Raw genomic sequence first — 288,358 nt, forward strand, 5'->3', positions numbered from 1 at the left:
GGCCAAACCACTACACCCTGGTACTCAGTAGACACTCCCCACAGATGGGCCAACTCCATGCAAGCTGCCCTGCGCTAGGAATACGATCAAGGTCATCTTATAAATCCTGGTTAAGCACACGCGTGTGCACGTGTATGTGCACTCCTGAAGGTCTGGCAGTCTCTGCACACACATATCAGGGCAGGGGCTGCTCCACTGGAAACCAGCACGTATTTCTGATGTCTGTGCCCTGGTGCCATCACCAGGGCCTGAACCCAGCCTGCTCAGAGGCAAGTGACACGCAGCAAGTCATGATGATTTCACTGACTTGTACTTGAGCTACTACCTGGATATGGCTTGAAATTTTGGAAATCCAGCTGTGGTTTTTTCGTTTAGGTTTTAGCTTGGCTTGGGTTTTTTTAATGCAGTTTGGTGCCTTCCAACGGCTACGCAGTTTTTGGTATCAGAAAGGTCTGGTGAGAAAGAAATAAAAAAGTGCCCCTCTGAACTTGCAGATAGCTTGTGGGTGAAACATATGCTGATGCTGCCCCAAGATCAGCCTTACTCATTAATTTTTTGACCTCATAATAAAATGAGACATGAAGGGATTTCCAATGTTTAGAAATATCCCAATTCTTTTGCCAAAACAAGGATAAAAAGAAAGGAACAAAATGTCTAGCATGTGTAATAAAGCTTAACTTTGCCAAGATCCATTATTTGACAAGAAAATCCTGACAAGAAAATGAGCAAAGCATAGATCAGGCTTTCCTAAGGAAAATTAAGGTATTTGTTTAGATCAGAACTGGGCTTTGAAGATGAGCTGGACCATTTCCAGAATGTAAGGGAACCAGTTGTTCCAGTGGTTGCTTCATCTCAGCAGATATGACTTGTTGTGGAATAGAAGTTGGAATCCAAACTTCAAGCTGCTTCCTATCAATGATTTATTGAACCAGACTAATGGGATCATTAGCATTCCCAGATTTATATGGAGAGTTATGGCAATTGTCATCACTGCTAGATATTGCTTTCTTCATTTAGTTACCTTGCTAGTAAAAGATGTCTGATGATAATTTAATGTGGCCTGGTAGTTCATCACAATTTCTTCATGGCCTAGTTTGCATAAATGCAAACCAAACCCAGGGATAAAATAAAATACATGCCTAGAAAAGGCACATTTAACATTGTATCATGTTAAATTATTAGCATTATGACCAGCAATACTAGTTATATAAGTATATATATATGTATTTATATATATTTGAGGTATATATGTACATAGATGTACATACAGTTAAAAAGGTGAAGAGCCAAATGATTGGGTAATATGTTTGTATTTGGGCATCAGAATACATAATATGATATCCAACAACTTTAAAATTTCCATTAATTTCTTTGTAACTTCCAAAGGCTCCTGTTCTACTGACCAGGACACTCGTTTCCACCCATCAAACCCCTCTGAAACATCCCAAAAATATGTCCTTAACACAGCTGTTCTTCTCTAAGAGCTTTTGTCTTCTGTCTTTACATGGCATCAAGCCAAAGCCTCTGATTTTTTATCTGGGCAGTCATTTTAGCTAGTCTCTCCCAGTTTCCTTAAAATGAATAAAACCTTAATCCTATTTCTTCTACCTCACCATTTATTGTAAACACTTTGAACAACAGAGTATATAAAAAGTATCCTGTTTATCTGGATTGCATCAATCATAGAATTATATAATAAATCAGCTTCAAACTCATGTTTAGGGATTGTCTTACTCTGTCACATTGCTTAGGGCTTTGTCCAGCTTACTTTTTTAATTTATCATCATCATCTTGTGCTCCAGCCCCCTAAACAGCTTATTGGCCCTCCATTGAGCTCTCTCAAGTTTGTGAACGTCTTCATCATACTGTGGGAACCAAAACAACACTCCAGATGTACCTTTCCAAGTGCTGGGATAAAGACAATATCCCTGCATCTGGTGACTGTGCTGCACACACCCTGATCCTGCTTTGTTACATCCTCCCTTTCCAGTCTCTTCCAATTGTTTGGTGAAATCATTCAAGACTTGCTGTTTTACAGGAAAGGCTTATTAAATAAGAAAAAAAATCTGATTTTATCTATCTGATCTAGGCCCCAAAGACAGGAAGAGAAGGATGCTAAAAATAAAACCCCATGAATCAGAAAAAATAAGCAGACCTACTCTAAGTTAATGAAAGCAGATTAAATTAATGCAGAAGTGTGGGTATATTTCCGTTTAACTCTGCACTAGAGATCATCCTCCTATTAACAGGACAGGAATTATTTTTTATTTATCACATTCTACTTGAAGAAAACTGGCAACAAAAAAACCCCCAAACTAAACCATAAAGCAGGGGAGAATAAGACGTTAAATCCATTCAGTATAATTTCAGGGCTCTCAAGAGGGATTCTCTGCCTGAAGAAATTAAATTTTCTTTCAGAATAGCAAAGCGTCTCCAGCCCTTCCATGACACTTCATGCGTTACCCAGATTCAGCTGTTCCATAAATAAACATGTGGAGGGAAGAAGAAGAAAAACAAAGTGAATACAGGAATCTAAATTCCTCCTGAGACCTTTTTCTCAGTTGCTAGTTGTTCCATCATATAATAGTTTTCCTAAAACAAGCTTATCAGACACAACAGCCAGACACATATAGTTCTCCCCATAAAAAAGCTGGTTATGAGAAGAAATTGGTATAGGACCTTCAGTAGCTTTTATTATGTCAACTAAAGGCCAGTTCTATTTGGACCCTTTGTTTTCACAGAAATCTGAACCATTTTTTCCTGTTGATTTGTGCTTTACTTCAGCCTCTGAGGAACCTGCAGTGGCTTGTACTGGAGATAAAAATTTCTTAGCTTTTCCTAGAATCATGGGACGATTTGGGTTGGAAGGGACCTTTAAAGGTCAGCTGATCCAACCCCACTGCAAGGAGCAGGGGCATCTTCAGGCAGAGCAGGTTCCTCCAAGCGCCGTTCACAGACCTTGTGCATGTCACTTCTTTTTCTCTCATGGGCTTTTAGCTCACCTAGCTCAGCCCAAGGCAAGCATGGGAGAGAGACAGGGAAAAACAGAAACCAAGCTGTTCAAGAAGGTACATTTCCATCCAGCAACATATAGGCACGGAATAGCCTCTAGGAGATTGGATCGCTTATCAGTATTTTAATATTTACATGTAGTAATGGGAACAGAAATCCAATGACAGAGCCAGGCAACCTCAGACTTGCACAGCAGAGGAGAAGGCGGGGTCTGCACTGTTTTGGAAATGATCATGCCCCTGACTTAAGTGCACAAGGAACCCTCTTGACTCTGATTAACTCCTTATGTCACAAAAGCAAGGAAAGGGGGCTCAGGAACAAAGAGTAGGTGACTTTCCAGATGCTTCCTGAGCAGAGTTTTGTTTTTACTGTTGCTATTAATTTCCTAAGTTCTATTAAGTGGCACTTGGAAAAATATCACAGACAATTTTAATTTGTTAAAGTAAGTATATTCAGCTGTTATTTATTTATGCACCTTCTTCAGACAGTATTAACATAGCTGAGAAATCAGTACACTAATTTATCACTTGTTCTGAAATTTGTTATAGTCAGAGCACTTATTTGTTTTGGTCACCACAAGGGTTTCTAGCTCCTGTGGTTGTCCAAATGGGTACAAGAAGCTTCTAGACTTAACAGAACTGTGAGGCAGAGGTTAACCCATTCTCACTAAAATAAGATCAATCTTTTAAAATCAGGGATTAATAAAATGCTAAAAATTGGCATAACACCTGAGTTGCTTTATGCCAAATAGGATGTGCCTGTGTACATTCAGAGATAGCACATGAACAAAGGAAGCCTTGCCCAACCTTCCTTTCTGTAGTGGCTTTATGATCACATTTACAACCTGGGCCAGGGAAAGAAACTTTTTAAGTTTGCACAGTGAGCAGAAAGTTGATGGGGATTAACACCCCAAGTGCCAATACGGGAGATAGGCTAAATGTAAATGCATGATTTTTATAAAACATGGGGACTTGGCACAATTTTTGTCTTCTCACTTTGTTATAGTCTTCAGTGGGGAAGATAATTTCTTAGTCAAAAGCTTTCCATCAGTAAGTTTACAGCATGCAACTATTTGCTTAAGAAATTTTTGTTTGCAAGATCCAGGGACTTCTGAAATTACATCCTTTGATCTACAGTGGACCTTTTCTAAACAGAACTTTCACCAAGGTCTGTCAATTTTTTTTCTTAAGCACTATGTTCCCTGTTCAGGGTTCAAATGGGAAGGAACAATTCCACCTTATTAACTTCCTCCCTGCACATTAAATATATGCTTCATCATCACTGTCCCACCAAGAGCAGTTTCCTCATTTGTTGTTCTATGCAAGAAGCCAAGAAAAAAATAGGCTGCATTCTGTAAACCTACCCTTCTCCCCATAAGCAAAGGTGAGAGCTGATGTGCCTTCCACCAACAGGAACCGTTGCATTAAACCTTAGGGATTCATTTGCTATTAGAGCTGGTGACGGGGTCCGAGGCTGCGACCCAGGAAGAGATGACCGGTCCGGGGAGATGGTCCCGAAAGGAATCGCCTGCCTGAGGCCCGGTGTCTTCCTCTCAGCTGCTGGCAGAGGAGCCCTTGCAGAAGCTATCAGCTCTTTAGTGATTATCAGCTCGTGATTTCAGCTCAGCTCTGCAGGGCTGCCTCTAAGGCCAAACCAGACCGGAGAGAGAGACGAGCAGACCCGTATGGCTGGTTCCGCACGAAGGGAGCTTTATTGGGGGTTCCCTCCGGCGAAGGGAAGGCCAGGGACGAGCTCTCCCTCTACAGAGGCGAACTTGTCTTCTTTTATAGGGATACAGGGGATCAGCAAGGGGACCAATGGATTACAGAGGGTCTGGGATAGACCAATGGGTTACAGAATGATCTGCATAGGGTCTCCCAAAGGATTGTGGGTCTACTTTTCCTAGTCACCTTTCCAGGGAGTCCTACTGGGTGATTGCAAAATCTTTTATCTCAGCAGACATCCCTCCAGGGCAGGGGCTGGGCATATCCCACAATTTGCCATTACTCCTCTGCTATATACCAAATCTGATGCTGTCTGCCAATATACTAATCTTCCCATTACAGTGGTTTGAACAAATAAGACAAGATTAACTGTAAAAAAGCTAAGGAAAATGATTTATACTAATCTATTTTTTTTTTCTGTTCTCTAGAGAATTTTTAGACCAGTTTGTCTTTTTACTGTATATACCCCTTGGCCAACACCCATGTACTACAGCATTGGGAAAATATGTTCTCTTTCATGTTGGCTGAAAAGTGAAAAGCTTTTGATTTTTTTCTCTTATTTATATGGCAAATGGATTTCCATTTTGCTTCCAGCAAACAAATTGCTTTCCTAATAGAAGTAAGAAAAGATTTGTTTGTATTTTGAATACATTTGAAAAGCGTTCATTATACATATGTTTTTAGACGAAAGTTAATGGAAGTAAAATGCACTTGCAATTTCTATCTGTAGCAGGTTTCATGTTTCTAAGCCTAGAGTGGACAATCTGAAACCTTTTCTAGTTCACTTCCATGAGCTAAACTTTCATATTTCTCAAAGCCTTGCGCTCAATAACAGAAGTGAAGTTTTGCAGTTGATCTTTGTATGCCATGAAAACAATTCCAAATAGTTTAGATGCAAGCAGTGAGACACTGAGTTGCAAATCAGTGTTCCAAGCTTCAGAACACATCAGTGGATACTTGTAGACGGAGAGAATTAATTGGACCCTCCCATCTACCTTCTAGACCTCCCCCTGTGAGACCCCAGCCCCTGGAGTGTGACCAGTCAGAGTACTGGGTGGTGCTCTCAGCTGTTAGGATCACTTAAATTAGCAATGACTTAAAACCAAAAATGACTTAAAATAAAAAAAAATAACCCTTTGTTTTAATCAGGCCCTGCATCTTTGCACCACCTGTCTGTAAAGGTGATGGATGTCCAGGAAGATTTTGAAGAGCTTGTGGCAATGCTTCACATTGTTAGTAATGTGAGTAGTCCATATACCACCTCTCTCATCAAGTCAGCAACAGTAACACCCATTTCTTGCTGTGCCTGCAAGTGTCAAGTATTTCCATTGCATCCAGGCAGACCATCCTCAGATGCTGCTTGGAATCAGTGCTACACAGAGAACTTTTCATATTTTCTTGCATAAACTGAACTGAACAAGGGAACCATCATATAAATACACATAAACAATGCTCCCACTTCAATTTATTTTAAAAGAGAAATGAAAGAAAAGAAAAAAAAAACAACTAAAAACGGAAAAGCAAACACAAAAAAACCCCAACAAACCAGCCAAATAAAAGAATCACAAACCAGCCAGTCCGTTGAAAGCATTTGTACTGTAGTCTTGGGACATATACAATTTACTTGCAGTTTATACCAAATAATAAGAGAAAAAAATACAGTCCTTTCTGCCTTTAAAAGCAATTCTCCGTCCAAAATAAAACCTCAAAAAGAAAATAAGTTAATGCTTCTTGAGGGTATGACCTATTTGGATATCAGGTCATCCTGAATTCTTAAAGTAAGGTTCTGCACAGCACTGAACATTATTGCTTTTCTGTTTCACTCAAAGGCAAAGCCAAGCACAGTGATGGCAATTCGCCAGCCTTCAACTTTAAACAACTTTGGTAGCCTTGAGTTCTGGTTATGATCTAGCATAGGTAGCTGTCATATTTTTGCTTCCACCACCCTACAGACAGCATCTTATCTAAAGGTTTGATTGCACCCTAATGCAGCCTAAATGAAAATTCAATTTCCAAGTTCTACCACTGTAGATTGCTGCATCTCAAATACTCATGATGCAGGTACTTACTCTACTAAATTTACTGGCTTGAAACATGGAGAATAAACTTAGACATATATTTACTCCTTGGCTCCACATCAGGGATTTTCTTTATATACACACCACAGGATGAGTATTTTGCTAAGTATCAGGTACCAATAAAGAAGTGAGGGCTTTGGTGGATCGATGCCGCGTTTGTCCCTGCTGGGTCCCTCGTGGACACGCTTAGGCAGCGCTCTCCCAGCACCTATGGGTGCACACAGTCTCACCTTGGCAGGTGGTTGTGAACAGCCGCTCACACCCACAGTCCGTGCACAAACTGGAGACAGAGAGGCGAGAGGGATTCTCTGCGTGCAATTCCGAGGCGTTTAATGGCAACGCACCCGAAGGGAATACAGGCAAGAATGAACAACTCGAAAGCTCGTGCCCGTTTTATCCCAAAGGCAGGCAGAGCATCCAAAACCAATAGTCTGAGGGCTAGGGGGCAGAGGCAAGGTTGAATGACAGAACAGGGGCCAATGGGAAAAGGGATGGGAGGGGGGAGAGGGCCAGTGACCAGCAGAATCTAGACAGAGGGAGAACTTTCTGGCACAGTGTTGTAAGGAGAGACTACTTTTATGGTAACTTGAGGGGTGTAAAGTGGCCTTAGCCACCACAACATACCACCAGAGCAGTGTTGTTTGCAGGCTCTCCCACCCCACATGCACACACCAGGAGATCAAGCCCTGCCTTGGAACAGGAGCAATTGCTGTGACAGTGTGTGAAAACGCTTTGGCTTCACTTTAGGAGTGAATACACTCTTCAGTGAGCTACTCAAGGTGCATGTTCCTTGGTAGCCAAACTGCTGAGCAAACTGTGCTGTAACAAACAGGACACTAATAGGTCTTACTTTGGGTTTCCAGCAGAAAATCTCCTTTTGCACAATGTATCACAGAACAGTGAAACAGCAAGACTAAACTAAGGGAAAGCAAACAATATTTATCAGACTGTCTGCAAGTCAAACCACCAGTTATGTACTTCTTTGCGGTAGAGTCATGCTGTGATAGTCTATTGTGACAACACATTCGTGAAGAGGTTTGGTCAACAAGTGAACCCTCCTTCAAAGACCCTGTTGGCTGGGGTTCAGTTGTTGCATAAGGGAGGAGAGCAATAAAATAATCAAGACTTTTAAATGCATCTTTTTATCAATATTTACAATGTCTGCAAAGCCAGATAAGTATCTTTCTTTCAGGTAAAATACAGTATTAATTCATTTCCTCTCCTTCCCAATGAATTCAGCATCAATGACTTAAGCTGATTCCATCTTTCTAGAAGGAAATATTCTATGTTTTGTGTCTGGACAAAGAATTAACAAGACAAGAATTTTAAGACATGCCAGAACATGCCAGAACAGTCAGAACTCCCACAAGCAGACTCTTAAAACATAGTTACAGATGTTAGGTAACAAGCATCCTTGAGCAATCCTGGGTAAGAGGAAACTTTTGATTCATTTGATAAGTCTGTTACAAAGTGGTTTCACCTCATACTTGATCTATCAAGTGGTCTAGTATGACAGATCCAAAATCAGAAAAATACATCCTGAAAAAAAAAATAGGAAAAAAGTCAAACAAGCCCACCTATTTCCGAACACATTCACACAAACACACACATTTCCCAGTCTCACAGACTTCCTCTCATGTCTTGCCTTCTAACACTGGCTTCAAAAACACAGTCCTCCACCTTCCTCCCCACCTTGCACTCATAAACTCCCAAATTAGTTGAGCGGGGTACAGTCTAGATCCACGCCCAATCCTGAAAGTATATAGAACAAAAGTGAATTTTATGGCTGCTCCAGCCTGCACCTCTTCTTGCCCAGTACTTGACTCATGCCTAGTCCTTGAGCTCTGTGGAGTGGGAATTGTGTTAGTCCCCACTTGTATTAGATCACTCACCCAGGCATCCTGCTTACGATCCTCTCTTTGGCGGGCCTGTGATTGATGAGGTTGTTTTCCCACAAAGTAGTGTGATACACACAGTAGACATGCAGTCCTTTCAGATTTAAGAAAGAAAAAGATTCCTCTGAGCTGCATCCCCTGAAGGGACGGTATTTGAAGAAATAAAGTACAGAGGCTCAGTGTAATTTAAACAGCTGTTTAATCTGACACTTGGCAACAAATACTTGATTCATTCAGTCCAAGTAATTTGTTTTGCCTTCTGCAGCACTATCCACAAGTTGACCCTATCAATTACTTGGAACCAAAGCCACCAAAGCCGCTACAACTTATCATTACCCAAAGGAAGCTCCTTGACAGCTCTAACAGGGTATTTAATTTCCTCCCCATGTACACCTTCATTTGTACTGAGCATCTCTGACACTCACTGCAGTTCTCATTTTAACTCTGACTTACTGCCTTCAGAATTTCATCCACTTCAACCTCCCATCTTGGATCATCTTCTGATCGCGGTCATTGGCATTTTGGTGTTGACAATCTACCAACTACAGTGTTCTTGCACTGTCAATGTTCCCCAAGCTGAAAAAAGTACCATGTCTGTTGTTTTCAATAGCTGACTTTTTAACAGCTGGAACACCAGAGGAACCCTGACACAAGGATCCTCCACCACGTTTCTTTCTTTGATCAGAAATCTCCCTCAAAGCAATGGCTGTTTCTTCCAAACCTTTCTACGAACAAAAGTTTTTCCAGTATTACTTTCTCTTAAATATAACACAATAAATGGTGATGGCTACTACACTGCAAGTGATAATGACCATTTCCCTTGACAGAAATAAAATCTGTAATGTAGCACTGTCAAGGCTCCAAGATCCACTTCTTTTATCCTTATGCTAGTAGACCCTGTCAGATTGTGTCATGACCACAAAAGCAGTTTCATGACATGGAAATTGAGTATAGCTTCCTTATAACCTCCTTCCTTAATTAATTTATTTTAAGCTGCACATATTTGTGATAAAACAGTATGTTTCTCAGCAAATCCTAATTTACAGTGCAGCTCAGAAAAAGTGGCAGTTTGAAGTCCTTTGCTCCATGTAAAGGCAACTGATGAGATACTTATTCCAGGAGCACCAAACAGCTCCATGTTTGGGACTGGTCCTGTTCATCTCTCCTTCAGTTTATTCTCTAATTAGCTACGTATTTGCAACTAATTGCTCATCTTTATCTTCCATGTCATTGCATGGATTACACAGAACTTCGCAGCCCATTTGAAAACACTGGAGAGAGATAATTAGCTTTCTAAATATATATATGTGTGTATGTATATATGTGTGTATATATTTTTAGACAGTCCTCACTTTCACTTGCAGTTGGGAGAACCATTAGGAACCTCACCTATCCTAGCACAGGAGCACTCATTCCAGCATTCTGAACTTCTCCTTCTAATGATCCATAAGGGACTACCATTACAAGTGTCATTATGATTCCATTCAGACAATAGATAAGGCTTTGGAAAGCCTTTCTGAGCTTCCAACCACCACACAGGGTTTGAAGCGAATCCATAGGTGCAATAGAACTCATCTTTTATATCCCACTCTACCAGTGAAGCAAATACAACAAAAATATTCATTACACGAGGGACTTTTATATCCCTACAAGTCCAAAGACAGCTATCAATTTATTTTACTGTCATGGTATTACTTCCTACACTTCTTGCCCATAATTTAAAACATCTCACCTCCACCCCTTAATCAAACATCAGAACCTTTTCCACTTGCAAAGCTGTTTATTCTGTAAGGATATATTCATCTGCCTTCCTCCACCCAGTTATTCTCAATGACTGCTGGTTTAATGATTGTGCCTTCCTGTTCTAGGAGAGAAATTCAACTTCCCTCTCCTTCTTCCCCTTAACAAAAGAACGACAAAAGTCCAAGACAGCATGCAAAAATTTAGTCGCTAATTTCCAGTACTAGGTCTTATGTTCAAATGAATGTGAAGTAAAATTGAGCAGTTAGCTGGTCTAATTAAACTCACTTTGGTCTGATTAAATGCAATTATATTTCACAGTTGCTTTGTGCTCTCTGGTAACCTCTGTTTTCCATCCTGTATCTCTGCTTGGTGTGATGGGAATTTCACTCCACTGACTTCTATTAGGAGCAGCTTTCTTTTCCCCTCTAGGCTTAATATTATTTACTGACCTTCCAAATTTGACTATATTCACCTGCAATCATCTTTCTTGCTTATCCTAGTAATACTAACTTCTCATCATTTGGCCATTGCAACATTTTCAACTGCAGCACTTGTAATGTGAGAGGACATCTGAACCTCTCTTCTTTATCAGCTAGTTATCACACATGGAGGAAAACAGGCAAACAAAGAGGGTCAGGAAATTACCCTCACACTTCAGCTGGATCTCCCTGGGCACAGAAGCTGTCCAGTGGCTTCTCTCTTCAGGGAGAACCGAGCACAAGAATCAGCACAGTGGGCAGCCACACTGCCTTTCAGGTTAAAACAACCTCATGATATTACCATTTGTGACTGCTGAGGGTCCATCCAGGAGCCCTGTTAAGGACCTTGTGGTCTTGGTATTGGGAACAATTAAGTAGATACAGAATCTTAAAGCATCACTGAAGTCATGCATTAATGAGCACTTAATAGCCACAGTTACAAGGTCTTAGAAAAGGTAATGTTGAATACTTGGCTTGATCCTATATTTAATATAAGTCAGTCTAGTCTGGATAAAATTAATAGGCTCATGAACAAAGCCACTGAGTGGCCACAATGAGGATGTCCTCACTTGACACAAAACCAGATTTCTGTTTTAACCATCGTTAAGGCATCGTCAACTTTAATGGAAGTAACTCAGTCCCTTTGTTCATCGAAAACCCAGCAAACTCATCTGAAAGCAATTTGGTTAGAGGCTGCAAAAGGGATTCTAGATCAGCTGGGTATGGTCAGCACAGGCTGGCACAAAAGGCAGCTCAGCCAGATTCGAGGAGCATGAAGCTGAAATCTTGCTGGTTTACAGTTTCAGCTGGGCTTTGATGGGAGAAAGTTGTTGTTCATGCTGGGCCACCTTTGCTTCTGCAAATGGTTGATGGGTGTTTGGGGTCAACAACCTCTGCAAGCTCTCAGATGTGTTCTGTGGGAGACAACGTCTGACAATAAGCAGGACATGTAGCTTCTGTGTGTACTTCTGTTGCTCATGTTGACAATCTCTGTTGTCTCTCCCTGAGCACATTCCAGTTCATTTCTTCTACTCCAGAACAGTTCCAGATCAAATACTTGTGAGCTGAAACCAAATATGTGGATCATCCTTCTCTTGCCATGGGAATATTGCTCACCAACAACAAATCTCAGGTTTGGTGCTTCTACAGAGTATATCCAAAATATCTGTGTCATTCTATTACTTCAAAGTTGTTTTAGATAATCTTAAATTTCTCTTTCTTCTCGCTGTTTATGCCTTTTGAATAAATTGCGTAGAATAGGTTTTGTACTTCTTTAGCTGTATAGCTAAATATCCAGTTAGTTTTTCTTCCAGATTAGCAACTCTCTCCAGACCCCACATCTTTTTACCAGGACTCCCTATAACTTTATTCACAGACTCAAGCACACTTGTCACAGTGCAGTGAGCCATCATTCCTCTCTGACCTGACATACTGGCAGGTGGGGGGGAGAAATCAAATGAAAACTGCTATGAAGGAGATGTATACCAGATGATCAAGTCATACATGAGGCCAATTAATTATAAAGAAAGATCAGCAGATTTCCCTTTTCCTTTCTGTTTTAATTCTAGTCCCTAATTTTTGGCATGGACAACTCAAATTTTGAGGCTTGTTTCTTTGCCTCACATCCCCTTTCACTGCCCTCATTCATGTATGCCTTGATAAGTAAGGCAGTGGCACAAAAGGAGGGTGCAAGACAAATAAAAGTAATGAAAATTGCTGTTCTAACTCTACGTCTGCTAATGAGCAATTCTGTATTCTCAATTCATTCATTATCTTTCACAAGTTTCTAGGAGCTGAGATCCTGCTTTTCCAATGCGTAATCAGAAACAGGTTGCCTTGAAAACCAGCCCACTTTGTTGAAACTGTGTTTAGAGAGGAAGAGAAACATCTAAATTATCTGATCGGAATTGCAATGGAAGTAAAATATGCAACTTTTCAGCTCTGATTTCAGAAGGTAGAGAGTGTTTTCAGCCCCATATTTCTTGGCTCCTGTCCAGCATCAGCCAGCTCAGAGTTTTTATGTAAAATCTTGTACAATCTCCCTGGAAGAGAATGGGGTCTCTTCTTTTGATATCCAGGAGTTCAGATTTTCATCTGTTTCTTTGCTGAAGTGCAGTGGATTAGTTCTGTGGGGAAAGTCCTTAGCTTGAAAAAACAAAACACAACTCTACAACTCCTGAAACTATTGTCCTAACAGTGGGAAACAGAAAGGACATTTCCTCTTCCTGCCTTTGCTAGTACCTATGTCCTCGAGATTCTTTTTGAAACTTAAGGTGCCCCCTTGGCAGCACGTAGCCTGAAGCTCATGTAGAATGGAAATGAGAAATAACAGGCTACACTATTAAAAAACTTTCAGCTAATGTAGCTCAGATTGACCTCTCAAAAGCAATTTGCTCATTCCTTAGGTTTACTTCTCGCAGAAGCATCTAAACAATATTATGGTGGCGTTAGGAATCTGGTTTATATGCTCTCTCTTAGCTCTTACACATTCCATCAATACCATTTCACTGCCTATGAAGCAATACACAGACTCAAGAATTCACAATCTGTCTCTTACTCATTTTAACCACCTTTTAATCTTTTTTTCTCTTTTTCATGTGTGTGGAGGAGAGGTGTTTTACATTTGGTTGTGCTTTTTTAAATTTTTTCCTGGTGTGCACAGATTGTTGTCTCTACAACAACAACCATCTTGGGTTCCAGGCAGCTCAGCAAACTAATGAAGAAAAGGAAACGTGTGGTTCACCAATATGATCGCAAACAAATCCAATGTGAGAAGAAAAAAAGTAATAAAAATCAACCAGCCTATTTATGCAACCTTAACTGAGTAGGGGATTCCACTTCCCCCTCCCTAAGGGCTCTGTGTGACTCATCCTGAGCAACTTACCATGAAGTAGGCTGACATTTTATATCATTTTAGGTTAACTTTTTTTCCAGTTCAAAAATTTCCCTGTTGCTTTGCATGAATATAAGGATAGCTTTGCACTTTCTTGGCATGCTGAGCTCTTTTTGCCTTGGTGTCCTGGTCTTCAAAGCTACTTTGGTACTTACTCGCTTTACCAAGATTTATTTGAAAGAGCTACTGTGCTAAATACATAATACCGAGGAATTAATTCATTTGACTTAGAATCATCAGCTTATGGTAGTCTGTTCTGACTGTTGCTTAAGGCAGTGAGAAGAGGGAAAACATCCAAAATGGAGGTAGAGTCAATTTCCATGTAAAATGGGCCTCCTCCCTCCACAGAGGCCATGTATCTGTGGTTGCTTGTCCTCACACAAAAATGGTGCTGTCAAATACAACTGTCACAGATCTGGATTAAAACAAATAGTTACCACTTTTCTGTTTGTCTCCAGGTGTTTCACTTCTGAAGTCTAAATCATGAAATCTGACCTAGATATGGTCTGTCTCCAGGGGAGTTAAAAACTTTTTTTCCTTAAGAAATTTCAAGTATGATTTCCTCTTATTTCCAGGACCCGAGGCTTTTGGGCAAACACTAGTAATCATGAAAACAGGGCAAGAATTGTCAACACCACAAGAGCTATAAGTTTCACATTTCTGCCTCTATCCAAGATTAATTACATCCTTATACCACCTTTTCAAACTGCTCTATATTCTTCCACCATAAATTTTCAAGAAAACAAAAAAAGCTAATTTGCCTTCACTAAACTTGCTTTTATACAAGTGTTTGTACTAAGTGCAAGCAACAGGCCTTTTGCAAAAGTAAGAGTGAAGAAATGCCTGAGGTCCTTTGGGTTGGAGAGATTGAGTGTGCCAGGTGCTGTGGCACTCACCTGTCCCTCAGGAACCGGACATTGCCACAGTTACATGGTAAGGGCAAGTGCCAAGTGGCTGAAGCTTGTTGATCTCTGTCCCAAGGGGGCCAGTGAAAAGAATTTGTGAGAAGGAAGATAGCTCTATCAACTGCTAAACAGGACAAAAGTCTGCTCTCTGTTGGAAAGACTTCAGAGTGAGTGTCTTATTTCTAAAGTGACAGAATGTTGTCATGAAAAACTTGATGACTGGGATGACAGTGTGTCCCAAGACTGAAAACAGGAAGACCTAGGTTTTATGCTAGTACTAGAAAAATTCTTCTTTTTAACTGTACCATCAGGTAGATTTCTAAATGGACAATATTTTGAAAATGTTTATAAATTTTTAGCTTCTATAAGACACTTGCCCCCAGACTCAATTGGAAAATAGACATATCTGAAAGTGTCACTAAAAGTGCTGCTTTACTGTCTTTATATCTTTGGGGAATTTTAAACCACGTTTGTTTTCCTTTTTCCTGGCTGAAACAGAACCTGTGGAAGGCAGTGGGAATATGGATTCATAATAAAATACAAATACACATTTATACAAAGTAACTATTTTCCCACTTTTCAAGAAGAAAAGTTCTTGATAAAAATCCCCCTCAGCTGTTTTCCCCTCACCTTCTGTCAGCAACTAACCCAGACAAAAGTGGGACCTGAAGCACCTGGCTTGCATTTGCCAGGTGTGCAATTCCACCTCCCCCAGAAACAGCACCTACAGTAGAAATGCACAGTACTCCACAAATGCAGGAAGGAGAGCCCTGTGGGGAAAGGCAAAACAAACAAGAGCCCCCACAGAAGATGCAAAGTTTAAAAGGAGGTGATACTGAGAAGCTGATCTTTTCTGTACGACCACTGATGAGTTAAATATTGCCTGCCCTGCAAAGTACTAAAAACTAACTGTAAACCGGGAGAAAACCAGAGCAGTGAAAACTGCGGCAAGAGAGCACTCATGAATTTAAATGCAGTTCCCCCTTCCCCTTGGCTTGCTAAGCAGTTTCCTCAAGGTCTTGTCTTAAGAAGAAGCATCAGTTATTTAGGAGACAAAGCCAAGAAAATGAGGCAGCCCTTCACAGTCCCAGACATGACCCTGAGCTGGCACTGGCATTGCCTTTGCATGGCCTCAGCACAGTTGCCACTGTCCCAAAAAGGTGCTCATGTCCAGCTGCTGCTACTTTATCACAAGTCTCACTTCTGATAAGTGAACATTAAGTGAAACTGTGTCTTAGATCCATGTTTTTATTATAGCAACCACTACTCTATGCATTAGAAATCTGAGACAAGCTTTAGTGCCTGCCTGCAGGCTAGTACATTTCATTACTTTACATTGACAATATGTCTCTGAGGAATATTTACATTAGTATTTTTAATGATATCCAGGTGTATGACCAAATATGCACTTCCATCTGTGAGTTAGTGCTAAGAACACAAATATTGGTTCAGCCTCAAAGGAGGTAATTTTCTCCCTTTATAAAATCCACCTTTTGTTTATCCTATGATACAGAAGTAGTAACTTCTGAGATAAACGTTTTGGTACAACTGAGTACCTCAGAGTTTTAGCCTGAGAAACAACAGCTGTGGGACAGAATTTAATGCTTTGGCTTGTTACTACTGTTTGTACCTACTTGCATGGAGGTCAAACGGAAAAGGCAAAACAATGACAAACAAGTCCCTGATGTGTTTTAATAGCACAGAACACAAGCAATTAGCATAGGCACTACTGCAGATTTCATTTGAGATTAGATTTTAATGAAGAACACATCACATTTCAGCCTGTGTTACAGGGAGATGACCACTCTTTGGCTTCCCTTAATCCCTTGCATTTTCCTCAGTGCAACAGCTTCATACCAGCCCAGTTTTCCCCCACATGACAAACTGTCAGGTGCACCTGGCTCCTCAGCTGATGAAGTGTATGGTTGCAAATTTTAAGTAAGGCCCAGGTGTTAAAGAGCATATCTTAAAAAAAACAAAAGTAGGTTTTTTAATTTAATGAACTTCTAATAATCAGCTGCCTTTTGGGATGAGAGAAGCAAGAGAATCCATAAAAGGCCCCTTTCCTACCAACTTTTTTCAGACCTTTGATGAGCTTAAAAAATACTTTAACAGAGCTCTCTAAGCTCAGTCTAAGAGACATAATTGCTTTACTAATATTCAGTTACTCAACTAGAACCAGGAAAAACCCTGGCACTTCTACCAAGACCATCCAACAGAAACTGGGCTAAAATATGTTGGACTCAATGATACCAGAGGTCTTTTTCAACCTAATTGATTCTGTGATTCAATTGATTCTTTTTCTTGTGAAAATTGTCCAAAATGTCATTTCATCATGTGGAGGCCACTTATTCTGGTTCCACACATGAAAGGATGATCCTTTCAGTGTTAATGTTTTTACAACTGGCACACTTGAAACTGTGAAAGAAGTCATTACCTGTTTTCTGTTTGATATGCTCATCAGTGGTGATAGATAACTCTTGTCTGCCTCTGTCTTTAAAACTGGAGGAACAAAAGTTAAAATAACAGCTGACCACAATTAATTAACCAGTAGTCAATCTATTATTAATCCAATTTTTTTTTAACCTCTGGAGTTGCTACAAGCTGCAGCAGTTCCAGCTGTGACTGACATGGAACTTTTCTATCCCCATAGGATGGGCAGGACAAAGCTGATGTACAACATGTTCCTCACTCAAACTAATATAATTCTTCTCAATCAGACACTTCAGATGAAAAAAAATCAGCTTTTTCTTCTCCTTAACCCCATCTGTGGGTAAATAAAATGTATTTTGATTCACTGTTGAATTTATTCCCTTTTCAATGGTACCATTTTAAAATAGAAGCCAGGAAAAATAATTATCTACTTGTCTATATACAAAGCAAAAAAAAATATATATATTCCCAGCAGAAGAGGATCTCATTAATTAAAAACAAAAAAAAAAATTTAAAATGGCAATAGCATTCTTACTAACACTTTCTTTCGTTCTGAAATTTGAAAACTCATGATGAAGGATGTGTGAGTAACTGCCAAAGGGCAAGGAGAAGTTCTGACTGCAACTCACTGTCTCCAAGAGACAAAAGTGCTGTGGTTCTTTGCTCATGCAGAGGCTGCTTAGAAAGCCACTCCTTCACATTCAGGACTTGAACTTTTAGTGACCTAACAGTGCTTGATGAGGCAAGGATACCATCTCCTGTTGCCTGCATACCTCAACTTTCCATTATCTCAGAACATCAGTACTGGATTACTGTTTGGAGGTAGCTGAAAACATTTATACACATACACAAGTTGCAGTAATGCTCTCTTTGAATTTCAAAAGGAGGTCATGTCATCTGTATAAACATGAGCAATATAAACAAAAACAAAAGAAATCCCTCTCAGCCCTTCTCACTCAAACACTCATCTTCACCCACCTCTGAGCCCCACATCCAGAGTATTACAAGGAAGCCAGTGGATAACACTATTCTCAGAAAAAGCTGTGGCAAACGCCCCCACCTATTAGCTCAGACCTACTGAAACCACAGTGTTTAATGAAGACATGTGCAGGCAAACCGGGAGTTCAGATGCAATTCCTGCCTTAGCAGGACTCAGCAGTTGAGCAGTAGCACTTTTTTAATCAGTATAAGCATTTTTGCTGGCTGAGAGCTGGGTTAGCAGGTGCAGATTCAGCTTCAACTTCTGCAGCTGTGCTCTAAGACTTGTCACCAGAACAAGCTGTGGGCAGAAGTATCACGTTCCATGAAGACTCTGAGGCTGAAGTTTGATCTGCTTCTTAAAGATATTCAGGATGTTTTTCTAGATTTTGTGCATCAAGTCTGACTAGAAGAGGACAGGAATAAAATCAGATTAATGGTAAAAGAAAAGTGATAGGAGCAAAAGAATCAGAGTATGCATAGATTTCTGGCTATAAAATCAGAAAGCTATAACCTATACCAAATGTATTTTTGCTTATAAAAATATGTACACAAACACATATACAAGTGCATGCAAATATATCTGCATATGTATCTTGATTTTTAGTACGTTCAGAAGCACAAACCGCAGCTAACCATGAGTTAGATATTTCAACAACAATTCACATCCTGTAGCAACACGGAGATTTAGACTACCAAATTTTCAGGGTAATACCTGCTGTGTGAAAAAGTAGCCCTTGTAATTTGAGATTGTAATATGAGAGCCAGTACTTTTGTGAGGTGAATAAATTCCATCCATGTTAGCTCCAAAGCAGTGCTTACAGGTTGTCATGGTGTTGGTTTTTAATGCTGTTGTCCCAACCATCAGAAGAGCATTAAGACAAACTCCTGACAGCTTTTTGCAACAGAGGAGTCAATAGCAGCAGTGGTTACAGGTGAGCCAAATGGTTTATTTCAATGTCTTGTAGGCAGCATTCATATAGCTTTTTAGCAGCCTGATCTACACTCGTAATAATCTGTCCTTACATCTCTCCAAGATATCTGCAATAACTAAACTTTCTAACCAGAAGAAAGGGCAGACTCTTCATGTTGCCCTGCACTCTTGCATTGAGGCAGCCAATGGGATGGCAAATGCTGTTGGATCATTCATGCTGCAATGTGAAGAGGGAATTAAAATAAATTGTCCATGTATGGTTTTTGTAGCACTTCAACCAGACCAGTTCTCCAAAATATTTCAGTCAGACTTGCTGCAAACAGCTGTTCCTGAACAACAGAAGGCACCACGGTCTGTTAACAGGAGCAGAAATAAGCATGAGGATGTTTGAAGGAGTTGATAAGCTGTAAGTGGCAGAATGTCAAACCTCAGCCTTGGGGCAGACGTGTCCCAGCTAGACAAGTCCTGGGTCTGGTCATCATGCCACTTGGATTAGGATTCAATTTCAAAGAATTATAGAATATATTGGGTTGGAAGAGACTTTTGAAGGACATCTAGTCCAACAAACCCACCCCCACACACCCCCGTGCTTCCTTCCTTGATAAGGGATTGTGCTTTGAAACGGGTTTTGTTCCCAAAACCTGTGGGGCCTCAGGCATAAAACAATAACCTGAAAGATCCAAAATTTCATTGCCTTCCTTAACACATGGCTAAAATTATGATGATATAGGACAGGGCACTTTAAATCTCACATATTCCTTAATAAGCCAACAAAATGGATAGCATTTAAAGGAAGTTATTATACGCTGGATAATTAAATCCACCTCCAAATACTATTCACTCTGCCACAGTTATTTCTCTGTCCTTATTTTACCTAATACCGTTCTCCTGAGCACATGCTTATGAAGTGAGAAGGATAGATTTGCACACACAGCTAGAAGAAAAGTAAATAGAGTTGATCTTGTTCTACCTTAATATCTTATATTGTTTGGGGTTTGTTTAAACCCCTTTTTTATTAGAGGAAGCAATCTGTTCTACCAGGTTCTGCCTTCAGCTTAGATCGAGATTGCTATATTGCTAATTCTCTACCCTCAGCACTATTATGGTCATTATAAATCATTCAGCCTCAGAAATATGAACCAGTTTAATACTGACATCTACAGAAGCCAACAGAACTTCTATTTTTTTTTGGTTTTTTAGGAGGGACTTGGTAGGTTTCAAGTACACCACACCTACTCTGCAATTTGTTTAAGAGTGGTTTGGTGCCCCAGATTGAAGTGATACAGCTGCTCTTACATGTAAGAAGAACTGACTGCTTATAACTTTCAAATTCATCACAGCCTTATCATGAAAAGTCTACAAACTATATAGACTAGAAGAACAAATGATTTAGTCAAAACCTTCTAGGGGAAGGAGGAAGCCAAGATGACCAGTGTGTAAATTCATTGAGTCTCACCTGGAGAACTACCATGTCCTAAAATAACTTCTTCCCGCAAGATTCAAAAAACATCTGTGCAACAATGAGAAAGGCACGCGTTCAGTCCCCTGAGATTGGTACAGGCAGAGCAAACAGCATGAGCATCGTGTGCTGAATGGAAACAACAATCTGTTCAGCCCTGTGTGTGTGCAGTTAAAAGTATGTTCTAGCAGTGCTTTCTTTCATACCTCAAATTGTTGGGGTGGTAGAGGAAGGATGCAAGCATCCTTCTGAAGCACTCATATATTGACCTGTACTTTATTTGTCTTTAAACATGTTATTTTTCAGGCATTATTTGTCTCCCACTAATTAGCATCCAAAAGTAGGAGGGTAAGTATGCCAGAACTGAAGTTATTACTACAACCATCTTCATTTGAAATGCAGCCGCCTTTTTGAGCATCTCAGTCATAGCAGATGTCTATCTGAAATACGAGTGTTTCAGACCAGTTGACCTCAGAGAGGATTTCTATAGTTTGTCATGATTGCTAGAGTGACCTGGCTGTCATAGAGCTTGAGTGAATGCAGAGAGAGGGTCATAAGGGTGCTCAAATATAACTTCACCTAAGAAACAAGCTACTCTGCACTCTATTTTCAGAGCAATCTCCCCTGCTGTTTAGTTCCACCTGCTTACACAGCTGAAGCTACAGAAGCTATCAGCAACATATCCTCTATTATAAAATAGGTGCATGATACTAACCATTGTGGGGGAAAAACACAAAAGATCACAGATATCACAGCACTGGGTGCAACTTGAGAAAATCCTACTATCCCCAATGATAAAATTAGTTTCCTTTAGCATGGTCTTCCAGCAGCAGTGACACCTCCCAAAGCTGATTTTACTTGCAGTTAATTTCTCCACAGGGATTACCACATTCTCAGAGAATATGAATGATTGATGGAAAAAAAGTAAGATCTCCAATTTTAATAGAAAGGATTCCTTATTCCTTAAATAAGTGACAAAAATACATCTGGACAAATTACATCAGTGACAGAAGGAATGGCAACTCTTTAAAACATTACTTCTACAGGTTTTCCTTACCCCTACTAAAAAGCTGACAATCTGGTTAACATCTACCACTTATATCCAGGTCCTTTCCATGACTTACAAAAGGGCTTCCAGATGCCCTCATGTACACTATCATCTAAATGTTTGTGTTTCCTTCAATAGCTGGTACAACAGGGTATATTTTATTTTTGCCTTACAGAGAAGTCATTGTGCAAGATGACAATATTTGTCTAGTTAGAGGAGATGCTCATGTTTTAACAATACTGAAAGATGCTTGAAAAAGAGTGTGTTGCAGCCCCAGCAATTGTCAGACCACATCTCTCAGTCAGAGCTTCAACCCTGCTAGAATAGACAGGAGCTAAAGTGGGAAATGCAGTATCTCAGAATAAACTTATTTTCTACTTGAAGGAGGATGCTGAAGAATTCACTTACATTGTCATTTAGTCCCTATATTTTAATACAACTACTTGAGGTTTTAATTTTTTTAAAATATTTTTAAGCATCTCAAAAAATTAAACACATTTTCCTACCGCTGCCCTTAATCCCAGCTTTATAAGCTAATAGAGGCATAGCACTCTAGGATCAGCTGAAAGTGTTTAAAAGATGGTTCTGGTTTTAGGTAAAGTAGCCTACATTCTCTTTGTTGCTATAAAACAGGAAACTAATCAAATGTCTTTAAACTGCTATGTCAGGGGACTGGAGGGAACCTCAAGAGACCACCTAGAAAATCCTCTTCCCTCACAGCCAATCAGACATAGCTGTTCCTAAAACGATGAAAGCTTCCTACAAAAAAACATGTCAGTGCTTCACTGTCTTTACCAGAAGAATTTTTCTGACATTCAACCTGGATGTCTCTTTCTGCAATTTACATCCATGATTTGTTGATAGTCTAAAACTGGGAGAATCTCCTGTGTCTTTTTGCAACACCATTTGCTCACCCGAGAGATCAGAAGTCTCTTCCTAAAACTGAAGAACTCAAATTCCTTCTGTTCTTCTGTATAGGAAATTTTTTCAGATCTCTGATTTTTGGCCTTTGATCAGACCACCCAAACCTGACACTACTTTTCTTCAAGCTTTACCACTGCCTCAACAATGAATGATTCTTTTGTCTTGCTAGATATGGTTTCCTTAATAAATCGCAGTATAGTCACATACTTTCAAACAATGTGATTGTCTTATGTTTCTCTTGTTAACCCGTATACTCTCTGCCTTGTATTTTATCTCATGAAACTGCTGTTTAGATGGGAATAATTGGCTAAGCATCTGTGTATATCTTTTCTTTACCTAGCTGAAGTGAGGTGGTCTGCAATTCAGTTTTAATAAGGTGTCTTTCTTCCAGTATACTGAGGGGTCTTTCCCTGTTCTGCCTTGCCTTTTTTTTCCTCTTTCGCATATGTGTACACATATATGGTGCCTTTGTAGCAGGATGCCCTGCCTAACTGGAGGCAAAAGAGCTGGAACTGTACAATATTTGCAGAAGTTACGAGTGCTGGATGAAGGGGCATCACACTGCTTTGGTGTTGAAGAATGCTGAGACCAGTCTGACTCAGTCTGAAAGTTAAATGCTCTGAGGAAGAACAACATTTCCTGACAGAAACTGTCACCACTGAGCATGTGGCAGAGAAAGCTCCTGATAAAGCAACCAAAAAGTTGTAATGCTGATAGTTTATCTGAAGCTGCTGAGCTGGCACAGCTGGCCTAGAGTCATATAACTGACAATCACTTCATACTAAGAAACCCCTGCTCCACTTTTTAACCATAGGATATTTTTATATATCACCTCTTGGCGTGTGTGTGTAAATTTCTCCCTTGAGTGGAGACCCCTCTCCAGGTTACTCCTTGAGGTTGGGAAAAAGAGATTTGCTCATGGTCATTGGTATGGGTACGTAACATAAATCCCTACTTCATAATTATTTTGTGGACTTTGATATCATGGCTTGGATACTGCTTCAATAAATAGTACCCTGTATTAGTAGCTACAGCTATCTATACTGTGTAGTAAATAATACTGATTAATATATTTTAGTCTAATCATTAGTCTAATCTAATCATCTATCATCATCCATTTAAATAAATAATTAATTTTATTTTCATAAATATATATATGATTTTCCATCCTTAATCCTATGTGACAAAGTCATGTAAAGGCTCAATTGCACCTATATAGTCCTTTAGAGATAAATTGTTGACTAATTCTGCATCTAAGATTGGATCATTGGAATTATCCTGATTTAGATTCATGAAGAAAAAGATGTAACTCAGCCAATACTTCTCAGATACAGTATAAAAGATTTTGATTTTTCCCCCCTTTGTAAAACTTCACGAGAACATCTCACAGTCATCAACAGACCCAGTATTCTCACTATTTTCAGTAAAAGTTTTTTGACTGGGTCAGAGAAGGCTGCTGTGGAAATCGTTAGGAAACTTTTATTTGACAGAATTATCCAAATGCTAAAAAATGGATACAATAAACAGACAGGAACCTAAAGAAATGAATGGAGATCATTAGGGAAACTAAATACTCTGAGCAAAGGCTGAACTGGAGATGGCGTCATGCAGGGCTGAAGAGAAATAAAACTTTAGAGAGGAGGTTGGAGAATTGCAACTCTGGTAAAACCAGACTAATAAAGAGAAACTGCAATATTTAGTGATGAAAAATCAAGGGAGATATGATATGCCAGCATTTTATAACACCATTATGCTTGTGAAGAATCAGCTAAAATTTCTTTAGACATGTACAGACAGACACACAGACAGAGGCACTCTAGATATTCTAGTATTTGGCATGAGGCCACTTGTAAAAAGTGTTACTTGTAAAAAGCAAAAAGAACAAGGGAAACATTACACACACTCCCCCATAGATAAAAGACTTCTAGAGTCTCCACACTTGGTCTGAGAAGATCTGAGACATTTCCCTGGATCGTCTATAGTTTTGTGGAGTGGGTTATTAAAGCTCTCAAATATCAGAGAATTAGGGTGATACTGCTGTGTTTGTATGAAGGCCATGAAATCTAAAGGGCAGAAATGTGGGGGTTTTATTTATGTTTCTTTTAAGGAAAATCCAATGCTCCCCTGAGGTACCATGTGTCATTCCACTCACTGCTGTAGTAGCAGCTAGGTGTAGTATTCCCGTATCTGCTTGCCAACACATCCCTTCAGAGCTGAAGTCCCCTCACTATCAGAGGAAAGAAAGAGATAGTCCCTTTCCCTGCCCTTCCACAGCCAGAAGGCCAAACAGGGAAGGTGTCTATATATATCAGCACCCAGCAAGACAGACCAGACAGACTGCAGCCAGCATATTTATTCCTTCTAAGGGTGCCTCTCATACCACAGTCAAAAGGCTCCTCACATTCTGAGCTCTGTTAAAATCTAACAAGCAACAGTAAAACAACTCAAGCAGCTTTTGTTCCAAAGAGACTTGTAAAGGGAAAATGTAAAGAGATTAACTCATCTTCTCACCTTTATGCTTCAGACTATCCTTTCTGCAGTTCAGTTGTCATTGTCTTGCACGTGTTTATGTTTGCACATATTTTTGTCATTACAGCTGATTACAAAGTCGGTAAGTTGTGTTTCATTAAGGAAGAGAGGAATGATCAGAAAGAAACTGGTGAAAGTGCCGGACAGTTGATAATCAGATTTAAAAAAAAAAAGTAGTGAGTTTGATTTTTAAAAATGCCCAAGTTTGTTACTGATACAGATTAAATCATGAAAATCATGTAAAGATAGGACAAGGGGGAGCGGATTCAAATTGAAAAAGTGGAGGTTTTCTGTTATAACCTGGGCAAAAAGAAATTATGGGCTTCTATTGCCCATTTATTTAATGCAGTCCTTGAATGTTTCGTTGAGGGATGGCTAAGAAGAAAGGAAATGGTATGGCTCTTCTGTGATAGTGGTAAGAAAGAGGTCCAGTTCTGTTTCAAAAGTGTGTTTTTTCCAGTTCTGAGGGCCAGCTGGGGAAAACAATAGTATATCAGAGAAGTTTTAGAAAAGAGTTGTTAAATAGTGGGAAACCTGCTTCATAGCACTGTCTTTATAACTTCTTGCAGAAAAGGTGCAGAAATAACTGCATCACAGAATACAGCTACCTACACAGAGAACAAAACTTCAGTGAAGGTTTCTACAGTACAGCAGACAAAGGGTAAGAACTTCCAGTGCTTGGAAGACATGCACATAGACACCAGGTCTGCGAAGGAAGCAGTCCTAAAAATCTTTTCACATTTTCATAGGATCCTCATCTCTGGAACTGCCAGAATTTCACAGAAGGACAGAATTTTGTTAAAAATAGTCTGAAGGTCAGCTAGCTCAACCCTCTGCTCAAGGCAGTATAAATTCAAAGTTAGAGGATCAGATTGCTCAGAGCTCTGTCTGGATGAGTTTTGGATATCTTCAAGGACAGAAACTTTGCAATCTCTCTGTGTGACATGTTCCATTCTTCAACAAATCTTTTCCCAATAGGAAATAGGAACTTTCCATGATGCATTTCTTATCCCCTCCTTCTTGTCCATTAGCATTGACACCTGAGAAGAGTCTGGATTTCTATTTTCTAACAACCACCCACTACACTGTTTTACGTGGCAAGTATTCCCCTTCAAACTCTTCTTCTTCTGGATTAAGAAAACCACTTCCGTCAGCCTCCTCTTAGAATGTCACATATTTCAGCTCCTTTGTCATCTCATTGAGCCTTCTTTGGACTCCTTTCAGCTTCCAGTTTGTAAATCTCTCTTGAGGGTAGGAGTGGGTGGAAATGGAGATATGACTCCAGAGGCAGCCTCAAAATTGCAGGGCAGAGGAGAAAAATTGCATCAACCTGCTGGTTATGCTCTTAATAACTGACCAGTATGCTGCAAGACTTCAGTGTTAAAGGACACACTGCTGATTCGTGTTGGACCTGCTGCTCACTAGGAAGCTCGAGATCTTCTGCAGGGCTGTTACCTGGTTAGCCCACCTACAGCCTGTACTGAGCATGGGGCTGTTCATCCCAGATGCTCCTATCTTTGTTGAATTGGACAAGTTTTCCATCAGCCAGCTCCTCTAGACTTTTGAGGTCTCTCTTCCCTTTATCAGTATCCTGTCCCTTCCCCCCTCCCACAGCTTGGTGTCATCCTTAAGCTTGGCAGGAGCTCTTCTCTATCATTCAGGTTGTTGATGAACACATTAAGCAGTGGCAAAACACTGACATTGAATTACTGCCCATTACCTTCTGAGCCCAGTGGCCCATCCAGTTTTTCATGTACTCTGTAGCTCCCTTAACAAATCCATACCTACCCAGTTCATTTATAAGAATATAGTTCATAGAATTAGGATAAAATAACCTGATAAAGTCAAGTTAAACAACATTCATTACTCTCCCTCTTCCAACCAGTCAGCTTCCATTTCATCAGAGAAGGCAATCCAGACCATCAGGCATCATTTGACCTTGCTATATGTGTGTTGAGTGTTCCCAACCACTTTCTCATTTGTGTGCTTGGAAACAATTGAGTTTTCTCCACAGTACTCTCAGGACTAAAGTGAAGATAAGCAGAATGCAATTTATCAGATCTCGTCTTTCCCTTTGGTTCTTCTGCTATGGTTAATATGGATTGTCCACCCAATAAACATTTAGCTACAGGCATTAAAAAAGAATGTTGAATCAATAAACAATTTAAATCTGTTGTGGTCTCACTTAAAATCAAGGGGGATAAGAGTAAATGCTAACCTTAATTTTCCTTGTCTACTCATGCTGGGTAGCAGTGAAAAAATAAATAGACAATACACGATGTATTGTTTGACTTCAGGCAAATATGATCTTCACTGCTGTGAAGCAGACCATGGTTAGACTGGGGAAAGGCAACAAAATGGTATCAAGGTGCATTTGCTTATTTTCTCTTGCTCCTACGATCCCTTTAATCTCACTACTTCACTGCTTCATCCAGTATTCTTCCTGGCTGTCCTATCTCTCATTACTACCTACCACTTGGTGTGGAAAAATACACATGAGCAATTATTTGGTTTTTGTACCCAATTAATTCTCATAAATAAATAAATAAGCAAGCCCCATGGTATTATAGTAAGGAGTGGAAACACATTGTTTTCTACAATTGTTTACAAAGAATATTTAGTATATCACTTTTCTGCTAGAGTTAGGGCATGCACCTTCAGGACAGAGGATTATAATATCTTGTTTCAGCCAAATGAGAAGCGTATGGGTCCACTTTATTAGTTCAGTCTTACTCTTACATCAGCTTAGCCCTGAGAGGGTTGCAACAGCACTATTAAGGTTGGAATGAAATAAATATAAATGCAAAGACATGTTTGTAAATGGAGCAAAACGAATAACAGAGCAGGGGTTAAGCTTGACATGCAACAACAGACAGGGCAAAATTAACACTGGTAAAACTGGTAAACACTGAAGAATGTGCTGCTCATACCCAGATCATGGCAGGGGTGACTCACTAGCTGTGGGCCTGTGCTCTAGTAGAAGAGAGGGGTTTAATGAGTTTATAGCCCAGTGCTATTTTTCTTCTTGTTATTGAAACAAGAATATGCTCTGTAGCCAGAAGATGCCCAAACCAAGAAGACAACACAGCATTCCTCATCCTTAATGTCATGCACGAATAATCCCCATCAGACTACTTGGGCACAGGTTTCTAGGAGGTTATAAATATGAAACCAGAGTCATATTATCCAGAAACAAAAATAACCTCTCCCTTCTCCAGTATCACAGAGTTTTCTTGCAATCCAGTGGGTTTGTGTCCCTTTCCCCACCCTCCCCCAGAAGACAATAAATGCTCAGAATGAAATCAAGCATGCTATTGTAGGGGCTGGTACTGGACACTGAGAAAAAGCTGAAAGTAATTCACACATATCACTATTTGTAGCAGGAATTAGTCCCTGCCAGCCCATTGTCACTATAAGAAGTTTACAAAGATAACAATTTTCATATTGAAGCTCCAGAACTACTTGGAGCTACTCCTTTTAGGATTTAGTTACTATGATCATCAAATCCTTGCCTTACGTAACTTTAGAAAGATAATTTGGATATTGCTAAGTTATGATGGCCACATCTGTTTAATTTTCATTGCATTACTGACACAGAAAAGGTTTAAACCACTGATTCCTCTGTTCCCTGCATACGGTGCCTGAGTCAGCCTGTGGTTCAAGTCCTTGAGCAGCTCATGACCACCCTGCTCCCAAAAGCAAAATGTCCTGTCACTCTTCTGGCTCAACAAAGTGCCCAGTTGAAAGTTCCATTTTCCACACTTGATTTTAGCACTAATCAGTTCCATCCTTGCCGGAAAACACCTCTGGATTAATTTCAAAATCCTCTACTAAACAAACTGCTTTGGACGTGTTATAAAAGTCAGACCCATCCCTTCCCCTATAATAAGTGATTTGTATTAACACTTGGTAGGTGTGTGGATGAACCCAATGCTAACAGCTCCTGAGTATAGTCAGTTTGTCTGGAACTCCAATATATCTTAAAATTTCAGCTTGAGACTGTGCCATTTAAATGCAGCTCCTAAGAACGAGATAACAAGAGGAGCTGGGTCTTTCATCACCTGAAGGTTCAGTGTGTGACGCTGCAAAGTTCAGTAGAGTGCATCAATCAGCATTGCAGTGTCGCCCTGCCAGCAAAACAATGCCATAAGGAGATAACAGTACCTACATGCTGATGAGAGCATCAGAATAAAATTACCTGTGGAAAGTTACAAAAATAAGTTGCCAATAAAATAAGCTCTTTTATGGTGTATACTGCAAAAACATCAACTGCCTTCAACGTGCAGATAACTTGCATTAGAATATTTGTACCTAAACCTTAATTTCCCTTAGGTTCAGCCTGTATGGATCTCAATGTCTACAAAGACTGCAGCAGTTCACCAAATCTGAAAAGTCAGGAGAGTTTTCATATAAATACAAGACCCAGACATAAACAGAATGTATTGTTCCCTGAGGTATAGGGCTGCTTTTGACTGAAAATCCATTAGCTTTTCAAAATAAAAATAATAAATAAAATATAAACAGTCCAATCATCACAGCATCTCAACTGCAATCACAGCAGTTATTCTTTTGGCAGATTTTCACAGAAAGCACAGGTTATTTGAGTTTGTGCAGAAAATGCTCCATGCATATGAGAACAAGACTTTTTCATCCACCCATCACCACCCTCAGGGAAGGCAGGCTACAAAGAAGCAGGCTACATGGCTCTCTTATTTTTGCCCTAACAAGTTGCCCAATTCTGACGGTCCCTACTGTGCCACACTGCTTCACTGCTATCCCTTCTGCTAGTAAAGGGCAGATCATACAGCCACCCTCATATTTGGGCACTCATAACCTCTATTACCACAGCCATTCTCACAGATACAATTTTCATCAGCTAACTTAAATGGTTATTGCTGCACTTCTTACTCATGCAGCAGAGAGACCTTGATTCCTGTGTTTGCATTATGTCTCTCTTAGTGGAACTAAAAGGACTAGCACAAAAGAGCTAAAAAATGAACCAACTGGTGAAATTTTGCCTGAGAAGATCAGGAAGGGAACAGTGTGCACTGGCAAATTTAACAAAGCCCAGTGCAACTGAGGAGGCATACAAAAAATAAAAGTCTCAATCTCTAGATGAAAGTGACATAGTGTTGAACTACAACAGTTAACTTGGCATGTCCAATCCAAAGGATATTTCAGAAATAGGATGTTTTCTTAGCTTGTGCAACATAACTTCTATGCTTGCAGGGCTGGATACAGACAGCAGCAGGCTGCCTTTGCAAAGTTCTCTCAGGACACAAACGAACTGAGCAATTTGAGCACTTCCAGTAAGAGTGAAAAATAGTCTGATTTTAATGAGAAGAACCAACAAATTTCCTTCCTGAATGGGGGAACTTAATTTGAAGTACATCTGTAACATTGTTTACAGGATTTCAGCAACTGTGAGGATAGGTGCACAATCCAGGAACATCAGTTAGGGGGGTTTTTTGTTGTTTGTTCTTAGGGGATGTTGAATCTTTTTCCTGGTGCTAAGTGGTTGCAATTAATCCCACCCAATGTCTACAAAGGAAAAAAGGAAAAAAAATTGATGCAAAACAGCAGAAAAGGAATAACCTGAAGAGTAACACCCTGTGGCACAATATGTCAGAGCTAATCCCATACATTAGCATGCAGTGGCACCCTTAGAAGAAGCTTGGTGAGATAAAGATGTTCAGGAAGCAAGAAAGAGAAGCAATTCTGATGCTGTTTGTTTGTTCCTTTGATGAAGAGCTACAGAGTCACCACTCAGTAGCAGAGATGTGCCTGGCATTGCCGTGAGGATAAGTGTACATAACATTGGACTGACAGCTCCTTGAGAAGGTAATCACCCCTTCCTTGGATGTGCAGCCAAACCATGATTAATGCTAGAGAAGAAGCTGGGCCAAATGTTGTGGTTACAATGATATTCCTTCCAATGTTTCTGGATGTGCAGATAAAAATCATTCTCATTCCAGCAGCATTTCCTGCTGCAGCCTAAGCAGACCTATAAAAGGTGCAGAAAAGCCTTCTCTGTTCATTCCAGTGTCATTTTCTTCATCTCATCCAGTGCAGATTCAACTTCTGGCTACTCATCTGACTTTTACTGCTAGAAGAGCACCACAGCATTCATTGCTCCTAGTGGTTTTCTGTACATGCTTGCAAAGGTATAGCATGAGATCCACTTGGCTACTTCCAAAGATGAATGCTGCCCCTTGCACAGAACTGAAGAAGTTTAATTCTGGCTGTGTACCCCTACAATACAATGTATAGAAGATCCAGTTTTTGAACAAAAGTGGTTTTCTCCTGGTAAGTAAGCTGCAAGTACTTCCATCAGCATTGTCTTTGCTTCTCTGTTGATATTCTCTACATCTGTAGTCAAACTTTATCTCCTTAGAGGTCTTTTAGAACTGAACTGATTGTACAGTCCTTCAGTAGCTCATACATATTCTAGATCCTGATTAATTCAATTCCCCTTATTATAAGTACCATAATTCTTAAATTGTAGAAAGGAAAAAAACTGTGTATTTACAAATTACTGAAAAGAGGTTTTAAAATAAATGCAACATATTGAAGGGCCAGAAACACATAGGAGATAAAAAAGCTGTTCTCATTCTAGAAAAATATAACTGACCAAAACGGGTGGTTGTTTAAACCAGAAGACATCCCAATAAGTTAAGGCACAATGATGATGCAAAAACCTTACAACTGCTATAAAACTGTGCTGATACAATTTATTTAGGAGAACCAGATCAGTTCAGGGCAAGGAAAAAGAAATTAATCACTATCCTCTTTAGAGAAAGTTACCTAAATATCTTCAGCTGCTAATTTTAATCAGTGAGTCTTGGAAAAACACCGAGATTGCAGGGGAAGCAATACACAGACTTAGCTGCAAAAATAGCTTCTCTAGGAGACTGATCAGTGTGTGCATATACACACAGAGATTTGAAGAGCAGCACTTATCTGAATGTAGCTTCAGATAACTTGCACAGCCAATAGTGCAAGATGCCTGTTCACATGGGGGCCGAGGACTCCTGCTCAAACACCAACAATTAAAGTTCTAAGTCCCTGTCAAAAAGCCAAGGACTGCTTCCTTCTTCCAAATCTGGAATGCAAACTTGGTAGGCCAAAAAGAGCAAAACACACTTGGAAAAGGTCAGAAATCAATAAGTAAAATTGCATGGTAAGAATTTTCTCTCCTAGAAAGTGCTGCAACAGTCCTGAACAGCTACCTAGGCAACCAATTCTCCCCTTATACTTACTCTTTACTCACCGTTTGCTGTCTTGAGTTAACAGAGTCAAATGTTCACATACATATCTCTCAGTTTCCCAGACAAATGCTAACTGAGCAGCAATGCTCCCACGTAACCCAGAGTGTATGCCTAGTGGAAGCAAGGTCAGGTGACATAGGAGGAATACAGAGATGCTGCTCATCACTGCAGGGAGAAAATTCATGTGGCCAAAGCTCAACTGGAGTTGAAGCTGCCAGAAATGTGGGGAACAATAAAAAGTTTTTCCAAATATATTAATGGCAATAGACAGTGTAAAAACAACACCAGCCCATTGCAGGATGAGGATGGCCACCTCAAAAACAGGGACAGGGACAAGGCAGAGGTGTTTAATGCATTCTTGACCTCTGTCTTCAGCACCAGTGATAGACTAAGGGGGTCTCAGTGTCCTGAGCTGGAGGACCACGACTGTGAGAATGATCAAACCCCAGTCAACCTTGAACTTGTGTGGGATCTGCTGTTCCAGCTGGCTCCCTATAAATCTATGGGGCCTGATGGGGTTCATCCTAGAATCCTCAAAGAGCTGGCTGAGGCAATTGCAAAGCCTCTCTCAATGATTTTCAAGTGATCTCAGGAATCTAGACCTGACTGGAAGTTGGTGAACTTTGTGATGATTTTCAAGATGGGCAGGAAGGAGAACTCCAGAAACTACAGGCCTGTCAGTCTCACTTCAGTGCCTGGTAAAGTTATGGAGAAGATTATTCTGGAAGGTATTGAAAAACACCTGAAAGACAATACAATCCTTGGTCACAGCCAGCACAACTTCATGAGAGGAAAGTCCTGCTTATCAAACCTGATTTCCTTCTACAACAGGTTAACCCACCTACTTGATCTAGAAAAGCCAGTAGGTGTAATCTTTTGGGACTTCAGAAAAGCTTTTGCTACTTTCACAGCATCCTTCTGAACAAAATGTCCATCCCACAGCTGGATAATTGAGTGGTGCATTGGGTAAGAACCTGGCTCACGGGTCAGGCACAAAGGGTTACAGTGAATGGGGTGACATCAGACTGAGGACCTGTCACTAGTGGGGTTCCACAGGGCTCCATCATCAGCCCTCTGCTCTTCAACACCTTCATTAATGAATTGAACACAGGACTGGAAGGGATACTAAGTGTTGCCAACAACACTAAATTGGGATGAGCCGTTGACTCCCCCAAGGGCAGAGAGGCCCTGCAGAGAGACCTTGACAAATTAGAGAGAGGGAGAATCACCAATTGTATGAAGTTCAACAATGGAAAGTGCTGGATTCTGCACTTGGGATGGGGTAACTCTGTTTGTGTGTATAGACTAATAGCTCCTGCCTTGCAGAGCTTTGCCTTTCTAAAGCTTTTGAGATGACTGCACACATTTATTTCACCATTCAGTAAGCCTCCATAGCAGACTGGCTGCAGGCAACACCAGCCTCAGCCTCCTGAAATGGCTGTAGAATACTCCTCTCCTGCTCTTCCAGAAGTTATCCACATTCCTCAGGTGCAGCTGAGTAGATCTGGTTATAGCTGGGTTTTATTACATCATTACAAATGAGACAGCAGAGTCTCTCCTATATACACATAAAATGTGTCTTAAAATCAAAGCATAGTTTTGAGCACCGTATTTGTAAAATTATGTTAATATTTAATATTAAATCCATGACCAGCCAAGAAACAAAAATCTAGAGGTAGTCCTAAAATTTTTATTCAAGTGCATATAGAGTTAAAAGAAGAACTGAAAAAAAAAAAGTGGAATGAAGATCTTTGTGATTGTGAGTCTCAAGATTACCCAGCCAAACTGGAACTGGTGCAGGGAAATCAGGGACAGACCAGGGGGAGGTATTGCTGATAGTAGAGCATGACTCAACTAGTTCCAATAAAGACTGAAAATGTACCAAGCAGCCATTATGACAGATTCTGAGAAAGAGAAAGAAAAAGAAAAGGAAAATGACTGAAAAGCAAAGCAGTGATTCCTGTCAGAATACACACCAAGGAAGTGTATTGCACTAGAACTGTAAATGACAAAGCAGTGGAGAGTGGGAGCCAAATATGTTAACTGGTAGATACCACTGGTCACTATATAGACCAGCATTTTTCCTGAATTGTTCACTTTTGGAATTAGAATTTTGTGGCAAACTAAGGGAGTGGACTGCTCTTTTCTCTGTTCATTCCTCCTTTGAATGAAGATGTGTCCTTTGTTTGGAATTCTGCAACCATGGCTGCCATTTCAGATTTCAGTTTAATTGCATGAATATTAGAGGAAAACCAGCTATGCCTCTAATAAATAGTCTAAAATTAGTTCTCTGCTAATTATCTGACATCCAGAATAAAAGTCAATGCAGTAAGTAAAAGGGTATGTTCTGGTGTTTGCCTATAATTCTGAGTCATATAGAGACTTCATCCATAACCTTGAAGAAATTTTGGTCCAATTTAAATATTTAAGTGGTATGTGGATTCTGTACTTGCTCTCAGCAGACCAAGTAGTCAGAGAGGAAGAGCAGTGTCTTCCAGAATACAAACAGTAAGTTTTTTCCCATGAGAAAAAGATGTCTTTTCTGTTTTAAAGATCCAAGTCCTCCAGAAAGCTGACTTGTTTAGCTCTAACATCAGTAAAATAAAAAATGCCCTCACCATTACCCCAAATCAGGATAAGAGCTGTATGTTTGTGCATGCAAGCTCATGCACAATTCTGGAAGCTGTTGTACAAACACATGACTGTTTTATACACATACTGGGGAACATCAGTATCTTAGCTGTGTTTGTGTTGTTTGCCACCCATATTAAAATATCAGTGGTCTCATACTGGATACAGTAGATAAACATTGTTTTTAAAATATAGTATGGGAGAAAATCCAGGAATATGATGTCATCAACAGAGGGATGAGTCTGCTGTGTTCAGGGAGGGGCAGTAAAACCATAAGTTAGACTCATTCATACTAGAGAAGGAGCTGTTCCCAGAGAGGTGTTGCACTTAACTCATTTGCATCTGCTCAGTGGTGAATTTTCAGTCAAGGTATGTTTTTTCACTTCTCTTTCATATGAAAAGTTCTTACTATTTAATTTCAGTGTGGTTTGTTCTTCTTGGAAACCATTTATTGAATTCTTAGTAGGTTTCTGGTTCAGTGACAAAAGAGCTGATATTATTGTTGTTCCAGGAAAATGGAGGAGAAAAATAACTTTTGCTAATGTGATTTTGTTAATGTGATTTTTGTTGGGTTTTGCAGAGCTATAACTTTTACAGAAAAATGCTTTATTTCAAAGTATCCAGTGTATCAAAGCCACAGGTTATTTCATCTGCCATAGATACTGTCCCATGTACTGGAGGGTAAGGATTTCTCCTATCCAGATTACACTTCATGTCTGTGATCACACCATGGGTGCCGTTTCTTTCACTAAAATAATCAGGAAGTACAAGCTGCTAACTTTGTTTGTGGCTGAGAAATTACCTACAAAACAGCAAGGAGAAAACAGAGTCAATTATTTTCTGTACATGCTGATAATTTTGTCTCTGTTTATTATTTTTATTGTAAACTTTGTTGGGCAGGATGTGGAAGTGCATGTGTGTGTACCTTACACTGCTAACCTGTCTCATCTGCACTGATTGAACGGCAAAGGCTAAACCTTTGAAACTTATACTACAAAGAAAGGTTTTGGATGACATTTAAGCTGCATTATTAGGTTCTTTTAAAAATCTGTATGCAAATAAAGAAAAATTCAGTAGGAGCTTGACTTTTAATGTGCTGATGAAAACAAAGACCTTAGTAGTGGTATTGTAATTAGAATCATGTAACAAAAAGAGCAAAGGTTGAAATAAATGCTATACTTTCAGCTATTCCTTCTCCATTACTCAGTATCCTAAGCAGCCTTCTTAGCGTAATAATAGCAAATAGCCATAAAGACAGAAGTGTTCAAATAGTTAGCCATTAGAATTCTTCTTTTAACTTTTTGTATGTAATCTTACAGATGCTGTCTCCTAAGATAGGGGCAGACTTTTATCTTAAACAGCTGTACATATTTTCTTAGAAACTAGAAGACAGTTAGATGAGTAAAAGAAATCTCTATGTTCACATGACCCTCTAAGATTGAAGTATCAGCATACTGAGTAACATCACTCATATGACTTTTATCTGGTCTCTGATAATGTGCAATCATTAAGAAAAAATTAAGAGAAGCGTCTTTGCACTCCAGGTTCATTTATAGATTTCCAGATGTATTTCTCTTGTTTTCAGTGTGAATAGTGAAAACACAAGCAGAAGGGATAAATACACCTAAGTTAATAAAGACCTTGGAATAGTAGACCAAAGACACCTCCAGAAAATCTTTGTCAGGTTTTCCTCTGGGCCTTTTAGGACATGCGAGAACAAGATTAATTGAGTTACTCAGTGTTACCTGAACATTTTGTACCGACAAACTAACAAAAGAACCGCCTTTCCTACTGAGTTAGAGCTTCCTGAAATATATATCCCATCCTTGCACAGGAAAACAGCTTTAAAAATTCTTTGTAGCTATGTAATAGCTCAAGTATTTTCTCAGGCAGAAAACAAATGGAATTTGGGAGAATTTTAGGACATTCATTATGAAGACCGTAAAATTTATTGTTTAAGAATAGCCAGTATTTGATAATCTGTTTTTCATTAAAAGAAGGGAGCAAAAATCCCTTCAACACTCAAATTCTACTGTTTTTAAAGTCACAGTAGGAAAAAAATTCATATTGCAAGTCTAGGAAAACTTACCAAAGAATAGAGTTTTGTTTTCAAAACAAATTCCCTCTCAGTAACCAAATCAACTGCAAAAGTACACCTGAACCTATTAGCAATGCTAATTATTATAAAGTAAAAAAAAACCCACAGGGAAAAATGCCATTTAGCTAAAAGTTCTACTTTTCTTTAAAACTACTCATAAGCCTTGTTCTCTTTTCAGTCATGGATTTTTAAAACTCCCTCTCAGCACTCCATACAGATGAGTTTCCCCCTACCTTATCAAAAGGCTTATCTTCCTTCCTTCTCGTGTTTAACATACTTCATACATCGAGATGGAAAATTATGCCTCTGCCTGGCTGATACACAGCTGTACAGGAGCAGGGTACTTTAAAGAGGAGGCAAAAACTATCCTTTGCCAGCCCTTTCTGGGCTTTAGCAACATGTAGTTACTAAGGAATCACACCCTAGAGCAGTCTTTGGCTGCTGACTCACAAAAGGGTGGAGGCACATGGCTGAACCAGCTTCTCCCCTCGGCTGGGTGCCCCTGAGCAGGGATAGAGGGAGGAGAGGGCATCCCAGTGTTGTGCCAGCCCTGAGCCAGGTAGGCTCAGCCGCAGTGGGAAAGCACAGAGGATGAGAGCAGTACTTTAAATTTGGGCCCTGCAGGTTGGCTTTACACAGATCAAGTTGTAACTGCTTGTGATCACCACAGCAGTGACACCTAGTTTGCTTAGAAGTAAAGATAATGAACTGGGACTGAGGGACTCTGGTCATGGTCTAACACCCCACTTAGGAGTGTTAAATGTTGGAGAACAAGCACAAGTGGGAGATACAGACCAGAGAAACACAAGGGGCAAAGCTGCCTGCTCAAAGCACCTATCTTCAGTCTGATGACAGGCAAGTCCAAAGCATTCAGACATTGTGGCAAAGCTGCTATATCAAACTTCACTAAAATACTTCAGGACTTTTGATGTTCCCTGAAAGCGTGGATTTGACTTACTTTTGCTTCTGTGCTATATTTACGTCCCCTACATGTTAACTCCTTATCTTGATTCAGCAAGGTTGGGCTGGTTTGTGTGAACCCTGCAAATAAATCTGATCATCCAGGTTTGCAGATTCAGTAGCTTTGCACAATAAGGTATGCCACAATGGTGTTAGTATTGCAAAGAACACACTTCAGACTATGGTTAATTTGCAGAGAATGGAGCTGTCAAAATGCAGAAATCCACTTTAACCACTCATGTTATCTGAAATTACAGTTAAATGCCACAAAAATAGTGAGTGATCCATGGTAGAGGGCCAGGTCTTTTTAACATTAACAGGATTTATGTATGCATGCCCAGGGGCAGAACTGGTCATAGGTGCTTTTCCTCCTGCTGTGTTCCTGCCTTGGCAGAAAGGAATAAGCCCTTTGGGACCGTGCCCCAGTGCGGAGGTGGTCTGTCCCTTTGCCATGGCTGTAAGATTTCCTATCAGCTGTCTGACTGACTGAAGGGCCGCTGCTCTGAAGTGTCATGGGTTACAAAAGAAGGACAGCAGGTCCCTCTACCCACATACATGGAGCACAGCAATATGCCACTCTCCTGATGTGAAGGGTAATGGGAAGGTCTACAGGCAGGCCAATAAACTGGAAGTGTTTCATCAGGTAGCTTGAGCATTTTTACAAAAAGCAGCTATTAAGCCTTTATACTTCAAACCTGAGACCTGATCCTTAAACAAGTAAGTAGGATGACAGAAATATTGCACTACCTGTTGCTAGATTTTGGCTCAGCTCTGCATGCACCTCTCACTTCCTTCTGCAGCAGTCTTTCCCTAAAATAAGCCATATTCTACTCTGTATTGTATTTGGATTCTGCTTAGATTGTAAGCTTGCAAGAGTTTTGCACACTGATTATCCCCAAAGCCTCTGGCAATCAGTGTAACACAGCCAGTATGGCAGTGTCTGCAGAGCTGTGCTCCTGGTTCTACCTGCTAGACAGCAGCAAACAGCTCAACAAGAAACAACAAGATGGAGGGATGCAAAAAAGTCATACAAGTAGGCACACAGGCTAGATCCTCAGCTGGACTGACTGCTTGCAGTGCCCTCCAAGTCAGCGTCAGCAAAGTAATGACAAACTATAGAAGATGAGGTCTTTTGGATGTATCAGCAGAAATGAGCAACTTGCTCACTGGTAGCCCACTTAACAAACATATCATTGACACATTCTCTTTTTCTGGCCTTATTCTCCAGATGGAAAGGTCTGTGAAAGGCTGATTTTCCTAGCTGTGAAATTAGGAGATTACAAAAAATGTACGCCATACCTGTTCCTTTACCTATCACATAGATAAACCTGGTCCTGGGACACATAATACACTTCAAGTCACATTTTGGCCTTTGTAACTGTACAGCTTCAGTTCAACACTGAACTTCAGCCAATGAATCTTACAACCAGCCTAGTGTCATCAGGTTATGTATCATAAGTCTCACCTCTGTCTGACACCTGAGCTCAAGGATGAACTTTTATTTCTTTATTTCTTCAGATTGAGTCGCCTGAAACAAACCCACTTTACGCTGTTTGTACTCTGGGGAGCCCTCCCACATGCTCCTCGTGCAGAATCCTGTTTTACCTGTTCCAGACCAGCTCACAGATGGCTATTCACCTTGACATCACCTAGAAAGGTTTCTTGGCCTGGTCCTTCTTGTGCTGGGAGTGCACACAAGCTATGTTCTCCCTAAGTAAACAACAAAAGAGTAGATGAAAGGTGTAAGGCTCTGAAGGTGACCAGGAAATGTCTGCTTTGTGGAAATTCTCTCTCTGTACACACATAGACATACATACATATATATATATATACACACACAAACATATATTTAGAATTATTAACATCTTGTCAGAGAAGTAAAATACATGTTCCTTTGCATATTCATACAGTCATGTCCTACCCATTGCTAGGGGGACCTCAAACCTCCATAACTTTCCTCCCAGATTTTTTACATTGTACAAAACAATCAACAAACATTTTCATCAGACATTTCTGATATGTCCATCTATTAATATCAAAACACTTATGGGTAGATAAATAAGCAAAAGCAGTTATCTGCTTCCAGGCCTGAAAACTGTTAGAGGTTTACAGTAAATAGCAAATTCAAATAAGACAAAGAATTTGGAATAGCAATTTACCAGAACAAGGGAAACAGTTTAAAACTTACAAGCTTTCTCCATACTGGTATTTTTTCTCCTCTGTGAGTTGCAAGTTCATTTTCAAAATGATAATAGTGCAATCTAAATAAAGCAGTCATAATGAATCAGACATGAATGCAGTTCATGAATGGCTGGGATATTGGTCACAGAAGTTTTAATTTATAACACATGCTTTTTTTAAAAACAGCATGTGGAGGCAGGTCGCATAAGACAACCTCACCTTCTGATTATATCTTTCTTCTGAGAAACTTTTCTTTTTTTAATTTAAAATAGTCACCTTATAGCTCATAAATTCCAGTCAGCTGGGTCAGCAAAAGGGACATTTCCCAGAAGTAGAAGGAAGTAGAAGTAACAGAGTGGAGACAGATTTGTGTAGGTGTTTCCAGCAATGCTTTGGAAACAGTCTTTTTTTGGAAATGTAAGAAGACAGCAATTAATTTTCTTCTACAATAAATGTAGTCTAAAAATTGGCATTTAAATCATACTACAGCTAATAACTATACAGTATGGGATATCTGGAGTTCCATTTTTCTACTCTTACATCATATATTTCTACCAACAGGTTAAGTAGTTTTCACTGCACACTGGTTTTAAAAAAGGGGTTCAATGGAACATATTGATAAAATTTGCCTTAGAATAAATATACTCTGGTTAATTAACTTTAAAAAATCAAAGAGAAGTTTGACTTTAAATACAAGAATCAAACCATTTCAGATTTTTGACTATTTTGAAGCTGGGTAAAATATGGATCCAAACTGTATAAACTATCTAAGTTTTCTAACATTTTAAATCAAAATCCCAGATAAAGCTCTCATAAGCCTGGCATATACCTGACTTAGGAAAGAATTCTTATGCATTGTTTGGTCTGCAACTCTTTTCCCTCTTGAGAAATTAAACTCTTCTTTTTCCCTTCTTTCCTTCCTTCCTTCCATTTCAACATTAATATTTCTCCTTCTTCATCTTTCCTTTCTTCCCAGCAGCAGGGCTTCTCCTCTGTTTCACTTAGAAGCATTATGTTGCCTTCCAGAACTCACATCCGCTCATTTCCCCTTCACATCTTCCTGCCCTAAAATCCTGCCATGAGCCTTTGCTGCCTGCTGCAGAAAACTGTCACACACAATTCTACACAGTGCTTTCTCTTCTACAGTGGTGGCAAAGTGATGGTACACAAGTTCAAAGGGGACATGATTAACTTAAATCAGAATATTTTTTTAAATTAACAAAGCTGGTCAGAAGACAACATTTCTGTTCTAGAGAAAAACTGGTGAAGGGTCTTGACATTTTTAACAAAAGCAAGAAAACAACCCACGGAACAAATGCACACACAGAGGATAAATCTGCCTGGGAATGGGGATCACTGATAAGGGGTTTTGAAAGAGGCATCTTCCTTCTTAAGCAAGTGCCTGAGGGATAAACTGTAGTGAATTGGGCTCTTGCAGTCTCTGGGGTTTTTTTGGAACTACTCCATTTTGTAAAGGTATTAAATTCTTTAGTTGGCCAGAGAGAGCAAGAGTGGATCTGGGTCATCTGCTAAACTGTGAACAATCAGTACATCTTCTCCTTTGTTCAAGATAAGAAATTACATCTTTAAAATATTTTCTGTTAAATTACCCAAATCTTTTGTGAAAAATCTTTCTTTTAAAATCAGTTTCTCCAGAAATTTTCTATTTTTATAGTCATTTTAATGGAAAAGAAAATTCCCCTCCTCCAACACTTTAAAAAGTATCTCCTACATAGCTGTAGTAATATGTGAGTTTAAGGTACCAGAAAACATGATCCATTAACTGTAGCAGAGCAGAGGGACAGAACCCCCTCCCTCACCCTGCTGGCCACTCTGCTTTGGATGGACCCCGAAACACAACTGGCTTTCTGGGCTGCAACTGCACTTTGCTGGGTCATGTCCAGCCTCTCATCCACCAGCAGCCCAAGTCCTTCTTGGCAGGGCTGCTCTCCATCCCCCAGCTTGTGTTGATATCAGGGGTTGCCCCAACCCAGGGGCAGCACCTTGCACTTGGCTTGTTGAACCTCCTGAGGTTTGCATAGGCCCACCTCTCAAGCATCCCTTCTTTCTGGGTGGAATTCCTTCCCTCTGGATGGCATCCCTTCCCTCCAGTGTGTCAGTCAACTGCATCACACAGCTTGGGTCATTGGCAGATTTGCTGAGGGTACACTTGATCCCACTGTCTGTGCCAATAAAAAAGACATTAAACCTTATCTTTTTGTTAGCTTTGGGTACAGTAGTTCTTCGAAGTAAATGTAGCATATGCTAAGGGAATCTGTCTCTCTAAATTGTTACTCTGTATTTTTTGGTTGGGTCTGACATTCTGGAAAGAGCAGATAGGACATATCTTCTTTGCAAACACCAGTGCTCAAAACCTGTGTATGCAGAGTGAAAAACAAACTGTCTGCGCCAGGTTCCAGCAGAGCTCTGTCATCTCCTGTTGCTAGCAAAGGAATTACAATAAATTAACATACAATTTAATTTCAACACTGGCAAAGCATGCAAAGGCAAAAAAAATTGTCATCCAAACACTGACTGTTGTAAATCGACACTGTAAACCACACTACTTCTCGGCTGGAGAAGTGTCCTGAACCTTCCAGATCTCTCAGCGTTAAAAGTCATATCCATGTTTATACAGTTTAATCACCAAATCCCTTTCTGCATGTATTCAAATACTTAGTCTTTTCAATAGAAACAGGGTGTATTCTCACTCAAGAACTGTTGTCAGTAGTGTTCCCCCGGGTTTTCAGTAGAAAAACGGGCTCCATTTGGATTATATCTAATTTTTATCTGCTGTTACAATCAAGAAAATTGCAATACGGTTTGAAATTCACTATAGTGTGAATTACACACCATTTCTAATAGTTACATCTGGTTTTGAGCTTTTCTCTACAATATATAGAATATGGTGATTTCTAACTATGCTGTCTGAAAACTGACCTCTTTCCAATTGCAAATACTTCATGTACTGGCTAAGTGAGGAGCAGATACACAAAAATAATATGAAATTACTGTCCCAGCTGCTCAAGAAATAACAACAACATAGCAGGACCTAGTGTTTGACCTAGGAAGGACAAGGCAAAATGGTTTTCTAAAGTTTATAATTTAAGAAGTGAAGCACATTACAGACTAGTCTTCTCCTTCAGAAGGGAACTCACCATTGCTTGCACTGCCACACTCTGATTTTAGTTTTTAAAAGAATATGAAATTTTGAATAAACAAGCAAACAAAACCCTCCAATCCTTTAGTAAAGACAACCTGCCATTGTAAAGACAATGAATATCATGTCACATTTGTATTGCCTTCCATGACACAAATCAGTGATGCTGGGGATCATTCTCTGAGATGATCCACAAGGAAACCCATTCAGGAGGTTGAAATCTAAGTTTATAGTTTAGTGTAGCTGTTGTCAGAAAATCTAAATTAAACTAGGACCATCTTCAGAAACCCATGCATTAGAGGTGGTAACCTGAATGTAAATATCATGTCTTCTGAATTCTACCTGCTCAAAAATAAAGCTGTAATTTCACTTAAGCATTATATAGTTATAGTTAGATACTTTCTAGCCTATCCTGTTGTCAGAGCCTGAAGTGCTGTTTGGAAACTGCACCATTACGCAGCGAAGCTGTCCATATATCCCTGTGGTGAAAGGCATTAAGAAAACACAAGGCATTATTACTAATTTACAGGACAGATTCTGCCTGTGGCGTCTTCTGTGCTAAGGACTCCTCTGCTTGCATAGAGCCATGCTGTGTCTCAGCAATGGAAACAGCAAAATAGTGACTGAAACATTTCCAGCTGCTGGAAGGGATGACTGAGGAGGTGCAAATGTGGTTTTCAGACATAATGTGACAGGTTAAAATATTTTCTATGCTTTTCTAATTACAGCAGAGTAAAAAAATCAGTTACCTGTATGATAAGAAATGAGGAAGGCAGTTGCTGTCAAAGTAATCAGTATTAGACTTTGGGACAACAACCAGTCAGTCCCACATACTGTGAGCTTCTTTGGGAGCTCTTTGCTATTGGAGACACTTGGGCTTTCCTCAAAGTCCACACCTGTGACAGCCAGTGGTAAAAATATGCAGAAAATGCTGCATTATTGCAAATACGTGACAACAGTGTAAATATTATAGTGACTGGAGGCACTCAAGATGGCAAATCTCTTATTTTTTCCTAAATGGCTGTCAAAATGTCTTCAAGGTGCTAGAAGTAAAGTGCTTTCAGGGCACAGAGCCAGTTCATATGAAAGGCAAATCTTTCCATTAAGTATTTAATGCTCAGAGGGACCAATACTGACAAATGCTATTTGGCCATTAGACCTTCACATTTTTCTTAGTCATGAGAACCTAATGCTGCTACCCAGGGAAAAGAGTAGTATTTCAATTGCTAAGAGAAAGGTGTGGCTAAACTGAGCTGAAGAGGTCTGGTGGGAGTAATGCATCAAAGAGCAAAGCTTTAGAGGACATACATGTGCACGTCAGTGAGGGAGCCGTGAGTGGAGGTTTCTGCACTGCTGAACAGCTCTTCTGTGCCTCCACTACAGCAGGGAGAACAAAGGAGCATCACTCACTTATCTTCTTGGGGAACTGGTATGCCTCAGGACTCATAGCCTTTTCCTCTTATCATTCCACCTCTGAGGTTCTACTAATATCGTCCACTTCTCTCTGCAAGATATTCCCATTGTTCTCTGTAATGAAGATATCAAGCAATTTACTGGCATGGTTAATCAGTGCTCTTCTGTCTTTCATACTGAGATCAAGACTGTAACTAAATTAATTGAACCCCAAGACCAATTCTGAGAACCCACCCTAGGAATGGCTCAGCTCCTCCAGCCCATGTCCTGAAAGCTGTCATCAGCCAGGTGAAAATTCACCTTTTTATTTTCCAGCTTAGCTGGTTTTGGCCTGGTTCTTGCAATAAGTTTGAGCTATCTGGGTTTCAGGAAAGGCTGTTTTCTAAAGCAGGAAATTCTCACTTTAAGAAAGAAATATAATCTAGCTGCACAAGCTACTCTTGATATGATCACTAGCATTTTATTTCTTTATCACTGGATACCTTAGCTATTCACTGGGCTCAGGGTATTGTCTGCCATTTGAGAGGTGCATTGTACTGTTTGATACCATCAGACCTGCCATTTCACATGGTATCAGACTCCTGCAATGGATATTAAATTGGTCTCACAATGCTAGTGTGTTAAGCACTGAATTTTGTAATGGTGATGGAGTACAGAAATCCCTTGTCTACAACAGAAAATTCCTGTGGTGCCTGCAGAGCTCAGGGGACTAGATACAACCACCTTTGACTTCGTTCCAATTTGGTAAATCTACAGGTCATATTATAAAACTCAGGAAGTTTACAGTCTCTTATTTTTCTTTGTACTTCAGTTAATTTGTGCAAATTGTGATCATTCATCTTGGTATTCTGACACCATGAGTGCAGGAGTGTTAAGGTACATGCAAGATTTCAGCCCCAGGACAAGACAGGGCTTCCCAGCAGTCACTGACACCCAACAGGGAGCCCTGTGATGTTCCTGAGGCCAAGGCATGTTGCTTTCACTCCAAGCACTGCTTTGGCTGTTTCTCTCCCTGTACAAATCTGCAGTCTGGCTTGCAAGACAGTTCAGCTAGGGGAGATATGATCAAGATAGGCAGTGAACCAGCTAGGAACAAGAATAAATTATGTTAATAGATGGTTATCTTCTCAGCAACAGATCCAATGTCGAGCATAAACTCTGCAAATCTTAAAAATGTAAGCAAACCACAATCTGATCCTAGCTCCTGTTCACAGGAGGCCTTCCAGGTAACAATAGAAAATACAAAACATTGTTTTGAACCAAATATGAAAATCAAGTAAACAAAACCCAAAAGATCACAAGTCAGACATGGCAGCAGATAGACCTTAAGCTCAGTGATATGCTCAGAGCTTTCTGAAAGCAAAAGCTAACAAAGCTCAAGATAGCAGTATGCAAGAGTAGGCTGACCCAACATCACATACATGGGAAAACACAGAGGGCTGATATGACTCAGTGTCAGAAGCGTGATAAACGCATGCACAAGCCTGACAGGGCTCACCCTATCTCTGAAAGAGCAGACATAGCCTGTGACTCCCCAAGCCCTAACCTGAACTCTGGGTGTGGGCTGAATCTTGCTCCATGCACAGTCCCCATGAAAATGTTCTCAAGGATAAATTCATGTGGATGACTGTTCTTCACTCCTGCAGGGATTTTGCAGTCCCACTCCTACTGCAGCTCCTAGATTTCTCACTCTCCTGACACTAACCTAAATGCTAGTTGTTGGCTGAGCTCTGGACGATGAGCACTCATGGTTAACCTTACCTGTTCTCATATGGGAAATGCCAAAAAAACCAAACCAAAATACCCTGCCATCCTTGCAGAGTGAGCTTGTGGTCAGTTTTCTCCTGGTTGAGTATTTTCCTTCTCAGTTTTCAAAACATTTTGAGCAAACACACCACAGTACAGACAGAAAAAATGTAGATCCAGCTGTTACTTGTGTTGTGTAAGATTTATGTTCTTTGCTGTTAGTCATAAAGTTATCATCTCAGTTCAGGGACACACGAGGCTTCTGGTGACTCCTGACACCAGGCTGTGGAGCAGAGTCACATTAAGTCTAAAGGAGAAGGAGTTGGGCAGGTCCAAGAAGATCAAAATCCTCAAGAATTAAAGACTTGAGAAAAGAAGCTCATAAGGAGAGGGAGAAGGAGTTGTGAGATTGACATTAAAAACCTCAAAACTGATGATATTTCCAAAGATGGAAGATTCAGATTCAATATTTATTTAAGTATATATACTAACTGGAAATAACTTCATAAAGTTAAATACCTCATTCAACGTTATTCAATAAGCTTGTGGCCTCTTAGTATACAGGTGTGGGAATCACCTAATTTCCAGATTTTATTCCAAGTTAAACAGAATAGAGATTTGGAAATAGATCTTCCATCTGCCCAATGACTACAAACTGGCTTATGGTTTTTTTAACACTTACATTTAAGACCTTCATATACTTCATTTCTTTGTAGACATATACTGTCTTGAGAAAGCTGGAGATGAGAGAAAAATAACTCTGTAAATCAGAGCAGCTTAAAATTTCTAAGATGTTCGAACAGCAGAAATCAAAGTGTGTGCTGAGAGGAGGTGGAAGGCAGTGATACGTTTTTTCAGAGCAGTTAGATAGTTTTTGAATTAAACTTCTTTTTCTGGTTGTGAACTACAATAATAAAAGTGTCTGAGAAGTACAGGATGTTTTACTTCAGGGTAGTTCTACTGTGTTTACTAATCCATCATGTACAAAAGGGAAGGGAAAAACTGCACAGCATTAACATAATAGAAATCTTCAGGAAAACAAAATGCTAAACCAGGTACTCAGCTCTAAATTTAACTTAGAGAATTGTTGCTGTGAGCATGTCACTGTGCACATTTTGTATGTATCACATTTGCATTTCCTGATGGCCCCACAGTTGCAGACCTCCTTTACTTTTATTGACAAACCCTCTGTAATATTAGCAGAAGGTTTATTTTTGAAAAAGAGACAGCTGAGGGATTTATCCTCATACTCCATTCCTTCATCCAAGCAGTGCCTTGATATGATATGCTTCATAAGAACTCCAGAGCAGTGTTCAATGGATTTGGCATTTCCTATTACTTATTTGCTTATACCCTTCCCTTTTTAATTTAATGATGCTTTGATGCGGACTTTCTCTGCAAAAGGAATGTTCTCACTCCGTGTATGGCCAACAGCAGTTTTGCTGGGGTATATTCTACAGTCCAGGATCTGTGAAACATTTCCATACAAGAGGAGTTACATAGCTCCAAAGAACAGCCCAGTGAGTTTACACATGCAACAAAACTGCAACTGAATCTTTGTAGCAGGAGTCCTCCACCTAGTCCTTGTGCTCACCACTGACTGAATGTGCCCATGAAGCCTTATGACAGCCCATATCAGAAATTTTCACAGGAGATACTGAATCCACTCCCTTTTGTAAAGTACTCTTAGTAAAATTACTGCTTACTTATTACAATAATACATGGCATTTATAAATATTACAATGGGAATGATAGATGATCAGAGCTGTATGGTAGCAAATTTCTGATTAAATATGTGTTTTCTCTTCTCTGCAAATCTGAGAACGAAGAGGACATATTTCTGCAAGGAAAATGGTTAATTTAAAAAGTTATTTCTTGCTGAACAATTTTAGCATACGCTGCCCTTGAGACAGTTATGTAAAACTAAAATATGGATGGCCTTTATGTCAGCTTTGAGGAATACAGATTTCTCAGGAATGAGAAAGGTGCTGTGAACATGCAGATTTTTAAAAGGTCAGAAAGTAAGCAAAAAGTAGTGTATGGATATAGGTTTGGGTTTTTTCTCCTAGATAATAACTTTGTCAGAAGAAACTCAAAAGAATAAAATCAAAAACTTTTCCTGCAGTTCATCTACGATGGCTGTTGTTGAGGTACCACAGAGCTTTACACAGCATTCCTGCACTCCCAAAAGACCAAGAGAAATTTTCCTTAAAACCAGTACTAAGTCAAGGTCCAATACATTGAGCACTACATCAGACTTGTGTTCATTTAAAATATGGACCTAAGCCTCCTTTATTGTCTTTTTTTAATTCTTAAAAATCAGAAACTAACATTTTAACCATTTCTTCTGAGGGAAATCAGCAGCTTATCCTTTTGATCTCTGAAAACTTGGATTGTTTTAAAGGACTAATTCCCAGGAAACTTTCCTATATCTTCTTTTGCTATAATTCTGCATTTCATTTCACAGCTATAATGCTCTATTTTATAGTGTCTATAATGCTCTATTAAGCCTAAATATTTGCTATTTTCACAGTGGAGTTATGCTTCCCATGCTCTAATCTTAGTGTTAACATCAAGGGGTAAAGGAGCCCCTGCAAGGTCTTGGGTGCTTCAGAAACTCCAGGGTGTCTTGTCTCCAGAAGATCTCTCAGAGGTCTTGTACCATATACCAACCCCATGCAGATATCCCAGACAGCCTGCACTTTCCAAAATGCCAATATCCAAGCACCTGAATTGCCTTACAGGTACCTGGCTACCACTTTCCCTCAGAATCACCAAATTTTTTAATTGCCTCTATACACACTGAATGCAGCTCCTCAGGCTTTCTGTGCAAAAAAAGGCAAAACTCCCCATTAATATGCCAGACCAAATTGTCAACAAATGTAGATTTCTATTTCAATTTCCAGTTCATCCCTCCTGCTTCACTGCCTGAATGTCTCTGCTTAAGTATTCCAGATCTTTTTTTTCCTCTGGGATATTCTTTCTTTTCTAACCACATAACTGAAGCACCCTAATGACCAGAAGGGTAAACAGAACAGTACATACAGGCTGAAAGCTGACTCCAGCAGCCCAGTGTGGCACATGGTAGACCTGATGCAGAAGACTAACACAGCACATTTCAGTTGCCAATATTGGCCTCTCAACTCCTGGCTGTGCAGGCTCTGCGTTCCTGGTACCCAGGCTGCCTTGTTCCTCCTGACGAAAATCCCTATTAATACAAGAAAAACTTTTCTCTGGTTCCTTCTGTGACTTAGATGAACCAGTTTTGTGTCCCAAAATTAAAAATAATTTTAAAAAAGTACTTTAGGGAAAGCCAGTTCCCATAGCACTCTCAACAAAATCTGCACAACTTCCTAAGGAACCTTGCTGAGCAAGGGCACCTCAGTGAGGTAGAAAATTCCAACAAACGAGGGAACTTGCTGCTGAAATTCAGCTTTAAGCAACCAGGGACTTGGTCTAGTGGGAGGTTCCCTGCCCATGGCAGGGGGGTTGGAGTTGGATGATCTTTAGGGTCCCTTATAACCCAACCCAATTCTATGATTCTATTTTTTTTTTTTTTTTAGCCTTAATCCAACTGGAATTTTCATTTATTAGCACAAGAAGCACAAATTAAGGAATTTAGGATAATGTGGGTTAGAAGGTCTGTAGGCCAACCTCTTGCTCAAAGCTGGGTCAGCTACAAAATCAGACTATGCTACTCTGGTCTTTTATTGCTGGGTCTTTGAAATTTCTGAGGATTACAAGGCTGAAATTTAATGATTTAGTGGCTGGAGAAACTTGCAGATTCTGTGTTTTGATCCTGAAAGAGGCTCTAATGTTAAAAATATTATTTCTCACTTCAGATTAAGTAGGATTCTTGTCCTAATCTACTCTTTCAGAATGACAGCAAAATCCAGCTTTGGTGACATTTGCAACATTTTGGAGGTCATCTTTAGTAGATCATCTTTAGTAAAAAAGTTTCTAAAATATTGATGGCAGCAAGTAGGGATCAAACACGGACTGACTCAAACATCATCACCAAATCTGAACTAAATCAAAACTTTATAATGAGATGAGCCCTTTCCCTTATACAAAGGTCCTGTGATCAGGACAGTACTCTGAACCAGTTCATATTTTCCTTCTTCTTCCAGTTCTCACCGCAGTCCAACAACGCTGTTCTTATACATTTCAGTTATAACTATTTTACACAGAGATGATACCCTTTGCCAGAATCATCACAGTTATTGACTGGACTGTATAAAGACCATTGAAAAATAACATACCAGGTTTTGAAAGCTAAAATGTATAGGATATTATTTTTAGGAAATTATAACCCTGGAGAGTTTAAAGTAAGAACATTCAAGATTTCCACGTAGAAAAAAAAGCATTATGCAAAGTGCTTCATTACACTTGATTGGATTTCTACTCTCTCCACGCCCTTCTTTAGTAGGAATTGGGTGGCTTCAACTCCCACACAGGGAGAAAAATTAGTAGCCTCTTCTCACCTTGGTCTCATTGTTATTGAAATAACTACTTTCACAGAACAACTTTTTTTCCCCCCGCCTTTTTCCTAACATAGTTGATGTAGATGCATTTAATGGTAACTGCAGAACAATAATTTCTTTCCATGGTGGGCTTCAAGCTTACACAACAAATAAAATCTAAAAATTACACTTTTGAGAGGTAGCTCCTCTGTATATTTTCTTTATTGCCTTAGTTTTCTGGCAAACTATGGAGCTTGTGTTTAAAAGAATTTTTTCTTTTACAAGGTTATTTTTGTCCCAGTCAGGTTCCTGAATCTGGTTCAACATGAAGCCTCATAAACCACGAGAGCAGCCATAAGGTGAAAGGGACAGTGAAGGGTGAATGAAGAGCAAGAAACCTTTAAGTTAACACTGCCACAGAAAGTGTCCGCTGATCTACAACCTCAAAGATGCTAAAGCCCATTAGGGATTCATTATACAAAGGTTGGATATTAAAAATTAATGTAGTGGGATCCGTAAAAGCAGAACATTTTAGGAATGTTTCCCATACTTCCTGTATCTCTCCAAAATAACTAATGCCTCCACAGTAACGCAGAATTAAAAGGACATTCAGAGAACGTTTCAGAACATGTTTCAGAGATGCCACAAGAGTGATATAATTTTGCCTTCCACTATTCATTCAGCCAAAGATACAAACCCATTCTGAAGCCAAAGAGAGGGGTACGAGCAGTCCCATTGGGCTTGGATTAGATGGAAACAAGAGTCTCAATGAACTGGGGATAGATGACAAAGGTGATTTTTTCCAGGAGTAAAGGTTGCAAGAAGACCAGGTTGAAATAGAAGCTTTGAAAATAAACCTTATGGAGGAGATATAGAATTTATAAAGAGGATGGGTCACCTATATTTTTGTTGATACTAAATTCTGAATGTTAGAGTCCACCACTGAAGCTCAGTCTTCCAGCACACCTTTGGGTTCTTGCTGGGCAATGCCTCTGCTTATGCCATTCCATCATATGTCCTTCAGGCCTGCTAGACCTGACAGTGTGGAGCTGAAGGAGGAATTATGCATTGAGATTGTTTTTTTATAACCTGTTACTAAATAAAAATCCTCCTTTTCCTCGCAAATAGATGTTCTGCAACCAAATCCTCCAAAGCTGTTAAAATAAAACTTACCTTTCTTGGCCAGCAAATACCTGTCTGATGGTTGCAAATGAGGCAATTTAGGGGACATCCTACAGCCTCCTAACAACTTGCTGAATCTATCAGGTTTACACTCAAGCTCCTGAGGGCAGCAGTGGCACTTACACAAAGTCAGCAGGACTTCCAGGCTTCCTTGCACAGACCACACTGTGGAAGACCTCCCTTACCTATAGCAGCTTTTAAACTCCTGCTATTTCCCATTTCAGTCACAGCAGATCTGTCAGGCAGATACCCTTTTTCCTCTTATGGCTCTGGCAACTCCTGTGTTACATTTACTGTAGCTTTTGCATTAGCATGAAGAAGCAAGGATGCTTGGCAAATCAGAACCACCAGGGGACACTTGGCTGCCCAAGCTGGGCTCAGAGATGTTCAGGACAAACTCACACAAAAAATACAAAGCATTAAAGCAGGCTGGGCTCTGCACAGAAACAGACAGTCACAGGAGAGGCTGGGGCAGCCCTTGCTTATTTCTTTCTGTAGCTAACACATCTTCTAAAAAATCACCATGCCAGAAGTCAGCCAGTGCCTCTCTCAGTTTGCAGCCACTCCTTCAAATCCATATTTTTTTCTCCCAGCTTTTCCTCTCCTCTGTGCCACTGACATCCAGCTGTACATGGGGCTGTATGTATGTATGCCCAGCCAACTGTATGTATCCAAAACCACTTTTGGCCACTGACAGCACTTAAAGCAAACTAGGTAATTGTAAAATTCTGCTAAGGATGCTACAGACTGGGTGTCATACCTATCCTTCACTCAGCCTTGCTAAGAAATTCCTGAAATAAATGGAAAATTAGCTGCTTTCTAAGCAACTTTCATCATGAATGATCATCCATCAAAGAAATTCCTCATTTGGAGAAGACTAGTGGGGCCCTGGGCCTACTCTATCCTTTGCCCTTGCAAATCAGACTGTGTAGGAAAACATCAGGACTGTGTACCTATGCTTTTTTTTACCTATGCTTCTCTCTTTTGCTCCAGCAAACCATATTATAGCAATTGACATCATAAAAGCATTTATCTGTTTTAGGCTCCACCTCTTGTCTCTGAGGTCTAAATTAGCAAGGTTAATATTGCAACAATCTCAGAATATACTAATTACAAATTTCACACCTTGTTTCTGCACAACATGTAATCAGCAAAGTCACAACAGCTGTAAAATATGCATTACAAAGTCCCTCTCTTGCTCCCACAAAGTAGATCACTGCAGGTAACACTGAAATAACCTGAATTCTTATTACACATTTCAGAACTTGTCCTTGTATAAGACATGACTGAGACCATCATGAGATATTTAGTTATTCACTGTATCTTACCATACAGAAAATGTTTAGCATAGTACAAGGAAAGATTAACACTGGTGTCATTACTAATAAAGTCAGGAGGTCAGTAGCTGTAGGGCTTCATCCAGACCCAAACTGATGGTGCAAATCATTCACCTGAAGCAGCATATCCCATTTGGGGAGTAAAGCTGTGCTGGAGCTTGCATTAATCCAGTAGCAGCATTTACTGATCACTGACCTTTTTCCCCCTGTCCTTACACTCCTTAGCTCATATCTCTTGATCCTTAGAGGACTTTTTGTTCCAATTCATCACATTCCCTTTCTTTTCTTTCAAGAACTTTCATAGGCCCCAGCATGTGTGGCTGCAGCAGGGGACTTTCCTTCCACATTCTAAGATTAACTGCTCTGCTGGACTCCAGGTGTCATCCTTGGCTTGCTGACTAACTCCTGCCTGTCTTCTGGCATGCTCCCTCCAGTGCAGTATGTGTGGGTCAGTCCTTGAACGGCAGGACATCCCATGAGTTTACCAAGAGATGCCAAGGTGCCTTAGTGACTCTGCCCAGCCCTCAGAGTTTCAGGCTATGGCACGGGTGACCACCACCTTTTTGGAGTCTTTATCCACCTGCTTGTAATGACAATACAACAGTTGATTGACTCCTCCTTCCCAGTCACTCTGCAGGGGTTCTTCACTTACAGCATTGGCAGGATCTGGCTAACACCCAAAGTATCCCCCATGACCCAACTCCAAAGCCTTCAGCCTTGGTGAGGGCTGGCTGCCACCAGCATTGGCCAGGACACAACTGCCTCCCACACAGGGCACCCTGAAGCCCCCTCCCATCAAAAACTTGTCATTTGTTCCCAATGCTATTAGCAAAAATACTCCAGAACAACACGAGATAATGACTGACAGTGGGTTTTATAGACTGTCAAGGAGGAGGTAACTCACAACAGGAGGTGGACTCCATCAGGTTCAAATTCAGCCCCCACAGGAGTCCCTCAGAACCACTAATGATAGATTACTTCAGCTGGGCAGTATTTCAATCAAAACTGTCACATAAAATGTTATTGAAAGTCCCTGGTGAGATACTAGGCTTGTCTTGCATTGCACAGAAAGTATTTGTAGAGAATGTGTGAAAGGATCACATTTATTTTCACCGATATATGACAAGAAAACAGCAAATCACTGCCTTCTCTAAGCTGTGGCTTTGTCAATAATTTATTCAGCAATCACATACTTCAGATGCTATACAGAATAGCATCAAGCACATCATTTTAACCTCAAACATTAGGGTTTGTAAATTGATAATTAGCACATTTTATCTTGTTCGCTCCTCCATTTCTAGCAATGCATTATGGAAGGACTTGAGCTAAAGACCAAGGAGGCAGGCTGCCAGAAGCCCCATGTCATGGACTTGGTGACATCCTAACTAGTCCCTGCACACTGTTCTTAGACCACAGTAATATGATAGAATTAACTTATTTTAAAGCATTCTAGATTTTTCCCTTCTAAAACCAAAATCTAAAAGAGATTAATTGCAGAGAAAATACAGATAAATCGATAGGCAGTTTTGGAGTTGCTATTTGTTGTAAATTAAATTCTGTAAATGAATGAAATGAAAATCACAGAAAAGGCCAACATGGCCTTTATGACCACTCTCTTAATTACGAATGTTTATTTTATTAAATGTGTGCATACATCCAACCTCAAAGCATAAAATAATGCACTTACAATTTTTTTTTTTTTGCTGGTTCACAGCCTACTACCAGCAGAAGAAACAATTTCTGATAATTTCATCAAGCAACAGAATTTCTCTATTCCCAGATGACCTCTCATTGGCCATCCGTTAGTATTTCACTTCCCACGTGTTTTTGCAATGAAAAGTGCCAGCATAGAAAAAAAGAGAGACTTGAAACTGCTGTTTGCAATTTGTTAGTGGCATCTCTCACAGCCACACATGTTGGGCTTTGAGATATTTAAGGGCTACAGTGTAACACAAAGTACACAAAATATGACCACCATTTTTCATCAATTCTGCAACCAATAGCCAAATTTCTGTATGCATATTAAGCACTCACAATTACCAGCCAACAATTCCAGCAACCAGAAAACAAATGAGAACCCTCATCCTTTCAGGAATGGCAAGTGTCCCTTTTCACTGTCAAGTTACCAATTGAATAGGACAAATGTCTTAATTAAGAATACATTTGAAAGTCTTCCGATCAAATGATAATATAAACAGTGGTTATTATAAATACCTGGAAAAAGACAGTTTTTCTGTCACTCAGTCCAGAGAATTATATGTACTGATCTGGGAAGCCAATCTCTCATTTGAATAATATCTCAGCATTCATTATCCAAGAGCACAAGAAGAAAACACAGTTAACATTTTATCAGTAGTGAGTGATGCTGCACACTCAACTTCTGTTTGGTTTTAGTAGCATTCAAGTACACATCTGACATTTCTGCCTGTAAATAGTTCCCTGTAAGATCCCAGGCTGTTCTGATCTGTAGAATGTTTACAGCATTCTGGTTTTCAGACTCTGCTCTTGCACCCAAGCTGGCTGACTGCAGCCTGACTGCAGACAGGTCCTGGCTTATATGATGGCCACCATCTCTGCCAAACTGCCAACCCACCCACTGTGCACCTCTTAAAACTGAGCTCTCTCGTGAAGTTGTACCACTTATCTCTTCTGTGACTTGGCTGCAGAAGGAGACTGTAACTCAGAGACAGAAATACATGGACAATTTCAGTGCAAAGCTGAAAAAGGCATGCTGCTGGCAAACACTGATCCCACAGCATTCTCAGTGCAAACTAGAGCTGCAAACTAAATGTCTGTTTATAGTACAGTCATAATATTTGGAAAAATATACGGTGTTCTTCGGGGAGGAAGCACCACTGAATTCCACTCAATTCTTGCTCTGCAGGGGAGAGTGTAAAATGTTGCAGGATGTGACCCAGAACTAGCAGCTTTACCAAGAGCAACCTGAGACCCAAGGTACACCTGTCCTTTAGGAGACCATGTCTAATGAAATAAAAAATAAGAAGACAAACTAATGATGAACATCCTCAAAGAATGAACAAAGACTTGCTGCAGCTCAGTTCTGGTGAATAAAGGCTGGTAAATGTTCTCTTCTGTTAACCCATTCACAACAATGTCTGTTGTTGCTACATCCCCTCTGTTTCACTTGCCTAAAATTTGTCCAGGCAGTCCATAGCAATGCTGCCTGTGAAACATTCCACAGGCATGCCTTGTGTCTATCAGAAAGCAAACCAGGGAGGTGTAAGCCTGTTCAAAAGCTATGCTTCTAGGAAATCAGGAAAAGCAGAGACAGCTCTTCTTATAGTGTCTTTTGCAGCAATGAGCTAGATGTAGCAATCTCATGTCACCTATTTTTCTCTTCACAGAAATGGTTTCCATCACAACTGAAAATGTTACACAGCTGTACAACACAATCACCCAGGAGCTCAGAGTCAGTACACCAGATTTCCGCAATAATTCAGGAGTGCATCAGATAAAACAAAATGAATGTGTCAGTGCAGATGCATGGAAATGGCTACAGGATTTTCAGCCTGCATTCCTCTGGTTTATATTTATTCTGGGATCAATAGAAAATTCCTTTGTGCTCACCGTCCTGTGTTTCCACAAGAGTAGATGCACAGTGGCTGAAATTTACCTAGCAAACATGGCATTTGCTGACCTGATGTTAGTCTGTACTTTACCCTTCTGGGCCATTAATATTTCTAATAATTTTCATTGGCCTTTTGGCCTGTTTCTTTGTAAAGCCATCAACATTATGAGCTACATGAACTTATATTCTAGCATTTATTTCCTGACACTAGTGAGCATTGACCGCTACCTGGCCTTGGTGAAAACCATGTCTCTTGGACGGATGAGACGAACTGTCTGTGCCAAATGGTATTGTTTTGTAATCTGGACATGTGCATTGCTCATTTGTTCACCTACAATGGTGTTTCGAAATCTGAGTTATTTTAAAGAATACAACATCACAGCCTGCGCTCTTCTTTACCCATCCAGCTACTGGGAGCTCACAAACAACTGCTTGCTGAATATTGTGGGGTTTGTGTTCCCATTCTGTGTAATTACCTATTGCACTGTGCAAATCATCAAAGCCTTACGAAGCAGTGAGCTACGAAAAATGAACATAGTCCAGACAGAAAGGAGAGCCACCATGCTGGTCCTTGCTGTGCTCTTGCTGTTCATCATTTGCTGGCTTCCATTCCAGATCAGCACATTCACCGACACAATCCGTTACTTCTCACCCACACTCAAATGCCTGGAAGACATCAATGACATACTGACCCAGATAGCCACGTACTGTTCCTTTAGCAACAGCTGCCTGAACCCAATCTTGTATGTGATTGTTGGGAAAAACTTCCAGAAGAAGGCTGTGGAATTCTACAAGGACTTGTTCACAAGGAGGTGCAGAAAATTACAGTCTGTGCAGATGGAAAATTCCCTGGACACTGTAAGAACTTCCATTTCAAGCGAATACCCAAAGAAAATGTCTGTTTTGCCATTATCCCAATAGCATAATCTTAGGAAATCCTTACAGGAAGAATGCCTTCTAACATATCAGTCTCTGCTCCTATCCATCTGCTACAAGTCCACAGAGTAAACACGTACTAGTGTTCATTATATGAGGGAAAACAATGGTTTGATCTTTTTGGAAATTCCATAAAGAGACCTGCTTCTAATGTTATTGGATGTTTTTCATGACTGAATCCTGTTTTGTGGCTTACTTACATTTTCGTGGCTGAATAATATTTGGCTCATGTATCATTTGGAATGTTTGCATTTCTAAGGTGTACATACAATTCTCTGAACAGAGCCCCAGTAGAGAAGCTATTGTCAGGATTGTGCAGCTACTTATGGTACCCACAATAGTGTGTTAGATAAGATTTTTGATCTGGGAGGGGCTTGTGTTTGAGTAAGTTCCATTAAGTGAATCTATTTTCAGATGTGTCCATCTTTTGGGTTTTTAATTTCTCTCTTCAATCATCCAAAACTCTCCGATTTTTTCATTGACAAGCAGTGCATTTTTGCAACTGCTCCAGTTAGTTACAGATTTACATGAGCAAGTGTGTGTGGAAAGTAGCTGGAAAAAAGGTAAAGCTGTAGTGGAAAGGAAGCTGCATCCAGCTGCTTGCAGTTAGCTGAGTTTTCTTTGTAGAAGATTCTTTACCCCTTCTACCTTGGAGTGAAAGTATTAATTTACTCCTTTTGAGTGAGTGAATGCTATTTACATTCACGCTTACACTTCAGCTCAGACACTTGGGTTTTTAGTATTCACAAAGCATAATTAATGTTTTTTAATGGATATATAAAATCTCAGCACAATTGGTATAATCTCACAAGCGGAAGAAACTGAGAATATGAAGGAGAGCATCACCTAACTACATTAGAAATCTAACTGAAGATAACAGGGGTCTTGAAAGTTCAGAGTATTCAAGAATGGCCTTTTCAGATTCTAGTAATACCTACATTTTATTTGTAGAGTTAATCTGTGAGATTTTAATACAAGATAGCTTTTCCCTAATTGGACTGTATTTTTGATCTAAGTTGATTATACACATAAGAAAGCTCGTAGTGTACTGAATTGTCTGTATGCCCTTTAACCTCTAGGAACCTTGATCTAAATGGAGTGGAAGATGATCCAGTGTATGCTGAAACTAACAGTCTTTTTTCTTTTTAAAGCACTTAAGGTTACAGCTTTTAAAGCCACCAAGGGAAATGAAGTTTGGTGACATAAGCAAACTCAGACTGCAACTACATGGTCTTTATTCATTAGAGCTTGAATGGAGAAATAAAGTTCATTTAAGATGGGAAATTTGTATTAAACCTTCAAATAACTGAACTGCTAATTAGAAGTGTGCAGACGTGCTTTAAAGACTACAGGATTTAGATCACCCTATGTGATTTATAGGCGATTTCCATAGTTTTTCTTTGATAACCTAGTATAATCTTATGTCATAAATACTTCTACTGCTCATTCTTTTTATTGTCTGAAGCAAGAGGGACAACTATGACAAAACACTGCAGGGCTTTCTGTTATATCCAGTGTTATCACATTGTCTCATCCATGAGCATGCTGTTCAAGCAACCATTACACAAAAGGAATTCCATGCAGAGGTTATTCAGGCAACAGAAGTTATTTCTGAATATTTGGTACTGAGTAGTAAAATATAAAGATGTTATTGTGTTAATATCACATTAATTTAAACAATGTAAATACATAGACACATTTTTTGCTATGCAGTAAGCATGTACAAAAGAAAATAAAGTACTTTGAGAAATGAGACTTCCTGGCATTTTCTTCTCCAGCCTGTATCCTGTTACTAAGGAATGATTTGTCAGAAGTTCAACTGTTCCAGTTATTTACTTCACCTCCTGTTACACCAAAGGAAAGTGAGCTGAAACAACAGAATTTTAGCTGCTTTGAGATCTTTCTTTTCAGGGCCCATTTCTGACTGGTGCTGACCATCCTCAGTCCCTTTGGAAGTTAAAATCTGAATTAAGGCAGCTAAGGTACTGAAATATTTTCGGAAGCTTTTCTCTGCCTGCTGATAACTCAAGGTCCCATGCAGACACCAGCAACAATGGAAAGCCCCTGCAGCAGCTTCTGCACATCACAAAACAGAGACTGTCACAGACTGTTTAATTTACATTTTACTGACTTTTCAGTGTGATGGCATGTTTGTGGTATTCACATGCATCATTTATACAGGCAACAAAAAACCCCCAAGAAATAAAGTGTAACATCCAAGCTTTATCTGACCAACTGACAGTTTCCAGTCACACTTGGCTTGGTTCTGATCTCAAAGAAACATGACAAAATATGAGAATAACTTCTGGTAAAATTAGGTCAGACTTTGTCCTGAGAATTTCAGAGCTGAAGATGCCAAACAGTATTCATATAATCTTTTTATTCCTCTTCATCCTGTCCCCATTGTACATATGATCCCATCTTCTCTTTTACCTGAAACTGCCACAACTGGTATCAAGACTTTTGCCATGCAAATGCCTGACTCCCGATTCAGCCTGACAGAAGTGGGGATCATCGCCAGAGGAATGGCCAGATGATATTTCTGGCTATCAGCACCTACAGGCAGGAATCATTCTCATTTCTCCACTCTCATTTTTTCAAGTGGATTATTGGCTTCACTTGAAATGAAAAATTAACAGTTTAAAAGCTGTTACACAAGCAGCTGGTTCTTGCTGCGGACAGAAGAAAGTTGCTCTTTTTTAGGCATTGGTTTCAGTGGAGGAGTTAGGATCTTGGTTCAGGTCTCCCAAATCCCTAAGCAGCCTTTAGCCATTGAACCATCCTTACACTCCTTTCTTCCATCAGTGCATTGCTGGTTTTCCAACCTATATTGGCTCCTTCCTACTTTGCTGTTTCAAGCTCTGTAAACTGTAGTTAGTAGGGCTTGATTATTTCCACACTGTGATGGTACCATGATCATTCTTTGGGAATTTTAAATAACTGCGCCAGAGTTTAAGCTCTCCTTAGCAATCACTATAGAACACGTGAAGAAATCCAACTAAGCTGGACAAAGAGTTTTACATCAAAAGGTCATATCAAAAACTTTTTCTGCTGCTCCAGAACAGATGAACAGTTATAGCAGATAACTAAGCTGATTTGCAAACCATTTCAGTAAAGAAAATCAAACTGTTTAAACATGCTGATCCAAAAAGATAATTTGGCCCAACCATTAAAGGTTCCAGCTATCTTAAGAAGATGATTTTTAATGGCTGAACTGGACTAAGAGACAGAACTCTGGAGACCTTTGGGATTTTTGACATTTGTCTGCCTTGTAATGTGTGTAATAATCAAGCAAAGAGTCTTACCTCCAAGTTCACCAACATATTTGTTTAATCATTCTGATCAGAGAGGCTCAGTTAGCATTTGTAAATTTTTATGCAGCTCTAGAGAATGTTTACTTTCTGCAGGAAAGTTTGCCTAGACAGTGTGACTGAAGATCACGTAAGCTTAAAACATAAACCAACATGCTGTGAGTATCCTGAGCTAAAGGTGCCAATAGACAGATAAGTTTTTTACCGTAACTGTGGACTCTTATAGATGTTTTCAAATTAATCCTTCACATTCCTTCAATTCATGGTCCATTACATCTGTGCAAACTGTGAAATGTTGTCAGATTTTTACATACTTTCTATAGGTTGAGAAGAATGAAGTTGTAAAGAAATAGTAAATTAAATCCCCTTTCTGTATAAAGTTACATCTTCTTCTGTAGACTTGTTCTAAGATCTTTAAATGCTGGAGCTACTGCAGTGCCTATTCATTTCACTATTTCTACTAAATGCATAGACTTCCAATTTTGAATCTCTCTCCATTACTGAAAAATGTTCCAAATATAGCAATGAAAAACAACAGAAAATAAGAAACTAGATTTACAAAGAGGAGTTGGATTTGCAAAACCAGAATTTTGATCCCATTTTGATGTGACAAGTTTTGTAAGACTACGTTATTTATCATATAAATTTTAGACACAGCTGCAGTTTTTTATTCAGTCTGTGAGTAAATGTGGAACTTGGCAGCTCCTAGAGATGCATGTCCAAGCAAGGAAAAATTCCAAGCTTCTTGTTATTGCTCAAATGTTCTTAATTATGGAAAAAGTAACTTAAACACGGAAATGCAGTCGTGTAAGCAAAGAGGAGGCTTTGGAAAGTCTGTGACGAAGATCTCCTGACATATTGCACTTACCTTCATGAGTCAGTGTGAGATGGGTTGTTTCAAGATTTTCCTCCTGTGATTTATTAGGATTCCTTACATAATGTGTAATTCAAAAATTCAAGTCTTTGCCAAAAATAAAAATTTTACAAGTTATTAAAAAAAGCCCCAGATATTAAATCTTGAGCCATTTAGAGTTTTCTCCATTGTAGTGGTGTTAACTGGAACATTTTTCATTTATCAATTTTAGCACTGCTTGCATAACTATTATCTTTTAATTAATAAAAATTTGGAATAAAAGTATTTTTCATGATAGGGAAGTTCATAACAAGGTATCACCATTCAGCCTCGCCTGCCTTTTCATTTTAACTTATAAAACAAGAATGGACATAATGGCATAAGAATTGAGAGAAATGGTGCATGTGTTGGTTAAGTAGCCAATGGGAAGAATATTTTCCTAAAAGTAAATAGCATTCCAGTCCCTTGATAATTTCTCTTTGTTTTGGTTTTTTTAATTGAAAACCCATATTTTTTGCATGGATATACTTAAAAGAGATTTTCATTTAAAGTCTGAGATGCAATAGATGTTATCTTTTTCTAATATTCCTCTAATCAGAGGACAATCAGAATGAAAAAGATAAAAATAAGCTATAAACAATCACTCTCAGGCTTCATGGTACCAGCAAGTAATAAAAAAAAAAAAAAAGAAACTTATGTGGGTGCAAGCCTGAGAAAATACAGGAGTCATCATGCACTACTGAGAAGTCATATTCACAGAGATTCATGCCCTGGACACCTATAGAGGGGTGCAAAAAGCAATGCTTTTCAAAAACAGTGGAAGGGGGGTTTAGCAAGGTTCATGTTTCAGCAGCCATTCCCCCTATCTGTCCTGCTTTACCCCCTGCTCTTTGGCATGGTTTCCCCTCAAGTCTAGCAGGAAAAGGAGCTCCTACCACAACAAAAACCTAGTTCTAAGCTTCTCCCTGTGTGCATTGACACTGAGAAGGCAATTCAGAGTTGTTAATGAAGTTATTGTTGGTACAAACATAGCTATTCACACAAAGGAACTTTTAATTGCCAAAGACAATTTGAAAGTTTTCATTAGAGGTCACAGGATGACAAGAGTCATGACATATGGACTGTATTATTTCACAATGCGAGTGAAATATTTCACATGTCTTGAAAATTACTACAGCTGACATGTGGGGAAGTTAAAAAAAAATTCCTGGGGCTTTCTTCCAAGATGTAACATCATGCGCATGGTGTATGGCCAACAAAACACTCAGGACAGCCCTCAGTCACTCAGTTGTGCCTCAGGATGCATCTTTGAATTCTCTCAGTAACCTCTCTACTGCTGTTTATCAACTGTTTCTGAATTTGAAACTTTGCCTGAATTGCCAGCAAGGACCAGGAGTAGGTATGCCTATCTTTTTAAATGTATTTTTTCTTTACTAAAATAATTTCTATATTTTATCTAAAATATAACCTTTTGTGCTCTCAGTTCTGATCTGTGCAGTCTAGTAAGACTTTCCCTTTCTTTTTCACCTTGAAAGTAATTCTGAAAGTCAGTATTAGTTTATGTATAAAGCCATGATCCATTTTACCTAATTGCTCTAACTTGCTGATGAGTATTAATAGTAAAAAGGGTAATAGATTCACTGTGCATGGAAATTCATCAGAAATCAGTTCAAACTAAGAAAAATATGTCATTATTTGTATAAAAGATGACCGGAATGTGTTAAGTACAGAAGCTGAAAACCATTCATGTGGTTAATTGTCCATTAGCACTAAATACTTAAAAATACTTACAGAAATTACTGAAAATAAAGTGCATTTTCTGTCAAGAGAACATTTTGAGCTCTAAATTATTAAAAGGCTTGTGGCTTGTGGTAGCACTCAGACATTGACTAGTAGACTCTGAAGAAATTTTTGAAATTAAAAACTCTACAGAATCCTCAGGTACCATTGAGAGCTGAACAAGAATTCAGATTTAGCTGAGACTAAACTCAAAGTTTCAATGAAAAATAAAGCTTCCTGGTGTTTTTAGCTGAGGCCATCATGAATTAATCTGTGGCTTCAGCTGAGAGATCACATCTGAAGGGTGCAGAGTGACTGGCATAAGCTGATAGCAAGAAGTTGGGCTGATAGCAAGAAGTCATCAGGAAAAGGACAAGCAAGGACAATAAACAGTTCTTTTTCTTCTACATTTATTAAAATAAATAATTCTGTTAGGTTTAACTGTTATCTTTCTTCTACATTATTTTTGAAATATGAAGTTATAGATTTTCTGCCATTGCTCTCTCATGCCTTAGCCTGCTGTAACAGGGTTAGATTTCTGCTGTCTCATGAAAAGCCTCTTTGATGCTAATCAGCCATTTATTTGCTATATATTTGATCTGTAGTTTTAGATCCTCTCAAGTTATCTTATTTTGCATGAGATGTCTGTGAACTAGGTAACATTCAGATTGTTCTGAGGGAAATCCAGGGAGCTGTGTTGAGTTGTAGCTCAGTTCCCAGTCAAGACTGCCAGCTTGAGTGAGTTTATGAAATCAGATACAACTTTGCTGCTCACCTGGTTCTGCAGTGATGAAAAATGTTCTGTGCATTAGTACCACATAGCCTGATGTGGAATATTATTACTTAACTTATTCCTAGAGGCATCCCAGAAATAAGTGACACAAGCTGCTCATATAGAGACATCACTGAGGTTGTACCTATATGTAAAAGAGATGAATGATCGTCCTAAATTGTCTCTTCAGAAACTCCATCCTTAGCTGTCTCCGTGGTGTAAAATACAGAAGTTGAAAGAACAGAGTTAAATAGCTGCAGCAGAAAGCTGATATTTAGAATGACTGATTGCAAAATACTGATTTTTTCAAATACATTCTTTTTTATAGATTGTCATGCTCCACTTGCATATGAAATACTGAAATGTCAGATGGCAGCACAGGCTCAATAATAACTTGCCTATCATAATGATTCTGAGGCTGAATGCCTGTAAAAACCAGGATCCAGGCACTAGCATCAAGCATGGCAGCACCAGAAGAATGAAGCAGGAGGCAGCCCTGAGAGTGGATCTGTGACAGAAAATCCAGTGGATTTTCATGGGAGGATAAGGTTTTACCCATGTTCTTACTCCTGCACAATCTCACATGGGGTTACCAGAAAGAAAGATGTTGCCAATGCTATGATGGACTAAACACTTTGGAGGCTGCACAGCCTCTCTCCAGCTGAGCTCAAATGAAATTTTTGAACTAGAGAAGAATGCTGTAAATTTAGAGCTGCAGAGGCCTTCCCTCCAGGCAAGATTTTTAGCGTTATGTTTTGAAGGAGTCTGTGTTGTGTTATTCCAACTGCTGACATTTGAAGGCAATAAGCTGTCTAATCTAACAGCAATTTTGAACCCGAAGTTCAGGATGGGAGGAAAGGAGAAGGAACAAAAGAATGCAAATTTCAGGCAGCAAGTGGTTCATACAGAGAGTGAGCAGCTTTCCCAGTTCTGGGAAACAGGCAGGATCCTGCTTCAGCAGGATAACAGAATATAATAATATATTAATGTATATATAATATACTATATAATACAGTAATATAATAATGTACATAGCTTTGTAAATAAGAGTAAGAGAAAGGGCAGGGAAGGATGCAAAGCTGGCTTTGTGTCACCAGCGTGGCTCCCACTACTCTCGGGGAGATGGAATTCTCCCATATCTGTGTCTGTCATCAGTCTGGAGGAGACATACAGAACTACTTCCTCTAATTTGTCATGCTCCTTCCTCTGCGTCACTTTAAACAATGGAAGCAAGGAGAGGAAACTTCATAGGATGTAGAGGAAGTTCTATCCTTGCTAATACTGGGAACATTTCTCACCATTGCACATATCACATGTGGAGTGATCTAGCCTATATTAATCAGTAAGGACTAATAAAGAATTTGCAGCAGTTAAATGTTTATTATACCACTCATGAGAGGCAACTTTAGCATTTTTATGCTTCTTTTTTGCAGTCATTTTCTCTCATTTCAAAGACGTCTTCTGTTCATTTCAGAGTTTTTTCAAAAATGACTGAAACTCCTCTACTGGATATTCCCTCCTCAAACCAGAGTGAAAACCAGAGCAACTCAACTGTTTGCCCAGAATTGGATGACTGGTGGGACATCGTATACTGTATAGTTCCCAAGTACATCAACACTGTCTGTGTCATTGGTATGCTTGGAAATGTATTTGTTCTCTTCACTTATTCACTGCACAAAGGCCCCCTGAAGATAGCTGAAATCTACCTTATGAACCTAGCCATTGCTGATCTTATCTTCCTCATGTGGCTCCCTTTCTGGGCAGAGAACATCAATAATGAGTTTAACTGGCCGTTTGGCAGTTTCCTGTGCCGCAGCATCAGCGCGTCCATCACCTTGAACATGTACACCAGCATCTACTTGCTCGTGGCCGTCAGCATGGACCGCTACTTGACTTTTGTCCATACCTTGAACCACAGAGAGATATGGAGCAAAACTATGACCAGAGGGATCTGCTTGCTCATCTGGTTCTTTTGCATCCTTCTCAGCATCCCAGCTTTCACATTCCGGACTGTGGAAGACCTTCCCCAGTGGAATATTTCAGCGTGCGTTTTGGATTTCCCCACCCCATCGTGGAGAACAGCTGAAAGCCTGGTACGTAACATAGTGGGGTTTCTGTTGCCGTCCACAGCAATCATCTTTCTCAATTTCTCCACCATTAGGTCCCTACAAAAAACAGCAAGAGAACGAAGAGCACTCAGAGCAAAGGGCTGCAAAAGGCACAAAGGCACAAAGGCAACCAGGCTGATCTTCACTGTGGTACTGATGTTTCTTTTCTGCTGGACTCCTCACCATATTTTTTTATTCCTTGATACATTACACCGTGCAAATGTGCTCAAAGGCTGTTTCTGGGAGGAACTGATCAACTTTGGGGAGCAGTTTGCTTATACACTGGCTACCACCAACAGCTGCATTAACCCTGTGATTTATGTCTTTGTTGGGAAATACTTCAGGCAAAAGGCTTTAGAAGTTTTTTCACAGTTTATTCCCTGTGGATTTCCTTTGAAATGGGTATCTTTCAAAGAAATGTCATCGAATTTCAACATGTTTCCAGTCAGGAGTAGTTTAACATAATGGTTCTTGGTTCCATCTTCATTGATATTACAACTTATTTTATGCCATTGCAAATGGCATTAAAAATTAATATGAAATGCAGTGATCTGGCCTTCACAGACTAAGCTAATTATCCATTAAAGTAAATCACTTGATTGATTGCATATTTGTTCTCAGGTTTGCTTTTCTATTTCTGTGTTATCCATCCAAATGCATAACATGTGATATCAGAATTTTATACCAAATGATCTAACCTGTCTTACCCATTAACAGTGGCTTGAAAGAAAAGCTTCTTTACAAAATACCAGAAATCTGGTTTCTTTGCAGAAAGCCATAAGCCACCTGAATATTTGCTGCATTGTGTCTGTGATGACAGCTACTATACCACCTGTAAGACTATTCATAAAATTGCAACAGGTATTACAGAGCAAATATGAGCTTCATCTTCGACCGATAGATGCATTTGAGTAGGCATAGAATAACTTTGGTTATTTTGAACCAGATTTTAACTGGTTTGCATTTTCACAGTAAGATATTGAAAATTTTACATTTTTTTGTGCTTTTCAATTATATGCAGTGCATAACTATTGTACAAGGTGATGCAACACAAAGAAAGTTTACATAAATTGTAAAAAAAGCACAGTAATGCAGTAGGCTCCTCAAAACTTGACTTGTGGTGATCCAGTAAAATATTATAAAACTGCTCATCGAATACTGTAAAGACTCTTTTTATTTTTTATATGTGAAAATATCCATGATGGCCATTGACACTTATATTATTTTGAGGCAAATCCTTAGATACGTATTTATATTTTTATGAATCAAAATTAATAAACTGTATAACATCTTATTTTACTTCATCAGCTTGTTTTTTCCTATATTTATTTTTATATTTTGGTTTTTTTCCCCTGTTCTTTTTGGGAAGAGCAAATATATAGTCCTGTGATTAAAAATTCTTGTTGCTACCAGAATACAAACTCTGGAAGTAGAAGAAAACTTCTTTTCTGTCACATCCACAATGGCAGAGTAAATATAAGGCAACTGATATCTGTTTCCATAACCCTAAAATTATGTGTATATACAGACATGGAAGAAGATAGTGCAGCCTGTTCAGCCAGAAAGATATTGATGCAGAAGGGACCATACAGACACATCATTGTATAAAAATTCATTTAACTACTCATTGTAAAGCCTGTTCAGTCTTGTACTTGCTGTAACAGCACTGCATTTTCTGTGGTTCTTTTTAGTGTTTCCATTTTGAATATGTAATAAATCTCTGATTATAGAAATCTATCTGTTCAACCTCATTGCAATAAGATTAGTGTTAATTTTTAATGATTCTCTCAAACTTTTTGAATTTGAACAGTGGAAGCCTTTTGAAGACTTAAAAGCCTATCTTCCTGCAATGATGGTTTAAGAATTAAGGGTGGATTAAGGGATCAGGGAGGAAGAATCTCTCACAGATTTATTACTTCCACTCCTTCTGTGACATGTGTTTTTAAAATAAATATCAGGCTTTGACACCAGTAGTAACAACAGCATGTGAAGTCCCCTGACTCATCTGAAATCAAATTCCTAATTCCCATCTATTGTAAACTGTTGAAAACTGCATCTATTTAATGCATCCCCAGCTGAATCTTTAATTCAAAAAACTTCCAAGCAGAAAGAAAAGAAAAGAAAAGAAAAGAAAAGAAAAGAAAAGAAAAGAAAAGAAAAGAAAAGAAAAGAAAAGAAAAGAAAAAGAAAAAGAAAAGGAAAAGAGAAAAGAGAATGCAGAAACAGAAGTTCTATCTTCCCACTACAGATGAGGACCTTAAAAGGGAAAAATATCTTTTCTCGTCTGACTAACCCTTGTCCATGTTATGCAATGTACACAAATAAAGCAAAAAACACTTCTTGAGTGTGGTGGCATATTTAAGCTATGATATAACAGATTGAAAATCAGTATGAAATCTGAATTTAATGAAAAACCTCCTGAACAAGTCACAAGGTCTTTTATGAAATTGCTGCTTCTTTTACAATTGCACAACTGTCAGGAAAAACATCTGTAGTTTAAACACTGCTTTAAACCACTTAACAGGGTCTTGCAAATCAATGTATTTACTCTGCAGTATGAATGTATGCAAATGTATGCATTTCTGACTGTATGTTAGGGCTCTTAGTGGCCGCTTTTTGCTGTGGTGCTGCGCTGTGTTCCTCACTGACTTGTGCCTGGGAAGGTTCTGGTGATAGCCATGGTGATGTTCCTGGGCTGGTAGGTGGCCTGGGCATTGCTGCTGTTTCTGTGCTGCTGTACTGGACAGGCTGGAACACCAGTGGGATCTTGAGTTGAAGGGATGTGGATGAGACCATGATGGAGCAGAGATCCACCTGCAGCCCATGGAGGACCCCAGGCTGGGGTGGATGCAAGGTGGATGCCTGAAGGAGAATGTGATGTGGCCCTGTGAGAAGCCTCTGCTGGAGTAGGTTTTATGGCAGGACCTATGACCTCATGAGGGACCCACACTGGAGCAGTTCATGATAAACTGCAGCCCTTGAAAAGGTCCCACACTGGAGAAGTTCAAGGAGGACTGTCTCCTGTGGGTGGGAACCGCTGCTGGAGCAGGGGAAGAAGAGATTCCCTTCCAGCCCATGGTGAAGACCATGGTGAAGAAGTGTGCCTCTGCAGCCCATGGAGGAGGACAGTGATGTAGACTATATTAATGATGAACTTCAGGAGGAACCCCTTGCTGCAGGCAGGCTGGGAGCAAGGGGAGAAATTCACTGCAATGTTAAACCAGATAATCTGGCCTGAAAAGGGCCAGGGGTGGAGACTGTAATGGATGTGCCTCTAAATTGTTGTAAGCCATGATTTGAGTTGCATATTACAGGAATTAGTGCAGCAGAAACCACCCAAATCCATGGAGGAGAAGCCTTACAAGGAAGTTTAAGCGCATCAGTGACCAGACCTGAGCTGACTTTGGTGCCCAGTAACTCCAAGAAACACAGCACCACTCCTGTCCTGAGTGACCCCCAGAAGAGATGGAGCATAAAGTCATGGACTAAATGAAGGACATTTCATAAACATTTGTGGACATTTTATAAGTATTCTGTAGGTGTCATCCATTGACTAAAGAAATTACTTCCGTGTATTATGTCAAAGGATGGGAAGAAGCGCAGTGGTTAATGAAGTTGTATCAAATAGTGTGGGACCTGGGCATGATGTAAATGGTACGGAATAAGGGGTGGAATGTGCTGGTTTGGGCTGGAGTAGAATTAATTCTCTTTACAGTGGCTGGCATAGGGCTGTGTTTTGGATTTGTGCTGAGCACGGGGTTGATAACATAGACATGTTTTAGTTATTGCTGAGCAGGGCTTACACAGAGCCAAGGCCTTTTCTGCTTTTCGTACTGCCGTGCTAGGAAGGAGACTGGGGGTGCATGGGAGACTGGTGGGATACACAGCCAGGACAGGTGACCCAAACTGACCAAAGGGATATTCCAGACCATGTGGCATCATGCTCGGTATATAAAGTGGGGAGAAGAAGGAAGAAGAAGGAGGGGACATTTGGAGTGATGACATTTGCTTTCCAAGTCACTGTCACACGTGATGGAGCTCTGCTCTCCTGGAGATGGCTGAACACCTGCCTGCCCATGGGAAGCAGTGAATTAATTCCTTGTTTTGCTTTGTTTGTGTGTGTGGCTTTTGCTTTCCCTATTAAACGCTCTTTATCTCAACACATGAGTTTTCCAGCTTTGACCCTTCCTATTCTCTCCCAGATCCCTCTGGTGGGTGAAGGAGCAAGTGGCTGAGTGGGGCTTGGCAGCTGACTGGAGTTAAATCTTTACAAACATGACCCAGGACTGCCTTGTTTCTCTCTTGTTTCAGAAAAAAAGGCTGTTTCTGCCTTGAAGGTGTATATGAAAGCAGGGAATGAACTTGAATTGCAGCAAGGGAAATTCAGAACGTTAATAAAAACTTCCTGGTAAAGCCAGTGACAGGTTGCTTTGGAGAGAACCCAGCATGGCATCCGAGCCCACTTTAGACAGCCATTGTTGGGGAAAATATCAACACAGCTGGTTCTCTTCCAGCACAGGGGAGGAGTTTTTATGGTGTGTACCCCTCCACTGATTCCTTCTCTTGTGGTCATTAAATAAAGTTTCCTTGTTTACCCTTTCAGGGGTCTTCACTGATCACCTCTCAATCAGTACTGACATGTTAGCTCTGGTAGCCAGTAGACCAATACTACAAGACTCCACCTCCCATGGGTTGTTCTTTTGAATAAGCATCATTTTTGCCTTCTCTCATGTTACTTTTCACACTCCTGATAAACATTGTCAAGCATTAATCGTTAAAAGACTCTGCTGCAAAACTAATCTTTTATAGGTGAGATCCATGTACCTTAAGAGCTTGCAAGTATAATTTAACTTGTTCTCCTCATCTGACTATATTGAATTTATATTTTATTATTAATTTCTCTAGGACAGGGACTATCTTTCTGTTATTTGTCCAGGCCATGCTTAATGCCCAGCCCGGTCTCAGTTTATCATACAGCCCTCCTAGCACTAACTTAATAAAAGTGACATTTACGATTCACTGAAACCCATCTCAAGGAATAATACAGCCTGGACTTACATTTGTAATATCAAAACATTTTGACAAGCCATTTCAATATTAAAAACTCTAACTGTAAATATAGGCAGTTCTCATATCAGACAACCTTCACCTTTAACAACAACAACAAAAAAACGCTACCAAACCCAGCTGATCAATTTCTAAACTGAAAATAGAAGAAAATACATTGATCACTAAAAATGAAGACATAACCATTTTCAGAGATCTATAGCCACATGGACTTCCAACATGCCAGGAGTCATCTTCCTGGGAAAAGAGCTGTTTGTCATCCCTGTCAAATCGTACCACATCAAGTAAAACTGTTGAGTCTTGGACGGAAAAAAGCAATTTGCTCACAGGTCAGATGGACTGCAGCTTTCAGCAGCCAGCTCCTCACAGAGGTGCTTAAACCTCTGCACTAGCCTGTGACAGAGTTTCACAGGAGACCTGGTCACAGAGCAACAGGACCCACTTCACTACCCATGGGTAAAGGGCAGAGGGTGTCAAAGAAACTGCTCATCCATTGTCCCAGTGAGGTCTTGGTGCACTCCCAGCAGCAGGACAGGAACAAGTGACAAAAGCTGCACCAAGGTGGCAGAACCAGAATCATACTGGGGAAATGGGTGGAGTTAAATGGAGAACAGAGAAACATCTGATTGGAGACTAGGAGTTAAGAATCAGAAGAAAAGGTTGAGGGTAGAGAAGAAATATCCCTCCAGTGCCTCTGTCAGAATCTCCCTAGTGCCAGAATGTGGGGACGAGCAGTAAGGTCACAGTGACCAAAAGAAAACATTGAGAGAGGAGGAGACAGGGACTGGCTGGACCAGGGGACAACAATATGCATGTGAAATGGAAATTACTTTGACAATGAACTGGAACAGAGTTGGGACCTGATGGCAAGGAGGTCAGGCCAAAGTGTAAAAAATGGGAAGAAATAGCAGATATCTCAGGATGGGACTTGGAATATCGTATTCCCTTAAAAAAACCCTGTCAAGACTGAAAACACTAAAAGTTATAGAACTTTGAGTTTACGAAATCCAAGGAAATATTTGACCTAAGACTGTCCCAGGAATCTCAGTGTGGTCTCCTTCAGGGTGTGAGTTATAATATGGTCTTATGGTCTTATGACTAAGCTTTGAATTTCCAACATTGCAATTTATCCACTTCTGATTTAGCCTTTTGTCACTCTGCCTTATGTGGGAGAGGAACACACTTACGTAAACCAAACAATACACTCAAGAAACTAAATCATCCATACTACATATTAAATAAAAACAATTGTATTGATAACACACATCCTGCCTTGAATTTTACACAAAGAAATCTTTGAGACAACATGTAATTAAACTGAAAATTTATTTCAGTAAGGTTATATAGGGGGAAATGAATCAAATAATCATGTTTGATCATAACTGAAAAGATTAGAAGACATGGTAAAATAAGAGAAAATAGGAAGAATATTGTCATCGGCACAAATGTAGGAAGAAACTTCCCCCATTCCTTGTAGCACAGTAGGACTCCTGACAAACAGGAGACACCACTTTTGGTCACTGGAAAGGAGCTGGCAAACCACTTTCATCACAGAAGAGCGGGGCAGGGCTTTGGGTCTGTTGGGAGGGCAGATGAAGAGAAAAACTGGAGTTTCAAAAGAAATCCATCTCTCTAAGCTCAAAGAACAGACGGAAACACACATCCCGGGACTGGACCATGCAAGAGCAGTTTGGCTTGGGTTTGTGCTTTCTTTTTCATAAGGGCATTTTAAACTCTCATGCAAAACAAGCCCAACTGAATAAGACAGTTTATTTTAGTATTTTAGCTGGTTTTTCCTTTGAGTTTTTAGTAGTTGCTGTTCATTGCCAAGATTTTACTTCAAACATGACTCAGAGTAAAATCCTGGGTATCTTTCCCAGCCTACTGGGCTCAATGAGGAACCTGTCCCCACTTTCCTCAGCCTCAAACCACAGAGAGCCCTTGCAACCAGTGTGTTTATCCTTGATGGAGAATGGCCATGGACCCATTTGGTCACAATTGCCATGTCCCATTTGAAATCTCCAGAGGACGCTGCACCCCAAATACCCATCACAGTGACCAAGAGAAAATGTCAGCAAAGCTCATCCTTGAGTTTCAGCTTGGTCAGTAAGCACAGCTTGAACAGATCCCTCTGCCTCTCAAGCTCAATACATGGGCAGAAATGCATCTGTCCTGATTTGGTCTGGGATAGAGTCAGTTTTCTTCTCAGCAGCTGGCACAGCGCTGTGTTTAGCATTTAGAATAGTATTGATTTCAAATTGATTGCAGCCAGGGGACAGGCTGGGCATTGGTCAATGAGTTGTGAGCAACTTATTGTGCATCATTTGTTTCTCTTGGGGTTTATTTCTCTCTCTCCCCCCTTCCCATTACTGTTATTATTATTCATATTGTTATATTTTACTTTGCTTCAATTATCAAACTGTTTTTGTCTCAACCCACGAGTTTTATCTTTGCTTTCCTGATTGTCCTCCCCCTCACACTGTCAGTAGAGTGTCAAGTTGCCTGCTGGGATTAAACTGCAACATCATCATACTATCTTGTGTGACTTGTAAGAGGGAAGAAGCCTGCTTTAGCAGTGCTCCTCAGCTTCTGACAGGAGAACTTTGTCCACGCAACCTACTTTGGCCATGCAATTGCCACAAATTCAGTAAGCCTCTTGTGCTATGAAGCACTAGTCATGGGGAGTTATTAAATGACATGACACAGTATGAATTCACATCTTCCTAGTTTTATGCATATATGTGGCTAGTTGCAGTGCATTCTACAGAAAAGCACATTAGGAAGAAAACATGAAGCAACTGCTGTAGAAAACCCTCTGCTGCCATCTTAGCCTTGTGCACTTCAGGTTTGTTCCAGCAAAATCTTCGCTGTCTGCTAGTGATATTTTCTTTCAGGAGCCAAGGCTTATTTTCCATTATCACTCTAATGTACAGCTATAGCTGGAAGAGATGTTCTCCCCTGGGAAGTAATTCACGCATAGAAAAGTTCACATTTGGTTTTCAGCTCCTGCACAACAAATCTCCAGGCACACATTAGGAATTAAACCAGCCACCACCTTTTCCCACAGGAAGAGCTGGAATAAGTCCCACATCCATCACACAAGATTAACTCAATAGATAAACTTCAAGGTCCAAATGCTGAAAAAACTTTTCAAACTGTCCCATTTTTGGTGTATGGATAAATGTATGTGCCACGTAACTCTGGAATATCATGGAGTGAGAAATGCTTCTCATCTCTGGAAGGAGGGTAAGTAGTGTCTTTGCACTAGACAAAGGGCTAGTCCTGAACTGAGATAGTGACCCTGAGGCCTATCATTATACCATAATAAAGTTATTATAATTTTTTCAGAATCAAAGAAATTACATCTCCTTACAGTTATAACATAATAAGCAATAGTCTGTGTCTATTTTTTTTTCTGCTATGCTTTTTAGCTATTAAGCTTCTGATAAGAATATTTTTCATGTGACAAAAGTGCTCATGCACACTGTGGAAGTTGTTGGGGGTGATGAGGATTTACCCTGGACAAATCATGGCAAGAAAGATCAGCCTCCAATGATAATGTGAGAAGACATTCAGTAAGCTCAGATTTGAAAAAGATAAGCAAATTAAAAAAATAAGAAGTCAAGATACTATACTTAACAAATTAAAAAGCAGCTAAGACATTTTCAAAACATGAGAAACCCAAGAAAAGTTAAAGATCAGGCTGCCTATTCTGCAAAGCTTTAGTCAGTCTCTTATGAATCACAAGAAGCACTGAGCCCCTGAGCGAGGCCTCTTGCCAGCATTGCTCCACTCTTATCTGCTGGTTGCATGCCAGCTCTCCAGCATGGATGCCAGTAATTCATAAGGCAAATCACCCACAGCCAGAACACTGAATGTCTCTGACATGGCAAGTGGTTGTCAGAGAATGGATGATGGTACATCTGATGGGGCTTAAGACCCTGCAAATATCCTTTTGTCTAAGGCATTATTGCAGATAAATAGTAATTTACTGAAATAACCAAAATTATTTGTGAGAAGGTGTTATGATGTCAGTTTTGTCTCCTTCCTTGCCTCAGACATTTGGATGTGAAGGGCTGCAAAGCACCACTGGGTCAGCCAAATACAGTTTGCAGCTCTCAGAAAACTGTCAGCAAACTTTCTTCTTCCCATGGAGTGGGAGAAAAATGTTCTGCTTCATTTGGTAACAACTGCAGAGCTGTTAAATAAACCATCACTGTCAGATTATCATGGAAATGGTTATCATTGCCCAGTTTAGAGAACAGAGAACTAATGATGGCAGAAGATTAATGCAGCAAACTGACTTGCAGGTGTGTGGAACTTGGGGAACATACTGTTTCTCAATGGTATTAAAACCCCTACAGCCAGCCCTGGTATGCTCTTCATGACTGGATCATAAAGGAAGGAGAGAAACAAATTCAAGCTAATGGGAAAATACTTAACAGAAGCAAATTCCAGAAAAGAAAAAGTATTACTTTTCTAAAAGGACTCCTAGGTGTGCAGACTACTGAGGCTTCACACATCCTGAAGTTCAAGGCAATTCTCTGCTAAATTGTCACTGAAGATCAAGAGTAACATTCAAGTGCTCAGTGATGCATTAAAGACACTTTCCTTCACACATGGCCCTGTTCAAACCAAGACTTGTTATCTTTCAAAGGCCAATTCACACACTTAGTAGTCCAAATTAGTGGTCTAACTAGCAATTGTACATCCAGTATCTCAGTTCCCTAAAACTGCAGTGCACCAGCTCTGGTGCCACCTTTACCTACTCAGCCCTTTGGTTTTCTGCAGCAGCTGTATTAGCAGTTCTCAGCTGCCCTTGAGGGCTGGCTTTCAGCAGCAAGATTGTGGTCAAAAGTATTCCAATGACAAGGGCACAAGGGTTTTTTCTGAGAGACAGTTTCAGTTCTCCCCCCTTCCATAGCCTTTTTTTTAAATCAGCAGATGGGATAGTTGGGGCTATAACTGCAGCCTTGTAGGCTGCTCTAAGCTCTGTGTGCAGACCTGGGTTTGCTCCTAAATGTGCCACTAGCCAACCCAGAGGTGAACCCTAGACCAAACAGTGTAGCCAAAAAAGTACTTTTGTTTAGAGGCTGCTGTGGTCCACCCTGTACATAGCAGGATCACTGCCACCAATATGTGTCAGGTAACCACCAACATAGTGAGGCTTCCAAATTTCACAGGTGTCTTGATCTCTTGTGACATCTCAAAATAAAATAGGTATATGATCACAGAATCATAGAATGTGATGAGTAGGAAGGGACCCATCAGGATCGTCGGGTCCAAATCTGACCTTGACCAGGATACCCCAAGAATCACAGCATGTGTGTGAGGGCATTGTCTGATATCAGATACCATAACAATCGAGATTAACAAGTGCTTCATCTAGACAATAAAAGGTAAATTCCACCTGTTGTCTGTGGGTATATGGCACTTACTTTAAATGTGGAACACTTGCCCAAAATTTTCCCACAATACCTCCCTTGCTGGTTGTTGCATCCTCAGAGGTGGCTGCATCATCGTTGTTTTCCTCCCCATGTTCAAGATAAAGGTGTAGGTTTGTATTTGCTAGTAAAATATTATCTATAGAAGAATCATCTTATGTTTCACTGTGAGAATAACCACTACTTGGAACAGCAGGACAAAAACTAGCTTTCTTAGAATTATTCATATTTCATCTTTCATGCTCTGGCTAAAGTCAAATATCCTACAAGTACACTGCACATTGTCCAAAGCATAAGAAGTCCTCTAAACAGCACTTGATGTCCCTGAGAAACTGCACAAAAGTACCACTGACTGATCACATTAAAAGGAGTAGTCCATGGAGAAAACATGTAAAGCAAGGGCACAGTTTCAGCAGAATAAAATTAGACGTGTGATGTTAGACATGCATTGTTCTTCCTGCCCCTGCTCTGCTTCACTTCCAGGCATTCTACACAACCCATCCTGTTTATTCGGATGAGGTGTGAAGGGTCTGGAAGAGTTATTTTGGGATACTGTCCCAGACTTCTGGCATACTGATGTGAAATTCAACTCCCTTCATGCATTGGATTCTTTGTCTGCTTTTTAGTCAAATTCTAGCTACTCGGACTAATACTAGTGGAGTTATCCTGTGTCCTGATTTTAGTGAAACATTTCCGTTTTCAGTTCAATATGTCATTTTCTGATGCACTGGGCAATACTGTATCCGCTCATGTTGTGGGAGGCTTATCTGAAGTCCCTGGTCACCAGTGGTAATCAGTAGATAATGGCATATGGTGTCCTCCAGAGGGGCCCCACTGCCTCTCTCCATGCACAGCCAGTATCCAGAGCAGGCTGGCCCAGAGCAGGAAAGCCCCTGCAGCTCTGTAGTAAGGGACTACTCTGAGGGCAGAGATGTGGGAGACAGGAGCCAACAGTATGAGACACATGTGATGGATCAGACAAGCCATCTTCCTGTTAGGAATCACCAGCAGTATCTTCCTAGACATCCAAAATAACTTTTCTTTTTCACGTGGACTAATAGGGAAGTTCCTTTATTTGTCCAAGGCTATTGCTATATGAAGTGATGCCTTCTGTACGTCTTTCAGGAACAAACAAGACAGCAAGGCACACTCGGTTCTCTGAACTGAGACACACATTGTTCTGTGAACATTCTTCTGAGGTATGAGGAGAAAGACTGAACAGCTCTGATGCTATTAGTCCAAATTAGAGTAAGGGTAATAACACTTAATGAATATTAGTGCTAAACTCATTGCAAGGACAGCAAGACAGTTCAATGTTTGGGAAAAAATGTCATGGAAGGGCAAGTTAAATGTTTCATAACTTGACTGTGACAGGGGTGTTGGTAGCGGGCAAATGAGCTACTGCATCTGACATTGGGTTTACAACTGCATTTCCTTGTTGATAGAAGCTAAAGAATAAACAGCAAGAGTCAGAAAACCAGAGGATTTGCCCCCTCTTGTCAGTCTAGGCCCTGAGAGTGACAGCAGGAAATAGACTGTGGCAATAATTATTTACAGTCATGTGAACAGAGATCATCTCACAGCACAAGCCCATTAAGGAAGGTAAATGAAGGTAGGGCAGACAGTGGAGGCTGTTGCATTTGGTTGCTTTCTGCCATTTGTCTTGTCATTTTTGTTTGCATTATTTTGCTATAAATAGTTTCTGTATATTTGTATACATATGGAACCAGGACTAAAATACCTTTTAGCGTTTAATAATCCATTTCTACTTCTACAGAAAAATGGGGAGAAGCTACCGTGCTCTGCAAGGCAAATATTTTCTAATTCATGAAAATACATCAATTTACCATTTGCAATATTCTGGAGCATTAATTCTTCCTCCACATACACATTACAATAAATACCCTAAATTTCACTTTCAGAAAATTTGTTTGTAGCGTCTGCTAACATAACTGACTGTAATTACTGTCTGACACTGAGTTATAAGAAGATAGATGGGTTTGATTAGAGTTGGTGAACTGTTTCTAGACAAACATTTTATTTGAAAAATATGGCCACATTTTTTCCTTACCAAATATCTAGAGAATGAGCATGTGTTCATTTATGTGTTTTAAATGCTCATTGTTTGGCATTTTGCAGTAAATGGTATATATTGCAGCATACTGAAGAATGATTAACTCTTTAATCTTGCTGCTGGATGTTTCAGATGCTGATTTTCAGTGTGGACAGCCATCCAAGGCACCTACTTTGTTTTCTTTTCCATCAGTCAGGATACTTTCAGACCCATGAAGCAGAGTCTCCTTTGACAGGAGCATCCTCCCACAGGAGTACTCAAGTCACTTTGTTCAGACTGGCATGTGACAGAAGTGTTGGGGAGTGGGGGAAGGAATATGGGAATACGGGAAAGAAGAAAAGATGGCTCTTTTGCTTTGCTGGATTAGTAGCAGCCCATAAAACTGCTCTGCCTCTGTGGTCCAGCTGGACAGTCCTGCTGGAACCTATCCGGATTTCTTCCACCAGACCTCTTTGAAGCAACTTCTGTATCTCCACTCAGTCTACATACATGGAAGTGAATTCAGAGTTTAAGCCTGTTTTTGCAGCAGCACTTACCAAGCTGGAAGAGACCAACAGACCCGCAAAAACAGTGGCAAGCTGCACACACAGTGCTGTGTTGTGTCCCAGAGGACATTCAGCATAGTTTTACCAGCAGCTGTTAACCTGAGCTATTGAAATATTGACAGATATTAGGGGCTTTTTTTGAGATGCATCTCTCCAGTCTCAAGGACAGGCCATGTTGCACGTTCTGCTTGCTGCTCTATGCAGCTTACAGTGCTGCCTGCCAAGTGTGTCTCTGAAAGACTAATGATGTTTACAGCGCTTCATTCACGTTTGAACACAATATTTTCATGATAATCTCATCTAGAATTCAGACCACCCCATGAGATGGTCTTCTCGGAGTAAAAAAAAAAAAGAATATCTCCTAGTGAATATGATTGGTAAAGCAATATAGAGTTTCATGAATGCCTAATTTCCCTAAAGCTTTTAATATTGCAGTTGTAACTTACACAAGTTTACAATTGCAATTTATAACACATAGACAATTTTAAAAGCTATCATAGCAGGTCTCGTGTTGCAGCCTAGACCGTTGCTGCAGAACTCTGTGCAAGGAGCATTGACCCATAGCCACTTTTGACCTATGTGAATTGACAAGTTAGACATCCACTGTGTGCACTGCCACTGTGTGCATGCTCTTACTGGAAGTCTCTGTGAGCTGTATCGTGCCTCTCACTCCTACCCAGTCCTCCCAAACACCAGCTCTGCCCACCCAGCATACCTTGTGTCAGTGAATTAAAGGGTGCAGCAATGCTGACATGGCCTTCTTGTCTGATCCCAATCCTTCTGCACATCTTCACATCAATCACAGAGCACACAGGCTGTCACTGCAGCAACTCTGACAGCTTAGATTAGATGCTACCAGTAGGAGACATGACAATGACACAGGGCGAGCCAGGTCCCCAGCTATGCCCACACTGATAGAACCATGACCAGAACTGCCTATTTCAGCAGTGAAACCACCAAGAGATTATATAGAGAGAGAATTTCATTAGAGAAAGAAAGAAAAATGAAGAGAAATTGCACTTAAAAAGCAAAGTAGGGGGAGCAGAAATGTGATTCAGGAGCAGCCAGATGAAGCTGGATCTCCCTGATTCATTCCAACCTTAAAATGCTTTGCTCACCTTGATGACATGTATTTGAGGAAAACACTGGAACATCAGGCAGCTCCCAGTGTCACCTGCTTTGTTAGACGGTCCTTGTCTTAGAGGTCCTCTGGCCTGCTTGCTCACCCATCTCTCATTTGCATTGAAGGAGGATTGAAGGACAAGATAAAGAAGCTTTCCTGAAAGGTGAGTTAAAGCGCAGAGACAGTTGCTGGCAATGGGTATAGCCATGTTGGGGAAGCACAACATCCATATTTTTCTTTAAGATTAGATGAAAACTCCTACTCCTCCTCTTCTCAGCTGTTGCAAATCCCTTTCTGATTACAATCTGTTTTGGGCTGATGTGATTGTCCTGAAGGACTTGACCTAGCAGTCAGGCAGTAGCAAGGCAGTAAACACCTGCATTCCATCTCTGTCCTCTGAAGAATATCCCTATTCCCCCTTTATCTCTCTCTCTGCTCCTTGAGAAACTTCTGGTATTATTACTTAGGCCCACAAATGGAGAACAGGTCTCTGTTAAAAGACAAAAATCAAAATTGAAAGCAGAAGCTTGTGATTCAAAGCAAGGTGCTATCTCACAACTACTCCCTGAACAACCCCTGCTCTTTTCAAAGGCATGACAGGGACCTACTTATCACATATGGTCAGTAAACAATCTCCTAAGACTTGTGAATTTTAGGAGATCCTCAGTACACCCATTTCTTTCCACCAATGCAGCGGTCAATGACATTGCTCTGTGCCAGTAAATTCTTGTGCCACATGGCGCTGAAATTCAAACAACTGGTGCAAGATGACTTGAATGGATGCCAGGTAACTGAGGATATTATTGCCTTCCCAGGGGTAAAGTGACAATGTTGTCACCTCCTCAGAAAAGAGGAACATGTGCCATTCATCAGCCACATTTGAGCTGCTTCAGGGACAACATCAGCATACCACAGTGGAAATCTTGTCTTTTACAGGAGATGTGCATCTAAGTCCTCAAGAAATGGGAGAGAGGGAAGCAGAAAGACTGGGTGCATGAGTGTACATGAGAAAGGAGCTGGGGAATTGAAAACTTCTGAAGATATATGCTTAGCTCACATGGTAACAGGTAACAGTTAATGTCCTTCCTGCAGAAACACAGTCAGAAATGCTGTTGCCAAGAAAGAGATGGGAAGGCCTCCAAAAAACTGAAGTCTGAAGAAGCTCCTAAGGATGCTTATACAGAATTTTGTGGTAACCTAAATTGTTTTACATTACTTTTGCTGAGTGCATATTTTGTATGAAGCAAATCCTTTAAATTGTTTAGTTTAAATATCTTTAAGTATTTTCTCTCTGTTCACAGATAAAAGATGAAGAAAGAACACTGTCAAATGTAATGTTAGTAATCTCCTGAGATTTTAGCATCCTGCCTTATAAATATTCTGTAACCATAGGCAGATCGCTTCCAAGGAATGTGTACCTAGGGCTAAAGCTCACATTATGAAATCACGGAATTGCTTATGTTGGAAAGGACCTCCTGAGATCACCTAGTTTAGGTTTCCAATCTGTCTTAGCTGAAGAAGACATGAATATGTGCCACACCTAACCCAAGAGCTAGCAGGAAGAAGAGCCCTTTCCTTGGGCACTGAACACATGCCACTCTGAGTGGGCTCCTGACCTCCTGCACAGGTAGGAAACTCCTATGCTGTGGCTCCCAGCAGAATTTAGGTTCAAGATAGCCACCAAAAAGTTAGGCTCTGCCAAGGGTTGTGTGACTCTGTGAGTTTGCTGACAAGAGTCACCAATTCCCATGGGAATTTTAGGAGCAGAAGTCTAAAGACTGGTATGATTAGCCAGCAAAGCAATATGAGTGACAGTGGTGAATATACATTGATACAATGAACCTAAAGGCCAAATTATCCCTGTGTATGGTCTGTTCTCTAGCCAATATCATTGCTTTAACCTCAGCTGTAAATACTGCATAGCCCATTCAAAGAAAACTGGTACAGACCTAAGGTGATGGTGAGCAGCTTGCTTAAGTCACTTAACTGGAATGTGGTTTGCACCCTTGCTCAGCTCTGGAAGAACCTGGGGCAGAATGCCATGGCATTTTTAAAGTTCTCTTGGCAGAAACACAGGTTCCCCAGGCAACAGTGAGGTACCACAAAAACACTTCTAAAGCACTGCTGCCCATTAACTGCCTTCTCAAAGGGATGATCTCTTACAGACTCATCTCTAACTAAAGTCAGTGTCAGGTGTGAGCATGGAAAACTTGAAGGCTACAGAGGGAGTCTCCAACAGCACAGATCCTTTGTCTGCAAAAAGGCCAGTCTGGTTTATATCTCTGTGAGGACACAGAGAATTAATCATGTAACTTAGATGTTAGTGGAAGGATTCTTTCTGCCTTGTCCTTTTGTGTACTACATTTTTAATGCATATTACCTGTGTTGTTGCTTAGTTACTCTCAAAAAATCTAATCCAGTTTTTGGAAATACATTTATTGCCTTGACATCCGCTCTTTCCTCAAAAAGAGGCACTCAAGGAAGCAGTGCTTGGCAACACAGATCTGGATGCTGATAGTTTCTAACACTGTGCAGAACTCCCTGACCTGCTTCCCAAGCCTTTAGCTGCCGTATCTCCTGTGTAAGAACAGCAGAAGAGACTACTTTGTCCTGCCTGAACAGCCCCAGAATTATTCCAAAGCATGTCTGATGAGAAAAGACCTATTATGCTCTCAGAATTGCCAGTGTCTACACGGATGGAAAAATAAACTATGAAGCAGGAACTCTGGAATAAAACACCATGAAACATTATCAGAACACTAATGACTGCATTTCCCTTCCTTTTTCACTGTTGCCAACAAGACCTCCAAATGTAAATGGATATGCAAATACATGCAAAGGATTCTAAAATAATCAGTGCAGAACTCAGTGTGGTAGTCTATTTACTCAGTGCTTTTCTTATTCCACATTGTTCCCCGCTGCTTTCCCCTGCCCCTAGCCCTGGCCACTCCCTCGGGCTCTCCCTATCGGTTCCTGTACCCCAACTCTGCCCGTGTGCCGCCCCTGAGCAAACCCCCCTGCTCCCTGACCACGAAGTCTCTCTGCCTCTGGGGGTTGCTGGTACAAGATGTAACCATTAAAAGTCCTCTGAAACTCTCATGGGGAGACCCTTCTTGCCTCCTTTGCCGTCACTGGGCTGTAGAGCTGAGAGCTACCGGAGCAAGAGTGCGGAGCCGGGTGAAAATGGTTGCACTGCCCTAAGCAGCTCTGCTGAGCTCCCAGGGAAAGCTGCAGCTTGCTAAACTAAACCTAGCACTACAACACTCAGAACTGCAAGATCAACACTAAACATGAGTTTACACGGTGTGAAACAGCCTGTGGAAAGCACATCTCTGTAAGGAGGAGGATGGTGGTAGCTATTTGTCTGATTTTCATGTGAATCAAGTGTGCTAAGATGTTTCTGGACCAGCATCCAGACTGATTTTCACATCCACACAACACTGTATGGATTGCAAACCCTGAACTGAACACTGACCCAGTCTCTTTGATGGTTGGTAACTGAGGACTAGACACCCATTTAAAGAAATCTGGAAGCTTTTGCAGGTGGCTTGGAGGTTAAGGCACCATTTGGAGTTGGAAAAAAAGCTGTCGTGTACACACAGCCTTCACCTCTGTAGCTGAAGGGGAAAAAGAGAGATCTTGGACTGGTGAAGATGCTCATCTTTAACGCACTTACAAAGTGTGAGCTTAAAACCAAAGCACTGATTTTCTGTGAGAAACGTCTGAGAATAAAAAATTGAAGCTTGGACTTCTGTATCTTGTGCTTAGTCTTGTCTCAAGTGGGAGTGATCATGGAGGGCAGTAAACAGAAGTCTTACAGACAAAGAGCCAGGTGTCCTGGAAAGAAAAGATCCCTGAGGTCAAAAAAACCCCAACACAACAAAAGCCAAATATAAAAGGGTCTGTAGCTAAAAAGGGGAATACAAAAGGATGAAAGCTACATCATTTTTCTATGCAGCCAGAGAATAATGTACATTTTTTGCTCAGAAGTTTTGAAGCCAGCCAGGCCCAGATCCCTGGTGACACAGAGAATTTTTTTCACTAGTGTGTTCTAGTTTGCATTCATTAAAGACAGTGACTGGATGAACAGAATTGCCTCATTTATAACTCATGGCATGTGGACACCCAAGACTCCTCCACTTTATATGCTTTGACAGTGTAAATCAAAATCATCTCCCCTCAAGAGCATAAGTTTAACACCTTGGCCAGTCAAATTCCTTCCTGCTGTGTGTGGACAAATAGCAACCACTAAACCTGCACATAAGCAGAGCTCTGGGGTGTTACAACTATCCTTTTTGCTAATGCTTTGCACCTCTGACTCTGTCAAGAAGGAACCAATTCCCTGCTCAGTCACAAATCTTGTCTACAGCTTTGGAAGAGGGTAATCCTCAAATCCAGCTGTCATCACTGCCTCCAGACCAGGCTGCTCACAGAGGGTTGCCTCCTGTCCTGCGCTCGAGAGTCTGGGCACAGACACTCTCCATGGACTGCTGTCACTGACACTTGGTGAAGGGTCTCCCTCAGGGTGAACCTATGGCCCCAGGACAGGTCTGCAGACCTGAGAGTCCTCCAAGAATGTAGTAGAGGCAAGTGTGACTGAGAAGTGGTTTTTGTTGGGTACAGCTGCAGCAGGGTAGGACAAAGTGGAGAGAGCTGCTGCTCTCCTCTGTGCCACAAGGGAGAACACAGGTCACCAGGTGACACAGGCTGTGTTCAGCAGGGACCAAAAGTTGCCATTGACCTACATCCCCTTCTGCCTAGCTCTCCCACAAAACCTCACCATCTCTCTCTTCCATTTGCCCAGTCCTTGACTGGAGACCAGATAGCCATGGCCTGCAGAGGCACAGCTCTCCCAGTCTCCATTAGCCTCCAGAAGCTGAGTGTCTTGCTCCAACTGACCAGACACATCACAGGGAGGGAGTCACAGTGGCTGCTCAGGGCCATACAACAAAGACTACCTAGAAGACACCATCCAAGATAATTGTGCAAGAATAAAAAATTTATTCTGTCTTGAAGAGCACAGCTAGAAATCCTTTACCAAAAAAGTTCCCGCACAGAGATGATGCCTAATTCCACCCATATGTGAGGGCATCTGTTCCTGGGTGCTGAGGAGCTGTGTTGCCAGGAGCTGGCTGCAGCCATGATCAACAGCTTTGAAGGGCAAGTGGCCATGCAGGGGCCTTGGCTGGCCCAGCCTGGCAGATGAGGAGGCTCAGGTTGCTTTGGAGCGCAATCAAAAATATCAGAGCAGACTCTGTGAACAAACCTAAGAAAGCCAAGAAGTCTGACAACATTTCAAAGACCACTGTTATGGATATACAAGCTTTGGCTTCAGTGTTTCAAGAGTAAGGCAAACTCTGGTACACAAATAGGACAGTGTGAAGCAAAAAACGGCATGAAGTATTTTGAAGTATTGCAATGCCTTGAATTTTCACTTCCTCTTCTTGCCAAAACTATAAATCACTCAGTGTATTAAGAAGAGCCATAATGGTATGAAAAGTGGGTTTCTTTAAAACATTATTTTATTTATGATAATAATAATAATAATACTTCAAAAGATTCGTTTATTATTGAGCTTTATTATTATTTAGATTAATGAAAGCTGAGGCACAGAGGCATGAAGACTCAAATCAGACCCATTACTATTATTGAGTGAAAGACTCTACCCTATGACTGATGTTTCACAGCATCTTAAGAGGCTTGATGAGGGTGTGCACATGCACACACACACACAGGGAGGGAACCTGTCCAACAAGCTGTCTGAAATTTGGGAGGCACATGTGACAACATCTGACATGTGCGGATCTGCAGCCCAGCTAGGCTTTTTTTCTTGGACTGGTTTTGTGACCAAGGAACAGTTGCTGAGCAGCCCCTCCTGGTAGAAATGAATTACTGCTTTTCCAGAGGAATTTGAATTCAAAGCATTTAATTCCAGCTACAGTCATTGCAACGAAGTTATTCTCTAACACTCTACCACGCTGTCAGTGAAAATCTGAAGGGATTGAAAAATATACTCTAGAAAATCATCTGTTAAGCTGAATTCTGGTTAGGATCCAAAAGTGCCACTTAATAAAACAGGTATCTGAGAAGATGAATCATCCATTGCTTTAAACAGTTCACGACCTTCAATGTGTCACACACCACACACTGCTGTGAATTTCAGTAATTTGTATAGAAATTGAAACCCATTTTCAAGCAAACACTTAAGGACATTTTCCCTTATTACGAAAACCACTTATGTGCTTACATGTATTGCTAATTTCCATTGACTTCTGTTTAACTGTTCTGCTAAATCTAAACATCAGATAAGATTACTCACAGTCAAGCTTAATAGTTTAGGAGTTTAACCATGTAGAAATAATAATGGCACATAAAATGCACTTTCTAAGTCACCTGTGGTGTAGGTAAAGCAAGTTACATATTCTAATGTTATTGAGTGTTTACCAGTCTCCACACTACCCTTTGAGCTACTGGCACAATCTGACATTTAGACCAATTAGACCACTATCACAATTGGCATAAAAACTGCATTGGTGTCATCTCACAGAGACAGCACAGCATTATTTATCCCAGCACAAATGGAGATGCAGGCAGAATAAAAAGCATTGTTGTGAGATGCTGAGTATCAAGACTTTTTCTACTAAACTATTGTAGCAGAAGAAATACAAAGAAAAGAGATCATATCATGCAAGATTTTTGTCAAGGCCAATTCATGTACTTTAACACGAATAAACACACACATATCAGTGCTGACTTGTAAACACCACAATTAGAGAACAGCAAGATAATGAGAGGTCTTACATTTCATAAAAAGAGAAGAAAGGGAGGAAAAGAGATTTTTTAATTGTGCTTTGGTGAACAGAGAATTCACATCTGAGAATGAGTTTGATAAACAAATGTCAGACTGTACTATCAAAAGCAGTAGTAAGTCATATCCTTATAGCAACAGATCCAAGTGTCCATAGGCAGTCTGCTTAAAAGTTGGTAAATTTTCTTTAATTTCTCCTAGAGAGCAAATTAATAGATAAAGGTAACTGATCTCTGCTGAAGCCACAGTTTCTTTCCCATATATTTTTTTCAAGGACTCTGTTGGTTTATCCTTCCCCAGATGAACTTTTTCTCCACTCATTTGTTCTTTCTCCTTTAGCTGAGTGAGGACAGAGGGATCTGTAGATGTGTGATGAGCTGAATCAGGAAAGTGATCCAGATTAAAACCCATTAATTATCCAGTTCTAATGCACCATGTAAGCACAAAACCAGGTATCCTGGCACAGCTTAGGAGGCAAAGTAGGACATGGATGGAGTAGCTACTGGAAAGAGGGATGAAGGAGAGCTTAAGCCACTCTGTGTCCTAAATATAATGCATAAAAAAATACAGTACAATTTCACAGGAATTTCATAGGTATAACTTGCTGTTCTTCTCTGGTAAAATCATGGCTCCTGCCTCTTTCTTAGAGATGGTATTTTTCTGGAAATAACTGTTTTATCATCAATTCAAAGTATTTGTATACATCGTTAAGATTATTAACACGTTTTTGCCAATTATAGATGTGGACAATAACATTTGTTTCTAGTAGAACAGCATCCCAACAAAAACATAATATTTGTAAAACAACCCCCCATTTCTTCACTTGCTGGGTAAAAATGAACTGCAACATCTCTTCAAATTAAGAACTGAAAAGTATCCAGAGAAAGCACAAACTTGCTGTAATATTATCTTTTTAGGGTAGGAACTTCAGTGCAAGACTCAACTCTGACATAATGGCCATAAAACAAGGTGGTTCTTTGACTAGACCAAAAGCTGGTGAGCAGGAGAAATATTTTTCTCATATTTCCTCATATTTCCCATTTTCACCATCTTCCTCTTTGACTCAGTGTCCTCTGATGGAAAATGAATTCACTAAGGGAAACCATCTCCTGAACTGTCCAAATGGCACACAAGCTTTTTAGCAGCATCACACCACATGAGTGGGACTCAGGCCACTAAACTGCATCATGATAATGTGTTCCATTATTGGACAGAGTAACATCTCCCAAAGTTAATGTGGCACTGCACCATCATGATTCAAGTTATTTGACTGTAATAGAATTTTCAGTTCTCAAATATTCTTAGTGCAGTTTTCAGAGTCTCTTCATCCTAAACAATGCATATAGCTATTTTTAACATTGCAATACAAAGTAATTATCACTGTTCTTTGAGAGGCTATGTAGATACATACATATTTTCTAAATAAGCATTTAGTCATTTTCTGTGTTGTAAGAGGAGCTAATTTACTGTCAGTAATTAATGCAGCATTGGTTAAGATACATCACTTAGTTGTGAATGGTTTGGGAGACAGCACTGCTTAATTTGCTGTGACTTTCCCTGGCTTCTGTGTATGACTATGACTAAGACACTTAATTTTCTTCTGTAGCAGCCATTTCCTTGTTAGTATTTTCTGTCACTACGATCAGTTTCTTCTGAAGTCATAACCTCAGCATTTCAATATGAACAACTAAAAACTTCCCCTCTGAAAATGAGAAAATTTGGGGAAATTATTGATAAGCCTTATAAAACATTTCCTTTATCGTTGCATGAAGAGCAATGTCTGTTGCTCTTTCACACATATCTTGACTTCCTAGAATATTATTGTCATAATCACAATTATAATCCATATAAGCATGTAAATTTTCTCAGCTAAAGGTACATATAATACTCCTAAAATTGACCTTAGCATCAACCATAGATCTCAGCAGTAATTATCCAGCACATTGTGTCCTGAGTGACTAGAGCTCCTGCGTTGTCCTCTACACAAGTAGTTTCTGTCCCACAATAGATACATGGGATAAAGTTCGATTTATAAAAGACAACATTAATTGCTGATTTTTATGTAAACAAGAACTATTCTGAAAATACATTTCAGACAGGTTTTTTGCACCATAGTGACAGCTGTTATTGATGGAAACACTCTGTAGACAAATTCAAGATTTTGAAATGTCTGAGGAATGTAAATTGGAACCTAACACAGTGGACTTGGTCTTAAACAGGAAAGTGATGTGAAGAAGGAAACAGCTTTCAGCAAAGCAGACTCAGTCATGTGGAAGTTCCCCTGGAGACTAACCAAACTCTGTCAAAAAGCTCCCAGTTCTTTGCCTTACTCTAAGCAGGTCCTTCAATTTTCAAACAGTAAAGAATTTGAAGCAGTCTTCTCTTTCAGTTTTCTTCAAGTTCTCACTTTAGCCTTGCTATAAATAGGCAGGGACACAGTTTCACTTTTTCAGTTCTGCTATGGGTATCTAAAAGATTTTTCAGCAACTGAGAACACAGGAGAAGGGAAGAGCAGCCTGACACCTGCCTCCATGGACACTGGTGCAAAATCAGAGTCCCAGCATCACCACATTTATTTACTTGTGCAATGCAAGATTGAAACAGATTTATATATATATTTTTTAAACAAGAATAGGACAAAACCAATTTGGATTTTGCAGTAAAACCAAGGTGTACTGAGAAGCTGGTTTTGCTTAGCTTTCTCTGACAGTTTAGACTTTCCCTTACACACACCTCAAAGGGGCTGAAACAGAATCTCCTCGGAAAAGGGGGTGATAAGAAAGGAAGGAGGAAACTGCGTGCCTGTGACTCCCTGCACCTGATGGGCCTGCCCCAGGACCCGCTGCAGAGTCCTCAGGGTTGGTTCCCTAAAACACAGGGGAAGCTCAGAAAGGCTCTGTTTTCTCACCAACAGAGAAAGACACTGACAGCTTTTGAAACAAACATCTCTGACCTTCCTCGGGCTGGCTGGATGCTTACACCCAGCTTTCTCCTCAGCCTGCCTGTTCAGGCAGGTGAACTCACTTCACTGTCCTTTCTCTACATTAATTTCACTGCAGAGATGAGTTTTGCAAAATCAACAAGTATCAAGAGCTGTAACTTAGCAATGCAAAGACGACACCAGTGAACCTATTTGTATAGCTACCCCTAAAATGTATAGTGAGAAAAAAACCAAACTCCAAACAGTTTTCGGATATTCAATGTTACTCCGAAAAATCTATTGTCTCTTTATCCTGTCTGCATGGCAAGCTTAAATTCAATGATTGCCCCTGAAGTAGCCAGATTGATCAAGAAATTCCGACACAAGAGCATTTACCAGCAAATCTCAGGGGTGGCAGAAATAACAACACTGCTCAACTTTATTCATCAACCTTCCTAGCTTTTTCTGCATCTTTACAAATATCTCCTAAAACTATTCTTAGGGCTTCACGCTTAATAGGAAGCAGCATCAGTAAAAATTCAGGTCGAGGACAACAAGGCGAGATGGTTATGATGAAAATTGCATCTGAAAACCTTCTCTCTCAACGTCAGTGTGGATCTTCGCATTAAATTATACGAGAGGCTTAGGGCAACGATGTAGAGACATTAATGGTTAATGTAGTGGGACACACTCCCTTGTAATTACCTCCTGTCATTGCTGCAGTGCCTGTGAGATATTGTGAAGAGACAGAGCTCAGTTTACAATCCCACGTCAATGGATCTTCTCAAACTCAGAGGTAATTTTTCTTTTTGAATGAATTGTCAAACTCCATTGTACTAACAAATTTACCTGGAGGGGCATCACCTCTGGTTGGGAATAGGAAAAAGGGCCTTCTTGCCAATAAGTTGCAGCTCTTAGAACAGAATGGTAGCAAAAACAGAAAGCTGTGACCTGGGACAATACTTTTGGCTGCTGTAAACAGAATTCAGCTATCAAGTAAGAGGGCTTTCCTCTAATGGAATCAGTATAATTGCTCCCACTCATTTATATTTGTTGTGTTGGTCTATCAGCTATTCTGAGGGAAATAAGCACTCAGAGACAGAAGGAACATGGAAAAGAAGAAACAGAGCAAATAAAAGAAAGTAATTGAGAGGCCAAGAGAAAATGGAACCTGAGCCAACAATGGAAACCTCGTGTCTAAAAGAAATACTTTTAGCACTCTAAAAGACAGTTCTGGCACTGAGTATACAGAAACAGGCCCTAACGAAGGTGAAGCATTTTATTTTATTCAGTAATTCCAGGCAACGTTTCAGATCTGTTAAATATTACTGAAGAGATAAATGATACCGGGAATTGTATCTTAAAAACTTCTATCGGTATGAATAACCTGCTTATAAAACTGAGCACTACTTTTTCCATCCTCTCATGGCATACTTTGCTATTCTATCACTTTTCCATCCACAGTACCACGTGTTGTGCACATGCCTCTATTGATCATTCCCAGGTCTCTGTGCTATCTGGCTTTCCATCAGCTGCAATGAATCCAGATCTGTACAATACTCAGCATAGCATAGCATATACCCATGCTGTGGTCTTATCAGCACTCTCAGAGTACCATTTAATTTTCTGTGGTTCAGCTCACTCTGCCTGCACCTCCCATTCGGCCAAGGACTGCCATTGTTGTGATGACAGTGCAGAACTGTCAAACATCCTCAAACTCACAACCCTAAGTCTCCCTCAGACTGTGTTGTACACACAGTAGGAAGCATTTTCAAACTCATCTGGGAGAAGAAGGGAAAGAGAGAAAGTCATCCTGGGAGATTCATGAAGTTGTTGGGGCCACGAACGAATCCTCAGTACCTAACAACAACCAAGTGTTGAAGTCTAAAGGTGCAAGTTAAAGGTTTCTAATGGAAACAGCTCATATTTATTTTATCTTTGTGCTCATGAGCTACAGTGGACCAAGCTCCATCTTGTTGAGGTCTGTGCCATATCTCCAAAACTGAAGTAAGCTTCCTCCTGCTCTAATGGTTTCACATCTTTTTTCTTCCTTGGAGGCTTCCTTCCAGTCTTCAACCTACAAGAGCCAAATTTAACACCCATGCTCTTAATAAAGACAGAAATCAACAACAGAGCAAATAATTACACACACAAATAAAATCCTGAAAACAGAATTGCACTACAGATATCTCACAGATCCTCATGACAAACACCTAAGAAGCTGGAACTGCTTCCTTGCCTGTGGGGCCATGAATACTTCATTGTTGCCCTTCAGTAAGTTCTGCTTTCATATAATCACTCTGTTTCAGAACAAAACAGCTCTGAAACCTCAGTTATCTGTCACAAAAAGGCAGCTTTATTACTTTTATAATCTCTGATAATAGAGATGGTTTAAGATATTATTTCATAGAAATATGAATTGGCAGAAAATACCCCTCTATTTAATATCACATTTCAAAGGATGCTAATTAAAATTACTAACAGGGGAAAAAAAAAGGAACACTTGTGCCTGGGTCATCCTCAATTAGGGATAGACATTAAGGATACCAGCTCCTGTTGCTCTGGGTCGGTATGACTTACTGGTGACTTTCCATAAATTCTGTTAGCTGGAGTGTCACCAGTGGAGTCTTAGTCTCCTCTGCTTATCTGGGGACTAAACTGGACACACGAAGATTATCCCTGGTATGCCCTAGTATTGCAAAGAGATAAAGAACTTGGATACTTTCCTTTAATCCACTATGAGTTCTTGCAAAAAAAAAAGGGGGTTGGGGGAAGAGGAGCTACACAGGCTGGGAGTCAGCTTCCTTCTTAAATGAAGGGTTGCTGTTTGACAGAATATTTATCCAGCCTTATACAGTGACCACCCCTCACCCCCCAAATTATAATATCATTACAAAACACAGGAGAAAATTGTTTACACCTGTCACATTCTTCTGGGATCTGGCACTGGCACCAGCACTTAATATTGACCAGTACTCAGAATTCTAAGATCTTTTTTCAGATGCTTGTAACCAAACACATGTGGGCATCAGAGAAGCATCCTGAAGGTAATTATTTTGCATTCTTCACAGGGTTGGGAAGCTAAAAAAGCTTTAAAAGTCTCCGCTAAATGCAGAGATAAGAAATACATTCTTAGTAACTAAATGCAGCAACAGGCCTCTGGGGGACACAGCATCTGATCATTCAGGTAGAGAGCTCTGCTGATGCACAACAGAAGTGGTTTCAGGTTATATCAGCCAGCTTAATTAATTTCCTACCTCTTGACCTCCATGCAATTTTAAAACTTTCTCTTTTTTAGTCAGTGTAATTTTTTTTGAGATACAACTCTTAGCTTTAACAGTTAATTCTGATACTTTGGGAGACTGTTTTCTGTGTCGGTTATATTCACAGGTAGAGAAAACCAACTCAAGGAACAAATTAAGATATTTATTTTTGTATTGTTACAAATTTGTAGGGGGATTTTCCATTAAATGTATTTAACAGACAACCTATTTGCACTCAGGCCTTTCAGCATTTTAATATGGTAAAATATATACTTTTGGTGCCATACAAATTATGGTTAAAAATAATTCTCAAGGACATACTGAGGGGACAAGAACTTTAAGCAAAATAACTCAAGTTGAAATAGTCAATTCCCTTCAACACTGGTTTCTATTTCATGACATTATGTTCTTTACACTAGCAAACTATATACAAACAATACCACAAAACTACTGTAAGTGCAAAAATGTAAAAAATATACACAAACATATACACAAATTGCTGTGTGTCTGTCTGAGCTACCTTACAATTAAGAAATCCAGTACAAATGCATGGTTTGTATTTATGTATTTGACTTGTAAGTATCTAATATTTAATTGTAAACAAGATTCAGCATGTAGAGCAACTTAAAACAGTTGTCAGAAGCTTAAATCATGAGGCCTGGAGACTGAAGAACTGTACACACTAGGATCCAAACTGACATACATACCCACACATTTTCTGACTTATATTGCAGGGGCATTTCAGGTATTTAAAAGATTTAGAAGTATTTATCTACTCTAAACAAATTCTTGGATTTCATTGTTTTACAAAATGCATACATTTCAATATTTAAAGGAAAATCAGTATCACATTTGCAGGTGTATGGATCATGTTTGGTAAGTGTCTTGCTCATAACCATTGAACAGCTTTTTGGTGTATTAAGAAACCTTTCTTGGCAACTCAATTAAGGAACAGTAAATGAAAGCAAGCAATGGATGTTCACAATCAACCACTTAGTGAGCAAACAGAAGCAGTCACGTCCCTTAAGCACAGATGAACTCACGTGGGATTATCCAGTGAGTCACTGACAATGCTGACCATTAGGCAAGTACACACAGGGTACACTGCACTGCTAAAAACCTGCAGGATTTAGAAGAGACAGTGGGAAGAAAATGGAAGCTGCCTTTGCATGGATGTGTTGATTTGCTGCTCTCAGTCACTGCTAAGATTCTTAGCAAGAATGGTTTGTTTGTTTTACAAAAGATGGCTGACTTTTTTTCAGGTATTTCCGAGGCACTCATCAATGTATTATTTGAAACGCCTGGATATTTAAGAAAACCCAGGATGACAGTTCTGTCTATTAGGATAGTGTTGGGCTAAGTAACAGGAATAGCACTAGTACTGTTAGAGTATTTGGAGAGAATTAAACATAGTCGATGCCAGTTTACAGCCTCTACAAATATGAAAACTGCCCATATCTATAGCAACTAATTTCAGTGGAAAATTCAAGTACAACAGTATTTTTGCCAATCTCCTTGTGCTAATGGAGAATACAGTAATGTTATCCATAAGCTTACCTTTCCAGGAAATATGTCCAGAGTCAAATGTCATCTTGTGTATTTTTTTAAGTGCTTGAAAACCCTTACAGTATTGAGCAGAGCATTTGATGAATCCCTTCTCATACATGACACTTCTTGATTTAAAACACAAGCCATGCCCTACAAGACACATTCTGCAAACTGGTCTTAATGTAAAGACTAGTTTGCTAAGTTTTGTGATTTTTTTTGTTTTTTTAAACATTTCAAACACTGCAACAATGCAGAATATACACCCAAAAATTAAAAAACTATTTCCAAAATAAAATGTTGAAAAAAATTTAGAATCAGTTTCACTGAAAAGGCTCAATAAAGTGCAAGCAGTAAATGAGAGGGTTTACATAGTGAAAAGTGATGTTTAATAAATTTGTACAATCTGTATTGCTGACAATGAGAGACACGCTATAAAAATGTTTTACCTTGACATCATGCCCTCATATAAAAATATATTCTAATTGCCTTGCAGTACAATCAGATCTTGACAGAATTGAAAAAGAAAAGAACACTGAAATGCCACCACTCCTTTTAAACAGTGTCTGAAAGGAAGAAAATATGTAGATTTATGCTACTGCAGTGTACTCTAATTAAGTGGATGAACTGGATTAGCTATTTACTAGTACTAGCTAATTACTAGTATAGTAATTGCCAATGAAAAAGATGCATTGCTACTTACTTGCATTGATTCACCACCACTTCTTGAGAAGGCATTCAGGAGGTGCCACACTGCAAACATGAAACTCATTCCTGTGCAAAATGCTCGTGCTTTGAGCTCTCACTAAAGCAGAGCTCTCTAATTACTGATATGCACTACAGCAAGTACTTTTACATCAAAAAATATTTTATGTTATTAAATCTGCAGGTATTTTTGCTTTAAAAAGCATCTCCTCCTGCTTGCAGCAAGTCATTTAACTGAAATAACCAGGTCTTCAAAGTGTACCACGAGTTCAACGATTCCAATGAATTGAAACAAAACTTTATAATATCACCTGTCACCCTATACAGCAATTTGTTTTTACCTGGAGCTTTGTTTTCTGAAAAATAATAAAGCAGACTGCAGAAGTCTTCCCAACAGAGAGGACATTTTCAAATCATTTACTGCTGAGCCAGATTCTTTGGTGTTCAGGAATAGCTATTGTAGTATCATGAACAAGCATGCAGTAGCATAACAAGCAGCGATTATTTTCCTTCATACACTCCTGTTTGTCCTGTAAGGCCCATCAGCAAAGTTTCTGCTAGTGGCAGGTACTAAACAAAGGGAGGGAAAATACCTCCTCATCATCCTTTGAGACTGGTATCTGATCAATAGTATCTGATGTCCCCCTTTCAGTGGGGATTTTCCACATGGCATATGGGCAGGATTTCCACTTATGACTAGCACAGAACTACGACAAACTTACTTACTGGCTAGTCATTCAAAGTTTAATCTACTGAAATTCAAAAGGAGTATTTTTCTATTCAAAAGAATCTTTACTTTTTATTCTCCAGTTTTTGCTAATACAAGACAAAAGAAGTTCATTATTGCACATCTATCGCCAAGACTTTTAACTGCCCCAAAATGGTGCAATGTCAGGTGCTTAATAAAGCTCTGTGGAGACCCTGGTCACCTACTAAACAGTAAATAATGTCAGTACCAACTTTGATTTTTGAAGTTTTGCTGTCCTTTTTTTAAAACCTCTCACCCATTCCCAGTTGCAACTAAAGGACCCCAAATACTCACTGTCAAATTATGATGACACACAACCTAAATTAAGAATACCTTGTGAGAGCAGCAACTTTGCAACAATATGAACTTTAAATAAAAGCAGATTACTGAAATAAAGTCTGTATAGCCTTTTAACTATGAAATTATGAAATAACGTTTTTACTTATGATTTTTCATTCTTACAAAGAACTGTTGGCAACAATTATAATTAATTGTTTTCCTGAAGAGTAGGCATTTTTAGCATTGTAATTAGTGTAACAGTAGACAAAAATGTTTTTACATATAATGAGTTTAAATAAATTTAAGACACTTTTCTGTAGGATCATCATCAAATGATGCTCTTTTCAATAATTTGTGTACGATTCTAAACCACATAAAGGATAATGCACATTACATTTTATTCACACTATAAAAAAAGCACAATATACAGGCCATATCCTTTAAAGTGCAACACAACAGAACATTTCTGTAACATTCAGGTTCTTCAAAAACCCACAAAAGTAGGTATTTAATATTTAGGAACAAATTCTCTCTGTAGGTGTATTGACACTGAATCTAAACCCTGAATGGTTATCAAGCTTGTCCTTGCTGTAAGTGCCACGCTAAAAGCGATGCTTATGACCACTAAACAATATTATCTTATCTGCTTCCATATTAGACAGCCTCATGTCTCACGTCCACAATGAAAGCTTTTATCCTCTAGTCAGTGAAGAACATCTGCAGAGCCCTTTACTGAAGACAGTTCTTTGACTATGGTCAGAAAACCTCTTTTAAGTCCACTTAGCTTCACTGTACAGGCTACTGCTTCAGATGTCAAATCTACCAAGAAAAATATGGTAAATGGAACAGAGCAAGCATGTCTCTGAGTTGGCAGCGCATGCTTCACTATGTTTGGCACTATCTACCAAATGTATTGGTAACACACAGTATAAGCACGTACCAATTTGCTTTTCACTTCATAAATCTTTTTTGGTTGGATGTTTTGCTAATAACAGTTGGAAAACCTCATTTGTTCCTGAGATGAACATGACAAAACAAAGTGAGCTCCATCTAAAGCTGCCAACAGGACATTCTTCTTCATTTCCAGCCTTGCTACCTGCCTGCTGAGCCAGATTTACAACCTCAATCCTCCCCAAGGCGCCATTTCTGAGACTCTTCTTGACGCACATCTGGCCTGATCTGGTTTCTCATTCCACCCAGAACGTTTGAGGTTGCCTCTGTTGCAACGATGAAAGGTTTCACCACAGTTGGTGGAATTTGGCGGAGGACTCCTCCTACTGCTCCAGTGACTCCTCTGTTCTCATGCTCACGAGCAGCAGTCTCATAGATGGTTTGGGCTGTGTCCGTAATCCCCTTTCAGAAAATAAAGGAAATCAGTTATACCGAAAAAGAAAAAGCATCCTCTCCTAGTTTTAAGGGAAATTTTAAACTGCACAGCATTTTTCTCCTTGGAGATTTGTATTATAACTGTACTAAATCAATACTGATATAAATATCCTTTAGTTCTTCTAATGAGGCTTAAAATAACACTCCTATGAACTTAGAGATGCAAATATTTCATGCAACTTCTGGTGGCACATCTTGCACATAAGGGAAGAAGCTGCGGGGTACTGTGAACTATTGAAAAACTCAGTTGACACCTTACTTCATAGACACTACATAAGGTGCAACCAACAAAGTAAAACACAAAATACAATAAAATCAGGTCAGCATTCTAATTTAAAATACACTGTCATAGTAGAGGAAGGTTTCACTTCTCTTAAATCCTGCACTATGCTTAAACACTACCTCCCTCAGAATTAACAGTAACTGCAAAGGTGGTCAAGCAGAAAGGGAAGGGAAGGACGGATGACACAGCACAGGAAATCAAGTGGCTCAGAATAATTGTAAACCATCCCAATGGAAGAGCACTCAAGTCCTGTTCACACTCATCTGCATGACATCTTAGCTTTTTTCTGCTTTATCCATTCCAGATTTCTGTTAGTTTATGATTATTGATGAAGTCTTGTTCAAAGCTGAAATCTCCTCCTCCATTTGGCCAGCCTAAACTAACATCTGTTATTTTATTCGCTGTTTTAGGAAATAATGCTTAATTTTGGTTCCCAACAATTGCTTCTGCACTCACCTCTTTCACAACACTGTACGCTTTGGCTACACCCTCCCGCAGGTCGACCGGCTGATGAGCCAAGCGATGGCGAGGGAACCGTTTGATCTTTTTCGCTTCAATGAAGGTAGGCCCTGGTGATACCATGTCATAAGCAGTTTCTGCAGCTGCCTGCACATGAGGAGCAAATGCATAACACCTGTTAGAGCACCCAAACACAAATTTAAGCTACTAATAGGGTGATGTCATTGAAATAAAGAATTCCCATTCCACAAATACTATTCATTTGCATCAGATTACGGTTTTGTACAAGAACTTCTGGAATGTGCAGCTCTATACATTAATTCCATAATTAAAAAATGAATGTTGTAGGTTTGGTTTTGTTGTCTCTTCAAAGGCATCCTCTAAACTGAATAAAATGCTCAAGACAGAAACTGAACATTTGATCAATGGTATTCTTACAAACACACAAGCACACATATAATCCCACCTGTGATTAATATCACTGTTTTTTTGACTATATATGTTCAAGCTTAGGCGCATATACTATTTTTGCAAGATTAGGTGGTAAAAGTGTATTTTCATTATATTTCCATATATTTTATATTAAGAAACATAAATTATTAACACTTCAATCCAAGATTACCTTGGGGTTAAATCCAGGAAGCTCTATAGACTTTGTGTAGATCTACAGAAAAAATACTTGCTTGGGTGTTTTAAAAAAAGGTAAGAATCTACTACTGGGTAATACACATGCACAAAGAACTCATCTTTCTCAATATCAGTGATTTTTTAGTGAGGCTGAACATTTTTGTATTAAATTGTACACTATAATATATTAAATATATTAAGAAACAAGCAGCACCTTGGGTCTTCAGAAGTATTTTAACACAATTTTCTAACCATTGTATTTGATGCCATAGTTCTCACCTCACAGACTGGTGCAAGCTCTACCCAGTCTCTGCTTTCCGATTTACACAGCTGTCCTTATTTTTTTTTTTTAATACATGCTTCCAAACTTAAATCTACAGCATTAAGATATTAGCTTAACCTAGAGCACTTACTGGTCACACCTCTCATTTTACATCTAACTTCAGGAGTAATATGCTCTACCTGTATAGTCTGAACCATTCTGTTTGTTAGCTCCAGTGCTGCCATCGCAGTGGAAGTACCAAAGGAAGCTGCTCCTCTTTGAAAGCCTCTGACAATACGACCATCCTTGCGGTACTGCTCTATTGGCAACCACACCAGATCTTTCAGACCTTGCACTGAAAATGAAGGCATAACACCAGTCAGAATGTTCTCTTAGATAAGCAGAATGCCTTGAAAGGAAGTGAAAACAAGAGTCAACATGGTTTGTGGTGGTTTTTTGAGGGGGAGAGGTGTTGTTTGGTTTTTAAAGAAACACATTCATATGTAGCTGAATAGAAGCAAGAATTAACTTACCTAACTGCACAAGTGAATGCATAGGCCCTACTCCTCCCAAAATTCCCGGTAGCTGGTTTTTCTTTATATCGTTAAGCCATTCACTGATGGCATAGGAGAACAATTTATCCACACCTAATAAACTAAAGTAAATAGAATTATTAATTTTTTTAAAACAGACAATTCCTAATAAAATATATACATTTATTATTCATCAAAGTAAAAGATGCCATTTAAACAAAAGGAAAGCTTTTTCAAGTGTCATCTTTTGCTGCTGTTGGCTAAGCCAAGCATTTCAAATGTATATGCTTCATAAAACAAACTCAAAACTGTATAATCACATCCAGTTCCATAGGAATTGAATATAAAACTAAAATTAAGAGTTGATCACCAAAACTAGCACATACATTAAATTCTGTTCTGAATTAGAAGTTCTTCTTGAATTATATATGTACTTCAAAAAACCCTAGAATCAAGAAATATTTGTATGGTCAAAAAGCATTTTGGATTTTAGACGGGCATCTTAACAGAAAATTTGCTTTGCATTTGCCATGCTCAGTTATTCCCCATAAACTTGTTCAATTTGCAATAGCAATGCTGATCTACATTCTGATAAACTTACCCGTGTCTGTAACAAAGCCTCTTCAGCTTTAATTCTGAGCAGTTCAACTGAGCAAGCCCAATAAGAATCCCAGCTAGTGTTCCCTGTAAGTGAAATATTTTGTTATCACATAAATTTACTCAACCCATACAACCTGTGAGAAATAATTTCATCATCTCAACTCTTACTCACAGGTATTCTGTCTAAACATTCTCCCCCAGTCTCCCCAAATGCTATTTGTTACAATGCTATGAATCATGTCATACGGAAACTTGAAAAAAGGAAACTTGGCTTAACCTGCCACTGCAAGAAAAACACCTGGATACGAGAGGGCTTCTTCAGAAATAATAAGCTGTAGTAAATTATGTAAACATAGCTCTGGCTTTAGTGTGTTCCAGTCATTCTAAAGCTACCATATTTCATGTTTTGACTTCTGATAGCCAGGCAAATTCAAGAAGTTGCTGCTTTCACTTTCCCATATTTTCTTGATTTCTTGATTTCCCATGACAAAGTACAACTCTTGTTGTGCAAACAGGATTTTTTGATGTCTGCTTCTAAACTCAGTGTGATAAAGAATGCATATTTTAACAAGAACCATGAACATTTTTTTCATCTGTAATAGATTCTGCCATTGCCACAGACTGCAAGGAAAGCAAACAAGGACAACAAACAACAATATTTTATTCTGGCATTAATGAAGAAAAAGTTAAATAAAATGCACGATTCTGGCATCAGACAGTGGTGTCATACTTTGAGGGGCACTGCAGCTCTATGCTATGATTTCAAGCCAATCACTGAGCTCATAAATGTGACAATCAAGTTCCAGCCTGAGTTAATCATATGTGGGGGATCCATGCCCAAATTTTCCAATTAAAAGTGAAACAAAGCTTTACTGAAACTAAAGGGGAAAAAAAGTGTTCTAGATTTTATCATTATCACATCCTTAATTAGTAGTGACCATAAAAATATACCCCAAATAATGGGGAGCAGGGAGGGGAAAGCAAAACAAGCAACATCAAATTTTTGTTCTAGAGCATCAGCATTATACACACACCTGATCCATTGATACATGCTTGCCATGGTAATCGAGCCGTATTGGAACTTCTGAGGTAAAGCGAAATTCTCTGGGACATACAAAGAAAATATTATAGTGAGAAACATGAAAAGGAAATAAAATTATTCTTCTAAAAAGAAACTCATGGCTCCCCATCCTCCTGGAATAAGATGTCATACCTTTTTTTGTAAACCATAAATTCTTTAGTTACTGTGTTAGTACTTCAGAATAAATTTACAAAATACAGTGGCAAATTCAGCTTTTCTTGGTTTATTCACATCTAGTTCAGATTAGCATTTCTAATAAATTTAACAATCCTGCAAATGTGCTACTAATCCTGCAAGTGAGCATCTCTATGTTCAAACAAACACACACCCACAAAATGATGGTTCTGTGGGCAAAATTTAGTCCTGCAAGTGGAACTTGATAAAAAATTCTGTTGGTAATATATGTGGTGAAATAGAACCACAGCCATGCTAATGCAATTTAGCTCTGCACTGCGTACCACAGCACACATCTATTGTTAGAGGCACTTATGATCTGAATGCACATGAAAAAACTTCTGTATAACAAGCTACAATTTTCATAGTCACTTCTCAGTCAGGGCTACATTAGACTTCCTCTTGTGATATTTTAATTCCATACCTCTCTTCCATGACATCCTTATATGCTCTTAGTTTATATACTCGCATCTCTGATTATATTAGATCTAATTTATAGTTAGACATAAGAGTACAAACACTGCTCTTTTTATGCATTTGTAAAACATATCATTACTGGTTCTGTATGTGGTGAAGATTTAATTTTTATTTCCTTGTGCACAGTAGTGTGCAAAAGTTAATAAAAATCACTGGTGAACTTCCAGTGATAGAAACAAATATATTTGCTTTCCACAACCAGCCAATAAACAAACAAAAAAAATGCACCTTGCCCTAAGGTCTGATAGTTTATCACCACACTTTCTTAAAACATTCAGCAGAATAGCTATGTGTCACTTGAAATTTTGTAACAAAAGTTTACCTGAAAAATACTGGCTGATCATTGTATGACGTCGTTTCTTGTGAGAAATGATCATTATCTCCATTAACCACATCCATAGAATCAATGCTGCCATTTTCATTTGCTTGCTTGTGTGATGAAAAAGAAATGACTGGACTTGGCTCCTTAAGGCTGCTGACATGCCTAGGCAAACTACACGTAACTTCAGCACCAGGAGACTTTTTAACTAAGAAAAGAAGTTATACACAGTTGAGTGACTCATATTTTTCACAGTGATTTCAGAAAGATTGTATTTATACAATTACTGTGTCCTTAGTAAGTTCTAATGCTCATTAGTAGGAATTACTAGCAGGGCAATATTTAAATTCTCTTAGTTATTAATAAAAGCTATTACATGCAGCTTATGTTGAGGTTTGTGCATCAGCATAAATAATGCATCTGGATCTAATGGCAGTATTGCACAGGGCTTCATCACCTATGCATTTCAGCATGACATCTCAACAGAAATAGGTATAGCTTCTAACAAATGCCCAAATATAGTTAATAGTGGAAATGTGCTTTCCAATATATACTGCTTTTGCATCAGATAGTATAATTGATTAGAAGTACTGCTTCAACTGCATACATACATCATTTAATACCTCTGGCATAAAACAGTACGTTTGTCTAACAGCTTGAAGTTGTCTAACAGAGTTCAAGTTTATAAACAAGCAGCACAATGTATTTGTTTTATCTACTAATAACTCCCAATAGCATATACACAGTCCTCAACTTTTTTAAAAGCTCTTATTAAATATGCTCCAATTTTGGTTAAACCTTCTATAGAATTAAGATTCCAGGTGTTGAAGACCTTCGTTCACATTTATAAAATAAAAAGCTTAAATACCTAAAGCTTCTGTGTTCTAAAGAACCAGTCATTAATGTTAGTGCTCAAACCCCCAAACAAGTTTTTATACACACAAGATTCACATGTGAATTTATAGACACGTACAAAAATTAAAGGAGAAGGAAGTGGCACTATTATGTTAGGTTTTTTTTAGAAATATACCTTCAGGATCTGGAGTAACTAAGAGTTCTACTTCTGTAGAAAGGCTAGTGAAAAAGTCCTTCAGGAAAAACAAGGCATCCTAATGGCAAAAATGAAAATACAATCAGGTTAAAATAAATACAAAGACACAACTCTCTAAAAACATTACCTACTATTCCAGCTCTATTTCTATGCAGATATGAAACAAAAAAAATTTTTTGATTTTGAACCTTTAACATATGCACAAACCACATAGAAATGTAGGACAGAAACCAGGAAGACCCTCTTGGCCAATGCACCTTGCTTCATATAATAGGATTTCATGATCTATCTAGCTCTGTCTTAAAAATTCAGGGTTATTTTTGTCATTTCTACTTTCATTTTGGAGACTGGTCCAGAACACAGGTGTTTTAATGGCTATAAACCTTTCCCTGATTTGCAGTAGAAGGTAAGTATAGTTTATATTGTTCTCTAATACCGTCAAAGTCAATCAAATAATTACAAATCAAGTCTCATCACTGCTTCATTAAAAGTCATTAATATCTACGGTATTAATGTCTTAATGATGTCTTAAAGGTATTACATCCCAGTTTCTTTTTTGGACAGATGCATCGCACTGGTGCCTTATTCATCCTATCATTGATGACACCTGGACTTTTTTTTCCATTTTTACTTCCAGCTGGTAAGAATGACAGCTTAAGCAGTAATAACAAATATTTCTAATATGACTACATGCAGCCCTGTGCTTCCAAAAAGCTGTGGTTAATTTCATAGAAGTCGTAAAGGTGAATTTTGTTTATGGTTTAAAGGATGAAAGACTTGAAAAAGTAACCAAGAGGGAACACATTTCCTTCCTAGATGGTAGTATTTCCAGGCTATTTTTTTCTAGATGAAATTATTGCAAACTAGATAGAGTTCAATTTTGCTAACAGCAAAAGGTAAACCTGGTCTCCAATGTGTGTTGAAAGAAAGAAAAAGTAGGTAACGGAAATCCTAATTATGTTCTTAAAAAACCTAAACCCCACGTATCTCTCTGCAGATGACAAATTAAGGAAGAAATGCCTCAACAGAGTAATAACTGCACTTTACATTTGCCTGCACAAACATATATAGCTCTTACTGGTTTAGAAAAAACCCAAATATTTCTTGAATATATCAAAAATACCTTGCACAAAGGCCTGCTAAAGAAAGTAAAACAATTTCTGTTCTTCCTGCCACTGCAGCTGATAGCAAGACAAAGCCTTCAAGTTATTAGAAGCATTTCCTGAGTGCCAAGCGCCCTTGACTAACATGTTGTGAACCACTTCTAGATTAATTATTAACCTTTTTCAATTAAAAACAATGAAGTCGCTTCATGAACAAACAAAACCAGACCACTAAAGAATAAGTAGTTCTTTTTAAAAGCTGTGATTTCAAACCCTTTGAGATTATCAGAAGTTTCAGGAGGAAAACTTACTGAGCAAACAGCTTTACCTAAAGATATTCTTAGTTTTTAAATAAAAAAATCTAGTCTTTGTATTAGCTGGAGCAGAAAGGAAAGGAAAGGAAGTTCTAGCATGGATATAAATGGAACAACAGAGATTCAAAGATTAAATAAAAAAGGTATCACACCAAGAAAACGTAAAACATAAAATATGTATGATGGCTAAAAGTATCTGGGTTAAAAGAAATCCCAAGTATAATCAAATAAAGAAAAAAAATTGCTTTTTTTTGCACTGGCACAACCCACCTGGTCAATATTGAGGCGAAGTGGCATTAGTGAAACACGTAAACAACACTCCTGTGGGGATCTGCCAGACTCTGGACGGACATGCAATGCTTTAACTGTCAACTGAAAAAAACCCAACACAATTATTAAATCTCAGAACACCAGCCAGGAAAAGCTTTTACTGCAAAACCTCAGTACTAGTATGATTCCACTTAGCAATTACAGTATTGAATAAAAACTTACTCTGAATGTTATAAAAAAATAAAGTTAAAAGAAACTCCCCAAAAAATTAATAAATCCTTTTTAGAACCAGTAAGACTACTGTATACCATAAAAATACAAATCTGCATGTGTAGTGAAAAGTGAATGTCTGCTTGTATCATTACTGATACAAGCAGACATTTGCTCAAAACCAAATTGTGAAAGCTACCAAAATAGTCCTGACAGTCTCAAACCCATTAATACCTGATGTGCTAACATTCAAACTGACTTTTGAATTAGTTTCAATATCCACAAAGAGTCAAGCAAATAACAATTAACAAATTATATTACTTCAGTGTTCCACGAACTCACGTTTCTGCTTCTGCAAGATTAAGTGTACATGGCCCCCAAAACGATAGTTCAACCACTGTAATTGTAACAAATTAACATATTTCATAGCTATACCATGTTTGAATGTGCTTTTCTGGGCATCTCCTTACTGCAGTAGAGATAGAGAAATTTATTCATCTGTGATGTTGCTAAGCGATCTCTGATCTCCAGGTCCTGAACAATAAAAACTTGTCGTGACACTGGCTGCTCCAACAGACAGGATTCACCTTCTGCACCACCTGGAGGATACACCTCATGCTGGAATTTCACCTTTTAAAATGGAAAGCCAGCATAATCAGTTTCATCAAAAACAACATTTAACAGCAGAATACTTCTTTAAAAAATAAACAGAAAACCAGGAAAGCACACCACACATAAGAACTTTTAAAGCTGTCTACTGTTATAAATTTACAGAAATGATATTAAGATTTCTGAAACTATTCAGGTTTTTACATATCTAGCACTAGAAATCTTCCAATTTCTAGTTGTGCAGATGTTCGTATTTTAGTGTGCAAATTCAAGCAAAACCAAAAAGTCTGTATAAGATAAGGAACTAATTTCACTTTTTTTTAACATTCACTCATCTTTTTCTTCTCAATCCTGGTATCTTTCTCACCTCAAGGTGAAGCCTGGACCAGGCAATCTTGCAAGTCTTGAATCCTGCACCCTCTAACACTTAAGAAAAAAAATGTTGCTTCCCTACCAACTGACTTCTCAAGTGGCTTCTTGTGGTCGTTTCCTTCTTTTTACTCACTTTACTCCATTAATATTCTAATTCAGTATTTTTCTTAAATTCTAAGTTATCTTCATCGGGTGACCCCTTGATGTAGCTCGCATTTCCAGCCGTGGTGACCTACAAACCATCCCCTGTCCGCCCCAGCGCACGCCGCATCCCGGCCGGCAGTGGAACGCTGCTGAGCGCACACAGCGAGCGCGGCAGCGGCCTCTGCCGGCACGGCCCCGAGATCCAAGGCAACACCGTTCGTGACCCCTTCTGTTCTCCTTCATTTCTTTAAACATTACTATTAAGCCTTGTACCATGAGGAAGTAGGGAAAAAAACCTTTATATCACTTCATGCTAACACCAACCCTCATTAAATATCTGCAAACTAAGAGATGGCTATAATTCTACACAGGAAGTTTTCCAGGTGGAATTTTAAAGGCTTCCCTTTTTCTTCTTTTTTACTGCAATGTCACGTTTTTTCTAGAAAAGGCTACCTTAAGTATCACATTTCTGGCAAGCTTAAAGTGCTAATGGGATGAATTTTAAGTTTTGGAAATGCACACAGACTACAAAAGGCCTTTATTTTTATGTAGAGCCTTTCATTCTTATGAAAACATTTGAAAAAAATCTTATTTTAAAAAGATTCTGTTATTGGTCCATTTGACATGAAATATGTTTAACTCCTCACCAATACTATTCACAGCACCAGTAAAAGAGCATCTAGTTCCTATGTTAGAGCTAAGCACAGCTTTAAAAAAAACAGTAAGATACTTATGCCTGAAGGGTGCTAAATATGTTAGGGGAAACAAAGGAACAATACTCTGATACAACTAGATGTTATTTCATATCCAGTTACCAAACTGATACACTGAGTATTCCCAACAGATCTACATCTTGCTTATTTGGTGAGAATACGTAATTCCATAACAGGTGTATCTATTCAGAATGGAACCCAAGAGAGAAAAACAAAACATCAGTTGTAAAACTTGTTTATAATGAACAAAAACTTTTAAGAATATTGTAATGGATATCCTTCATCTTTAGAAACAAGCTTATTCAGCAAGTAAGTATTATGCTAATGCTAACAGTTTTGTTAAACAAATTCTACCTTCATCACCATCAAAGTGATTGCTTAGATGTAGATACTGTTGAAAGATATAATACTGAATTCTAAGGAGTATAACACATAAAGATATCCACACACAGAGAGTCATGGCTGTTTCTGTCATTCACCTTGCTTAACTGTATTTCCATTAGGAAGTCTGGGTTTCTTCCTCTTCCTCCACATGCTGTATTCCGTCCATGCCTTGTTGGTGTATGAGAAGGAGAACTATGGGGACTTCTGGGGAAATAAAAAGGAAAAATAGGCTTTTGCAGATCAAAGTTATCCCACTGTTAATATAAAATGAAATGCACTGGATGTAACTTATTACTATTTTAATGATATTCAAAAAAACTTGGAAATTTCTTTTTGTTCAAGTAATATATACCTAAGCAGAATGCTAGGTGTATGTATCCCACCAAATTAACATTCATAAAACATTTCCTTAATTTTGGCTGTGATAATTTTACTCTTTAGTTTACATGACATCCTGTAAATCTGACTCTTATGCTCCTTAAGCCCTGACCTCTTTAGGAAAATTTGACTTCTAATACTACCCTAAAACAAAATGCATCCTTCCATTCCCCCCAAAAAAATCAGCAAAATCAAACCCAGTTTGTCCAGGTTAAGACACGGAGAAATACACCCTGATTTGTGAAGTTAAACTGAATAAGATTCTAGATGATCTTTAAAATCCCTTCCAATCCAAACCATTCTATGATTGATTCCTTGTGAGAAGGGAGCCAAGAAGCAAGCAAGGGAGACTTGAGACTGAACAATAAGATTACTCCGAATCAAAAGAAAATTAAGTATTTCTAAATCTTCTAATCCACATAATTAGATCAAACACTTACATGAAACTTTTAGCTGGAGAAGTTGGTGGTGCAGTTCCAAAATCCCTTCCGCCATAAAGATGCCAAATAAGAGATAATTCCTTTACAACATAGCGTACAAGAGGAACAGGAAAATGAAGGGGAGCTTTGCTTGTATCCGTTTTTTTTATAGGTTGGCTGAAATGATTTTCCTTTATAACAATTGCATCATCAACCATTATTTTTATAACTGGCTCTTCCTCTTTTTCCTAATTTAAAAAAAAAAAGCATATAGCACTGAGAAGGTGATAGCATTGAGAAGGTGGAATCTTTCTTTATTGAGATGTCTAAATCTTTCCTATGAAAAGGAAAACTTTACTGTCTTCTAAAGTTTATACAACAAATGATTGGTTTAGAAGTGTTTTTTATAAAGACAAAAGCATATGAAAGAAAAGTAGAAGCTCCAAAGTAGTTAAAAACAACAATAAAAAAACCCAAACCAAAACAAAAAACTTCCCCACCCAAACTATAAACAAAGGCTACCCTATTAGCACTGTCGGAAACAAAAAAGCTCAACTATAACTGGCAAAGTACAGCCTCTAATCAGAGACCCAGGAACTGCTTCTATCTATTAAGAAGAATACCACCAGAAAACATGAACCCAGTGCAGAGGACAGAGACAGTGGTGTAAAGTGACACACAAGCTTTTCTCTGAGGTTTGGCAAGGACCTTGGGTCCTTAGAAACATTGAGAGCTTGGATTAAGAGAGAAATGAACAGAAGACAGGAAGACATGCAAAGCTGCTGTTTTGATAAATGCTGGTTTTTGCTTAACACATTTTTTTCCTAAGTATGCCATTATTGTAAGCCAAAATGACAATGATTAAATATGGCTAAAATGTAGGAAAACTGCCAATACAGCTTAATGTAACATTCAGATCAGAGAACAATTACATAGTGCTGAGATACAGAAAAATCTCATCTATTTTAAAGTACTTGCACTCATTCCTAACAGTAACAACGCGTAAATTCCTTTCAATCAGAAAAACTTCAGTAAGCAACCACGGAAATCTATAAAATCTAATTTGTCCAAGTTTTACATAGGCTTTTCTCTAATTCAGTTTATATATGGATCTTTTTTTTAGTAATTTTCAAAGGAACTTACAGCAACAGCAACTTTAGGTGCGAAAAGAATGCAGAAATCATCACTTTCTGCTGGAACATCTCCCATGGCCTCACTTAACAGGTGATGAGTAAATGAAGCATAAGTGGGACTTGGCTCTTGTGAGACATTTCCACTTTCATCTGGAAACAGGAAGAGATCTGAGCAAGATGGTTCCTGAGTTTGAGATTTGTCATCCAAAACCCCTGGGAGTCGAAGGAGGGTTGAGAAAAAACATGTTTCAGTGGAAAAACCCTTACAAAATATGAAAACTAAGTTTAATTCATGTTTGTTACTTCAATTATATCAAGGAAATTTGCTTATTATATCTTGAATCAATTCCTACTACGAATAAAATACAATTCTCAAGTTTCTCATTCTAGTAGTAAGACCACAGCATCAAAAACTTTCAGTACTACAGTGACTGCTCACCTTCCACCACAGAAAACACCACCAGACGTTATGGAAATAGTAATGGAATAGAAATCTATTTGCAGTACAAGATCTTATTAAATTTAAACCTGAATTACACTCCAGCCATGATACAGAAGCCATAATGCTATGATAAAATCAACTCTCTTCTTCTATCTGCTAATTCAAAAAATTCTTCATAGCTTGAAGTTCTTCCTGTGACTCGGAACTGCACCATCTTCCTGGACTATCTTCATACACAGAAGAGAGGTCTTTGATTCCATCACACTAACTTATACTCCTACAGAATTTGGGGTCTTGACAGAGTCCCAGAGTGAGATTTCTTCCTTGCCACTTTCAGTACCTCAGTAATGTGTATTTGACTAGAATCTCAAAGTACTTTTGCATTATTATTATTAGAAGCAAGAATCCCTTCCAAAGTTTTGTGCTAGTTTGAAGACTTCAGACATCCTAAGTACATGCTCCCATTCTTATTGCAGCATCTCAACATACACAAAACTTTCAATGCCACTTTCTTTCCAGAGAAGCTGTACTTTAAATGTAGGTAGGCCTTCAGAGGATTCTTACCATTAGACTCTTGCTTCATGGCAGAAGCAGTCTGTTGAGTCTCAATTTCTTCCATTGCATCACTCATCAAATCCCGTAAAATCTGCTGCTCTGATTCAGCAAGGCCTGGTCCGTGGGAAGATGGTTGGCTAAAGGTCTCTACCTGTAGGAGAGGAACTATACATAGTTACATCTCAAAGACAACAAATGCCAAAAAAGGTTTTGATAGAACAGCTTGGTTCACAGCTCTTCAACTGTGAGAAAAAACACTAACTTGTTAAATAGTCAAGTGATCTGAAACACCAAGTTGGATGATTCATAAAGTAGGTTAGAACATTATGGTTCAGGGTACTTAGATCATCACAGTACATGGACACCTCGTATTTGTCCTGGAATTTTCTTCTTTAGATAAGAATAAAGTACAAGAGGTAAACAGCACAAAATATTTTACAATATTTAGTGACCAAAGTAGAAAAAACTCCAAAACTTTATTTTAACTCTGAAATATATTTTAAATTAGATACAATCTGTTCATTTCTTTGCAGGAAACCTCACATTATTTGTAAATAGAACAAGGATTAAAATTAAAAAATATCACCAAGAAGCAGAAAGTTAAGTTGCTATCATTTTGCCATTCTATACCTTCATTTTTGGCTTGCTAACTCCACGTTTAACTTCTGTCTTAGTGGGTGGATGTAAATCACCATAACTTGCAATATATTGTATGAGATTCATTAGTGCAGCACACGAATCAGAGCAGGTACGAATATGGATTACATCACTGGAACAGTGCAGCTCAAAACGTGGCTTAGTCTAGACAGCAACAACGAAAAGACAAGAATACACTTCAAATTACCCTAAAGTTCCATAAAAATAGCACATACAGAGATGTTTTTAAATTATTTTACTTAACTAGTCAGAAAAGGAGTTTAAAAAAAAAATACAAGTAAACTGAAAAACCTTCCTTGATTTTAAGTATAATAAAGTAATTTTCAAATCACAATCTCTCATGAAGATTTTACATTTTATTTTGTTTGTTATTAAATACTTACTCTTTCTCCATCAGAATCAGATTTCACTGCTGTAATGGTTAGTTCCAGCAGTCCCATATCCATAACACGAACATAATCTGAAATATGATAATTAAAAAAATACTAAGACAATAACAAACACCATATACCTATCACTATAAAACCATTAAAAGCAGCATGAGCTGTAAAGGAATCTGTTTTATCAAAACCTTTTGTATCTCTGCATTTCCTTCTTTTATGAGAATTACTTTCAGATTTCAAGTTTCAGCTACTCAAATCAAGAACTTGAATCTTTTCAATCCAAAATATCACTCCCACTACCACCATCTGTGTGCAGTGTAATCTTTTAAGATATTTATCCTCATTCCATCTGTGGGAGTTAAGAGAAACCAAGGCACACAGAAGCTGAATGACTAAACATTCAATCAATTTTTTAGTTGAAGTGAGAGAGAACACATGTTCATATTGTACTAATCTTTCAGTGCCATGAATAACTTATTTGCCCTCTTTTGTTGTTTAAATAGAACAGGCATACCTTTACTGTGCCCCCTACTAGAGATCTTTTACCTAAGCTAAATACATGTTTGTGGGCACAAGGTTTTATTATTTCTCCAATTCATTTGTTAAATATTGATTCAAGTTCCTCAGTCCTTAAAGGCTCTTACTATTTGAATGAGAGCAACCCAGTTGGTATGATTCTTTTGAGAACCTAGAACTTTGTGCCATATAGCACCTTTCAAGTTCAACTATTTAGAATATATATCTCATGAGATCTCGTACCTACAAAAATTTCTTTCTGCGAAACTCCGGATTTTTAAAAATATGCTTTTTCAAATACCTGTTATTAAACTGTAACAAGATACTAGAGGAATTGCAAGATGCTTTTCTCTGACATACTTCTGGATCCACAAATCCTAACCCAAGCACTCAGATTTTTATCAACATTTCACTGCTCTCTCATACTCAACTTGCTGCTCCTTATCTCCTCAAACCTCTTCTTCAATAACCTTTATATATGCAGAATACACCTGTAATTTTGTTTCTTTAGGCTCTGCAATTGATTAGTAATATCTAAAGCATCCTTACCTCTATGGAGGTTCACCATAACAGTGTTGCACTTGTCAGACAAATGCAAAGCAGCTTCATCTAAAATTATCCTAAGAGACAAAAACAAGATGAAATAAAAATGCTAGAGAAATGCTGTGTAATTAGTAAGTCTAAAGAAATTAGTATATAAAAAAAATATTTAAAAACACAAATATGCCTAACATATCTTAAATCCAAACTCTTCACTTTAACCTTTCATAATTTTCAAATCCACTGGCAATTAACCACTGTAAGATATTTTCCCCATTGTAAATTATATATTTCTTACATTTCAATTTCTATATTTGATCCTTCCTAGAATAAGAAATAATGGCTTAACCCTTAACACTTATTTCTATTTTTGTCTTTTTCTCTTCTTTGAAACATTTATTTCAAGGGTCACTTAAAAGGTTTTATTAATAAAAACAATCAACTTGGTAGATATTTCACTACAGAACAGGTATAACAGAATGAATATTCAATGGAAGTTGCATGGAAAATTATTAGAAGTTACAGATATCTTCATTAGTCACTAAATATTCAATTAATTAATATACTGTCTCCAAGTAACAAATTATAAGAAATCTTAAGGTTTTACTAATTCATAAAATAGACATAACTTCATTTCAGAACATTCCACTCTTATTAAAAATGCAGAATTGCTTGTTGTTAAAGGAAGCAATCCAACAAAAAAGTATAAATAAACAAAATTATTTAACCTAATAAAACAGAAGGACTACACATGAGCAAAGTCTCTTTCAAAAGATAGAAACCAGTGTGATCATTTACACAACATCAGTGCTTCTGAGGTGAAAAAAGCAGACAGGCATTACAAGTTTTACAGGAGCTTACATGATTCACAATCATTTAAATCATACCTGAGAGTAGAAGAGGATTTATCTACTGCAACACTGCTGGAAATGCTGAAAGTTTCAACAGTAAGTAGAGATCTGACTGGCAAAAACAAAGGCCTAATAACAAATAGGAAAAACAAATCAGTACTCTGTACCTATCTGGAAGTTCACTCAAAGCCTTATAGATTACCTAACTCCATCTTCCCAGACCTAGGCAAGTCATATCCTACTATAAATAGCTTCCAGTTCGAGGGATTTCTGTTAAGTACTTTTTCCAAGAGAGCCTAAATAACTATTATTCACAGTATGTAAACTCAAACATTCCTGAAGAATAAGTATATAGCTGCAGTGCCAAGCGACACACTTGCAATTTTACTTACCTGTAATCAAGAGCACAACTCCACAGATGTACATGAAAAGTTGTAATTGTAGCTGGAGGATTATATCCCAGAACAGGCTCATCAGAAATATTCAAAAAATATAAAATCTAAAAATCACAAACATATTAATACTTCAATATCTGTTAAATTAACAAACAACTACACATCACAAAAGAGAAAATCTGTAACAGGTATGACAATAAAATGCTAGATTAGTAGAAGGAAAAGGTGTGAACAGTCTCAGATATTTAAAGATGCTTACTCAATATCTTTATAGAGAGAAGCATGGAATGTAAACAAGACAAAAAAACCCCATAAAAACTGCAGCTTCAAAGGTATGAAAAAGACCAGTCCACAGACACTCAAGTAGCTGCTTGTACAAAGCCTCACAATGCATTTTTAAAACACTGCCCAAATACAGTCTTATTCATCCCTCTTTGTACCTGTTATTACAGTGTTTGCATTTTCTTTGCTCTCTCTCTGAAAAGTTAACTTTTCTTGTAACACTCAAGTTATTTTCAAGTTATTGTTCAAGTTATCTTCAGGTCTTTCTTGGGGGGTGGGCATGGGAAATATGCTCAGAACCATGTGCACATTCATTGTATAAACAGCTTTTTGATGTACTACCACATAAAACTAACTCCTATCCTCCTCTATAAGATCTGTCATAGCCCCCTCTCAAATATATAAAATTCTTCTTAAAATATTCCAAACTTGGGGCATACCATCACTGCTAGTCTTAATTTTTTCTTCTCTCTACCTCTTTGGACAATTTTTTATTTGATCCCTTCCCCTCCAAAAAAGATTGCCTGTGATGCACTTGGTAAAGCTACTTCAGAAAAACTTCATAGAGCAAAGAAGCAACATGGTGTAAAGCAGGCTACACAAACCCACAGGAATATAATGCTGAGGAGAAAATAACTCCACAGCAGAGTCCAAAGCCCCCCAGTTCAGCTCCACACAGTTATACAGTAACAATGCATGTGAAAATAAGCATATCATACAGACTGGAGGATAAACAGGAGAAGCTTGAGTGCCAAGGGTTACTATTTGTAATCCAGTATGGGGCAGGTACATGCAACTACACTGCTCCTGTGCTAATGGCATGTCTTGCCTCATGGGTTCACACACAGATCAAGGGGCTCCAGCCCTGCCTGCTATACTGTACCTCTGCATCCACACCTGTGAGTACAACCCTTCTCATTCACAAGTGTTTCTGTAAACTGCTGCTCACTACCTCCCCGAAGTCCTCCAGTACTGCTATTTCAGCAATACAAAACAGGAAATGTACAAGTGAGAAATGAGACTTGAGGGATAAAGTGAGCAGAAGGGAAAAACACAGAAATGCTTTCAGTACTGCAAATAACACATTTGCTTGTTTTGAGGGTATTTTTAACTTAAGGATTATTTATGTATTTGAGTAATATTGTACTACTGACATTTTTCATCTGAATTTTAAACAAAACCCAACAGAACAGAGTAAACCTACCCCGAGGCTCCCTGACATGTTATGGGCAGAAAGTTAGGATGATGAGAGGAACAGTACTAAATTAATAGACAAGAAATAATTTTAAAGTAAGATTGTCATCTGTCAGTGGTCTCAAAGAGAAACAAGAAAGAAAGAATAACACTTTCAATAGCAGAGTATGATAATAAGGAACAACCTAACATCAAGATTTTCGATCAAGATTTAGTTTGACAGTTAAAGCAATGAGACAAATTGAAGATGTCACCAAGAACACTGTAGCAACCTGACCTGTTCATGCCAGCTTAAACCTGAAGGCAGCACTCGGTGCTGAAGGGTGGCTCCTCGTAGTCCAACAGCAACCAGAAATTCCTGCACAACAATGTTGGATGACTTGGCTTACATGAAACACATGTAACTGTGTCACATCTAGATTATGAAACAGTGTTATCCTTCTGCTCCCAAAAATCTCCTGGTGTCTAGAAAAACCCTGCTTCCCAATACAGAAACCCTGGATAATACAGTATCATCCTTTTTGCAACATGATAGTTTAGAAATGGCAGCTTTGTGGTGGCAGTAGGAAGGAAGGCTGCCGCTACATTCACTCTGGGATTCAGCAAAAATTACCAGGAGTAGCAACCCAATGTAGTTCACATGTGAGACAGCTGAACCACCATAACATTTTGCTGGTCTACAGAACCCTTCTTTAGACAACTCAACCAACCTGTTTGACACCACTATGCCAGCTAAGAGGTCATCCTTCAGCCACACTAATGAATGCTACTGTCATTTACCAGTGCCATTCCAAATAGGTAAGCAAGGGCTGCCTATTAGATGACACTGCTAGTTAACTGCAGTGTAACTATATTTGTTCTTGCCCATTTTGACACCAGAGAAAATCAACAACAACAAATAAAAAAGGTCAACTGTCCAAAAAATGCATTCAATAAAGAAACAGTGTGATTGGCAAAGTGAAGCATTGGAAGAATTAGTAAATTAAGATGCTGCTTAATTTTTGTAATCCACCCAAAAGTTTCTAACAGAAAATTATAGTTTGAAAATGAATGTCTCAGAACTATATGGTTTCTTCATCTATAACCCTTCTAACTCCATGTCTAGATGCTTTCATACAAACTGAGATAACTATAATTTATAAAAGTACAAATAACACAAACCTTTGTATTGCTCTCTATTTTATCTGATTGGATCTTGACTGCAACAGTCAGCATACTTGGACTATCCACTCCTACACCATCTGAAGTAGTCCTACTAAGACCATCTTCTTCAGAAAAACAAATAGTAGGCTCTAACCAATGGGGACGTATTGTGCTGGGCAGTCGTACTTCAGAGGAAGGGACGACTCCATCTACTAAACCTGCAGAGAGATTTTGGAATGAATTACTAAAGCTGTTACTGATGAAGTGTTACAGAAAATGGTTTTTGTGCTTAATGCCTAAAAATTTATTTTAATTACCAAAGTTAGTCACGCACGCTGACAACCAAAAACTGTGAAGGGAAGGTTATGGGTGATCCAATATTTAAAACCAGGGTTCTAGCTATAATCTTCAATGTCACTATTAGAGATTGCGTTTTTTATGTGCCCAAAAAAATAGCAAAGTTGAAATAACGGACAGAAATCTCCTACAGATTACACGGAGAGATAGGAACATGTATCTCCTCTTCGTTTTATGAGATAGTGCCAGGCTAACTTCTAAACACACAATAACTAAGCCTTGCACTGAAACATGACTACCACTGATCCAGAGGTATCTGAGGGGGAAACCTTAAAAGGTTTAACTACATGGGGGTTTCCAGACATACACAAACTACACAGTCACCTGTGGACTACAACTAACTACTCAGGAAAACACAGCAGCCACTGATAACCCATAGCTTTTTTAATTAAACAACCAGCAACATGTAGGAAGTGTGTATTTTCATGGTAAAGAATAGCCTGTACAGCTAATTTGCCAGAGGATCACAATATCTCTAAAGACCAGCAGTTGTCAAGCAAAGTTAGAGCTAAACTGTAACTAAGTACAGTTATCATGAAGTTGCATTACTGTAGCATTTAGAAACATTAGCCATAAATTATATCTATTGCGCCAAATGATACACTATGAGAGAAAAGAGAAAAAAATACAGCCTTTTTCCTAAAAAGCTTCAAGCTTATTTCATTTCAAATTTAGTCCCAAAGACACCTAAATCTCACCCCTACCTTGATGATATAAGTTGAGGCTGCTAGAATGGAGACAGACATAGTGTCTGTCCTCAAAGCCTTCATATTTAGTCACACTGAAGAGGGAACCACTGTTGAACTCAACCCAAAATTCGCCGTACTTTCCTTCGAGTGTATTTCCATCATCCTGCTGAAGGAAGAATAGAAATGATGAAATTATTGTTTGCTCACAGTTTGCAGCACTTAAGACAGTCTAAACTAACACAACACTTGCTACCAATACATGTTTTCCTGCTTGCATTTCATTATTCTCATGTGAAACAAAGCAAACAGAATTTGCAAAATACTGTGTTGCATTACTGCCTAGTTATAGTAGTATAAAGATTACAGAATTACTGTTAACAACACTAGCTCCTTCCAGATAAGTACATACAGCATGAAAGGGATCCATGGTCAAAACAAGAAAAAACTTGCTCCAGTCCCAGTGCCTCACCTTCACATCTGTGAATACTGACACTAATCCATGTGTCACATTTAGCAGAACAGACAGAAAGCTTTGTGAGTTCTTATTCTGCGAGTCAAGCTTTTTCCTTCTGCGTGAACGATAGTTTGGATCAACAGTGGAATAATATTGCAGTGTTTCTTCCTCAGATCCACTTTCATCATCTAATAGACAAAATGGAGAACAACTCATTCTCTAGCTAGTACACATATCATGCCAATAACTCACTGTTTCTCCACTGGTAATGCAATTCAATTTCACACTTATTTTACTCAATTAAACAGTAATCTACCTCTTTTTTGTCTCAGTTTAAGTTCTCATAAGTTTACAAAATCTTTCCACTAACAGCTTAATCACTTCAGCCAATTATGCTTCTAAAACACTATAGTTCTAGATAATTTATTAAGTGTATTACCATAATGAACTGCAGATTTAAATTGACTAAAGCTGTCTTTACTGAAAGTGTTGATGAGCTGGCTGGCCACAGATAGTCCAACACCATAAGAAAGGTTTTCAAATGTTTCTACAGGAGATGGAGCTGTGGGTTCCCACAACAATAAATCATTGCTGATCCTAGGAAGAAATACATTATCATTACACAAAATACGTGTCTGTATTCCCACTCTGTATTAAGTCAGTCAAGCATAATTCCTTTGCAGACTTTATGTAACAGATTCCAGATTCCATAAACAAGATAGAGAAAATAAAGTTCAAGAGCACAAGAAACAATAATATATTCATGAGTAAAAGCAAAAAATAATGGAAGTAACTTTTATTCTGTAATTATGGTAGGCACATATCCAAGTCTAACACATGATAGTGACACAAATTCCTCTATAACTAGGTATCTATTAGCTCAGTAGGTTGGAGGGGGAGTTGAGAAACCCCTATTTTGATCACATCAATTCTCAACTAAGTTGCAGGAAACATTCATTCTTTTGGTTTCAGGTGAGTGTGTCTGTCAGGGTAAAGACAGATGTGACATTCAGTACAGAAGTATTACAACAAAATATTCAGTGGAAGGTTCTGCCTTGCCACTTTGGAAGTGAAAATACTCTGGAAGTAAAGTAATACCTATCACAGACTAAAATAGACCAGCATCTCTCTTGCATATTGCATAGCATAGTACCAATCTAGTAATATTTTGTTGTTTTTTGAACAGCAAACTAACAGAAATAAACAGTGAACACCCATCTGTAAGCTGGGTTCGCTTTCTCTACATTTTTATAAACTTTTGCGAGGCTTACAAAACTGGGTTAGGGTTTTTTCTCTGACTGCCTTGCAAATTCTAGATTTTTAGATAGAAAGAATAAAATTGAGCACAACTGGGTTTGAAGTATAATAATCTATTTAAAGAAGAGATCAGAAAGATTAGAGCAAAATGAAACACTGCACAGGGACCTGAACAAAGTATTCACCGAGAGCTAAAGACTACTTAGCTTCACCCTTTCTTCACAAAATCTGCCAAACACTTTTTAGCAGACAACTGCAATGGCACGAATCAGATGCATGACACAACGGTGTCATATGAGCTTGGAAAAATATTTATATAGCACTTTATGGTTTTATATAAACTATACAAATGAGTTCCTGCTATACCTGCTTAGACAATTGTTTTTGTCAACAGTGAACACAGAACTGAATGTACAGGTCATGATAACCAAGCAAAACAATTATACTTGCCTGTTGTAAAGTTTTTCGTAAAAGCTTTTGTTTGGTAATGTTAAGTGAATGTTTGGTAACATGAGTTCCAGTACATAATGAGAATTGCTAATTGTTTTATCCTGAAACTCAGTCATTTCAACTACATCTCCTGGCATCACCATCTGAAAGAAAAAAGAAAAAAATTCTTAAGTGTAAAAAAAAAAAAAAAAGAAAAAACCTCAAACCAAAACAAAACCAAAAGTGGAAACCAGAAGTTGCATGTAAAGTAGTGAGAATGTACTCTCACTATATTTTGTCTATCATAAGCACAAAGAAGTAACAAAATTTTATAGTACCTCTTCATTTTCAAACATGACCCTACGAGAAGAAAAAGGAGAAGGCTCTGGTCTTCTAATATCACAGACATCCTTCAAAGAATGAGACCCTCCTTCTTCTTCCTCTTGAAAGTTATTATCACCTTCTTCCTCCTCAGCTGCTATCCTTTCCAGAATAGAGTGCACAGCCAGAGGGTTTATTTTCAATACAATCCTGACATTGGAGAAGTTATGCAGAACAAGCCATTAGAGATGCTTATAATGTTTATATTTATGCTTTGTCACATGTCCCCTAGTTCTACTGGCTTGCCATTAAATACACCCAGACTAAATAGCTCAAAAGTCCAGGGACTTTTTTTATTAGATAATAACATATTTTATTACCCAAAGCAATACTACTAAGAAAAACAACTAACTTATACACACAAATGCACATGGAAAAGGTACCATCAGGTGAAAGAAAATGTTAAGCATCTGCTTTTTTCAACTCCATCACGTGACCATAGAGGTAAGCTAAGAAAAACCTAGCACTCTCCCAAAATAATGTTTGTTTCACTAGACCATTAGCAGCCATTAAGAAATGCTGTACTGCATGGTGTAGCTTATTACATGTAAATACTGTTAGAGAAAAATTTATCTGTGCCATTATAAAAGAAAAAATGTCCATATAAACTTGCAGTCAGAAAGCCACTAAATTTTGTGGCAAAAAATGTACACAGCAAATTCTGTAGCAAATCTAAAATTGCCTCTTTAAACATATTATTACACAATTCAGCTGCCTGATCCTTCACTTCAGTAAGTCTACAGTACTGTATTGCCTTGCATATGATATAAGCTGCAATAATTCAGTCATAATACAATTATTCTTACTATTCTTATGGCTTATATTATTTTGAGGCAAAATTCAATTAGGATGGGTTGTTTGGTATTCAGCCATGAATGAAGGAGAAAAGGTAAAGTAAAACAAAAAAAGAGAAAAAGTCTCAAGTCTCTAATCATTTACCAAACTTTCACTGAAATTTACTCAAGTCCATGCAGAAGCCATTATACATTAAAAACCATATTGCATTATTATAAACATAGAATTTTCAGGGGGGTTTTTTTATAAATTCTTGGGGTCTTTTCAATAGTTACATGCTCTTTCTTTGCAAATTATTTTCAAGCATTTACCACACAGGCATTCTGGATTAAAATTAGAAAAATAGTGCTTCATAAAAATCTAATCAATCCACATTAAAAACTTGAAACTTTATTTTACCGAGGCCAGTCAAAATTGTCTGATGATGACGTTATATCTCCATCTGTGCCACCAGACACTTGAAAAAATTTTACTGGTGTTTCTGCATTATCTTCTTCAAACGAACCTGAATAGAACAGAGATTTTTTAGAAATTAACAGAGGAATGACAACTGCTAACTTCAGGTTAGCCACTCCTCAGGTCGGAGTCTAACAAGACTAACTAGTCAATGCTACTTACTAAGCTACTTAGGCAAATTTTGTCATCTCTTCTCCCAAAAAATTAATGTTAACTTTTAGAAACAAAAATTATTTCACAATATTTTCTAGCTAGCTAGAAACAAAAATTATTTCACATTATTTTCTAGTTAGAAAATCAGATGCTTCTAATGCATAGATATCTGCATTTACATTTATAGCCTCACTGTATTTTGCCACAGCCCTGATTAAGTACACAAAATGAGACAGCAGAGAAGATTGCAAATATAAACCAGTCTCATAGATTTATTACTTTGAAAGATACTAGAGGCATGAAATTATTAAAGTTTTTCAATGATAGTTATTTAGGGACTCAATCTCGGCATCATGGCACTATTAGGGTTGGAAAGGACCTCTGGATATCATCCAGCCCAACCCTCTGCCAAGGCAGGATCACCTAGAGAGGGTTACACATCCAAGGTGGGTTCTGAATGTCTCCAGACAGGGAGACTCCATGACCTCCCTGGGCACCTGTTCCAGTGCTCAGCCACCCTCAATGTATAGAAGTTCATCCTCATGTTAATGTGAAACTTCTTGTGTTTCAGTTTATGGCCACTGCTCCTCATGCTGTCACTGGGCACCACTGAAAAGAGCCTATCACCATCCTTTTGGTACATGTCTCTGAGATATTTATGAGATCCCCTCTCAGTCTTCTCATTTCCAGACTGAACAGGCCCAGCTCCTGCAGCCTCTCAACATATGAGAGATGCTCCAGACTGCTCATTATCTTTGTGGACTCAGCTGGACCCACTCCAGTAGCTCCTTGTCTTTCTTGTACTGAGGAGCCCAGAACTGGACACAGCACTGTAGATGTGGCTTCACTAGCCCCAAGTAGAGGGGAAGGATCACCTCCCTTGATATCTACTCCAAAATTCAGGTGGAAAGATACTCCCTGAGTTACTTCATATGAGACGAGCTTTCTCTCAACTACATAGTACATAGGAAAATAAAAAAGGACTTTTGAATATAATATTAACATTCTTACCCATTAGCTCTTTAAAGGTAAGCTCTAATTTAACTTGTTCTGGAGTTGACCCTCCTATAAATTCAGTTTTAAATTCCAGATCTGTATATTCAAGATGAAGAATCTCCTTCTGAAGTGATTTCTTAAACCATGGTCCTCTTTCCTGATCTGACCGTAGATCAGGTATTGGGAAACGAACAGAGAGATTTAATGCTGGGGCAGTGACTTGAACTGAAATTCTACAGTTTGCAGGAGCATGTGAATCATCCAGAAAAACTTCAGTAAATGCTTTATGCTGAAAAAAAACAAACAACAAAAGACAAAACACAAACCAGAGTGAATAAAAAAATCTAAATTAGAGAAAATAGCATTGAAAGTGACTACAGAGAAAGCTTTTGATGATGTAATATCTAAACATGAAAAAGATTATTTATGTAACGCAGGAAAAACACATTAAGACCAACTGCTATTGCTCTCAGGATATTTTCTATTATTGGTGTTGTAGACATTCTACTTAGAAGTCAAGTATTTCCAGAGATTAGCAACCTTGCAAAAAATCTGTTACTTTTACAATTTTTTTTTCCTCTTAAATTGGAGAGTGAGAGTACTGAACAATACTCAGCTGCAATTAGGAAATACCGTGTCTCAGACACTTTTTTAAAAATTGCTGCTGTTGAAAAAGTAGGAATTACTATCGTGTATTTGTCCCTTTCAGGAAGTCATAGTGTCCAGCTCCTATCACTTTCATGTCCTTCAAATCCTCCCCTTTTTGTTGATCATTGAAAAGAATCAAATTCACAAGACAAGTATAGAAATGATTGATGTCTTACAATTTTTTTAAATAAGGACTCTCCTAAATAATTTTGAAGGCTGATTTTTCTGTAATCAGTCAATGCAGCAATAAAATTACATGAAAGTTTCTGTTGCTGTGCAGAAAATCAATTAATTGCATTAATTATTCTTCAAGTATTTTAAGAAAAGTCATCATGTTTAATGCTATTGTAACAACCCAAACCAAGAAAAATAAGCTTCAACTTCTTCTTTCTGTTGGTCCCAAATCACTAGAATGCAATGCATATGCTCCCCATTCTCTCTGTCACCTACCCCAAAAGCAGGTTATGCACAGCAGAGGCAACTGGGCTCATTTTGACAACTGAAGATTTCAACATAGAAGTGGAATTGTTAGCAACACTTTATACCAGCTGCTGGAGAGCATGATGGGGCAGATTAGGGATGAGAAGTCAGTCAAGATTCCTGTTTTTTGCCCGTTTGTGAAGCATCTACCACTATCTTTAGGTCTGTTATCAAGTACACAATCACTGAATGTAAAATGAGACTGTGTCAGATGGCTACAGTTCTGTGTCAGAAGTTGGGAAAAAACCAAAAAAACCACAGTCAACCAACCAACCAAAAAAAACCTTTCACACTTAAAGAAACACCTCAGCCACCACAAATCAATCAGAAGCAGCAATCTCAGGCTTACTGCCGCCCTGCCTTCCTCCTGTAAAAAACCCCAGCAAGTTTATTAATCAATTTCATTTTGAACTTACCAGACTTATGTGCTTATTGTAAGAAGCATACATGTGAGATGCCATCATTTCCACTGTAGTCAGTTTCTGGGGTTGAAGTAAGGAATTTAATCTGTCTACAATACTAATATCCAGCTCACAAAACACTGGACTTAACTTTATTTGTAATTCTGCTTTCTGTGGAACAGAACTGAGTCTCCCTTGACTACCCTGAAAAGAAAGAGAAAAAGCACTAAAATCTTCAACACAACACAGTGAAACAAATTATAATAAGTAAGAGTTAAGAACTCTCTGTTGTACAGTTAGATTCCTATTCAAATAAACCAAATTAGACAAAGGTTATTATACAGAAACTTGGTCTTTTTAATCTCCCACCTTACCTGAGGCCCTCTATTATCTAAATGCTTATAATGCAGCTGAAGGCATGGCATAGAATGAGAATCATTTCTTTCTTCAGAATGAAATGTCAGCAGCTTCAGAAAAAAAATTAAAAATACTTAGTAAATAAGAAGGAAAGAGTTGCCACAGGAAAATATACTTATGACATTTTTACCTAGGACAGACAGGTAACCCCACACTGAAGTCAGCAAACAGAGCCCCAGCTCAACCGTTTACTCAATCCACATATTCAGCTCCCTTACTGGATGTTTCTGACCATTAAAACAGCTGGAAGAATAATCACCACCCCAAGAAATCTTTGCATTGCTCAACTCCTTTGCTTAGTTCTGGAAAACATTTACTCTAATATCCAAACCCTGTTAAGCAAGGAAGACAAGTAACTAACAAAGTTTGGCTACTTGGTGCTGTTCCTGTCAGGTATGACAGAAGCTGGGTTCACTATTTGAGCTCAGAAATAAATGTAAATTTTATCTTAAAACTGTAACATACTTAAAAACCAAAAAACTATTAAGAAACATTTAAATTACAACCATTTTAAAATCTGGCATTCTCAGTTATACAACTAACATTTCTTTTTTACGGACCTCCCTTTATTTTTTACATACCTCTGTATAGTGAGGCTGCATGGAATGAGAGTCAGTAGAAAAAAGGCATTCCAGGAACTCCATATTTCCAATGGATAAGTCAGTACTAAAACTTCGAGAGGCAGTCCTTTGTCTTTGTTCATAAGACACTTTGATGCCAGTACCTATAAACCTGAATTATTAAAATTATGAATTATTAGAAGTAGCATAAACGATAACAATTATGAAAAGTCATGACTTAAGTATGTAAAAAAAGGATCATTACAATCCTTTTAAAATCATTTAAAGCTCTGTAATTTCTCCAAAACTATGAAAATATCTAATTATTACAGATTTAGCAATAAAGACAATGGAGCTCATGTTACACATCAACAATGGTCAGCATAGAGAAATTTGTAAAGCACATTTTAGACATCTAACCTGAGGTGCAATTCACATAAAACTAGCATCCTTAGATTGACAAAGTCAAATGTCTCACAAAGTCTAAATTACATACATAGGGTAAAAAGAGGGATATACACCCTTAAATATTTTACTTCATACACTGTACTGGGATGGTAAAAACTTCTGCAAAGGAAAGACTGTTGCCTGACTTTATTATCTTGTTCACACTTAGCCTTTATCCCTACTGATACAATATTTTGCACTAAGTAAAACCCTAAGCTCCTTCAAGCAGTAATCACTATATTGGGATAAAAATAGTCCAGTAAATCACAGCTATTTCTAAAGAAATAATTTACTTAATGATTCTTGACTCTTTAGACTTCTGTCATAGAAACTGTACCTAATTTAATTCATCTATTAAAAAGCTAGGTGATTTTAATGTTTATTCTCTTTTCTTCTTCTGTTTTAATTTAAAAAAAAGAAAAGTCTTGGACAACAGATGTCAAAATTCAAGACTATTTTGAAATTAATAAAGAAGTCTAATGCAATTCAAATATTAAGTTACACAATTCCTATGGAAATAAACTTACTTTATTCAACTTTACTTAAAATATATTTTTGTTAATTATATTTATTAATAAGCAAAGTTATACCTAAGGTGATCATGAGAACAAGCTTCTGCAAATACTTCTCGGAAGGACAGAAAATCTTCTGTTGAAAACTTAACTGGCTCAATCTTTTCTATTCGGGCAAAGAAATCCCGAGCCATTGGTGTCAATGGGTTAAGGTTCAGTGAACTTTCAGGAGGGGGTAAAGGGTCAATATGAAGTACAGACACTGAGAAAGTTCCAACTGCCAGTCTAAAAAGTAGCTCAGGTCTGGATTCATCCACAGAAACAGATCTGGATGGAATAGCTGAAATACAAAATTAAGTTCACGTAATTTTTCAGCAATAATACATTTATAAAATCATCTTACTTTTGATTTTCATTTCTTTTTACCAAGTTGCTGCATAACAATTCATTTTCATAATTATCTAGGGAGAACTACCTATCTGTTGTTACTTACATGTCCTTCTTAAGGAAGTCTGGTGAACCATATTGGCTGTTAGTGAAGAACCTCTTGGAGGCTGTAATTCTTGTTTGTTACGATCAAGAAAATCACCCCAAGTCGGTTGCAGCTGAAACAAAAATATATACGACCTTAAACTTGCAAAGAGTTGTTAGACATTAGATCAAACATGAATAAGGTAAATGAACAAAAAACTCCAACATGCATAAACCAACAATAAACAATCAACAATCAATTCATGGAGAATTAGTGCTCAACTTATCAATGTAGACATGCTTTACTTTGGGGTACACTTTTTAATTCCATGAGCATCTATACCCACATATTTTTAAAGCTGAAATTGCGCTCCCCATGAGCATATATTGTCTAGTTCCACAACTATTCTCCACGGTTTTCATTAAGGAAAACATTAGGTACACAACAGATTTGGGAAAGATGGTCATTAACAACAGCGCAGTTTTTATGTTGTTTGAGGAAAAATTTAATACAACAATTTCATACAACATTGCCTGTGTAATCTATATTAAAAGAAAACCAGGTGGCAAACATGCAGTAATTAAAAAGAAAATAAATCATAATGCATCCTATATAAGCTTCAAGACATTTGAAAACACATTTCCTAGCTTAGTAGGCAAATAAATGAGAATAATTACAATACCATTTCCATAGCAGAAAAGGAATACTATCAGCTGTAAACATTTCAACTGTTCTAGAATTTTGCAACAGTTCCTGATGTTGTAAAGAATGCAGCAACTATGCAACGGTTCCTGACAGAAGTGTTAATTTCTAAAAGATTCCAAATGCAGTTAATACTATACCACTGTAGTGCTCAGCGGAGATCCTGCTGGCGTAGTTGTGTATGTACTAGTTAAAGACAAGTCTAGGTCCATCGTTGGAGGGTCTCCAAGAGGTGGAAGAGAAGAAAGGCTGTGAGACATGTCCATTTCAGCCATTGAGAAGAAAACTTCTTCCTCTAATAAAAATCACAGATAGAAAAGAGTTATTTTCTAATTAAGAAAATAACTTTACTTCTAACAGAAATGAATTCCTAAGTCCAGAAATCTAACTGCTAGACAGAATAACCAGCTAAATACATCATTTACAGAAGTTCCAAGTTTTCTTGACATGAGACTAGTACTGTCTATGAAGAGATTTAAATAAAAATCAAAAGGCAAAAAACTCACTAATATTATAACAGTTAAATATCTCATTTTCATATTCAAGTTGGTATCATTTCTATAAATTCACACATTCTAATGTGAAATACTTTGATTTGTCAAAATCAAATGAAAAATAACTAGCAAAAAAGTATTCACATAAAATCAGACAAACACAAGTATTATTCTAAATGTAATTTCCTCAACCACGCATTTGAAAAGATGTTACACTGTGGTTTTTTTAGCATGTTGCACATTATCATTAACTGAACAGTTTTAATGAAATACTGAATCAAGTCTACCCTGATACCTAAACTAGTTGCTAATTTTTTACTGAACTTTACAATTAATGGCATATTGTTACATTATGTCAAAGTTACTTTAATACATAAATTGGTAAGATTAAAAGATGAACAATCAATTTAAACAATCTTAACAACAGGTTATTTGCTATTTTGCATCATCTTTTATACTTGCCACGACTAGAAGGCGTTCTGGCACTCTCTGTCTCATAGAAGCTTTGTTCAGATGATGCTCCTGCAGATAAAGACTCTTTTCTTAAATAACGTTTCAACTCCATCTGAATCCGATACTCATCCTCCTGTTGCATTGGCCGGTTCTTCCTATCTTTATTTGACAATTCTATCCTGCTTAGACTCTCTAGATTCAAAAAAAGGACAGAAATCCTACTGTAATTTCCTTAACAGTATCCCTAAAAAAATTTAAAAATTAATCTGAAAATGAATCCTTTTTGTATATATATGCATCCGTATTTATATATACATCTGTTATATATCAGATGTGTATATTTGTGTATTTTATTGGTTTGAAGGTTTTACTTGTTCAGAACAGATTATTTTCTCCCTAACTTCATTAACTTCACATCTAATGAAAATATTTCAAGGTTATATATGCAGTGTGTTGGCTTATATTATGCATACATTTCTTTTCTCAGTCAGGATTAGGGACTTAGGCCTCTTAAAGGTTCTACTATTAAGGAATTATTAAAATTTCAGGTTTGAAGATGACATACATGGGAAACTGTATGTAATGCTCCTCCAATTGTCCAAAAACAATTAACATGTCCAATAAAACAAGTATATCAGTATTACAAGAATATTAAGCACCTACCCAGGATATGACAAATCTTTCAAAAAGATTAGCTACCCTAGCAAGTGTCGTTACATAAAATAGATGAGGGGAACAAACCAAAATACTCTCATACTTCTACTGCAGTAGTTGAAACACTGCTCTTAAATCTTCACAAATACAGACCAACAAACTCATCTACTGTCTGTTCTATAATTTCTGTGCCTGTCACTAAAACATAGGACAGAGAACCTAAGTTCCTCTTGTGAAACAGAAGCTACAAGAACCAGAATTGGTTTGGTCTCCTAATTTTCTTCACCTAGTGTGGATGCTAAAAAGCAGGAGCAGAGGAATTTTCCAGCTGCTGAAGCATTTGTAAAGTTTTTCCTTTCTCATGCTTTAGCTGAGAAACAGTGAAAGACCGTTCTGTAAACTAACTCTTTATCTTGCACCTGGCAAGGTCTTGTTTTGGTTCACTGAAGAAAATATTTTGAAATAGGTGTTGTAGCATTCAGCCAATCACTCTGGGAGGTGTAGGGTGAAGCACCCAATAATGTAATTTCTCTTTTGAGATCCATGCTATAAAAAGATGGGTTTTGGCATTAAAGGGTCGGCTTCAACCATATTTCTCTGACCTGGAGTCATGTCGTTTTTCACCGTCCCTGTGCGCAACAGTGACAACCTACAATTTCCTCATTTCTTGTACTATTATACAGTCATGTGTCAAGCCTTATTTGTTGGGTTTTTTATTGCTAGATGTACAATTTGCCACTGAAGACAAGAAACTGATCACAGTCCTAACTCACAGCAGCTACAGAACATTTCATTGATATCAGATAAAAACTCATAGTAATGTACCACGACAATTTTTTTTCAACTGAGGAAACTTGTTTATCTTGCAAAGATTATTTCTTTGTTTCTTTTAATACATATTTAACTTCTACAGAATGCTCACTTGCCTGGTCCAGCAATAGCTGCTACCATGTCCAATAGAAGATGAACCTGCCTTGGTGACAGAAACAGATGTACAGAATCTACTTGTCCATCTATATCCAACTAAAAAGAAAAGGAAAGAACACTGTCAAGAACACTCAAGGAACTTTTCTTTACACGACTTGAATCAATTATTTGGATGAATCAATTATTTGGATAATAGATTTTTATGCTGGAAAGAATACAGTCATTTCATCAGTATCTTCATCTTCTATAAAACAGCTAGAAACTTAATTTTCTGTTTCTTCCAACTGGTAGTTTGGCAGGATAAATGCAGATGTGTCATTGACTATTAGCTTAAAATAAATACACAATCTCATAATAGAAAAAATCAAGAATTCTATTAATCTGCTAATAGGTTTTTTTTCCCTTTGATAATTACCAAAGTAATAAAAAACATAGTTTTACTTACTAATTATGAGATATTCAAGTAAGCACCTTCTGAAATAGACCTTAAAACTATAAAGGTCTTCTGTTTAGTATATTTATACTTTTGAAATTGGCAGCATTTCTCTATTTCACATGAAGAAAAATATTATTTTACTTTTCAAGGACTCAACTGAATAAACAAGAACAGTTAAAGATTGACTAGAAATTGCTGGATGTAAAAAAAACCTCTTCTCTACTGCAGTAAAAACTTTATGCTTTCCATAAAATATGGTACACTATACAAGACAGGTCAACAGCCAATTTAAAAACTGGAGAGAAGGGGAATATATTACACAACTTTACCTATATACTCACTTCTTTAGAAAAAATAGGGCTTTATTTTCAACTGCTTTGCTTCCTGTATCTTTATGTAAAAGTCAAATAAAATATTAATTTTACTAGTAGCATTTAAATATGGCATTATTATTTGATTTACTATAGATTTCAACATAAAAATTTAGAAGTGGAAATGTTTGTGTTTTATAATGCTGCAGTCTAATCAATAATTTACAATTTACTTGTATTGTTGTAGAAAGTTATACCCTTTTAAAACCAAAGTGATTTTAAGCAACCACCAGTTAAACATTCCACACTTATGTGGGCAAATCAGTCATAGTTCTACAAGAAAAAAAAAAAAAAAAGAATAGTAGCAAGAGATTCATGAAAATAGAATAACTTTCTCAGAAGTAATACCAATACATAAATTCACAGAACAGAATCAGAGAGTCATTAAGGTTGGAAAAGACTTCTAAGACCATCAAGACCAACCTTCAACTGAATACCACCATGTCTACTAAACCATATCAAAGTGTCACATCTACTTGTTTTTTGAACACTTAAATTCAGTCTCTCTCTAACATACAGAAATTCTCATTTAACAGATTTCAGCGTGCCCTGACTCATCTGGCTACCGTGAAGATGTCTTTTTAGACATTCTTATTTGTTTAGAATGTAAAGAATCTACGTAAAAACTAAAGTAATTCTGCCCCCTTGAGAATCCTACACCTTTTTCATATGTAATAGAAGAAAAAAATCCTACAGAACTACTCATTTAGTCAAAGACCAGGAAAGCATGACTAACCTTAGCTCCAGGAAGGACTTCATTTTGCTTTAATGTTAGGCTTAACTCCATTCTACCAATCAGCTTACAGATCTGTACAGGGTCAGAAGGAGTAATTTCTGGCAAGCTTCTTGTTAGTTGTGGATGGGGTTCATAAATGATTTTTGGATTCCAGCTAGGTGAAAGCTTTGGTTCAGTTGCCTTAAAAAGTTAAAGATAAAGGAATAAGAATGTATCCCATTTCTTAAGAAAAAAAAGCAAAACACAAGCATTTCAAATAAGCCTATCACACAAATAATCATTTTACAAACTAAAAATTTGACAACGGCATTAAAAACATGTATTGGTAACTGTGAAGAAACAAAGCACATAGAACGAGAAGAATTAGGCTTTTGGAAAAAGAGGAGCAAGTTTCCCCAGAATAGTGAATTGCAGGGTTCTTAAATTTCTAGTTCTTAAAGTTGCAACCAGTACAATACATCCTAACTCCTACTCAGTCCTAAAGTCCATTTCCTTGCCTCTCCTCAAAATCAACAGGAACTGATTATAAAACTTACCAAACACAGATTCAAGTACAAGTTCAACTCCTGTACCCTTCAAAATTAATCTTATATATTAGTGTAACAATATATTCTTTCATCAATTTACATCCTTATATAATGTATTTATTTTTACCAGCTGTGTAGCTGAACACACTGGGGAGGACTTTGCTGATGCAGGAAACTCATCCCAAAAGAAAGAGACACCTGAGAGCTGCAGTAATTTGTGAGCAAAAGCTGTGGGCTGATGTACATTAATTCCGGAGCACTCATCTGCAGTTTCATCACAGTACATAGTTCTGGGAGACAAAAGAAAGGAAATAAACACAGTGGGTGCATGCAAATTGTTACTTCTCTTGTGCCTTTTAGTCTTTAAGTTTGTACATGGTCTCTCTCTTCGTACTATTTACAGTGCTGCTCACTGTCATGAAAGGAGAACCCACCACTCTGTGGGAATTGGTGGAAATCTTAACTTTACTATGGGACACCACAGGAAAACACGCTACCTGTGCGAACATACTTCAGAGAATACAACAACCTGAAGCTCATAAATGTTTAAAACCAAATATATTTCATTAGCAATTCTCAGTAAGCATCAATTTTATTCTATACTGATCTCAATACTTTCCAAGAAAGTATGATTACAGTCTCCCACAGGTTGAGAATAATCTACATTAAGAACATGTACAGTATTCATGTTCAAAGTAATTACAGAATTCACGTGGGCTCTTTTAAAAGTCCACATAAGACCTAAAATCTTTCAGAGTTTTGTTGGGTTTTTTTTTTCCAGGACTGTACCTTTTTTTCTGAAAACATTTAAAGTGTATTACTCGAAAGGGTCAGGTCTCTTTTCTAAATTGAAGAGATGGCCTGATTGGCCAACAATATACACTGGATGTTGAACATCTGAGAAATGCTATTCATTAACTGTAGAAGTTGATGAAAACATTTTTGTGGGAAAAACCACAACTCTTCTAACTTAATGCTTAAATATCTTTAGTATAAACATGTTAAGTGGAATCTGAGTGAGGAAGATGCTCACTGGGATTATAAAAGAGATGCTCAAGAGCTAGTGTCTAACTGTATACTAAGAACATGTGTGCATGAGTATAATGTACTTTACAGGAAGTGGCAAAAAGTGCCTTAGGAAAAAAAACCACCCACAGATTTTAAAAAAAAAATGTTTACCTTTCAACTCTGATTTCAAGCGCTGTTCCACTTTTAGAGTTTTCCGGCACATGTTCTATTCGCAACACAGTATCTAAAAAGGTAACTTTCACTCTTCTTAGAACTTCAAAGAGAAAACAAAAAAATACAGTGTAGGCAATTAAGTCAAGTTACTAAACAATTACTTTTGTAACCATATTAGAGAGTCTTTGATTTTGTTTAAGTTCTCAATATTTATTTCAGTGAAAAGAATCAATTGAGTTTAATAAGGTATCAAGGCTTCAAAAGACAATACAAACACCTGTTAAATGACCAATATGTACATCCATAGCATACAACTGCTCTTTAAGGCTCAGATATTTGAGCAAGTGACAGCTCAAACCATGTTTTTCTGTAGCTCAGTGTGGATGATCCTCAAAGAAAGTAACACCTTCATTGTGCACCATGTCAGAACTATTAAACATTGCTGCAGCAGAACACTGCCTGGACTGAGTGATTCCATCTCGAGATGGGATTTTAAGTATTTCCCTCAGCTCAGACATTTCTGCACTAGGTTTTCCACCGCATAATATGGTCATAAGCCCTTAGTTTCTTTCACTTAGAAAAACCACCTCCTACAAAAACCAGTTTTTGAAGTACTTCTATCAACATGGTGTGATTATGGAGATGCATAAAACATAACAGGTCAGCTTTGGATAAAAACAGCTGAAAAAACATTCTCCACTTCTCCTTCAACAGCATCACTATTAGCAATTGATTAATTACACTGCCATCTCCAAAACTAAGATATGTCATCAATCCTTCAGGCACAAATTTAGCTGGATTTATTCTGGTGGAAACAAACACCAACTTGCCCTGAAACAGAGTTCAATCTGTCCACTGAGGGAAGTATACAAATATTTTAGTAGGTAAATTGGGCTTTTTTCCCCACTACAAAAGCAAAATCAACTGGCCTGCCTTCCTCTTTAGATTTTACAAGCAATGCTAACAAGTGAAAATTTGTCAGGTAAGCTGTGGAAATTGAGATGCCATTTTGTAAAACTGAGACACAACATAAACCAATTAAATCTCAGACGTTAATTCAGATCTCAGTAATTGATTCATACCTGTTTCAATAGTTTCTGCAAACTTCTCAAGTCCTTCAAAAGGCTGGGACCCTTCTCCTTGTTCATCTGTCAATTTTTGGTTAAGACACTCTTTTGCAAGTTGCATACTACTGGTCATAAAACTTGACCAATACATGGGCTCAGAACCAGATGCTGTGGAGTAAAATAAGTCTTAATAAATTAAACTATGAACATTATGAAACTATAAAGACAAAACAGAGCAATACATTTGGCACACCCAGAAAAGAGTTTCAACAGCTTAGTAAGAAGTCATACTTAAAAACGAATTTAGTTACAATCTCTCATTATAGACTTTACTAATTTAAAATTAATGTAATCTATTTAGACTGCATTGGTAAGATTTTGGTATTTGAAAACTCATTATAAACAAGATGAAATCAGGTAATCAACAGTGTAATCAATTTTCAGCCGTGGTTTAAGTAATTTAAGCAATTAAATAATTTCTGGAGTTCTTTTACTGTATTGGTATGTTTTTGCAGGCATAATTGGCAAAATGAAGTAAGTCCTATTTTTAAGAATTATTTCAAGGTTTCATATTCCTCTTGAAACATATCCTAAATGGAGAAACACTAAGCAAGGTTAAAGATGTTGTCTTAGCATATTAAAATGTGTTTTAAAAGCCTAACACGGACCTGACATAGTAAGTAAAATATAACAAAATCCAAGAGCACAGCAGGTGTTAAGCTGAACAAGTTTTTCATCAGCCAGATTAACTTAATTGACAGTGCATTCCTATCAGTTAATGCCAAGGCCATTCTGAGCAAATACTATTAAACTATGGATTAGAAAAGTTAATCAAATGCAACTAGCGCACTCTAGTATAGGCAGACAAAAATAAAACTACAAATACAAACGTGTTAAATAGGCAAAACATTTCAGTTAAGCATTCAGGTCTGGAAACATCCATGTGGCTATAGATGTGTGATAAAACCAGCACTGTGGGGTTTTTTCTATACTGTTTGCTCTATTATAAAGCACTGTGCGTCAAAGAGAACTAATTGGATGCAAGTGAAGCAATAATAGTTTCTTCCTAATACTACCATTCCTTCAAAAGCAATAATCTTACATCAGAAAGTAACATAGCTCAAAACTTAATTCCAGTTAAACAACTAAGGATGAAATGTAGAGTACATGTAAGCAAATAAGTCATTTAAGGTAACTTGCAAAAGACAAGAAATAGGTTTTATGCATTTTTTTCTTCCTTATTTGTTTAAAAAACCGTTTTCTTCTATTTTCTCTATGCTACAAGAAGGAAACCAAACTAAAATCCTTCAGACATTCAAACAATTTTCACAACTAAAAATGCACTATGTGTTACACAGAATTTATGGAAGTTTGATGACCAGCAAAAGTTTATCACGAGAGCAATCTAAACTAGATCAGTAACAAACATCTGGATACAGACAAGCTAGAAGAACTCAGACAATTCTCTCAGCATTATAATAAAAGGTAGTATTTCAGTCATTATTTCAGACTGTGATAGCAATTAAACTGCATTTGTTGTTCTCTAAATATACAAGAAGATGCATCTTTTAGCCTAAAGTAGTCAAAGAAAGCCAGAAGCTCCATAACCCCCCTCCCAGTCCTACACTATGATGTTGTCCTGCTGCCACCCAACAGCCAGCTACCAACGCTGCCTCACAGCATTGCGCAAACAACACCCAAAAACACGAGCTGCAAAAACTCCTTCCCACACTTCCATATCTATAGTTCTTAAACAGCTTGGAAGACATACAACAGTAGGAACACTATAAGCATTTTAAGTTATTTAACAGAGCAACAACAAATTGAGTTGACAACCAACTGACGCACACCTGAGAGTTTCTTTATTAATTCTCAATCATTAAGGTATGGAAACTAAATGACATTTTAAATAAGGCTAAGAATTGACTAAAGCGAGGGTAGACTTTTGACTCTGAAAAACTGTAAAGAATCTCCTTTTTTAAAATAAAAAAATAAGCCTACCAAGCCTTGGCCTTGGCCTGAAGACCATCTCTAATCCTTTTACTTCTAATGCACAGTTATCCTGCAGCAATGACCCCCACGGGACAGATAAAGAAATTGATTGGATAAATCCATCTGTGACTTCCAGAGGTGCATCAGCAGACTCCAGGATCTCATTAAGACACTAGAAGACAATAAAATTAAAATTAAAAATCACAATGTTTTTTAAAATCACATTCATAATTTTGCATCTAACAAATAAAACTCTTTGAGGCTACTAGAAAATTAATTACACTCCAACAAAAAAAAAAAAAAAGACACTTTCAAGTATTTCAATTCCATTGCAATGTAATGCCATCCAAAGCAAAAATAGCTTTCAGAATAACACAGATTGCTCTGTGGTAGCTGCATAATCTGTATTTCTGCATTATACAAAAAAAATGTCTGCTAACTTACTCTTATAAATACTACAGTACTAACAAAAGTTAATCTGTTCTTTCTTTAGCAGTACTTGAAGAAAACTGTAAGCAGGCTGACAGTAAAAGCACAAAAAGTACTTGGTTTCTGTGATAGGAGTATTTCATAGCATGTAATTTCAGTGTAATGATTTCTCTGTGACAGTGGAACAATGGACCCAAACAATCCTCTCTTGCTGTGTAATATATTTGCCTTTTCTAAATCATGTCTTTTATAGTGGCATTATTAACACTGCTACCATCAAGTTGCCCAAAGTATCAGACCAGTTCTAATGTAGTAACTTAGAATTTTCAAGTTTTTCACGATCCTCAGAAGACTCCCTTGTTTCTCTATATAGGTTTCATTACAACCATATAGATGAAACATATTCTTCACATTTATGCTAAAAAAGGGACGTTCCTGCCTGTGCTTTGATTTAAAAATGTAGTTAAAACTGAAGTTCTTAGACAAGAAGTACCCAGGCTTTAATAAAACAAATCCCAATCCTATTCACATACCAAATTCATTAAGTGCAACTTTCCAATATAAACAGGACCCTACTAAAGACTGGGGTTGTAATAGTAGGACATAGGACATAATCTTCAACTGGCAAGAAAAAAGTGTGGTTTTGACCTTCCTGAGTTGAACAAGGCCACTGACTTTACCTGAGAAAATGCATAAGTTTGACATCATAACTTTTGAAAAAAAATAAGGATTTAAAAGTTGTTTTCCATTTTAATTGTATTTAAAATGTTGTTCCAATTATACAGAAAAAATTAAAAATAAAGAAAATAAGTTTTCAGAAAATTACATTTTTAATTCTTATGTGTCCAGGTCCAACTTTCCCATCGTATTAACTTGTTGCTCTCCTTATGCTCTTAATAACTTTGCTTTTAGCATTTTGTTTGCTTTGCATGTTCACCTTTTCTAGTTTCTGTTCCAAAGTCCACTCAAGCAGCAGGAAAAGACATCAACTTTAAAGAAACAGAACCTGAACAGCCCTATTGGGAAATTATTTAGGAATCAAATAATCAACTAAAACTCATTGACATTAAAATTTTATAAAATAAATAATATAAAAGCTCAAACATATTTGAACTTATATTTAAGAATTATACATGTGGCAATAGCATAAGATAGGGCAAAAATAATTATTAGAGATGAAAACCGTAATTTAAAATACCACAGGTTCATTTAAATTACTTGAACAAATTTACAAAGTAATTTGCTATAGCAGAAAGTAAGCTAGCTACCATATTTTGAATAAATCTGACTCGGATGTCTTTTTGCTACCCATGTGCATGGTGATAAAAATAAGTGTATTTCAGTACACTGCTTATTATTTTGAAATAGAAATTTACTATCTAAAAGTAAAAAAATTGAAGTACTCTTGAGCTAAATTGCTTCATATGCCTATGCCAGCTGTTCCTAGAAGGAAGTAATTAGAGCATTCCAAGCAAAATTTTAAAACTGGAGCATAGCCTTCACATCAGGACTTATTTCCACATTATTGACCAACAGTCCACAAAAGTAGTATTTAATGTATACTAAAATTCAACTACAAACACCACGCATTACATTTTGATTCTTCTAAACAGCCCAGGCCCCAAAAGGCAAAGGCATTACATTAACAGCCCCAGGAATTCCCACATATCTCTACAATCTAGAAACACACAACGTTAGCTAAAATATCTACAGTGCTGAGATGAAGAGAAGTATCCACAAAAATGGATACCATGTACAAAATCCAGTCATCCTGGTGATTCACTGAGAACAAGGTTACAATGACTAGGGGGAAAAAAAGAGCTGTAATACTTCCGCGAAATCTGCTTTTGCAATCTGTCATACATGCGAGTCACGTGCAGAGAACCTCAAACGTGACATTGTTTACAAGAGGAACAGAAAAATGCTGATCCACAAACGGGGAGGATCACCTAAGCATTACGCATATTCACTTAATCACTGTGCACACGTGATGAACACTTCATTTAGTACCGCCCCGTAAATGCTTTGTTACAAAGTATTTTACACTTTAAATAGCATCACTTCGACTCGCAGAGTGCTCGATACCCACTAGAGGGCATAGCAACTCCACTAAAGCGAGGCAGCCTCACTGCAAGCCTGCCACAGAAAACAAGCTGCAGACACAGCCAGAAAAGAAAAGAAGGAAACAAACAAGCAAACAACAATCAAAGTCCACAGTCAAACACTGATAACACTGATCACTTCCGCAAGCGTCCGTCCCCTACCACTTTCAAACATATTTTCACACAAACAACTGGAAAAACATTACTTGAAAACATCACATATTGCCAAGTACTTTAAAATGTACCCTCTGTGGCCTAATACCAACCAGTACATACTCTAATAAAAATGTATTTTGGAAAACAACAAAGCAAAGGACCTAGCTCATCATCTACGCTACGTTGGAAGTCAGTGACTGATATACTGCAGTGCTAAAGGCTCCTCATGACAGACACTGGATTGACAGGTAGAATTCAGTGACATTGGCAATTAAACCAAGAACCTTTACAAAATATTACAAACACGGTAATCCAAAGGTCTGCCTTTACAGTAGGCTGGAAACATACATATCTGTGTATAGACGCATACATATAAAAAAACATACATGTGAGGACTGGAGCGTGACAGGCCACCTGCTAAGCAAACTCCAGCTAAAATCAGCTTTCTTTTTGTCAACAAGTACTTTCACTACTACAAGACTAGAGAACAGTCTTTAGAGATCTACACAGACTAAGGTCAGCATAACACTATCATTAAGAACCAAGATGTCTCCAAGACAAAGACAAAGCATAGGTACCACAGGGATTACTTTGTTTTCACCATCTCTAGTAGTCAGTAAACATACTCCTCAGTAACTACAGGGATTTCTGGTAGTTTGGGCTACATTAGCTCATTTTCTCTGAAATAGCAGCAGCTATTGCCTTCTTTCAGTTTTTGTTTCCTTTCTCATAATAAAAAATTATGCAATCGAAGCGTAGCTAGAAAAACATATCTGTAACAAATGTCCAGATTTTTTTGTTTTCCTTAAGTGCTGGCATATCAAACAACAGTTCCCTGGAATAAATGCTAATTATGGTTATAACTTTTTGCATAAAGGAGGCTGGGTATTGAAAATAAAGTGGGTGGCAGCCGGGGGCAGAGAATCAGCTGGTCCCTTAGACGCAGCAGGAGCCGAGGGGGTGAAGCGCCAGCATCTCTTACCCACTTATCCAGAGGGACCTGCGTCAAGGAGCCAGTGCCCTGGTAGAGATCCAGGCTGAGTTGTTCCAGGCTGAGCTTCTCCTGCAAGAAGTGGCCCAGGTACCTCTGCAGCAGGTACCTGCAGGCTCTCTTCTTGATAGACTCCGAGAAAGGCCACGGCATGGCGGCTGCACGCCGGGGGCCGCGAGGCCGGGCGGCAGGATGGGGCTGGGGCCGGGCGGCGGGCGGAGAGCGGAGGCGCGAGGGAGCTGAGCGGGGGCCACCAGGCCAAGCCTCGCCCCTCGGCGCGGGCTACGGCGGGGGCTCCCCGCTGCCAGGCGACACCACCGCCGCCCCTCACGCCCCGGCGGGGCGGCACTGCCCGCCCTAGGGCGAAGAGGCGCTGACAAGCAGCTCCATCCTCACTCGGACACCGCCGCCATCTTCCCGGCGGCCGCGGGCGCGGAGGGGCCGCCGCAGCCGCGCTGCGCGGGGAAGGGGCCGGGGTCCAGCGGGCGGGCAGCCCCTCCCCGTCAGCTCTGCGCCGCCGGCGAGGGCGGCCGGGCCGATCGCGACTGTTCGTCTCCTTCCTCCCGGCGCCCCCTCGCCGACCACCGGCACCGTGACGTGCGGGAAGTGGCGTCGCCAAGCGGAGGAGGCGGGGGCGGAAGCGGCCGCGGGAGGGGGCGGCGGGGCCGGAAGGCGTCGCGCGGCTGGTGGCGGCGGGGCCGCCTCTCCGGGGAGCGGCCCGGGAAGCAGCGGGGCGGAGCGGTGCAGGTGCGGTGCGGGTGCGGTGCGGGTGCGGTGCGGGTGCGGTGCGGGTGCGGTGCGGTGCGGGCGCGGTGCGGTGCGGGTGCGGTGCGTGCGTCCGGAGCCGGGCGGGGTCGGGCGGCAGGGTCTCGGCCGCCTGCTGGCGCTGGTGGGTGCGCTCCGGGGCGCGGCGGGGGTGTGGTCCCTGGGAGCGGGAGGCTGCGCAGCGTGGTATCCAGCTCCGCTGTTGCCTTCAGCTTCTTCGAAATTTGTTTGTAGGTCCAAGGTGGGATTTGGCAGTAAGCCGTGGATCTCGTGGAGTGAATGTCCCGCATGTTGCGATCGGTGATTGGCAGCCCCCATTTCCTCCTGGCAGCAGTGCTCAGCTACCGGAGCTCTCGGGGCAGCGTCCCAAGGGGCATTCCCTGCTGTCTCAGCCTGGTTCCACGGGTGTCAGCTGAAGCCTCCTGGCGACGCTGGCATCCGCGGTGCCACTGCAGGAGCCGTGGCGATAACCCCGCTGGGGCTGTCCCGTTTTGGTACCGGTTGCTCGCAAAGACCAGCAGACTGTGTCTCTGAAATGTATCGGCAGTTGTGCCTAAAAGATAAACAGGAGCTTTATTCTTTGGTGGCTGTAACAAATAGCTGCTGTTAATGCTTAAAGTCTCTGATAATCCATTTAATCCACAGACTTTTCTAAGTCTTCCTTATATTCACCAACAGTAGGTTTTTGTTTTCTGCAGCTATTGATTTCAGTTTTGCCAGGCATGGCTTGTCTTCCTCCTGCATTTGGATCAGCAAAGGGCAGAATTAATGACTGCTGAATCATAACAGAGTCTTATACAATAGAATGCAAGTTAATTTGCCTAAGAAAAACTAGCTTCAGCGATACTGGTACCGCTTTTAAATGTTCGGGTAGTCTTCTTCAGGACTTGTTCTGAATATTTTAGGTTTGAGTTCTCTAGATGGTCATTTCATGACTTACGGAAGTCATTGGGTCTCATAGTTTCCTTTTCTTTTGGACAATATTAAATATGTCTGCTTAAAATATAACTTGTGTTTTATGGTGTTAATATCTATTGAGTGTAGTGTTATAATGAATCTAAAATAAATGTTTCTATGTGCAGAATGGAGACTGATTGCAATCCTATGGAGTTGCCCAATAATACAGGGTTTGAAGAGGATTCTGATTATAGAGACTTTGAAGGAACGGATGTGAAAGATATGAGACTAGAAGCTGAAGCTGTTGTAAATGATGTTTTGTTTGCCGTCAGCAACATGTTTGTGTCAAAAACCCTTCCCTGTGCAGAGGATGTGGCATATATCAATGTGGAAACCAGGGAAAGGAACAGATACTGTCTGGAGCTCACTGAAGCAGGACTCAGGGTAAACTAATTTGTTTATAATTTTTTAAACTTTGTTTTGAACGATGAGCATATTCAAAAGGTGCCTAGTAAAATACTTCACTGACAACCACACCTACTCCTCTTGTACTTTCATGAAAGCCTGATCTACATGTTTTCTTCTAGAAAAGGGAACTTTAACTAGTTACTTCCAACACAGCAAGAAGGGAAGTTAATAAAAAATCAGGAAATTATATAAAGTACAAAATGACGAAGATAGAATCAGCGATTTGTTACAGGCATCAGTATTTGGGTTTCTCAGGTACGCAAAGAAGTCCATAATACAGCATCTATACATTTGCACCATTTGTAACTTTTGTACAGACACATAGATGTGAGTCTTCTTTTCAAAGATGATAATGAGGTATTTTACTAATATTCTGAGATTTCGACAAAAGGTATATGAAATTGTCTTAAATACTGTATGACCAGTTAGCTCCATTGTAGAAAGCAGAGACTGTGATTTAAATCCAGTATTTTTGGTTCTCACGTTCCAGTACTACCCTGATTGGCAAAGTTAAATGTTGTGCTACATGTGCCAAGGTGATCCATCACCACAGAAATTTAACCACCCAATTCTTTGTTGCAGGTAGTAGCTTATGATTTTGATCAGACTGATGACAGACTGCAAACTCCATACCATGAAACTGTCTACTCCTTGTTGGACTCTCTCAGCCCTGCATATCGAGAGGTGTTTGGAAATGCACTACTACAAAGACTAGAAGCTTTGAAGAAAGAAAGTCAGTAACGATTTACCCAGATAATGAGGAGGATTTAGTGCCAGAAGGAATTCTTAGTGTGAAGCACTGAGCTCTTCCTTACAAACATCTTGAGCTTCATTTCTTGCATTAAAGTGTACTTCATATTAGTACATTATTATATAATGTTTATATGTTATAACAAATATATTATACAACACTTTGCTACCATGGATTTGCATATATCATAATGTTATTAAAAGCCACTTTGATAAATAATGGAAAAAATTCTTGATTTTACTTTTTGTTGTAAATGAGCATGTAAGTTGCTCCATACAATGTTCAAAAACCTTGGTCTCTTTTCCAAGTCTTAGTATTCAAAACTAAAAGAGTAGAGACTGAATGTTATAGATATAAGTAGTAATTCTTTATGCTTACTGATAATTTTCATGCCTTCTTTTTAAGATAGAAGGTAACTACTTGCTCTACCCAGTTACTGAAAAAATAACTGGAAAACTTCTGCAAAGAATTTCTGCTTGAATTGCTATACATAAATCTGAAAGTTCTCAGCTTTGTAGCAGGAAAGATTGTTCTTCAGCAGTTGAGCATTGCTTACATAGTGGCAGTATCTGAGTAAAAACAAGGCTCAGCGTTAATTGATCTGTTCTTGTCTATGGCAACCAACAAGCTCCAAATAATAAATGAGATGAACTGCTTATATATGAATGTATTGTCTGAACCACAAATGATTAAGCACAGAATTGATGGGCTACACATTTCCTAAAAATTGTTATATATGCTGTATATATGTATGCTATACTGCTACTGTTTGAGAGGCTTGGGAGGCCTGTTTACTATTTTGAATGTGTGTTTACGGGATGTACAGAATATACGCAAGAGTATTTTTGCTTCAGCCTTTACTTTCTATAATACAGGACTTTGGTACTCCCAATTTTCACATTTTCTCCCTCAATTATACAATGTCCTCTCCTAATCAATACTAAAGTAAGCACTGTAATGTTAATTGCATTGTATTGGTTTGAAACCAAAGGCTGTATGAAATTTGCTAAGACTAATACAAGCTGGAAGATATAACTTGTATTTTCTACTTAAAAATTGGTACAACTCTCTTTATAATTCTATTGTTCTGCTGTATCTTTTCAAGTATGTACTGAATGGTAGACTTTTTAAAAATTAGAGTTGGGTAGAAATGCTTGTACAGTTGAACTGACGTTCTGGGACATTCATACTTTTTGTATTCTTCTATTATTCTGTATTTGTGTATCTTTATTTAAACAATCCTGCCATTATTCTTCTATGCTTTTGTGACAAGTACATGTAGTAGCTCTTTTGGAGCCACATTTAGAGATTTATTGGTTCTCACAAATTCCAGTGACTTCAGTAGAGCTATGTTAACTTCTACCTGCTATGGGTTAGTCATATTGATCAGACAAGCCTAGTGAAGCTTTCTGTAATGGCTTTGGGTTAGCAGTGTGCAACTATGACAAGACAACTGTCATTAGAGCTTCTGTTTTCGAGAGCTTAATTTCTTGGTTATTATCTTTTTGGGTTGAAACTTCTGAAACTACTCCTCTGCCCTAGGGTAGGCTTCCATGCTCCAAAAAATTGTTCATAGGCTCTCTTTTGCACACAGGTCTGTGGCATGTGGTTAGTCCTCTGTGAGGAGAATGTACTTTAGCAAATTTATATTTGAATATTTTTCCTTACAACTGATTTACTTGTTCAATTTCAATGACTAAAGAATTAAATAAACGGACCGGTGCGTTGCAGTTTTCTTGTGGGGGGTGGAGCTACTGGTAAGTGGGGAGTGAACAACTGAAGTCATGCCCTTAGAAAAAATTTAAATAGCTGTCAAGTATTTGGAAAATTGACTGCAAACTTGTATCTGCTGAAACTTTGTCATGAAAAAACAATGTGACTGTAAAGAACTTGGGCTGTTAGAAATCGAAGTGGAAAAATGCCAAAGTAATGTTTCATTGCTAAATTGGGGGAGGTTGTTTTTGGTTTTGTTGGGTTGGTTTTTTTGGTTTTTTGTTTGTTTGTTTGTTTGTTTTTGTCTCAGAGGTCTTTAAACCGTCATTTGGTGTGCTTATTATAAGCATACTTTCAAAACACGTATTTTGTAGGTGTTAACAGAAGAAACTTGTGCTATTTCTTACAACTATATTGCAGCCTTAACCCAAAAGTGGGACAACAATGTCATTCCACCACTTCTGGGTCACTGAGGATGACCAAAATGCTCTCCCATGCCTGCACTGGGGCACTGCTGCCCCTATGGACGGAGCGTCTCTGCAGCACTGACGAGGGAGAATTTCAAGAGGTTCCTTCAGCTGCAAGTAGTTTCCACTGTCCGGAGCCCTGAGTAAGTGGTGCTGATGCAGCTGTAAATCTGTGAATCGCCTAAGCAGCTCCAGAGCCTGCCTGCTCTCGGAAAGGACGGCTGATAACCTAATTTCAGTCTATTTTTGTCTCGGCAGCACCACACAAGTGTTGGCCGCTCGGCACAAAGTCCCGGACCGAGTGTCCCCGGCCGGGCCGGCTGCGCACAGCCCGTGCCGGGGCGGCGCTCCGCGCGGCGCGCCCCCAGCGGCGGCCGGGGGAAGTGCGCCCGCCGCCGGTCGCGCGGCAACGGGCGGCGTCCCGGGCTGCGGCCATGGCGGCCACGGAGGCGCCGCCGGGCCGCCGCGTCTTCCTCAACCACCTCGACTCTTACTGCGGCCGCAGCATCGGCCAGGTGACCGCGGGGCGGCCCGCAGCTGCTCCGGCCGTCGCTTCTTTCTGCCTCAGGCACCGCCCCCCGCTGGGGAGCCGCGGCTGGTCCCCGGGGAGCACGGCCCGGCGGGCAGCAGCGTCAGCTGAAATAGCTGCTGAGGAGAGGGACCGGAGCAACTAAAGCGTTAAGACAATGGGGAGTGAAAATAAAGAGCTGGGAGCAGGAGGTGTGGATAAAGCTGGTCGGGCGAGTTCAGGCAGCAGCTGATCGCTGTGGAGGGCGATAGCCAACGTCCCTGTGAGGTAACCCCTGCCCGAGAGGAGCCAGGTGCGGAGCGGAGATCCAGGGACTCGCCAGCACCTTCGGCTCTGAGGCATAGGGCACAAGACAAAACATTCCAGCTGCGGCTGAGCAGTCCCTAAGGTTTTCCCTTCAATGCGAAGCTGTTTCTGAGTCGCATTACCAACAACAGGAGCAGGGCTGGTCATACGGTGCTGGTGTCTTCTCGGCATCACGAGAAGCTGTGTAGGGCTCAATAGGTATTTGCATACAAATTGCGTGTCTTGTATATTGCAGTATTTATCCAGCTGTGTTGTTGGTGCGACCCTTGGAAGCCCAGAAGAAGAGGAAGAAGATGAAAATGGTTCAGATGTTGAGGTTCTCACTACCTCAAATGAGGAAATCTATGAAATAGTGGGTACTCTTTCTAAACCAAGGAGTACTAATCCACGTTTTGCAAAGGAAACTTATGTAGTAAGTATGAGTCTTATTTCAGACTGCCATTAGGCAACATTAGAGATATCGCGAATCATGTAAAATGACCTGCACTAATAAAATGGTGTTTTGTTCCTGCTGGAAGCTGTATATATCTGTTTTATTCCTTCTGCTTCCTGTGTACGCTCTGGCTTCTTCTCTTCTAGGTCTGACACAGCAAATAGTACAAGGAAGGAACTCAGAAAACAGATTATGTCCTCTTCATAACTTTTTAAAAAAATCTATCTTGATGATCCACAGGTCTGCTTTCTTTTTCTCTCAAAGCTTATGCCTCAAGTATTTCTCATCTTCTTTTAGTCTTTTATCACAATTTTGAAGGTAGTGGTGCTGGAATCAAAGTTAGTGTCCCCTCTGACTGTTCACTGAAGTCACAGCTTTCACTAGCAGCTAATTGTTCTGAATACCTACATCTTTGTATAAAGATGTGTATGTCCAGAGTTGAATTAACTAAAGGAGGCTTGCTCTTATGAATGTGATTGCTTATTGCTTGTTTTAGTTTTCTGAAACTAGAATTGCCTCTGTCTCAAACTCCTTATTATAAACTGATTATTATTCTTCTTACTGAAGAAACTTGTCAAATATTTGAAAATTTTTATTCAGGTGTCCAGACAGCTGAACTGTTCAATCAGGAAATTATGGATGGCAGTATTTAGTTTTAACCACTGCTTTTGCCCAAAGTGTTTCCTGGATTTGCTCAAATTGATGTCTGATTGATACAGACAATCTGCAGACTTAATAAAAATTACAGGATGCTATCTTGCAAGGAAATGGACATTTTTTTAATGTCTCCTCCATTCTGCCAACTGATAGTTGTTTAAAATACCTGGACAAGTAACGGATATTTTTTGATACTCAAAAATGCACCAAAAATATGGATCCTAAAATACCATTAAGAGTCCATATTTTTGATCTCTATTAATGGGTACTCTAAATTAGAATCTTCAGCATTTAACTTACATTTCATCAGCTTCCTTGTATCTGAGAGATAAAAGTTTGATAACTATTTTATGAATAATTCCAACATCCTAGTGTTAGAAGACCACATTCTATCCAGAAGTTAAACTTGAAAAGGATGATTTTTTTTTTCTAATGACAGAATCTAACTGTTTTTCCCTTAGGTCTCTTCTCGAGAAGCACTCTTAAGTCACTTGCTTGAGTGTGAAATTGTTGTATATAATATCACTGAGGATGTACACCAAATTGAGGAAGCAATGTGGGCTGCTTCTGGTTAGTATAGCTATACCTGAACAGAAATTTGGTTTCCATTCAGCCATCAAAATTTGACATAAATGTATAATGAAATGGTCAGGGATTCATAGTTCACTTTAATATAAAATTGGGTTCCTTGATGGAGAAATGCTGTACAAATTGTTTGGTTAAATAGCAAGGAACTATGGAATGCACTGTCACATTCGGAAGGGAGAGAAGCTGACATGGAATGGTGCAACTCTTTAAATGACACATCTGTGTAGGCAGTAATTTCCCTAAATAACTGTCATGCATCTATTGCTTCAGAAGGTGGGTAGAAAATTTGCTCCTGTGATATTCAAAGAATGTTTCAATATTTTATATAATTATTTTAAGATTATTTTTCTTAAAAGTCCAATAAAAAATATATTTGGAAACTTTCTCCTTATTGTTACTTCCAAATTCTAATAGGCAGCTGGAATCCTTTTATGGTGAGAGTGCAATATCATTCTTTATATGATAGCTAAACTAAATTATGCTTTCCTCTTTATAGTATGAACACTCAGACAACAGAATAATTTGCATAACAAAAAATTCATTATTTTGCTTGATATTAAAATAAAATTTGTTTACATTCAGTAGCTTTTTTTTCCCTATCATGAAAAACCGACACTTTTTCACTTTCTTTCAGTATTTCAGCAGTCAATAAAGATTAATCATTTCCTAGTATAGATTGTTTTGTTGGGGATTTTTTTCCCCATGATATATAGCCCTGTGGAGATTATGTCAATTCCCAATAATTTGATTCTTTATTACCATTATTTCTCTATTTGTTATCTTTCCTGATTTATTATCTTTATTTGATATTAACTCAAAGAGTATTCGCTTAAAAAGATATATCACATAGAATATTGATATAAATGTCTATACAGGACCTTTATATAAAAGCAAAAATACAGTTTGAATAATACAGTTTAAAACAAAATTCTTGCTTTCATTTAACAGCCCTGCATAAGAAAATAGAGACTTTTGCAAAACAAAAGTTATTCATCCTCGTTTCAACAATAATGACCTGGGGAAATACCAAACCCCCTGACCCTGTAAGTAGTATCAAAACTATTTTTTTTTTTTTTTTTGAACAAATGTTGCCATTTAATGGAAAATATTCATTACGTTCAAATACACAATGTATTTCAGGTGTGTGCTTCAATGATAGCTAATAAAGTGAGGCACTTTTTAGGATTCTTTCACCCTTATTCACTACTTAGTGCCAAAATTGCTAAGTATAATTCACTGACAGAAAAGTTTAGGAATTGGGCTGTAATGATACAGAAAGACATAAGGAGATGCTTGGTCAAGAGGCAAGACAAATGCTAACCACAGGATGCACTGTCTTTCAGTCATTAAAAAAATCCCACATTAACTGCGTATCTAATGAAATATGTAATTAAAATAGATGCATCTTTATCTTGATATATGTAAAGTGTTTTCAGGAGCCATGTTGGGCACTTTGTAGTATGCTATTGCAATTCTCGAATTCAGTGTTACAGAAATGGGGTTTTTCAACCTTGTGTAATGATATAGATAATAAAAACTAATGTTTTTTAAAATATAAAAAGTAGTTTAAAATCTTTTACTGTGAAATTTGAAATTGAACTAATGACATTTTTGAAAATGTTGAACCTCAAGTATCAAATTCAGAACCTTGAAGAGTTTCAATTGAACACAAAAGAGATTTTAAAGTACTTTTAAAGAACTTACTTTAACCATCTAGACCTTTAAAGATTCTTCTGTTTTAAGAAATATATAACAGTCACTGTTTTTTCTTTGTAGGAAAATCCTGAGACTCCTTTAAATGATGAAGATTTTCGCAAAAGAAAATCTCATCCTAGCTTTATGGATTACATAAATGCTGAAAAACACATTGCGAAACTTGGGAAAACTGTATGTAGATAACTTTTTTATAAAAATAAGTTGTTTTGTTTTCTTATTTAGAGCTTTATCTTTGTAATGGAAATTATTGACCATGCGAATAAGTTTTAAGGGTATGTTCTTGTCTTTATAAATATCGATGATATAAATTATTAATAAAGTGTAGTAGTACAGAGAATACTATAATGTCTTTTGAAACCCAAGTGTATGCATAATATAAATCCCAAATTCTGTCCTTTTTTTGTCTTAGGTAGGTAGCAAGTCATGCTTATCTTAAAAAAATACAGTTTATTTGGTTTTACCAGGGAGAATCAAAGCTGGGGTCTGTGTGCGGAAAGATTTGAGGAAGAAAGCTTGTAGAGGGATGGGATATTAGTACAGGTCTAAAGAAAACCAGCATCTTTAAGTATTACCAAGCTGTGTTAGTATTATGTCTCATTTAAGTACTAAGATGTTCTGGCCACACCTAGCATGTCCCTGGATAGTTTGTGCTCTTGGAGCAGAGGCCTTCTTGACTTTTATTCCACCCTATAATTCACTTTAAAATCACAGCCATAGAGCTGACACAGAATAGCTAAAATATGTTATCACTTTTTATGTGTTTTAAAATCCCCTCCTTCAGCTTTGCTTGCTTTGATCTGATTAGACTATTAATCTTACTAGAGAACAGACTATGCCTCTATTTGTATTTAAGAACTATTATTAAATAAATACCAACAGTGGCCCAGCTTGCAATTCAGGAAAATGTGAGCTGTTGTCATTAGTGGTGGAGTAGTGAGGAGGTTAGGAAGACAACAAAATACATCGGATGATGAAGGTGTCATTTGGTCATTCTTTTTCTGTGTTAGGAGTCTCCCATAATCAATATAATTCAATGTCCATTGCAGAAATTTATCCGGCTAATAACAGGATGAAAAGAAACTTCTCTCTGATTCGAGCATGTATGTGCCATCTTATGCCCTGCTGAGAAAATAGCACTAGAAATTATATTCTGTTCTACCATAGGTCTAACAATACAGAATACAAGTAAAAATTTGGTTTACAGCTTGAAAAATTGGTGGTAAATTGGTTTTTCTAACCAATTTGTGTGCTAACATGGATTTATAAGACCATGGGATTAGTTTCACACTTGCGATGTTAAAAACATGAAAATTTTAAACAGCATCCATCAAAGCCTGTGTTAACTTCTGGCACCGCTTAATATCCAGATGAACTACTGACTATTTTTCTGACTAGTCCAAAGCACTGAGTCACTGCATACCAAAAGTATTTATATAATTAGCTTCTAAGTGTTTGTCAGGCTGAACGTCTGTTGAGAAGACAGAGAAGCAGTACATGATAAAGCGACTTGAGTGTTTTCAATACCTACCTGCTGTAACCGTTTCAAATGGAGCCCTTTTCCTCCAGATCTCCAGTGACAGCATCAATGGGTATCACTGCCCCTGGGTAGTTTCTGTCAGCACTTTGGAATAGGAAGGCTCCAAAGCATCTGTTCTTCCCATGAAATCAGCTTTGGCTTCCTGTGACGGCTGGAGACTTCTGGATTACAGTCCTTACTTATTTCTAAATTCAGTGATATCTAGGGAACGTGCCATCAGTGGAAGAAATTAGAGCGTTATCATTCCCTGCAAAGAACTCACACTAGGATTCATCAGTCTTGTCAGCCAGGTAGAGAACCTCTTGCACCAAGAATAGAAGGTTTTGTAAGCCTTGTCTGTCCAGAGTGCAATTTAATAGAAGTTGTTTCTTATAACAAGATTTCACCTCTCTGTATTAGTGTATCTCTCACCTATTTTTAGATTTAAATTTATTGAGAGTTGAGTTCAAGAGTCTTTGCTTTTTATCCCTAGCAGTTTTTTGCTTTTACCTTTGTGGCATTCAGGGCACTCAGGCTGTGTTGCTTTTCTCAGAAGTTGGAATCTCCAGAGTTCTGCCAAATTCAGAATCCTTGAAGAAGTATCTGCCTACCAGAGGCAGATAAGCTCTTAATCCCCCAGCTCTGTTCTCAGTGACATCACAGTTCCAGAATCCTTTTAGACCTCTTTCTCGCTTCAAGCAATGTATTAGAACAAAGCAAGCAAACAAGCGTAAAACAACCACAGCTGGAACTGATGATCCCAGCTAGAAAGTGACACCTAGTGGCTTTAATGAACTATACACGGGAACGTGACATTCCTTATTCGGGACTAAACATGCCAAGTGGAACAGCAACATGCCTAAGAATTGCCTTATTTTTTAAATTACTTATAGCCAAGTAACTTCAAGTAGTACCTTCTCATATGGGTAGCTTGCGACACTAAGTGTTGTTAGAGGAATTGAACCTGTTTTAGAGGTTTTTATTTCAGTGAAATACAGCGCTCTGTGCCAAACTAGGGTTTGTCTTCACACAAGGCAGGAGTCAGCACAAGGTACATGGAAGAAAATCCTGTGTTACATTCTTTTTAAGGGAAATGAGAAATAGCACCTCCTGTGCATCAGAAGAGGCAGGTTTTTCCTGCTAGGAGGTGGAAATTACTACGTGTCTTCTGGGACATGTTTGCAGTCTGCCCAGAGCAACCCTGGAAGCTGCTGCTCTTAGGTACAAATAGTATCTGTCATGGTATTACCCAAGCAAACTCTGTGTGTTAAGACCAGAGTAGTGAGAGATGCCTCTGCCCAAATTAAGATGCAAATGAGACCATATGCTGAAGTCAATGATACAGATTTTATTTAACAATGGATGTGAGGTAGAGAGATAGAAAGAGAAAACAGAGGAGAGAGATCAAGCAGAAGACAGTCAACACCCATGGATCCAGTGGCATCGTGTTCGTCCTTCTTCATACTGGGCTTCTCAGTGATGGGGGTCCCAAGGTAGTTCAAAACTTTTCATATTTATACATTTTAGTAAACAAAGGAATTAATGTCCATTGGCTATATAGTTCTCCTAATCTGTTGGTTAAATTATTCCCACACTTCTAATGCTAATTTGTCCCATGCTCAGTCTTTCTCTTCTTTTGAGTTGATGGGTTTCTTGGGTCAGTGGGCCATGAGTTGATGGTCACGATCTGCCACAATTACCTTTTACCCAGTGAGAGCTGATTTCAGCACACTTGCTGAGCTGGCTTTCCTTGTGGCCTGTAAATTCTGCATTCTTTGTGGTCACTGTCAGCAAAACATTCTTCTCCCCAAGCTTTGTTAAAGTCCCCCTGGGATAACAGCCAGACAGTAGTACCGCCTTTATCTTATCTTATCCCAAGTTGCCGCTCATGGTGGCTTATTTTACAGTCCAAGTTCCAGGTATCCATGGAGGCATATTCAGGGGGGCTTCAGTGATTCAGTGGTGGTTACCATCTGACCCATAACTAGGGGTAATCTTTGAGCACTGATATGCCTATGAGCAGCTGCTTCATTACACTGTTTGCCACAGCAGGAATTTTTGTCCTGGTGCATTAACCAGGATGTACCAACCAGATCTCGCCCCTGCCATGCCTGGAGTTAGTGTTATCCTATAGCTCCCTTCTGTGTTTAGCTCATGGCAAAGTCCTTCTGTGGCCTTAACAGTGTTTGTAACAGGCAGCTGTCTTTACAGTATGAAAGCTCTTCTGCTATCCGTAATGTCTTCTAATCTTAGTGTTTCTCATAATTAATAACAAGCTGTTGAATTCAAGTGAATTGAAGTAGTTTTTATAACAAAGTTTCACTTTGTAAGTCTATAGATAAAAATGCATAGATACAACACACTGACTTTGCAACTTGTCATCGTGTTATATGAAGCTTTGCTTATATTATCAAAAATTGGCTAAGACCTGCCTTATTTTTCTGGTTTTGAAATATGATATAGATGATAACAAAAGGTTCATTTCCCCCCTGTCCCCCTCCCCCCCCCAAGAGAAGTAGATCCCAAATCTGCACATGTATTCCCGCTGCTGATAAAAGCAGGTTCTTTTACATTGTATGATGGAGATATATAATGCCTAGGATCTTTACAGCATGAGAATTATTTAATAATTTTGTGTCATCTTAAAAATTTCAAAGTGACTAATTCAAAAGACTTCCTTGAAAGTTTATTTCCTTTCAGATGATTTTAAAATCTTTTTTTTTTTTTTTTCTGTATAAACATCCTCACTATTGATACAAACAGTAATATCTATGTCCCAGCAGACAGGCAAATTTATGACATTACACAATAATGATCAGAGAAAAATATGTGGGTTAATCACGATGTGTGGTTAGGGAAACATTTAAATAATCCAAAGATTTTTTTTTTTCTTTTTTAAATTGTGCATTAAAATGAAAGTTAAGAAATTGTGAAATCATTAATCTAGTATTTTCTGCTCCTTTAGGCAGCCAAATGCAAATATAATACAATTGAAAAAATAGCTGCAATGAATTTCAGAGTTATTTTTTCTTGAAAATAGAAAGTAGAAGCATGAGTTATCCTGTTCACTTAATTGATTGACTTAGCTTCCTACTTTTTTAACTCTTAATTTTATTTAAATTTTATAATTTTTGTTCAAATGTAGACAGATCTCTTTTTTGAAGACAGCTGTAGACAGACAGCTTTTTTTGAAGGAAGTAATAACAATATGACTCAGGAAGCTACAGGATATGCAACAATTGATCTAGTTACAATTTGGAAGTGATACACATTTGTATATATTGTATATTTAGTGCATATGTATTCAAGAGTCAATGTAAGCCTGTATCCCAATTGCAGTACCAGATTTCAATAAAAACTTTCTTGCTGATTTCACTTTATAGAACAAAGAAAAGTTTTCAACTTATGTTGTTGCCTCAGGACATCAATATGGAGCTGAGGAAGGACTCTTTCACTACTTTTTTAAGGTAGACATCCAACTATGTTTGAAGGATCATTTAATTTCTAGGGGCAAACTGCACTGGAATTGAATCCATTTTTAGCAGCCTTGGTATCATAAGCTTAATGCTTTCATGAGCAGAACTGTTTATTTGATCCTTTTGAAATATTTTAGCCACAGTGGAAGTGTTTTTCTCTTTTTTGACACTATTTTTTCTTAGATATTTCTGTGGTTTTTGAACAGTATCTCCATATGTACTTTCCAGTGAAAACATGTCTGTCATATCAATGGAATCCAGGGAAATGTCTTTCTTCTCAAAATTACAGTCTCTTTTTTTTTTTTTTTTTCTCCCAAGCATTTGTTTTTTGAGTGGTTCAAAGCAATATTTGTCAAGACTAAAGAATAGTCTTTAAAAAAAAAAATCTTGTTTTTTAGGCTGCCTATCAATATTTCTCAAGAGTGGTCTCCTTTACTGCAGTTCCAGTAATTATTCAATAAACTGAACTTTAAATCTTGAATATACAGATTTGCATGGTAATCAAATGTTCCTTTTTTAGCTATAGTTGAAAGTAACCTTTTTTCTCACTTTATTCTCTGTATTTTCAGATGTGTTGGCTTGGTGAGACTCCTGCAATACCTGTGTTTGGAGATGGAAACAATATTATTCCAACCATTCATATTTGTGATTTAGCAGCGTAAGTGGAAAAAAAAATTCTCTGAGCAATAATTGATACCTAGCTAGATAACAAATCCAAATTCACTAGAGAGTACTGAGACTTTTAAATGGGGTGGGTTGGTTTCAGGTCACTCTTGGGCCCTTTTAAGTGAGTCAAAGAGAGCCTTCAGTTTCTTTAGAGGTATATATGCCTTCTGGAAACCTTATTTAACTGTTGCACTGGTGTTTTGCTTTTAATAAACAACATGTCATGCTCAGTCTAGAGTGTGATACCAGTTAACTGGCACAAAACTGGAAATGGATTCTGGACTCTGCAGCAGAGTAAGATAATATCTTCTGCAGACATAGCTTTTTATTCTTCTTTCCAAATAAAATGTGTATCTGTGCTTCTTTAGTAAGTAAAAGATATATGAAAATGTCGTGCTCTGAAATGTTCTGCAAGAATTTGCAGACTCTTGGTACTGTTTCTGGAATGCATTTAACAAGGAAAGCCCGGGATGCTTCTCCAAGTACCAGCCCGGGCTGTACTTGCTATGTTTCAGAGTGTTGCAAAATGTAGCAGACCACAGGCCAGAGTTTCAGTATATACTTGCAGTAGATACATCAATGCACACGCTTGAAGAATTAGTAAAGGTAAGAGAGTTGATAAGAGATTCTTTTTTGTTTTTTAAGATATCTCTATGTAAGGTTTTAAAACTATACATTTTACTGAAGTAGAAGGTCTTAGGCCTTCCTGAATTATCTTGAGTTGTAAATTACATGGAAGATTATTTTGAAATCCTCTAAGACTTCTGTCCTTTGAAAAAAATACATTATGTGATCTTGCAAAATTAATTTTTGCAGTATTATCATTAACTTAAATAGAAATTTTACCCAAGAAAGTTATGGAGAATTGTTATGGGATTCACAGTACTGTGATTAGATACTCAGTCTTTATCATGTGTTTCCCTTCATTTTGTGGAAGGTATCTTGTTTTTCCAAGAGTTTTGAAATTAAGTCTAGAAGTAGTCTGGATGACACCGGTGAGCTATACACTGTGACAGTGAGAGTCAACTCATAGGGCACTTGCTCATGTAGATTGAGCAAATGTTACATGAGGACCAAATATGAGAGCCCATTCTTTTTGGTTGTATCAAAGAGAGTTTAATGAAACAGTGTGTTAGGGAGCTCACTAGAAGATGAAACCTATGCTTTGGTTCAGGTAGGCACCCCAAGGAGAGTGGTTGGTGTCCTTTCAGGGGTATGTGGTTGTTTAGAAATGGGAAATAGAGGACAGGAATAAGTGGACAGTTTTCATGGACAGGAAATTGCCACTGGAAAGGGTGCTACAGAGAGCTGTCTTGGCAGGGAGCTGTACCAGCCCAGGGGAAGACTGGAAAGGTGCGTGGGAGAGAAACACCTTGAGAGTTACAGTTGAAAATAGTTGAAGATGAGTGTTTGGAAGGAGTATCACATAGGCCTTTTCCATGCTTCAATCCATCGTCAAAGCCAGAATGCTGGATTATTTGATCTGATGGTCTAGATAAATGTTTATGATTTTATGGATATAGCGGGGTTTAAATCTATTTTAAAAGGCAGTAGATAGAAACTAACAGTTTCTATCTAATGATGAAATGCAAATGATATATGGAGAGTTTTCAGTGGCATTGATCTGAAAACCCTTCCCAATTGTTAATGGAATTAAATACCTCAGGAACCTGAAGTGAAAGCGCTGGGAAATAATAAAGGTCTCCAAAAAGATCTTAAGCACTAGGAATTTGTACATATATTTAAGAGCTTTATAAAACTTTTCTGTGGTTTTGGGTTGTTTCTTTGTTTTTGTTTTTTTTTTTTTTTTAATTGCAGGTACTAGGGAAGAAGTGTTACTTAGCAACCAAAAGCTATTTAATACTAACGTTAAAGTTAATATGTTGTTCTTAGATCTATTTCAAATCAGTATCCTGATTTTCCAGGTACAGTGTCACATAAAATTTAAAGCACATATTTTATCCACAGAAATCCTGTTCATTTTTTTTTCCAATAATCTGATTTGTGAAGTGGTTTTGGTGTGGGTTTTTTGTTTATTTGTTTGTTTGTTTTTCTGATAGTGTATCAGTAAAAATGTTGGACCAGGAAAAATTGAGAAGGTTCCTAAAGAAAATGCATTCCTGAGCAAAGAGCTAACAGTCAGTACTTTTCTTTCTTTTATTACTTCAAGAAAGTGTTATACTTAAAAGTAAAATATTATACTTAAAAGTATAACATAATTAAATATATAATTTCTTTTTTCTTTATTTCACCAGAAAAATTTAACCCTGAAATATGCCTAAAAATATTTAAAGTGAGTTTAAATTTGGAAAATAAACAAAGTCAAATCTAGCCACCACAGCATAGAGAATTTTGAAGAGTTACAGCCTGATTTTAAAAAAATAAAACACTGAAGCTCTGATGTCACTGTTCCCCTTAGCATACTGGAGCACTCTAACAAAACCTACACAAAATGATAAAAATAGCAAAAAAAGCTTTAATAATGCAGTGCTGCATAAATTATGTTGTATTCATCTATTTATCTGGAATAAATTGTTCGTTGGAAAAATAAACAAAATACAGCCCAGGTAGTTTTAAGATGGTACTTGATAAATTTATGAAAGAGGTGATTGCTTGCAATAACACGAAAACTTTGCATTATACAGAATAAGTTCAGTGCTGCATATTCTAATAGATCTTGAGAACACTCAAATACAAATATGCATTGAAAATTAGTATTTTTAAAAATCTTAAAATATCTGTTTTCTTTGTATGCAAACCTTCTTTCCCAATGCTTTAATTCTTTCTATTCTCCCCATCCATTCTAGTCTCTTGCTCCAGCTGTTCTTTTAACACACATAGCTCAAGTCTGTAAATAAACGTAGCTTTGTTCCCTCAGCAAATGCAATTGGATATGTTGTTTGTGAACCTGCGAATGGAACCTACTTATCTGAAAGAGAATTTCAACATTATGTGGGTTGCTGAGGCAGGACTAGTAGAGAACATTGCACAAGCTGTCATGGAATACAAGCAAACTCGAGGATTACTGGTAATGCTTTGGTATATACTACTTTAAATTGCCTTTCTCTCTTTTCCCTTGATAGAAATGGTTACATAAACACTAGTCTTAAATTAATTAAGTAAAAATACATAGAAGATAGATATAGACGCAAAATAAGTGAACATAAAAACTTAAATTGAAGAAGTTAAATAAGAGGCAATATAAATTTAAAAAATAATGACTGAGTTTTATTTCCTTTATGCCTAAAACTGATATTCTATAAATGCAAATTAGCTTCGTGATGGAAAGCTGCTGTTTTGAAGCTAGTTACTTTATGCAGTATATGGTGCTCTTGGTATATTTTGCCCCAGAAATATGATAAGTGTATCTTTTATTTAAGCTTTTTTTTAATAGTCAATACTTAGGTGAGTGTTTTGTGTCCTTTATATATTTAGTGAGTGTGGATATTCAAGTGCAATAGCCTTCATTTTACCCTGCTCTGTTATGTAATTTACTGGGCAACTAACTTCACTATTTCCTATGTTAGCTTGATATTTATAACCTCTGTATTCAAATGTATAGGTTACTGAAAGGTGCAGAAAAATGCTTGTTTACATTCAAGTATTGATGGGTACAATAAAGGTGTTTAGCATGTCTATATCTGGTTCAAACCTTGAATAAGATTTCAGGGCATATAAAACCAGATGAAGTTACTATTGTTAAAAGTTATTTATTGAAAGTCCCTTCATAGCTCTCGAAGGATTATCAGGTCTGTATTTGAGTAAAACTTAGATGCAACTAAGTACATATGCATCTAACTAAAAAAATCTGTACATACTAGGTTGCAAGGAGAAGGAAGGCTAGCTAGACTGTCTCTGTCACTACTCTATTGCAGATTTTGTACTATCAGATTTACTGAATTAAGATAGGCACTTAATTATGTATGATTTTGAGTTTATTGTATAACATATTAAATAAGTGTATACTGGAATCCTCATTACACTTACTCATCCTCAGGTTAGGTAGGCTGAAATGAGACATCACTTAAGATTGTGATGGATCTGGAATTTTTGAGGTAAAAATAATCATTTTGATGACAGCAACTCTACCTCAAGTGGGAAGTAGAACTATTGCATGTCTATAGTAGAATATCTGCTACAACATTCCAAAATTCACTGCATCCTATCTGTGAGATTGTGTTTCATGTCTTTGGATTATTCAAATATTACTAGCCACAACAAATTGGTCTGTAAGTCTACTCAATAGAAGCATGCTCTTTCTCCAACAATAAATTTCTACATTTAAGTAACTATGTTACTCGAGACCTGTAGGTGATAGAGAAGATATTCAGCAAGAAATAAATATATGAATAAAACAAAAATATATTTTTAGTTTTAAGTACAATTGCTGTTTCATATTATCCATATGTTTTTACATAAAAGCATCTATGCTGTTTGAATAACATTATAGCTTTATCCTTTTTTCCAGCCTCTCAAAGTTTGCATTCATGGTCCTCCCGGGTCTGGCAAATCTACCATTGCTGAGGAGCTCTGCAAACACTACAAGTTACATTATGTTAGGATAAATGAAGTGATTTCTGAAAAAATTGCAGATCTGGTGTGTTGCTGTTTCCTAATATTCCTGTTTTAATTTCTGTGATTTTAAAATGTTTGGCAGCATTTAAAAATTACCTATAATCCCATTATTTTAGAATGGAAATATCTTTCAACATACTGATCATCTCTGGGGATTGCACTGAAATATTTTTAGAGAATGAAAGTTGCTCAGTATCTCACTGTTCATGGGCATACATGAAAGGAATTTTTTATTTTTTTCTTTTATTACGTCTGTGTATAAAATAAATTTGGTTGTGGAATTTCTGAGCCAATTCATATTTCTGTTCTTGTCATCAGGAGAAAATTGTGGCTAAAGAACCTGACAATGTGAGAGAAGACGGAGAAGGAGAAGATGATGTAGAGGAGGAGGGTGAAAATATAGAAGAAGCAAAGGAGTTATTAGATGGAATAAAAGAAAACATGAAGCAGAATAAAGGTAGGAAATACGATGTACTAAGATGGGATTCAGGTAACTAGTGCAACCCTATGCAAATGGAAACCAGGAAATAAATCTGTGCTCTAGACTTTAACTTCTTATTAAAAGCAAGAATCAACTGGACAAGGGAGAGGAAATATAATGAAAGGTTTACGAGTTGAGATAAGGACAGGGAGAGATCACAAACCGAGTACTGTCATAGGCAAAACAGACCTGACTTGGGGGAATTCCTTAAATGCATTACCAATCAAAATCAGAGCACCCATCTCTCCCTTCTCTCCTGAATTTAACTTTATTCATCATTCTTTACCTCCCACTAGCAGCACAGGGAGATGGAGAATAGGGCTTATGGTCAGTTCATCATGTGTTGTTTCTGCTGCTGCTTCCTCCTCAGGGAGGGGAGTCTTTTCCCTGCTCCAATGTGGGGTCCCTCACACAGGAGACAGTCCTCCACAAACTTGTCCAATGTGAGTCCTTCCCATGGACTACAGTTCTCCATGAACTGCTCCAGTGTGGGCTTCCCATGGGGTCACAACCTTCTTTTGGACATCCACCTCCTCCATGGGCTGTGGGTGGATCTCAGCTCTCTCCTGGACCCCCATGGGCTGCATGGTGACAGCCTGCTCACCATGGTCTGCACCATGGGCTGCAGGTGGATCTTTGCCTTGGCACCTGAAGCACCTCCTCCCCCTGCTTCTTTGCTGACCTGAGCGTCTGCAGAGATGTTCATCTCACAGATTCTCACTTCTCTTTTCTCTGGCCACATTTACTTCTGCGCAATGACTTTTTCCCTACCTAGACATTTTGTCACAGTCGCATTACTACCATCACAGATTGGCTTAAATTTGATCAGCAGCAGATCCATCTTGGAGCCATCTGGCATTGGCTCTGTCAGACATGGGGGAAGCTTCTACCAGCTTCTCAGAGAAGCCACTTCTGTAGGTCCCCTGGCTAACAAAACCTGTCCACACAAACCCAATGCAACTATACACCTTGTATATTAAAAGTGATATATTTTAAAAAATATTTTCGTGCTTCTTTAATTGTAGCACTTTCATCTTTCTACTTCAGATTTTTTTAGTTAATGTCATGTTTTCTTCTCAGAGCAGAGAGCATAATTTATATAATATAAAGTAAAAAGCTGGTAAAATACATCTTTATCAAACTTGCAAAAATAAAAGTATTCTAGTAAGAAAAAATGCATGCTCCTATGAAATTGTGGGTGTTATTTAAGAACCTCATACATCATTAAAAAGTAAATACTGTTTAGGGAAGCCTGGAAATAATTTTAAAGTCTGCAGATTGAAAAAAAAGTCCCTTGCTGAAGAGTTATCATCTATATGGGAATAATGCCATGTAGTTTTGGTCTTAGCACTTAACATTTTCCAAGCGGTATAAAGTGATCCCCCTTAAAAATGCATTCTGCATTGCTAAAGGTTTACCTGATTTGGATCTTGTGTATCTGCAAAGAAATGAACTTCTTACACACCTGGAAGCTTCAGTAATGAGATCTATGGCAAACCTCACTTTTTCCTCCTACATATTTTCTCGACAATGTAGGACAAGTTAAGAAACAAATTCATATCTCAGCCTTTCTGAAAATGAAACTTGTAGACTCTATCTCACATCTTTTTTGCCAGACAATCTTTAAGCCTTACTGTAATATGAAAACAGAAAATTGCTTTCCCATGATTTTTTCTATAAATATTTCTTTACTGCTTCAGATATCTGATTGTATTATTCTAAATAAAACTAATTTAATGTTTAGATGATTAAACTACTAATATTTATATCCTTGTAAACACAAATGTCATTTTATTTTGTATCTACACCTTAACATTCCATAGATCACTGACACTGAATAATATACAAATAATAACTCAAAATATTTAACTTTTTATGGTCTAAGTAGAAGAAAAATGTATTAAAATGTTAGTAAAATAATTTCAGATCTCTTGTTTCTATAAACTAGGTACCTATTAACCTTCTTTGTCTTAGGTCGTCTAGGTGATGAGTATCTTATTAAAGTTATGACGGATAAGCTCATGTCTATGCCTTGTAGGAATCAGGGATATGTGTTAGATGGGTTCCCAGAGACCTATGCACAGGCAGTGGAACTTTTTAAAGGTATGTGCTGCTGGGCTTGGGTTTGTTGCTGCTTTTGTTTTTCTGGCTGCTGATATTATCATTACTGTTCTCAGTGCCATACTACTTGAAGTGTGTCAGCACTGTAATGACTGCAGTGGAAAACAAAGTTGATTCCATGTGGTTATTAGAATGTAAGGACTGTAATGCACCTTGTTTAATTTATGCACAAGTTAATTTTCAGACTATCTTTCCTGGTAAAGTAAAAAGTAAGTGCACAAACATGGAGGATGCTTTCTTGTTCACTGGTGGTCTACTCCACTTAAGCAAGCTCTGTAGCAGAATTTCTTCATAATATTTAAGGGCTACTGATTGAGAGGATCCAGCCAGTGCACCAATATGTATTTTGTGAGCCAAATTAGAGTGGATTTATTAGATGAGCTGCAGTAGATATGACTTCAGAGAAGCTCTGCAACACACATTTCGAATTGTGAGCAAGCACTGTCCATACATTAAGACCAAGAATCATCTTCATGTTTAAATTACAACATGAGGTTTAAAGGTACAGAAAAAACAGTCTTGTTCAGCTTAGTATGCTGTTCTGCAAATAGTCACGCTCAGCTGATGCTCTACAGGCAGTTTTACTGACTAGTCATAACAGCAGACTTAGTGGCAAAAAATATTTTAACCATAGAGTTGTAAAACATTTCTACTCACTGTTCTGAGCCTTGTCTCTGTTTTTTCCAGAATAATTTATTTGGCAGGAGGAGAGGCCAAAGATAAGACAGCAGTTTTAAAATACTACATATTTAAAAACTGTGTGTGCATGTACATTCATTTATAGTCTTGGCAAGCAACTATTAGTGTCCCAAGGTAGAATTCTGTGGTGGCTGGCAACATGAATTATTGAATTCTCTAAACTGGTGTCAAGGTTATATTAATTTCCAATTATTAGTATAATTTGGATACAGGCAAACGTGTGTTTGTACTGGGCACATTTTTAGAAAATATAGTGATATTATTGCTTCAAATGAAAATGTTAATAATTTCTTACTTTTGTTTTAGTGGAAGATGATGAAGAAGAAGAAGAAGAAACAAAAGGCAAAATGCCTAAATTTAATAAAATAATCATACCTGGTAAGTTTGATAGATTTCTTTTTAAATAAACTAAGGAGTTTTGTTTTCTTATTAAATAAACTGAGGAAATATTGCTGCCACCAACGAGAAGTCTAAAATATCACTCCATCTGTTCCTACTTAATTTAACAAAAAAAAAAAAATCTATTTCATGTCACGCTGCTGCCCTCATATTTAAAAGTGAATAATTAGTCACAGAATCATTTAGGTTGGAAAGGACCACTAAGAGCATCAAGTCAAACCAGTAACCCAGCACTTCCAAGTCCACCATTAAATCATGTCCTTAAGTGGTACATTTCCATATCTCTTAAATACCTCCAGGGATGGTGACTCAATCAATTCTCCAGACAGCCTGTTCCAATGCTTGATCACCTTTTTGTTTAAGAAGTTTTTCTTAATTAAAACGAAGGGTTTGGTTCAGTTTCTGGGTTGTTTGCTTGTTTGTGCTTTTTTGTGAAAATGCCATCAACTGTTGGCTGATATCAACAGTAGGCTGTGTTTGTTGTGATTACAGCTGCTATTAATGGAATAAAAATATAATTCATCGGTTATGCTGGGAATTAAAATAGAGTGTTTTTCATCTATGTAGAAATTGCTTTATCCTGATGTTTTTGCTTGATTCCTTCGGAAATTTTGTATTTATTCAAACAATATGTTCTTCTTCACAGAATTTATTTTTTCTTTGACTGCATCTGATGAATTCCTTATAAACAGAATAATAAATCTGCCAGAGAGCATCGTTGCTGGAACTCGTTATACTGAGGACCAGTTCCTGCAAAGTCTGAAACTCTTCCGCAAATTAAATACCGATGATACAACAGTTCTCAACTATTTTGATGAACTTGAAATACATCCTCAGTTTATTGGTATGGAACAATAAAATTAGTAGACATAAAAACATTTTGTTCTTACAAATTTAACACTTGCAAAAAATTAAATAGTAAGTGTCCGTATATAAACAATATTTTTATTAACATTGCAGAATACATATACAACAAGCATTTAATTATATACCTGCAAAAATTGTTCTTTTACAGTTAACCTGTTTCTAAAAATTGGGGGTTTAGTTGTCCATTTTCATAGGGTTAATTATTAAAATAATTTTATGACTTAAGTTACAGATCTCTGCACTGGCATCCTTTCCAATAGGTATGAGTACATTTTCATGGACTTAAATATTATGGTTCCTTATATTTTTTTCTTTAGCCTTATCCTCAGATGCTACTGTTGTCCACAAAATTCAGGTTCGTTACTTGGTGGGCAACAAGCTAATAATTACACTCTGAAGAGAGGCACTGATTATTTATTTCAGAGTTGTTCAAGCCTCTGTGCTTGGTGGTACTCCACAAGTGAAACACCACTACTATTAAAACTTTTCACTATTCTAGCAAACAAAGGAATTAGTGTTTATTGGCTAAAAGTTACATAGTTCTCTTATTAATTAGTATTCTACCTTCTATTGGATAATGATTCTCTTGCTTCCCATCCTCAGTCTTTCTTTTCTTTTGGGTCTGTGGGTTTCTTGAGTCAGTGGTCCTTGCATCTGTGGTTGTGATTTCCTCACTGCTGGCAGTACCTTTTACCCAGTTGGAGCTGATTTCAGCACAATTTCTGAGTTGGCTTTATTAGTGTCTTCCTTATCTTGGGCATTTTGCCAAATGTCTTTATGGCCTGTAAATTCTGCACTCCTTGTGTCCACTATCAGTAGTACATCCTTCTTCCTGAGCTTTGTTAACGGCCCATTGGTCTGAGATCATTGAATGTTGTCCAGCCCCAAACCTTAACAAGCTAATTCTACCAAGAAGTAATTTGTTTCTCTAACACCTGGACATCATTTAGAGCTTGTTGTCTGTTTCATGGTTTAAATCTGCCTTCTTGTTGATCAAGCTTGAAAGTATATGAAGATGAAACATAAAAGAACATAATTTCTTAAGAAAATTTTTACATTTTCCACATTTTGCAACACCAGGACAACATGTGGGTAATCTGTAAATAAAGAAGCATTTAAGAAAATTATTAGAAATTAAAGGTGGATGTCTGGGACAAAATCTGTTTTGCACTATACCTGTATGCGAGAAAATTTGTCTTCCCTACATACTCTCTAGAAAATTGTGATCACTGGGAAATCTTGAGAAGATTACTATAACCTGATTATTGAAAGCCAGTGAGATCAGAGTGACAGCATTCTAAAGAAAAGGTGGGGATTTGGGGGGATGGGAGAGGAAAGAAAGAAGAAGGGCAAAAACCCTGCAACTAAAATCAAACTGCTGATATTTGGAATGTCTATTTGAGATGAATTATGAAAAGGTAATTGTTCAATCCCCTTAGTCATAACTGATTTTCCCAGTTTTTTATTTATTGTCAGTCACAGAGATTATTTTGAAAATAATAAGATATATGTGTTGTTAGGAAGTGTAGCAGTGGGAAAAAATAGTGAATTAGTACAAATATTTTAGAATTGAGGAAATTCTACTATGGAAAGTAAATGTATGAAATTGTAAATATTAAGGTCTGTATTGGTCGTATTCTTAGCTTATACACTTCTAGATATGCAACTAGTGGCACTGTCAAAGACTGAGTTTTATTTTGGCGGGTACTATAAAATGTATACTCTGTGATAAAATATCGCAGTGTTTTCTGCTAAGAATTATGCCTAAAGGTTAAACTGTAGCCCATTCCAAATACAGAAATTAATTTGCCCACTGATTTTCATTATTGCAGTATCACAGCTGTGATGTTCCAGATGATTTTCACATTGAGTGTATAGCATTGATTCTCATGTGCAAATGAGCATCATCTTTACGTCCTGTTTGTCTCAGAACTGTCTATACCTATATTCACATTCCTGGTTGTTACCCACTGAAGTATGTAGATGTGTTGCTTCTGCTCTAAAATTGTAGGAAGAGATTACAGAGGTAACCACTGAAGATCCTTCAGCTCAGCCAATACTCCTCCATTCTAGTCAATGTTCCAACTGGATTTTCAGATGCATAGAATTAAGTAGCTTTGGATTTAGTCAGAGACCCAACTGCTTTCTCAGTCATATTCTGAAGAAAGGGTTAAAAATTATGCTTGATTTGTTTAATATTATTTCAAAATAATAAAAGTTTTCTTCCACTTTAAATTTAGAAAAGCATAACAGTATGGTTTTATGTATCATTTTAATTATTTTTTTTTCTGAGTCTGAAATATGATTAGTACAACGGAGTGGGCTTCAAGATTCTGGAAACTCAATTTTGCTATGACGAATCACTTTATGAAGGCTGAAAGTCGGTTATCTTGTGTCTTGTTTTTCTCATTTGCAAATTGGGGATGGTGACACAGGCATGTTAGATCGTATACAAAGAGGCATGTTACACTTGTAACAGCAATTTCCTTTGAAGACATTAATTTTTGAACTCCTTTTCCAGTGATTTTTCCTCTCAATTAGCATCAGCGATAGCTTCCTTTTTCATTTAAAAGGCATTAATTTCTGAGGATAAGTGTAGTTAATTATGATTGCTGTAATATGTACATTGTACTCTTCTGTGGCCATCTAAGAAAAAAATGTAGTCTTTGAGACCTCAAATTCAATGTTGATAGCATTCTTAGCAATAGTTTAAATGACTAGAAAAGTGGTTTTCATTGTAATTTGTATATCCAGGTGCAGCTAAATTTGTAGAAATGATGAACCACTTGCCATAGAAAATGTATTCCTTTAATTCAGAATACTTCAGGAATATAATTCCTGAGTTTTTGAAAGAAGAAGCTGTAAAGTAAGTTTTATCATGTAGAATTATGTTCCCTCCTCAGATAATGATCAGAGTTTGGACTTGAGGTCCAAATCACAAACACTTAAAATCTTGGGAAAATGGTGTTCGTGTTTGAGAGTCTGATTCTGCCTGAACAGTGAACAGAAAGAATTGGGAAGAATGCTTTGCTGATGACTTTCAAAATAACTTCTTAAAGAACTGTGAAGTACGGGCTACTGGATTCTCATCTAAATTCTGTATTCTAATTCTTTTTCCCTTCATCTGCTTGCTCTCCTTAACCATTTCTGTGCTTTTACATCTTCCATTTCTTGTCCCTGAATAAGCCCTTTACCTCTGTATTCTCTACCTCAAATGCCCACTTTTCCTCTTTTCCATGTACATTCCTGTACTGTTTTTGCCTCCCCACACTGAATGCATACAGAAACTACAGAGCCCTGGAGAAAGTCTTCATTATTCTGTACTTTTTCTTTTTCTTCTTTCTTGTCAAGTTTAATGCGCAAGCAACCTCCAGCAATTAAAAGATAGAAGGAATAAGATGAAAGAAAAGGTCTTGTTCAGTCTTTATGTTCCTACATGAAGCTACAAATTTGTTTCATAAATATAACACAGTAAGAGATCGACTAGAGAGAGATCTGTGCATTTGTAAATCTGTATGAGTGAAAATATTGGAGTTTGTGCCAAATCCCAACAACCTATTGTGTAGCATTCAGGGGGGAGAGAAGGACAAAACTGATGGTTTTATGCATCTGGATGAGTTGACATAAGGTTGATGTCAGTAACAGCTCTGATAGTTGGTATGTGGGTTTCAAAACCTGGGCAAGCTGCAGTTGATAAACAATAGTTGTAAAAATTATTTTAAAATGTTTCTTCCTTACATCATCTTAAAAGGCAAATTATTTTAGCTGAAACTGGTAAAGAAAATTAGATTTAGAAAACTTCGTTCTGTGTAATAAAAATTTGACATTTATAAGCAATTGAAAATGAAGTAAAAAAATTCCGCCAAATTAGTTTTAATAAAGAAATAGATTTTATTCCATGGCCGAAAGATCGGTCACACAGAAAGCCACGATCGGAAAAAGGTCAGCACCGAGCCCGGGATTGGTGCTGGGTGAACACAGATCCGACCTCTATCAGGTCAGATCCCCAAGTTCACCAGTGCTGCTTCGGCTGGTTCCTTCTTATACAGCTCTTGGGCAGAGTCCGAATTAATTCTATTCTTCTCGCAATTTAGCATATTCATGATGTTTTCTCGTCCCGAAGTTGGACTGCACAAAGCATTTCCTGGGTCTGATGAATTGTCCGTCTTGGATGATGAATTGTCCATCTCTGATTCCTGGAACAGTTATTCTTAGTTCTCGGAATGGGATACTCCTTTAACGACTCCGAGATGTTAATCAGTTTCATCAGGTGTGATGTTAATAGCTCCAGATAAGGTCTACCTCCACCCTGAGATAGACTTTTTCTTATGCTGATCAGTTCCTGGCCTATTGTCTTCTCTGTTGCTGCCAAGGCTTGTGAAATTTTCTCCATCCCCTGGCCTGGGGTTTAGGCTTAAGCATTTTTATTTGTACAATTAATATATATATCTATGTACACAAGCATGAATTACCAATTTCATTTATAACAAAAACATCTTTTACTTGAAAATTCAAACAATATGAATACCATGTATTTTTAGGTCTTGCATAATAATTGACAATTGATAGTTGACAAAAGCCTTGAAACAGTCCTCTCTTGTATTTTTTAAAAGATGTAGCTGTATATGAAGATTCTGAGAACAGGCTTACTGTAACAAAGATCATCCAAGAAATTGGAGAACCTCGGAATTATGGTTTGACAGATGAAGAAAAGGAGGTTTTGGAACGCCAAGCAGCTGAGGAACGCCTTGTCAAAGAAGCTCAAGAAAAAGCTGAACAAGAGCGTAAAGAAGCTGAGGAAAGGGCTGAAAGAATGGCAAGATGGGAAGAGTGGGTAGGTTAACACATATGTTTGGGAAAACATTATTATTTATGTGTTTTAGATGGCTTCAAGTAGTCTGTTATGTAAACAGATTGTTATGTAAATTTACGCACACTTGGGAAGTGTGGTGTAAATTCTCTCACTCCTTATATCATAATTTAGATCTTGGTTAGGCTATCTTCACAGTGTGATTGAAGTCCATCCTACAGAATAGAGTGTCTTTTTTATTACACACATAGCATTTTTTTGCATTTTGGTATCAGCATGTCTTTAAAATACTTTTATGGTACTCTTGTTGTCGTGCTGTAGCTCTTCTATTTTACCATTTATAAGTATCTACTACAGTCAATGGTTATTTTCCTTACCAAGTCTTCTAGGACTTTTGTATTCTGCTCATTTTACTTCTAAGCACCTGACCAAGTCTTAATTATCAAACTAGATTTTTAACTCAACACTGACCAATCTTCCAGCCTGCATCGCAAAAAGGTTTCTGAGCCTGCAAGAAGATGTGAGAGAGCTGAGTACTCGGTTCAGTAAGGACTACCTCCTGCAGTCTGAATGATGGTTTTTGTTTGCTAATAATCTAATAAGTACTTGGTATTTGGGCTACCTGACCCCAGAAGATTCGCATGTGATTCTTTTTCCTTATTTACTTTGCCACACCTAAGGACATTTTAGTTAAATGACCTGAAATGCATTCTGTAAGTATGTTCCTTCACACCCAACATCAGGCCATTTCACCAGAAGGCAAGTCTATTGTCCTCTTTTAGAGCTATTTAAAAACAAACTGATTCTTCCACAGAGAAGCCCTTTTGTTATATTTGAATGCCCATACACATATATGGGGTTATAATATGATGAAATTACTGACTTTTTAAGAAGCATTTACGTTCCTCTGATGTTGGCTTGTAACTAAGGGGTTTTTTTTTATCTCTGATTATTTACAGCTTCATTCAACAACATTAAACAGCATTTTGTGCCCTGTAAAATTTGTAAGGATAGTTAACACATTTTAGCTAGATTCAATCCAAGCCATCTATCTTTAAAAGAGCAAACTGTGCATTAATCAAAGCTAAAGTAGGTGTTTAAGTAAAATGTGTGCTTAAGGCTATCCTTTTAAATAGGCAGATGCTCAGAAAATCTAAGCAACTGTTCATTTGCCCTTGACACTGTAGATTAGCTGCTATCTCTAACTAGTGACCAAAGACCACTTGCAAGATTTATTCAGTAGCACTCCTGGATTGAGTGAATAAGGTAAAAATTGGTGTATCTGTTTTATCTGAACATTGCTTTTGTGTTATGCCTTGAGTATAGCAAAGCAGCCTTCAGAGTATCATCTGTTTTCTGTATCTGTATGTGGCTCAGGCTACTGATGAATAAAATTAGTGAAGAGAGGACAATGAAAATGAATTGGAGTAATTTTCTGGCTAAAGCTACTGCAAGTATGCATGCTACTAAGTGTTATTGAATGGAACGAAGAAAAGCTTGCAGCAGTTTTATTTCCACATCCCTCTTACTTTTTGAGTGTAAAAATTGCTTTTGGTTTTACCTGAATTTGGAAATAAATTTAGCTGGTGTAAACAGATGTAATTCACTGTGGTTTTAGTGTATTTGACTCTCAAGCCCCTCAAAAACATCAATGAAATAAGAATAAAACAAACCAAGGAAACCAAAGAGAAACAAACCCAACACAATTAGCAAATTAAACATTTAGAAAGCCAGAGCTCTCTGCTGAGTAAAAATACTCTCCTTTCCCTCCAGTTCAAAGAAGCCTCAAGAAACCGTCTGCATTTGCAATAGCACTAATTTTTGAACTGCTACAGTGTATTTCAACCATTTTGCCAAATACCTTATGTAAACCGGACCACTAGAAGACTTGAAAATAAACCTCCTTTTAGGCGTTAGAGAAGAGAAATAAAATCAGTTTAGTAAGGGATTATGTCAGTCCTTATCCTTTTCAATTCTTTGTCCTCAGTGTGTTGAGTGCTCTAAATTTAATAAGCAACTAATAATTTTTCCTGTCAACCTGTTTTTTAAAGTTCTGTCCACAGCTTCTAACACTTTTTTTTCCTCTAGGCCAGCACTGTTATTTAGCCAAATGTTATTTGATAGATGTTATAAACATAATTATTTATTATTTAATCTTTTTTCTTTATTACTTGTAGAATAAACAGCTGGAGGAAGTGAAAAGACAAGAAGAAGAGTTAGTAGAGGCCCAGTCTATTCCACTACGAAACTATTTAATGAAGAATGTCATGCCAACACTTATGCAAGGGATAAATGAATGCTGTAGGATCAGGCCAGATGATCCAGTCAATTTTCTGGTAAGGTGATTATGTTTTGTTTCTTAAATATGTTTGAATACTCACGTAGACCCAAAGAATCTCTGTTAACAAAAGGACTTAAATTTCATCCCCACTTTCAGGACAGCAACAAATTAATGATTAGAATCTGTAATTCTGGTGAACAGCAATTACAGTGAAAATTAAAAAACACCAATTACTCTTTGTGGGATCATTTGATACTGTGTATCAAGGGCAGTATCCAGTGTAGTTAAACAGTAATAGGACAAGAATCACTACCAGAACTTGTTTCCCCTTGGTATGTGCACTCTGCACATCTTACATACCCTGACAATTCTGCTGTGCCATAGAGGACTACAAGTTAAACAACTTTTTGACATTAGGCTTTCATTTCCATTAGACTGATTTGTGCCAATGAACCTATTACAATATCTAGTAGTTGGAGTTAGGTGCCTCAAAAGAGGGTATACAAAGAAATCTGTGGGCAATTACGCCCTTACAATCTAAACTCCCCATCCCTCATAGGACATCCCTCACAGGACCAGGAGCTGTTTGAGGGTCTGAGATCTGGTTGCCTGTCATTGGTTTGCTGTCTATGACAGAGGGGTTGCTAAAGGGTCACCTCCACACTCTCTTAGGTCAGTTTCAGTGGAGGTTTTGGTTGGTTCTGGTTGTTACAATAATGCGGTTGTTACGGTTCATATACCATGATCTATGGGCTGTCCATGCCAGCTATTAATTTTTAAGTAATGTTTAAGCTGCAGCTTTGTCTATTCTAACCATTATTAATGTTCAGATTGTTAGTGCCAGGTTTCACTGTAATCCATCTTTGACTTGAAAATATAACAATATGGTTCAGATAAAGTTCAACTTGCAGCCTAAAAATTCTAGCTACTTATGACTACTTTCAAATGACATAAAATTTTTAACCCTTCAGAAAGGGGGACATCACTCTCCACCTCTCTAGACACAACTGAACACGTTGTAATGATAAGTGCGAGCTCTTTGGTAATTCCCTTCACAATACACACACAAATAACGGAGAAAGTCCGATAGGACATTCATATACTAATTCTAGTTGCACAAGATCTCACGATGTTATCCAGCAAAACCTTCGGTTGAAAGCAGGGTCAGCATTGCATTCAGACAGGAGTCCAGGTGCTGTAACATTATTGCTGTGCTGCTGTTCTGCCTGCATATCCTAACCAAGCTGTTCACAAGCTGAAACAGAGCATTTTATTAATCAAGCAAAAGCTTAAAATTAAAGCAATGGTGTTGCAATCCCACTTCAGGCACTAAGGAATGTTTTCTTGGTTTAACATTTTTGCTTACTGGGGAGTGACAACTACCGGTAGCTGTAGAAGTATGAGATCTTTCCCAATACCTGCATAGCTTTTAAAGTTCAGTATCAGTGGGTCCAGAAATCAGGCCCTAGGGTACTCACTAGACTTCCATGGAGTGACAAATACTGTTATAAATGGCTCACTTCCTTCCCTTGCCCATGATAGAAACAGGGTGACCACTATAAAGAGGGAGCGTGAGGTTGATGGTATTTTGGAGAGTATTTGGGGGAAAGAGATTTCTCTGACGTAGGGACATTTTCTGCCATAAGTTACATTTTAGGGCCATTTAATACATTCTGCAGTTTTGTTTAAAGCAATGTTATCCGCTATATCTTTGTTATTTTACATACATTTCAAAGTTGGAGCTATGAAAATAATTGTAATTTTGAAACTCTTCTGTTTATAGGCAGAATATCTCTTCAAGAACAGTCCTGATATCGACTGGAATAAACGTTAAATCCTAGCGGCAATAGGAATTGTGAAACCAAAAGGGAGAAAATTCCTAATATACTTTAGATAAAAATACTTAGTTTCTGATGTAATTTTTGTTTAAGCTTATTATGTAATCTTCATTTTTTATTTCTCACACTTTATTACTATTTTTGTACTGGGTTTTTAATATTCTTCTACAACATTTCCATTTGCTGTATGTATTGTTTGATACATTTACATATCTGTATTTCAGATGTCTATTGCAAACTCCGAACCATAAGAATTCTGTTCTCTCTGCAAAATCTTCTTCCTGGATTTATTTTTAGCTACACATTCTATCTAAACAATATATTATTTTCCTTATCCTTAGTGAATGTAGGCAGCTAGCCTGAGAAAAACTTTTATCAAAAAAGAAACATGTTTTTACTGAAAAAGGAAATAACTAGGAGCAGCAAGCTCCCTTAGTTCCCTTCCAGGCTACCAAGAGGCAAAAAGTCACATAATACAGGCTTCTTGTGCTGCACTGAACACTTGACTGGTAAACAGTTTCCCAGCACAGGTATGTCATAAAACCTGTGTTTTACTTTGGTACCAAACACATGGCTGTAGATCTCATTTAATAATCTTCAGCATTCAAAACTAGATAGATATTTTTTAGAGATTCTTGAAGAATCTAGACTTTCCAGCACATGGCTATCCTTCTCAATTTTATTGACTTCATCTAGCTCTCACAGGAACTGTATCTATGCTGACTGAGCTGAAACTGATCACATACTGGGTGTAAAACAAATACTGGATTTTGTCAAAACAGAAGGCAAGGACCCTTTGTGCAAAAGGTGCAGGAAAAAAAGAGGAAGAGCTGAAAGAATAGTGATACAGAAACATTTTACAGTTATTTTGTCCGTAACTTTGAGTATCAGAATTTGAGACGTGTTAATGACCAATGCTTTTATTCAGATATATTAGTATTTTTACAGAGTATCTTAAGTTGTCTGTTTTCATAGAGTCACACAGACAAGTCAGGAACAGAGTCCAGAACCATCATCTCCTCTTCTAAAGATAAACATATATTTTTGTGATCTATATGTCCTATATGCTGTCAGCCCAAGCTACCATTTATCCTGTGAGGCAGTTGAAGATTAAATAATCGGTAGCTTTAGACAATTTTTTAAAGTACTACTTCTCAGAGTAAAGATGAAAACTGGACACTTAAAAAGAGAGGATAAATTAGGATTTCTCTAGAGTTATTGTAATGCATTTACTTTTCTAAGAATAAAGTTTTGAGCTGATCTATAACGAGCGTGACTTTTTTTTTTAAATATTCTGCAAGTTTATGCAGACCACTCCAGGCAGGTGTTTCAAAAACAACTCTTAGAAAAGGATCTGTTTGCTTTGTGCAGGGCACGAATGCATAGTGAGCCCGACGCGGGTAGCCAAAGCCCCGCACGGCGCTGCGTTCAAGACAGCTCCTTCCACGCCGGCAGCGCTCCGAGCGCCGAGCCCCGGGGCGGCCCTGCAGGGGCTCTCCGCCCGCCGGGGCAGCCCCGTCAGCGAGCGAACCCGCCCTGCCCTGCCCTGCCCCGCCCCGCCCCGCCCCGCCCCGCGCACGCGCCGCCCCGCGGCCGTTGGCGCTTTGTTTTCAAACCGCGGCCGGCGCCTCTGCTGTCGCCGCCGCGACTACATTTCCCAGCGTGCCCCGCGGCCCCGAGGCCGTCTGCGCACTCGCGGCCGGGTGAGCGTGCGCGCCGTGCGGGGGTGTCCGCCGCGCTGCGTCAGGCCCCCCCCGCCCCGGGACGTTGCTGTGGTAGCGTCCGGGCGCCATGTTAGAAGGCCGGAGGGGAAGAGGCGAGTGAAGCGGCGGCGGCGGCCGGGCCCGGCACAGCCGCTCCCTCCGCTCCCGGGGCCTGGCCCCGGCCCGTGCCATGGTCGCGGCTCTCGCCGCTCCGCGGGACGAGTGACCGGTCCGTAGGCGGCAGCGGTGGGGGAGCAGGAAGAAGAGGAGGAAGGGGACGACGCGGCGGCGGTGGTGGCGGCGGCGGCGGCGGAGGAGGAGGAGGAGGGGCCGGAGAGACGATGCCGTTGTAAGTCTGGGAGCTCGCGGGGCGCGCTCGGGGCCCGGGTTGTGTCGGCCCCGGCTCGGCGCTCCCCGCATGCCCAGGCCCTTCCTGCCGGGGCTCGGGCCCTTCCCCCCTCGCGGTCCCCTCGGCCCGGGCGCTTCCGCTGCCGCAGTGTGCGGCCCTGGCGCCGCTGCCCGCGCCGCCGGGAGCTCCGCGCTGTCCTTCTCACCCCCCATCTCCGTGAGCCCCGGAGGAGACGGTGATGTGGCTTTTGGGTTGTTGTCGCCGTCTCTGCGACCTCGCAGCGGCAACGTGCCGGGAAGGGGCGGACGCGTGCGGCGGCCTCCGCTCCCCGCTGTTGGGTCAGGGCGCACGAAGGGGCGAGACCCGCGTGTTTGTCCCTTCCTCGCTCTGGGCGCCAAGGGTGAAGCGCTTTTTCCGCCAAGGGCCCCCGTGAAGTCTCTCCCTCAGTGAGCACGCGGACAGTTTTTCCCCGTTCTGGGGGCAGGAGACCCTGGGCCGGTGGTGCCAGTGGGCGCCCTGAGCCCAGCGCGCTGCCCTTGGAACCCGCCACTCCCGGTGGCTCCGGGCAGCGCCCTCGGCCGGCAGAACGGGCTGCGGGCCCGTGTGTCCCCCCAGCCCGCCGCCGGGAATCCGGGGCGCCTGTGCTTTGAACGTGCCGTGCCGTGACCCTGCTGGCAGTTAGGAATAACGAAGTGTGACTTTATTCATCCCAGTTTGTTCGCTGATATCTCTCACCCCACCCCTGGCATTTTTTTCTTCGCTTATTTTTTTTTTTTTTTCCCATCGCTGACGTTTTTATGATTCCTGATTGAGACGACAGAACTTACATCTCCTCAGTTCTGTAGTTCATAATCTCAATATTTTATTACGTTATACAAATCAGTGAATTAGTGTATAGTGTATATACTGAAACAGTGATGTGTAGGTGGTCAAATGACTTTTCAGAATAAGACATGTTTATATATTTTCGATTAGTCTGTTTGTTTCGGTTTTTTGTTGTTTTTTTTTTAATTGAAGGAAAAATATAAAGAATTTTTGATTATTCACTGTTTTCTTCACTGTTATAATTTGGGATTATTCACTGTAATTTTAAATATGTCAATTTTTAAGTGGAGAGTAGCCAAGGTTGTCTCTTGTGGCTGTTTAGTTCAGTCTAAAGTACTGCAGAGTTAGTCCTGGGGTAGATAACATGGTAGAAACTTACCTGAAAGGGTTTTTGGCAGGGAAAGGACCAATGGGCGAAGGCAGGAAGGAAAACGGCTATGCCAAGTAGGTTCTAATGCTTGTATAATGAAGCGCCAATGTCCTTATAGGTAAGTTTTGCACATGCTCATTATGGCAATGAAAAATTACCAGAAGTCAGCTTTGAAGTTGGCTAGGCTTTTCAGCCTCAGGAAAATGGGAGGGTGTTTATTCTGCTTGCTTTCATTCTTAGTTTATTTTGTTGTGACTACATAAATTCCAAATGCTTAGTAACAACATTTAAAAGTTTGGGCTATTTTTATGAGTTGTAATAATAGCGACCTTCAACTTTGAAAAGTTTGGAATGATTGATAATTTCTCTTGATGTAGGTGTCTACACTAGACACCTACTAGACACTCTTAAATAACAATACATAGTTACAATTACATCAATATATTGCTATTTTCAGTATAAGCATTACTTGGCAACTTACTTAGTACAGGAGGTTTATTGTAGTTACCAAAAATGAAGCCTTCTCAGTTTATGCATTTATTCTGTCATTTGTATGTATGGCATTGTTGACTTGGTATCATTCAGTCAAGACTTAAAAGTGAGTGTTATAGTGCCAGTAAGTAGAAATGCTGGTAATGCTAATTCTTGGGTTTGTGAAGTGATACCTCTGCCTTTAGAGGAAAGAGGCAGCTTGGGAAGATTTTTTTTCCTCTATAATTCTTTCCAGTTGATTCTGTCTTCTGGACAATAATCTTTTGGAGTGAAAGTGGAACAACCCTATGTTGCTGCCAAACTTTCACGGTGACAAAATGTTCCTTTCAATATGTCATTTAAACTTCATTTTGAACCCTGGTGTTTACAGTTGACAGGCCTTGTCAAAACTGATCTCCCATACAACAGGAGATTGTCATTCTTGATTTGGAAGTTTCAGGTTCTCCAGAGCTGTACACCAGTGTTCATATTGGGCTGTGTTGTGTGCTTATTAACAGTATGATACAGAAGTATAAAACCAAGCCAATTCTTTCTGTACATGGTACATCAGTAGTAAGACTACTGATGCTGACATCTGGAATTTGCAGACACCTTTAGTATTTTTATAAACATTAAAATTTTTCTTAGAAACGTATGTGACTTCTTGTCAAAATTCTCATATGGGAAGCACTAGTGGCTGTATAAGGAAGAAGTCTTTAACAAAAAAGCTGATTAGAAACAAAGATGCCTACTTCCCCTGTCATAAACTTATATTTTAGTGCATGATTAGGTACAGAATGTTCCTGTGCATTATCTGAAACGTAAGATGCCAGGGAAGAATGAAGCTCACTGAGCTGTTTGTGTTTTGGTTGGGTGTGGGGCTTATACAGAAAGGCTACTGACTCAGTGAAGCTGGAATTATGTTTATGTGAGTGATGATGTAGTCTTTTCATGTAACCTGGGGCTTTCTAACCCTCCAACTAGAGAAAACACGAATCTGTTTCTTGGTAAGCTACTGAACGTCTGTGTCTGCTGAATTCATGGCAAAACACTTTTGATATGATGTGGTTTTTTTCTATAACCAGAAGTGGAAAAGTGCATTGAGTCATATATATGAACATTTAAAAGTGCCGTAAAATCTATTAAGTTTTAAGTACTGTTAGTATTGGTAAGTTCTGTATTAGAGTTTTGGAATGTCATTAAGAATTACTCTTTCCAGTGGACAGTCAAGCTGATTTTCACTTCTGAAGTAAGACTTCATTTTTTCTTTCACTGAGCTTTGCTATAGACATATGCAAAGTCATTGTTTTCTTCACTTTTAATTAGAGACTGTCAACTTATATGCCAGAAGTACAGCACTGTATTTAAAATGGCTTGTGCTGATTTGGAATGGGTAAGCAGTGTGTTTCTGAACAGAATTGAGAATTTTATAGGCTGTTAGGAAAGGAATTAAATTATTCTTAACTTTGCAAAGCATTGGACTGACTTTAGAAGAATAGTTGGCATAACATAAAGTGATAGCTTTTTTAATTGAGAAGCAATTAATATAAAAATCTGTATTGAGGATTAATTTGTTAGATGGCAAGGATATGTAGTTTTGCAATAGCTTTCAGTCTTCCAGTATTGCTCTAAAAAAGGACTGAGTTTATACCTGTTAATATAGAGGTATTGCACATAACTTGGAAACCCAGTTATTTTGGGCTGAGCAGATTTCACTACTGAGACAAATTAATCTCAACAGTGAAATGCTTTGTGGGATTCCTAGTTCTTGGTTTATACTCCCTGTTATCTTTTGATTCAGCCTTACTGAATTTCTTAATTGCTCTTGACTGTTTTGTCTCCAGCATAGCAATAAAAATAATTTTTGGTTTAACTGCTGCCTGTGCAGTTCATTAGCCCTTTCCTTTTTTTTAAGCTTGAGAAACTTCTCCTTCAGCTGTGTCAGTAAGAGTATTGTGGATGGGTTTACATTTGCACACGCTGCCTTCCCTGTTCTGCTGTGCAAACAGGAGGGCCAGAGAGCTCAGGAGAGAGTCCAAGGTTAGCAGAATTTGTATGAATGATCTTCCTTTTGCCATAGGTTAGTCTCTTCTATAGCCCTGTTGCTCACTGCTGCTCCAATACCTGTGTTCAAATCAGTTTTGTGTATCTTGAACATCTCATGGTGACAGTTGAAGACTTAATTCATGGTCTGAATGGTCCAGTGATGTTCTGCTAGATATTGGAACTTTAATTCAGGAGGGACAGCTGTATTGTCTTAGCTATTTAAAACATGTTCTTCAGTAACTGATTTGCACGGACTTCATTGATGTTTCCTGCCTAGAGTTATGAAACTTCATCTGGAGTGATGGTGTTAGCATTAAGGTAGAAACTTCAGTCTAATTTGCCAGTCACGCATTGTTGAAGGAAACTTCAAAAGAAGCAAAACCCCTCAACAGAGTTTCTCTGCATCTGGACACAGTGGAGCTTGAGCTCCATGAATTTAGCTCCAGCTGGTTAACCTGATGGTGTGATGACCTAATATTGTTGCAGGAATCTGAATTGGATATCTTACAATAGCAAATAAGAAGGAATAAATTTTGCTGAGGTAATCAGTAGATGCAAATAGAGAAGTGAGGATAATCACTGAGAATCCTTGAGTTGAGTATTTTGTCTTAGTATCTGGATGAATCTGAAACTTACAAGGATTTAAATTGTTACGATTTGTTTAATATCATGCTATGTATTTTTAAGATTTCAGTTGTTTGTACTGTCTTTTATTTTTGTGAAGTTTCCCAAATTTCAGTAGCATAATGTTTAGATAGTGTGGTACTGATGGCAGCTGTATTTTGTTTGTGATAAGAAATGTAAAATCTTAACACAAATAGCACTAAAAATAGTACTATTAGAATGGACATGGAATACTGTGAGAGAAGAGGAACCAGTGCTTAGACAGGAGTTGGGTTAAATACAAAGCACATCTGAAAAAGAAGTTCATGGCAGGATTGTTGGCTTTTCTGATGATGGAGAAAGGTTCTGGTCTTGTAAAAGCAAACAATAGTACAGAACGTGGAATTAGTATCCAACTCTTAGTTATGTATGGGATGGTGTTACACAGGTATAGTTGTATCTGCTCTATGTTCACTTTACATGGATGTGTTCAGGCTATCATGTGATCTTCAAAAGATGTATTGTAACCCTTGCTCTGCCTTAGAACAACAGATAGTCACTTCCATTTAAAGGTGTTTAGAGTTGTGTGCTCTGGAAACTGTAAAGCTTCTTACAAGCTTTAGTTGGGGTTTTTTTCTTCCACTTCTGCGCCCTGTTTAAAATGGGTTTAGCAGTGACCCTATAGCCAAGGCCTGTTCTTTTAGTTTGGTAGTTACTGGTAACAGTATAAAAAGATACTGCCTACCAAAACTTCGGGTTCTGAGAAAAAAGTTGTTTGGCTGCACTGCTTTCAGCTTAGCACAGACTAGAGCTTTGTGTCTGTGTTTTTATATGGGGAAAAAGGACATGCATTTCTTACTGATGAAATTAATATCTGAATATGAAATACTGAATCATAACACTCTAGAATTAATCCACTGTAGCTGTTGCCCAATTTGCACATAGTGAATTGTCAGTATATGTTTTTCAAAAATTCAGGTTAAACCAGAGCCACAACAATAGCATGTTAAATTTAACTCTATGTTATTTTCTGTAACTTTTTTTTATATTTGTGCAACTGACAGATAGCTCATGGTCATCTCAGAGTGATAAGGTGATCTTCATGTTTATATGTGGTTGACAAGTAATGAACCCAAAAGCCCCAAACTGTATTTTAATTTTCTTCGTGATCTTAAAAAGAAAAGCTATGGGTTTTTTCTTCTGTTGTTTGGTTTGTTTGTTTTGGTATTTTGTTTGGTTTTTTTCTTTTTTTAGAAAAAAAACCCAAACAACAACAAGCCCTAAACATGCTTTCAGTTGTGTTAGACCCTGATATGGTCTGCCAAATCTGTCTCTGCTGTTGTCAAGAGTGAGTAGCTGAGATGGAACTTCCAGTTGCTGTTTACTACTCTGCTTTTTGTTAATGTTTAACTTCAGTGAGTACCAGATGTGACATACCATCAAGGTATTGAGTCCCCAACAAGGCCTTAATATTTCTAATCCTCTTGGGTAGAAGGTTAGCACTGATACTTCCCTGGCTTTTGACCTTTGTCTTTCAATAAATTTGGTAGTTTAAACTCTTCTCTGGACGTGTCACAAGTCAAAGCTAGAATGTCCATACGTGACTAAGAGGGAAGATATTGGAGTATGAGTATGATCTTCATGGTTTCAGAAAAAAAGCAGAAGTGTAGGAGCATTTATCGTTAGCATTTTCTGGCTAAAATGTAACATGTAAATACAGCATTAAAGTTGGGCTGATGAGCACCTAAAGTTTATTTCTCAGAGATAATTTACTTTTACTTTAAAAAGCAGGTAGCAAATGCTTTATCTGGAGTTTCTTGGTTTTATGGGAGGTAGGAGGCAGGGAGAGGATATACCTTTTCTTGTTTGTTTATAGTAACTTTCATGCTGCCTTTTAAATGAATAGATGACCTAGGATAAGTCGCTTTATTCTGTCCTTCATTAAGTTTAATGAACTTTCTTGCAATACAATTTATTTCTTTAATTTTCCAGAGGAAATTTTTCGTATCCTTTGTTGTGCTACAGAAGGCGTAGACTAGAGTTAACTTAGCAGGTGTAAACGTCAGAGCTTCAGTTTAAACGTTTTTATCTGGAAATAACCTATAGTCTCTTCAGTGTTAATATATGGTAAAATGTAAGCTTCATCCTGTCTTTTGCAGCTGTAAAATCTTGAAGGCAGCTGTGCTGAGAATTGTTACTCACTAACCCAGTGAAAGGGTACTTACTCCTCAACCTTCAAAAAGAGGTGAAACACTTGTGTCGGGGAGGTCCTGTGCTGTTGAAAACATCGATATTTCTTTATTATAAAAGTAAATGTAAGAACTGTGGCTGGTTTTTTGTAACAATTCCCAGAGATGTATATCTGGTGATCAATTTAATTGGTTATTTGAAGCCATTGTTTTAGTGAAGAGTTTCAAAGCTCATTTGTGCCCTGTGGCCATGCTCTGGTGGTCCTGTAGAAGCTGGAGGAACACTTGTTTGAGTCATGGCAGTATGGTGTTTTGAAGGCAGAGCTGCACATTGCACTGCCAGGGTTGTGTGTAAACCTGACTAGGGAAGAAATCTGATGTTTGACTGGGGTTTATGTACTGTAATTTTATAGACAAGGTAAAGGATTATGTTTAAGTTGTTAGTTCTTGAATTGGTGAATCATGCCCCTTACAAGTAGGGGGAATACAGAGGCCTCTGTCAGCATTGCTGACTTCAGGAATTAGCTTTTCAGAATCTGGTTTTCAGTGACATTGAGTCTTTTTTGAAATCTAGTAACAGCATCTGCCAGGCTGTATTTTGCCAGCCCTTTTAATGAAGTCTAGTATTTGTTGAATTGGATTCAGGTTCTTGCTGTGAATGGGTGAAAATTACAGTTAGACCATCAGGAAATTGTTACACAAAGCTAAAATATTGATTGTTCTGTATTACTGCTTTAAAAAGCCTGTAAAAGAAAACAGAAAAATCTTAAAAAGCATATTTATTTTTTCCAATTAATGGTTGGGAAAGGGGGGGAAAATGTAGTTCAAACAACTTGCTTTGGGGTATAAGTTAAAATAGTAAAAATATCCAAAGGATGTTTGTATATTGACACTTTTTGTTTTCTGGCCGCTTTTCTTAGTGGCAGTTAAGTGGCTGAAGCTACTGTTTGTGTTGGCATTCCTAAAGTTTTTTCTAAGAGAAAAAAAAAGTTTTAGGGGATTCCTTTGTCCTTAATTTGAATTACTGTTTTATGTAAGTCATCTGAACAGCTTTTTTTAAACAAAGTTTTCATTGACACCTAAAGTCCTAAGATCTATATGATTTGTTCAGGTGCTACCAGATTCTTCATTAGTTGATTAAAACCTCATAGCTAAAGGAAGCAGTATAAAACAATTTTCCCAGACATTGCCCCAGTCCCCATGATTACTTGAAGGTTAACTTTTTTTAATGTACACTTTTAAAATATATTTTTCCTGATGTGCCTTTTTTTTTTTTTTTTCTGGTGAGCAAAGGGACAGATGTGCTCAAACTTGCATTGTGACTTAATTCTTGATTACAAACAAATTATGGTACTTAGAATTGTTATAAAATGGGTTTAACTTGTGGAATATTATATAATGTTTTGTGGATTCTGATCAATTTTCAGTTCAGATGTTCTTTTTTTAATACTTAGTCATTATAGAAATGAGGAGTGAAATCTTGAGGAGATGATGAGGAGAAATAATGGCAGTAAAATTGAAGTTTGAAGAACTGTAGTTTTTCTACATGTAATAAATAGGTAGTTAGCCTTGTGAAAATATTTCTCATTTTGTATGATAGAAATAGTATATAAGAGATATAAACATGCATGACTGATACTACAGCAATATACCAAGGAATGCTATGCCTGCCAAGAGTGCAGGTTTTTTTCACTTCTGCTGTCAGCTTGACTTTTTGACATGGAGGGTTCTCTTTACTTTGGGCTTTATGAGAGTGAAGGAGCCCAAACTGATGATGATACAGCTTTTGCCCTAGTAGAATGAAAAAAATAATTAAGGGGAAATAATGCTAATGGATATTAAAAGTTGGTGATAGCTAATTCTACTGGTGTCCTTAATAGGACAGATTTAACACAGTAATTTGGGATGTAAATGCTAACACTAGGCTTAACTTTTTATTTCTTAGTATGTATCTCTTGTCTGCTACTCTGATGAGAAAAAATAAATAATTTCGTTTTGTTTTCTTTCTGTCATTAACTTTATCTAATTGCCTTTATTAGTCCCGTTACAACGCAGGGATCACAAACACAGCAGCTACAGAAGCATTATGGCATTACCTCACCAATCAGTTTAGCTGCCCCCAAGGAGTTTGACTGCATGCTTACCCAGAAATTAATTGAAACCCTTAAACCTTATGGCGTATTTGAAGAGGAAGAAGAGCTGCAACGCAGGTGAGTGAACGCTGGTTTTTGTCCTGTTATGAGGTTCATGTATGACTATTGAACAAGTGTTTGTGTTCTTTCAAATGCTTTCTTAGAAGCCTAGTGAAATTATCAGCTTAATTTTTCTCAGTTAAGAGGAATACCTCAAAACAGAGAGGAATTAAAATGGTCTTTAAATTTCAGAGGCTGGACTGCATTTTTTCCCCTTCATCACTACTTTATTGTAATGGACCTTATACTTTTTTTTTTCCTTACTAAGCTTTCTAGAATTGTTTTTTTTTCCTCTCAGTACTGCTTATCACTGTTCTTCTAGGTGCATGTGCTGTATGAATTAAAGTTTTAGTTTGAAAATGAGTAGAATTCATGTGCGTATACCTTGCATGCTTGCATTTTTTTTTTTTAACTTAAATCTCTTGAATGTCTCTAAGCGGAGAAAAATAGTGGGAATGTTGTAAGAGTAACTTTCTTTCAGTAGATATATATATAAACAAGATCTCTAATTAGATCTGTAATGTTACTCCAGTTGACTTACTGTGTAATGATGATCACAGTCCTTAAAAAATTCTGCTAGTTTTGTCTTAGTTTGTAACCCATCATTCTGCTGTTTCATTAATAGGATTCTAATTTTGGGAAAATTAAATAACTTGGTAAAGGAATGGATCCGGGAAATCAGTGAAAGCAAGGTATGGATGTATTTTATGTGGAGTTGCCAATACTGTGATTCTAAGACTGCTGTAGGAAGATATTCCGTAACAGGTTCCTGTACTAAATGGGATGAACCTTAGATTTGGGGATCAAAACAAATACCATCCTCATGTAGTTTCTTTTGTTTACAGGCAGCATTGCCCCTTGGTAGAACCTTGTCAAAGAAAGAAATTCATAAATGTTACTTGACTTTTTCTCAAAAGTCAGGCATATAGTACTGTATTAATTACGTGCTTAGATTATTTGCCTTTGTAAAGCAGTAGTAGATCTTAAAATGTACATCCTGCATCTTTGTGGTCTGTGGTCTTTAATATCAATCCTGCAATGTTACTTTTGTAACATTAATGCTGATAGTGTTTTTGCCAGCTTATGGTAATCCCTGTCCCCACACATCTTTTTTGAATGATTATAGACTTGCATGATTATAGATTTTTTTTTTCTTTTTAGAGTAAACCCCTAATTTTTAAGCTATTTTTTTTTTGTATTTGGGATTGTATTTTTTCTTTACACTTTCCTTATGCAATGAAAATTATATGTGAAAAAAATTAAGGACAGGGACAGCCCTGCTAGGTGTGTCTTGATCCTTGAAAACAAAATAGTGAGAGTATCATGACCGATATAAAATTGAAAGCTACTTAAGTTAATCTAATATACATTGCAAAATAGAAGTTTGGATTTATTTTATCTTCTGCTGTGTAAACATTCATGTAGGGTTTCAGATTGTAGCATTGCATCCTATTGTGAAAGGATAGCCTTCTTTGCCCACAGTAATGTGGATTCAACAGTTTTTTTAAAGACTAGGAACTTTAGTAGATGTACCTAAACAATTTCAACATAAATATATAAAATAAATACCTTTCCCAAACCCAAATTTTTATTTAAAGGCAATTGAAAGTAGTAGATACAGTAGACTGTGTTTTGTGTTGCTCTAAATTGGAATCCATCATCAATTTCTGTGTCACTCTAAAAGGCCTGAGTGGTAAGCAAAATGTGTTTGATCTCTGTAGTATTATAAAGCTGTTGCCCCTGAAGTGTAGAATTGGTGCAACAATTACCAGGTTTGAGGCAGTAATATGTAAGGTGGTTGAAATGTTACAAATGGTCCAAGTGGCAAAAATATCTCAGTCTTTTCTATAAATACTGAGGTTATTTCAGTAGTTCAACAGCATAAATTTTGTGCAATATTTTTCCTCTTGCTTGAAAATAAATTGTGTTATAACTTTTTAAGGTAAAATAACCTTTTTTTTTTTTTCTCCATTTAGAATCTTCCGCAATCTGTAATAGAAAACGTTGGAGGAAAAATTTTTACGTTTGGATCCTATAGATTAGGGGTTCATACAAAAGGTAACATTTCCTTTTGTGATAGAAATCCATGTGTTTGAGCTAATGATTGATCTTGCTGTATTTTGAGGTGATGTTAGATTTCTTAATTTTTTTAGTTAACCATCTCTAGTCTTCATTCTAAATAAAATAAATATATTCCTATATTATGTTTTCATCATGGATTGAGAAACAGACAAAAACGTTGAAAATTATTTAAAGATAGAGGAAGTTGTATACTTATATTTTCATGTTTTGTTCTTTGAAAATTACAAGTGTTCTACAATTGAATCAAGAGTGTATGTATGTGTTCTCTGTTTAATGGCCATGAATTTTTTTTCATTTGGTTTGACTTAGTATTTCAAAAAACACCATTCCACATGATGAGAAACTAAATTTTCCTGCTTAATTATTAATTAAAATTTTTCTGTTCCTGGCATTCTGTGCATGTGAAGTATTTAGCAATTTACTTCTGCTAATTAACAATTTCAGGTGCTGATATTGATGCCCTGTGTGTTGCACCAAGACATGTTGAAAGAAGTGATTTTTTCACATCATTTTATGAAAAATTAAAACAACAAGAAGAAGTGAAAGATCTGAGGGTATGTGAAACTCCTGATACAGCTTGCTGACCTGAGGATTAGGAAAATTAAATAGTGAAAGATGATGCATTAAATAAGTAAATATAACTTTACTGTTAAGGCTTGCAGAGGATTTTTTGTTAACCTGTGGCAAAGCCTATCATAGGGGTTGAAATAAATAGAGATTCTTCCAAATTTTCTCTGCTCACTCTTAATAGATACACTCACTTAAAATTTTGGATGGCAGAATGATCTCCTAGCACGTGTATTACTATGGCAAAATTTCTTCTTACTCACTAGAAGCAGGCAAATGTAAATGTTAGCTTGACAGGGTTCAGGACCAAACTTGTGTGCTTTTAATGAAGGCTTTATGCTGCTTTTTTATAACTTCATGCTGATATAAATAGTTACGGTGGTTGATACTAACTAAACTTTTTGTATTGGCTGTCCACTGTGCATTTGAAAAGGGAAGCTGTATTTTTAGTTTGTTTCATTACTGGATGCTTGTGCAAGATTTTTAGCTTGTAAAGATGAAGATTTCCCTTGTAGTAGTGGAAGACCGTAGTAATGCACTGCTTTGTTTCTGATATACCTCACTGACCAGCCTCCCTGAGTCAACTGGTGGGAACTTTAATCTTGATATTGGCTCAGAGTAAATTTTCTCTGCTCCTATTTTTTTTTTTTTTAGATGAAGATAGTTGCTGGCAAGTCTTTGTTTGATTTAGTCCTGCTCTCATAAAATAAATGAAACTGTCTCTGCAGCATTCTTCCACTCTATGCATCCTGTAGTTGGTAACCAGGGTAGTGCAAACATCTGGTGGTAACACTGTATGCACTGAAACAACTGTTTTGAATGCTTTATTATCTGAACATCTTTAGTAATCTTTAAATTGACATGCTCTATTTGAGAGGATTCAGATTTTCAGATTTCTATTTGACTTTGCTGTAAACTCTAACTCAAGGTAATGTAGTTGATTTAACAGCAAGGTATGTATGCTCTTCAGTGTTGTTCAGTGATGCACATAACTGTTATGTCAGGGTGTCTTAGCATTTAAATTGTTCCCGCTAGTATTAGGAGTTTGTACATCTCCATCTTTAGGGGAACATAGACTTTTTTAGTGGTTGCTCTAGTGAGTGAGTATGAGACACTTGTGAACTTGATATTTTGTGTAGGATCCGTCCTGCCAACCAGCAGTGTTAAGGTAACCTTAACTGAAGTTTGAGCACAGACAAATGTTGTCTCCACCTTTTGTTAAGAACTGAAACAGTCTTGAAACTGTTTATCCTCCAACAGTTCAGAGTATTTCTTATTTGGAAGTAGGCAGTGTTCTTTGCTTTTACAAAAGCAATGTGCTACAGATCTGCATTTAGTTCAGATGATCAGTTCAGGAACATAGTATTCATAGCTGATTCCAGAGTAGATTCATCGTGACATTGTTTGACAAAACACCGTATTATTGATGACATTTTAAAAACGTGCTTGACCTCTTGAGACTGGTGACTTGAAATTGCTTTAGGTGAAGTCAGGCTGCATAGTTACACAGTTCTCTCTTTTCTTATACTAACTGTAGGAACAGAAATAAGAGGCCTTTTAGAGCAAGAATCACCGTAGCTTGGACTTGAAATACGTAGAAGTATTTGTGAGGAGTAAAAGATGCTTGATCATGTCTTGAGTTTAGGGAGAAAGAGGGTTGGACCTTGAAGTAACATCATCAGAGCTGGTTGGTATGAGTTTGGATTATAATTAACATTTAGACAGCTGCAGCACATAGTAGGTCAGTGCTTACTGCATAAAATCTCAATAGTGGAGACAGACATTGCTGTTAAAAATCAACCCGAAAACAGAAAAACATTGGTATAAATAGCATTTCATTATGATTGTCTAGACCTGGAAGTTATTGTTTGTAAATGTTCTCTGTACTGAAAATAAAATACAACTTTTTTTCCCCCAGGCTGTTGAAGAAGCTTTTGTCCCAGTTATTAAACTTTGTTTTGATGGAATAGAGGTAAAGATCATATTTTAATTTGTTTTGGTAGAATATGGTTAAAACAAGTTTTTTAGATCTTAATAACTCATTATTCATTCATATGAATGCTGTTAAAGTGACTCTCTGAAGTTCATACCTAAGATTTTGACAACAGTCTTCAGTTGTATAATTTGAAGTGGAGATTTAAGACTGAAACAAGTTTTTCTTGATGGACTTGAAGCTTTGTGCATAATATCTCCCTGTTCTTTTTTTTTGGCACTGCTACCCAGTTGTACTGATTAGTTTGCTGATCTGTAGAATACCAGTATTGGCGTTATTCAGACTTAACATTTAATAAAACTTATATTTGTAAATAATATGGCTTCAGAATTTTTTTTGACTGCTAATGATTAGCTATCTAAACATGAAAGATTTGCCTCATTATCCTACATTGTAGAAAGTTGTGGTCTTTAACTAGTTCTCAAAAATATACTGCTGAAGGCAAGCTGGGTATTCCTTTTGTCCTGATCTCTTGACATATCTGTAAACCCATGACCAAAACAATGGTTTTGGTGGGTGTAGCCTGATGGATCAGCTGTCGTGGAGCACTGAACTTGCTTAACTTGATTTTTGCTAAGGAAACAGGAATGGTGATTTCAAGAGATACTCTGTTAATTCTTCTCAAACTGTTATAGTCAAACTTTCATCTTTTGGTGACAAGACAAAAACATATGAACTCTTTATACACACAGTTCATGAGACATATAGTTGGATTATATCAACGTTGTCAAGTAGCTGGTGGGTCCAAGAAGGTTGGTTTACGGAGGGGAGAGTTCCCATGCTAATCTTCAGCAAATGACATGGTGTAGTACTACTGTACACAAGATTAGCAATTTCTTGTCTTCCAGTCTGTGATTTTTGTATCTGTTAGCCATTTTATTACTGTCCATGTACAGTTGGGTGTTAGGAACATTTTTCTGGAGAATCTGTTTTCTGTTTACATAGCTTAGGTGTTCATTCTAGATACCGAAACTTGCCATAGCTGTCTTCTGGTCAGTTTGGTTTTTATATGCTGTTTTTGTGTTTTTTTTTTTTTTTTTCCTCCAGTCATTTACATTCAAGCCAGAGTTGTGTCTCCTTTTTAAAAAATGAAATTTGAAATACAAGACCAAATAGGGGAAAGAAAGGACTGTTTGTTCTAGAAGAAGTAGCATCTTGTTCCAATATAGTAATTTATGATGGGCTTTGATGGGCTTAGGTTTATTACTGAGACTTAACCCATGTTGCTGACAGTGCATGAGAATTCTTGTTCTTCTATCATAAGCACCCTCTTTGTATATACCAGTGTTGTTGGACCAGTTTCTGATAGTTGTGTTTGTGCCGAACTATATCAGTATGAAAAGATTTTAATTTAATTTGCCTTTTGCTAACCCAGGCAAAACATGCCAGAAGTTAGAACTGAGGAAAAGGACTTTAGTTTTATGGTGATCCTGTTATTAAAGCTTAGGAAATTTCTGACAATAAGTTTTTACATGCACATTTTATGTTCTTGTTTAGAATAAATAACTTCATTTTTTTGTTCTTCCTGTAGAGTACTTTGTATTTGATTGCCAGCAACCTCTACCCAAGTTACATAGGACAGACTGTTAATTTCTTTATTTGAAAAGAAATGTCAATGAGCTTTGAATCTTTAGAGGTGCTAGACGTTCTAGATAAGAGAGCAGAACCTTAAGCTGAAGTTAAGTTTGAACTTGAAGTTGTTTTACACTGAGAAGTAGTACTTCTGACTGAAGTAGGAACTTCTGTATGTAATATAGATGGTTGATAAGACCAGCTATTAAAGACTTTGAAATACAAAATACCCTGAATACTTTGGAAATACTTTTCTGTGGAGAAGTGCTTCATAGTTTAAAACGGATGGATGCAAAGTTTTAAGTACCTACAAAAAGTCTTTAAGATGTCTTCAGCTTCACTTTATCTGAAATAATTTTAATGTAACTAAACCAGTTTTATTCTTGGTGCAATAGTACTAGGTATTTCATTGTCTTGTAGGTCAAGTGATAACCACTTTGATTAAAAGCTTTGTTTGGTGAAGTACCTTTGTTGCCTTGCAGAAAGGCTACTGATATGCTGATAAGTGGCTGAGTATCAAGGCTGCTTGATATTCTCATCAACTAACTGACTGACTGAAGGGCAAACTGACTTCTCTACTCTGTGGTGTCCTTGTGTGCAGGGCAATGTAAAACTCTAGCTCTGTGCTGAATAGTATTTTAGATGTTCTTGGCCTAGAAAAACTAAATATTGCAGAAGTAATAGCAAAGAAATTACACATAGTTTCAAAATGTATACGCTTGCTCAGCAGTTTGCTGAATTTTCAGAATCTTTTGTGTAATCAGATACCTAGACTCTTCATAGACACTGGTCTTTATATAGAGTCAGCTAGTTACATATGTGATTTACAGGGCTAGATGGGGGAAGGTATCCTACTCTTTCTCTAATTCCATGGTAATTTTCATGGAATCATAGAATATGCTGAGTTGGGAGGGACCCATCAGGATCATCGAAGTCCAACTCCCAGCCCTGTGTAGGACGTCCTAAGAGTCACACCATGAGCCTCAGAGTGTTCTCCAAATGCTTCTTGAACTTTTTTCAGGCTTGGGGCTGATACCACTGGCCTGGGGAGCCTGTTGCAGTGCCCAGTCACCCTCTGAGTAAAAAAAGCTTTCCCTGATGTGTTATCTAAGCCTCCCCTGGCTCAGCTTCATGCTGTTTCCTTGAGTCCTGACACTGGTTGTGAGAGTGAAGAGATCAGTGCCTGTTTGTGGTCTTCAACATCCTCATGAGGGAAAGCAATAAGGACTTCCCTCAGTCTTTTGGATATTTGAGAATATTTAGGTTAAAACCAGGATTCATGTTTTCATAGCTTGTTATGATGTTGGTAGGATTTTGTATTCTGGACCTAGCAGTGATGCTTGTTCCCAAATGATTTTTATTTACATTGACAGCATAGTTTTTGTGTGTGTGCTGGTTCTATATTAATCTAAATGTGTATTTTATCCTCTTGGAAAAGGAGCCATAAGATAGATGAAGCATCTGAAAATGTTTCTTTTAGTGTCTGCGAAGGATGTTAGTATATATATTTTTAAAGGGATTCTTTGTGCTAGGAAGACTACTGTTAGTAAACTTGATGAAAATTACTTACAGAATTCTACAGAAGAAAGAACAGTTTTCTGATGTCTTACCTCTTTTTTTTGTTCTTAAGATTGATATTTTGTTTGCAAGATTAGCACTGCAAACTATTCCTGAGGACTTAGATCTACGAGATGACAGCCTACTTAAAAATTTAGACATTAGATGCATACGAAGTCTTAATGGTATGTATGTACTGTTTTGTAAATCAACTTGTCTAATCTTGAAATAATTATCCTAGGTTCTTTGATACAGCAGTTGTGGATTTGACTGAAAATACAGCAACTTCACATTTAGAAATAAAGTTATAGCCAGTTTTATATATCTTTCTGGAGAGAAGGGTTGTGTCTTGTTGGCCAGACTGCTTATGATTTTTTTCTCTTGGTATATGGTTCTAGAAATGAATGGGACTTGGAAGACTTTTGGAGCATTATGCATTTCTGTAAATAAAGATGTATTTTTTTTTAATTTGTGTTTGCATAAACATACATGAAATTGCTTCAGTTATAATTTGGAGATACCAAAATGGTGTCAGTTTGAGGTCAGGTCTTTAGTAGTTTACTAGCTTGTGTAACCCTTAACTTCTCTCTAATACCTTAGCTGAAAAAATCGTTATTTATGTATGGGATGATAGGGGCTTTAGCCTGGCTGCAGCTTGATGGGGAAGGGGAGCATGTTTGCATGAGGAGCACTGATTGTTGTTATAAGCTAAAACCTTGATAATTGAGATTATCACACCCACTTAAACTGTTTTGTGAAATTCCCATCTGTGCAATCTCTAGAATTCATAGTTGCCTCTTACTTACTTTGAAAATAGTCTTAGGTAATACTATTTTCTTGTGAATGGCTCTCTGCAACTACTGAGTAACAATGAAGCACTACTTATTCTTTATTATAAATGCCCTAAAATCAAGCAGTTAATACTGCTATCTATAATGTTAACAGTCTGAAAATATCCCATCAAAGTAGCAGTCCATTAGTTGTAGTATGTTTAAAAACTATTCTTTTTAGCCTGTTCTTAAAAATTCAAAGCTTTGACCTATGACTGGCAGGTTTTCTGTAGGTTCATGAAGACTTACACTTTATTCAGTTGGATTGTGCATTCCATGATGTACTGCATGTATTCATGTAACAGCAGAACTTGTTTGTTTCTTCAACAGCTTACATAGTTCATTAATAACAAAAATCAAGTAGCAGTCCAAAACTGTAGTCATGTGCTCATGAATTGGCTGAGTCTGCTATAAAGCACTAAAAATGAAAAAAAGACACATGAAAATATGTTAAGCTTTCTAATTGAAAACAAAAGTGATCAGAATATGAAACGAATTTCCAGCATGCTCATCTAAAAAGTTTGGTAGTTTTGAAGGTGAGGGAGGATAAGCAAGCTAAAAACTTTGGAGGCAGCAACTGTAATTGATTCTTTCTTTTGCAGGTTGCCGCGTAACCGATGAAATTCTGCATCTAGTACCAAACATTGACAACTTCAGGTTAACACTGAGAGCTATCAAATTGTGGGCAAAACGTAAGCAGTTTTATTCCAAAATTTGTGAAGTTTTCACTACATCTTCTGGTTACTGATATCTCTCTCCTTTTGTCTCTTCTCAATCCACAGGCCACAACATCTATTCCAATATACTAGGTTTCCTTGGTGGTGTTTCCTGGGCTATGCTAGTAGCAAGAACTTGCCAGCTTTATCCAAATGCAATAGCATCAACTCTTGTACATAAATTTTTCTTGGTATTTTCTAAATGGTATGTTTTTTTTGTTTGTTTTTTTGGTTTGTTTTTAATTTAGATTAAACTAAAATAAAATTGTTTGTAGACACTAAATTTTAGTCCTGTTTTTATGGTACCATTTTCAGCTGTTACCAGATTAAGTTAAATTAGAAGCATTGTTCTTGCCACCAGAAAGTTGTCAGCTTAGTTTTTCAATAAGTCATCCAACATGTCATGTTTTTAAAGTATCTGAACCAAAACCACCCAGTTCTTAATTAAAATTTTCTCAAGTATTTTTTGTAACTCAACAATACTCTTCAGATAAAATACTTGTATAGTAGAAAATAGTAGCAGATAGCCCAAAATTTAAAGTTTTAACATTCAGATACTGGGGTAATGGATAAAGGAGGTATGCCAGTATCTGGTTTAGGCACATAGCTTAAGTGCAATTTAAGAGAACCAGTGGCAAAAATACGGGTTTTAATCTTGTCAGTGTGGAGTGGTAGGTGTTTCAGAATTACATGCTATTTCGTACTCTTGAGCTAGTTAGCTCAGAAAGATGGTTTGAATAGCTCTGATGGGGACATTCCAAGTAAATTTAGAACAAATGGGACAAAAGTGAACTTTGCAGATTACAAATGAATACTGTTTTTCTTGAAAGACCGTGTCTGGATACCTTTATTCTTCATGAGACACTGACAGATTTTAAGCATCATTTACCAAGGTGTTGCTTTACTTCAAGTATAGTGTCTTTTCTTCTTAATGTGAAGATAATTTGCACACTTTCACTGCCTTGCGTTCATAGGCTTTCTAGCCTCCTTGAGGTATGTAGTGTTTAGTAATATTTTGCCACACTAAGCTAATAGAGGGGAATTGATTGCAATCTCTGTTTAATGTGTTTATTGGACTTCTCTCCATTTTGTACATGCATAGCGTAGGAGCATTAATGTACAAATTCCAACAGATTAACCAACTTCTGCTCATTATAGGAAGATAACTTTTATTCGGGGGGGTAAGATGACTTGAAGAACAAGAGTTACATTTTAGTGTTTCATTCAGCAAGGTTTCTTTCTCTCTTGATTATAATTTTCTTTTAATACATATGGTTTGTAATGATGCTGTATGGTGTAATTGTGCTAGCTATTTGTTCTGTAGTTTGTCCATGAAACAGCTAGCTTGAAGATGGACCCAATGTCAGTCTTCACAGAGAAATTTCTCTTTGATTGATATATTTCAGGAATAATTTAGAGGAGTTTAAATTAATTACCTAAACCAGTGATTATAAACCTCCAAGACTACAGAAAATTCCTTGTTCTGATGCCCTGGAGAAGCTAATTGGAGTTATATTGTAGTTCAGCAATACACCTTATTTAAACTACCCCAGTTAAACCAGCCTAGTTTTGAGGAAATGGTGCTTTACCTTGAGAGCAGAGTTAAGAAGGATCGCATTCAAAAGTATTGTTTGTTGAACATACATGGTTGTATCCAACAGTCTTATTCAGTGCTACAATCTTTTTGAACAGGGAATGGCCAAATCCAGTGCTATTGAAACAGCCAGAAGAATGCAATCTTAATTTGCCTGTATGGGACCCAAGGGTTAGTGTGTTATTTTTTCCCCTCTAAGTCACGCTGTACAATAAATCCGGTTGCTTAAAAATTCCTAGGTGAACTTCATTTTGGGTTTATTGAACTTAATGTTGTGGTGTTGTAGCTTCATAAGTAACTTCTAATCTCCTGAGAATAGAACAAAGTTACCCTAATTTTTTGAATTGATGGCTTGAAGCACACTTGCTGAACAATGTACTTTTTCTCCCAATTTTTGCAGTAAGTGATCTTAATAAAAATTTGGTGTGAATAGTTACATGTCTAAAGCAGTGCATTTTTGGAAAATTGCTAATCTTAAAATGGTTTGCTTATGATTTAAAGCCTATTACTTTTGCAAGTATCTTGAATTCACTTCAGTGCAAGTCACAGCTGGGTAGGCTTGGTTCCATATAGTTGTAGTAAAGTGTCTTTTCATCTTGCACCAAAGAAGATCATAACTTGAAGTCTTTTAGTTGTTTTGTATATTGTTTATAATGTTTAATCTCCATCTTTGTAGCACTTGCATTAAGGACATTGGACATTAATGTCCTTCGGGGAGTCAGTGAAACAGCTTGCAGCAGATGCATGGCTCCCATTGTGAGCTTTCAGTAGGGCATAATATGAATGTGCTCAATGCTATTTTGTCAATCATAGAACAGTTGATATTCAACTAATCTTTATTTTGATGAATAGCATAAGCTTCAGAGGTTGAGTTGTATTTGCTTTTGTACTTCAAATCTGTTTTTTCTGATTGACAAAAGTTCACATTTAAATATGTGAAACAGTTGAAAACGTGTTCTTGAGTCTGTTATTCCTGAGACAGGAGGTTTGAGGTCAGTGTGTGACGGGAACTATCTGTTTTGTAGCAGCTAATCAAAGTGGGTTAAGGTAAAGGCAGGGGTTTATCTTTTATTTACCTTCTACAAGATTGTTACCCTAATAATATTTTAATGTATTTTGCGTGTGTACGTTGTGTCCCTTCTTTTTTGTTACCCTGTCTGCTGTTAAATAAAAGTACGTTAATGCAAGTGATGCTTCTGTCAGGTTGCATAGAGCCTCTTTTCTTAAAATGGCTCTTAGTTTTCAGTAGTGTTACAGAAATAAAGTATAAAATACCTTTCGCAAAGTCTGAAGACAGTCATTCTGCAGAAGGTGCTTATATGGTGATGAGGTGGCCTTGGTTTCATGTGATCACAAACTAATCTCTATTAAAGAGGGAAATTGTTCTGTTTGGTTGGCATTTCTGGATTTAGAAATGCCTGCAGCTTCATCTTGATGTGCTGACAGGTTACAGCCCTCCCACATCACTGTCATTCAGAAAGATGTTCTTTGTTCTGTTTTCTAAACTTTTTCTGAACTCAGTCTACAAACTAAGGTCTCTTAGAACTTAAGACTTGGTTGTAGTAAAAGGAGAAATCCAAATCTGTTAACTGATGTGTGTGCTTGAAGAAAACTGATTGGCTGTTGTTATATGTAGGTAAACCCCAGTGATAGGTACCATCTTATGCCTATAATTACACCAGCATACCCACAGCAGAACTCTACGTACAATGTGTCCGTTTCCACACGGATGGTCATGGTTGAGGAATTTAAGCAAGGTAAGTATTATCTTATGCTCTCTATATAAATGTTTTCAAACAGATTTAAAATAGTTTTCATTGCAGGTATGCTTTGAAGGGGGAGGTGGGTGGATGTTAAAAAGCTTGTTGACACAAGACTGTTTTGAGGGAGGTAGACCTTGGCCTGTTACACTTAATGTTGCTTAACACTACGAATTTAGTAGATACTTCTGCAGGTCTGTCCTTCACTCTTAGAAACTGAGGGTAGTGAAATAGAATGCCTTGTGCTCTGAAAATTAGAGCTAATGCTATAATTTTATTTTAGTGGCTTAGATTGTGTCATGATAAATGAAAGATTAGCAGTAGTAGTTCCACTTGATGCCTGTTTCTAGGCCTAGTAAAGGCAGTGTACTCTCTTGAAGATGAGTCCTCTGGATTTATCCAAATAATGTACTTGAATAATTATAGCAGATAAGAGAAGTTGTTATCAAAGCAAGAAATAGACTTCATGCAGGGAGCAACTACAAGTAGCTTTCTCTGACAGAGCAATACCTTGTTGTCTCACTGTTTCTTTTCCTTGTAAAATGCCTTGCACAAGAGGTGATTCCAACTGAATGGTTACTGTGGCATATGCAAAAAACTAAATGGAGCTATGTTACAACACAGAGTAAAAATATGTGCAATAATCTGATCAATTAACATACATTTCTACACAGATGTAGGTTTTTTAAAAATTATTATTCGTTTAACGAAGGACCAATTAAAGTATGACTGAATTATAAATCTTGTTGATAAATTGCTGTGGATTTGAAGGGAGGAAATAATTTGTAGTAGTCTTTGCTAAGTTAATAAACTGTCTTTACTCTGGATACTAAACTGTATTTTTTAAAAAAAAAGTTTAAATTTTTTTTTTTTTTTATAATTTAGGTCTTGCTATCACAGATGAAATTTTGCTGAGTAAGGCAGAGTGGTCCAAACTTTTTGAAGCTCCAAACTTCTTTCAGAAGTACAAGTATGTATTTTATGGCATGGCAGAATATTTTAAGTTTATCAGTTGAACTACCTAATAATGCTCTGTAGCACAGGATCATAAATATACATACATTAGATGTCCAAAAAATGTTTTGTTAGGATTTTTCTATAGAGTGGGAGAGTGAATGCACTACTGTCCTTTCTCTTAGAAAGTGAATAATCTTCTCAGGTACTTTGTTGTGTCTTAAACCTGTATTTCAGGTACCTTTTAGTCCATGAGCAGATATTTAGAATGTCACCAGTTAACTCTGAACTGGTATGCTACCAGTAACATTGGAGACCTGTCATCTGGTTTGACTAATAGAAATGATCTTTAGTGCTGTCAGTAAGCATTCTAAAAATGGGTCTTCCCAGGAAAAAAGATGTTGAAAGAACTTATTCTGAAGGTCAATATTTAAAATGAATAAGTACTTGAAACTGTATGTTTTCTTCTGTCAATACAGTCAACAGTTTACTCTGATAATAAAACATATTTTTGCAATTGTGTTGGCTAACTACCAGCTGTACTAGTTATTACTAGATTTTTTTCATTAAAGCTTAAGGCTCTTGGATCTTTATTAACTTATACCTAGCTTTTCTAATTTTGTAATGTCTCTGAGGGAAGTACTGAAATTCACACTTCACACTTTTAGGGTTTCTAGTAATACGCTTGTGGGGCAGAAGCTTGTTAAATGTGTACGGACTTGCTGAAAGTTGTATTTTTACAATAAATATGGATTATTAAAATATGGACTACATCTTCTTTGCCCTCAGTTGAAATTGGAGACCCATTTTTCTTGAATCAAGATCAAATATATATTACACATGTTTGTGTTGGGTGGTTGGTTGGTTTTGTACTAATCTAAACAAGATTGAAATATACAGTTCCCCCATTAAAAGAGACTGATGACCTTCATAATGTGTCTGTGTTTTGTTTCTATACTTTTTGCATGATAAAAGCTTTAAAACATTTGGATGGCTTTTGTTGTTCCTTGGAGCTTAAGATTGAAAACATTTAAAAGAACACTATTAAATTATATTATTATTTGAAGTAAAATTGGGCTGCAGACAAATCAGTTTCTGTTGAAGAGGTTTCTAGTACATTTTCTTTGTTCCTTTCAAAAATAGGAAGCATTTAATGTCATTTGAAATAATCTCCATTTTAATGTAGGTTTTTTTGTGTACCAGCTTTAGCCATTTTACCAGTTGCTGAGCAAGAGAAGCTTTCATTGCTACATTATATACCCAGGTTTTCTGTTTTGCACATGATGTCTTTGCTCTAATTTTATTTTTTTAACTGTGGAATGGTATTATGGAGCCTGCTTTAATTTAAATTACCCAGGATTTCCTCTGTTTTCCCTTAGTAGATTAATTTTAAAATTTTGGTTAGTAGCCTTTACAAAGTAAATAATTGTATGCAGTCATCTATATGCAGTAAACGTGGCTCTCTTGGTCAGATCTCCATCTGAAAGCTAGATGTATTGAAGTTTTTTTTCCCTCTTCACTTTCTTCTCCTGTATAAATTGTAGATGCCTTGGCATGTTCTGCTGAATTCATAGCAGTGTGTAATGCTGTTATTCTCAGATAAGAGAATGTCTGATCCTTGCTCTGAGACAAACATTTCTTTTTATCTGAAAATTTAGCTTCAGTAATCTATCACTCTCAATGGCAATTAGTTGCTAAATATCTACTGTTCATAAGCACTTGACTTGCTGTCTATGTTTAAAATAAACCTTAATGATGTGTGACTAATGAAATCTAGAGGCTACTGCATACCTGCATGGTAGGAGCAGATTAGAAATTAAGAAAATTAGGAAATCTGCTTTTAGTTACTTATTTTTTTTCTTACTTTGTAAATGTCAGCAATTACTTGGAGATAGGGAGTTACAACATGTATTATCTGCCCTTCGTGTAGATTTAAATTTTTCAAAAGGGGGGGGAGCAGTGACAAGGAACATACAGGTACGGTGTTTTACAGGGAAGTGACAAGAATTTCAAGTAGATATGAGTCTGAAGTGTTGCATGAGAAATGAAATGGTTATAGCTTAAGACCAAGAGAGCAGTGTTTTGAGAGAAATAGCACTCATTTAATAAGCTCTAGCATATTCTATGTCATTAGAAGAGAAAATTCTGCTAAATAAGTAGAATATAAATACACCTTTTTAAAAGGTCTCTTGACTTCATAGGACTTTAAAGTACTGGATATAAGTATACTTCCTAGACATACAATAAAGAAGAATCAAAATTAACGTGTTCAGGTGTTCTCAGTTGGTTTTGGGGTGTCTTTTTTTTTTTAATTTTTGGTGTGTTTTGGTTTTTTTTGTTTGGTTGGGTTTTGTTAGTTTCTTTGGTGGGGGGGTTTTTTGTTGTTGTTTTTTTGTTTTGTTTTCCCCAGAAAGTAATATGACTCTAATTTGGGTGGTTTTTTTTAGAAATACTTGTGTTAATGATGTATTACAATTCTATACTATCTACATTAGGTTATTTTTGTGAAAAGAATGCTGAAAGGCAGACAGTGAGAAAACTTTCAAGCCCCCAAACAAAACTCCAAACCGATATACTTCAGAATAATACCGAATCTAAAAGTCACCACTGAGATGTAGAAGCTTAAGTTAGGACCGTTTTTTCTTTATAATGAAGTGATAGATACTTCTGAGTTACACATGTGCTTTGTGATAAAATTATGACTGAGGCACCGATAACAAATCTTGTCTTCGCAAAATTTAGCAGTGAGGCCTTGGACTTTTAAAATATCTTGATTTTTAACACTATTTAATTTTATTGAAAATTGTAGTAGGAAGTTTCTAGTGAATAATTCCCTCTCAGTGCTAACAGCTGGTAGGTGAGTGGGGAGAAATTGGATCCTTTACTTTTTTCTTTTTCAGCAAACACTACCTGAGCAAAAATAGTTAATCATTACTTTTTTTTTGTATAAATTAGGCTTAGGGTTTTTTCCTAGGTGTTTACCAGCTACTTGAGGCTTTTAGACACAAACAAATTACTTTTTTTTTTTTTTAATGATTCTTAAGAAGTCTGTTTCAAAGCGCTGCTTTTAATAAGTAATTGGAAAATTGATTTTTTCAAATATTTGCATATTGAGATTTGTCTTTTTCGGTTTGGACATGGTTAAAAATATCAAAAAGCTTGAGCATTGTAGTTTCTTCTGAATGAAACATTCTGCAAGCGTGCAATGTGTGTGGTGTAGGAATCTTACTGAAAGTGTAGTACTCCTTAGAATAAACCAACATTAGTAATGTCTCATACAGAGTTAAAGGACCCTTTTTATCTTTTTCCATAAGATTTTTCTGTGAAGCAGTCAATACTGCCAAGATGCAGAATGAATAGGTTATTTAATCTCTTTTTATTCAGAACAAGGGAGAAGTTTCTCCGAATGTCTCCGTTGCAGTTCTCTTGTTTCATTGACATTCTCTGACTGAAATCAGAGGACTGTAGTATTTTCGTTCTTGCCACCTAGAGATAAGTACAGAAACATGTAGCTGCTAATTTGATCTGTTGATTTGGATTTGCTGTTGCAATTTGAAGGCCTGTGGCACCAGAGGACTGCACCAGGGTTTTCCAGCATCATTCACCTTGCTTTCCTTTCTATGAGCTATATGCTAGGGTATCTCGTGTTAGTACTGTTCTTTAATCCTGCTCTGAAGGTACCTAAACATGCCATATCAGTATAGAGTAGTGTGGCTTTGGATGACGTAGGATGTTAAAGATTTCCCAGCTAAGATTCTGAAAAACCTGTCTGTAAGCATGTGAGATTGCCTCAGCTCCCTCATTCGGAACTCAAGTTAAAACTAATCTTTTCCCATTCTGCTGTCCTTGGGCTTTCTTGTTTAAAATACCATTCTTGTTTTGTATACTGTCTCTTTGAAATCTGCTAATAGTGGGTATACACTGAATATCCTTGAAATATAATTGAGAGGTTAAGAACTATCATCAGAGGAAACATTCCTTATGAAATTTCAGATAAGTGTCTTCAGAGAATTCCAAAATTGAGATACAAATTTTGTTAACCGTATTTCATAGTGTTATTTTGGATTTTGAACAAATGCATGTGTGCTAACCACTCTTCTCACTATTCAGAAATAATGTTGCAACTAAGACATATGACATGTAAAGGTAGTAGTGAACAACTGTTTTTTCTTGATTCATAGTCAGTTAAATCCCTGATCTCATCCGGTATTGAAATATTTCAACCAATGCTACATTCCTAACCTTTTATTAAGGTTATTGGTATTACAGTGGAGTTGCAAATGGCCCTAAACTCCAAAATGTTTTGAAGTCTGTTAGTCACACACTTGAGACATAGCCCCTATTTCTACGTAACAAAACTTAATTTAACGTAGGATATATACTTAAGCTAATAATCTGTATTTTACAATGTAGAATTTACTGCAAAGTTTTAATATTAAGGTTTGAATGTCTAGTTTTAGAAATATATATAGAATAGCATATTGTCTTTATCTCCAAAGGCATTATATTGTACTTCTAGCAAGTGCACCGACAGAAAAACAGCGACTAGAATGGTGAGTAATCCTTGATAATCCAAGAACCAAATCAAAACAAAAAAACCTCCCCACCAAACATCAAAAACAACAACCTCCCTTCCCTCCCTGCCACCAACCTTGGACACGAGGGAGTATCTAGTGTATCAGGTGTCTTCTTAATGAAAGAAAGTGGAGCTTCAGTGTTTCAAAATTAAATGGAAAAAGATCGTAGAGTTTTGAAAAAAAAAGTTAAGATGAAAAACTAGAGAGTAAAGGCTGTTGCTTGAATTTTTCCTTAACAGCACTGTCAGGTTTACAAATGCCTTGTGCACTTTTTTTAATAAGCAGTGTGAGGAGGTATGTTTTCAGTCACTTGAAATGCTGTTTCTCAAAACAAAAATCCCCCTTTCCCATGTTTCTGATTTCTCTTATTAGTGAAATTTTAAGGTTGGCAGGTATTGGGAATTTCTTCACCTCTAAAATTCATCATCTGAGGCCAAAAGAATATTGGATAAATATGTGGTGGCTCCTTCTGACTGCCTTTTACTTGGTGTGTAATGTCTTGTATTTAATTCCATTTGTAAAATCAGGCCACAGAGAGAGCTGCAGGGCATTCTTAAGCTTCTCTTGTGTCAGTTTTTGTAACGCCTTAACTGAAATAATTGATCTGAATTAATCTGGCGTGCACTAATTCATTAGTAGTCTCAAGTATTAATATAAGGAGAATGTTGAGGATTTTATCCTGATATATGATGTTAGATACTTCTATTATTTCCTGTTAATGAGATCTTGTTAATAAATGACATTTATGCAGGGTGGGCTTGGTGGAATCAAAAATCCGTATTCTAGTTGGAAACCTGGAGAAGAATGAATTCATTACACTGGCTCATGTGAATCCACAGTCATTCCCAGCACCCAAGGAGAATCCTGACAAGTAAGCAAACCCATTTTCTTCATTAAATAGGGAGAAGCTAACTAAAATACAATTTCATTAATAAATAAATGGACATTTTTGTAGAATCTTAAAAGGATTAATTTTTAATGACAGCACCTAAAGGCAAACAAACAATGTTCAGCTCTTCTTAAGTACTATTTGTGAAATTAGGTACTCTTTAATTCTTTATAAAAATGTTTCTGAATCAGAAAATAAGGGGAAGTGTATTTTTGTTAATAACTGTATTAATTGCATAATTTCTTGCCAACCTGTATAAGTTACTGCTACTTAGTTGATGCTGGTTTAATTGTGAGGAGGCACTGAGAATCTGGGAGAACATCAGGCACTGTAGAATGGAGCTCTTGAGTAACCAAGTTAATTTAATTTTACAAAATTTAGCAGTTGGGATGAATATCACTGGAATCATAATAACTGTTAGAATTTGTCAGGTTGTGGAAACAGTGGAGAGAATATAAAGTACTTCAGATTGCTGAGGATTTTAAATGTTTTTTGGCTCCTTCCTCTGCTACTCCTTTCTCCCCCACTCAAAACAGTGATTGCAGGTGTGTGGGGGCTGAAAACTCTTTTAAGACTTTATTTTGAGATGGCATTGTAATTAATTTGTAAGGAATTGTATTTTTGTGTGAAGTGTGAGAATGGGGGAGAAATTCGTCTTTACTGGGATATGTGAAAAACCCTGTTATCCTTGCACAGAGCCTTTTCCACACATTAACTGCTTTAGGTACAGTATGGTGCTACTTTTTTTTTTTTTTTTAGAGGTTATGTAATTGTTGTATGCATGTTCTGAGTAAAATTGGAAGGAAGCAGGCAGTACCACTTTAGCATCATTTTAGCAGGTGGATACAGCTACAACTGCCTGCATAATCAGAGGCTCCAATTAGCTCTTATTTCAGAGGACTTGATGCAGGCAACACTTTCAGGAAAGTTTGTCTTCCCAGTGTATACAAAGGACATTCACCTTCCCATGTGAAGGGGAGCTGTCAAAGGGAGGTTTTTAACTGAAACCTGCAGTTTGTGTTCAGTTTCAGCGAAGAAATTTGAGTGTTGAAGACACATTTAGGTTGCGAAATGGAAGTTGCTTAGTTGGGGAATAGATTCTAATTACTTTCGGTGCCTTTATAGTTGCTATGGCTAGTTGAGAGCTGGTTACTCTCATGCTAGTAGCTACATGAGAGGATCTGTATGGGAGCACAATTGGATGGAGTAATCTACTGATGATCTTAGTTCATTTGCTGGAGGTAGATGTGTAGTGTTTAATGACTTTTATATTATGAATGAAAAGGGAATGTCAGCTTTGGTTTTTGCTTTTGTATGTCTAGTTTCCCATTGCTACAGGAGTGAAAATGTATACCTGTTGTTACTGCAGCAAATAACTTATTAAGTTAGTTAATACTGTCAGTATTACATGACTGTTTTATACAACCTTTTCCAGGGAAGAATACCGTACGATGTGGGTGATTGGGTTGGTGTTTAAGAAAACAGAAAACTCTGAAAATTTAAGTGTTGATCTTACCTACGACATTCAGTCTTTTACAGACACAGGTGAGTTTTGCTTTCTAGGTGTTCTGGTATTAATAAACTTTTTCTAGGTGTTGTGGTATTAATAAACTTGTTGAAGCTTTTGTCTTTGCTCAAAATATAGTCTTTATTCATAATGCTCATATTAGTAGTAGAATTGTATCTTCACAGAGGGATTCAGCCAAGGAGTTTGGGGTTTTATTTAATGAAACACATTTTCAATGAGTTTTAATGCTTCTAAACACTTCAGACTAATGACTTTCAGTTTGTTCTCATTAAAAGTGATAAAAATTATACACACATCTTGCAGATCTCACTAAAAGTGTGGTACATTATTTTGTAATCTTTATTAAACAGATGAATTAGTTATCATATGCAAACTAGCAAGCATAACCTCAAAAATTTACAGTATAGTTTAAATATTTTTGTTACTTGGGGAAGCTAAATTTATCAGTGGATTACAAAATGCCTTTTATTCCATGGTGTTTCATGCTAGATAATTGATTCAGTAACTTTTACTTTCATGTCCAACACTCAGTGTAAGAGAGCTTTTTGGCTTTCTGATGCTTACTTTTTGATTCACAAAAATAACTTAGTACACACATAAGAAATTTTATAAGCAAAGAATTGGTAACAGCTGGGGAGTGTGATTCCAGAGTGTCAGGAACAGTAGCTTTGACAGATTTATCTAATACATTTGCTTTAATTTTTTTTTTTAAACAACAGTTGAGACTCAAGTATTCTGTGTTTACAGAGTTGAAGGATTAGGTTCAAGTGTTACCTAATGCAGCCCTGATCTCTGAATTTCTAAGACTCAGTAAGTTTGAGGAAGCAAGGGAATTGGACACCTTGACACCCCTCTGCCTCACACCTTTGAATGCAATAAATATATAGGTATATTTATAAATCATGCCAAGGTTTCAAAGTTCTTTCTTGCTGTATATATTTGCAGAGTGGCATTTCTTTCTTGAGAGGTGAAATATTTCTTGTATTTATTAGTGGTGAAGGAGAAACTATAGCAACTATAGGAACATCATTCTAATTTTTGAGAATTTAGAAAAGACGGTACCTTGGCTGCTGCTTTGAAGGAGTGCAGGAATTCAGAAGTTAGAGTTTCTCAGGTCTTTTATTGTTTATAAACAGATATTTCAGTAGTATACTTGTCAGACATTTTTGTATGAAAACACTAAAACTTGCACTTACAATTTTGAATGTGATTTATTTGCACTATATTCCTGAAGTTTGTCTAAATAGATGCACTTATAAGTGGAGTAGCATTTCATCAAGATCCATATAAACTGTGGTGCAGAGTTTTTGATTTGTGAATACACTTCCAGAAGTAACCATCTAGTAAGCAATTTCTCTTTGTGTGTTGTGGGTTTTTTGGTAATCTGAAATTAATATGGGTCTGTCTTCATTGTTTTTAATCCATCCTAAAGACTTCTTTGCCCTGTCTTATGGAATAGACCCTAAGATTTTATCAAAAGTAACTAAGCATTTTTCAGGATGAAATTAAAGAATAGCTTCCTTTTTTAGCAGGAGCAAGGGGAGGAAGAAAGACATGAAGAGTGATCTAGGTTTTCCTAGTTTCTTGGAAACTTTGATAAGACCTAATGTCAGGAATGATTTAACCATGTCTGGTTTCACTGAGCATGCTTCTACCTTAGCTGTCACCTGTATAATTTTTTACAAAGAGGCTTTATGAGCTTCTTCAATACCAAGAAGTAGAGCAGTATTGTCTTTTATACTCAGTATTCATTGAACTTTTGTGTGCCTCACTCTTAACACCTTTTTAATTGCATGTTCACAGCCTATTCAGTGAGATTCCTTAATGTTGTTCGGTAGACAGTGAATAAGGGAGCTACCTCTTGAGTTTTTATACTTAAGATCTACAGAACCATTTTTTATTCATACATCTGCCCCAGCTTTTGTTTAATGTTGTAGAGACAGTCAGTGTGAATTAACAGGCTTTTCATTTTTACCTGGCTTTACTTGAACCCAGAATCCTGGGTTCCAGTGCAGTTCTTGTACGAGCGCTTACCATGTTGACTTACCAGAAGCAGATGTTCTGAGGTGAAGAGAAATAACTCGTTATAGTACACAAAATTAAAAGAAATAAAAATCAACCAAACAAACCCACCAAAACAGCTGTACAAAATTTTTTAAAAAACCAAAAACATACCAAAGCAAGAAAAAAGCCCAACAAAACAGAAAAAACCAAACATAAATTACTTTTATATAAAAATGTAATGGTGCATGAGTTGTCACGGTAATTTTACTACGTTAGGTGGCACATGAGCACTTAGCTCCTGATTTAAAACCCATTTGTTGCAGGAGCTGTGTAAATAAAATCACCTGTGAAGAAAATAATTTGATGTAAATACTGTAATTCTTTGTGAGAAAATTTTATTTCTGTCTTTAGCCTCTTTGAGAAAAAAATGAACAAGTTGCTTCAGAGCTCTTACAGTTAAAACTTGTTAAAAATAAACTTGTTAAAAACTGTGTGCTTGCAAGACATTTTTCTTGACAAACAGGTCACCTGTTTCCAAACCAATGTTTGTGTTTGTACTATCAGTGCTAGTGTGGTAGGCAGTTCCCCTTCTTCCTCCAGTACAAGGAAACATTATTCTTGTTCTTGAGGGTAATAAGTGCTCTGAAATGCAAATTGTTTCTGCCTGGGCAAGTAAGTGGACTTTGCAAAATGCTTCAGTATGTCTTAATGTTACTCTAATTGTGTAGTTTATAGGCAAGCAATAAACAGCAAGATGTTTGAGATGGATATGAAGATTGCTGCAAGGCATGTGAAACGTAAGCAACTTCACCAACTACTACCTAATCACGTGCTTCAGAAAAAGAAAAAGGTAAAACTTCACTAATATTTGAGAGCAGTGAAAATGCAGTTGCTCTCAAATTTTTGATTTTTAGGTTTACTAATCAAAGAATTAAAATCACATTTTGAGATCTTAATTTTACCTGCAATATGATCTCATTTGAGTGTAGCAGTATTATTAGGTGCACTAGATATAATACTAGATTTTTGAGAACATCAACAATGTGGATAGTATCTTCTTGTCTGGCTGAATAGTTTACCTGTGTGGCCTGTGGTATGGCCTGTGTGGAGAATGGTAGCATTAGTTTTTAATTAAGATGCTTCATTGGATTGTTTAATTTTAGTGGAATCAGGAAGAAGGGATGGAACTTTGAATTGAACAATACAGTTTCTTTCAAAATCCCTGCTGCTTTGTATTACCTTAATTTGAGAGCAATACGGGTTTGCTTGGGTTTTTTAATAGCTAAGCCACTGTTCTATATTCTGTTTTAACTGTAGCTGAATAACATGCTTTATTTCTATAGCTGTTTTATATTGAATGCTGTTTTAAGGACTAGAAAGTCTTTATTGACACCAAGTGTAGATCTGCTTCAGAGAACAATGTAAATATTAAGTAATACATCTCTCTAAGTAGTAGTCCTATGTCAGAAAAGGGTCTTTCTTCTCCATGGACTGAGTTCAAATCCTCTTTAAATTCTTTTTATGTACATCAGTTGCTTTAAAGTTAATGAAAGTATTTATAAGCCCACCAAACCAAAGAAATTTGAAATAAAGCTGAAAATATAATCATTAAATACGTTAACAGTTTGGTTTTGAACGTGATTGGTTCAGACAAATCTTTAGCAGAGTTGTGAACATGAAAATGTAAATGCTTGTAGTGGGAGGATAGTGGATTATTTACGTGTAAAAGGATTTGAAAATTGTCCGTTAAAGTTTGCATTTTGAAATAACTTTAATTTCTGTTGATTTTTGAACCTTTAATTAGACTAACAGAGTTTTCCTTTGCCTTGTGGCTTGCAGCACTCAACAGAAGGGATCAGGTTGACTGCTCTGAATGACAGCAGCCTAGACTTGTCTATGGACAGTGATAACAGCACGTCTGTGCCTTCGCCTACCAGTGCTATGAAGACGAGTCCGTTGAACAGTTCCGGAAGTTCTCAGGGGTAATGAAGACTTTCAGTCTTGTTGCTGCTCTCTCTTCCTGAATTACTTGTGTTAAATACATGGCAAATACTGCATGCATGAGATAGCCACTGTTACCAAGGTGGGAATGTTCCAAATTGGATGGAGATTGTAGGCACTCTTATTTCCAGTTTGAGCACTAGAATGAAATTTCGGGAATAGGGAGCATGGGACTGAACTTGAGATGAGGAGTTCTAAAGTTGGATAAAAATGCTTAGAAGAACACTATACGAAAACCTGGGTCCTGCAGTAGGGAGGGTATGATAGGTAGTGAGCAAGTAGTTGTGAGGGTGAGTAAGTAATTTTTTGAGTTTTGGATCCAAGTGTGAGACCGTAGAGAGGTTTAGATTTTCTGTCTGGGAAATCGGTAGTGCTACTGCTGTTACTGATAATACCTATGCAAATTAAGCTTAGGAACATAATTTCCCCTCTTAGTTTCAAAGTGTACATAGTAAAGTTTTCTTAATACTAACTTTCTGTATTAAGTCTTTTCCTACCTTGACTCCAGTTTGCCCCAATAAATTAGTTTAGTCTTTTCTTTGAAGAGTCTCATGTTCATCTCTTTGATACATATAGAAGTTACCATCAATCTCCTATAGTTCAGCAGTATTACACATATATTATAGGGCATTGTATAGGACTAAATACTTGACTTAGTCCTTTTGACAAGTGTTCTTTTAGTTATTCTACCTTGGTAAATGATTAACAGTAGTGGATACCACTATCTGTGCTATTGAAATGAGTCTGTGATACCTAGGATATCACAGGTGAAGTGGAAATTGCCCTTGGTTGATATTAGACACATACTGCTTCCCAACTTCTTGAAGATTAAAAGAGGATCATTTTTGTGGTTGGTCACTTGAAGCCCCAGACCTTTGCTTGGGATGATTGGTTTTGTTTCATCCTTCAGTAAATAGTTGCTATATTTTCCCCTGCACATTATTTGGGTGGACACTGCCTTAATTTTTGCCTGTCTTTTAAGCACAAATGAGATACAAATAAAATGAGACCTTTTCCTGGTCTCAAAAACTGTCATTGAGTGATTTAAATTTAATATTTGATATAGCTTCCATTGCTTGAGTTTGATAGTAGATTGCCAATGCTCATTTTTACCTTTTTACTGACATAAGTTCTGCTCTGTAATGTAGGTAAAATACCAGCTGTGGTTACTGGTCACACATACGATGTGATGAAAGGCAGATCATGCAGCACCATAGCTTTACTAATGTTTTCAGTGGTCCAAAATTTTTCTCTTTTTAGCAGAAGCAGTCCTGCGCCAGCTGTAACAGCAGCATCTGTGACCAACACACAGGCTTCTGAAGTCACTGTGCCACAAATAAATTCCAGTGAAAGCTCAGGGGGTAAGGAAAATGGCATAGCATTTTGTTTCTGTTGAATTTTTGGTAATGTTTATAAGGCAGTTTTTCTTCCAGTTTGAGTCTTCTAGTCTTTACTTAACATATGCTGTAATGTATTCTCCTTGATATGCATAGTTCAATAATTTCTTTAGGATTCAGAAAATCATAGAGGAATATTTGTGCTGTGATGTTTATTTCTTTTAGGGATTTATATTTGCCATTCACAATAGCAGTAGTGTTCCAATGACCTAATGCAGGTCTATAGTTTGTTTGGCTAAATGAGGAAAAAACTATCTGAACTGGAAGAACAATATTTATATTTCTTTTTATTTCATTATGTAGTTAAACTCAAGGTGGTTCTGTACTGTCTGTATGTAGTCTGTGCTCCCATGTTCCTGCTCCTTGTGTTTCATGAAATTGATTCTAGGAATGAAAATGACTCAGATGTAAGCAGAAACACGTTCCTTACTGCTGTCTGTTCAGATGTGTCCCACCATGTGTGCTAACTTTATCCTCCATTTTTCTGCAAGAAAAAGTACACTTTACTTAAAAGTAATTAAAAATTTTGACTCTTTAGTCAAAGAATAAAAGCATCTGGTGAAAATGTTCTCTTAGAGTCAGCTACTCTTCTTTTTTGATGGAGCTTTAGCTGTGTGCAAGGAGCAAATCAGAAATAGATGGAAAAGGGGAGTGACTGGTTAGCCTTTCAAAATGAAATCTCTCATTTCACTCTTGACGTGTGGCATGGTTTAGTCTTACTTCTCTCTGATTTTTATCGTGTCACAGGTGCATCAATGTGAGTAAGTTTGTCCATGAGCACTAAATGGAGCTTAAATGGCGTGACTGGTTTTTGGATTTGGAAGCATATCAGAAGTTGTTCATTCTTATATTTTGGTTAATCAAAATGTTAATCACCTGATAGTTGTTAATGAAAAATTTCCTCAATGTATTTTTTCTCATCCTGGAGCATCTCCCTATGTGCGCTTATTGGTTTGAGGTAGGCAATTGATGAGATAGAGCTTTGTCATATGGAGCATTTTTCAAAAGGATGTATATAATAACAATTCTTTATTTGATGCTCTGTGACGACTTCGTATTTGTCACTGCATAATCTAAGCCTGAGAAGCGATAAACTTCATTTTTGAGTGAAAAAGGGAATATCAGATTGCTCTTGGATTTAAGGCAGTCTTGGCAATGCATACATATGGCTGAGTACAGAAGCAGTAGAAGTTCAGGTACCACAAATAATACAGCTGTATTAGTAGAGAGCTCTGCCTGGGCTCATGTAGCCTGCCTCAAGCAGGGTTACTCAGGCTAAGCAGAGTGTCATTGCCATGGCTACCCTGTGTCTGGTACAGGACTTCTTTCTCAGAATCATAGAACGTTAAGGGCTTGGAATGGACCTAAAAGGTCATCTAATCTCAACCCCTCCTGTCATGGGAAGGGACACCTCCCACTAGACCAGTTTGTTCAAGGCCTTAGCTGACCTGGCCTTGAACACTGTCAGGGTTGGGGCATCCAGAACTTCCCTGGAAAACCTGTTCCAGTGTCTCACCACCCTCTCGGTAAAGAATTTCTTCCTAATACCTAATCTAGACATCCCCTCTTTTAGTTTGTACCCATTACTCTTGGTCCTATCACTACAGTTCCTGACAAAGAACCCCTCTTTGGCTTCCCTGTAGGTCCCCTTCAGATACTGGAAGGTTGCTGTGAGTTCTCCATGCAGCCTTCTCTTCTCCAGGCTGACCAGCCCAAACTTTCTCAGCCTGTCTCTGTAGGGGAGGTGCTCCAGTCCTCATATCAACTTTGTGGCCTCCTCTGGACTTGCTCCAACAGTTTTGTGTCCTTCTTAGATTGGGGACACCAGAACTGTATGCAGCACTCCAGGTGGGGTCTCACAAGAGCAGAGGGAAAAATCCCCTCCCTCAACCTGCTACCCACACTCCTTTGGATGCAACCCAGGCCATGGTTGGGTTGGCTTTTGGTGCTGCATGAGCACATTGCCAGCTCGCATTGGGTTTTTCATCAACCACCACCCCCAAGTCTTTCTCCTCAGGGCTGCTCTCAGTCACTTCTCTGCCCAGCCTGTGGGTGTGCCTGGGATTGCCTCAACCCAGGCATAGGACTTTGCACTCTCTCTATTGAATTTCATGAGGTTTGCACTGACCCACCTGCCCAGCTTGTCCAGGTTCCTCTGGATGGCATCCCATCCCTCCAGTGTGTCAACTGCACCACACAGCCTGGTGTCATCAGTGAACTCGCTGAGGGTGTACCCAAGTTCAAGAATGAGCTTGAAAATAAACTCTGCAGTGTATGCACACCTGCTGTTCCAAATATGATGCTTACACCACTAACTGTACCACTTCCTTGATGCCTGCTTGATGTCAGGGGTTTTGATTAGAGACCAAAAATACCAGTGATTGAACTGAAATGATTGTGTCGACTCCTCTTGTTGAAGATCTTTAAATTATTTGTCCATAGGTACTTCAAATGAAAGCATTCCTCAAACTGCCACACAACCAGCCATTTCTCCACCACCAAAGCCTACCATCTCTAGAATTGTTCCCTCAGCGTATCTATTAAATCCATCACCAAGAAGTTCAGGAAATGTTGCAACAAAAATGCCTAGCCCTGTCGCAGCAGTGAAAAGGACATCTTCTCCCCATAAAGAAGAGTCTCCTAAGAAAATTAAAATTGAAGAGGTATTTGAGATTTTGAGATCATACCATAGCAATGTTCAAAACTTTGAATATTCATTTCACCCAGAGTGCTGATTCTCATATTCCAAGTTTCAGATATTTCCTAATCTGATTGCATTGCTGCTTGATGTTTTCAGCTTGCCAAGTGTCTTTTATTTTGTTGATACTCATCACATGACACACAAATGCTTAGAATCTAAATTCTTGTCTTAAAAGTAATTATTTTGGTAAGCCTATATTATGCTAGGTCTTACAGCTAATTCTGTCCTTATAAACACTTCGACCTTTTTTTCTTGTTGATTTTTTTAAAAATATGTTTTATGATTTGTGATAGTTTCTGTGTTTGCTTTTCAGCAGGATGAAATAAGTGAAGATACTAGCTGTATAGATTTGAATGAACATGAAAAAATGGAAACTAAGGTATCTATGCCTAGACTATGTGTATATTAATTGTGACTCTTCCTTGTGAAAATTACTGTGTTTCTCTCTAGGAATGACTAAGAGTGTGTCTAGATATAGACTCTCCAGTAAAGATATCAAAATGATATGTTATTTTTTTAATGTTTATATCAGTATTATTGATGAATTGCAGTCCATTGCCTGCTGCCATGCTAAGTTGAGCCTGGATCCAAAGTCACATAGGACTGTCATTTCTTTGCTGGTCATTCACATGGTATTATACATGGTGAAAAAATTAGTCATCATATTTATATTTCAGGTTGTTAAATTAGATCAGGGATGTGTTAATATGCAGTGTTTTGCCTGATCCCAAACCTTATGTATGTTAATAAGTGAAAGAACAATTGTCCTATGTATTCTGCTGGGAGTTTGCATGTTGGGCTGAGAATCCTAAAGCCAGCCACCTTGTTAGCTTTTTAGATAAAAAAATTTCAAGTGATGGTAAGTAAATCTTCTCTGGCAGTGAAATTATTGTGTGAAGTTGCAGCATACTCTTTGAGGACTTTGGAGATGCAATGTGGTCCTCCACTATCTTGTAATTTAGCAGACAACTTTTCTGCTTAGTGGTGAACAGAAAGGTGACAGACTCTTTTTAGCCATATGATAGCAGCTGTCCACTTGGGATTTTGCAGTTTTTATGGGGCACATTCTGTTGTCTCTGGAATACTCTGGAAATTACGCTTATGCTTAAAAGTAAGTTCATTGGTTTATAGCTTCAACGCCCTGTAGAGAGGAATTATCTTATTGGGCAGTCACCTTGAAATATCTCTGAACTTAAGATAGGTGAGGGCAGAAATACATGTAAGCACTTAATCCTCGCTTCAAAAATAGATGCACTGGATACAGATCATTATAAAAGACATAGATAATCCTGTTAGTTTTTATTGGCAGTCTCCTCTAAGTCTTTGTCCTTAATATTTATGGAAAGAAATGGTGGAATTAAATTTCTTAAATTAACAAAAACATAGGTTTTCTTCCATTGAAATGCATGGCTTTTTTTAGGGTATGGTTACTGAATGGTACAATTTGAACTAGCAGACTGTTTTTATTAAAATGGGAATGTGCCATTGTCCTGCTTTAGTCCTGTAGTCCCACTGTTGTACCTGAAAATTAGTCTCTGACACTCATCTATTCATTTAGAAAGCTGATTCAACCCATTAAAGCAGCAGGAAACCTTTTGTGGCAGAATGGCAAAAGCTGTGGAAAAGCAGTTAAATTTTTAAACAAATTCTGTAGCTTTTCACATGATCTTCCTTGATAATACACTCTTTGTCTTCAGTGAGTTGAATGATATGTAATGTGTTGCTATAGGATTCTGTATAAAAGGTGTTAATTGGTTAAACAAGTGACAACTGAGAAGTGATGTAGCTTGTGTTGATGTCAGATCCCTAATAAGTGAAACATTCTCCAGTGTGGTGGTTCCTCCAATATAAAAGGAAGGGTGTCAATGCAGCAAGCACCAATGCTTGCGTTTTTCTTTTGCTGTTTTCTTTTCCACGCAATATAAAGCCTTCTGGAGTTCTAGGAGTTCTATATAAGTAGCTCATTGGAAGTGGGTGTAACTGTGGTGATGTTTTTGGTTTTTTCAGGAGCAAATTGAGACAGAAGTGAATGTTAATTCTCAAACAGAAACTCTTCAGACAACTTCTCTGCAAGCTCCTCAGGTACTGTTTTTAAAAGCAATACTGCCGTGCATGTGTGTATATGCTAATCTGTGGTGAAAGCATTGAAACTGAAATGAGTCCAGACGTTAAAAATAAATGTTTAATTTTAAATATAAATCCATTGTATGGAAAGCTACTTGTTGTTACTGTCACAATTTTTGTGTTTTAGATGGTCATTGATCTTATTGAATGTGCATTGTAGCTAAACATGTATGGCTTGCCATACAAACTGACCGAAGCTGGATTCGCTCTTCTGAATTGTGCCTTCAAAGTAAGGGGTTCAGTTTATTCCTTTGTGCTTTGCACATCACAGAATAATCCTTTCTGACAAGGAAACAAATGCTTTAAATAGCTGCTGCTCAAAGATATCCATGTAGAGGTTGAGGATGTAAACTGAAATGTAACTTCAGATTCTAATATTTGGTACAAGAGAGAAGTTGCAAGCTTGTCGCTCCTTAGCCAGCTTGTTTTAGCAGTGTAAAGTCCTTTGGAAAACAGTAAGAATTCTATGCCATTCACTTAAATTTTTGTTTCTAATATTTTAACAACTTTTAGAGAGCACATCTGTGTCTTACTAGCATTTTTAAGCTTCTCCTAGTGCTCTATTGATTCAAGTATCACCATCAAAAAGTATTTTATGCACACTTGAATCATTAAAGTATGTGTAGTAAATGTGTTGGTTGAAAATGGAGATTGTTGCAATAGCAATAATGGTATTTCTTACTGGAGATTTTGAACTGTATGAGCAGTACTGAGTAAAGATAACAAAATTGTTTGGCAAAAACTGTAGATGCTACATGGACTTCCTAAACTGCTTCAGGGAAGTTTTTAGATCATTTAGTAAGTACACCAATTTTATTTCATCTCTTGTTGAGGGGGGATTATATAAAGCTTTGTAGCTTTTTTACAGATTATGTAGTTGTTACTTTAGCAAAAGTAGTCTGGAAACTACAAAAGGATGGTGAGCCTCTTCTGTCATTTTTTGGTGTTCTTGTTGGCTTTGTTTAAAACACTGCCCATGTTGCAGAAAATAGGAACATGTCAAACTGCAGATCAGCACCAACCAGGGGGTTACTCGGGGCAGCGGTAATGCGAGGTTCAGAGCTATTTTGCCCTGGGTCCTTGCTGCTTTGTGCTTTGCTACTGCATCAGTCAGTGTTTACTTGATTGATTTATTTTTAATAAAGCAGCAATTAAGAGCAATCATTTTAATGCAGTTTTCCACCTGTATCAGATGTACCTTGTATAAATTTTTAATATTTATAACGTAAGAAAAAATTTTATGATAAATGATGTGAAGTACTGCATAATAACTGGCTTATTGGGATGGCAAATCATGTGCCATAGTGGAAGTGAAAGTGCTTAAAAAAAAAACAACCAACCCACCCCAATCTTAGAGGCTTATAAGTCAAGTGAGATATTAATGAATCTCACTGAATCTTGAATGTGTTTCTTTTCTGTGTTTTCCTTTTGTTTGCTTTAGATGTCATTTTGCTGAATGGTATTTAAGTCTTTTAAGTGAGAAAAAAGTGTTCAGGTTCTTGTCAAGGTGGAATTCTTAACACATTCATACAGTACCTTTTTAGAGTTTGTTATACCTTTTTTCATGCAAATCTGAACCAATATGAAAAATTGGAAATTTGACTGTAAAGAGTTTTTCAGCAGTCTGGAATGTGAATGTATGAAGGCACACACTTTGCATTGGGAACTGTTTTCATCACTCATCTGTAAGGGCAGAGACTTAACACTGAATTGTTAAAAGGCATTTTTTAATACTAAACATGTAGATCAGCTAGTAGATGTCACTGATCAAGCACCCTTATTATGTAGATGTTTAACTATAATACAGGTTATTAGTAGTCCCAGCTTTATCTGCAGCACTTGCTAATTTCTTGCAGTTGTCAAAAAGGGAAAAGCACACAAAGATTCTTGTACTAATTTTCTTTAGTAAAGACTGTGTAAGCAAAGGGAAATGCCTGCTTCTCTATTTATAATCTGTAATTATCTTCATATATTCCTAAAAGTCTTCTAAAAATCTTTGTTTAAAAGTTAATGCCAGTTACAACAATATTTTTATATTTGCAGAGTTAAAATACAACCAAACTTCTTTTCTTTTCAGAAAACACCCAGTACAGACCTTTCAGATATCCCTGCTCTTCCTGCAAATCCTATTCCTGTTATCAAGAATTCAATAAAATTGAGATTGAACCGGTAAAAAACCACCTCAGGGGTCCATAAACAGTATCTGCCAACTCAACCTGTTGTCTTCTAATGGTAGAAAAAAAAGGAGAACGGAGGGTGCAAGACTAGAACATAATCGCAAACGGATTTAGGTATATTTTGTGCACTTCCCTTTCTGGACTAAAGTCGCCGCTTGATTGGAAGTCCAGGTTAGTATGTGAAGCCAGGAGTACAATTAATGTGTTAGCAACAGTTACATTAAATATTTCGAAGGATTACTGCCTTTAAAAACATGAACACTATTTGTAGCCATATTTAACATTGATTGAATTTGTTTGATGCATTGTTTCAAAATTGAGATAAAACTGGCATAAGAATCCCTTAAATGCACTTTTATGTACTTTTTTATTGGAGTATGACTAATTTTAGATCTTTAGCTGATAAACTTCCATTTTATTGAAGAATCTCTTCAACAGTAGTAATCTGCAAATTGGATGAAATTCTGTGATATACTATACATTGAAAACAAAGTGTATGGTATATTTAGTTCAACTGCCATCAAGCAGCAGTAAGTCTTTAAAATGTAATGTCAAATCTTGGGGTCAGAAGATATAAGTTGAGAAAGTAATTGGGAAGTTTTGGTATAGATGGGACATGATTAAGACGTGGTCTACTTTTATTTATAGTATTGTTTTAAGGTGCATACAAATCAGCAATCAAACAGTAAATAAACTTTCTTTTGAGCTAATTGAACTCCTTATTCCCTTTTTTAATCCCTTTATTTCTTGGGAAAAGCTTTTGCATTTAATGTTGGGGGTTGTTTTGTGTTTGTTGGTTTTTTTTTTTTAATTATTTTTTCAGCTAGTATGCACCATCTAGGACAATAGTTATTTATACAGAATAAAAACAAGCCATGTACTCATTTGGGTTCCCTCCTGCCCCATACCTAGTTGTAATACCTTGTGGCCTCTAGGCACAAATTCAAAACTTGTCCCATAACTAAAGTGTTTAGGTAAATATTGTGTGCCTGTGAAATACACCACCTGTCTTGATGGCCTTTGAATCACTAAATATGATTTTTGTACACTCCATAAAGGTCCCATATGCATTAAAAAGCTTAAAATTTTAAATAAAGGCAAAAAGATTTTTCCCTAAGAATTTTAACCTTTTTATTTTTAGATAGTTCATCACAAATAGTTTTACATACTGAACAACACCAAATTTTAAAAAATCATATTTCTAGTAAGCACTTGACATCTAGTAAGCTCTCTTAACCCTATTTTTTGTTCTTGTAGTTCTATCAAAAAAGTAACAACTTTTTCTTTTGAAAGAACTGAAGCTCTCACGGCAAAGAACAGCAGTATTTGAGGAACATGAGGGATACCAACAGTAATACCAGATGTAGATAACAAACTTCATGTTACTATTACTTAAGTCTGAAATATGTGGGATGTCAAATCATACTTCCCATACTTTGATTAGCATGTTTTACGAACTCCCTTCTCCCATTGTGCTCCATCCTATTACACATGCATCTTTCATGTTACAAGTTAAATTACTTACACTCTTCCCCTTATCCTTCTAAATTAATTCTCCAAAGTCAGAGTGTAGCTTATCTTCTACTTAGGCTGTGCAGTAACTGAAGGGGTTTTTTTTTTTGCCATTTGTCTAAGATGTCTAGTATACAATATTTCTCTTTTCCTTGCCCTGTGCAGCCTGCTGTCGTCCACCCCCCAAAGAAGGTTATATCTTAACAGTTGAAGTGTACAAGCTGTCTGTGTATTTTGTGTAGCTATGGAGTTTAGATTGAAATTGCCAGGCACAAATTTAGTCTTGTCATTTTGTTTACACATCAGAAAATCTTTTTCATTTTATTAAACGTTTCATGTAACTGCACCCAAGTTTTGCCAAGCTGGAAACTTGGAACCTTTCTGTATAGTGACTTTTTAATTCTAGTTTTCATAACCTGGAGATCAGACTGTTGCTTTCGCATGATGTACGTAGTGTCTCATGACTGGAGTTTGCTTTGTTTTATAGTATCTGTACTCCTTGTATTTTTCAAGAGCTATTTTGTAAACAGATGATGTATTTCTCCATTGAAAACACAATAAAAAACAGCACAATCCCATGGTTGTCTGATTTTTCTGAATGGACTAAACTGGTTTTACTTTCTTAATTCTTACTTAGCTCTTAAATTTTCTGCTAAGGCAAAATACAGTATGGCCTAAAGGAAATATAGTAGATAATGCTTATTTAGTGAACATTCATATATGTTTCCTATAGGAAGTGGAAGTAACACTCAGAAGGATGTTGGGTTCTAGCTATTAAAGGGCTGTTTGTGGATTGTGCAGTGTCTTGGTGGGGGCAGAGTTGCCAAAAACACAGCAAACATTTTAAGGGCATCCATTCCGTCTCTACGTCCTAAAGTCTTGAAAGTAGACAAAACTAGAAGAAACATGTGCCTAAACAGTTTGGGGGTGCACTATTTTCTGCAAAAGTTTGAACTTAATTTTTTAAAAACATTGGCTTTAAGAGTTTTGTTAAGCTTTTCTTGCAAGTGCCTATTCTTTATGTCAGCAGATGGCACTATTTCTCTTCTTGTCAAGTAGTTTGAGTGTGTCCTGAAATAAAAGTAAAAATTACAAGTAGCTGTGCATCACTTGATTGATCTTTGTATCAGCATGAAGCCCAATCCTCTAAATGCTTGATATGAGTAACTTTAATAAGTAGTCTCCTTTTGACTAAAATTTCTTTAACTGCTAAAACCACTAGTGATTATGGTCTTCATATTATAATTGCCCTGCCTAAAACAATAAACCTTTCTGTTGTGTATATTTTTCACAGCATGCAATTGCTTGTCTTGTTTAAAACAGATTCATCATCGTTATATCCTGCCCACCACATCTCTCTTTTATCACAGCTGATGATGTTATTTATGGCTTTAATATGTCTTTTCTTTACTCTGACCAACAAAAATCTGCTAGCAGATACACAAATTTCTGTTTAATATTTTTCAGTTTGCTGGCAGTGGGTTTCAATAGCTTTTCTCAGTTGCCCATCATCAACCTCCTGAATTAAGTTCACTGACTCATAAGGATCTGCAAACAAGAAGCTGAAAATTACTGTTGTAGCCAAAATAATTAACATTAATAAGCCATGGTTTAACAGATGGCTTTAGACATACTGATTGGAATCAGACATTTGAGTTGATGAGTTCTAGCTAAAGTTGTGCTTCCTTTCTGTAGGTAGTATGTGTGCATGCTGCTTCTTATTAAATGCACTTCTTAGTGCATTTCTTAATTTTAGGGGGTTTTTTTGGTTTGGGTTTTTATTAAACCACAGATTTTTTAAACTTGTAGCTACAAGTATGTGATAACTGCATAGTAATGAATATCAATTGTTAGTAAATGTATCTTAATGGGAGAATGGATTTTATTGACAGTAAAAGATGAAACAGTTCTTCAGCATCTAGAATAACCAAAAGTAATTCAGAATTACAAGAACGTACACAATATTGATTCTGAGCCAGAACCTATACTTAAATGCATGAAAAACTACTGTGATAGTTACTGAGGAAGCAAAATATGTTTATCCTTATAAGAGATGTTGTTTGGAAGTTATGTGCATTTCTACAAAAGGTATTTTGCATATTGTAGTGATGCTGGCATAATTTATGTAAGTTTATGAACACGCTAGTGAAGTACCTTTGCTATGATTCATCGCTCTTTGCCATCATTGTGGCTGAACAATACTTAGCAAATTTCATCACTTATTATGCAGGTCTCGATGATACAGTCAGAAATGCCTGAATGCACATACATTAGCTGAATACTTGGTAGGTTCACTTTTTTTATAGATCCAGTATTCATATTGGAAAAATGTCAGTAATAAACTGATTCTAGTTTACTTTAATAATCATAGTAGAATTAAGTGTCTGTTCAATAGAAATAAACCATCTTGGTTTTGTTGGTAGAGGCAGATGCAGTTGGATACGTCTGCAAAGTTCAGACTAATCATTTGAAATACCTACAAACATCTAATACTGTCACCAAAAGAATGCAAACTTTAATATGATACTTCAGAGGACATGTTTTATTATGAGAGAGATAATATGGTGAACCACTGCTGGACTGTCCACCTGTGTTTTGGATATTTAAACTAAGGTGTGGGGTTTTTTTAAATAAAGTTTAGGTATATTTTTATTGTTCTAACCAAATTCGGGAATGTTGTCTTTAGGTAACTTTCTTTTCTGCCTTCCATACTTAATGAATTAACCAGATCACAGGTTCTATGGAGCAAGTCTGGATATCTTAATTACCTCAGTATTTTTATGATCTCTGTTCTAGTGCAATGTTTAAAATAAACTAAGAATGACAAATGTCTTACATACTATATTAAATTTTTACCTCATAGAGTACTGAATTTTTAAAAAGTCAAATTTAAGGGTATAGTAATGGTTGGGAAAAAATACTTTATGGTGTATGTAGGTATTACTAAGCTTTGGTTTTGCAATAAATTACTGCCTCTAAATAAGAGCCAGGAAAGTAATAGGAAAGGATAAAGAGGAAAATTTCTGTTGATAGAAGGTGATAAAAGCCCCGGCCTATTAGGTAGGAAATGCTGCATTTATTTATTTAACTTAAAAATTACCCAATGCATTTAAACTGCCCCATGATCACTGTGGCCCACACAGATACTGGACAGCATACAGGTGCAAATGCTGTTTTTTGCTCTCCTATTGGTGATCTAGGATTCCTCTTTTCTGTTTGTAATTTTAGAAGTAAATTGCCTGAATAAGGTCACTTAAGTAAATTTTTGTGTGCCTAAAGTCTACACATCATATGTGTTTAGTTCATCTAAGGTTATTTCTGTGGCACTCGCTTCAGTTAGGGTAAAACACTAACCTAAAGCAGATAAAATTATTAAAGTTGAATGGAATGTTGGGTCAAGTAACCTTTATTGATCGGGCGCTTCAAATGGCGTAAAGGTAACGCTGGAGGCAAGGTGGGCAATCGTTGATGTTTGAAAAACAGCTTGCCTTTCTCCCCATCTCTCCCCAAACAGAAATTTGATTCTAAGTAAACACAGTAAACACGATATTTCTTAAAACACCGTGGAAGAGTTGCGCTGTGTCTTCTGCTCCAGCATTCTCCGCCCTGTGCCCTGAGCGGCGTTTGGTGCCGTGTGCTTCCAGAAGTCTGGCATGCGCGCTGTCCTTGTTTGCGTTCTCAGTCTGCAGCGGAGCTGCTAATAAAGAGATTGATGATAAAGTTGTCAAAAAGAGGCAGTTGGACAGGACTGCTCACCATGAGTGACAGAGGGCACGCTCTGCCTTCACAGCCGAGAATGCTGCCCCCAGCAGAGAGCCGGCCATGCCTGGACGCTGTGCCAAGCCTGTTCAGCGCATGGGGAGAGGAGCTGCAGCTTGTACCAAGGATTTCAATTAGATTTTGAGCTTGTGCTCTTAAAGTGGGATTTCTCTTACTTATGATCAGCATGCAATTTTATAAAAACTTGATGTCCTCTTGAGAATAAACATGGTTTCATCAGTGATACAAAGGCTGAAATTTTTGAGAATGACCTCCTAGGCCTTTTAAAATATTTCATTGTGGTCTGGTTCAGTGAAGTGAAATGGAGATTCTTAAAATTAGGATTTTTTGCTTTTGTGGGGAATAAATGAATTATACATTTACTCAATCTAGATATTAGCTTCCATAGGAATCTCCTGCCAAGATATCATAAACTTGATTCAACTCAGTCACTTGGTTGGAATAAGAGAAGCACAGGATGATGGATGGAAGCATTCATTGTCTCAGCCACAGTTTATCATCTGTAAGTTTTATCCCTCTACAATGTAAAAAACAGTGAGACTGATAAAACGTTTGATAGTTTAGGCCATCTGCTCACACAGTATATTAGAGTTATTAGTGATTATTCCTACTGTTTCTTAGCATCACCCAGAACAGTGTGTGGACTGTCTATTCACTAGTGATCACTCTGATCACTAAATGCAGTATCTCAACTGGGAGTATTTTTTTTCTTGTAGTATCTAGTCCTTGTAGGTAGTGAGATAAAAAGATCCTTACAAACTGAATCAAGAAAAATGCCTTAAAAAGCTGTTTCAATGTTTTGCTTTTGAATGTATTTATGGGAAGATGATCAGTCTTTTTGGTCTGATTGCATTTTAAGAGGTGGTAGATCATTTTCTGTAGAGAAATTGTACAAATATTAGTATAGACTTTTTCTAGGATATTTCCCACAGGACATCATTTCACTTTTTTTTTTTTTAGTAGTTTACTGTTGAATTAATAAATTCATTCTTTATGTGTTCTTTCACAAACAACAAAACACTAAGAAAAGAGCTGCTTCTGTTCAATGAGCCTTTGACTTCAATAGGGATGAAATCATTTATAGTAATTGCTGTAAATAAAAAAAGTGTTTAATTAATTTAGTAGCATTTTTCTAGCAGTTTATGTTGGCACAAGGAATTTTTTTCCTCTTTTTAAATTTTTCATCTTGACTTAGGCTACTTAAAAGAAAGGGGCAAAATTTGTTCCATGAAAATGCAGGCTTAGTTTTGGAGAATCTCAAGTCTGTAAATTAATTGACCTAAGAAGACTTTTTTTGTTTTTTTCTTTGTTTGTTTGTTGGTTTGGTTTTGGTTTTTTTTTTAATGTAGGGATGTAAGCAAACTCACACTTGCATTTGTGTTTGTTCTGAAGGTGTAGGAATTGGTTGATAACCTCAGCCGTGGTTGTTTTAATAGGAGCTGTCTAGCCAGAAGCACACCAGATGTTCTGTCTTTGCAGATAAAGTCAAAATGCAAGTTTGATCTAGCACCATTAGGATTTTTTTTTTTTTAATGCTTAAAGAATGCTTTTATGTTTGATTAACTATAAGCTGTATTTTTAAAAATGCATGGAAGTCACACTTTGAGTTGTAATCACTGTGGTGTGTTGACTTTTCCTTTCTGGCCTGTTAGATTTTCAAGGGTAATCTGAGCATTCATTAGGGAAGTAGGCTTCTAGGTTTGTTTAAAATAGAGACGTCTTTAGCTTTTATTATTTTTTAGTGTTCCAGTGTCACTAACTTTTACTGTCAGCACCCACTGTTATGTGTCAAACTGAATGAAACATGCCTTACCTGGCAACATCAAAAACTTCCAAAGAATTGTGAGAATGAATTGTCCATTCTTGTGCATTCCATCAATGTCACATGTCATCACCGTGTTCTTCAGCTGTTAACACCTCATTTTGATGCTTCCTGTTATGAAATTATTCTAGTGGTTTATTTCCTTCAAAATTAAAAGGGAGGTGTGCATATTATTTTAGAAGTGAAGCAATTTTTACGTGTCTCTATAAGAGGTATATAATGTGTCAGCAAACACACAAATCCCAATAATAACTCATCACTACGGTAGTTCAAAGCAGATTGTTTGAAAGGCTGGCTCACAGCAAAGACAAAACTACATTCTGATCCTGACTTGGGTATGTGTGACCTTGGTAGGGCTAGTGACTCCTTGCTTTAACTTCTTTATACAAGAAATGAGATTAGTCATTATCAGATGTTTCACAAAGACTGACTGTTAGCATTTGAGAATGTCTGGGAATTTTCATATAGTAGATACTTTGTTCCATTGGGTTCTCCTGTAGGCATGAATCACATACCACTTGAAACTCATATGCTAGTTTTCCAGTCTTTGTTTTGTAACAAGATATATCATCTTTATGTCCTGCTGTAAATTAGTTCTAAGGAACATGAAGGAGGAAAGGTTCCTGTGCATGCTATTAGAACAGTCTTCCTACAGAGGAAAACAACAAAATTGGGTGACTGGGTGCTGTTCTTATATGAAGACACACTGCATACTGTAGGGGCAGGGGGTGTTCAGTCTGGACCGGGCGTAGACGGACGGATGGAGACGGTGACGGGTGGTGACGAGAGATCTCTGTAGTCAGATCTTGGAACATGCGGTTTATTGCAAAGGGCGTGGGTACAGGGGCACTGCTTAGAGCTGCAGCTGGCAGCTCTGAGCAGGCCCAAGAGAGCAAGAGAGTAAATGGGTAAGCAAAGAGAGAATAGTAAGAGAGAATAGTAAGAGTCTACAGTAAGAGAGTGTAGTAAGAGTGTAGTAAGAGTGTATAGTAAGAGTGTATAGTAAGAGTGTATAGTAAGAGTGTAGTACGAGTCTAGTAAGAGAGAGCACGAGTGAATAGTAAGAGTGTATAGTACGAGTGTCTGAAGTCCTGGTTACAATACAATAAATCATCTTCTGTACTGAATATTCTAATTGTCACTAACCAATCTAATACAAGATACAAATCCTATAGCATTTACATACAGCCTATAAGAGTTCTTATATTACCATAGAGTGTTACATCTTAACTTCTAAAAACTACTCTTTGGACCCCTTCTGCTGAGCTAGTAGGGTCTGCTCTGACCCTTGGACCTGCCTGCAAGCAGAGGGTATTGTTCAATCAAGAGGGGATTACCTTCAGTCGGCCATACCATTGTTTTCCAGTTGTTCAGTAACTAAGACTTGGTATCTCAAAGGTGGCTTTCATTTCGATGTCGCTTATAGTTTTCATATTCCCAAAATCTTTTGTCAGGCAATCATATTTATAAGGTTTTCCTGTTTCATCTTCCCCAACAGCATCCTATTTTGCCTTTTTAAAAAAAGTATTTTAATATAAACACACAGACCCACATTTGGTGGTTTTTCCCCCAGGAAAAATGGAGGTTTAGATCCTAAAAGCTTTATGTCTGTTTGCCATTCTGATCATCAGCTATTTTAATCCTATCCTCTTCTTTCTGTTTGCTTGTATATGGTTTGCAGGCTTTCTAGCTCGCTGATACCTTGCTGTGATGCATATTGAGTGTAACTTACCTGAAAGTAAATTTTAGTTACTCCCTTTTTCAGCTTCTGATAATACAAACTAAAGATGTTGCTATGATTTGATGTTAAAGTCCTCTGTGCAAATTAAGGTGCAAATGAGACCAAGTATTGGCTTGACAATACTGACTTTATTTATAACGATACGCATGTAGGGAAAAGAGAAAGTGAGAGAGAGCAAGCAGGAAATGGTCACCTCTGTGGATCCCGCAGTGTCCCATTAGTCCTTCAGTGCCTGGGTCCCCTTTGTGGTGGCAGGTCCACTCTTGTTCACTCCCTGAGTCACTTTTCTACGCTCCCTCATTGGCACAAGGTGAAGGTAGGGCAGGGTCTCGTCATTGCACATGTTCTGGTCTTGGTTTGGTGGTTGTTGGGGGTCTGCTCTGGGGGTCATACAAGGCCAATACCCCCAAAGTCAAGTTTGTGACCCTGCTTGTGCAGTTTTCCACTTGTCCTATGACACAACACAGTAGAAGGTTGCTGCAAAAAGTATCAGGTTAGGTCCTGCCTCTGCAAGGCCAAAACTGAAACTTTGTTTCTGCAACAAGTTTCTCCACAAAGGTCAATGTTTTCTGCGACAACTTTCACCACCGAGCAATTGTTTAAGGCACATACCCTAAAAGTTATTAATCCTTTCCTTACAGATGTAGATCTGTGGTCTATTTCATCTTGTAATCCAAACCAGTGAAGGTGTTGAGGATGTCTTTGGAAGACTGGCTTCTCGTGTTCAACTCTACAAATCTTTCTAGATGTCCAAGCTCTAGCTGCTTTCATATGGAAGCATATGTCTGAAAATCGGAGAAAAAATTATTGTGTGAGTCTGTTCATGGTTTGCATTTAAGTTCTTCACAAGGGTAATTGCAAAGCTTTTTTTTTTTTTTAAGGCCAACTTGATTTTGAAGTGCGGTTTACATAGAAAATACAAAAAGAACCTACCATTTCTATTTTTCTGTTGATTAAAAAGAAGAAAAAAACCCCCCAAACTCAGTTGCTTTCTACTGTATGTCAGAGCAGCAGGAGGCATTGCTTTGCTCCACCACCATGCACTACCTTGTTTTATACAGACTTTGGCCTAAGCAAAGAGTGAAAAGTTCAAATTCACCACCTTTTGAGGGTAAGCCTGGGCAACACCACGGAAGAAAATCCAGAAGTAACACAGGGACTCCTCTGTCATTTTGACAGCTAGTTGTAGAGTGGCTGACTTAATCCAGAAACAAGTGTCCATACTCTTACACTAGCAGATAGGATGTGCTCTGTGGTGATCCTATATTCCCTCAGATCTTCTGAACACTTTCCAATTTTTTGTTTTTGCTTCCAGCACTCTTCTAAGTAGTCCTGGTATTTTGAAATAACTCCTCCTATTTTGTTCTACGTGGGGGACTGAACTGAGGCTGCAAAATCGAAACCTAGTGGGGAATTATGTTAATGTGTGCTGTGCTGAACAATTGGTAATTATGCTTTGCTTGCTATGCACATCTTTTATCTCATTATCCTAGCCTGTCTCTGTAAGAGTCACCACAAAGTATCCAAAGCTTGGCCTCTTTATTTGTATATTTATATGTCTGTTTTTGTGGGAGGTGTTAACTTGCCCTTCCCACACGAGCATGTTTAAAACCTTTGTTTCTGAGAGACAGGTTGCAATAAAAACCTGTGAATACAAAAGGTGGGCTTGGCTTTGGGTGGGAGGGGATATGCCATGAATTGAGCAAGTCCATCTTCAGCTGGCCTGGTCCTGCCTTGAATAGGAGAGTGCTGCAGTATCTTAGATCTCTTCTGTGAGCAATTCTAAGGTAAAACTACTTATCACCAGATTAGGAGAAAAATTATGAGAACAGTGTCGTCTGATGGGGATGCAGTCAGCTGAGGAATAGAGTTTACTTGGGAACTTGGATTTATTTCTAAATCCTTAGGGAAGAGGTTAATAGCAGTGACCTAGATGCTATAGCATTAGGATCCTTGGGGAAAGGGGAGTTTCTTATTTATTTAAGCACTGGTTATATGCCTGCAGATATTAAATTCAAGCTCTTCTTCATAAAACAGTCAAGGGAAGATGCTTCTCAGTGTCCATTGATCAAAAAATTACAGTATATAAAAATACTAAACTCTATGTATGTGCTGCTAACTGCCACTGGGAGTTTTTCTGTAGAGTATAGAAACACTCTGGAGAAAGGACTTCTTTTGTGTTGGAGTTGAAATATAATATATGTCTTCCCAAGCGATCTTTTACAGCTTTCTAACTGTTTTCAGATCTACGAACTGTGGTGGCTGGTTCTGTACACAGTGGAACATGCGTGAGACTTTATTTAAACAGCCGTGTATATTCCAGTGATAAACTAGAAATTGAAATATGGACAATACCGATAGGAGAAGCTGTTTGTCCAATTGACTCTCTTGGCACCTATCCATTTTTTTCTCGTTGACTTTAAAATGTTTCGGACCTTTCATCTGGTGATCTCAAAGCTTTTTGCAAATATTAATTAAGCCTGTTGATGCCCCTGTGAGCTAAATAAATACAATAGGTGGGGTTTAGATGGGTAAATGAAGATACAGAGTAGTTGTTTTGTGCAAGGTCGCCTGCTAATTCAGCAGTGGAGCTAAGGGGTGGAAGACTGGTTAAGGGGGAAGACTCCCCTTTGCAATTGCTAGGGTTAAATCAGATTCTCCCAGATAAATGCAAACAACAACCAGACTTTCACATGGGGAAAGGCTGATACAGCACCCTAATTGCAATTTGTATTCTGACAATGACTAGAGCTTTTCTACAATACTAAATTGTTCCTAGTCTTTGCAGAAACAATTATCTGTCTTGTGCAACTAGCCCAGTGAAAGAATTAAATAGTAATAAAAAAAAAGTCACGACGCAACACTGTAGTTCTCTGTGTTTAATATTTCCTGTTTTTACCTAATATCTCTTAAGGCATGTAAAACATGTCTCTTCATGACTTGCTTATCTGTATCCAAGAAGATGCTATTCAATCCTTGGAAAACATTATGTATCAAGAATGGGACTAGCAGGAATATGAAAGAGAAATGAGGAAATAAACAAAAATGGAGATAGGTCTCAGAGGACCTTAAGCTTAGTACTTGCAATGAGTTTGTTTCTCATAAGAACTTTATTGGAACTACCTTGTCACCTGAACACAGAAAGCACATACATACTTTTGCTGCTAGTTTGAAAAATGCAGAAATCTGACTTGCAGTTTACAGTATGTGGAAAGAGTGTATGTACAAAATGGTACATCACTGGTCTTGCCTTGAGCAGGGTGACTTTATTTCTCATAGTTCTTTTAGTGCATGAAATGTCCTTTTGGGAGGTGTCAGACTTGTAGGCTCTGGTTTGAATCTTCTTGCTAGTAGAAGAACAGTTAATGCTGCTAGTTAATTCAGTGATAACTTAATTCATCAATAAATTTTTGCTTTCTGCATCAATAAGAACAAGTGAACAGCGTCCCAACTCTGCTGCTGTGTTTCTGAAGAGATTGTTGCAGATGCTGTGCTGCTAAACTCACACCTTGCAGTGCAGACTGCAGAGGGACATCTCCAAGCAGTTACAAATTAGCTTCTGCAGGAAGATTCATACTTTATATGCAGTGTACTGGTCCAGGAATAAACACCTCCAGTTGTTCTGATACTTTCTGAAAATGGCAAAGCATTTGGTGACAAGCATTTTGTAGGCTGCTGCAGGGCCTTGGGAGACAAAGGTAAATGTGTGAACAAGTTTTGTTCTCCAGTCAATGATTCTTTTGCTTTTTGGTTCTGCCTATTCCTGATGCAGAAATAGAGACATAGCTTAAATCTGGAGTTGGGAAGTGGAAGATAGACTATTACTGCTTGAAGAACTGATCACAGATACAGTTCTATCTTCATATAATTTTCTTGAAGGTTTGGTTAGGGAACTTGATGTAATATTATACACAGGCTTGTTTTATTATAACTGCATTGTGTTTGTTGTTACTTTTCAGTTTCTTTTTACACTTGGTGAAATACATTGGTTGATACCCTGTGGAACACAGCCATTTCTGGTCTGGCAATCAAACAGTATATCAAGTGCAGTGCAGTAATGATGGAAAGCTATTAGGTCAATAACATCCTGTGCAAACTCAGACTGATTTGACCTTAGATATGTTGCTTAACTCAGCACACCAAAATTATTGTGATGGCCTTTGTTTAGTCAGGAAAAAGAATTAATCCAAATCAGACCCAGAAAGCACATGGTAGAAATAATCTTGCAGAGTATAGTGAAAGGAATAAAGATTTTAATATCTTTTTGACCAACTCCAGTTTGTAAGCTAGAACTGAATATCTAACTTTTTTTTTAACGACCATATGACGAGTATACATCAAGTCTAATTTTCAAAATTCTGATTTGAAGTTCTAATTATCTGCACAAATGTCTATGAAATTTATCTAATGTTTGTTGTCTACATCTCATTCATAAACACTTTTCTTCTGAAGTACATGTTTAATCAACTGTACATTAAAGAAAAATCTCTATCAAGCTGTCTTATGTATGTTTTTCTGATTTGGGGGGAAAAATCCTGAGAGATGACTTTTGCATCAGGATCTGAAGTTCAAAGCACACAGATCCTGTCAGATTTGGATGGCAGACAAAGCAACTTCTTAAGATGAGGAGTAGTTTTGGTAGGCTTCCTTCTAAACCACTGAGACACGATACATCTATTGGAAAAGAAAGAAATGCCTGCACCTACTACTGGTCAGGGTACCTTTTATTAGTTTGCTGAATTCTCTGGCACCTATTGAGCCTGAGCCTTGAGAACACCAGAATGGGAAGGTGTTTGGCTACCGTGTCTGCAGCAATGCTGCGAGGGCTGGATGATGCAGCTAAGATACTGGACTTACACTGTGGAGAGGACCACGATGCAGTACATCTGAGAGCTCCTAGACTTGTTTGTGAAGCTCCCTGCAGTCAGTGCTGCCGTGAGCTCCCTCCTTCAGTCCGTTGCATCTCATTAGCAGTCCTTTTCCGTGGAGTGTAAGAAACTCCTTTTGACCGGGGCATGTTGTTTACTTCCAAACCTGTGTACAGCTGGCATAAATCCCTCCAGGCTGTGGTCAGAGCTGGAAGCTGGCCATTAATACAGGCTGCTTCTTTGTCATGATATAGACTTAAAGAAAAGAAAGCAGGTGCCCTCCTGGCATTTTATAAAGAGTCATTCATGAATATAAGATACTGCATTTTGCATATTAGTGTGAGTGCCAATATAAACCCAGCTGTGTGCAAAATAAAGTGAAATATGTATTTCCAAAACTAGGCCACAGCTTTTCTATGGCGCAATCTGAAAGCATTTGAATCAACTTTGCATATGCATAGCCTTTTCTTTTAAAATTATATTTTTCCTTGGTTTTTTTCCCCTAGTTTTTTTCCCCCTCTCTTTTCTTTCTTGCTTGCTTTCTTTTTTTTTTTCTTTTTTAAAATGTGGTGATTTTGTAACACTTCTCCCAAGGTAATAAGACAATAACATGAACAAAAGCAGAGGAAAACATAGGCAGATGCCACAAAATGCATCTTGAATGTGCACCTCTGTGACAACTTTCCATCCATTTCTCTGGTTCCAAACCAGAACTCTTGTACTGATGTGAGATTCTGTTCTTCCAGGTGCAACTTTTTCTGAGAAGATAGTCAACCATTTTGCTTAGCATTTTGTTATACTTTAGACCAAAGTCTGCAAACCTAAAAGTTCTTGTGCTCCTTTTCTGTCCCAAAGGTTGAAAAAAAAAGGATTTTTAAGATCCCTTGTATGCAGCTGGTACTGGGCACTCTCCATGGTGAAGGAAGGAGAAATATGAGGAGATAAGGGAGTACAGGGAAAGTAGGAGAGAACCCTCTGGACTGTGGTGGAGTTATCCACCATAGCACATAAACATCCAATAGGTAGAAAACATCAGGAGTCATCTCTTTTGTGGGTCTGAGTATAACTTGTCCCTTCTTGTTTACCGTCTACTTTCTTGCTTTTGTTGCTTTCACAAATAGTGAACTATTTTAAGAAACCCTTGTGTGGAATAAAATAGATGTGTCCGGGTTTTTTGGGGTCAGGAAATTATAAAATTAGGGGTGTCGGGGACATCAGAAGTATAAATGGGCATTCTTCCCTTTTGTCCCAAGCATCCCCTGCCTTTCCCTCTGCACAAGTCCAGGGCAGGAGGGGTTATTGCTGCGGAGTTGATGGGCCAGGCTGGAGTGTCTGGCTGTGAATGAAGGTGAAAATGCTGGAGTTTCATCAATGAAGGTATCCAGGTGCTGTATCAGCCTGTGTCCCTGGGTCACAGAGGGAATTGGTAATGCAGCAGGAACCACACACAGGCTGTAATCCAGGTGCTGTAATCCAACCAGCAGATGCCACCTTTTTTTTTTTTTTGTGCACTTCTCTTAAATCCCATAATGGATCCATCTGCATTCATATGCAGTTTAAAAGTCTGATCTGATGACAACTCATTTCTCTGCAGCAATTGTGACTGACAGAGTGTGGTGCTAACAAAATGAGAGGCATTTAAAACTGGGTGTATGCACTTGTGAAATGAAGATATGGGGGTTCAAGATGCCCTGATAGGAGAAATTAATCTATGTCTGATTGATTTTGATCTATGGTTAGCCATGTTTTGTTTCAGGAGGATTCTTTGGTTTTTTGCTAACAGGCACTTGGCTTTAACAATATTCTTTCACTCTGGTTCTGGTAGATTTAATAGCATAGTTGCTAAATTGAGTTTAGATAGCTTATCCTGTATATATTTAGACATAGGAAGTTCATTTAGGGATTAGGGAATGCTTCTTGTATATGCACCATTAAGCATAGCACATCTGGTACTGAACTAGCAATCAGCAGAATATTGACAAAAGTTATAAAGAAATCTTTTTTTTCAAGTGAACACATGTTTATATCTGAGGTCTAAAAGCTTACATGACACAAGAAGTATCTCCAAGAGTTGTAAATTAAAACCAAATTCGTACTGTGCTTGTATGAAATACCAGAAGTGATCTTGGTTAGAAACTGTTGTAGAGGGTCAAAAGATTTGGCGATACAACAAATCATCTTACAGCAAAGAAGACATTATAGTTGTAGTTTCTGTTTTTAAGAGAGAAAGAGGAGCTTGTTTTCTAATATATTGAAGAAGCTGAAAAAGCAGTAAATTGTGAGAATAGTGAAAAGGGAAAAATGAAATATTGACCTTTACATATTATTTGTTTTAACTGGAGAGTCAGGCCTCTAAAAGTAGCCTTCAGTGCAGCAATTAAAGTACAGCATTTTTTCTCTTAAAGCAAATGAGCAAACAGAACAAAACAAAGTGCTTTAAATAATGGTGAAACCGTGAAAACTCCTGGATTATCTGAGAGTGAAGAGAGACAGAATGACCACATTACAGCTGCTCACCAGCTGGTAACCAAAACCAAGGAGGGAGCAGTGATGGCAAAGGGGATTCATCCAAATCGCCAGGTTATCTGGTCTTTATTCATAGCAAATGTAATACTTTATATTGCAATTAGCGGAAAAGTGATTAAATCTTTGAAACACGGAGATGAGCCTTTCAGACATGCAGGTGGTTCTTCTGAAACGCCTGTTTATGGAGGAGAGATCTGTGTGTGTATATGCATGGGCAGCTCTACTCCCGCCAAGCAGCTCAAGGAAGATTTTGTGGACTATTTATATACTTTATGGCAGGCTGCTTGCTTTCGAAGTGGAAAAGCTGATTCATGCTGGTGTGGAAGCTGATTGTGCTGTCAGTGGGAGACGCGAATTTGAGGTACACGAGGATAATTAAGCAGAAGATGTGTACAGTTCAAAACCAGGGCTCCGTTTCTCTAAGGGAGATGTTTGTGTCAGTGTGTGGGGCTCAACTGCAGGTGTCACTGTTAGATCTCAAATAATGGGCTGCTCGGCTGCTGCGGCTGCAGTCACAATAGGCTCTTTTTTCTTACCAAAGTCACACTTGTGATAGTAATGTAAAATCTAGCAAATGTGTAGTGAAGTGTGATCGGCTCCGGCTCTGTGTGAGTGTCTGTGTGTGCACGTGTGCTGCCGTATGCACTGAGGGGTACCTGCGCACCTACGGTGGGAGGGCATCTCTGCCCCCGGACACCCCACCAGGAGCTGCCTCAACAGCAACGAGCTCAAGCGCCTCTGCAAATTAGACTTGCAACTTTTATTCGGAATGTTTTGAAATCCTTCCGTGCTTAAGATGGATATTTAACTTCTCTGACCCTTAGCAAAGTGATGATGAAATCTTTAATATAGGCAGCTGCTGAAATTGTTTACTGTGATTTGTAGTAACTCAGTAATTCCGTTCTCTGCAAATGAATTTGCTTGGATTTATTTGTGATTTTTTGTTTGTTTATTCCTTTTTCTTTTTTGTTTTTGAGTGAGCAGGCCTGATTCTTCCATCATTTTAATTCAGATAATGAATAAAGTGCTGCAAGTTTACTCTCTCTTTTTTTTATTATTTTTCCTTCTTTTTCCCTAGCTCTTTGACGAAAAAAAGAGGGAGTGAGAAAGAACTGAAGAAAGGGAGTTTAAAACTCTTAACAAACTCTTCTTTGTGTCTAATTTGAAACTACTATATTGTTTAGAAAGCAGCAAAAAACCCATAACAATTCTGGGTGTATTTTGGAGTAGCTCCTCAATAGCTTTTTAAACGAAATTGTAAGAGAAATGCAATATTTTCATTAGGTACCAATCTGCACAGCCTGTTCTTCCCCACCTGGATACCATGCCTTCGACACTGGTAGCCTGGTACATGACTCTGATTGCTCCCTGTATTAACATTTATGATGCTTTGTTGTTTCTTTCTCGGCGGTAGCTTTCCTGAAGTATTTATGCAATTTATGAAATATATCCCTTGTCTAGATCACTTTATTTCTATTACCTTATTCCCAATTTTCACTTTTAAAAATGTTGTGTTACACACCTATGTGGGATTTTTTTTTGTTTCTTCTCGAATCCTGCCAAAATCTTTGGATTTTAAAGCAAACAAGATCTTAAAGCAAATGTATTTGTGAGACTGAAAATTACTCCTTCCTCAAAGCAGACAATGGAGTTTTTCACTTGCAAAAATAAATGTATATATCACTGAGTAAGCTCACTCTAATTGAATCCTGACCATTCTGGAGGGATTTAGCCCTCCTTTTTTAATTTTTCTCTAAACAAAACCCAGAAATGAGAAAATATTTTGAGGTGGGCAGGAAAGGGAGGGGGAATAGAAAAATAAAGCAAATAAATTTTTGAATAAGAATGACCCATGTACTGTGACCAGAGGGCAAATGCAAATGTCTGTTTTCAAACACAGACTCGTGCATTCTTATTAGGGGTTCGTGACTGTGCCTCCAAGCACATCATTACATATTCATAAGTGTGAGGAAAATAGACTCCTTCCACATTCAGGTGTGTTCAACTAAATGCTACCCCTTTAATCTTAAAGAACAGCTCATTTGGTCTATTTTCCTCAGTTCACAAAGTGTTAAGGGAATATGAGATAAAAGATGCACACACACAAAAAGAAAAAGAAGCAGCAATATTCCACAAAGATCTTTTTAGTGTCAACTTAAATGCACACAAATAGCAGATGATGATCTCTTTTATTGGACTAACATTTATCCACTAATATCCACACACTTTTAAAACCATTGAGACCTCCTCTTCAGGTGTTCATTTGAATAGAAATAGCTGAATGAGTGTTTTTATAATTGATCCCCTGAGTACTGAATGTCTAGTGCTGCATAACCAACATTTTCCCATTGCTGATTTTTTTTTCCAAATTGCTACTCTGCAAAATTAGGATTTTGTATAGTTTTGATAAGAAAATTAACCTTCCAAATGCCAGATCCCCTTAAGTTACTTAGGAACTGGTGCTAAGGTACAGTTGGAATGCTTGTTCTCAAATGGATTTTTTATGTATGTGAAGAAAAAAAAAATAGTTTTTTTTCATGACATTACAGAGGAACTAGAGGTCTCCCCACTATAAGTAGTTTGAAAGTTGTTTGTTTGGGTTTGGTTTCTTATCACTGTCCCCTAGATAAGCAGTTGTCATCTCTACACCATGCTTAATGAAATGCCTTTGCTTTCAACAGCAATGCAGAAAGTTCATAGTACTTCATTGCTACTGTTTCACTTTTACACTGAATGGAAAGTTTGATGTATTTTTAACTTTTTATTTTTTAAAGTCACTTTAGATTTTTCTTGCAACATACATTGAGTGTCCTAAGAACTAAATTTTCCAGAGACAGTGTAATTTTTTTCTTTTTTTTTTAATGTGAAAAGTACTCCTCTAATGCTTGCAATTTTGAACATGGATTTTAAAAATACTGATCTTATTGTAAAGAAAGAGAGCAGCTGAAGTCTAACAGCATGCATTACAGGTGGCTGTTCCTTCAGTAGCCCCTTGAAGGAAATAGAATTCCTAATTGATATGAAGTCATTTTGTAGCAGCAACACCTGAAGAGTAGAGAGAAAGGGAAGAAGATATGATAATGACTGTGTGATAAAACCGGTTAGCATTTGTGTGCTATAGTAAACACTCGTGAGTATAAAGAAAGTACTAGCTAGCCACTAGAGATATCCACTTATGTTCATGATACAACCACTACAAACTCACATTCTATCAAACTAGCATCAAGCACAAGATCCATCTTTAATTAATTTAATCCTATAGAGCTGTGACTCATTTTATTTGTGACTGTGCAGAGAGAAATTACTTTCCATACTTGCCTTGAACTTCAACCTTATCCTTCTCTATCAGTCATATTGAATAACACAAAAGCACATGCTCTGAAATTCATGTCCTGGTTTGGTTTTTTTTTCCCCTCCAAAGATTATTCAGATCTTTCTACATGTGGCTTACTCAATAAAAAGCACAGAAAATTCCTGCCCCCACTCTTCCTTCTTTAGGAGAAAGAGTGATTTCTGATGCAGGGCAAAAAAGCTTATTAAATGAAAAGTCTTTTTCATCATGAGTAAGAAACATGGAAATTCTAGACTAGGGCAGAAAGATTTCTTTCCCATGCTTGGTTCAGAAATGAACAAACCATGTCCCACAGAGGGCCAGTGCACACAGGATAGTGTATTTTCCCTTTCCCCCCCCCCTCCTTTAAAAGTGTGCTTTGTGGATATTACAGATTCTGCGAGTGTTGCTACTGTGCAGCTCCTTGCTGTAGCAGTAACCTATTCCAGCTGCTCTGCAGGTGTCATGGCACAGCAAGGATACAACTGTGCACACTGCTGGGATCAGAACTGCAGTGAGGGTGCCACAGTGTTCCTCATGATGGATTCACTTCCAAAGTTCGGTTCTTGCAAGGAAAAATGCAAACGTTCTTTTAAGCATTTTTTATCTTTCAAAGAAACAAGGTCAGAACAATAACCCCCCCGGGAGAGGCAGACAGTGGTGAGAGTACCATGAACCTTTAAAACAGCAAATTTGGAGGGCAGGAGTGCTGCTTCTCACCCTGGGTGACCAAGCTTGGTGTGAAGTTGTGGTACTGCTGCATAAGTCAGGTGTCAGGGTTTGTAACATCTCTGACATAGCCATGAAAACACATGGATTGAAAAAACACTGTGGGCATCTTGGTGGCACCTTTAAGGTGCAAAAGGCTCCAGCATTCATGGGGGCCTCTAACTGTCAGCTCCAGCTGTGATTCTTCTCATGCACAGGGAGGAAGGGGAGGAAGGGGAGGAAGGGGAGGAAGTTCCTCCGGTTCTGCTTCAAAACAAAACATCTCACTTTTTCCTTCAAAAAAATTAGAAAAAGCTAAAGGAGTGCCAGAGCTAAATTCTGAGATCTAAAGGAAAAAACCTCTGGGGTTCTCTTTACCAGCAGGCTGCTGCAAGGCTATATGTACCTTTGGTCCAAATCAGGCCTTCTGCTTTGGGATGCATCCCAGGGAAAGGTTTGCTTTCTTAAAATTCTTAGGTGAACCCTGTGTGCATGAAGTAGAGTGACAAGAAATAAGTTTTGCTTGTCAATTAAATATGCATAAGATTTTCTCTGGAGAAAAAAAACCCATTTTTTTTTTAAACACATTATCAAAAAAACAAATGTAAGGCTTCAGCTAGGTTTAAAATGAGAAACGTGTAAAAAGGACCTGGAAAAATCCAATCCTGATGCCTATGTGAAGGAGAATCTGTAGTCTCCCAGGTCTCTCCACCCCTAACTATCTCCATAGGTAATTGTGGAATTCCTCATCACAGCCACACTGTTTTCCTGCTTTGGTAGAAAATCTTAAGGAATCACAGAGTTTGTTTTGACCTACAGACTAAACACAGCCAAGCTTTCTAGAGAGCTGCTATTATCTCGTTAGATTTCCTCTTATCCTTGTGGTCATTTTTCAGTCTTTAAGCTCTCTGGTTGGTTTATAACAGAAATCCTGGCCTCAGCAAATATGCATTTTTAAGTTTGAGAATCTCTGTGTTTTAAAATAATATGACTGCTAAGTTGTAGGCACACAAGAACACATCAAGTTAAACTTCAAGTTAGATTTGGATCTATATCCAGGTTACTGACAGGAAAGTGCAGCAAAATAATAGGGACAAATGCCTTCAAATTGGCCAAACAATTTTGTGATTTTTTTTTTTTCTTTTTTTTTTAACTGCCAAAATTGGGCCGATCTCAGGCAAAATTTCTATGCATTGCACATTTTTGTTACTTCTGACTGAATCTGTGCATGCTCTGACTTCTAAAATACAAGGCCTCCAGTGCAAGACACAAAAATCAAGACAAATCTCAAACAGTTTCATCTAGGGCTCTTCCAATCTTGCCCACACAAGCTCCTACCTTCTTTGTGAGATTACTATTATGCCTGCTTCCTATTTTTTCCCTTCAATATTTCTGTTTTCTCTCACACAGAATAGGAGAGAATAAGAGAATTAAGTGTCAAGAATTATCTCATTTTAATATATGGGATTTCTGTAATCGGAGCCTGCTGCCAGACTGCCATTCAGCATAGCCAAGTTCCTGTGTTTTATCACTAGCTTTATCAACAAGGCCTTTGCTAATTCTTCAGCGTCTATTTATTTGTTATTGTTTTTCCTACTTGTTATTATTTTTCCTACTCAAATTCAGTCCAATAGCTCAGTGCCAGCATGAAATAGCACTGCTTTGGCATTAGATTTCAAGGTTTCAGAGTCTTGTTGCCCTTTGCCAGTCTTGGCTTGCATTAACTCATTCTGCCGCCTTTTGACTCACCTTATTCTCCTTTTACTTCACTGATTGAGTTCCTGCCTCATCTTTTGTGCCTTTTACTCTGGTGTGGAATAAAGGATGGATCTCCTATATGAATATTTCTTGTGCCAGGCCACCTTCCTCTGGTAATGGAATTGCCCCTTGCTGCAACTAAACAAGGGAATTATTTTCCACCCTCCTCTCCCTCACAAAGTCACTTCTAGCTCTTAATTCCACCTTCCTCTGCTTCTGTTGTGGATTTATCTTTCTTATGGTCTAATAATAATAATACTTACCTGCCTCTCATGGGTGTTGTGAAGATTAATTAGTTAATGAGCTCTAAAGATGAAAAGTGCTGCATCATTGCTAAATATTATTGTTGTTCTTATCCTGTACAGATTGAACTCATCAATATCGGTATTTCAATTATAAATCTCACCCTACCATTTTTCAATTAGTTTGACTAGATCATGTTATCCATCACTCACTCTACCCTCTTGTTCCTCTGGTTTATTTCTACCTTCCTGCTTTTGAGAATAAACACATAAACACCATATATATTCCTGTAAATAAAGGATTCACTTTTTATTTTAGAATGCTTCCATCTTTTTTAATATTAAAATTTAGAGCCCACAGCAGTCACTGAGCAAGGCAGTAGTTCCTGCTCCTTTACCTGAAGTAAAATCTTCTTTAAAGTCTGTGGCATTAGCTACTGCACACAGCAGAACCTCAGCAGAAATCACCTGACCACCTGGCCTCCAATACCTCTCTCCTGTTGGATCACCATCATGAACCATATTTTTTGCCTTCTTTTAGCAGTTATCTTTGAATCCATGAAACTTCCCTTTGCTTCTATGGATAGCAGTGGTTTTGCTGAGTGAAACAAGAACTAGGAATTCCCCAGAACTTTTCAGCTCATGTAGAAATTTCCTGCAGTGCTGCTATCATGCAAGTCAGAAAGTACCATGCCTTGTTATTCCTTCCAACTGAATAGAAGATGTGCCTGACTGTACTCTTTGAGCAGAGTCTCCAGTCAGCCCCACTGCTTTTATTCTTGTTTATCTTTTCCCCTTTCAGCCATGGTTCTCATTCTGTTTTTGGATGCTTCTAAGTCTCATATTCTCTAAAATGTTCTGGGAACATATCTTGGGAATGTAGATTTTTCTGTGACTCTGTGTCACCTACTCCATCATTTCATCTGTTCCTGTCTCTTAAGCTACACTATCCTGTTGCAGAAAACATGATGGCTCTTGAATAAAAAATGATTCTTAATCCTAGCTCCTAGAAGTTCCCTGGGTACATGTAGTAGAACCCTTAAAGCGAGGGCTGCTGTGCCATAAGCATGACAGGGAGGCCAGCGGTGCTCTGGTTTGGGCTCAGGGTTTCCCTTTGCTGCGGTGTGTAGTTGCTGGTGCAGCAAGCAAGGATTGCTTGGGAGCAACTCCAAGACTTTAATTTCTGTGATGAGGCGAGTCTGCAACTCCCTTGAAAAAGCAAAACTATGCCCCTTACCCTGAATACACATGTGGGAGGGGACAAAAACTTGTAACAGAGGCAAACTGCCTATTTACATCCCAGGCAAGTGCCCTCAGCCCCAGACTAAAGTCAGGCTCAGCCGCCCTCTCTTGCTCTCCTTGGAGCTGTTCCACTTTGTACAAATAATTAAATAGTCATTGGGCCTCGGAGAGGGAGGCATCTACAACATCACTTGCAGGAAGGGAAGGACACGATTAACCCAAACTGCTGGCGAAAGAGCTTCAAACTCATCAAACTCTGCCAGACATCTTAACTCTCCCGTCTCATGGCTAGACCTTGGGAAGCATAATCTTACTTTGGAGAGGCATTGTCAGATGAAGTAGAAATAATGCTGGCTGAGTTTAAACAACAACCATATTTGATATTTTCTGCTGATTGAGCTGTCCAGTTGACTGGAAAGGGCTGACAGCAGAGAGAGCCCTGGTCTGAGCAGAGCAGCTCCCAAGCCAGCTGGTGAGGGAATGGGTCTGCGCCAGGTAATTATTGCCTAGTGCAGAGGTCGAAAGCCTCAGAGAGGCTGATGTACTAATGAAACACAAATGGGACATCTGTGTTCAGGAGTTCAGCAAAGCACAGAAAACAGAGCTTTGCCAGGGATATCTGTACTACTGAAAGCAAACTCACTTTCCGGAGCTAAGGGAAACCCACTGAAGAGTGGAGGCCTAAGAAAGCCTTTTGCATTGGACGTTTTTTTGTTTGCTCAACAGATCAAAGGTTTCTAATGATTGCTCTGGACACTGCAACATTGCAGAGGGGAAGTGGAGGTACTGAATAGTGTGATGCCAGATCACATGTGGATATGAAGGAGGGATGAGAGGACTAGTAAAATAAAAGTTGAGGTAAATGAAGTTACTGGGAGCCTTTGGTGACAGGAAAGAACATCAGGGTATTGTGTGTGTGTATGTTGTTTATTCTAACTGGCTGTAGTTACAGATACAAATGTCAGCATATGAATTCAGGGTCTGTCTTTTGAGGCTTGCATAGCCATGTCATTAGAGCTGAGTTTCAAAAGTTTCTCTTTTTAACACTGGGAAAAAGTGGATGTATTAGATAGTATACACACACATATATCTTTTTAAAAGTATGAGAGTATTTTCTTCAAAATAACCACCAGAAGGCTCAGGGCAGTGGCATTACTGAAACAACACTGTCACAGTCATGTTTAAGTGGAGATTTAGGGCATGTATCGGTAAAAGGATTTTGACGTAAAGCCTGCACATCAAGAACAGCCTCTCAGACTGGCCAGGACTAATTTGAGCAGTTCCTTAGGGCCTCCCTTTCGACTTAATTGGGGATGTTTGTTGCCCATTCTGGAGGTGCAGAACAATTGAATGAAGCAGGAGAGACTGTGAGGTATGGAGCTGAAATGCACCTTTTTTGACTGAGAAGCAAAGTGTAATTAGGATATCCTTCATGTTTCTGCAAGCTTCACCAAAGCTGGGCATGGCGAAAGGAGGTGTGCTGAGGTCTGTGCAGGCACATCTGTAGCCTTGGTGCAGCCAAAGGCATGCAGAGACTTATCATGCTACTCCCAGCAGTGCACAGACTGGGTGGGAAGCACCAGGGCCAAGGGCAGGTCTGTGCTGGACTCATGAAACTTGAGAGACAAAAAGCCTCAGGTGCTGCTCAGCTTTCAGGGAAAGGAACCAGCTGGGCATCAGAACTAGTCCCCATATGAGCAGCTGATCAGCAGGGAGGGACAGCCAGGCTTGTCCTTGCCCTTTCCCTTTGTTGTTCTGTTCCACTATGTCAGCAGTAGGAAGGCAAAAGCTTAGCTTAGCTGGAGCTGCTACACCTGGGTCTCTCCTAGCCACAGAGGGCCTTGCTGTGTCCCTTTCCCAAAGTTATTGAGGTGGTCTCAGAGCAGCAGGACTTGGAGTCAGGTGTCCTTCTCGGCAGAGAAAAACACAGTGTTTCAGATTTTTGAGAGAGGCTCAGTAAACCCTCAGGTTGTCCCTGTGAAGGTGAGTGCAGCACTTTACCAAAATTTCACTGCAGTGCCAGTGCTGGGTCTGATAGAAGACGACTCCTGGCTCGGAGGTGAGCGTGTGAATGCTGGCACAGAAGTCCTGACTATGAAATGTCATGAATGAACTTTGCTTAAAAGCGATCTCCAGAAATAACTAACAGCTAGAGTAGGATAGGGGTTTCTTTTACACTTTCTGTGTTACTGGCTCTAACATTTTTATTTTGGCCATAAACTATTTGATGACTCATTTTAGAATTAATGCCTCCAAATATGAAGAATATATGCATATTTCTACCATTATATAAAGATGATAATCAACAATGGCAGGGTTAAAGCATTTGTGGCACAGGAAATCTGAGCTGGAACTGGTTGGTGCTGTGACAGCTCAAGTTGTGACCTGATCAAATCCCTGTGGCTAGACAAAAGGAGGCTCCCAGGGCAATATACACTGGCTTTGATGCTTAACAAGGGCACTCTTCCCATTCAGAAGCTTCTAATTCTTCCTCATGGCAGAAGGGACTCAGTGTCTGGTGTCTATGTGAGGCACAGCCAGGGTCTTTGGCACTGACAGCTTGTGGCATTACTCGTAAGAACAGGGACTTTTGCTGCATCCTCCTCTTGGCCACTGATTCAGGTAACCATGTTGAGCATATATAAAACACACTCCTGTTTTCCTACCTGCATGCAGTATTCCTTGAGTTCTGAGGCATGTTGCTGTATCATGTTGCTTCGCCTTGTTTGGACATTGATCTTCATTGGCACTAACGACTTCATTTCAGTGGTGGATGAATCACAAGTGTTTAAAACTGAACTTCAGTTTACTGGACATGGTTTGGCTAAAGACACAATTTTTATGTCATCTGTTATTGTAAGAAAATCTACTAACCTACACTTGAACAATGTAATGGGGCACATAGCACAGCACTGTGTTGTTTTGCCACCACTTTTAAGCCCTGCTTGGATTCTTTTCCCACAATTTTCATATTAGTAGTTGTTATTCAAGACTTCAGCATATGATCACTTACACTTAGAGCAGCTGCCCTAGCCTGCTTCTTGCACACTGTGAGTGCTGGCCACTACAGCGAGCTCTTGGTTACTACATTTGTGATTGTTTGCAGACAGGTCTGACTTGTTTGGAGAGGCAGCTGGGTAGCAATGAGTCAGCGGCTACCGGATATACTGGGATTATCCTAGTGAACACTGCATTAATTGCTAAACCTGAGGAAAAAAGCATGTGGGGAGGTGAAAACTCATTTTTGTTGAAGAGAAGCAGCAGCTTTTTGTTGCTTCTGGCTCTACAGTGAACTTGCAGGAGTAAATGCATGAAATATACTTGGCTATTGCTGTGATTAAATCTAGTTTGAACTACCTGTGTAGAAAAGCAGCAGTCTCTTTTTAGACTTGTCCTAGTTTTGGCAAAGCATGCCTGTCCTTTAAGATAGTAGGAAAGAGAAATTTAGGGGAGCCCTGAGTGATAAATCCCCAGGAAGAGGGAGGAGCAAGTGTGCAGCATTATGCAGTAGAGCTCTGGAACCAGACATCACTGGAAATAAAATCAAATTAATCTAGATAAACAAAATAGTCAGCATAGCTAGGAAAGAAGACTGCATGGTCTTTTGTTTCCCTGCTTAATTAACAGAACAAAAGGTGGGAAGCTGGAAATGAACTGGGTTCACCTTCCTTAAAATATGTAGAAGTGCTATCCTGTAGCATGAGGAATGATACTGGGTCATTTTGTTAATTCAGATAACGTTCCTCATGTCCTGCCTTTTCACTGATGAAGTTGCTTCTGGTTACTCAGCTTTAAACCAAATTCCAGACCGAGCCAGTGCAGTCTGTGCCACCACACACACAAGCAGCTAGTGTCTAGGTATTAATTGCTCCCTATTAAGATATCTGTGGCTTAGTGGACACAAATGAAAGGAGGGCAAGGTGTGCCCTGTAGTGAGGGACTGTGCTGGTCATTTGTCCAACACAGAGACTGGTTGGATGCAGCCAGGTGAATTAGCCAGGTGGCACTGGGAGTATGGGGTCAGCTCCAAGAATAAAGCTATGGCAGACAGATGTATAGACCTGGGATGCATACTGCAGCCCTGGAAAAGGTGACTGCAGCCAGCACACAGGTGTAATGAGAGACCTGCTGCTCCGAGATTGCTTGTGAGGTTTTTTTCACACTGCTTTTGGCCATTACAAATGTGGGAATTTGAAGTCTGCTACTTACCAAGCACTGTGGAATGTATTGCCCTCTTAGCCAAGGTTTATGCTGCTAACTCTTCTCTCAGCTAAGTCTACATGTAGTGTGGAGACCAGTAGGCAGATGCTGAAATAGCAATTTTACCTGCCCTATCTGTTGCCCTTCTTCCTGTGTACTATATCTAGAATTGTCGTTTTCTTAACATTTTCTTTTTAACACTCTTTTTTCTTTATACCTGAAAAGAAAAGGAAACTTCCCATACAGCCCTTGGGAGTCAGAATTATCTTAATTCGGTTAGTCCAGATCTCAGTCCAAGTCCTTTTGTATTATTTTTTCAGAAGAAATGGTTAGCCTGAAAAATCTGGAGTACTGCACCATATCTCCAGCCGAGCGGCTTTGTTTAATCTACTCATTGACTCTATAATACACAAATTAGCTCATTTAATATGAGGAAATGTAGAGGAAGCTGGAATCATTTGTCCTAACAGCTTTGGGGGAGATTATCAAAAAGAAGTAGAACTGGAACATAGAGAGAAGAGAATGAAAATCTGTCCAAGTTCTCCAGACTATCACTGTCAGTGGAAATTACTGAAAACGGTAACCTGATAGGAGGTTTCCCTTTAGAAAAAAATGGGTGTGGAAGTGGTGTTCCTTCTTTGGACAAATTCTCTAAGTGCAGTTTCTGCTGTGCCAGAAAAATGAAGATATGTTCAAGATGAAAATTTATTGCCTGGACAGAAAAAGATGCCTCTAATACCACATGAAAAGGGCAGTTTGGAAGAGTAAGAGGTCAGCTTGTGGGAGGGGATGACCTTCCACAGGCTTTCAGACAGCAGTTGCCCATGGGGTGAGGAGGATTGAGTCTATGCTTGTCCTGTCCTCATGACCCAACTCTTAAGTGTCCCTCTATGCTGTTCCGCAGAAAATCCCAATCTGCATTCCTTAGAAATGAAGGAACGCAGCTGAGTTTTCAAAGCCATCAAAACCTACTTGTGCTCATGTCCTTAAAACCATTCTTGAAATAGCTTCTGGCTTGGCCTTGCAGTCAGTTTGTCAAAGGCTTCCCTTTGTTTTCATTGTGCTATGTGGAAGCTCCATCCACACCTTAGAAGACAACATGCAGAGGACAACCATGTTTTAAGGTCAGATGTAAATTTTCAGAATGGTTTTCCAGTAGGCCTCTTCATTATCTCCACATGTCTATTGGATAAGTAATTGCCCAGCTGTCTCTGCAAAGAGGCAGATCCTCACTAGCAAGATGTGCTTGCCCTCCTTTGGTGACCATTTAGCTCCCCTGTGTTTGCTTCTCTGAGCTTCTTCAGTCTTCCACCACTCACTAGCTCCACAATCTGACTGGGGTCTGTGGTGCATGGTCTGAGCAGCACCAAATGAAACACTGTGCTGTTTTGGCTGGAGTAATTTTATTCCCAGTGGCTGGTATAGGGCTGTGTTTTGGATTTGTGCTGGAGACAGTGTTGATACTAAAGAGATGTTCTTGTTATTGCTGAGCAGGGCTTACACAGAGCCAAGGCCTTTTCTGCTTTTCGTACTGCCGTGCTAGGGAGGAGACTGGGGGTGCATGGGAGACTGGTGGGATACACAGCCAGGACAGGTGACCCAAACTGACCAAAGGGATATTCCAGACCATGTGGCATCATGCTCAGTATATAAAGTTGGGGGAAGAAGGAAGAAGAAGGAGGGGACATTTGGAGTGATGGTGTTTGTTTTCACCATTACATGTGATGGGGTCCTGCTCTCCCGGAGGTGGCTGAACACCTGCCTAATTCCTTGGTTTGCTTTGACTGTGTGCATGGCTCTTGCTTTCCCTATTAAGTTGTCTTTATCTCAGGTCATGAGTTTTCTACCTTTTACCCTTCTGATTCTCTCCCCAGACCCACTGGTAAGGGAATGAGCGAGCAGCTGTGTGGGGCTTGGCTGCTGTCTGGGGTTAAACCACGACAAATAGCTGCATTTTTAACATCTTTGAGGGCATATGGACACCCCTACTTCCCACCCTTGCCTGCAGGACTGTGGTTCCTGCTCTTGAGGACATTCATCACTTGGGCAGGGACTGCCCCGTTCAGGCTCCATGAGACTTTGGGTACCTGTGCAATGAAAGAACAGGGCCAGTGGAAGTACCAAAAATGTTAACAACCACAGACCTTTTTTATATATGCCTTCAGATTTAGGCAGAATTGGATTATTCAAATTGTTCCACTAGCCTTGAGTCATCAAGGGAAAGGTCTCATTTTGGCACTGCAGACGGGAGATGCTGCGCTCCTTTGAAACTCTGGCTGCAAATGTGGCTGTGGGAAGAGCAGGACTTCTGGTGCTCTGAAGAAACCTAAGCCTGAATTGTATGAATAGGACATGACTGCTGCTGGGAGAAAGTCTGATGTGGCATTGGGTGCTGAGAAGTAGAAAATGTGACTCAGAGCTGTACTTCAGCCATGGCTCAGAGCTGTGAAAATGGGTATCAAAGGACACTGTTGTGTCTGAGCTGTCTTTCACACGCTCATCACACTGGCACAAGTGATCACTTAATATGGAGCGCAGCGGAGAGGTGGGTGATACCACGTGAAGGCAGCCAGGGGCCAGGGTGAGTGCTGACAGAGATACTGAGAGTGCTGAGGATAAAGGGAACGCTGCCTGAGCTCAGTTTTGTGCTCTGAGCAGATAATAGTATACAGAAAAGGCAAAAAAATTATGCTTGAGTCTTCTAATAAATTTTATACTTTTACTTAAAAGCAGAAAAACCAACCAACCAAACAAAAATCCCCAAATAGGCTTTTAATCTTCATAAGTACAGATGATCTGTACATTTCACAAAAAAGAGCTGTAGAAAACACACACACACCTTTTAACTAGTGAGCAATTTAAAGACTAATAGGATTCATCCATAATTACATAGTTAAGTAAAATTTATGTATGAAGGAATTAACTGATTTCCCTGAGGGCAATATAAACCATAGAGACAGTGCTCTCATTTAAAAGTACCATCTCAATGTTAAAATACTTTGTCATTCTTCTGTAGCGATGGTTAGGTGCTGTGAGAGCCACATGGAAGTTTATTTACTGATCCACAGACAACTGATAACAGATCTCTGCTTTGTTTGGAATAGAAAACTTGAACAGCTTGTCTGCACCTCTCCACTCGGACATTAAATCAACATGGCTCTATTAGTGGCCCTAGGATGCCAGCTGAGCCATCTCTAAGCCTGTCACCGTGATGTCTTCATCTGTAACCAGAGCAGACGTGAGCTCCTGGCAGCTTCGGGAGGTGACAACAAATCCAATTAGCTCCTCTCCATGGCGCCACAATACTACTGTGAAACGGCCTGACAGGGAGGGTGGCTGCAATACCCTGCACAGTGGGCCATATCCTTCGTATTTAAAAAAAAAAATCTACCAGCACTTAATTGCTGGAGTGACTTTCCAGGCGGTTGCTGGAACCTTGTGCACAATCTGGTCAGAAATGTGAGCTGTCCTGGAGGGCTGGATCATGCACAGCTTGGGGAGGGCTTTGCGAAAGGATAAAATGCTCCAAGAGGATAACTGTGTGCCAGCACTCTCATCCCCCTTCCTCACAAGGAAATTTTGGAAAAAACATGAAAAGCCAACCCCTTTCTGCTCCAGTCCCATGTTGCATAGAAATGGGGACTTTTGGTGCCTGGAGGTGGTGTGTGCTCCATACTGTCTCTTTTGGCTATGGTGTAAGCCAAAAGACGGAAGCAAACTCCCCACTCCAGACTTTGTCTGCTGGAAGGAAAGTGGGGGCTGTTTGGAGGACGTAGGATTTGGAAGCAGACAATTTAGCAAAACTCCTTGATCATTGACTGGGAGGGGTTGGTAACACTGCTCAGAAGTTAAGGCTGGGCAGGCTGAACTTGGTTGTATTTAAGTCCAGCTTACTTCATCCCAAACTAGTTAGCAAGTGCAAAGAAATATCTCACATGCTGATTAAAAGTTGCTGATGTCTCATGAGGCATAATACATGAAATAATTTAATTCTTTTAGGTTCTCACTAATGCAGTAGTTTTGCTTTTTCTGACCAATACTTCCATCTAAAAGTGCAAGGCGAAGTAGGCTGGGGAGAAATAGACACTGAATTTAGTGTTCTCTTGAGTGAAAAACTAAATCTAGTTTCCTCTATTTTGTTCTCAAGGTCATAGAGGCGGTGAGTAAAGCCTGTGCATCCCTGCTGCTGAAACATAGTGCTCTTGAGATGCAAGAATGCTACCCAGAGTTTGCGTTCTTCTGTTCTTCAACCTCTTTCATGTAGGTAGATTCTGTCTGTTTCAATGCTGAAGGTTATTAGGAATCACTGTAACCATAAGCTCCTTTTGGAGAAATAACTCAAGGTAGTAACTAGCTTGGATTTCTCTTCTTCCAGTCGAGTGGTGAGCTTGCAGTTATATCAGGGTATCTGTGCTACCCACAGCCTAATGACTGTGGTCACTGGACTAAATCAGACATCTCTAACACCATTAATTCCATGTTCCAAGTTAGAGAGGATGTGCCTGTTTGCACGTCTTGAGTCTGCGTGGAAGTGTAATGTTAACTTACAGGTGACTGAACTTATGGGTGGGAAGCATCCAGCAAAGCAACAGTAACAGCATTTGCACATCTCTGCAAACTTCTTTGAATGGAGAATCTTAATTCTTTCAAGGAGAGTATGTTTTAAATCCAAGCAGGAGACAGCGCTCCCCCAGACCCTGGATCTGCCTTGTCTGTGCAGTTTCTGGTGATGGGGGGGTTCAATGCAGAGAAAACCAACTCAAGACCTGCAGAAATAGTGTTGGGAGGAAGCGCAGTATTACTGTTTCCAGCGATTTAAATGCATACTTTTTATCTGATTCTTCTGGTGCTCAACTTCCATGCTTTAAAAGCGTAGTGAAATCTCTGAATATTTCAGCAAAAGTCATGATTTTTGAGGGTGGATTTCTCCAGGGAGAGCATATTGCAGCAGCGTTTGCCTCCCAGAGCCAAGCACACACTCCAGTCAATGGGTAGCAGTTGGCAAGCCACCTCTCCCTTGTCAAGAAGCCAGTTGTTCTGTTGTCTCCTGCCACATCCCTGAGGAATACCTGTGGGCACTGGCAGCCACACAGCTGAGAGAAAGGGAAAAAGGTGTAACTGGGATAAAACAAAGGATTTTTTTTTTAACAGAAGCAGCTTGTTGCAAATACACATTGTTAAATCAAATTCATTCCAGATGAATTGGGCACAATATCTAGGCATGTGGCTGGTTTACAGAGCAACCAAACACTCAGTGAGCTTTGGAACTAATGGACTGGTTTTGGAAAACAATTAAGTGCTGCCAGGCCCAATTATTTTCAGCAACATCTTTCTGTTACCAAAATGTGTCAGTGTGGACTTTGGCCTGCTTGGTAAGAGATACACTGTGAGCTCACTGACGAGCACAATCCAGACTGCAGACCTTGAAACAGCATGGAGAACAGGATACTCGCTCTGGTCATCAGCACAAGGCTGTGTCTTAACCAGCAATTAGCAGTGGTAGTGGTTAAGGCTAAGTTTTATTTTAAGCAAATTCCACATATGCTGCGTGTAACTGCAGTAAGCAGTTGAAGGAAAGCCTTGTGTTCTTCAGGATGGGACTACAAACAGGTGATGGGGTTTAAGGTCTTATTTATCCCAGCTTCGGATGCACATGAACTTCCACTAATACAGCAAAGAGAAAATTTCATGGAGAAACAGTTCTGGAGATCTAGAGAAGGTTGTGAGTCCATAGAGCTGATTTGTTGGGGAAATATTGCCAGCACAGTTCACATCACAGGATGCTCAGATGGTCTTACTTGACCACAAACATCACAGTCAGGCCAGCTCTGCCAAGACAGTGGTGGCTGATGTAGATACTTTGCAGTGAGTCTGATTGATACAGTTTGTGAGTCAGCTGAGAATTTACACCATTGTTTTAAGGCAAGAATTTGTGTGGCTTTGATGGTGGCAGCTGAGTTTTGCTTTGCCAGTTTAGGGAGACTGAAAGGATGGCTATAAAATGAAGCTTGATGATTGCTACTTCTGCACTGGGCACCACAGAAGCTTTTAATGAGCTTCTGTCCCCTACCCCTCTCAAAGTTACACACTCATAATGTGCTTACAAAAATCAGTACCCCAAGAATGATGACCTGACGCACAGCACGAAAGGAGAGCTTGCTGTGGCACCTTGGCAATGGGAAATAGAATATGCTTTTCTGTCTATTTTATAGTCTCCAAAAGTCCAGCTTTTATGAAGACTGAAAAAAAAAAAAAAAAAAAAAAAGGCTAGGAATAAAATACTGAGTCTCACAAAGCATCTGGACACTGAAAATGAACACTGAGATTGCAGAGACTTGAAATAGAGAAACAAGAGAAAGTCCAGATATATTCTATCTGGGAAATCAGAGGGAAGAAGAGAAGATATTGGTAGAGTGACAGCAGAAAGATCTAAAGAGCAGGAAAGAAGTGGAGAAGTTATTTAAGTGTGCTGCAAATGGAGGTGATATCTCATTTGATAGCTGGAGGTGATAAAAGCATAAGAGAAGGACAGGAAGGAGGAAGCATGAGACCATGAGCTTCTAAGGCAGGTGCATCAGAGAAGCACAAAGGTGCTTTTTTTTAAAAAAAAAAGATATTTATTTTATTATTAGATGGGGCCCTGAGCAACCTGGTCTAGTGGAAGGTGTCCTTGCCTATGGCAGTAAGATTGGAACTAGATGGTCTTTCAAGTCCCTTTCAACCCAAACCATTCTGTGATTCTGTGATTCTGCGATTCTGCTTCCTGGAGTTTTTGCACCAGCAAATAGCATTGGCTATACAGAACCCTCTGACCTATGACTCTAGCAGACCAATACAAACTGAATGCACATACTAAAAACTCTAACTTTCAGCTGTTCTCTAGTTAACAGTAAATATTGGCTTTAATTATGTTTCTTGAGAAATCTTTTAATTCGATAGAACTTGTATCAAAGCAAAACATATGGCTTCAGTTACTGAGAAATCTGGGAAAAATTAGCTGCCTGGATTATCAGAGGAGCTGACAAATAATTCTTAAGACATCTTTAGAAGGAAATTTGAATAAGAAATTATGCCCTTTGAGGACTGAAGGTCTTCTCTCCTCTAGAGGTCTCTGAGCTACTGCTTTACAAGGATGTGACAGCAAAACTGTAGGTTTTTCTTGGAAAACCCTCATCAGCTCTCATCTATCCAAGACAATATTTACTCTGTCCTGAAGGAGGAGTTCCGAAATACAATCATATTCTTCTTCTTTGTGGGCTATGGCCAGCTGTGACTGGGACTTTCTTACTGAAATCACTGAGGCACACACTGTGGATGATGGCGTTTGCACAAGCAGTTGTAATTTCAAAGCTACTAATGAGAATAGTGTGTCTCTGAGCATTCCCAACCCATTTAAAGGTTGGAGAGGCATCTCACAAGAGCTGGCATTAGTCAAGCAGCTCCCTCCCCTCAGTAGACAGAGGGTCTGTTCTGACAGCCTCAGGGAGCCTACAGTGTAAATCAAACGGAATTTGTTGACTCATTTTCTTTGCATGAAGTTTCTAAATATGTCAGAGGTATCTGCCTCTGTTGGAAGCAAGGGGGTGGTTTACACAGTTGTGTCACCAGACCTACATCCCGCTCTGTGATTTCCTCTCTTTAACTTGAAGAGAAGTCAACAGTTTTAGAAGTTATAGTTTTATAGTCTCCTGGGCTCCCTTGCAGCTTTGGCTCCTGGTAACAGTGGAATTCAAGCTTTTAAAAAAACCTGTTCTGAAATGGGAGTCTTGGAAAAGTATAGTGTTGTTATGGAGCAAATAGTTAGCAAAGATGGTGGCACATCCAAGACAATTTCCCCTTGGTTTTTGGCCAAACCCTCTGGTACTTATGCAGATGCCATCTGCATTTTTCCTCTATGGTATTCCAACTCCTCGTAGGCTTTCGGCTCTTTTAGGCAAAGAAACATAATTGCACAAAAATCATTACTTGAATCACAGCCCTAAGTTTCATTCAGGACAACAACTTCAAGGAATACTCATTTTTCCTGTTCTCTTCTTCCCAGGCTTGCTCCCATCTGCCTAAACACCACCTTCCCCTGGCTTGTAACATTGCTGTGCTGAGCGCTGTGTGGCTCTAGTGCCCAGGAGTCCCATTCATATTGACTTAACTGCTTTAGGGGACCAGAACAGTAACACTTGTTTTATCTGGTCAGGTAGCAAACAGAATGAGGAGAATATTGTCCAGTAATCCCTTTCCTAGCTGGACTCAATGATCTTGGGGGTCTTTTACAACCTTAATGGTTCTATGACTCTGTAAGTCTTGCTGAAACTAATGTTCAAGTGTCCCTTGTTCTGAAAATCATTTGCCTTGTTTGCAAGGTGATGGAGTTAGGATATTCATGTAAGATTATTTAAAATGCATGAGTGGAGCAATGGGCAGAATTTCATTTCCTCTTGAGCCCCTTGGCACAGATTTAGGTGGTTCGTTCTTTCTTCCTCCCTAGCCTCGGTTCAAAAAAACCTGATCCATGGCACAACTTCTTCAGAAGAGGGGGAAGTGCCCCTGTCTGGTGCCCAATTGCTCTGTTGTGTTTCCCATAGGAATTTACTGATGAAACACGGTGCAAATATCCCTCCAAGAGGCCAGGTGCCATAAGGCACTGCAGTTCAGTGCTATGTGGTGATACCAGCTCCCAGTGCCCGAGCAAAAAGCATCACGTTCATGTCGCAGCATCTCATACAAGGAAACAAGCCCTGTACCTTTTCCAGAGTAATGGGATCTTCTGCATCTTCCAAAAACATGGGGCATTCACAGTGATTGCTGGGGGTGAGGTGCTTGTCTTGCCTTTACACGTTTCCAGGAAGAAGCTGAGTATCAAAACTCTGTTACTTGGGTTTGGAGAGCCTTTCTTCCCACTCTGGAGGCTTCATAGCTTCTGGCAGCTTTGGAAACAAGCTCAATCAGGATTCAGTCTCAGACCTCTCACCTGGGGCTATGCAACATTGCTTCCAGACCACTGAGCAATTTTGTAGGTGACTTCTAAACATGCAAAGAAAATTAAACGATTCCTTCGAATATCCTTAGCCAGAAGAATGGCTCAGAGGGTTATTGAATTTTTTTCTTTTTGAAAGCACAGTTCTTGTTTATTTAAATGCTGCATCAAAGCTGAGAGAAAAGGCCATTGTGCCTTTGATTGGATTGGAATTTTCTGCACCAGCATTGGCCAAAGGCGGTCCGTCCTCTCGCAGGCTCTTGCACATGACGCAATGGGGAATGGGGGAGGGGGAAAACCTGACAGACAAGCAGACAGATCAAACACAACACTTCAAAGAGAAGAAAAAATGCAAGAATGAAGCAATCCGGCACTACGGTCCCTCAATGCTATGAAACAAAGCAGACAACCCTCTACACATGGCCATTCCTGCCATCCAGAGACTGAGGCTGTATACATGAGATCTTACCAAAAGCACTAGGGAGTGGTCTCTAGTGACTACATGACCAGTTATTGCACTATCCGTGCTCAGACACTCTGAGGGGCTAATTAGTGCTTTTAATATGTAAATCAGAGCCTGAACAGATTAAATCTAGGGAAAAAATAACCCAGCTGCTGAATATGTTGTTTTAATTATTGCTCTAAAGAAAATATGGACATGGCTGAAGATGATGACAGAGAAGAACCTCTAATACTGCCTTATAGAAGTAGTCCCTGAACACTGAAAACTAGTTGGAGAAGCTTGGTGCTGAGCTGGAGCAGAGGAAGAGCAGTAGGAGCACATCCAGGGCTAGCAGAGCCCTGCTGACTGCACGCTCTGTCACAACCTTGGGTCTACCAATCCAGCCAATGGAATTTTCAAAATACACCCAGAGACTCTGCTGGGATTTCAGCTTGCTGGGTGTTGTTGAAACATGGGGAAAGAGCTATTCCCTCTCTCCAAAGAGAGATTTAGGGGGAGGGGACAGAAGGATTAATACCACATGTTACACTGCAGAGATGAAAGTCTGTAGTCTGTTCACCTCCAGATGTGCTTGCATCCTTCATGTTACAAGGGGACAGGTCTTGGAAAGGAATAAATATTTAATTTTCTCAGGCTGAGCTTGTCTGAATGCAGAGTAGAGAAGGAGATTTTAGCTAGGATGGCCAGGGAACAGAGATTAAGAAGAATGGAAGGAGAGAAGGGGCAGATTGGGTGATTACTTGTGTTTGATAGAAAAAGCTCTAAGCAGTAAAGAGCCATTAACTTTTGTTGAGCTGTGTCCACTGATACTGGAAGGAAATAATGTGCATAGCAAGTCTGGACTGCAATCCTCTCTGCCAAGAGTGAGTTGAGAGGAGGAAGTTTGCTTTCCAAGAAAAACTTTTCAGAAAGGAGGGCATCTGTATGCCTCAAAGGCCTCTTGCGTTATTCAAGTCAGAGCTGCCTTCCAACCTGCCTGAAGGAATTCAGAACAACTTTCCTCTGTGTCAGTTGCTAAGGCTCTTTTGCAGCCTCTAGTGAAGTGAACATTTTTCTATGGATCAATTTTTAGCTTCTGTCAGTATTGAAACTCTGAACTTTTTTCCAGAGAGCAAGGGAATAGCAGGTAATTATGTTTCCTTTGAACATACATGCCCTTTTATCTGTGCCCTTCTGCCTACTCGTCTGCCTGTCTCCTTATTTACCTGTGTATTGCAATTAAAGATTGGAAGTTGAGGGAGAGAAAAATTTCTTTTCCCATTCTTTTCTTCTCTTCCTCTTCATTTTGCTAGTGTCTGATACAGATGCATTGCTTGAAACAGATGGTTAAAAATGTCTTTTATTATTCTCTCAATATACATATAGAGATACATGCACACATATATCTCTATATATTTAGAATAAGATTGTACATAATCAGATCTGTTAAATGATGTAATAGACAATCAAGTGCTCCTGATCAGCTATATAAACTAAGTTGACTGCTCTAGGTTGCCTGGAATATAGATAAGCCTTTCTGATAATTTTTGTAATGTTGTTTAAGCAGAGCACAATTTACCCTTCTCTTAGTTCAGCCTTTCCTCCTGTTCTTTCTATCCTCTGCCCCCTTTATGCTGCACTGTGGATGCCCTAGAAGGCAAATGCGCATCTCCAAAACCATTTTTGCTTTAACCCATATAATGCAGTGATTGTGGGATGTGATGTTTTTCGGTGTCAACTCCTCTTTTGTAAATCAAAAATGTCTTCAGTGGAGCAAATCTACCCACGCATCACCACACATTAACCTGTTCACTTAAATTCTTTAACTCCTTGAAGGGACAGAGAATTAAATGCAGGATGAGAATTTGTGAAATCTGTGTTTCCCATCCCGGCTTTGTCACTTTTCTCCTCCATGACCTTTGATTAATCCTTTGAGTCAGGTTGGCACTGCACAGTGGCACATGGGGCTTGATCTCCAGGCATTCTCCTGTATCCACACTGTGAAGTGCAGCACCTTGCAATGGTTCCAGCTCTATTAGCACTGTGCCACTGACAGCTAATTAGTTCAGGTGCTGGTGCCATTGAAGTGGGTCTTATGATCACTGAGTGACCAAGAGTCACAACTGGTGGAAGCACGTCTACAGTGTTAGTGTTGTCACTGTAAATATACTTTTGGTTTCTGTGTGATATCTGTGGCTAAAAAGCCAGTCACTTTTGTTGGTTTTAAGACCTGATGTCTTACTACACAGACACTTCCAGTTACTGTGAGCAATTTTCCTCTTCTAGGAAAAAACAGTGATACTAGAAATTTCAATACTGTGTTACTCTGATAGTGTTGTTCCTCTCCTTTTAGCCCGGATAGAGAGCTCTTCATGTGTGCCCAGTACATCCTAGAGAGACCAAAGACAACCTGACTATCCCAAGCAGCTTTTGCTCCAGGTGTCATACAGCTGACAAACTTAGTGACAAAGCACCAGTAAAGCCAGTGACATGAAACAAAGGAGACTCCTTGTTTCTTCAATGAGCTTGTCACATTTTTTGCATTATAAACATTTACTTTGCTGTAAATACAGGTGCACCACTGTGGGAGGAGGACCACAGAATGGATATATCAGCCTTGAAAGAGGATTTTCTTTCTGAGGCAGAAAGAGTGAATGCCAAGGAATTTGTCTTGAGCCGAATGTTACCAAGGGAACTCAATGCCCATCTACGTGTTTCACCAGCACTGGAGTGTTATCCACAAAACCCATCCTTTCTTTGATGAGAGCTAGAAATACTGGTCAAAATGTCTCCTCGTGTGGGGCTGAACTTGTTGGGACTTTGGGGTGAGATCTGCCAGGCCATGAGGTTAAGATGTAACTTTTGGGAGATCACTCATTATAACTTCTCTGGCCAAAGCTGCAGCCTTGGTAAATCACACCTCTTTGGTGCTGCTATTAGTATAGTGATTGATTATCTCCACATGAGCCTACTTTGAACTTCGGATAGTGTGTTCCTTCCAGAAAAGTCAACATCTCTATTTGATCATGCTGTTTTTCTTCCTAGGTCTTGCAGACTAGGACAGTTCCTAATTTTTCTAACTATTAAGTAAGACAGATTCCCCATGAACTTGTTATGTTCCTGCAATGGCAGACCAGACCCGAATGCTGCAGAAGCATCCATTGCAGTTGATTTTTGTCAGGTTTCTCATGGACTCCAAGTGGAGAATTACTGACTAATTTTGCAGGATATTGTCCTGAGATTCACAATGCCATGAAAGAAATCTCAATTGTTTTTGTCAATTTTTTGCATTCTTGTAATTAATAAACAGATACAAGCTGCTGAAGCAGCCAGTCCTCTATCATTTACCTGTAGCTAAAAATAATTGCTAGAAATGATATTTTGCTGATATTTCAAATCCACAGATGCAAACGAATTAATTTGCACTAGACATTTTCCATTTTAGTGTCTGTACACACATATATAAAATATAACCACATCCATATTTATAAGTATGAAAATGAATATATTTTGTACCTAGAAATATTCCCACGTACCTTTTGACTTGTCATTGAGAAATACACACAGCACTCAGCAGTAAGTAGTAAAAGCAGCAGAGGTGATATCTTAGGGTTTGCTGTCCCCACAGATTCGTTATGTGGTGGAGAGAAGCCCTGACAGGGTGAATGTCCTTGAATGTGTGTCCTGAACCTGCAGCTCAGGGGTTTTGGCTATGCTGAAGGGTAATCCTCCTACATCTCCTGAACAAATTCCCGCCTGAGCACATGAGAATGATGTTCCTATCCCAAATGACAGAGGTGACCCATACCTGTGACCAGGCTGAGGGATTGGATCAGCTGTTCAGTTGTCAGGATCTGATCCCATAAAAATAATTGAGCACATGCTTAACTTTAAGCATGTAAGTCCTACTGTCTCAAACTCATATTGTCCAGTGTCTGACCGAGCAGTCTGTGCATGCTTGTCCCCTCAGCTCTTTACAGTGTCCATCCTTTTCTCCTTTAGGGGAAAGGTCAACTTCTCTGCTTGCCAGTCAGAATTATGCCCCAAATAATTAAGAGTAAAAAAGTGTAGTCTGCTGAAGCTTAAAGTATGACGAATAATACTATCATGGAAAAATTGTGTCTAAGCACTTGCTTTCTTCCTCAAAATATTTTCTCTACAAAGCTAGTAATTTCATTATATATAAGCATAAATTTAATGAATGAGCAAAAGCATTCAGCTGGCTGGGGCAGTGTGATGTGTATCTACATGTTAGGGTAAATCTATGCACACACACACTCACTGGTAACGTGTCTTTTCTCTTACACTGAGGGATGGATAATACTTCCTGGGAACTGGGTTTTTTCCCCCTGTATTACAAAACTATAAAAAGCATTACTGTATCTCTAACTGAGAACTATGTCATGCTTTAGCATGGCCTGGTGTCTGCAGGCAAAGATAAGCTATGATTTCCCATTTTCCTCTACAAAATTAGTGATCTAAAAGCACAATAAAACCATCACCTAGTGTCACCAGCGGGGAAAGTGGAAAGAACTAAGTTAAAAAAAAATTAATATAACAAATGTTAATGGGGAAAAAATTGAATAATACATGTGTGTATGTTCTCCACAGTTTGTGTTTTTTTTTTAACCTGAAAATAGTTTTGAGAGAAAGATAAATTTCTGAGCTTGTGGAGAAGGATTTGCAGGAAATTAATTCAGTGAAAAAAGAGATGGCCAGTAGCCAGCAAGAATTTGAAGCTTTTATTTGCAATAAAACAAGAAAAAAAAGTAGTATAGGGGAATCTTTCTGATCCTTTTCATTTCATATTTTTAGATTGCTCTTTACTGTCTGGAAAATGCCCTTGGTAACACATCTCACAGGTAACAATTTACAAGGGTTATCTTGATGCTATGCTCCTGTTAAACTGTTTTTAAGGCAAAACATACCCAGTTAAACAGTTGTAGGGTGGTTTTTTTTTTGTTTTGTTTTTGTTTTTGGTCAAATTTTAATACCTGTTTTTTAAAGCTCAGAACCAAACTGGTTTTCTCCCCTGCTGGTGAGTTTTGCAGAGTAAGTAGGGGAAAAAAAAGTACCCTCCACCAACACAGAACATTGGCTCTTAGGGGGTAAATGTGGGGCTCTCCCCACTTCGGAGCTTTTTAGAGGCTCTGTATGCTCCTAACTTTGCACAAAGCCTGGCCCGAGGAACAAAGCCTGTGGACCACCACCGGGAAGTGGTATTAGTCCTCTCTGCAGCCTTCCCACTGTGGATGCATGCTCAATTCCCGGATAAATGCACCTTTTAAACTATATTAATGTAAAAGTTTTATTTGAAAGATGCCAGCTGTGGTCCTAGCCCAGGTTTATTCATGTGGGACATTTACTGGGTCAACTTAATACTTGACTACTGCTTATTATCCCATCAGTCTTCGGGGACAACCCATGATCTAATTGCCCAGCATTTATGTTGCCCTGGCAACTATAAATACAGAGTAATAATCCTTAAAGGGCCAGTGTAGAATTTCATGCCCCTGCAGTGAACTACACTTCATTTCCCAGAGCACCCTGTGTTTTTTAATTCAGTGAATAAAAATGTGTAATGAATAATTAATTATGTGCTTGGAGGCACAATAGCTGCCTACTTTTGAATATTCATCAGTGACATTATTAATTCACTAGAAATCCCAAGGAGCAGTGGGATAGGCTTTTAGCCTAGCTGGAGGACTTACAGATAATACTCTGCAACATGAACAAACTTTTTCAAGCAGACTTTTCTTTCTCAGAGTTTTTTAGATTTAATTTACATCTTAATAAAATAATAATAAAAAAGTAGTGTACTGGATGTAACCAAGCAGCAGTGAGTAACAGTCAACTGCAGTTAAAAATCCAGCAGTCCAGAGCTCTTTCCCCCCTGACCCATTGCCATGTCTGACCTCTTCTTTAGGTCCTGGTGTGCACCAATGCAGAGAAGACAAACCTTGGGAGCATTATGAGTGAGACTGAAGAGAAAAAGCAGATTGCCAATCATAATTTCTAATAATGTGTCAGGTTCTCTGATGAAAAACCATCTTATTTGCTTGTCAAGAAAGTAAACATCGAAAAACCTTCCTACAGAAAATAACTTGTTTTCAGCCTACAAAGAGGATTATTCTACTGTTGACTAAAACTGCAAGTCTTTTCTGGAGATAAAAGTGCAACTTTTCACGTCATCATGTTAGCTTAATGATGCCATTCCATTTAAAGCAGGGATTTATGCCTGGTGAAAGCTGATGCTGACGTGCAGAGACAAACCAAATCTTTTTATTTTTTTTTTGCAGAGAAGAAATGGAATAATTAGAAAGAAGTCTAAGGTTTTTCTGTGAATTTTCCTTTTTCCCCATCTGATTTGCAATGCCAATGCAGTTGCAATGCAGTCTCTTTTCACCGCTTATACCTAAGGCCAGATTCTGTGCTGACACAATTTCCTTGACTTGAGAGAGAATTTGATCTTCAGCGCTTTGGGCCAAACCTTGCAGAACCCTCTTCTCACAAATAGTCCACCTTAGGGTCTTGTTGGGAATTTTTCTTCTGAGGAACTTTTAGATGAAAATGTTGTTTCTGAGAAGATCAAAATTCACGGTTATAGTCACCCAAACTCCTGTAAAGCAATGAACTATCAGAACAAAATGTAGTTTAATTCTTCAGCCAGTCCAACAAACCTAGAATATCTGTAAAAAAATCTTTCTTTTCCTCTAGGGTTTGTTACTCAACTGTAATTCCTGTTGGAATATATGCAGGTCTGATTCTTCATCTGTAAAGGCATAAAACTTAAATCCTTCAAAAAGCAATTGGATTGCTAAATCACATACACATTTTTAAAAATGAGACCTGTAATCCACTGAGGATCTTAATGGAAAGAAATCGTTATACCTAATTAAAGTAGCAGGAAAATGGAACTTACTTGGGAGCACATACTTGTAATAATTTATACCTGTACAGTGATAGAATCTTCTCTATACAGGAGTGAAACCCAACATTTCTTTGGTTTTGGAGTCTCATTCTCCCTTTGCTTGACTTTGTCTTTGACCTTCTCCTGGAATGCGATGAGCTGCACCTGCTCTGCTGCCCTGACCTTTGCTGACTGCCTCATCTCTCTGTCCTTTATCCCCACAGAAACCTCCAGCACCAGCAGCCAGAATGGTGCACCCACGTTTGGTCAGTTTTGATTCTCTGCTGCAGAACTTCTTAACCGCAGAGTGATGGAAAACAACAATTGCATACATCAGCTAGTGCAATAGAAAACTGATGAGCAATTTACCTTTTTTTAACCAGAAAGCCTCTTTAGCAATAACTTTAGAAATCTGAAATATTTGGGTTTATTTCCTGTACAGTCATGGTGTGTACACCTTTAACAACAGAACTGGTACCATCCAGCTTGGTCACAGGTTAAACAACAGTCATTTTGCTCAGCAATTCAAACTTTCATTACAATTTGTAATGCAGCAGAACACTTGGGCTATGTAGTCATTTATTGCAGTGATTTGCATTAAAGAGTGTCATTGTATTACCTCTTAGCTTTGGTTGAGATTAGAAGTAATATCTACATTTATCTTTCACTCCTAGGAGTATAAAATTGTGCTAATAATAACAATAATAAAGCTAGCTCCTAAAAGCAAGTGAACTCTACACAGCTCTTTTCCCCGCTTTTTTTTTTTTCCTCTTTTTTTTTTTATCTGTTCAAGTAGGGGAGTAGAAGAATCATGAATAATAAATATGGAGATAAGAGAACTGAAACTGGGAAATCAATTTACTGCAAAATATTTGCATATTTTATTAAAAGAAACTGTGCATAAACCCCACAACAGGGTGGAATGATTTATATTTTGATTTGATTTGTATACATTATACCTCTGGGATAACTAATGCAACTTAGTCATCCCTGCAGGACTTTTTTTGGGTAGGGTTTTGTTGTTGTTGATGTTGCTGTTTTGTTACTAATATCCTAGACGTGGGACAAGTAGGTCCCCAATGGAAATTTTAAGTCAGTTTGATGCTATGTGATATTTTTGGAATCTCACACAGTCAAATGTCCAGGACTGTTCTAAGCAAACACCCAAGTGCTCTGAGAGTTTACCTGTATCCAAACTAACTCCAAAACTGTGGTTCAGGTCAGAAGGTTTTCAGTTCGAGTTTTGTTAAAAAGCTACATCAATACACCCAGGCAGTACTTACTGTCTGTTATTAGAAATGCAAACCATGAACATAAGGGAGAGTGTTTATACTCTCCTCTATATATTAGGAAATATATCCTGTACATGTATGAGATAAATCCTGTCTAATATCACAACATCTAACCTCTGAGCACATGTGCAAGGTTTCCCGGTAAGAGTGTGTTGGGTGAAAAAGTTATGGATATCAGAGCAGCTGTGCAGCTTGGGGTGCTGTGGCTTCTGCTGTGCAGGAGGACAGGTGTCCTATCAATGACTTTGGGACCTAAAGTTGGCAAGCTCACAAGTCATGAACAATTATAGTCTTTTTTACAACAATATAATTTTTTAACAATTTTGTTGGAGTTCACGAAAGGGAGTTGTGAAATTTAGGCTGCTTTTTGTGATGGTTTTGGCTGAGGTAGAGTTAATTTTCTTCTCAGTAGCTGGCATGGGGCTGTGCTATGGATTTCTGCTGGAAACTGTTGATAATACAGGGATGTTTCAGCTCTCACTAAGCAGAGCTTCCACAGAGCCAAGGACTTTTCTCCCTCTCATTCCTCCCCACCAGCAAGTGGGCTGGAAATGCACAAGGATTTGGGAGGGACACAGCTGGGACAGCTGACCCCAACTGACCAAAAGAATGTCCCATACCAAATGATGCCATGCTCAGCAACAAAACTAGGGGGAATGTTGGCTGGGGGCTACTGCTTGGGATCTGTCTGGGCATCAGCCTCTTGGTGATGACCAATTGTTTTCATTTGCATCACTTGTCTTTCTTGGGTTTTATTTCTCTCTGTGCTATTTTCCTTTTCATTACTATTATTTTATTATTCATTATATTACTATTTTATTATATTGCATCATTCATTTGTTATTATTATTAATATTGTTATTATTGCTATTATAATTATTTATTTCTATTCTTTAACTGCTCTTATTTCAATCCCTGAGTTTTCTCACTTTTACTCTTCCTCCCAGCAGGATGGGGGTAGGTGAGCAAGCAGCTGTGTGATGGATTTTTTGCCAGCTGGGGTTAAACCACAAGACTTTTCTAGCAAGAAAATATTGCCCAAATTCTTTTACATGTCATGCACATGCTTGATACACAACAGTGCCCATCTGGTTATTTGGATCTTGAGGTCTTAAATTTTTGGAATTAGACAACACAAAACTTTGCCACTAACATGGAAATCCTGTTACAGCTGTCTTTCCAACAATACTGTCAGCACAACACACTTTCAGGGTTGAAATTTGACCTGAGGAGTAGCAAAGAATAGGGATGGCTACTCTTCCCCCCCATTTTCTGCCCAGGGAAAACACCTATATAATACCTTGGAAATGCCACATCCTGGCATAAACTGATATATTTTATGTGGACATTTCACAGTTTGATAAAGGAGAGAGAAAAGTCTCACCATGCTGAACTTTGCCAAAAAGCAAATTTTTCCATTACTAATTGAGATACATACCTGTGTGTACATGCATACGTGTATGTATTGTTTTTCAGATGTGCCTCACGTTTAGAAATTTTAAATCCAGCTTAAACACACGTGACTAAATTCCATTGCTGCCTGTGAAGTCAGGGGGTTCACATCAGGAAATCAGGAGTAATATTTCAAGAGCAGCTTGAGGTCTTCTCATATTTCAGTACTACCAGTGACAATATTTCTAGCAGCTTCCAGGGGGTCAGAATTGAGACCAGTGAGAACATGAAAATAATTCCAGGCTAATTTTTACTCTTTATTGCTCAGGCTTTGCTTTTTATCGGGCTGCCTAAAGTTTGTAGGTATGCTCATTCAAGTTTCTTAACTGCTTATTGGATGGTTCACTCTCAGAGATCAGAGCAGTTTCCGTGTGCTTATTGTATCAGTGAAAAGTGATGCATTCATTGTGAAATATCAAAAAATGCTTTGTCAGGCACCCTATAGGTGTGTGAGCAGTGAAATTCAGAAGAGCTCCATAACCAATCCTTGCCATATACCCAGTTTGTTTAGCTTACTTCAGCTGTCTCCTAAAAGTGGCTTGTACCATTTGAAGGCTGTGAGGCACCTCTGCAAACAGGCATGGATGATTTGGTGAGGGACATTTCATAAGTGCATAATGTAATCATCACCATCTGTGATTGAAAAATAAGTTACATGTGTGTATGTTTGCTAAACTGTTAATTCATAGCTTTCCAAAACTATGGTGCATTCTGTAGGACTCCATGTCCTACAGAACAGGACTTTTAAACGTTAATACATCCCTTTCTCCTGCTTTGTAACAGGATCTGTACTTTCAGATCTTGCTGTCTTTACCTGCTTCATCCTCATTCCATGTATAAATTACAGGGAAATACCCAGAGCCCTGGATAGTTGCAATGGGCTGGTTAAATGAGATAAGCCCACCTAACCTGAGAATTGAGTGAATTAGAGATTCCCACGTGGCACCACAGCATAACCCAAATCAGTGAGGGGAACCCACACACTCATGGCAGGAGAAAGCATGTGTCCTTTGGTGGGAGGAGCATCCTATTACGTCCTATTGGAATATGCATGAGGCTGGACTGCAACCAGTGGGCAAATGAGCAAGGAATAAGGCCAGAGAAGTATTGAAACTAGTCAAGCTTGCGATAAGTTTAGTGTGGTTTTTTTGTTGTTTTTAGTGTTTGTAGTTTTTAGTGTTTTCAGAGTTGCCAGTGAAGCATGACACAAAAGGATTTGTGCAGGGTATGACTGTGTGGTGTTCAAAGGAAGGTATCATTTGCAGGTACTTATTTTTTATTGTGATTTCATAAATTAATTAATAGTCTTTCCACTATCTCTTCCCACATCTAGAAACAACTCTTCCATCTCCCTTACACTCTATAAGCAATGTCAAAATCCTTAAATTTCATCACAGAAGTTGGTTGCCATATCTTGTGCCATTTTAAAAATTTTTTTTGTTTTCTCTGTGCTTTCCTCAGTGTGTTTCAGTTTTTTCAAAGGTACAACATAGCCCTGTTCCATGATAAGTCCAGAATCTATTTTTGCTTGGGTTTTCTTCTATCACCTGAGGTATTTGGACCTTTAACTGAAATCTGGAAAAATGAGGAAACCCAGAAAATTCCCACAATTTCTTTGTATGCCTGTGTAGCTTTACAGAATGTTGAACCTCATCAATTGCCAGTCATCCCAAGCTAATAATATATACACTTTTATAGAAGCTTCTCCAACATTAACATCTAATGTCTGACTGATTTGGATTTGGTCATGTCTAATGATGCCAGTGGGATCAGTTCGCATCCTTTCTGATAGAAGGGCACTAATTTGAGTGTTGTTCCTCCATCTGATCAACAATTTCCACAGAACTCATTGAGAGTTAGTATAGTTGATAGGATCTTTTAAGTAATTTTGCTTGAAACTGACCACTAAGTTCCCATTTCATAAAGAAGAATGAGCCTACAAACACAAATTTGGAGAACACCTTAACTCTAATTTCCTTGGCGAATCAGACTGTGATAAAACCTGCAATGCCGTGAGCCCAAAGCTGATGCTAACCTGGGACTCTGTATACCACAGAACTTAGTGCAACAACAAAATAATTAAATAAATGTAGCCTTATCAGGCTCTGACTGAGATTTCTAGTACTTCCTACCCAAAGTCACTGGAGGCAGTCTTATGAGTTCCTTAAATTGCACTAGCATTTGTACATCTATTCTGAAAGCGAACAGCAATGAAAGTCAGTAGGAATTAAAAGTAAAGTACTGAACATGCTTTTTTTTTTTCTGGGTTGATTCATTTAATGGCATCTGAAGGTGGGAAGGCAAAATTCCTTAATCCTGTTACCTCTGTTTTCAATGTAATAGAGGAAAGGAAGCAGCACAGAAGACAATTCATAACCTTAAATGAAGTAGGATCCATGTCTACATAGGCAAGATTTACTTTACATTCTCAGCTGTATGAATGGAAAAAAAATGAGGTTCAGATACCAATGGGTCAGTTGAGGTTAAATTTTCTTCCTATTAGGACAAAGGTTTCATGGGACCATGGATATTTGGAACACTCTTAAAGCCTTAAGATGGGAATGGTGGTTTCAGTCCTCACTACCCACAGACATTTAATGCAAAATTGCTTTTCCTTTGTGCCTATGCAGCTACTCTCTCCTGCAGAGAGTGTCAGGCCCTGCTCTGCTGGCTAAAGAACATTTTGCTGCCTCTGCTATTTGCTCCTTTCAGCAGCTATTGTGGACTGAACTCTCAGCTCCTTTCACAGAGAAGTCATGCTGCCAGCATACATGGTTCCCAGGGTGGCATGGATGAGAGCAGCAGGTTTCTTTCTTATGGCCTGAGTTTGGCTAACATGCCCTTATTACAGTAACAGTTATTTTTGATGCATCTAGCACAATGCAGAAAGTGAGTAACATGAGAAATGATAGTGAAATTGAGAGAAATGAGAATCAGGAAAATCATCCTGAAAAATCAGGATAATTCTGTTGCCAAAAGAGACTTGAGCCCTAGCTGTACCCATTAATTCCTTAATCTGCCCCAAAGACCAACAATTTTGGGTATAAGGGGTCTGAGTTTCAACTTTAAGAATGAAGTTAGAGAATTGGTAACAGCAGCTTGAAAATATTCTAACGCATAGAATTTGTTCTTGAAATCACAGAAACAAGTTCCATATTTTTTCTTCTGGTTTGGCACCTTGCAGCAGCACATCCATTTTCTGCTATTAATGAATTGATGGTTGGAGAACTCTCAGTTGCAGTACGGCCTTTGATTTCACAAAACTTCTCCAAATGCCTCCAGCTAATTGTGTTTTCAATAATAAATTGTTGAAGAAATCTTGGCTTAGCTGAATTTACTTCAATATGATTTAATTAATGTGTTTAAAAAACACTATCCTGAACAGCTTGGACTACTGGATTGCTTATGTTATTTGCAGGACTCTACAGAGAGCAGTGACCCAGAATTTACAGCCTTCTTTCACACCATCTATTACATTGCAATGCCATCATTTAAAATAATGGCATCTTCTCGCCTTTATACAAAATAATTTTTTGCAGCTGTGGAGACTCTGACTAATAGGGACTTTTTTATCATATAGAAAGCAGAACTGAACATCAGTGGCATGTTTGCAAGCTTGACTGATGTACAGAGACCAGCCTCTATTACAGATAGGTGAATTACAAAGCTTCAGAGCCAACTCCCCTTTTCCAGTTACAGGAATTTTGAGGGGATTTGTACCAATATTACTTATTCATTCTATTCACATATTCGGCTTTGACTCGTGTTTAGACTCCTGGAATTTACCCACTCTCCCTTTTATTACTGGAAAACTGGATGCCATCACAGTCAATCTCTTCTGCATTTCCCAACCTATTTACCCAGCCCTTCCACACCAAAAAATTCTGGTAAGATCTAAAATAGCAGTTCAGTTTTTACAAACAGTGGTGTTTGCTCTGCAATTCTCCACCAGAGCTGCAAGTCACAGAGATGTCATAACGTGGAATTCACAGATTTGCATTACTCGATAATGGATGTGATCTGCTGGACAACATGACATCACACTTTAGGGACAGGAATTTTCTTGCTAGGAGTAAAAAAGCCTTTGGTCCGGGGTATGGAGCTGTTATTAATAGCTTATTTTAAGCAGGGCAACACTGTTGTCAGTTTTCTGAATTACCAAGAGTTGCAGAAGTCTTAGCAAAACAGGTTTTCTAAGACTACACAGATGTTAGATATTAAACAAACATCTGTTTTGAATAGAAGTTATTTCACTCCCATCTACACCTCCTTTTTAACATACCAGAGAATGCCTGGAAAGAACTGTCACAGCTATAGTTTTATTTAGTTCTCTGAACACTGCTGTCCATAGTGTCAAAAACACAACAAAAATAACCCTTGGAAAGGTTAATAGTGGCCTTTCTAGTGTCATATTCTGCACTTTATGCATTGCAGTAATTATTATCATTATAGCTGTAAGGATGTCTAGTTATCTTTCTTAATCACATACTATAAAAAGTGCTTCTGAACACATATCTATTATTTAATCAAAATTTCACAGTTATTGGCATTTGTGGTCTGGAAGGGCTGTGTTTATTTTCTGTTTGCAAAGGGGAACAGGGCCTCCCAGAAGAAAGGGAGACCTCCACCCATGCCCACTTTAATCACTGTCATATCATGTGACAATCTGTACTATTAATATCAGAGACTGCTAATACATGTTATTATGTCCTCTTGCCTTGTACTTCTTGCACTCTAGGAAAGCACTTTCATTAACAGACTGAAAAAAATATAGTATGGGAACTGAGCTGTCTTCCCAAGGCAGAGCCAAGTACAAGAGTTCTCCTGCCTGGAACAAGCTGAGATGGTTTCAGGAGTGCCTGTCAGGGCAGGGCCAGCCATATACCTCAGATGGCATTTATTCTCCCATCACTGCATTTTTATATTTGTTTTAGAGCCCTGTGTAGTAGAGCACTGAACCAGTTCTCTAGTCCTTGTGTCAGGCCCTAACACCAAGTCTGTTCAGAGAACTCAGCTGCTGCTGGTGCCCCTATACCTCTCTGTTAGATGACTCCCAGTGATGCCCTTTGGCAAGACCATCCACAGTTTGGCCTGTACAAAAAAGATCTGGAAGGCCACTATTCTCCTACATGATTCACTCTACTCCAAACTTGATCTCAGATTTCAGAGCACTGTGTCCTCTTACACCCACTCTGCATTAATGGGGCATGGCTTCACATGATGCTCCCCTACAGGAGCTTCCTGGTCTTCAGCCTGATTTCATGGGTCACCTTGAACACTCCTTGCTCTCCCTTGTCACCGTCCATGATCTTGGCACTCACGTCAGCCATGATAGATGTGTGTACACAAGGCTTCTGTTTTCTGCAATGTCTCTGTTCCTTGAGATACTCTGACATTCCCCTTCCACCACTATATGACACTAACATCCACTGGCCAGACCAATTGCCAGCAGAGCTTACCTCTTTGCTGAATCAAAGAAAGATAGCTTCAAGCTCAACAAGTAGGAAACACGTACAGAAGGTCCTGGGAGGAGTGTTCCTACAGGTTTTAAAGGTCCCATGAACAGCACTAATATAGATATCACACTATATCCTCCCACCCTCCAAAAAGACCCATCCCACAACCCACTAATGTGCTGCTGATTTCCTGTTGTCACTTGCAAGCAGCAAGGGAGAGAGGTTGCTGTCAGAGAGTGGACTCTGAAGTCTCGTCCACACTTCCTCAAAGAACCACTGCCTTACAACAAAACTGAAAAACAAGGAATCTGATGTGTAGACATCAACAGTTATTTGCATCCCTTCAGACACAGATCTGGCACACATCACAAAGTCATTGATTATTAAGCCCACCAAGAAACCTCCTGCCTATTCATGTGAAAATGTATCTGGGAATGCTCCTAGGATAGTTCCTTGGGCTAGCTACTTGAAGGGACCAGAAAGGGCATGTTCTTGTCTGGCCACCAAGGCAATTTGCACATCGAGGCGAGGCTGTTAAATGCATGGATCATGGGACTCAGGTCCAGAGACCTGCCTTTCCAGGGCTCCACTGGGTGGGGTAAGACCATATGCCTGTGCAGTGGGCTCAACACATCCAGCTGAGGGACCACGTTCCACTGGCCTTTGGATACAGCTGTTGTGAAACATGCTTAGGAGAGTGCTGGCATGTGAGTCACACTATCCAATTCCTGGACGTGAGAGGCTTGGAAAGCTCAGAGAAAGATGCTGTGCATAACCTAGGGGGTTGCTGGAATGGGACAAGACACACTGATGTGGCTATTCTTCATAAGCACTTTTAAGTTTTTAAGCACAATCTGATGAGAAACACATCTTCATTCAGTGTGTTACACTTCCATGGTAAATATTAGTCATTATTAACAGCAAACAATTGACAGGATTGCTTTATTCTTTAGCCTTTAATCTGAACAATTTCAATTAAGCCCTCAATTATTAAAGTGAACTTGCACATTTGTGCCTATGGTAGAATGTGTTAGTCACAAGACATGTTTGTCTGTCAGGAATAGCGTGAAATTCCTGATTTTCTGATTCAGTTGTGTACTTTTTATTTGCAAACACCCAAAGTCAAGAATGACTGGGGGAGATTTTATCATTTATTGGGACACATAGAAATGAATATGCTTGCGAGCCAATTTAGTGTGTTTAAAAAAACCTCAACCAACAGCAAAGAAATATACTTTCTAATGCAAAACCCAATAGCAGTGTATGTGACACATCAGTGCTAGTATCAATTCCATTTTGCTTAATATATCTCACCATGTGATTATTCTTAATTTGAAAATAGCCATCCAGTACATTTTTCTATAATGAAAGTTCACTTGCACCTTGTAGATATGCTAATAAATTTAACACAGAGGTGCAACCATTGATTATTCAACAACAAGATGAGTACATATGCTGTAAAATATATTTTAAAGGTAATCTCTAATAGCCATTTCATAGCAGCTAGGCTCTGCACTAATAGGCTTGTCTAATGTCCCATTTAGCTTCTTATATCCCAAATTAGTGATAAATCAAGGGTGGAAATTTATATTTTATAATCCTAAAGCATCAAAATAAAGTGTGACTTCAGCTGTGTGAATGACTACAAATGACTTGTGGTTACAGGAAACACTTGTGCAGGTATCTCAGGGGAAGGTCTGTCCTTTGTCATAAATCTTTAGCTGAAGTGCCCAGTTTTTATGGGCATTGGTAAAACAATGTCACCACTGTTTTGCTCAAGCCAAGCCAAAAGTATGCTCAAAACTAGTTTACATTAATGGGCTAGGGTCAGCTCTGAGCAAGGCTGGAATAGTGCTGAAGCTTTCCCGAAGGCACGCTGACACTGATGCACTCAGAGAGCTTTGCCTCTACTGTGAGCTGGGGACAGGGCATGGGACTCTGATATCTGCACCTGAAACAGCTCTTCTTGACAATAGGGCACTTCATCCTCTGATACAGAAGGTGATGCTACATCAGGAGACTTCAAGAAAGACATTTTATTAACATATTTTGAGTACTAGGTATTTCATTATAGCCAGTACAGTTGTGGAGCCTGGGATCTTTTAACCTGTTGATGCTGCTGTCCCTTGTCATGTGGAAAGTTTTAGGGGTAGGTGAGGTGAGAGCTTCCTACTCACCAGGATAGACAGACACTTGGAACACAGATGGAAAAAAATGATGCAGAAATAAAAAAAAAAAAGGAAGAATTAAGGTACGTTCTATATGACATGCCCTGGGAAACTATGAGAGCTATTCATACTTCATCAGAAACTGTGTTTGGAATTTAGATATTCCTTCACATTCATGTTTCTCAAGTAACTTAAGAATGAAAACATGAAACTTTCCTGCTGCCCTTGACCTCCTTCAGGATTTTCCTGGACAAACACTCAGGTTCCAGCATACTTTTCCAAAGCCAGTCTGCTACTAACAGCAATTGAGCTCTACAGAAAAAAAAGCCAGGAGGGACTGGGTAGCATGAGGGTCTGAACAGTGCAACAGCAGGTCCTCATTTGGCTCCTCTGACTCTCATCTTGGCATTCCCCTATTTTCACCACAAAACCACTGGGAAAAGCAGTGTTTCAGAAGGAGGGATCAAACAGGAATATGTCTGGAAAGAAATCACTAATTCTTTGTATCTGCTCACTTGTAGTTTAGGTGGAATGTACTTCTAAAAGCTGAGTTGCCTGTGTGAATTAGTGGCTGAAGAGAGATTTGATGGAGAGATGGCATTTTATAAATCACAGTGGGACATTCCTGACACTTACTAGCCCACATTATGCTGCGGTAAAGGGAATGGTGTAAATGCCCTGGCTAATGGAGAGTTTAATGCATTAGTGATCAGAATCAACACAGCAACACCAGGGCAAACAAACTGTGACTCAGAATAACCAATTCTGAGAAACAACACCATGTCCAGAGAAACCAGGCGTGGCTCCCCAGCCAGCCACACATGTACTTCCAGCTTGTCGAAAATGTAAAATGAGGTCATCAGTTTGAAATGGACATGTTGACTTTCTTTTTTTTTCTAGAAAAAGAGAGGACTAAGAAAGATGGGAAACAGCTTCTTCCCCCTCTGTTTCAATGATCCATGAAGAAAACAGAAAAGACACTTGATATATCCATGCCACTGGTTTCCTCCATTGTTTCCCATCTAGGCTTGGCACAACAGAATGCACTTGTGCCCCTTATTGCTTTGTACACTTCTGTCAAACCTGCCTCTTTCCTGCTCTTCTCCCAGTGTTTCAAGCTATGCTTCCCAACTGTCAACATTTAAAATTCTTAATGATGCAACCTGAGGTTACTATGGCAACTAATGTCATTGCCTAGGTGGTAGTGATCATATAATGTGCATTGCCATTGAAATTTGAAATTATTTTCCATAGACCTATGAAGGCCATGCAGAGGGTTGGACTCTACCTCGTTCAATCCCCTGAAAAAACCCACCACCCCAGCATGTATTACAGGGGAAGTCACCACAGTCTTTTGGAACAGAGATTTGTACCTCATTAATGTATGGAATTAAACTTTTGGCTCTGAAAAGGCAATATTTTAGATATTTGTTTAGTGTGACCAATATACTTCTGAGCAGCATAATTTTTCTGTCTGCTGTGACCACAAACTCCAGCTATTTTCAGTGCATCTCAGGCATATTTACTTTTGAAAGCAAATGATCCTCTATTGACATAAAAATAAAGTTTTTTTCTCTACATTCATCAGTAGGAGAGATACCAAATTCTAATGATGTCACTCCGGTTTTCCTCAGACAAACATCCTAATAAACTGCTGGCATCTTTGGGAGTGACAAGTCAAAGTCAGCATTTTTGATGATGATTTCTACCTTGCAACTCAGTTACCAAAATGTGAAGATACCCTTGTGATGGGCACAGCATTTAAAGGTGGATACACAGGGATTAAATTAGTTATGCTTCTTAAACTTCAATCCAATACATAATCTAAGAAATCAACACATTTCAATAAAGAATATTCTAGGAGCAGCTTTTGCCAGAGAGACAGTAAGTAAAACAGAAGTAAAAGCAGAGTGGCCTTTTTCCTAAGGGGACTTCTTTCTGGCTCACATCTCAGCAACAACAAAAATTCTGCAACTGCTGCTTGATAAAGGAAAGCAGATCTCAACCAGCCAACTTTTCAAGCCCTGGGTTGGCTCTGCTATCTGAGAAGAAACAAACCTACTTGCAAATTAGGATACAGCACCAGAAGGGACCCTTCAGGTCATCAGCAGGCCCCCAGTTACAAGCAGTGAAGCTGTATAATCCTGTTCTTGTATGTATCAAGCTTCATTAGAAAACTAATTGCCTGGAGGTTTTGTACATGATTCTTATACTGGAAAGTTATTCTAGAGCTGGCAGCTAGAAGTCACTATAAGCAACTTCTTTCATATTCTCTATATACCCATTTGGGTATTTTAATCACTGCCAGTTGTAAATGTAGCCTTTTCTTGATGTAGCGGGGAGGATGGCTTTATATATAAAGCCAGAATGGGTATTTCTCTTACATTTAATGCTGTTGCTATTTTCAGTCTTTTTCTCTCAACATCTGGTTTATATGGAAGCTAAAGCATGGGGATGGTTATGACAGATACTCAGCCATTACTAGGAAGAGATAGCTACAAAGGCTGGTGAAAGAAACAGGTTCAAGGATTTTGTGTCATGCTGTATAAATATCTGATTTTTCAATACCTGGAAAGTGATTCCATTATAATGTACAGATTATTATAGAATACCTTGTAAAAATTTTCTGGTTGATGGAAATAATGTAAACTCTCTTTCTAGGGATTTTATAATGTCATTGTTCTCCCCATATATCTGTCTCATTTGCAAACAGTGTGCAGTACAATAAAGGCTCTTACAGGCTTCATCAAGTCTCTGGCTGCAGTTGTGTGAATAGATGCAAGTTTCAATGCTAGGAATAGTCTCTTTCACCAAGAAAAGTTTTCAGATCTTTGTGGAAGGTGATGTGGCTATGTATTTTTCCATTCTTTATTTTGTTCCCTAGTTAGACGCTCATGGTTATGAGCATTCTTTCTTCTGCTGCCACAGACTTTGTTTAGAGCTAAAGGCACTCTATTCACAGATTAAAATTTGGTATTTAATGTATCTTGCAGTTTGATCCACTATTGTGTCATTTATGTGGTATGACTTCTTTTTGTTTGTCTCTCTGCTCTGGTACTGGACACCAAAATACTAAATTACAGTTATATTTCAAATTCTTTTTGCAGACTGCCTTGCCCAGCTCAAGACAGCAATTACCAAAAATCATATGAGAGTTTAGTACAAGATTAGTGATCAGACAGTTTCCTCCACGAGAGTGGATAATTAAACATCCACCCTGTACCTAAGAAGCTTTTTAAGTTCAGCCACTGCTACCTCTATAATGCTTTCCCTCTCCTTCTTTTACAGAAGGAGTGGTGAAGAAAAATAAGCTCTGAAAGTCTCAGTTTATGGGCATTTTTTTCTCCTTTCCCTTTCAGCTTTTTCAGTCCCAAAGCCCAAGATGATGTATCAAACATTCCTTGAGGTAGCGAATCAGCTTAAATAAAATGTATATCCATTCATTTTGAGTGTGAGCTCTCCAGTTCTTTCATATTAGGCTTCCATAATGCCTGCAGACAATAAACACAATTGCAGGAGTCTATGTAGTATCAAAGCAAAGTTATTTACAGCATGTCAAGGTCTTTCTGTGATAGTGTAAGAACACTTCGATAATAATAATATAGCACTTAGAAGTAATGATGTACTTATAAGCATAGATGAAGCACCTTTAATTTATTTGATAAAGTGAAAACTGAAGAGGGCAGTTTCATAGAAACATACACCTTTGGTCCTCACTTGCACTGAGTGTTTACACTGAGAGTGTGTGAGCCCCTGATAAAGCTTTTACATTAACAAAAGAACTGTATAAATTCAGAAAATACTGAGATAGAAAAGATTTTTTTCCAAATAGGGAAAACCTGTTCATGGGCAAATACAATAAGGATGTTATTTGTAGATGAAGTTTCTAGCATCCAAAGGTCAGCTTTCACCTTCTGGCACAAAGGGTGAATCTTGTCTTAGAAAAATGTCTCATCAATTTCTTTTCTTTAAGAGACAACCAGGATATCATAAAATCATATCTAGAATAGACTCATAGAATCTTTTAGATTGGAAAAGAACTTTTTAGGACCATCAAGTGCAACCACTAACCCAGTACTGCCACGTCCAACACTAAATCATGTCCCTAAGTGCGTTACCCTTAAGACCCATGCATCTTTCATATACCTCCAGGGATGATGATTCCACCATTTCCGTGGGCAGCCTGTTCCAATGCTTTTCATGACAACCCTTTCAGTGAAGAATTTTTCCTAATATCCAATCTAAACCTCCCTTGGTGCAATCTGAAGCCATTTCCTCTTGCCCTATTTCTTGTTTCTTGGGAGAAGAGACCGACCCCCACCTCGCTACAGCCTCCGTTCAGGTGGTTGTAGAGAGTGATAAGGTCTCCGCTCAGCCTCCTCTTCTCCAGGAGAAACACCCCCAGCTCCCTCAGCTGCCCCTCATGAGGAACTCCAGACCCTTCACCAGCTCCAATGCCCTTCTCTGGACTTGCTCCACTGAACACAGGATTTGAGATGTGGCCTCACCAGTGCTGAATACAGGTGAGGGACCCTGCCCTGGTCCTGCTGGCCACACTATTGCTGACCCAGGCCAGGATGCCATTGGCCATCTTGGCCACCTGGACACATGCTGGCTCATGTTTAGCTGCTGTTGATCAGCACCCCCAGCCTTAAATCAGACTCAAATGCCTTGTTATGTTTCTGTCATGCCAAATTCTATTTGGTTTGCATTGGTAACATTTTAGTAGTAGGCAGACTGCAGGGGTGGCTTCTATGCCAGACAAGATGGACCTGCCATTGGCCAAAGCTGAGCCCCTCAGTGACACTGGCAGTGTCTCTGGGATCATTTATTTAAAAAGGGGGGAAAAACATTGCATAACTGCAGTAGAAGAGAGGAGTGAGAATCTGTGAGAGAAACATGCACTCTTCAGGTCAGTGGAGAAGAAGGAGGAGGAGATGTTCGAGGCACCTGAGCTGAGATTCCCCTGCAGTGCATGGTGCAGCCCATGGTGAGGCAGCTGTGCCCCTGCAACCCACGGAGGTCCACAGGATGCAGAGATCCACCTGCAGCCCATGCAGGACCTCACACCAGAGCAGGTTAATGTCTGAAGGAGTCTGTGACCCCATGGGAAGCCCACACTTGAGCAGGGTCCTGGCAGGACCTGTGGCCCCTTAGAGAGAGGAGCCCATGTGGCCCCTTAGAGAGAGGAGCCCATGCTGGAGCAGGTTTGCTGGCTGGACTTCTGATCCTGTGGGGGACCCAGGCCAGTTTGTGGGGGACCCAGGCCAGTTTGTGGAGGATTGTCTCCTGTCGGAGAGGTCCCATGCTGGAGCAGGATTGTCCCTTCTAGGAGGAAGGAGCAGCACACACAGCATGTGATGAACTGACCACAGCCCCCAGTCCTGGTTCCCCTGAGACACTGGTGTGGAGGAAGTTGATTTGGGAGTGAAGTTGAGCATAGGAAGAAGGGAGGGGTAGGAATAAGCTGTTTTTAAGATTTGGTTTTCTCATTACCTTATCCAGATTTGATTGTTGATAAATTAGACTGATTTCCCTGAGTTGAGTCTGCTTTGGCTGTGACAGTAAGAAGTGAAGGATCTCTCCCTGTTCTTATCTTGACCATCGTAATTTCCTTATATTTTGTCTTCCCTATTCAATTGAGGAAGGAGCTTTCCAGCTGACAGAGTTGCTTTGGTGGGCATCTGGCATGCAGCCAGGGTCAACACCACAGAAATACACAAGGGCAGATGTGGTGGAAGGCACCTGTGATGCAAGGCTCCTGTTAATAGAAAGAGACCACATGTATTTTCAGAGACAATGAAGATATATCCAAGAATAATGATATTGAAAGTGGGATGAGAGAGAATAAAACCCTCTGGTGAATTGAAAACCCTGTTGAGCTCTGTAGAGGATGGGAATTGGCAAGGTCTGAGCTCTCAGCCATATGCTAAACCAGTTCATTTAGTCCTGGAGGCCCCTGTTTATAGTTCCTGGTGTATCTGTCTAAGAATCAGCCATTGCAACAGAAAAATTGAAAAATGAATGCAATTGTTTGGCCACTCAACACAAAGGGAAAGATTCTAGATGAGGATGGAAGCCAGGGAATGGCTGGAAAGACCACAGGATGTATAAAAATCCGAAGTACATGTATGTAGTAATAATCCATTTTATACAAGGATGCAGAATAGGGAAGGGTATGAATGGTACAGAATACTAGGACAGCTTTAAATGTGCTGTTTTACATTCAGAGAATAAAAACAATAGCCTGGGCCTCTGACAGCCCAATTTAGAATTAGAGTTGCAGATATCAAATGCTTCCTCACAGCAATGATCTCAGTGAAGCAAAATCAATATCGAAATACATTTGTAAAAAAGGGAAGTTTAACAAAAAATAGTATGAAGAGAAATGTCCTTCTATGGGTCACTAATCCACAAAACTAAAGGATACATCTAATCAAGAATGATTTACTCAGAATGAACACTTAGTTCAGTTCCAACTTGTGCATTGTACAGTGTTTCTTCAAAGGGAGACCATTTAAAGACGCAACTTGCTCTTTCCAGAGTGATTATTCCAAACCAATCGAATCTGCTGTGCATGAGTCAACCTTACAAAAGAGGCAAACTGAAGAGAAATCTGTAAATCACAAATTTTTTTCATGCACCTAACTTATTCAGACCAAATCAAAGCATGCAATCTGCTGATAACTGTATTCCACTAGCTGCACTTCCTTAGAAGCCTAGTAATTTTCACAGTGTTTCTCTTTCCCTTACCAAAAAAAAAAAAAAAAAAAAAAAAAGAAGAAACATCTAATGCTAGTAGCTGCAATGAAACCTTACAAACAGAACTCAGGACACACCTCTCTATCTCTCTTTGTTTTCACGTGTCCCAGCCAAACTAAGAACTAAGTGCAGCTAACAATAGTCTAAATTTGGTGAAAGGTACATTTCTCCCTTACCTGAATAATTTTTGTATTTAATCCAATTTTGTTCCCTTTAAACTCATGCTGATAAAGTCATACTGATGTTTTCCTTCCCTTTCCCGCAAATCCCACATCTTTCCCTACACATCCTCTCTGAACAGGGAGACAGGCATGTATGTACTGTGCATGCTTCTACAGACAATTTTCTCAAGGCAAGGAGGAAATTTTAGGAAGATAGGTGCAATTTAAATTTTTCTTTTCTGGCTAACACTGCCCTATGCAATGCTGCAGGATTTCAGTCCTCACCCCCAGCGTGCATAGGCACAGCAGGATTTGGCATTATCTTGCTCATGAAAGTGAGGAAGTGGGCTGCTAACAAAGGCAGGTGGAGGACAGGTCTCAGTGTGGCAGCACTCGGTAGAGCTGGATTGCCCAGCTCTCTGCATGCCTCCAGCTATGGCCCAGCCCTCCTATTCACCACAGCTGTGGCTGCAGAGGAGCAAAGCTGATGAAAGCTTGCAGCTATTACTGTGCTCCCTCCTCCTGTCTTCTGCCCTCTCACCCATAACATCCAATAGGCCTGTATGGGATGGTGGGTGAGCACCACTCTGCCAGTACGACAAGGTCTGGCCATGCCAACCCACACTTATTTTGGGACACTTGGGAAGTGTTATTTCCATCTTTTTTTTTCCCCAATACAATGCAGGTTTGTTGCAGTGCACTGGGCAGTGGGTTTCTCTAGACTATAGGGGACAGATGAATGGTTCACAGAACAGGGTAAACTCCCTTCTTTGCTTCTCTCTGTGCCTCCTGCTAAGGTCAGACTCACACAGCACTTTAATAGAAGGACTGAGAGAGACAGGGACAAAATCAGAATGCAAAGGAGAAGAATATCCCAAAACCAGTAGTCTCCTGCTGCTCTGTTTCACCATGTTTTCAAACTGATGGAGGGTTTTTCCTATACCATGTGCTTGCTCATTGTCTTTTGTTAATACCACATATCCTCTTGACAGTCCCAGCATCCCAGATGTCCCCCTACTTCTTTTTTATGCTGTTAATTGGCATGGAGAAAAGGTATCCATTGTCCCGTATTTTCTGCTAAAGTTTAAGGCAACTGAAGAACCTAATCCTTGGTAAAAAATTTCACACATTGAGCCATACTAAAATTATGAGTTCTAACCAGTTTTCTCTAGGACAAATATGCATATTTTTAAAATTGGAAATACTCAACAGCATTCATGCTTATTCTACAATTCTTTCTTGAATCCCTCTTTCACATCCTGATTCTGCATTTATTTCCTTCCTTTTCCAGCCCAATGTGCCCAAGATTTTTGTAGACACTTTTAATAACCCTTAAAATCCCAAAGTTTTTAATACCATTTTATTTCAAATTCTTTGATTGAGTCAACTAGGTCAGTACAAGTCATGCAGACCATCACCCACATGTAAAAGAACTGTGTAAAAGAGGCATGTAAAAGAAAGTGCTGAGTCAATGACAGAAGGCTTCACCTCACAACATGACTCCATTGTTATTTTAATTTTCTCGTTCCACAAGTGCTCACCCACAATTTCCCTCCCACTGCAAGAAGCCTTGCTACAAAATGAGCACAACTAACGGTACCCAGGGCTGCTAGAGAAAGGAAATGAAAAGCTGGGGGAAATTGCTACAACCTCTCATGTCTGAGGCAACTTTATTATGCCACTTGACACAGCTTGAAGAAAAAAACTAGAGATGTCACAAAAGGCAACATTTAAAAATAACTTCCTTTTGTCAGTTAAATCTAGTATTTTAAATTAAATAAAATTTTAAATTTAAATACGTGTTTTAAAATCCTCAGCACTGACAAGGTTTATTTTTCTTCCCCTCTTCCTTAAAGGGAACACTGAACAACATGCTTTCTTCTAAGTCATGTACATTTCATGTGGTCTACTACAGAAACATAAACCAGAAAATTACTTTGTCCAACTGTGTCCAAAACTGCCTGATTACTCTGAAAAGCAGACAGCTGCAGCAGTATAAAACACTTCTGAGTGGGGAAATCTGAGGGACTAGAATAAGACTGGATATAATTCCCGAAGTTCCTTCTATCTGAGTAACTCTAATGCAAATGACACCCTACCAAATAAATCTCCTTGGTTTGACTTTCTGTACCTTTGCCCGTGCTCCTTCCAAGCTGACATAGCTCTGCTCAGCCAAATGTCTCCTAAGCTGAACTTGTTAATCATTCAAGCCTCTTCAAAAGCAGTGCCCTGAACAAGCACAACAGTATTAAACCTGCAAATATAAAGACTGAACTCCAGGGATTGCCTAATCCTGAACCAGCATGATTTTTTTCCACTTACTCCAAATAACCCTCATCCAGATCACAGAACCAGATTCTTCCCTGCTTCACCTCATGCAAGGGCCACAAAAGATTGTTCATATTTTAGTTGCTGTCGTGACTTAAGCTGCTACTAATAATTCACTTTTTATCCTTCAGAATGGCAGTGCATGCAGATACAGTGTGCACAGATATCTGAGCAGGTAATTTGGAAACATGAAGCCTTTGAACTCAAGATCCAGAATGGTTTAGAAAGCCCAATGAACACATATAGAAGGGAAGAGGATAGAAAGCTCCAGGTCACTACAGGATTCCAAAGGGTTCCTTTCTAGAAGAAGAGACACAGGACCTGTGGGTCCCAAATAAGCTTGCTCATAAATGGTATTTCCATTTCTTTTCTAAAGAAAGTTGTAAAGTCCTTCTCCAAATACGTTGGAAGAGGATTTGCTAACAAAATGGCTTTCCATACCCCCCAGCAGTTCAAGACATCCTCCTGGTGGGACTGTAGGAATATCAGGTAACACAAAACAAGCAGGCAGTTACAAGGAAGCAAGTTCATGCGTGATTGTGATACTCTGGATTTGCAAAGTCAAGGTATGGCCTCTGTCTACAGTGAGCTAAAAGGCTGGTGGAGATCAGTGCTAGGTAGGAAGGGATACTCATTGATTGCAGAACCTAAAGAATGAACTCCCTGACTTTCAAATATTAAAAATTTGAATTGGGCTTTAACAGGGAACTTCCATGTATGCCAATGTTTTTAGAACCAGATCTGGGTTAGCTCTTTAGTTTGTGATGTATGCATGAACTTAACTTTGTTTTAACAAACCTTTTTTTCTCAGGATGTAAGATCATTATTGCTCCATTACATACCGTGTAAATTATCTGATATGTTTATTGGTGTATGTCATTCAGCATATTCAAAACCCCCAAATTTTTATGGCACTCTTCAGGCTTGAACAAAAATAGATTTTTAATCTCTTTTTGCAATAGAACACTTTCAGAGCACTTTTTGTGCAATATATTATTCCCTTTAAATTCCCAGAATTGTTAGTTTATACAAAGCTTTACTATAGTGATGACCTTTTCTGACCCTCTGTGAAAGTTAAGCATTCACTAGCAACCAATACAGATGATAGCTAAAAATAAACATCTGCATACAGAGAATTTTAACCCTAGGTACACATTTGGGTAAAAAAAAAAAAAGGCATTTTCAATCGACATTTCATGACAGCCCAAGAGGAATCCACTACAGAGATTTGTGTTGCTGTAATGCTCAATTCATTGTATACAATAAATGGGTTATTCATCACAAATGGCAATGAGGTCATTGGCTTTATTTGAGAAGGTGGGAATTTTAGCATCAGAAAGACTTGAATTGTTGTTTCCAGCTCTGCTGCTGGCCTTGAGGGTGAATTGGGACAAGTCATCTTGCCCTGTGATGCCTTTGTTTCACCATCTAAAAAGCTGTGAAGCAGATACTGCTCCTTTGGAAAGCATTCAGAGATCTGATGTCCTACACCCAGGTAGTATTGCTAATATTGAAAGGATTTAAATTTGTGTATGCAAGTGGTGTCTGTGTTTAGCTGTAGGATTATTGTGGTGCGTCTGCTAATTGGGTCGTTGGGGAAGAGGCTTAGTCTGTCATTTCAAACTGCTTGATTACCTGGAAAAACATGATGACTGCTGCTAGAAACATGCATGTGCTAAGGCCTCCATATTTACATCTAAGATTTTTTGGGAACAAAACATGTCCATGCCCCATCATTCGGTTCAGTGTTTCTGAGAGGTGTTCCCTTTAAATAAATACAGTCTATAAGTAAATCCAGTCTATAAATCACTTTTTCAGTGAGCACACAACACCTATGCCTCTGGCCAGCCCATGGGAATTCTTGGATAGGTGGAAAAATACTCCTCAAACTCAAGATAATCTCCCACATATCTGAAAATCCATACTGACAAAGATGAAGAATTTGGAGTTCATTTTTCCTGTGCCTTGCATAGGAATGGAGTGACTGCATCACTGGACAAAGGAAGGACTACTGATGTCATCTAACTGGACTTCTACAGGGCCTTTGATATGGTCCCCCATATTCTTGCCTCTAAAATGCAGAGATAAAGATTTGATGAATGAGTACATGGATAAGGAATTGGCTGAATGGTCAAATCCAAAATGTTACAGTCAAAAGCTTAATGTCCAAATAGAAAACAGTAATGAGTCATATCCCTCAGTGGTTTGTCCTGAGACAAATAATATTTAATGTTTTCATCAGTGACATAGACAGTGGGATTGAGTGCACCCTCAGCAAATTTGTGGATGACACCAAGCTTTGTGGTGCAGCTGATTTGCTTGAGGGATGGGCTGCCATCCAAAGGAACCTTGAGAGGCTTGAGAAGTGGGCCCATGTGAATGAACCTCATGGATATCAACAAGGACAAGTTCAAGGTGCTGCATGTGGGTCAGGGCAATCCCCAATATCAACACAGTCTGGGGGATGAACAGATTGACAGCAACCCTGTGGAGAAGGACTTGGGGATGGAGAGATGACCCAGCAATGTTCACTCACAGCTCAGAAAGTCAGCTGAAAGTCAGAAAGTCCTGGGCTGCATCAAAAGCAGTGCGGCAAACTGGAAAAGGAAGGGGACTCTGCCCCTCTGCTCCAGTCCTACAGTTGTGGAAGACCCCACCTGGAGTACTGCAGACAACTCTGGGGTCCACAGGAAAAGACATAGACCTGTTAGAGCCAGTCCAAAGGAGGGCCATCAAAACCTTCAGAAGGCTGGAACACCTTGTCTGTGAAGAAAAGGCTGAGAGAGCTGAAGTCGTTGCGCCTGGTGAAAAGAAGACTCTATGGAGCACTTTCTGTGACCTTTAAAGAAGCTTACAGGATTGATGGAAAGGAATTTTATACCAGTGACTGCAGGGCACAAGGGACAATAGTTTTAAACTGAGAGTAGATTTAGACTGGATTTAAGGAAGAAATTTTTTACAATGAGGATGGTGAGACACTGAAACAGGCTGCCCAGGGAATCTGTGGATGTCCCATAGTTGGACGTGTTCAAGATCAGATTGGATGGGACTTTGAGCAACATGATTATGTTGCTCAAACATGAAAGGTGACCAACATGATCAACATGAAAGGTGTCCCAGCCCATACCAGGGGGGTTGGACTAGATGACCTTTGAAGGTTCCTTCCAGACCAAACCACTCAATGACGCATTACAAAGATTTCTCCTGGGAACAGAGCCCACATGTTGAATGCTTGTCACTGTGTCTCCATAACCCAGCAAACCCCCTCCTGCACTAGCATGACCAATTTAGGTGTGTTTGACTCCAACTGCTTTCTCCCACCTCAGTGAACCATCTCCCCAGCTCTGTGTGATTGAAAAATGAGTGTTTTCAACTCAAATCAGTTCATTGAGTTGCTGAAGGTGATAGATGGTGCAAACTCCAATGCTATCACCTAGGAGGAAGGAGACGTGGGCCTGCACCATTGGATGTCTGAGTCAAAATATAAGAATATTAGTAAGAGTAAAAAGCCTCTTTCTATCTCCATGTAAGCTATCCAGATCAGGATGTAAGGGAAACTTTTTGGAGGTGCCTGCAAAACTTTGATTGGAAGAAAAAATGTTTTGGGAAATGTACGTGTTTTCTGGGTATGTGGTGTTACTTTCAACAAAGTTTTGCACCTAAACTAATGTCTTCAATTTTATTTCCTCTCATAGGACTTAGTGTTGTGGAAAAAAAACCCCACAAAAATATATTGTCACTTTGTTAAGTCATAGTTGTTCCTTGCTAATTCTGATACAATATTAAAAATATTCTGTCACTTTATTTTATATTATATTTTGCTCTATTTTATTTTTTAAATAATTTAGGGCAACATAAATTACATAATACCTACATAAATATTTCTTTCCTACATCAAATTTTGTGTTGAAATAAAAGTTTTACATTTATTAACTCTTGCTGAAAATGCCAAACCATTTAACTTCAATGTAAACAGAATGCATTCAAAACAAAATACAAGCAAATTGTCAGGCAATGTCATTGCCATCCAATGACGGCACATCTTCATCTGCAAATGACAGCATTTCAAAATGTACTATGCAGTATTTAGACTTAATTATTCTTACAGTAAGCTAAAACCAATAAACCATAAAATAAACTATGTTAACATTTTAACAATTGTATCATGTTGTGACAGAATACAGCGTAACAGCTTTGACTGTATAAATCATATTATGTACTTCTACTTCTGGCATGTCCTTAAGTAATGCAAAAATAATCTTAAAATTAAATAAAATATTACAGTAGTCTAAGCAGGTATGTTTCAGAACTTTTGACAACATAAATGAAATCAAAATACTTATTTACAAAACAAGAACAAGTTAAAAACACAGGAAAAGGAAAATGAAGACTTCAACTAGTTTGCAACTGATCCCACTTTTCACCTGCACATGGTGGGGATGGGAAAAGTAAAAGCAAAAAAAGCATGAGGTCTGCTTCCCACCATGCAGGGCAGCACAGATGAGGCTTCCAGAAAGCCTGCAGTTTGCTGTTAGCAAATGTCAGCAGCACACGGCATCCTCCTTCCTTCTGCTGGGATCCACAACGAGAGAAGAGCCATGGAAGCGCCCCATGTGCCTGGTGGGCAGCCGGATCTCAAAGGCATGAGCAGGGAAAAGGGATGAGAATGAAGAATTTGGCACTTAAATAGAATGTACCCCATCAAGATTTATGTTGATTGGGAGGTGTCTCAGGTAACTCATTTATGCTAATGACAGTGAATGGTGATGACTGCTGTTTATTAGTGTAAATTTGGCTTAATGGGGAGGCATTCAGTAGGTGCCAAATAACTGCATGGTCAGTTGATTCTGCCAGGTCAAATTAGACTCAAATTATAGGTTTCATTAAAAAAAGGGTTTTCTGGCGCTAAGGCCAGCAGAAAACACTTTTTTTAAAAAACCAGAACCAAATAAACATAGAAACAATAAGCTCAAAACAGCCTTTGCAATGACAACATTGGCTTTGCTAAGACTAAGGTAATTTTGGTTAACACTTGAAAAGGTCAACAGAGTGGCGAGAATGCTCTTGCCACACAATATCATGGCACAAATGCATTTCCCATAATGCCTACAGATAATGTGATATCACAACTTTCACTGCTGTCCCAGCTGCCATGAATGGGTCCAGAAGGGACTGAAAGTCAAGCACCAGGCAAACAAATTACACTGTCTGGTCTTTGTTGTTTTAGATCAGCTGCAAACCATGAAGATAGAGCAGCCCAACAATGCTGAGCAGTCCGAGCTCTTGCAGTGGTCTTTATGAGCAAGCAGCAAGAGTGGCACAAGCAATCATGTCCCCACTTCAACCCTGGGACTGGCTTCCTTCCAGTCTGTGCTTTACTCCAGTGCACATGCAAGAGCGGAATGAGAAATGGCTCTTCTGCCTATGAAAACCAGGTTTGACCATGTTCCAGATGCTGCAGCTCTGGGCCCACCTGAGTACTGCTTGGGTATGAGAAGGTCAGTATATATCCTCAGATGGTCATGTTTATTGCCAGGCACTTTCAAATCAACGAGAAAGCTATTTAATAGCTCAGGTAAGTAGATAACTCAATTTTCCTTTCAAGATTATTTTTTTTTTTTGGTAGCTGAAGAGCACTCAGTATTTTGCAACAGCTAATCCTTCATTGCAGACACACTGTTTGGAAGACATAGAACTTTTCCCCTAACTGGTTCAAACAAAGAGAGTCTCTTCATGCTCGTGTGAAATTGCTGACCCTTCCCAAATGACTCCAAGGCAGGTGTGGTACAACCCAAGGCTTGCAGCAGCACCATCATCACTGCTGGTATTTCAGCAGCAAGGTAGGTACTGACAGAGCACAAGAGGGTCTCTGGCTTTAATAACTCAGCAATTAGAACTGAAGTAGATTACAGCTGAGAGAATCCCTTGTCAAGGGTATGGATGTTATCCTTGACCAGTATTGCAAACATGTAAGCTATTTCTGCTTATAGATGATAATCTAAAAAATGTGAAGCTAATAGAGTGTGTGTGTGTAAACAAGGGCAGGTGTGAATTTAAAAGGAAGAAAAGGAAAGATGAAGGAACAGAGGAAGAAAGTGAAACACATAAAGGACAAATACTTTTTAATTTATTAGTTTTGTGTAAGAAAATGAGCCTTTCCAGCCACAGCATAGTTTTAACACTTATTTGCCAAAGTATACTTCATCAAGGACTAGAGGAACTTCAATTTAATCTCTAAAATGAAACACTTATTAGTAAAGGTACCAACATAAATAGCTATTTTAAAGTAGTTCTAAAATCTTTGGATCATATTTTATGCTTACCTACCCTACATAGATTGAGTCCACCTGCTGGGATAAATTCTTCATGAAAAGATACTTGAAGGATAATAAATCCTCTTTCTTCTTCAGTGATACATTAGGTGTGAGATGACTATAATTTCTTTTTGTAAGGGTTCTTGCTCAAAGAATTCTTTCTTCCAGAGGAGTATAAACAAAACTGTAAGAAAAATTAGACCAAGGCATGAAAAAAAGATGTAATCACAATGACATTGTATATTTTTCTATTATTCTGATTGTTCTTGGGAGAGAGAGTTAGAGAGCAAAAGAGAAGAAAACACAACTCCTAGCCTCCAAAACTTACAGGAAATTAATAACAGCATCTGTGGGGTTTTTCTATAATAGTGAAATTTTCCCTGCTGTTCTGAAAATAAGAAGAGCATAAAGCAACAGAACATCAGTTGGTGTAAATCATCATAGCTCCAATAAAAGGCTGCTTTTTCCCCAATAATTTTAATACGGAAAAATAGACTTACATTGATCCAGTGCTGGACAATATTTGGAATGTATGTGCAATACACATTTTTATTTTTTAACTTTTGTTTTTAATTTTCATTTTTAATATGATTTTTGCAGCATCAACCACTGGAATCTTTGAGGGGCTCAGAAATTTTGTCTTCTTCCCTTTCTGACACAAATCTGGCAGAAATGGGAGCAAAATTGGTGATGATGAAAAGAGCTAGAGAGCAAAGGGCTGGGAAAACAGAATCTAATGGGCACTGAGATTTGGGCAGATATCTGGGGTACTGGGATGAAGCTGAAGGTGCCACATGCATCCTGGATACTGTCATGCTGTACACAGCAAGACCTCTGGCAAAACATCCCAAGAAAGTG

General features: G+C 38.5%; 6 protein-coding genes across 14 annotated transcripts; 5 read left to right on the plus strand and 1 right to left on the minus strand.

Annotated features, from left to right (window-relative positions):
* The first annotated feature begins 35,236 nt into the window (after positions 1 to 35,236).
* Positions 35,237 to 59,587, plus strand: BDKRB2 (bradykinin receptor B2). Its single transcript, XM_082282960.1, has 2 exons — positions 35,237 to 35,302; positions 56,839 to 59,587. Exon 2 carries the CDS (start codon positions 56,841 to 56,843, stop codon positions 57,981 to 57,983), a length of 1,143 nt encoding a protein of 380 aa, XP_082139086.1. The 5' UTR covers positions 35,237 to 35,302; positions 56,839 to 56,840; the 3' UTR covers positions 57,984 to 59,587.
* Positions 35,240 to 69,685, plus strand: BDKRB1 (bradykinin receptor B1). Of its 3 annotated transcripts, none has more exons than XM_082282962.1 (2): positions 35,240 to 35,302; positions 66,188 to 69,685. In XM_082282962.1, exon 2 carries the CDS (start codon positions 66,201 to 66,203, stop codon positions 67,284 to 67,286), a length of 1,086 nt encoding a protein of 361 aa, XP_082139088.1. In that variant the 5' UTR covers positions 35,240 to 35,302; positions 66,188 to 66,200; the 3' UTR covers positions 67,287 to 69,685. The 3 variants fall into 3 exon arrangements, with proteins under 3 accessions (XP_082139088.1, XP_082139089.1, XP_082139087.1); XM_082282963.1 differs by lacking the exon at positions 35,240 to 35,302 and adding an exon at positions 57,827 to 57,920; XM_082282961.1 differs by lacking the exon at positions 35,240 to 35,302 and adding an exon at positions 63,430 to 63,561.
* A 24,522-nt stretch (positions 69,686 to 94,207) lies between these two features.
* Positions 94,208 to 141,315, minus strand: ATG2B (autophagy related 2B). Of its 3 annotated transcripts, none has more exons than XM_082284289.1 (42): positions 140,716 to 141,315; positions 137,056 to 137,218; positions 135,070 to 135,222; positions 133,985 to 134,087; positions 132,933 to 133,095; positions 132,279 to 132,458; positions 130,735 to 130,831; positions 129,164 to 129,346; positions 128,348 to 128,502; positions 127,527 to 127,638; positions 127,112 to 127,373; positions 126,096 to 126,246; positions 125,472 to 125,564; positions 125,113 to 125,301; positions 123,584 to 123,857; positions 122,363 to 122,468; positions 121,126 to 121,318; positions 120,809 to 120,951; positions 119,541 to 119,698; positions 119,117 to 119,289; positions 118,663 to 118,810; positions 117,620 to 117,819; positions 116,736 to 116,816; positions 114,980 to 115,086; positions 114,624 to 114,716; positions 113,746 to 113,816; positions 112,681 to 112,757; positions 112,271 to 112,441; positions 111,650 to 111,791; positions 110,654 to 110,856; positions 109,532 to 109,758; positions 108,809 to 108,917; positions 106,927 to 107,121; positions 106,282 to 106,383; positions 104,574 to 104,652; positions 103,547 to 103,751; positions 102,527 to 102,596; positions 101,494 to 101,576; positions 100,893 to 101,014; positions 100,560 to 100,714; positions 99,468 to 99,617; positions 94,208 to 98,695 (listed from the first exon to the last, which is right to left on the minus strand). In XM_082284289.1, the coding sequence occupies exons 1-42, from the start codon at positions 140,875 to 140,877 to the stop codon at positions 98,465 to 98,467; spliced, it is 6,234 nt and encodes a 2,077-aa protein (XP_082140415.1). In that variant the 5' UTR covers positions 140,878 to 141,315; the 3' UTR covers positions 94,208 to 98,464. The 3 variants fall into 3 exon arrangements, with proteins under 3 accessions (XP_082140415.1, XP_082140414.1, XP_082140416.1); XM_082284288.1 differs by having other exon boundaries at positions 118,663 to 118,813; XM_082284290.1 differs by lacking the exons at positions 137,056 to 137,218; positions 140,716 to 141,315 and having other exon boundaries at positions 118,663 to 118,813; positions 133,004 to 133,095; positions 135,070 to 135,208.
* Positions 141,316 to 141,365: 50 nt separating this feature from the next.
* On the plus strand, positions 141,366 to 145,309 carry GSKIP (GSK3B interacting protein; the record flags this gene model as incomplete). Of its 2 annotated transcripts, XM_082284345.1 has the most annotated exons (3): positions 141,366 to 141,471; positions 142,572 to 142,830; positions 143,437 to 145,309. In XM_082284345.1, 2 exons carry the CDS (start codon positions 142,573 to 142,575, stop codon positions 143,593 to 143,595), a joined length of 417 nt encoding a protein of 138 aa, XP_082140471.1. In that variant the 3' UTR covers positions 143,596 to 145,309. The 2 variants fall into 2 exon arrangements, with proteins under 2 accessions (XP_082140471.1, XP_082140470.1); XM_082284344.1 differs by lacking the exon at positions 141,366 to 141,471 and having other exon boundaries at positions 142,564 to 142,830.
* Positions 145,310 to 146,219: 910 nt separating this feature from the next.
* On the plus strand, positions 146,220 to 173,739 carry AK7 (adenylate kinase 7; the record flags this gene model as incomplete). Its single annotated transcript, XM_082284235.1, has 18 exons — positions 146,220 to 146,300; positions 146,856 to 147,032; positions 148,172 to 148,280; positions 149,247 to 149,341; positions 150,075 to 150,185; positions 154,914 to 154,997; positions 155,576 to 155,664; positions 156,188 to 156,278; positions 157,733 to 157,810; positions 158,551 to 158,700; positions 160,141 to 160,269; positions 160,566 to 160,704; positions 162,703 to 162,831; positions 163,855 to 163,926; positions 164,594 to 164,791; positions 169,428 to 169,648; positions 171,802 to 171,960; positions 173,689 to 173,739. 18 exons carry the CDS (start codon positions 146,220 to 146,222, stop codon positions 173,737 to 173,739), a joined length of 2,163 nt encoding a protein of 720 aa, XP_082140361.1.
* Positions 173,740 to 175,527: 1,788 nt separating this feature from the next.
* Positions 175,528 to 219,598, plus strand: PAPOLA (poly(A) polymerase alpha). Of its 4 annotated transcripts, none has more exons than XM_082283880.1 (22): positions 175,528 to 175,795; positions 184,339 to 184,509; positions 185,117 to 185,183; positions 186,468 to 186,549; positions 187,018 to 187,127; positions 189,059 to 189,112; positions 192,336 to 192,447; positions 193,695 to 193,784; positions 193,875 to 194,013; positions 195,501 to 195,573; positions 197,039 to 197,159; positions 198,048 to 198,132; positions 202,616 to 202,669; positions 203,445 to 203,564; positions 205,018 to 205,127; positions 207,843 to 207,964; positions 208,954 to 209,096; positions 210,376 to 210,476; positions 212,955 to 213,175; positions 213,527 to 213,592; positions 215,221 to 215,295; positions 217,415 to 219,598. In XM_082283880.1, the coding sequence occupies exons 1-22, from the start codon at positions 175,788 to 175,790 to the stop codon at positions 217,508 to 217,510; spliced, it is 2,220 nt and encodes a 739-aa protein (XP_082140006.1). In that variant the 5' UTR covers positions 175,528 to 175,787; the 3' UTR covers positions 217,511 to 219,598. The 4 variants fall into 4 exon arrangements, with proteins under 4 accessions (XP_082140006.1, XP_082140004.1, XP_082140005.1 ...); XM_082283878.1 differs by lacking the exon at positions 175,528 to 175,795 and adding an exon at positions 176,986 to 177,108 and having other exon boundaries at positions 213,530 to 213,592; XM_082283879.1 differs by lacking the exon at positions 175,528 to 175,795 and adding an exon at positions 176,986 to 177,108 and having other exon boundaries at positions 210,379 to 210,476.
* The last annotated feature ends 68,760 nt before the right edge of the window (positions 219,599 to 288,358 follow it).

This window comes from Coloeus monedula (assembly GCF_965178545.1).
Source record: "Coloeus monedula genome assembly, chromosome: 6".
Lineage (NCBI taxonomy): Eukaryota > Metazoa > Chordata > Aves > Passeriformes > Corvidae > Coloeus > Coloeus monedula.

Coding starts and splice junctions, on each gene's coding strand:
- PAPOLA (XM_082283877.1), top strand. CDS start 177,086: ATGAAGCGCCAATGTCCTTATAG. Junction 189,113..192,335: donor TTTGTTTTGATGGAATAGAG/GTAAAGATCATA, acceptor TTTGTTCTTAAG/ATTGATATTTTGTTTGCAAG. Junction 203,565..205,017: donor CCCAAGGAGAATCCTGACAA/GTAAGCAAACCC, acceptor AACCTTTTCCAG/GGAAGAATACCGTACGATGT.
- BDKRB2 (XM_082282960.1), top strand. CDS start 56,841: ATGGTTTCCATCACAACTGAAAATGTTACACAGCTGTACAACACAATC.
- BDKRB1 (XM_082282962.1), top strand. CDS start 66,201: ATGACTGAAACTCCTCTACTGGATATTCCCTCCTCAAACCAGAGTGAA.
- ATG2B (XM_082284288.1), bottom strand. CDS start 140,877: ATGCCGTGGCCTTTCTCGGAGTCTATCAAGAAGAGAGCCTGCAGGTAC. Junction 137,219..140,715: donor AGGTCCCTCTGGATAAGTGG/GTAAGAGATGCT, acceptor ATTGTCTTCTAG/TGTCTTAATGAGATCCTGGA. Junction 119,290..119,540: donor TAAATCTGCAGTTCATTATG/GTAATACACTTA, acceptor TTTGTCTATTAG/ATGATGAAAGTGGATCTGAG.